The sequence below is a fragment of the Choloepus didactylus genome, chromosome 9 (assembly GCF_015220235.1).
Source record: "Choloepus didactylus isolate mChoDid1 chromosome 9, mChoDid1.pri, whole genome shotgun sequence".
Lineage (NCBI taxonomy): Eukaryota > Metazoa > Chordata > Mammalia > Pilosa > Megalonychidae > Choloepus > Choloepus didactylus.
In genome coordinates, this window is record NC_051315.1 from 52,206,694 (window position 1) to 52,495,051 (window position 288,358).

Genomic DNA, 288,358 nt, shown 5'->3' on the forward strand with positions numbered 1-288,358 from the left:
CATTAACATGCAATATGTATTAAGATGTGGAAAGAGAAATAAAAGAATAGTTTTGAACATGAGCCCCAAATCAAAAATCACAAGTTTAGGCACTCTAAATTATGGATACTGATTTGCCATCAAGTTGCTGCTTATATGGGTAACTGTGGGTGATGTGCTCAAGGTGAGTAGCAATTCTGAGTTAATCACTTTATAGTGGTTGACCCCGCTTTCCCAAAGACACATGCTCCATCAACAAGCCAAAAACATGATGACCTAGAGAAAATTATCACACACACAACCAGTTATACCATCTGTTTATGGCAGCTAAGGTTGATCCATTTTTGCATTAACAGCAGTGTCCCTATATAGGTTTCTGAGTGGAAACATTTGCAGAGAGATGATTTTCTACATATAAGGTATATCTTAGTAGGCTGAATAATTGTATTAATTGGTATATTTTAGCCCCTAGCTATTCTTAATGGGAAAAATTATTATAGGGTTTTTTACATTTTTAAACTGTCAGTTAAAAAATACGCAGCTGGAGAGGAGCTAAGATGGTGGCATAGAGAGGAGTCAAAGCTAGTTACTCCCCCCAGAACAATTCATAAACGATAGAAAAATTAGTAAATAACCTGGAATAACTTCGGGGAGACAAACGTGCCTGTCCACTCATCATACACCAACCTGAATTAGGAGGAATGCCTGAGATCACAGCATAAAATCTGTAAGTAAAAACTGTGGACCCATGCCGAGAGCCGAGAGACCTCCCTCATGGAAGCCTCGCAGTGCTAGAGAGCAGAACTCTCTGCACAAGCGAGCATACCTCAGCCCAGCTCCAACTGGGATTTTCATATTAACTGCTCAGTACAGACTGCAAATCCCCAACAAGAAGACAGAGGCTTTTGGTGATGACTGACCTTGGGAGAGTCAGGGGACATATCTGTCTCAGGATGGGGAGCCAAGAGGATTGGGTGCTATCTCCGGCTGATGGGTAAATCTGGGAGCTTTCTGTCCCTTTCTCTCTCTGTCAACCTGGGCGGCTCGGTGGAGAAAGCCTCAGCCGTTTTCAGCTCGCAGTACTTTGCAGTAAAGAAAGCCCCAGCCATTTTAAAATTGCAGCACTCTGACCCAGACAAGGGTAGAGATAGCAGAGTCAGAGAAACAAAGAATCTATTTATATGCAAATGACATCTCTCTAGGGGGCATAGCTTCCCAAGAGGAAAGAGGAGGGGCCCAGCTCTCTACTACCTACCTTACATTCAGAACCAGACCCCAGAGCCTGGAGGAGGAGAGCTGTGGGTTACACCCCCTTACACCAGCCCGGAGTGACAGGCTGACAGGCACCACCTGCTGGGCAGGAAAGTACAGGGTGTGTCAATCCTCTAACACACACCATCAGGGAAACCAGATACTGAATATTTCCTCCTTCTGGGACCTGAGCTTGTTTTCATCTGGGAAAACCTGATTGGGGTGGCCTGGGAGGTCAGATGCCTAGACAACAGAAAACTACAACCTACACTAAGAAAAACGAAGTTATGGCCCAGTCAAAGGAACAAATGTACACTTCAACTGAGATACAGGAATTTAAACAACTAATGCTAAATCAATTCAAAAAGTTTAGAGAAGATATGGCAAAAGAGATAAAGGCTATAAAGAAAACACTGGGCATACATATGGCAGAAATCGAAAGTTCAAAAAAACAACTGGCAGAATCTATGGAAATGAAAGGCACAACACAAGAGACGAAAGACACAATGGAAACATACAACAGCAGATCTCAAGAGGCAGAAGAAAATACTCAGAAACTGGAGAACAAAACACCTGAAAGGCTACATGCAAAGGAGCAGATGGAGAAAAAATGGAAAAACATGAGCAACATCTCTGGGAACTTCAGGACAAAATGAAATATAAGAATGTATTTATCTTTGGTGTCCCAGGAGAAGAGAAGGGAAAAGGGGCAGAAGCAATAATAGAGGAAATAATCAATGAAAATTTCCCATCTCTTATGGAAGACATAAAACTACAGATCCAAGAAGTGCAGCGTACCCCAAACAGAATAGATCTGAATAGGCCTACGCCAAGACACTTAATAATCAGATTATCAAACGTCAAAGACAAAGAGAGAATCCTGAAAGCAGCAAGAGAAAAGCAACCCATCACATACAAAGGAAGCTTAATAAGACTATGTGCGGATCTCTCAGCAGAAACCATGGAGGCAAGAAGGAAGTGGTGTGATATATTTAAGATGCTGAAAGAGAAAAACCACCAACCAAGAATCCTACATCCGGCAAAACTGTCCTTCAAATATGAGGGAGAGCTCAAAATATTTTCTGACAAACAGACAATGAGAGACTTTGTGAACAAGACATCTGCCCTGCAGGAAATACTAAAGTGAGCACTACAGAGTGATAGGAGAAGACAGGAGTGAGAGGTTTGGAACACAATTTTGGGAGATGGTAGCACAGCAATGTAAGTACACTGAACAAAGATAACTATGAATATGGTTGAGAGAAGAGGGCTGGGAGCACGTGGGACACCAGAAGAAAGGAGGAAACATAAAGACTGGGACTGTGTAACTTGGTGAAATCTAGAGTGTTCAAGAATTGTGATAAAATGTACAAATATGTTCTTTCACAAGGGAGAACAAGCGAATGTCAACCTTGTGAGGTGTTAAAAATACGGAGGCATTGGGGGAGGGATGCAATCAACGTAAACTAGAGACTATAATTAAAAGAATCATTGTATTATGCTCCCTTTAATGTAACAAAGGCAATATACTAAGGTAAATGCAGATAAGAGGGGGGGATAGGGGATGGGTGTGAGACACTTGCCATTGGTGGCGTTGTCTGACTCTTTATTCTACTTTGATTTAAGGTTATCTTACCTTTTGCTGCTTCCTAGCTGTCATGTTTTTGTTTTGTTTTGTTTTTTCCTCTTTCTTTTTTCTTTTTCTTTTGCCTCTCCACCTCCTTTGACTCTTCCTCCTGCTTTGTGGAAGAAATGTATATGCCCTTATATAGATAGTGGTGAGGGTGGTGAACACATAAATATGTGACAATACAGGGAACCATCAATCGTTTACTTAGGATGGAATGTATGGCATGTGAACAAAACCATCTTAAAAAAAAAAAAAATAGGTTGATGGCGAAACCTTGAAGGCAATATACTTAGTGAAATAAGCCAGACACATAAGACAAATATTACAGGGTCTCACTGATAGGAATTAATTATAATATGTAAACTCACAGACATGAAATATAAGTTACCAAGATACAGAACAAGGCTAAAGAATGGGGAGCAGTTGCTTACTATGAGCATAATGTTCAACTAGGATGAAATTAAATGTTTGGAAATGAACAGAGGTGATGGTAGCACATTGTAAGAATAACTAACCATGCTGAATGGTGCGTGAATGAGGTGGAAAGGGGAAGCTCAGAGTCATATACGTCACCAGAAGGAAAGTTGAAGGTCAAAAGATGGGAATGTATAAAACTGAATCCTATGGTGGGCAATGTCTGTGATTAACTGTACAAATATTAGAAATCTCTTCCATGAACCAGAACAAATGTATGACAATACAATTATGAGTTAATAAGAGAGGGACATAAAGGGAAAAAATATATACCTATTACAAACTATATACTACAGTCAGTAGTATTTCAACGTTCTTCCATAAACAGTAACAAATGTACTATACCAATACTACGAGTCAACAATGGAGGGGGGTTGGTTAGGGATATGGGAAGATTTGAGTTTCCTTTTCTTTTTTTTTTGCTTCTTTGTCTTTATTTCTTGTCGGGAGTAATGAAAAGGTTCTAAAAATTGAACAAAAATTAATTGTGGTGATGGATGCACAGCTATATAAGGGTACCCGGGGCAACTGATTGCTCACTCTGGATCTTTGGATAATTGTATCCAAATTATCGTGAACAATCGTAATAGAAATTAAAATTTAAAAAAAAAATACACATCTGAAAACTTGCATGAAACATAAACTTTGATGCAATTGCCATCCAACTCAAGAAATAAAATACTGCTAACTCTCCAGAAATGACCCCTCCTACCTAACTAAAGGTAACTTTTATCCTGCTATAATAGTTATGTGCTTTCCTTCATGATGTTGGCATCTCATTATGAATCCATAAGCAATACCATTTAATTTTCTTTATTTTTGAATTTTATATAATTAGAATAAGTCAATATATTATATTCTTTTGGGTCTGGCTTCTCTTGCTCAGCATTGTTTTAGTGTCATCCATGTTGCCGTAGGTAGTTTATTTACTTTTCTTTGCTAAATGATATTTCATTATATTACTATACCACAATTTTTATCCATTCTCCCACTGATAAACATTTGGATTATTTCAAGTCTTATTCTTTTATAAAGTATTAATAGCAACGCTGCTATTAACATTCTTGTTCATGTATCCTGGTATATATGGGCAGTCAGTACTTTATGGAAGATACTAGAAGCATAACTGCTGGGTCATAAGGCACTAATATCTTCACACTTACTAAATAATATCAATTTTTTCTAAGGTGGTTGAACCAATTTACACTCCCACCAGCAGTATATGGGAGTTTTCATTGCTCCACATACTTAGCATTTGTTTTTGTTTTCATATTCTTTCTCTTTTTTCTCTCTTTTATCCTTTTTTTTTAATTTTTTCCTTCTCTTTTTTTAATGGTTTTTGAAGAAGAGATGTTTTAAATTTTAATAGGGTCCAATTTATGAATCTTTTCCTTTATAGTAACTGTATATTGTTTGTGTGTGTCTTACATAAGAAACCCTTACCTAACTTTAGGTGAAGAAGATATTTTTCTACAGTCTCCTAAAACCTTTTTTGTTTTACCTTTCACATTTAAGTTTCTAATCCAATTGTAATTAATTTATGAGTGAGTATGAGGTAAAGATTCATTTTCATTTCTTTTCCATATAGATACCCACTTGTTCCAGCTCCATCTTACAGTCTCTCCCCGCTGCTTGGTAAGGCCACCTGTATCATAAATCAAGGGTCTAAACAAGCACGACTTGATTTCTGAATTCTGTTCTTCTCTTGGAATTGTGAAACCTAACTATTTATCCATCCCTACACTAAAACCACACTGTCTAAATTCCTATTGCTTTATAGTTAGTTTTGACATTAAATAGCATATGTACTCCCACCTAGGATCAGCTAAAGAATTCCAAGGAATATTTGAAATTAAAATTCTGGGGCCCTTGTTCAAAAACTACTAAGAATTTCAAAATAATAGCAGCAGCATATTAAATCAAGCATGGGCCCTTCTAAGTGTGGACTCTATATGAAAACTACACAGGTCACATACTCATGAAGTTGGCACTACTCCCACCCTAAATTTCAATGTCCGTAAATAAAGTTTTATTGGAACAAGCCACACACACTCTTTAATGTATCATATATGGCTTCCTTTGCAATACAATAGATTTGAGTAATTGCAACAGACTATGTGGCCCCCAAGCCTAAAATATTTACTCTCTGACCATTCAAGAAAAAGTTTGCCAACTCTTGCCAGTGATTTCCAAGACAGCTTTAGAGAAGCAGAAGAGATTATATAGAGGAAGTATAGGCTGGGTAATCTCCAGAATGATGAGCAGGATTTGAATATGTTAAGATTAAGGGGAAAGATCTCCTAGACATGGTGAACGCATGAAAAATCCTTGGGATCAGGAATAAAAATAGTGAAATGAGACCAGAGAGGAGAATGACATACTAATACAAGATACCCACTTTGTGAAATAATGGAACACAAGATTGTAGAACCAGGAGGTATTCAGAAAAATCTGGAAACTAAGATCTAGTTTTTGAAGGGCTTCTCCAAGAGCAAGTAGGCCATATTTAAGTTTATTTCATTAGAGCAGACATTTGTAAAAAACGTTATTTTTGTCCTGGAAGATGTGGTAAAAATGAAAATGGAAATGAAATCTTAGTACTTCTGCTCCAAATTATAAGTCAACATTCAGGCTTGGACTGTGTTTTCCATTAGTGTTTCATGGCCTATAATCACACACATGTGCACACACATCTTTCTACATGTTATCATATAACTTTTTATTCATATTCATCAATATGACCACAAAATAACTGCTTTATTAATACTTCCCCTGCTGCTGGGGAAGTCAAGAACACATGCTCAGTTTTCATCTCCCAGCCCTCACCTACCACATCTCACCCCACCCCTGACTCCTGTTGTGCAACAATGTTTCTGTCTTTTTCCATTTCACAACCTGGGGGAGACACTAAGTACAATGAAAAGGTTCTACCAGACCTTATACCTAGAAACAGAAAAAGCAGCTCCAGCAGCTAATCAAGACAGGAATTCTCAGTGGCAGGGTCCCCTCTCCCTGGAGTACATAAATATCACACCTTATAGATGTGTCTCTGTTCTTCACACAAAGGGGAATATATGATGCTATGTGGTGCTGCCATCTGTCAACCTCAAACTCAGCAGTTTGGGCCACTCTGGGAAACTGGCCATAAGGGGCTCTCTTCCCCTGCTCTTTTGAACTGTTTGTGTTGTGTGAGTAATAAAGCAGTTATTTTCTAAAATTTCTGTAGTGCCCTGAGCCTGTGTTCCCACAACACACCGTGTAGCAATTCACTCCACACTTGCCTCACATCATGCACTCTTCAAGCTAAATGACTACCTTTATCCTAAGACATCTATATGTCCCCTTTTGAAGGAAATAAGAATACTACCCCTGCCACGAGCCACCACTATTTATCTCTTAACAACAGGCAGACAGGACACTGACCACATCTCAACGTTATTGGACAATTCGCCCATTCTCCACACAGAGTTTGAAGACTTCTGACCCAAACTAAGTCACTCCATCCTTTTATCCACATTGGCTCAGTCACGATTCTTTTGCTACTCTGTACCGAAGCTGTCCAGAGGCCAACCAATAAAGCAGGAAAACCTGATTTGGCACCATCTCCTCCCAAATTGAAAACTAGGCTTCTTCTAGCATTCATAGACTGGATTCTCAGTCTAGTAAAATAAACTTGTTTTTCACCTATTCCCTCATGTGTTGGTCTCCCTTAAGGTGTAAATGACTGATGGCAAATTAATGTGCTAAGTCCTGGGGGAAATCTAAATTTTAACAAGGGATTTCTGAAAACGCAATGATTTAAAATTAAACAAAATGAATACTAATAGGGAAATTTCACACAATGCAGTTGAAATGATACTTGCAAGCAGGTTCTTGCCAGTAGTCTTCAAAAAAATCAGACCAAGGAGGCAACCGTCATACTCTTTTATCTTTATGTCATAGCCTACCTAGCCATAAATGTCCATTCTATATCTACGAGTGATTGCCCAAGGAACCCTTCCGGGGCTTAGGGGTTTGAGGCTGAGCAGGCCTCTGAGAACAATTTGGATGCCACACTATTTAAAGGCTATTAAAGTAACCCTTAACCTAATTATACTGTTCACTCAAAGAGGAATATTTATAGGGTTTGTAGAAACCTCTAGACTCTGTAAAATAATGGATTTGCATGCAGAACCCACTTCAACTAAATTCTCTCACAGTTCATAGGAGAAATTAACATGCTGAAGATCAGTTACGTGGCTCAAGGGTGTAACTGTTTGCTTCTGGGCAGCATGAGGAAGCCAGACCTTGAGCCAGGGAAGGTACCCCTACCAGCCATTCCTGTGCCTTTTCTTTTTATAGAACCAAATGCCAGTGAAGTACCTGCTACAATTCATGGTATGAGGCCAATGTGGGAGGATTAAGATCCCGCCACCTTATCATTAACAGGTGTGGTTTATAGATTCAAATTCTTGAAGTGGGAAGGGCAAAGAGGAGGAGGAACTTTTTATTTTTTACTGTGCTAAGTGCTTTAGAAATCTTATGAAGGTAAAGTCATCACTATTTAAAGATGAAGAAACTGTAGACCAAGGAAGTTAAACCATGTGCTAAGGACATATGATTAACTCTGCCATATCTGAGCTTCCCTGGATTATCCATACATATTGAGGGCCTGGGTTCATTTCTTTGAGCCTCTGGTTTGGGGTACCAAATAAATACTGCCTTGGTATCCTATATCTGAGTAGCAGATGTTAGATATCACAGAATCAGCTAAAGATTACAGAAGAGAAAAAAAAATAGTTGAAGTATTATGATGTTAGTAATTCATTCATCCAAGCAGTATTTCTAAAATAAGGCCTGCCTTGCCCATAAATCAGTACCAAGCTCTAATATCCACAGCCCATTTTAAAAAATAATAACTATCATTAAGGTAGCTATTGTGAGGTTTCTAGGTGTCAGATAATATACTTTATCTTTTATCTTTCCAACATCAAAATAACTATCATCATTTTACAGATGAGAAACTGGCTAAATTATCTGCCCAAGCCAGTAGGTGGGAGAATGGGAATTTGAACCTAGTGATCCTGCTAGTTTCCTGAGGTTATAGGACCCAGTCCTATATCTGTTCCCTCAACCCCTTAACTCCTGAAACCAGGGTACTTACTACATTAACTCTATCTAGGTACTTTGAGATTAAAAGGGCTATTTCATCAGGGCTCTTTCATCCAGTAAGCCAAATAAAAGATGAGTCCCTTCAAATACCATCTATATGATAGTGACTATCAAATTTATATTTCAAATTCAGACCTCTCCCTTGGTTTCCAGATTTGTATATCAACTTCCTCTATGGTATCGCCACTTGGACATGTACTAGGCATCTCAACATAATATGACCAAAACAGAACTCTTGATTCCATTAAAGGCCCCATCTAAAGCCATACTTGAGCCTTTTCCAGCCTTTCCTTAGCTGAATAAAGAGTATCACTCTCCACCCACTGCTCAGGTCAATCATCTAGAAGTCATTCTTGATTTCTCATTTTTCCTAATATCTCATATCCAATCCATCCATATGTCTTGGTGCACCTACCACTTCTTACCAACTTTACTCCTGAAACCCAATTCCAAGGCTACATCATCTGCCTGAACTACAGGGACAGTTCCTAATGGGTCTCAGTAACCCCACATTTGTCCCCTACAATCATCCCACAGACAGTACTTTCTAAAATATACATCTTTGCTTAAAGCCCTCAAATGACTTCCCATTATACATATAATAAAATGGTAACATATCACTGTCTACAAGGTCCTAAATGATCTTGACCCTGCCTACTTTTCTGACATCATCTTCCTACACTCTTTACCTTTTTTCTTTCTTTTGAGAAACTCAAATACTTTCCTCTCAAGGCCTTTTCACATGCTATACCATTACTTGAAGTACTTGCCCATCTCAGAGAGGCTTTCCCCGACTCTGTCACTCCTCACCACTTTATTTTGTCTGTTTTAAAGCATTTATTAGTAACTGGATATAGGCTAATTATTCATTTATGTGTTTACACTGTATCTTCCCCATCTCCTCCACTAAAATATACATTTCTTAGAGCAAAGGATTGATGATTCTGTTCACTATTGGATCTCCGGTACCTTGAACAGTGCCTGGAACATAATAGGTATTCAGCAGACAATTGTTTACCGATCCTTTGACTCCAGAAAAAGAGATACCAGACTCCAATCTAGAGAAACAAACAGAGAAGGCACCCCAAGCCAACAATGACCAACTAACCTGACTTCAAGTAAAGAATGTATGCTCTGAGTCCCTCTGGGATCAAAGGCTGGAATTCTCTCTAGACAGCTAGAGCAAATGGAATAAGAGGCACTGACTGTTCTATATTAATAAAGATTAATATAATTCCTAAGAAGTATTATCCTCTGAGAATTAGCTTTCTGTGTTGTCAATATAGAGTTTGATAGAGTTATGCTTCTACCACCCTTTGATGGGGAGAGAATTCGTCTCAGAAGAAGCAACCTTTATTTCTGAGTCTTACCAGTCCCACTACAGATTTCTAACAAGTTCCTAGGATTGCTGCCAAGGGCAGCAGCCACTGACCCTGAATGGATGCCATGTTAATTCCTAGACTCCTGAAATCTGTGGGTGTGATCTCAGAGATTACCCCAAACAATCCTAAAAAATATGGAGTACTCCTTACATCTTTTGTGGTCATTCCCTGAAGCAGCCACCACCATTTCAGTGAAGAGCCTCTAAAGATACTTGCCTCCCCAGCATCTCTGCTAGATTCTCCGTGGCTACCTGGAAGGATCCCAGAAGCAGAGCAATAACCACAGCAGTTTCCTTGCTGAGGGTGAGGCCCCACTGTGAGTGGTACAAAACCTGTATTCAAAGAAACTATTCCATTTGCGCTGAATTAGAGGTCGTTTTACCTCTAATTCACTTTTTAGACATCATTCTGTTAATTAAGGGATTTATAGTTTTCAGTGGAAAGTAGAACAGTATTGTTGGAAAAGCAATCAGTTGTCTGACAGCTGTGTGATCTTGGTCAGGTTATTCAGTCTCTTCAACAGCTCAATCGTGTTACCAGCTCTGATTCTTGTTTACAGAGGTATTTGAAGTTAGTCCCAGCATTGTTTAAAATCCGGGCCTCATGTGCTCCACAAGTACTATTTGATGATGATTATCACCTCGCAGCCATGAGTCTTGGTTTCTCTTTTACTATAAAGTTATTAATATTTGGTACCAGATGGCATTTTCAAAATAACTTGGATGGAAACTGCTATTGAAATGCTAATGACTCTTCAATTCATTCTGGAGGACCAATTCGTAACACTGTAACTCAGGTTAAATCAGAAGGCAACTGAAGCACCTGAGGAAGGTGGGGAGGAACAAAAATCTCTTGGCTTGAAGGTATAAGGAGACTAAGCAGTTTAATTGCCACATTTGTATACAAGATAGTACAATAATATCTAAGATTAAACTATTAAAAAGTACTCGTTACTGAGAAACTAAGATGGCGGCTAGCAGAGACAGGGCAAAAAAAACGCCTCCAAGAAAAACGCTAGCTAAAAACCAGAAAGTGACCTAGAATACCGGTTACAGTAATGCGCCAGCTGGACGAGGGCTCCTAGCTCCAGAGAGGCCGTATACTTGGTGAAACCAGGAGTCAGCATTCTGAAACAAGTGAGTAAGCTGGCTGGAAGACCCGCAGCCGCGCGGCGGGCTGGGGAAGCCAGGGTTCAGCATTTGGAGATCAGCTGGCTCTTTTTTAAAAAAAAAAAAAAAGAGTGGCTCCAGCACCAATTGTGGGAACCACGCAGTAAAACACAGCAAGAGGGGGCTGGGCCGGCCTCTCGGTGTCTGGCCAGGAAGATAGCCCGCAACAGATACCCTTGGGTTCAGGGGAACGGAGTGGAGAGCCGGAAGCAGAAAGAAACCCCGCGGCTTGCAGCTGGCCCCCCGGAGCGCTGGATAAAGCCTGCCCAGGGCCATGCCCACAGCCCAGAGCCCCGCCAGTTGTCCCGGAGCTGGGAAGGAGGAACTGTGCAAGGAGGAGAGGGCTGAGACGCCCCATTCGGCCATTTTTGCTTCGGGCGGGGAGTGCACCGCTGCACGGCCCGGCGGCCTGGGGCTTCCCTTGTGAGACGGCGCACACTGGTGACGTAGCACAGCATTCCCTCAGCTGAGCTCCTGGAGGAGCACGGCTGGGAGGGAGGATCCGCTCAGAGAGACCAGGGACACTATACCAAGTCCGGTGGTTTATGGATCAGCGAGAGAGAGGGTCTGGGGCTGAACTGAAATGAAGGCTTAGACTCTTGTGGCGGCCTTGAATCTCCGGGAACACCTGGGAGGTTTGAATATTAAAGCTGCCCTTTCTCCCTGGCCACCCGTACACACGCCCCACATTCAGGGCGGACAGCTCCAGCAACACACCCAAACTGAGTTCTCCAACTGAACCCACAAGAATCACTTCCCCACACAATGCAGAAACAAGGCTGAGAACTGACTTGAGGGATATAGGTGACTCACAGACGCTATCTGCTGGTTAGTTAGAGAAAGTGTACGTCACCAAACTGTGTTCCTGAAAAATTAGATCGATATCCCTTTTTCTTCACAACTTGAAAGAACCCTATCAAGCAAAACAAATGCCAAGAGGCCAAAAACAACAGAAAATCTTAACGCATATGATAAAACCAGAAGATATGGAGAATCCAACTCCAAACACACAAATCAAAATATCGGAAGATATACTATACCTCGCAAAATTAATCAAAGAACTACAGTTGAGGAACGAAAACATGGCAAAGGATTTAAAGGACATCAAGAAGACCATGGCCCAGGATATAAGTGACATAAAGAAGACCCTTGAAGAGCATAAAGAAGACATTGCAAGAGTAAATAAAAAAATAGAAGATCTTATGGAAATAAAAGAAACTGTTGGACAAATTAAAAAGACACTGGATATTCACAATACAAGACTAGAGGAAGCTGAACAACGTCTCAGTGTCCTAGAAGTCCACAGAACAGAAAATGAAAGAACAAAAGAAAGAATGGAGAAAAAAATCAAAAAAATCAAAATGGATCTCAGGGATATGATAGATAAAATAAAACGTCCAAACTTAAGACTCATTGGTGTCCCAGAAGGGGAAGAGAAGGGTAAAGGTCTAGAAAGAGTATTCAAAGAAATTGTTGGGGAAAACTTCCCCAACATTCTACACAATATAAATACACAAAGCATAAATGCCCAGCGAACTCCAAGTAGAATAAATCCAAATAAACCCACTCCAAGACATATTCTGATCAGACTGTCAAATACTGAAGAGAAGGAGCAAGTTCTGAAAGCTGCAAGAGAAAAGCAATGCACCACATACAAAGGAAACAATATAATACTAAGTAGTGACCACTCAGTGGCCACCATGGAGGCGAGAAGGCAGTGGCATGACATATTTAAAATTCTGAGAGAGAAAAATTTCCAACCAAGAATACTTTATCCAGCAAAACTATCCTCCAAATTTGAGGGAGAGCTTACATTTTTCACAGACAAACAAATGCTGAGAGACTTTGCCGATGAAAGACCTGCCCTACTTCAGATTCTGAGGGGAGCCCTGCTGGCGGAGAGACAGGGAAAGGAGAAAGAAATATAGAGAATTTTAACAGACATATATAGTACCTTACATCCCAAATCACCAGGACACTCACTTTTCTCTAGTGATCACAGATCTTTCTCCAGAAGGGATCATAAGCTGGGACATAAAACAAGCCTCAAGAAATTTAAAAAAAAAAATTGACTATACTCAAAGCACATTCTGCAACCACAATGGAATTCAAATAGAAGTCAATAATTTTTGAACTGTAATTCCACTAGTTACTTCCTACATGATATAAAATACACAAACTCTAAGGACAAATCAGTGGTTTTGAATTCAATGTAAAATATGTAATTTTATACAACTATATTAAGGTGGGGGAATGAAGGAGTATAGTTTATGTGTCCTATTGAAGTGAAGGTGGTATCAAAGAAAAACAAGATTGATATGGATTTAAGAGGTTAATTTTAAGCCCCACAGTAAACACAAAGAAATTATCAGAGAATATAACCATAGAGATGAAAAGTAGGAAATTATCAGAGAATATAACCATAGAGATGAAAAGTAGAGTTTGGGTTAAGAGAAATGGGGGAAGGGGCAATGGGGAGTTAAAAAATGAGTGTAGGGTTGCTGTTAGAGGTAAAGGGAAATTTCTAGTAATGGATGGTGGGAAAGAGCATTACAACATTCTAAATGTGATTAATCCCACTCATGGAAGGCTAGGGATGGGGTGGAATGGGAAGATTTAGGCTGTATATATGTTTCCACAACTGAAAAAAAAAAGACAGTCTAACTAGATGACAATTGAATGCCAAGGATAAACTTGGATGGGACAGGAGGATAGAGGACAGGTGGCTCAAAGGGACACAGTTGAGACAAAAGGAAACAGAAATATAGAATGTAAGCTTTGTATCATTGTTGAATCTATTGTACTTCTTAGCTGCGCTTAATGGGATTGCATAAAAGAATGTTCTTGTTCATGGGAAGTGTATACGTGAATTATAGTGCATGCTCAAGGATGTGTGCAGTTAACTCTCCCTATGTTCAGAAAACAGAGCAATAGATGATGGATGATAGATGGGGAGGGAAAGAAATAGCGATGTGACAGCATGTTAAAGTTGGTGGATTGAGCTATCGGGGGAGGGGGGTCAGGGTATGATGGATATCTGTGTATGGGGCTAGTATTGTTTTTGCAACTGTTCATATAACTTTGAATCTATTTCAAAATAAAAAAATAGTACTCATTACTGATTATTGATTTTAAAACTAAATATGTCTGGGAAGAAAAAGCTACTATAAAGGAAAATGTTTTAGTACAGTACCCCTTCAAGACTGGTCCTCAGCCCACAGCGTCACTTCATCTGAAAGCTTGTCAGAAACGTAAATTTTCGTGTCCAACTAAAATTTGAAGAGCAGTTAATGTACCAGTATCATATATAATGCAGGCATCTCAAACTCAAATGCTTATAGGAGCACGGCCAGTAATAAAACTCATACTGCTTGGAACTGCTGATGAACTGGAATGCTCATGTCCCACTTACAGGAAGAAGTTGCTACTCAGCTTCAGCTGATGTTGGTATGTAGAAATATGAGTCCATCATTATCAGACTTGCTAATATTTCAAAAGAAGTCATAAGTCTTAAATTTCAAATAAAATCTCTATACTTCGAAGTTTTATCGAACAAAAAATTTTAAACACCACACAGGCCAAACAAAAGCCCTGTGGTAACAGCACCCTGTTTGAAGAATAGCCCAGAAGTCAGTGTGGCTATTCAATATGAGTATTGTAAGAGAAGGAACCAGGAGAAGTAGTAGTAGAAGATGAGATCAGATAGATAATAGAGACCAAAATATGTAGGGCATTGTAGGTATTCAAAGGATTTTGGTTTTTGTCTGAATGAAATGGAAAGCCATTGGAGAGTTTTGAGCAGACAAATGATATAATCTAACTCATATTTAAAAGGCTTACACACAGGTTTTAGAGGCAAACCAGGATCAGAAATAGGTCTCCAGCATCCCATCTTCAGCATACTCTTAGATATAACTGCAAACATGAGGAACTTGATCAGTCAGGGTTAGATATGTACCATGGTATTAGTTCTGGATAGAAACCAGTAATATAATAGATTCCAGGCAAGTGTCTCTCTTTTCTGTAATGCACAACTCCAACATTATTTCAGGGCAACCTATTCTATTTTCAGACTTAATTCTTAGAATTAAACCTCTGCCTCCTTTAGTTTTTCCTGTTCATGTGTTCCATGCTGCTCTAGAATTCAGATCTAGGATAAGTCAAATCCATCTTCCACAGGATAATCCTCAATTTTTTACTTAAGTTCCTTCAACTTTTCCAATAAAATAATTTTTAATGTTTCCTCTCAAAATGTCTTTTAAAGAAAATGCTGAAATTTAAAAACAAATTCGCAGTGACGTAAGATCATCACAGAGTGAACCAGAACCATTACCTCTCTTAGGACATTGTACTTCTACTTATATACCTAATGTTAAATTACAGTGATTGCCTCATCATGCTCCTGCTGAGTTCACTGCAAATCAAATCCTTAAGTATTTTTCACAACTATGCAAATGCGTATCTCTAACGTCCTGGAATCGTAAAATGGACTTTTTTCTGACCCAAGTGTAGGATTCTACATTTATTCCACTTACATTTAATTCTGTTAGAGCAATGCTGTTGGCTATAAATCCATTTCAATATGACTAGTACCCAACAAATGTGTTATTCCTCCCACTTTTATGTGACCCACAATTTAGGAAAGCATGTATTCTCTGTCTCCAAATCATTCATACAAATGTTGAATAAAACAAGGGCCAAGGACGGTTTTGGGAAATCCTCTGGCCACCAGCAGTCACACTACCTTCCTATACTCATGTCAGACATTAACAATCAATCAAAAATTAACATTAACAATAACATTGTGGCAATGTCTTCCTCAGAGCTCAGGTCTGGTTTTCGAATCATTCTCAACATAGCATTCTAGGTAGCCACTACCAATCTGTGATAGCTAAAACCTGAGATGGAAACTTTAGCCACCCTGAGCCCAGAACAAAGCACAATTTCATGTTTTAGATACATATCTAATACTTGCTGCAGTGCACTATTAAACATCTCATTGCTTTGTACTGGGACTGTAAAGTATTTTCTCATTAAGTTCAAAAGCACTTAAATTTAATAACTCTTAAAGGTTCCTAAAGCATGTTTTGTTTGATTGATAAAATAAAACATTTGGAACTTCATTACCTCTCAATGGACCATTTCTAAACTGATGCCATTTCCTCAACCTTTCCCCTCTCTAATACATTCTCCACCATGCCAATAGTTATCTACTTTCATCCATCCATTCATTTCATTCAATAAATATGTTTTGTGTGTCTCCTATGTGTCAGACATAGTGGTAGACTCTCAGATCACAAGGATGAGAAAGACAAAACTCCTATATTCAGGGGACTCACCAATTTACAGGGAGAGAGAAATACATAAACTGCTGACTACAAGGCAATATGGGACAAGCAATGATTAAGAAATGACCAACTTGGTAACAAGGCCATCTCATCTAGCTCAAAGTAGATTGAATTCATGAAGAATTTCCTGGAGATGCTGAGTTGGGCCTTATGAGTAGAGATAGGTGTACAAAGGAAGACTGGGAAAAAAGCATAGCGATAAGATAAAATGGTGAGGATTGGTTAGACAGGCTGAAGAGGTAACAGGACAAATTATGACAGGCAGGGGTCAGAAAATGGAAAGCCTGACAGATGTGGTTTAATAACTTGGAATATTTCCATTAGATGATGGGAAGCAATTGAAGTTTTAATTGAAGGAATGACATGGTCAGGTCTGAATTTCAAATTGATCACTGAAAACTACGTAGTAGATACATTTGAAAGGGGCAAAACTATAAATAAGGAAGCCAATTAGAAGACCATTTGAGTAGTCTAGGGAAAAGATGAGTGTCTGATCTAAGCCAGTTTTGACACAGAGGTAAAGGAACAGAAGGATCAGATTAAAATTTAGGAAATGAAATACTTGTTGACTGTTTAGATGGTGTGAAAACACAGATGGGTGAAAAACACAGAATCATCAAGGAAATTAAGTTTCTATTTGAGCAACTAGGTGGATGGTATAGTCATTGACTGAGAAAGAAAACATGGGAAGGCAATAGGAACTAATTTGGGGCATGTTAAATTAAAGGTGTTTGAGGATATCCAAGTGAAGATGTCTTGCAAACAGAGTTTTAAGTCTGAAGTGCAGAGGAGAGGTCAGCTGGAGATATATGTGTTTACTTCTCCTCTTGGTCTATAAGACAAAGTCAAACCTAGTTGTCATTCCAAGTCTGCTCTTAAATCTACATCCCCCCAACCACATATACTCAGCTCCTAGCCACATCAAAATGTTTTATTCCGCAGCCTTGCATCTTTGCTCTTTCCTCCAACTAAAACTACCTTTCCCTTTAAACCCTTATCACATGTCAAGCCATCCTTCAATTTCTATAATTTTATGAATTTTCCCAGGTCTCTTCACTAACAATTAAGTTTTCCCGCTACCACAGAACTTGGTACCTCTTTCATATAATTTGTTTGTTTGTTTGTTTGTTTTTTTCCTTCCCCCATTTTACTACTCATCCATCCATAAACTAGACAAAGGGGAGTGTGGTCCATATGGCTTTCCCAATCACATTGTCATCTCTCATAAGCTACATTTTTATACAGTCGTCTTCAAGATTCATGGGTTCTGGGTTGTAGTTTCATAGTTTCAGGTATTTACTGCTAGCTACTCCAATTCACTAGAACCTAAAAACGGTTGTCTATATTGTGCATAAGAGTGCCCACCAGAGTGACCTCTCAGCTCCTTTCGGAATCTCTCTGCCACTGAAGCTTATTTCATTTCCTTTCACATCCCCCTTTTGGTCAAGAAGATGTTCTCCATCCCACGATGCCAGGTCTACATTCCTCCCCGAGAGTCATATTGCACGTTGCCAGGGAGATTCACTCCCCTGGGTGTCCGATCCCACGAAGTGGGGAGGGCAGTGATTTCACCTGCCCAGGTGGCTTAGCTACAGAGAGAGGGCCGCATCTGAGCAACAAAGAGGCATTCAGGAGGAGGCTCTTACGCACAATTATAGGGAGGCCTAGCCTCTCCTTTGCAGCAACAGTCTTCCCAAGGGCAAGCCCTGTGGTAGAGGGCTCAACCCATCAAACCACCAGTCCCCTATGTCTGTGAGCACATCAGCAACCATCAAGGTTGGGAAGCTCAATACCCCTGCATTCTCCACCAGCTTCTCAAGGGGGATCTGCATATTTTTTCTTTTTTTTTTTTTTTAACTCTTTTTTCTTTTTTAAATCAACAATATAAAAAAAATACGATAAAAAAACATTTCAAACAAACCATAACAAGGGAATAAGAAAAAGACAACTAACATAAAATAACTACTTTACTTCCAACATGTTCCTACTCCACCCCAAGAAAATAACCCAATATAGCAACATTTCTGTCAACTTGTTCCTACTATACCCATCATAAATTAACAGACCATAGTCATTCCTGAGTATTCCCAGAATGTTAAATTTACCCACAATAGTTTATCTGTTCTTATTGGGTTATCATTCCCCCTTCCTTAATTGCTCCCTATTGTTAGTTCCCCTACATTCTACATTATACATTATAAACCATTTGCTTTACATTTTTCAATGTTCACATTAGTGGTAGCATATAATATTTCTATTTTTGTGCCTGGCTTATTTCACTCAGCATTATGTCCTCAAGGTTCATCCATGTTGTCATATGTTTCACGACATCGTTCCTTCTTACAGCTGCATAGTAGTCCATCGTGTGTATATACCACCTTTTATTTATCCACTCATCTGTTGAAAGACATTTGGGTTGTTTCCATCTCTTGGCAATTGTGAATAATGCTGCTATGAACATTGCCGTGCAGATATCTGTTCATGTCACTGCTTCCAGATCTTCCGGGTATATACTGAGAAGTGCAATAGCTGGATTGAAAGGTAACTCTATATCTAGTTTTCTAAGGAACTGCCAGACTGACTTCCAGAGTGGCTGAACCATTATACAGTCCCACCAACAACGGTTAAGAGTTCCAATTTCTCCACATCCTCTCCAGCATTTGTAATTTCCTGTTTGTTTAATGGCAGCCATTCTAATTGGTGTAAGATGGTATCTCAATGTGGTCTTAAATTGCATCTCTCTAATAGCTAGTGAAGCTGAACATTTTTTCATTTGTTTCTTGGCCATTTGTATTTCTTCTTCAGAGAACTGTTTTTTCATATCTTTTGCCCATTTTATAATTGGGCTGTCTGTACTATCGTCATTGAGTTCTAGGATTTCTTTATATATGCAAGATATTAGTCTTTTGTCAGATACATAGTTTCCAAAAATTTTCTCCCATTGAGTTCGCTGTGTCTTCACCTTTTTCACAAATTCCTTTGAGGTACAGAAACTTCTAAGCTTGAGGAGTCCCCATTTATCTATTTTTTCTTTTGTTGCTTGTGTTTTGGGTGTAAAGTTTAGGAAGTGCCATCTAATACAAGGTCTTGAAGATGTTTCCTTACATTATCTTCTATGAGTTTTATGGTACTGTCTTTTATATTGAGATCTTTGATCCACTTTGAGTAAATTTTTGTGTAGGGTGTGAGGTAGGGGTCCTCTTTCATTCTTTTGGATATGGATATCCAACTCTCCCAGCCCCACTTGTTGAAAACACTGTTATGTCCCAGTTCAGTGGCTTTGTGGCTCTTATCAAAGATCAGTCAGCCATAGATCTCAGGGTCGATCTCTGAATTCTCAATTTGATTCCATTGATCAATATGTCTATCTTTGTGCCAGTACCATGCTGTTTTGACAACTGTGGCTTTATAATAAGCTTCAGAGTCAGGGAGTGTAAGTCCTCCCACTTTGTTTTTCTTTTTTAGAGTGTCTTTAGCAATTCGAGGCATCTTCCCTTTCCAAATAAATTTGATTACTAGCTTTTCCAAGTCTGCAAAATAGGTTGTTGGAATTTTGATTGGGATTGTATTGAATCTGCAGATGAGTTTGGGTAGAATTGACATCTTAATGACATTTAGCCTTCCTATCCATGAACAAGGAATATTTTACCATCTTTTAAGGTCCCTTCTATTTCTTTTAGTAGAGTTATGTAGTTTTTTTTTTGTATAGGTCTTTTACATCTTTGGTTAAGTTTATTCCTAGGTACTTGATTTTTTTAGTTGCTATTGAAAATGGTATCGTTTTCTTGAGTATCTCTTCAGTTTGTTCATTTCTAGCATATAGAAACATTACTGACTTAATGTGCATTAATTTTGTATCCTGCTACTTTGCTAAATTTATTAGCTCTAGTAGCTGTATCGTCTATTTCTCAGGGTTTTCCAGATATAAGATCATATCATCTGCAAACAATGACAGTTTTACTTCTTCCTTTCCAATTTAGATGCCTTTTATTTCTTCGTCTTGCCAGACTGCTGTGGCTAGCACTTCCAGCACAATGTTGAATAACAGTGGTGACAGCGGGCATCCTTGTCTTGTTCCTGATCGTACAGGGAAGGCTTTCAGTCTCTCACCATTGAGTACTATGTTGGCTATGGGTTTTTCATCTATGCTCTTTATCATATTGAGGAAGTTTCCTTCAATTCCTACCCTTTGAAGTGTTTTTATCAAAAAGGGATTGTGCCGGTTTGAATGTATTATGTCCCCCAGAAAAAACCATATTCTTTGATGCAGTCTTGTGGGGCAGACATAGTAGTGGGGATTAAGTTGGAACGTTTGGATTGGGTTGTTTGCATGGAGATGCGCCCCACCCAACTGTAGATGATAACTGATGGGATATTTCCATGGAGGTGTGGCCCAACCCATTCAGGGTGGGCCTTGATCAGTGGAGCCATATAAATGGGCTGACTCAAAGAGAAGTAACACAGAGTGCAGCTGTGAGTGATGTTTTGAAGATAAGCAAGCTTGCTAGAGAGGAACACCCTGGGAGAAAGCCATTTTTTTAAACCAGAACTCTGGAGCAGACGCCAGCCGCATGCCTTCCCAGCTAACAGAGGTTTTCCAGATGCCATTGGCCATCCTCCAGTGAAGGTACCTGATTACTGATGTGTTACCTTGGACACTTTATGGCCTTAAGACTGTAACTGTGTAGCCAAATAAACCCCCTTTTTATAAAAGCCAATCCATCTCTGGTGTTTTGCATTCCGCAGCATTAGCAAACTAGAACAGATTTTGGTACCAGAGAAGTGGGGCGCTTTTGCTGCTGAGTTTGCAAATACCAAACATGTTGGAACGGCTTTTTAAATGGATAATGGGGAGTTTCTGGAAGAACTGTGAGGAGCTTGATAGAAAAGGCCTAAACTGCTTTAAAGAGACTGTTTATGGAAATATGGACTCTAAAGATACTTCTGATGAGGACTTGAGCAGAAATGATGAATGTGTTGTTGTAAACTGGAAGAAAGGTGATCCTTGTTTTAAAGTGGCAGAGAATTTGGCAAAATTGAGTCCTGGTGTTGGATGAAAGAAAGAATTTGAAAGCGACAACCTGGAATACTTAGCTGAGGAGATCTCCAGACTACATGTGGAGGAATAACCCTGGCTTCTTCTTGCAGCTTATAGTAAAATGCGAGTGGAGAGAGATAAACTTAGAACTGAACTCTTGGGTTTTAAGAAACCAGAAGCTGATGGCTTGGAAAATTATGAGCTTCCAGGGGGTGGAATCCCAGAAGCTACATCCCAATGTAAGGATGTAACCAAACATGGAACCCAGCTGCCATTTCAGTACAAGCCAAGACTGGAGAGGGAATTATCCAGAAAGGATTTGTGGAAACTCCTATTGTCTGATGGCTTTGACCCCTGCATGCTTCATGCGAAGCCAACAGAATTTTTGTGAGATCTTTACAGACAGAGCCGTTGCCGGTCTGGACTGGAGGAGACAGACAAGGAACAAACTGAGGGAAAAATTTCTTCAAAGACAGAGCCATGGAGGTTGAGGTCTGGAGTCAAGAGGTCTTGGGCTGGGAGAGTGGAGCAGCCCACACACATGGAAAGGGTGAGTTTGCCCTGGAGGTCGAGGGCGGACCTTCCACCTCAATGCTCAGGAAATGTCCTGCCACCCCAAGCCCCAAAGAGGGTGGAGCACATTCCCAGGGAATTGGGGAGAGCCTGGCTGCCACCACACTGTTCTCAAGGGGTTGAGCATGTGCCCTGGAGATGGAAGTGAATCCGGGAGCTGCCCCAATGTTTGAGGAGGGTGGGGCCGAGAAGGTGGTCTCCCCAATGTGTGGATATATTGGAGCACTCACCCAAGTGTTTGGAGAGGAAAGGGCTGCCACAAAGGCCCTTAGGAAGGGTTAGACTCCTGCTCTCTCAAGCCCAAAGGATGCAATGTTGTTCTGTTAATGACTCTCAGACTTTAAAATCTAATGGAGTTTGTCCTGCAGGTTTAGGAACTGTTTTGGTCCTGTTAACCCTGTTTTCTTTACTCTTTCTCCTTATGGCAATGGGAATGTTTATCCTATGAATGTCCCTCCTTTGTATATTGGAAGCATATAACTTGTTCTAAGTCCACAGATCCAAAGCTAAAGGAGAATTATGCCTTACACGCCTGTAATTGATTTTGATAGGATCTTGTACTTAATTTTTGTTACTGAAATGATTTAAGTTTTTGTGATATTGTGATGGAACGAATGTATTCTGTATTTGGAAAGAATATGTTTTTCTGGGGTCCAGGGGGTGGAATGTGCTGGTTTGAATGTATTATGTCCCCCAGAAAAAACCATATTCTTTGATGCAGTCTTGTGGGGCAGACATAAGAGTGGGGATTAAGTTGGAATGTTTGGATTGGGTTGTTTGCATGGAAATGCGCCCCACCCAACTATAGATGATAACTGATGGGATATTTCCACGGAGGTGCGGCCCCACCCATTCAGGGTGGGTCTTGATCAGTGGAGCCATATAAATGGGCTGACTCAAAGAGAAGTAACACAGAGTGCAGCTGTGAGTGATGTTTTGAAGATGAGCAAGCTTGCTAGAGAGGAATGTCCTGGGAGAAAGCCATTTTGAAACCAGAACTTTGGAGCAGATGCCAGCCACGTGCCTTCCCAGCTAACAGAGGTTTTCGGATGCCATTGGCCATCCTCCAGTGAAGGTACCAATTACTGATGTGTTACCTTGGACACTTTATGGCCTTAAGACTGTAATTGTGTAGCCAAATAAACCCCCTTTTCATAAAAGCCAATCCATCTCTGGTGTTTTGCATTTTGGCAGCATTAGCAAACTAGAACAGGGATGCTGGATTTTGTCAAATGCTTTTTCAACATATATTGAGATGATCACTTGATTTTGCTCTTTTGATTTGTTAATGTATTGTAATACTTTGATTGATTTTCTTACATTGAACCATGTTGCATGCCTGGAATGAACCCCACTTGGTCATGGTGTATGATTTTTTTAATATGTCTTTGGATTCAATTTGGAAGTATTTTGTTGAGAATTTTTGCATCTATATTCATTAGGGAGATAGGCCTGTAATTTTCCTTTTTTGTAGCATCTTTGTCTGGTTTTGGTATTTGATTGATGTTAGCTTCATAAAATGAGTTAGGTAGTGTTCCATTTTCTTCAATGTTTTGAAAGAGTTTAAGTAAGATTGGTGTCAGTTCTTTTTGGAAAGTTTGGTAGAATTCCCCTGTGAAGCCATCTGGCCCTGGGCATTTATTTGTGGGAAGCTTTTTGATGACTGATTGGATCTCTTTGCTTGTGATAGGTTGGTTGAGGTCTTGTATTTCTTCTCTGGTCAGTCTAGGTTGTACATGTTTCCAGGATATTATTCATTTCCTTCACATTATCCAGTGTGTTGGCAAACAGTTGTTCATAGTATCCTCTTACAATTTTTTTAATTTCTTCAGCATCTGCAGTAATGTCACCTTTCTCATTCATTATTTTGTTTATATGGGTCTTCTCTCTTTTTCATTTTGTCAGTCTAGCCAGGGACTTGTCAATCTTGCTGATCTTCTCAAAAAAACAACTTTTGGTGTTCTTTATCCTCTCTATTGTTTTTTGTTTTTTTTTTTTTTTTTTTTTTGGTGTTCTCTATGTCATTTACTTCTGCTTTAATCCTTGTTATTTCTTTTCTTCTACTTGGTTTAGGATTGGTTTGCTGTTCATTTTCTAGCTTCTTCAGTTGATCCATTAGTTCTTTGATTTTGGCTCTTTCTTCCTTTTTAATGTATGCGTTTAGTGCTATAAATTTCCCCCTCAGTACCGCTTTTGCTACATCCCATAGGTTTTGGTATGTTGCATTTTCATTTTCATTTGTCTCCACATATTTAACAATTTCTCTTGCTATTTCTTCTTTAACCCACTGACTGTTTAGGAGCGTGATGTTTAACCTCCAGGTATTTGTGAATTTTCTAAGTTTCTGATGATTATTGACTTCTAATTGTATTCCATTGTGGTCAGAGAATGTGCTTTGAATAATTTCAATTTTTTTTAATTTATTGAGGCTTGTATTATGTCCCAGTATATGATCTATTCTGGAGAAAGTTCCAAGAGCACTAGAGAAGAATGTGTATCCCGGTGATTTGGGATATAATGTTCTACATATGTCTGTTAAATCTAATTCATTTATCAGATTGTTTAGGTTTTCAGTTTCCTTATTGGCCTTCTGTCTGGTTGATCTATCTACAGGAGAGAGCAATGTGTTGAAGTCTCCCACAATTACTGTGGAAACATCAATTGCCTCCTTTAGTTTTGCCAGTGTTTATCTCATGTATTTTGTGGCACCTTGATTGGGTATGATTGTTGAATTGCCCCTTTTATTAATATGTAGTGGTCTTCTTTGTCTCTCATAACATCCTTGCATTTAAAGTCTATTTTCTCTGAGATTAATTTTGCTACTCCTGCTTTCTTTTGGCTGTAGCTTGCATGAAATATTTTTTTCCATCCTTTCACTTTCAATTTCTTTGTGTCCCTGTGTCTGAGTCTCTTATATGCAACATATTGATGGTTCATTTTTTTTTTATCCATTCTGCCAATCTATATCTTTTAATTGGGGAGTTTAATCCATTTACGTTCAACCTTATCACTGTGAAGGCATTTCTTGAATCAGCCATCTTATCCTTTGGTTTATATTTGTCATATATATTTTTTCTCTCTCTCTCTTAATGTCCTTTAACATACCCATACTGAATCTCTTTAGTACTGAACCTTTCTCCATATCTCTCTCTCCTTTCTTTGTTTTTCTGTCAGTAGGGCTCCCTTTAGTATCTCAAGTAGGGCAGATCTCTTGATAGCAAATTCTCTCAGCATTTATTTGTCTGTGAAAAATTTAAGCTCTCCCTCAAATCTAAAGGAGAGCTTTGCGGATAAAGTGTTCTTGGTTGGAAATTTTTCGCTCTCAAAATTTTAAATATGTCATGCCACTGCCTTCTCACCTCCATGGCGGCTGCTGAGTAGTCACTACTTAGTCTTATGTTGTTTCCTTTGTATGTGGTGAATTGCTTTTCTCTTGCTGCTTTCAGAACTTGCTCCTCTTCCGTATTTGACAGTCTGATCAGAATATATCTCAGAGTGGGTTTATTTGGATTTATTCTATTTGGAGTTGGCTGGGCATTTATGATTTGTGTATTTATGATGTTTAGAAGATTTGGGAAGTTTTCACCAACAATTTCTTTGAATACTCTTCCTAGACCTTTACCCTTCTCTTCCCCTTCTGGGACACCAATGAGTCTTATATTTGGACGTTTTATAGTATCTATCATATCCCTGAAGTCCATTTTGATTTTTTCAATTTTTTTCCCCATTCTTTCTTCTGTTCTTTCATTTTCCGTTCTGTAGTCCTCCAGGTCACTGATTCGTTGTTAAACTTCCTCTAGTCTTGTACTATGAGTATCCAGAATCTTTTTAATTTGGTCAACAGTTTCTTTTATTTCCATAAGATCATCTATTTTTTTACTTACTCTTGCAATTTCTTGTTTATGCTCTTCTAGGGTCTTCTTCATGTCCTTTATATCCTGTGCCATGGCCTCGTTGTTCATCTTTAGTTCTTTGATTAATTGCTCCAGGTACTGTGTCTCCTCTGATCTTTTGGTTTGGGTGCTTGGGCTTAGGTTATCCATATCATCTGGTTTTTTCATATGCTTTAAATTTTTCTGTTGTTTTTGGCCTCTTGGTATTTGCCAAGAGGGTTCTTTTAGGATTTTTAGACCAATTAAAACCCTTATCACTAATTTGTCAGATCCACAGCTTCATGGAGTACACTTTCTATAACTAACCAGCAGGTGGCGTTCATGAGCCACCTATTCCCTTCAAGCCAGTTCTCCCCCACTTTGTCTTTGTGGTGAGTGGGGGTGTGGGTCTTGTGGGGTCCAGTTGGTGCACCAAGCTTTCATGTGCAGTTGGTGTTGCCTGCACTGTGTATGGCACGTGTGTCTGAGTGGTCAGCGAGGGGGGCGGCTTTAATAATCAGATCTCCCTGGTGTTCCTAGAGATTTAAAGCTGTTGCAATAACCTAATCCTTCAGTTCAGTCTTGGCACAGATTGTCTCTGCTGCTGACCCACAAGTCCTTGGTAATGGTGTATGGTCCCTGGGACTTGCAAGTAGGTCCCTCTTCCAAGCCGTGCACTCCTAGGTCCTCTCTCTTTCATATATTTTTTAACATCTTTGTTGAGGTATAATTTACATATCATAGAATTCACCCACTGTAAGTATACAAATCAATGATCTTAATAAATTTAAAGAGTTGTGCAACCCTCAGCACAATCAAGTTTTAGAACATTTCCATCAACCATAAAGTTCCTTCAGGCCATTTACAGTCAGCCCTCACTGTCCATGCAGCCCTAATCCACAACTGGTTTGCTTTTCTATCTCTATAGATTTTACTTTTCTGGAAATTTTATACAAATGAAATCACATAGTATGGGTCTTTTGTGTCTAACTTCTTTCACTTAGCATAATGTTTTTAATGCTTATCCACTCACCCATGTTGTATCATGTGTCAGTAGTTTGTTTCTTTTTACTGCTGAACATATTTTATTGTATAGATATGGACATATTTTGCTTATTGATATACCAAAATTAGTTTATTTGCCAGTTGGTGGATATTTGAATTGTTTCCAGTTTGGGGGTATGGGATAATAGTGCTGTGAATAATCACAACTAAGTATTTGTATGGATTTATCTTGAGTAGACAACTAGGAATCAAATTGCCAAATTGCATAGAAAGTTATGTTTAATTTTTAAAGACATTTCAAACTATTTTTCCACTTTTCATTCCTACTACCAATGTATGAAGGTTCCAATTTTGCCACACCTTCACCAATACTTGGTATTGTCAGTATTCTTTATTTTAACCATTCTAGTGTGTTTGTGGTGATATTCCATTGTGATTTTAATTTGCCTCTCTCTAATGACTAATAATGTTAAGTATCTTTTCATATACTTATTAGCCATTCATAAATCTTATTTGGCAAAATGTCTAGTCTATTCAAATCTTTTGTCCAATGTCTTAGTTATCAAATGCTTCATAACAAATTACTCCAAATTTAATGACTTAAAACAAAAAATATTTATGACCTCATACAGTTCTGAGGGATAGGAATCTAGTAACAGGTTAGCTGGGTGTTTCCGGCTCAAGGTCTCTCATGAGATTGCCATTAAGATGTCAAGCATATGAAAGCATCTGAAGGCTTAACTGCAGCTATGAATGACTTAAGCACAAACCTGTTGGCTAGAGCCATCCTCATGACTAGCTTCCCTGATGATGTTATGGGGGGGGGGGGGGGTGGAGGAAGAGAGAGAGAGAGAAAACAAGGCACAAGACACAATGGCTTAGATGTGACATACCATTACTTCTGCTGTATTCTATTGGTCATATAGTCCAACCATAATATAATGTGGAAGGGCACTGCAAAAGGGAAAATCAAATGACAAGGGATTATTGAAGGCCATTTGGAGGTTGGCTACCCATCTATGTTTTAATTGTTTGTCTTCTTATGGTTGAGTTGTAAGAATTCTTTATATATTCACAGAATACAAGTCCTCTATCAGAAAAATGATTTGGAAATATTTTTTCCCAGTCTAGGCTCATCTTTTCATTTCTTTTAGGGTGTTTCTTGAAGAGTAAAAGTTTTACATTTTCTGAAGTCCAATTTACCATTTTTTTCTATTACGGATCTTGCTTTTGGTGTCTTATCCAGAAAATCGTCACCTAAAACTCATATTTTCTCCTATGATTTCTTCTAGAAATTTCTTCTATTACATTTCAAGTGTACTTTTCCATATGATTGTTGTATATCTTCTTTGGAGAAATGTCTATTTATTCTTTACCCATTTTATAAATGGGTTGTCTTTTTGTTGTTGAATTGTGAGAGTTCTTTACATATTCTGGATTATAGGGCCTTATGAGATATATACTTTGAAAATATTTTCTACCATTTTGAAGGTTGTGGTTTTAGTTCCTAGCTGCCAAAACAATTCCCATGCAATCAGTTGGCTTAAACAATGGAAATTTATTTTGAGACTAGGAGAAGTCTAAATCAAGAAGTCATTAAGATGATGATTTCTTCCAGAAGACTGTGGTGTTCTGGGGCTGACTACCAGCAATCCTTGGTCTTTGGCTTTTCTGTCACATAGCAATGCACAGGGAGGACTCTCCCAGCTTCTCCTTTCTCTTCCAGGTTCCACTGACATTCAGCTTCTGGTTGTTCCTTCTGGTTTTTTCCTTTCTGTGATCTTCCCTATAAGACCTTCAGTAATAGGAACAAGACCTATCCTGATCCAGTTGGGCCACACCTTAACTGAAGTAACCTCATCAAGAAGTCCTATTTACAAGAGTCCATACCTATAGGAATGGATTAGATTTGAGAAAATGTTTTTCTGGGATACAGAGCTCCAAGCCACCATGGTTGTCTTTTCACTTTCTTGATAATATCCTTTGATGTACAACAATCTTCAATTTTGATGAAGCTTATTTATCTATTTTATTGTTGTTATTGCTCATTTTTCTAAGACTCCGTTGTTAAATTCAAGGTCATAAAGATGCAAATTTTTTTCTTAACATTGTGTGGATTTAGTTCTTACATTTAGGTTGCTGATCTACTTTGAGTTTAATTTTTATGTATAGTGTGAGTTAATGGTCTAGATTATGTTTTGCATTGGCTAGTCAATTGTACTAGAACCATGTGTTCAGAAGACTTTCAGTTCCTCACTGAACTGCCCTGTCAACTTTGTTGGTAATCAACTGACCAAATTTAATCCCTTAATCAAACTTACGGGATTATTTCTGGACTATCAATTCTGTTCCATTTTTTCACTTATATTACACCAATACCACACTGTTTTGATTACTCGTTGCTTTATAAAAAGGCTTGAAATCAGGTACTGTAAGGCCCCCAGCTTTGTTCTTCTTTCTCAAAGTTGTTTTGGCTATTCTAGGTCTTTTGCATTTCTTCACAAATTTTAGGGTCAGTTTGGCAATTTCTAAAAAATGTCAGGAGGCATAAAGTTCATAATAGTAACATATAAGTCTTTTAATGGCTGTGTAGATGGTAATTATACCATCTATAATTTTTTTTTCTTGGTAAGCATACCTAAGAGTTTATCAATTTTGTTGACCTCTTCAAAGAACCAAGTTTTGGTTTCATTGATTTTTCTCTATTGTTCTTCTGTTTTTACTTCACTGATTTTTTCACTCTAATACTTATTATTTCTTTTTCTATTTAATATTTTCTCTCTTTTTTCTATTTTCTTAGGGTGGAAGCATAGTTTATTGATATATTTCTTTTTTAAAATGTACATATTTAAAACTATAAATTTCCCTCCAAGTATTGTTTTAGCTGCATCCATAGATTTTGATATGCTGTTTCCATTTTTATTCATTTCAAAATGTTTTCTAATTTTCTTTCTGCTTTCTCTTTGATTCATATGTTATTTAGAAATGTGCTGCTTAATTTCTAACTATTTCCTAAAATTCTTTATGTTGCTGATTTCTAATTTAATTCCATCTTGGGCAGAGAATATACTTCAAATGAAATCTTTCTTTTTAAATATATTGAGATTCATGGCTCAGTATATGTTCTATTCTGGAAAATGTTCTGTGTACACTTGAAAAGTGTTACATGAAGTGTTCTAAAATGGTCAGTTAGGTTAAAGAAATTTTCAAGTCTTCTGTATCCTTGCTAATTTTCTATCTAGTTTCTCTATCATTTATTTAAAGTGTTTGGAGATTTCAGCATCTAGTTGAAATCTCCAACCATAATTTTTAAATTTCTTATTTCTCCTTCAATTCTGTTAGTTTTTGTTCAATGTATTTTGAGTCTATGTTGTTAGCTGCCTTTATATCTACAACCATTATATCTTCCTGATGCACTGACCCTTTTATCATTATAAAATGTCCCTTTTTATTTCTTACATTTATTTTCTTGAGGTATATTTGTCCGATATTAATAAGCCATTCCAGCTCTTTTATGTTACTGTTTTAATGAAGCATCTTTTTCTATCCTTTCACTTTCAATCTATTATGTATTTGAACCTAAATTGAGTCTCACAGAGAACATATATTTGAATCTTATTATCCAGTCTGACAACTCTTACTTTAATTGGAATATTTATTCCATTCCATTTAAAGTTAATTACAAAAATGTTTGTCATTTTGCTATTTTTTATATGTCATGTCTTTTTATTACTCTTCTTCCTTTACTGCCTTCTTTTGTATTAAATATATTTTAGTGTTACAATTTCAATTCCTATATTGATAGTTTAACTTTTTTTAAAAGATACTTTCTTAGGGGTTGCTCTAGGGATTAGAGTAAGCATTTTAAATTATCAAAATCTATATTAGGTTAATACTGACTAAACTCCAGGAAATTATAGCAACTTCGTTCCAATATGACTTTATTTCCTTCTACATCTTTTATAGTATTTTTGTCTCGTATATTACACTTATATATGTTATAAACCCAAAAAGTGTTATAATTATTATTTTATATCATCTTATATCTTTCAGAGAAATTAAAACAAGAAAAGAGAAAATATATATTTATACAGTCTTTAATATTTACCCATATATGTTCCAACACTTTGTATTTATTTCTGTGGATTCAAGTTACTGTCTGGTGTAATTTCCTTTCAGCTTGAAGAATGTCCTTTAGAGTTTCTTGTAAGGCAGGTTTATTGGCAGCAAAGTCTCTCTTTTCCTTCAACATTCAAATATGTTATTGCATTGTCTTTTGACCGCCACTTTTTTTGATGAAAAATCAGTCATTAATCTTATTAGTCTCTTACACATGCTGAGTTATTCTTCTCTTGCTGCTTTCAAGAGTTTTCTCTTTGGCTTTGGAGTTCATAATGTGACTATAAACTATCTAGGCATGAATATCTTAATGCTACTTGGAATTCACAGAGCTTCTTGGATCTACTTATTAATGTTTATATGAAATTTGAGAAAGTTTTGGTCATTATTCTTCAAATATGTCTTCCACCTCTTTTTCTCTCTTCTCTCCTCCTGGGACTTTCATTATACATATGCTGGTACACTTGAAGTTGTCCTACAGGTCTCTGAGACTATTCAGTTTTGCTCAATCCTTTTTATATCTTTTCCTCAGATTGTATCATTTCTATTGATGTAGCTTTGGTTTCACTGATTCTTCTTCTACCATCTTTTATCTACTTATCTCATATCGGCTACTGATTTCACCTAGTGAATTTTTCACTTTTGTTACTGTACTTTCAACTCTAAGATTTCCATTTGGTTATTTTTAATAGTTTCTACTTTTTATTGAAGTTTCCTACATCATGAATGTACCAGTTTGTATATATTGTGTCTCCCAGAAAAAGCCACGTTCTTTGATGAAATCTTGTGGGGGCAGGCATACTAGTGTTGATTAAGTTGGAACGTTTGGATTAGGTTGTTTTCATGGAGGTGTTCCCCACCCAACTGTGGATGATATCTCTGAGTGGATAATTTCCATGGAGGTGTGGCCCTACCCATTCAGCATGGGCCTTGATTAGTCTACTGGAGCACTATATAAGCTCAGACAGAAGGAGCAAGTCTGCTACAGCCAAGAGGGACACTTTGAAGAATGCACAGGAGCTGACAGAGGAGCTTCAGCTTACAGAGACATTTTGGAGATGGCCTTTGAAAGCAGACTTGCTCCGGAGAAGCTAAGAGAGGACAAATGCCCCAAAAGCAACTAAGAGTGACATTTTTGAGGAGCTGAAGCCTAGGGAGGAATGTCTGGGAGAAAGCCGTTTTGAAACCAGAACTCCAGAGCAGACACCAGGCACGTGTCTTCCCAGCCAACAGAGGTTTTCCAGACGCCATTGGCCATCCTCCAGTGAAGGTACCCAATTGTTGATGTGTTTACCTTGAATGCTTTATGGCCTTAAGACTATAACTTTGTAACCAAATAAACCCCCTTTTATAAAAGCCAATCCATTTCCGGTACTCTGCATAACGGGCAGCATTAGCAAACCAGAACAATTAGTCATCATCATACTTTCCATCAATTTTAAACACAGTTTCCTTCATTTGAAACACTTAAATAGCTGCTTTGAAATCTTTGTCTGTGAAACTGAAGATTTGGAACCCCTCAAAGACAGCTTCCACTAATCACACTGTTTTTCTGAAGGTGAGTCACGTTTTCCTTTTTACTTGTATGACTTTTAATTTTTGTGTTGAAAAGTGGATATTTTAGATAATTGTTGTGTTAAAAGGTAGATATTTAAATCATATATTTTAGCAACTCTGGACTACGATTTTTTCCTTGAGGCCTATTGTGCTTGATGTGTTTGTCTTTTGTTTCTGGTTTTGTTTTATTTTAGTGTCTTGCTTCAAATTAATCTCTGGAATTTTTTACCCACAGTGTTTGGCTGCTGATATGTCTACTTGATTTTATTTTTATTATTACTATTATTTTAATTTTGAATCTGGTTTCCAACAGGTCACCTGTTTATGTCTGCAGAGCTTATTAGTCATCCAGTGATTAATCAGAAGTTGTGCTCAAAGACTCTGAGCCAATAACGTTTGCCCCCTACTATGGGTTGGGGAGCAAGTTGAAGCAGTTTTTAAGTCAAGTAACTGGGCATTTTCTCATCGCTGGCTCAGATTTCCACTGTATATCCTAGGCTGGCAACTCAATCTTTTACTTGTTCTTCTATTCTTGTTTCCCTGCCTCTAAAACTTGCCACATATTCATGATGGGCCTGATCCTGTTCTTGAACTGAAGGTTTGATCTTATGTTCAACCCCAGTTGCACCCTGACACTAGTTACCTTGCTAAAATAAACACCTAATAGCTATCAATACTTTCTTCTGATACTGGGTTCTCCCTGTTATGCAATTCAGTTTCTGGTTTGACTTGTGCCATTAGCAACTGAGCTTTCAACCTAGGTGAATAAGGTCCAATAGAATGAAGGAATTCCAGAGAGAGGCCATGCCTTATTTATTGTGGTATTTCTGATTGTGCTCATTACAGCGATTTGTTCCTCATAATCATCCAAGTGTTTGTTGCATTAAATTAAATAAAATGACTACAATGACTTACCCTAATTTCACCTAATCCCATGTAAATTTTTAAATTCCCAAAACACTTGAGGAAGTTTTGTACTTTTTAAGTACTACTTATCAAGAGTTTACACAGAGAAAGGCAATTTAAGAGTGTTATAAAAACTTCATAAATTCACACTTACACATCCACAAATTCATATGAATTATTTTAAGTTATAAAATGAAAGTATCATAACTAAATAAATAATGTCTTTTTCAATTAGCAATGGATATGTCCATGGTAATTAATCATTATGGCGGCCATAACCTCTCATTCAGATATTCATAAAATAATGATTCTTTCCTGGAATAATATACATATTAATTAGTTCCTACACCATTTGAGAAACTTCTGATCCATTCCCGTCAGTAAGGTCAGGATATGAATCCTAACCATAGTTGGCGGCAAGTTTAAAAGTCTTGAAAGTTGTGATCACAAAGAAGAGTGAGCACCCCAAGGGAAAGGCAAAAACAGAGGCAAGAATTTTTCACAGACCTGATATGATACCATGTGACCTAATCAATAGACTTCATTTGTAAGAACCCTAATCCCCATTACCAGCCACAATTGGAATGGACTGTTCTGTGCAATTAATTCTTGATCAGGGTGGGTTGGATTTAGGGCTGAAAATGTAGGTGTGCCAGATTAAAATTCAAATAATTAAATGAAAATGCTCAAAAGAATCCAGATTTACTAACTGGTGCTGAGTTATGTATAATAGCACAGAGAAGTTTGCCCACTAGAACTTAAAACTTGGTTTATGCTTTACTCTAAAGTAAAAATGCCAAAAATACAACAACTTTGCTCTTGAACTGCTTATCAGCTTTTAGATTTTATACTTTGGAAATTCCTTGAATATAGAAACCTCTATGCACAAATCAACAAAGGGGTCCTTCCTCATTTTTATAACACAGATATAACAGGCTGATGTTCCCCAATGGAGTATGTCCATACTTATTGATCTTTGATTTCTAAAAAAAAAGAGACTAAACTTGACAAAAATATAACCTAATTTGAAGCATTTCCAGTTAATCTGAAAGAAAGACATAAACCGTGTATTTTATCACTGTAAAACAGTATTAAAGTATATTATTCTACTGCATTTTACTAACTAAAATATCATTAGAAACAATAATAAACTCAAGGCAAATACTTACAGGGTATAAATAGCTCTGCAGCATGGTAAAGGTTGGTGGGAAAGTGAACTCATATACTTGGATAAATTTTACAAATTCTTTTTTCAATATTAAAGTAACAGTTTCTTGAACAAATCCTCTATACATACCATTCACTTGGGAGATTTAATTTAGATTCTTAAGAAAACTAGATTATTCTTTAGTATAATGATCTACGTATTACACCTGTGACCTGAAGGAAGTAATATCTTTCTAAAACATTATATGAATGTCAAGAGAAATGGATAAGCAAAAATGACCAGAGGTGGCATTCTTGAACTGGAGGTCCAGAAATCTGGGTTCTTGTCCTTGTTCTGCCACTAATTAACGTTAAGAAAGTCACTTGACTTTCTGGGCTTCAGTGTCTTGATCTGAACATGCCATTTGCTTCAAATGATCTAACAGAGGTTCTAAAATGGTAACTTGTTGTCTGGATCTGGTTAGCAGATATATTTTGTTTGGACAACTGTTTTAAACAATATTTTAAAATTGAATGATTTTGCATAAAAATCTGGATTTTTGTCTTGAAATATCAAAAATCTGTCCCAAAATAGGCCTGAAATTTCCACATGGTAACCCTCAGCTTAAACTCATAGCCACTGCCCTCTACAGATGCACGCTCCCCCTAACATGTTTTACTTCTACTCATCACACGATGTATACAATATGCACTCTCACCCAGCCCAACTTACCCATTTACTTTATCTATATAGTTTCTACAGGAATTTTATTTTATGATCCCTAATTTAATAGGTCCCTTCAAGTTCTAATATTCTGTTTCTTTAAGTTTATAATAATGCATTAGCCTATTACCCCTAGAATAGTCAGCTGCTAATTAAAAGAAATTAAAATCAGAGAGAATGGGTAAGGGAATAGTTATTCGTTAGTGGACAAATACATTCAGGGAAATCTTGATCATTTGGATGATCTTGAACTAACAGAGTGTATTAGTCAGGCTTCTCTAGGGAATAGAACCAACAGGAGATATCCGTAAATATTATGAGATTTTATAAAAGTGCCTCATGCAACTGTGGAGATGCACGAGTCCAAACTCCATAGGGCAGGCTGCAAGCTAGCAACTCCAATGAAGGTTTTCCATGAATTCCCCAGGAGAAGCTGGCTGGCTGAAGTAGAAATGAAAATTCTCTCCTCCAACTGCTGAAGTCATCACTTCCCCTCTTAAAGCCTTCAACTGATTGGATTAAACATTCTTCATTGCTGAAGACACTCTCCTTAGTTGACTGTAGATGTAATCAGTCACAGACTGCAATAAACCTACCGATGATTTAAGTTCACAAAATGTCCTTGCAGTAACAGTTACACCAGTGCTTGGCTTGACCAGACAACTGGCCAACATTAACTACCTACGCTGACACATGAACCTAACCATCAAACAAAGTATATGGCCCCCAGAAAATGTGGACGTAGCAAAACTAAGGCACTTACAATTTGAATAAGGAGGGCAGAAGTTAAATTTTGAAATGGAGGAGTGGAAGGAAAGAGTAATTAGTTTTACTGAATATCTATTCCACGCCAGGCATTGTGCTTAGCCTCTTCATGTCATTGTTTGATTTGTTAATCCTCACAGGTTAAGAGTTGCTAGATATTATTCTCAATACAAAGATGAGAAAAATGTATAGGCTCACAAAGAGTAACTAATTTGTCCAAGGTCACACAGCTAGTAACTGCTTGTGCCAGTTTGGATGTACTATGTCCCCCAAAACACCATGTTTTTTGATGCAATCTTGTGGGGGCAGACATATTAGCGTTGATTAGGTTGGAACCTATTGATTGAATGTTTCCATGGAGATGTGACTCAATCAACTGTGGGCAAGACCTTTGACTGGATAATTTCCATGGAGGTGTTACTCCACCCATTCACAGGGTGGGTCTGAATTAAATTACTGGAGCCATATAAAAGAGCTGACAAACAGAAGGAACTCAGAGCTGCAGCTTAGAGAAAGATTTTGAAACTGGCCATTGAAAACTGACACTTTGGAGAAGGCCATTTTGAAACGCAACCTGGGAGCAAGCAGACGCCAGCCACGTGCCTTCCCAACTAACCAAGATTTTCCAGATGCCAATGCCCTTTCTCTAGTGAAGGCACCCTATTGTTGATGCCTTACCTTGGACACTTTATGGCCTTAAGACTGTAACGCTGTAACCAAATAAACCCCCTTTATAAAAGCCAATCCGAGGGGAACCTAAGATGGCGGCTAGGTGAGACAGGGCAAAATAACACCTCCATGGAAAATACTAGATAAAAACCAGAAGGTGACCCAGAATACCGGTTTCAGCAATGCACCAGCTGGACAAGGTCTGCTAGAACCACAGAGGCCGTACACTTGGTGAAAATGGGAGTCTGCATTGTGAAACGAGTGAGTAAGCCAACTGAAAGACCTGCAGCCACGCTGCAGTGTGGGGAAGCCAGGGGTTGGCATTTGGAGACAGACTGGTTCTTTAAAAAAAAAAAAAAGGGAAAAACCCAGGAGCGGCTGCATTTGCGACGGTGAAAACCGCACAGTGGAAGCATGGCAGAAGCAGTCTGAGCCGGCCTCTTGGTGTCTGCCATGGACGACAGCCCACTGCAGATTCCCTCAAGGCCAGCGGAGTGGACGGGAGAGCTGGAAGGAGAAAGAAACCCCACTGCTTGCAGCTGCTCCCAAGCAGACTGGAGACACTCCTGCCCGGGGCTGTGCCCACAGCCCAGAGCAGCACCAGTTGTCCCTGAGCTGGGAAGGAGGAACTGTGCGAGGAGAGGGGAGGGGTGGAGATGCTCCATTCAGCCATCTTTGCATCAGGCTGAGAGCGTACCTGCACAGCCTGGCAGCCCGGGGCTTCCCTTGAGGGACGGCGCACACTTGTGACATAGCATAGCCTTCCTCAGCAGAGGTCCTGGAAGATCACAGCTGAGAAGGGGGGCCCGCTCAGAAAACCCAGGGAAGCTAAGTCAATGCCAGTGGTTTGTGGGTCAGCGTCAGAGAGGATCGGGGGCAGAACTGAAATGAAGGCTTAGACTCTTGCAACAGCCTTGAATCTCCAGGAACACCTGGGAGGTTTGAATATTAAGGCTGCCCTGCCTCCCTAGCCACCAGGACACACACCCGACATTCAGGGCGGACGGCTCCAGCAACACACCCAAATTGAGTTCACCAACTGAACCCCACAAGAATCATTTCCCCACACATCACAAGAACAAAGTTGAGAACTGACTCGAGGGGTATAGGTGACTCGCAGACGCCATCTGCTTGTTGGTTAGAGAAAGTGTACGCCACCAACTTGTATTTCTGAAAAATTAGATTTGCATTTTTTTCTTACAACTTGAAAGAACCTTATCAAGCAAAGCAAATGCCAAGAGGCCAAAAACAACAGAAAATCTTAATGCATATGATAAAACCAGATGATATGGAGAACACAATCCCATAGACCCAAATCAAAATATCAGAAGAGACACAGTACTTGGCACAATTAATCAAAGAACTACAATCGAGGAACGAAAACATGGCAAAGGATATAAAGGACATGAAGAAGACCATGGAACAGGATATAAGGGACATAAAGAAGACCCTAGAAGATCATAAAGAAGACATTACAAGAGTAAATAAAAAAATAGAAGATCTTATGGAAATAAAAGAAACTGCTGGCCAAATTAAAAAGACTCTGGATACTCATAATACAAGATTAGGGGAAGTTGAACAACAACTCAGTGTCCTAGAAGTCCACAGAACAGAAAATGAAAGAACAGAAGAAAGAATGGAGAAAAAAATCAAAAAATCAAAATGAATCTCAGGGATACAATAGATAAAATAAAACGTCCAAACTTAAGACTCATTGGTGTCCCAGAAGAGGAAGAGAAGGGTAAAGGTCTAGAAAGAGTATTCAAAGAAATTGTTGGGGAAAACTTCCCAAACCTTCTACACAATATAAATACACAAAGCATAAATGCCCAGCGAACTCCAAATAGAATAAATCCAAATAAACCCACTCCGAGACATATTCTGATCAGACTCTCAAATACTGAAGAGAAGGAGTAAGTTCTGAAAGCAGCAAGAGAAAAGCAATTCACCACATACAAAGGAAACAACATAAGACTAACTAGTGACTACTCAGCGGCCACCATGGACGAGAGAAGACAGTGGTGTGACATATTTAAAATACCGAGAGAAAAATTTCCAACCAAGAATACTTTATCCAGTAAAACTCTCCTTCAAATTTGAGGGAGAGCTTAAATTTCAGACAAACAAATGCTGAGAGATTTTGCTAATAAAAGACCTGTCCTACTTCAGATACTAAAGGGAGCCCTACCAACAGAGAAACAAAGAAAGGAGAAAGAGATATAGAGAATTTTCACAGACATATATAGAACCTTACATCCCAAATTACCAAGACACTCATTTTTCTCTAGTGATCTGGATCTTTCTCCAGAATGGACTAATATGCTGGGACATAAAACAAGCCTCAAGAAATTAAAAAAAAAAAAAATTGGATATACTCAAAGCACATTCTCTGACCACAATGGAATACAAATAGAAGTCAATAATTTTTGAACTGTAACTCCACTGTTACTTCCTACATGATATAAAATACACAAACTCTAATGACAAATCAGTGGTTCTGAACTCAATGTAAAATATGAAAGTTTTGACAAGAACTACATAAAGGTGGGAGAATGGAGGAGTATAGGAGCATAGTTTATGTGTCCTATTGAAGTTAAGTTGGTATCAAAGAAAAACAAGATTGTTATGGATTTAAGAGTTTAATTTTAAGCCCCACAGTAAACACAAAGAAATTATCAGAGAATATAACCATAGAGATGAAAAGTAGAGTATGGGTTAAGAGAAATGGGGGAAGGGGCAATGGGGAGTTAAGAAATGAGTGCAGGGTTGCTGTATGAGGTGAACGGAAATTTCTAGTAATGGATGGTGGGAAAGAGATAGCATTACAACATTCTAAATGTGATTAATCCGACTAATGCAAGGCTAGGGAGGGGGTAGAATGGGATGATTTAGGCTGTATATATGTTTCCACAATTGAGAAAAAAAAAGAAAAAAGACAGTCTAAATAGATGACAATTGAATGCCAAGGATGACCCTGGATGAGATCTGAGGATGGAGGACAGGAGGCTCAAAGAGACACAGTTGAGACATAGGGGGAAAAAAAAAGGAAATATAGAACGTATGCTTTGTATCAATGTTGAATCTCTAGTACTTCTTAGCTGCATTTAATGGGATTGCATAAAAGAATGTTCTTGTTCATGGGAATTGTATATGTGAATTATAGTGTTTGTTCAAGGATGGGTGCAGCTAGCTCTCATACATTCAGAAGACAGGGCAATAGATGATGGATGATAGATAGGGAGGGAGGGAAAGAAATACCGGTGTGACAGCATGTTAAAGTTGGTGGATTGGGGTATCAGGGGAGGGGGGTCAGGGTATGCTGGAGTTCTGTGTATGGGGTTTGTATTGTTTTTGCAACTGTTCCTATAACTTTGAATTTATTTCAAAATAAAATAAAATTTAAAAAAAAAAAAGCCAATCCATTTCTGGTGTTTTGCAAAACCACAGCATTAGCAAACTGGAACACTGCTGGAGGCAGAATCTGAAACTAGCTCTAATGCCACGGTTCTTTCCACACAACACTAGACAAACTTTTACTCCCCAGGTTGGCCTATAATCCACTACACTTAGAGGCATGAACATAGGTGAGAATATCTTTGTTTCTTATGCATGAATATGACTAGTTTCTGTAGATTCATTAAAGAGATGCCCTCTCTGACAAATTTAAACATAAAATCTAGACCCAAAATCAATTATTGATTGGAAATTGAAATATCTTCCCCTAAAGCACAGTAGGATACTTTGAAAAGTAAGAGAAAGTCAAGAAGATACACCTTAATAGTAATTTTTAAATGCCAGGAAGGATTGTGTGAACTCAATTATCAAGAACTTATCTAGTCTGATTTCATCCATTTCACGAATGTTCATGTTAATGTCCATTCAATCATGTTCTGTTTTCACAAAATTGACAATTATAACAAAATCCTTGTTAAATTATGCACTGGTGAAAACTGACCCACACAATAAAACTCTGAATACCACGCTTTTTCTGAACTCTTAAGGATTATAAATTATAATGTGGGCCATGATTCCTTTGAGCTCTCTTGAAGTAAAAAAAAAAACAATTATACAGGCAATACAAAGGAGACAAATGTTATCCAAGAATTACCTTTTAACTTCTGAAGTGTGGTTGTGTTTTTTAAAGGTTCATTGTATTTCATTTACCCTCATTGTCATGGTCCTCACTAACTGCAATATGAACTCCAAAAAATAATCCAGCATATAGCAGTTATTCATTCAGTCATACGTATCTCATATCATGTTATACTGTTTCCTAGTTCACATTCTCATAAAATACTGGTTAATGAGATAATCGGTAGTACAAATACATTACACAATTAATTCCTTTTCTGTATGCTAAAGATGAGAAGCATGGGAAACTTTATTTACGTATGATCCAAGTTTAAATATCTTTTGCTTTAAAAACAAGGCCAAATAGCAAAGCCTCCCCTACTGTTTGTGTTCTATAGTACAACATCTCTTGATTACTCTGAGAGAGTTCCAGTCACAGGTTGTGAGACAGAAAGAGGATTTTTAATGTCCAGCAGCTAAATGTGTCATCCATGACATTTCTGCAAGTTCTATTTCTATATACAGAGAGAAGGAAAAATCACCTCTTTGTATCTGTCCTTTGCAAAATTCTCAGTTTAACTCCAGCTTTAGATATGTACAATAGTGAATGCATTCTTAGTTAAAATGACAAGCAACTGACATTTTTAAACTGGAATAATGCATTTAATGAAAAATAATCTATACAAGTTTGCCCCTTCTGCATTCTTTTTCTCTCTTTCAGTCATAAAGCATGTTAAAATGCAGTCGAAATAACACAAGATGCAATTCAAATCTCACTATTGTCCTAATCCTTTTTTGTTGCTACTCTTGCATAGCTTATCTATAAATGTTGAAATGTAACTCACTTGAGTTATATTATTTGAATTAAGAGTCAGTATGGTTTGGAAGCTCCTTTTAATTGGCCTACAGGGAGGTTTTCTGCATATATTAAAATGACTGTATATCTGAATTATAAAGAATCTACCTTTAAATTTCCTTTGTGTTTAAATACATATTAGAGGCAAAACATTTTAATATTTCTCAGGGTAGGTTTTATTGCTAAAATTATTGGTTTGGCAATCTTGGCATGAATGGAAATTTCTGATTGGCTGTCAAATCAATGTCAGTGAAGCCCAGGAAGCGCATAGCTCTGGCTGTTTTCCTTATTTTTATTTATAAATTCTGTTTCATAACAGCAATAAGATGCTTCAGGCTTTGCAGTTCTAGGGGATTATTGCACTTGTCAGGTGGTAAAAATCACTGGCCCCTCTGCCTTGTGTTTCAGAATACTACTAGAGGCATGTAATCACTGAGAAATGTAATTCTAACTTCGAAAATAAATTATTATATTGAAGGTTAGATAATAGGTATCTAACAGTATTAGATAATAGTATCTAACCAGTAGCTAAAAAATAAAGGAGTAATCAAAACCTAGATCATGGAAGCAGAGAAAAATGGCCAAGCAGTGGCCATCTTACAATGAGTCTTAAAGGATATAAAAATCTAGAATTAAGTATATTTCATATTAAAATTGAGAGGCTAGTCACGTGTGTGTGTATATTATTATAAATGGTCTTACCATAATATTCTAAGTTTAATAAACATTGATATGTAAATGCACCAAAACACACATCATATATATTGCACATATAAATGCAGGCCTGTCTTGGGAAAATTGAATTTCCTTATACTGAACAAAAAGTTACACAATGCCGCCTTTGGTTTTAAAAAAATCATACTTGATATAATTAACAGTATTTATTAAAATTTAAAGTATTGAAAAGTATACTCTTGAAAAGTATAAGCAGTCCGATTTTTTACATAAATGTATAAAATTCAGATTCAAATTATACAACAAAGCATAGAGATTTCAATTTGCAGATTAAATTTCCATTTTTAAATAATTGTGTGGAAGTAAGTTTCTATAGCTTAACAATTGTTCTAAATAACAATGTAAACTGAAGGAGACCAAATTATCTTTTCGAAAGAATAACAAAGTTTTTCTTGGAAAAGGGCCAGTTTTATGTAGGTGGTGTTTACGACCTGGGGAGTTACTGTAGCAATAGAAAAAGATTAATAATTTGCACATGTGAGATTCTTGGAAGGCAGGATACAGCTGTAAAGAATTAACCCCTCTTGAGAGATGTAAAAACACAGAGCAGCTGAGAGGAGACCCGTTGGGAGGGACTAAAAACTATTCAGGCTACAGACATCCTCAAAGAGGAGCAGAGAAAGTACATTTGGGAACTGACAAGCCTTTATCTTTGCTTATAAATGGGCAGCTAACTTAAAAAAATTAAAGACAAAAAGAGCCAATTGTGGCCAATTAAAATATATTATTGGAATGTTAAGTAAGCACTATAAAGACTTGTTTAAAGAAATCTGCACTACAACGCTTAGCAGGTAGGATTACTTAAAAAGGAAGAAAAAATGTTAAAGGAAGAAAATATGTACATCTATGGGATGGCCAATGCCTGCATCATTCCAAAATGCCCCTTTATTGACAGACAGAAGACTCATTGTCCAGAATACACAGATGTAACTAAAAAAAGGCAAATAAACCAACACATTTTATCAATAGATAAATAAATGAGAGTAGCAAATTCCATTTTAACTGAAAGATGATTTTTCTTCATGGGAAGAAAGGGTAGATCATATGCTTCAATGAAAGAAAACTAATATAACTTTTTTAAGGATTTAAAAAAAAGGTTCAGAGTGAAGATACTACTAAAAACATTTTATGGAATGTTCTTGAGGTAAAAATTCATTATTCCAATTTCCTTGGAGCCTGAAGCATAGATGTAAAAAAATTCACACCTGAATTGATGTATAATTCAGAACTAAACCATTCCCATCAAAGTAATAGGTCAGTGGTCCTCCAAGTGTGTCTGGGGTCACTTCAGGATCCCTAGGACTCTTTCAGGAGCTTCACAAGGTCAAATTTAATTTCATAATACTAAGACTGTTATTTTTTTCACTTTCACACCTCGTGAGAGTTCATTGGACTCTCCAGTGGTTACAAGACATGGGATAACATCATCACCCTGGTGACTAAGGGAATATATGTTTGTATAGTCTGGTGTTTTCTGGAATTTTCTAGGTAAGCCCTTTGGTATCAGTAATTTTTAGGAGTGTAAGCAGGTCCTGAGACCAAAATGTTTGAAAGGTTTTAAAATATGGCCACCTCAAAAGCACATCCTTATCCATGGCTGTGGTTTTTTCAAAGCCTTCTGAATGGTGTTGAGCACCTTGCAGTTGACATCATCATAATTAAAGACTATACATATCTGTTGTAAGTATGTTTCAAACTCAGTCCTTAGCAGCAGAACCTTTAAAATCAAAGAAGTAAAATTTTATGTGTCAACCACATACAAAAGAGATAAAAGTGGAGCTGCTCTTTTGGGGAGAGGGAAGCACAGAATCTGCCTGTGGGCTTCCCTCATGAAACTCCTCCAGAGGTCCACTGACATCTCGTGACATTATGAAAATGACTATATTAAGTTTTTCCATATATATTTTATAAACATTTGTGTGTGCGTGTGTGTGTGTGTGTGTATTCTTCTATACATATGATCTTAGGTTATTCTGAAAATAATCATGTGATGTATAACAAAGTGGTATTATCTCACTATAAAGGTAAAGAAATTGAGAGGCATAGAGATGTGAAATGAATTGCCCAAGGTCATATGCTAAAGTGATATCATCAAGTCTGGTACCAATGTCTTCCAATTCCAAATCCAGAAGCCTTTTCTCTATACCCTTCTGGCTCTATTTGGCATTTTAAACTGCTCATAAACTTAAACCTAATTATTATAATTATATATTTAGCTCTCTTCTTACCTAGGAATGGAGAGAAGAATGAAGAACAGCCCCCTTCACTCACTGTTTTCCTCAAGAATGCTTTTCCAAAATCTACCGTTGGCAAGCTCCTCAGTAAGGAAGATAAGATTTATCAGGGAGTTTTCTGTTAACATTGTCCTTCTCTACAACAGAAAGAAACAAACAAATAAATAAATACAGAGACAAAGAATAGGAAGGGAGTAATCAGTCAGGAAAGTCTATGTCCCAAAATGACAGTGGTTTCTATTTAAATTCTCTTCCTCTTTTTGCCCAAACCCAGTCTACCCTTCCTTTGGTAACATATTGTAAACTGAAAGAGAACGGTATTAATAATTTAAATTCTTCATATATTATATGATTGAAAATTCTTACCCAGGGTTTTTAAATAACAGTTTATTTATTTTTACTTAACTATTCCTATCACATCCTATTTCACCCTACTTCAGGTGAGTAAAGGCAATGGGCGAATAACTTTTTGCATTACCAAGGCAAGAAAACAGCTAAACTGATAGCAATTTACATGACCGATCTATAGTACATTTGCAAATTATTTCTAATAATTTCTTTTCACCAAAAACAGCACCAAGCACACGGAAGCATTTGTCAAACAGTGTTAGTTAATAGTAACTCTAATAAAAAGACTACAGAATGTTCAGGAGAAATTAACCTCATGATTTAATACAATCCTATGTTTAATTAACACAATGTTTTGCATACCAACTTCTCTTATTATCTGAAACAGCATTTTATCATATAAAATAGAATAATAAGAGTTGACATTTATATGATACTCTTTATCATCATGGTGTCTTACACTATGAAATGTACACAGGGCCCATGTAAGGTAGGTAAAATTTATCTTTTTTACGTAGACATAGTAATTAAGTAATGTTCCTGGAGTGATATCCAAATCAGTGGCACAGCTGAAACTGAAGCAGAGAATTTTGGTTTCTACTTAGGTTCCTAAACTTTATTACCTTAAAATTATTTTACAATCACAAATGTTTTCTCTTGTCTAGAGCATTGTTGACTGAATACCTACTATGTGCCAGGGACTTTTACATATGTTATCTCATTCATATGTAAAGAAATGATGACAGGTGTCTACTGAAGTTCAGAGATGTTAAATAATTTGCCCCGTTGCATCATGACTGAATCAAGATTCTAGCCTCAAGTCCAAGAATCTTTCCATGCCACAATTTCTCCTATTCCTAGGCTAAAAGTAAAAGCAAACACTTTTGCAACCAGCCACATATAAGAATAACTCCCAGAGGCCAACAAATTCCAAGACAACCTAATAACAATAATTTTCTTTAAATGGAAAAAAAAACCACAAACAAAACAAAAAACAAAACAAAACAAAAACCCAAATAATTTACAAATAAGTTACTAGAAGAAATGAAAACATGGAAATTAAGGACAATCCATTTCAAAGCAGGGATCAAAATTTAGCAAGTACATACTGGTCCATTACTATGTCAGGCATTACGCTAAGTTCCTGGCCTCACGGAGCTTACCTTGTAGGGTATGTTGATGTAAAAATAAGGATGAAGAAGAGAACAAAAAGAGTAAGAGAAAGTTAAACACACTCCATTATGTTTTTCAGTGATTCTCCAAATTGTTTTAATTCATTAATGAGCAACTGAAAATGTGCTCATTTACATTAATGTCTATTAAGATATACTTTCAGTTACGGCGGTTTTATCCTGTTTCTTCAAATTAGAAAAATATTTGGCCGAACATGAACACACCAAAGAGGACCCATCACCTTGGAAAATGTCCTGGCACTTTCTTTTCCATTCTCTGATTGGTCTCTGGACAGGAAGTCCCACCCTCTACAGAAAAAAAATGGAGGGTGAACACCGATGGCGGCGAGGCCCCTGAGGTACAGGAATTAAAAGTGACTACATTATAGTTATGATCTCTTGATAGTTTGTTTTTTTAAAAAAATAACTAGTGTAGTTAATTTGAGCGTACCTGAGGGGTGCTTTTTTTGGCGGCTTAGAGGAAGAGAAATCCCTCTCCTACCTTCTACTGCAGGGGTGCGTGTGTTAGCCCAGCAGAGCGGGTTCCAGGAGAGTGGCAGAACCAGAATGCAGGGCAGAACTCTTTTATAACTGGATGAATAAATTGCGTCTGTTATCTTGTCAGTGTGAACTACAGTATGCTAGGAGTTTGTTTTATATGATGTTAAAGCATTAAGCCCAGATTTTAGCTGTATTAAGTATACTTAGCTGAAGTAATCCCAAGGTAAACACATTAGTTTTACCACCACCACCACCCCCAAAAAAAGACTGAAGCATTTACCTACAATACCCTCTTCAGTTAAGCACTTCCTGAGGAGCACCCAGAGGTCTGTTTATTTTTCAACTAACAAAGAATGAAGGCGGCTCTGACATTTTTGCTTGGGAAAAATCTTTGGATACTTGAATACATTTTTTATTTTTTTAAATTGGGGTTTGGAGAGAGACTTAAACTCAACTCAGTAACACCCGTTGTTCCCTGTAAGGCTGTATTACTGCTAAAGAGAGACTAACTTGCTTACTCCTAGCTCCTAGGCGGCTTAGGGGTGGCTGTTAGAGTCCCCTAGAGATAATGATTCTTCTGGGTCAGTCTGAAGAAACAGTTCTGCAACAATGGCAGTCCCCAGGGTGACACTTCTCAGGGGGTCTAAATTCAACTGTCAGTCACCTTCAGCCCAGCGCCATCAAATCCATTTACACAAAAGCTGGTTATCACAAACCTTTTGAAAAGCTAAGTGAAGAGGAGATTTACCCATCCTTGAGTTCTCTTTTTTTTTTTCTTTTGTTTTGTCTTTTCTCCCTTTCTAGCTTTGCTTTTTTTTTTTTCCTAACTGCCTCTGGGAACTTCTGGTTTGTTGTTTTAATTTTTGTTTTCTTTTTTCCCCCTCTCTCCTTCTTTCCTCATCCTACACTGTTGTTATCTTAAAGATTGAATATGAGCTTGAACATATATCTCAAGAATACAGAGATTACATATCTGGTATTTAATTCTAATAAATATTCGTGTCTCCAGAAAAGATAGGATTTTCTGGCAATTGGGAAGGACTGTTTCATGCTATATTGTTGAGAAACTGAAGTTCTGTGTAAGTATGTTTCTTTAAGATATACTATATTTGTCTACACATTCACATATATCTTCCTCTCACATGTATGAGTTTTTCTCTTTAAAAATTTTTATCCTAAAAATAAGAGAATAAATTAAACGCCTGATTTTAGAAATGTGAAAAATCATTTTATTGTCTAAATATTACTGAATTTCAAATATAGCAATTCTTTCACTGAATTCTACAACTTGTAATTATAAGAAACTATTTTTCATTCACAGAAAAAAAGAAATCCTTGTGCTTTTGAAATTCTGGTCTTCTCTGGGTAATGATATTATAAAATCTCGTTGAATTTAGCAAACTGAAAGGCAGGGTTTTTTTTTTTGGAACAGTTTTAATTAGTGAAATGTCTGAATAAAATTTTGTATTAAAATGTAAGTTTATTTCTTTGATGTGCATATGTTTCCTAGAATTAGACAAAATATTGCCTACAATACTATAGCTTGAATGACTAACAGGTGTATATTCAACATTTAACTTTAAAACCATATTTAATCTGTCAGACCTTATGACTAGGAATTCCCATAAAATTTTGATAACATCATTCCAGGACTAGAAAAATTTTACTGGGGAAAATATTTTGCTCACATTGAGTATAGAAAATCATCTGTCCTTTTCTTTGTGATAATAGTCTTATTTTCATAATCTGAATAGAGGCTGAAATAATGACTATCAAAATCAACCATATCATGTTACAGTAATTTGTTTGGAGTACACAGACAAGGAATTAGTGCTTTAACAGAGAAGAAATACACTAGGGAATTTCAGATAACAATAATTGGGGAAATGTAACAAATTGAGCATCCAAGATTCTCCTTTATGTACATTTCTTTAAATTCCCTATACCTAAGAAGTAGCCTTACATGTAAAAGATTAGAAAGACAAACAAATGCCTTCTTTATTGTATACATTTACAGTTATCGTTGACAAAAATAGAACCTAGTGTTCCTCAGCCTGACTTTCCGCACATCACATCAGAACTGACTGCTTCCACGGATGATTACATTTTTTTTTCTTTTTTTTTTTTTTTTTTTGTAGGGGATGGGGGTGGGGAGAACACAAGTTTATCTTCTTTAGAGAAAGGAAGTTTACTGTATACTTGGAATTTGGGAATTAGCATAAGGAGAACATAGGGAGGGAAACTATGGTTTAGAGAAAGATATTCAGAGTGAAGGAATCTTACACTGGAAACAAAAAGGTAATGGAATTCAAAAATCGTCTATTAGATATGAAAAATATGTGTTTAAAACAGTATTTAATGGAAACAAAATTAGCAATCTAATGCATTACTTTATTAGATTGGAAATTAAAGGACAGTTTTTCTTTCTAACTGAACTCTCTAGGAAGTTATGGTCATCCTTAAAACATCAAAAATCAAAACCATTGCAGTCCTTGTCATGGAATAGCTGTAAGATATTTGACCTAGTCAGAGTGTTTCTAGGTCTCAGATTTTCAGTTTTAACAATGGAAAAATATCTGTCATCCATGATTTTCATGTTGATAATCAGTGAAACAAAGTGGCTGATTTTCCCATCTCGTAGTAAACCAGGCTCTTAGAGGAGCATATTAACTTTATCACAGCTGTAGCAATTCACCAAATTAGACTTACGTTGCCAGGAATGTTTTCCCATTCCCTGGTTTCCAACAGTCCAATATTTGAGTTATTAATTTACTAGCAAGGAATAATCACGTGACAGCAGAAAAACTTAGGAAGATTCTGGGAAATTTGTTTTAGTTAGAAAGTCTGTTTACAAAGGATTGAACATAATAGATTATTCCTAACAGGAAAAATAGATGATAACGTTGGAAACTGATGGAGACAGAAGAGGAAAATAGAAGATTGTGAATATGTCTGTTTTTGTATGCATTTTAACTTGAGAATGTTTGGGATCAGGAAGAAAGAGTAAGTGAAAATGCAGAAGATATGTTGGAACCTATTTTGCAGCCTCAGCCATATTGTCTCAATCTATTCTTTATAACCATTTCCAGCTATCTCTGGTTTTTTCCTTGCACACTAGCAACAGGATTTACTCAATGTTATTTCCAGAAGTAACACCTCAAGAAGGCAACACTTTCAGAAACAGTTTTTCAATTCTTGGATACTGATACTTTTAGCAGCCAAAAAATAATTTTTGAAAATAATTTCAAAGATCAATGTTTCTGAAATTGCACAGGTCCAGTTTTTAAGACAAAGTAAATACAAAAACAAAAAACAACTGTATATAGTGTACACACATTGGCATGAAAGAATAAAATTAGTAAAATGGAACATAGAAGCAAGAAAGCTTCTTTTATTAGCTCTGTGTCCTGGCTAATTTCCAAATTGGGCAATTGTATCTATTTTATCTTTGAATGCACCTGCATTTTGTCTAAAAGTCTTGATTTTCTTCTGGTTATTCTTGGAACAGTCAAGCTGTATTTAGATTCTTTTGTGGGTGGCAATGTTGTTTCCAGGAAAACTTGGATAAAAGTTTTCTTTGAGAAAAATTTCATTTTATTTATTTGGCTAGTGGAGTCCACTCCCTCCATGGTTTGCATTTGCTTTTTAAAATATTTATTTCTAGGTTCTTGAAAACCTGGAAAGAAAAATAAGCTTCTTATAGAATACAGTTCACATGAATTTATTTGGATTGAAGGTTGGTACTTCTTCCGTTTTAAAATAACCAAACATATTAGAAATAAGGGACTCTGCCTTTCATTAAATGTGTTAGTGTATTTAAGTATGTATTTGTGTAGATACATGAGTTATTGTCTTTATAGCTCATTTTCAAAGAGAGATATGTATAGTATAGAGTTTAATCATCAAGACCATTATTAGGAACCATAAGAATGGAAAAATCCTGAAAAATCTGTTAGTTAAAATAGAAAATAAAACCCAGGTTGAGAAATGTTATAAATTAAGCATCATTGAGCCTGGTCCCATCTCTCATAACAGCTCTCCAGAGAACATCTAAAAGCCAGGGCACTCTAGGATAAGCTGTGGATGATTCAGTAGGTGGCACAATTTTCACTGAGTCAGTATTGAACTGATGCCCCAGCATGGTATGAGGGGGCACTGCACTGCTGGAGGTGTCGTCTAATGGATGAGGGTAAAACCAAGGTCCTGACCACCAACAGTTATTAAAAATCCCATGGTACTTTTCAAAAGAGTAAAGATGATGTTAAACTCTGTGTCCTGGCTAATTTCCAAATTGGGCAATTATATTCTGCCTACTTAAAATTTCCCTGTAATTTTAGTTGAATAAAATATTCTTCATCTCCTGCTCTATGCATTTGCTAGTTCCATCTTACAGTTGGATGCATATCTGCAGTGAGGAAAGTGATGCTTCTTTGAAAAATGTCTCACAAAGTCTGGTATCGGGGGATGAAAGTTAGAGCATCCATCTATCAGAACAGGTGCCATATTAGTTTGTTTCTCCTGTGATAAGGCTGACTATAAGAAAATTACCAAATAAGTGTCTTTTAAAATAGCCTTGTCAGGTAGTCAGAGGTGCTATGCTTGCAAAGATATTTTAATCCTATTAAGTTGTGACTAAGAAATGAGGCTTCTCTTGAAGTGAATAGATTATGTAAATATTAACAATTTAAGCATAAAATTATAGACATTTAATAGAAATAATTAAATTTTCCAATATTTGCCTAGCAAGGCCTATTATAGTTCACTCCAGAAGATTCCATTTGTTAGGGAACTGGAAAGCATTTCTTAAAAAAATTAAAATAAGAATTCCCATTTAACAAATGGAAACTATTTCTTTTCTTAAAATTAATTTTTTTTATTTCTACAAAGTTCCCCATTCCTGCATCATCCCCCATCTCTAATCTTCCAGTGTCTGTGAATTTACTATTTCTAGTCATGTGTTACAAGTGATGTCATAAAATTTTTGTCTTTATGTGCCTTGTTTATTTCACTGAGCATAATATTTTTCAAGGTTCTTCTATTTTGCAACGTCTCTCATAACTTCGTTCTTATAGCTGAATAATATTCCATTGTGTGTGTGTACCACATTTTGTTTAGCTATTCATTTGTTTCCAGCTTTTGGCTATTGTGAATAATGGTGCTATGGACATTGGTGTACAAGTATCTTGTTTGTGACCCTGTTCTCACTCTCTTGAATGTATACCTAGAAGTGGGATTATTGGGTCATATGGTAATTCTATATTCAACTTTTTGAGGAACCACCATATTGCTTTCACAGTGTATGCACCATTTTACATTCCCACCAACAATGCGCTGGAGTTCCAATTTTTCCACATCTTTTCTAACACTTGTTATTTTCCTTTTTTTAAAAAATAATAGCCATCCTTATAGTTGTGAAGTGGTATCTTGTGGTTTTGATTTGCGTTTCCTTCATGACTAATGATATTGAGCACCTTTTCATGTGCTTATTGGCCATTTATATATCATTTTGGAGAAATATCTACTAAAGTCCTTTCTCATTTTTTAAATTTGGTGGTTTTTCTTTTTGTTGTTGTACTATAAAAGTTCTCTCTATATATATTGTCTCTTAAGTCCTGATCCCATATGTGATTTGAAGCTGTTTTCTCCCATTCTGTAGGTTGTCTTTTGGAAAGCATTTGTTAAAAAAAAAAGAGAGAGAGAGAGAAAGAAAATGATTAAAAAAAAAGTGTCAGCAACTCAGTTTGTTTTTCTGCAAAAAAACAAAGGATTGATCTCATCTTCTCTTAGAGAGCCTTACAGAGACTTTCATATATTACCTTCTTTGTTTGGACTGTCTCCAAGTAGTCTTAAAATGCTGTAACCTCAGAGGTGTCTATTTCTAGCAATTAATTAATTTTAATTGTATTACAAAGACTTTTCATACTAAAGTCCTTGAGTCATTCTGCTTTACAAATATATTAAAACTTATCTTGTGATGATTAATAACAAAATTAGTATAAGTGAATGCTTGAAAGTAAGAGAAAAACCTGGCAGCACCAAGAGACAGTACTAAATTCTGTGGTAACTGAACATAGTAATTCTGTTTGTGTAAATGTTATAGCTACTGAATGAAGAAATCACTTGAAAAGGAAATACTTCTTCAGAATTTGGAGTTGACTTTAGCAGCAAATACTATGTTTTTGGTCTAGTTTTTGACAACTACAACAGATTTTACTGAATAACAGTAAGAGTTCACTTTGTAGTAGAAAAAGTAGTCACTCTGATCACTTTGTCTTTTTAGTATGCGGCCCAGAGGATTCAGAAAAAGATTACATTTACCATAATTAACATATATGTAAATAGAGATCATGGCTATGAATGATAAATTTTCATAGCAATTTAAACCTTGTACAAATTAATCAAGCATATGGGCACTTGATTAATGAAAGGCAGTGTCACTTTAAAATGCAACATGTTAATATATATTACTGTTATCGCAGATCAAAGAATCTTTAAATGTAAACCAATTAGAACAAAGTTCAATCTACATTTTTAACAAATTTAATTCCCATGTAATTATGATGGCTATTTTTTTAGGGGGGTATTGAGTTTTATTCTGTTTCATATTTATTTACTAATTTTAATGAAAAATCCTGCAAATGAATTTTGGCTGTTTCATTATAGTGTTTAGATTCCCCAAATATAGGGTTAGAGTATCACTGCAGGATAAGATGAATGCACAAAAACAATTAAACATTAAATACAATATATTTATCCACATGCCTTGCTAAATCTAGAAGTTTCTTTGTAGTTCCTCATCTTTGGTCTCCCTGAGACCAAATATAATGCATTGATTTTTATTTAATTATTAAATCATTTAATCCTGATAACACCTCTATAAAGTAGAATTGTTAGCACACAGATACTAAGTAGTAGTAGTATAACTGGGATTTGATCTCTGGCTTTTCTCATTTCAAAGTTTGTGTTCTTAAGTATGACACCATACTGCCTTCCCATGACATTGTAATATTGTTTATTGTTGTCATTATGCCTAACCTTTAAAGCAGTCCCATTAGAGCTGTGGTGCTGCTGATGTTGATACATGACCACACTTTGAGAACCAGTGCTAATGTACCACAAAATCTGCAAAAGGAATAAATAGCACTGCAACATCACAAAAAAGGTCCAGCTTAGTTAGTCTACTGGAATTGAAGTAAAAACTGCCTTGAATCCACCTCACCTGGGGTAGATATGTGAGGAAAATAGATGGATAGATGAAACATCAGCAAGCCTATGTACTCATTAAATGAACATTTAATCTTGGCCAAAAAAAAGTGTAAGATTTTTCTCTGTTGCAAGATACACTTTGGCCAAAAAAAAGTGCAAGACTTTTCTCTGTTGCAAGATACAACAGAGAAAAAAACTCTTGTCCTCAAGGAGTTATTGGTGTAGTGAGACAGGCAGAAAAGTAAATAGCCAATTATATTATAATTCTACCATATGGGTAGTATGATGCTGAGTATGTAAGAGGGTCCCCAAGGATGAAGAAAAATTGAACTTTTTAGGATATGCTAAAGCACTTTTAACTCTTTGATGTATCTGGGAATGCTAGGAAAGTCTACACTGCAGTGCTGCAGTCATTAAAGGCATGGCTTAAAGGAAAAATCTTCAGGCAAGCCAAGAATTGCAATGAACGCGGCCATACAGAATTGCAGGTTATACAGTCTTTTAATGAATATTACAGAAAGGTTGCTGATCATTGTATTGGTTAACATAACAGAAAACCCCTAAATGACAGTAGTTTATACAAGTTTATTTCTCTTAAATTCATTAATCCAAGATGAAGGAAGTCCAGTGTTGCTATAGTAGTAGCTCCATGAAGCCATAAAGGATACAGGCTCCTACCATCCAGCTCAATACTTGACCACCCCTAGAATGTGGTCCTCATTCTCATGGTCCAGGGTGACTCTTAGAATCTAGCTTTCACATCCATATTCCAGGTAAGAGGATGATAGAAGAAAGGAAAAAAGTGCTCAACCCTCTCCCTTTTTTAAGGAGACTCTCCTAAAGTATCACTAAATACTCACTGGAGAGAACTAATTCAAAGTTCCATAAATTCAACTGCAGATGAAGCTGGAAAGTATAGTGATTTAGATGGGTGACCAATATGCTTGCCTAAAACATGGGATCCTGTAATAAGAATGGAAAAATAGCTTTTGGGAATCGACTAGTAGACTCTGTCACAGTTGTGAATTATTTTTTTTTTTTAACTCAGAGATGGTAATCACTATTGGTAGAGAAAAACATCTTATTTTTTCTGCCCCAACCTTCCCCAAACTACTCATTCCTTTTGAACAGCCTGAAATCTTTGCTACTTTATCTGTCTAGAATGTAAGGCATAGATTCTTACCGCTTTCTAAATCTGAAGTATAATCAGTGAACATAATGTCTTTTCATTATAAATTAAAAGTTTGGATATGTGAGGAAGATGACATCTACTGAGCAGCCTTAAGATTCAAAAAAACTGTATGTTTTCTTTTGATGACTCTTGAATCTCAAATTACTGAAATTATAATAACCATAAAGGTTTCAAGGATTTGATAATAAAATGTTTTTATCATTCATTTATCTGTTCATTCAGCGAATTTGTAATGAGTGCCTACCAAGTGCTAGGTTATGATCTTAAGTGCTAGAGATACAGAAATGAGCAATACAGTGAAGGCTCTCTTGGAGCCTTCTTGAAAGGGAAGAAAGAGAAAACAAATATATATAAACACTATGATTTCATATTTTTTAGGTGCCAAAATGAAAATAAAATAGTAACTGAGAGACCCTTAGATTAATGGTCAAGGAAAGCAGCTTTTGAGCTGAAACCTGAATGATGCAAAGGAACCACCCATGTAAATATCCATGGACTGAGTGTTCCAGGAAGAGGAAACAGCTAATGCAAAGGCCAATTTTGTTATATAAGAAATAAGTTTAAAAAAAAAATCATTAGGCATGGGATCATTATCACCCTCAAAAAACCATTTTTTTCAACAACTCTGTTTATGGTGCTATGGAAGGCATTGTAGAGCATAAACCTAAAGTGATAATAGTAGGCCATTAATAAATGCTATTATTAATGATTTAATTGTGAATTATGCTGTGAATGTTTGTCATTGACCATCCAGTGTCAAGATGAGTTTACAGTTTCAGTTACTTAATTAAGGAACATGTTAGCCATTAGCCAAGTACTCATTTTGCTCTTCAACCACTGGCACACAAATTTTATACAAAAACTTTTTGACTACAGGACGAGCAAACTTTTGGGTTGGAATGAAATATAAAATGAGAGCATGATTCTCATTTAGTCTGTCTTTAAATGAGATTTTTACAGAATAGCCATTTGATTTTTAAGAATATAAGATATTTAAATTCATATCTATAATAGATTTATATTTTCTCAAAAATACAAGTGAAGATAATTATCATTGTTCTTGTGTCATGCTCTTTTGCCAGGTATTATCAACTTAAATTTCATATCCTGGCTTTTTTTTTCAAGGCTATTTGTTATATAAAATCATCTGTCTCAGTTCTTGCTATCATTTTTTGTTGCTGTCTCTTCCACTCAAATCCAAGAATACAGAGACATAAAGTAAGACAGTGCTTTATATGTCATTGGAATTAGCATGTCTCATTGTAGGATGACAGACTTGAGCAAAAGAAAGCACATTATAATTTAGTCAATATGAATGTAAACAAACATCTTATTTAGAACGGAATAAAAGCAGACAGAATGAAATGCATTTATTAACATTTTAAAAAATTGCAAGAACCAAATTCAGAGTACCTGAATATGCTCGATTAATAATAAAACTTCTGAATGGGGGGAAAAAAAGATCTATTTTACATGACTTAGTCACACTTCAATAATGGTTAGGAACACTTTTGTAAATACAACATAAAGGCTAGAAATACTTGTGTATATTTTATATTTTTAAAATATTATTACATGTTTGCATGTTTTTTACATATTTTCCTTTTATGTTAAAGGGAACATTTCTAATGCATACCTAACATCTTTTATTAAGAAATTAAAGTAACAACTTCAAGCAGCACTAGTTCAATTTAAACCCCATTTGGTGGTCCCAATATAGTTTTTATATCACAAAAAAAGCCATCATAATTTGCATCCCATCAACTATTCCCTTAACTCCAAAGAGCTATCATGCCACTCCTAGAGTAGGTCTCCAGGGTTGAAGCCTGTTCTATCAGTCCTATGCTAGATCTATTTGGTAGTAAAATCAGGGTTAGTAGCTTGATGCCCCTTACCTGGGAAAAAAACTCTGAATTAACTCTGTCTTCACTCTTCTCAGAAAACTGATAATAAATTTTGTCCTTTTACTCTCTGCTCTTTTCAATTCCTGGCATTCCAGGAGTTGTTAGACTTGCCTTTCCAGCTCTTTCCTGGCAATGCGCTGACATGCCATTCTAATATTCTAAATCTCCTGCAAATTATCTGCTTTCTGAATTTCTTTGTTTTCCATGGTGCTTGTCTGTTTAGTTAATATTCTTCAATTGTCAAGTCTCTATCTCTCAACACATTCCTATAGAATTTCATCTCTTTTTCTGTGTTATTTCTAAATATTGTTTTTTCCTGTTTCTTCTTTACCTCTTTACCTGCTCACTTCTTCTCCGAGAAAATAAATTCTCTATTATTAAGCTCCCCTGTTTCCCCCCCGACACACACTTGTAACTTATATGAGAGTAAATTATCTGTCCTAACCAAAATTGTGCTGGAAAGTATAACCTTTGCAAAATATCAACAATATTAGCAAATTGGAGAATTTTTATGGGTTCAAGACTGAGTAATCTAATAAAATTGGGCAACTGGAAACCTTATCATAAACCATGATTTCTTCAAATGGTAGAGCAACCTAATGGATGCTACTGGTTTTCATCAATATAAGATTGTAGCTATGTTTTCCAGATGCCGTAAGCAATAGCTAACAAGCAGGGATTCATTACACCTATAATCAATTACACCTATAATTACAGCCATAATTTGTTACATGTAGATAACTTGGCACTTATGGAAATATAATTAAAAAAAATCATCATTCTATTCTTCATTTCCATACTTTTTATTATTTTTTAGAGTAGCTTTAATGCTTGTGAGTAGATATTGAACAGAAGTAACTGAGAATCATGGATCCTCCCCTCTCTGGCATCTGACTATTTTTTGCCAATAAAAAAACCTTCCCCCTTCAGCCCCATTCCTGCTGTTGGTTGTAATGGGAAGGAAGGAGAAGTTGAGGTATTTATTAGCCTGGCTCCCTCCTCATGATGTTACCATAGGCTATATTCTTCCTTCAAGCAAATGTCATAGCTCCTGTCAAGTGACCTTCTCTACCCAGATTTCTCTCTCCTGGTTCTAGCATAATACCTCTCCCTTTACCCTTTCATGCCTAGGAGTGGTAACAGACTCCCTGCTGTTATTTATTCTAGAGTATTTCACTATTCCTTGTGGTTTCCTTACACCCTGCCCACACCTTTATGAAAGTCCCTTTATTACACCCTCCTCTCATTACCCTACTTTAGTATGCCATCTGTTTCCTATGGGGACAGAAAATATTACAGTATTCATCTGGCTCCCTCTCTATGATCTATTAAGAATAATATAGTAATTGGTACTGGAAATGGATCCAAGAACTGACTCTCAAATGGGATTTTAGGACTGTGTTTCATGTACCTGAGGAGTACATTGATGACCCTTTTGCTGGGGGCAAATAGTGCTTGACTAACCTGTGATCTGCAATGGTATTATGATTACTCAAATTATCGCTAGTGGATGGGGCAAGGTATTGTGCAATCAAGGCTATGGCATTTGTCACTATGGCAGCAATGATGGTTATGAAGACTGTGGTGTCTGTTTCTTTTGATGACACTAAATTGTGTACAAAGGGAAATTTTGACTTGTATATATGTTCCTACAATAAAAAGTTTAAAAAAAGAAAAATAATGTTGGGGAAAGTTGGCAGCCCTGGGATGCATGTGTCATCCACCCATACATTATGGCCTTGTGTGGCTGAACTTTCAGTTGCAGCAATCTGAAATCACTGAAAAAAAAAAGGGAAAATATTGTGTAGATATGAGCAAAATGGGACATTGATAGTCATTAGAACATTTACTACTACTAAGTCTTTTGTCATCAGTCTCTCTTCCTTACAGTTGCACATTTGTGTGCATATTTAAATGTGTTCTTTAAAGAGATGATGATAGTGATTTTTTTTCAAGTGAAGGCCATTTATTAACAATAATAGAACCTTTATGTCCCATATGTAACCAATGCTTACATTTATATTGTGAGGCAAAAGTAAAGGTGAAGTGCAAAAAAAGTCATATTTGTTTAATAAAGGTTTTTTATTTTCTAAAAAAAAATAAATAAATAATATGGTTTATTAAAGTGTTACACACAGGCTATATACCAACTATGAGGTTTTAGACTCAGTTAAATAATAAAAATAATAAAAATGGAAAAAAGTCTCTGGCAGCTTTGGAGGAGCCCCTTGTCTCCTGAAGTTTCAAGGGACGATATAACTGGGGACTGTATTGGTTAGGGTTCTCTAGGGAAACAGAATCAACAAGAGATATCTATGAATTTAAGATTTATAAAAGTGTCTCACACAACTGTGGGTATGCACGAGTCCAAATTCCATAGGACAGGCAGCAAACTGGCAACTCCAATGAAGATGTTCGATAAACTCCTCAGGAAATGAACTGGTAACTTCAACAAATATGTTCGATGAACTCCTCAGGAAATGAACTGGCAACTTCAACAAATATGTTCGATGAACTCCTCAGGAAATGAACTGGCAACTTCGATGAACTCCTTAGGAAGCACTTCGCTGGTCAGCCGAAGAAGAAATGAAGTTCCTCTATCTGTCTTGCTTAAAAGTCTTCAACTGATTGGATTAAATCCGGACAACGGCATTCTCTCATTGTGGAAGACACACCCTTTGTTGACGTCATCAGTCACAGCTGCAGCCAATCGACTGATGATTTAATAAACCAGCCTGTTGGTTTATTAACCAGCCACAAATGTCCTCACAGCAATGGTTAGGCCAGTGCTTGCTTGACCAGACAGCTGGGTACCATCACCTGGCCAAGTTGACCCATGAAGCTAATGATCACAGTCCACCCCTTGTCAACTTGGCAGTTATACACATCACCTAAAACTATACTTTGTCTTTAAGTAGAGAACAATAATAGACATATATTTCACCTAACAATACTCCACTGTGCAGTATGCAACTGAAAACACACTAAATCTCTCCAGAATATGGTGCAAGTCCTTAGGTGACATTAACTCTTAAAATTGATTTCCTTTAGCTTAAATACAGCAAAATGAACAGTACAGCTGATGCCATATGATAAGGGGATAAAACAGAGAAGAAAGCAAAGATATTTGCTTTACAGACAAATATAAACATAATTGTACCAGTTTATATATATTATGTCCCCCAGAAAAAGCCATGTTCTTTGATGCAATCTTGTGGGGGCAGACATATTAGTGGGGATTAAGTTCAAATGTTTGGATTAGGGTGTTTCCGTGGAAATGTGCCCCACCCAACTGGGGGTGATGACTGGATAATTTCCATGGAGGTGTTGCCCCACCCATTCAGGGGGGCTCTAAATTAAATAACTGGAGCCATATAAATGAGCCGACAAACAGAAGGAACTCAGTGCAGCTGAGAGTGACATTTTGAAGGGGAGCTATAGTCAAGTGGGACACTTTGAAGAATGCACTGGAACTGAGAGGAACTTCAGCTTACAGAAACATTTTGGAGATGGCCTTTGAAAGCAGACTTTTGCTCTGGAGAAGCTAAGAAAGGACAAACTCCCCAAGAGCAACTAAGAGTGACATTTTTGAGAAGCTGAAGCCTAGAGAGGAACGTCCTGGGAGAAAACCATTCTGAAACCAAAACTTGGAGCAGATGCCAGCCACATGCCTTCCCAGCTAACAGAGGTTTTCTGGACACCATTGGCCATCTTCCAGTGAAGGTACCCAATTGTTGATGTGTTACCTTGGACACTTTATGGCCTTCAGACTGTAACTGTGTAACCAAATAAACCCACTTTTATAAAAGCCAATCCATTTCTGGTATTTTGCATTCTGGCAGCATTAGCAAACTAGAACAATAATCATAACAAAACAAGGAGGAAATATTCATGCCAGCATAGTCCTCATTTCTGTAACTGGTCATTTGGCTGTAGTTCATATTTATCACTACCTTCTTCCACTACCCATTCCATGTTCCCTTTACCCTCAGCAAGCACTTCAGCTGGCCCTGGTTCTTTGCCTGGTGGGGTGACCCAAACCTTCATTCCTGAAGTTTCTTGGCCATTGGTAATCCTACGTGGATTGAGTTCTTGCAGTTTTCCATTGACTCTAGTCAAAGGACATGGTAGTACTAAGAGATGCCCTATGGGATCTCCTATATTCCAGGAAAACTCTTCTTTGCTTCCATTGTGTTTGCAGTGCTATTTCCCCTTGATAGTCAGGATCAGTCACCCCAGCCAGTACAGTAATCCTCTTCCTTGCCTGTTGATTCAGAGGCATAAGAAGCCCAAAGTGGCCAGGTGGCAGTCTTAACTTCCAGTTCAATGGGATTATTGTTGTGTTTCCTGATGGAAGCACTCCTCCTCTTAGAACAAAGTCTTGCAGACCAGCAGAGCTTAAGCTTGCAGGGACAGGAAGCAAAAATTTACCTAGTGGATCACTAGGAGTGATAGTGAGTAGTGCCACTCCTGTTTCCACCTCTTGATTCTTCGACCCATGAATCCTGGCTATGGGAAAAACAGCACTATAGAGTGGACGCTGATTCAGAGCATACCCAGCCTCCTGGAGCACACTCACAAGCCTGCAAGGTATTGCCACCTAGTTGGCACCATAGTTGAGTCTTCAACAGGCCATTCCACTGTTCTATCAACCCAGCTGCCTCTGGATGATGGGGAACATGGTAAGACCGGAGAATTCCATGACCATGTGTCCATTCCCTCATTTCATTTGCTGTGAAGTGGGTTCCTTGGTCAGCAGCAATGCTGTGTGGAATACCATAATGGTAGATAAGGCATTCTGTAAGTTCTTGGATGGTAGTTTTGGCAGAAGCATTTTGTGCAGGGAAGGCAAACTCATATCTGGAGTATGTGTCTATTCCAGTAAGAACAAATCTTTGCCCCTTCCATGATGGAAGTGGTCCAATGTAATCAACCTGCCACAAGGTAGCAGACTGATCATCTCGAGGAATGGTGCTATATCGGGGACTGAGTGTGGGTCTCTGCTGCTAGCAGATTGGGAACTCAGCAGTGGCTGTGGCTGGGTCAGCCTTGTGAGTGTAAGTCCATGTTGATGAGCCCATGCATAACCTCCATCCCTACCACCATGACCCACTTTGTTCATGAGCCCATTGGACAATGACAGGAATTGCTGGGGAAGCTCATTGGTATCCACCAAACGGGTCATTTTATCCACTTGGCTATTAAAATCTTCTGCTGAAGTCACCCTCTGGCGAGCATTTACATGGGACACAAATATCATGTTTTTTGCCCACTGAGAAAGGTCTATCCACATACCCCTTCCCCAGACTTCTTTGTCACCAGTCATCCAGTCATGTTCCTTCCAAGTCCCTGACTATCCAGCCAAACCATTAGCAACAGCCTATGGATCAGTATACAGACACACCTCTGGCCAGTTCTCCTTCCAAGCAAAGTGAACAACCAGGTGCACTGCTCGAAGTTCGGCCCACTGGGAGGACCCCCACCACAGTCCTTCAGGGACATCCCAGAAAGGGGCTGCAGTGCTGCAGCTCTCCACTTTTGGGTGGTGCCTGCATATCGTGCAGAACCATCTGTAAACCAGGCCCAAGTTTTCTCTTCCTCAGTCAACTGATTGTAAGGAATTCCCCAAGATACCATAACTATGGGCTGGGAAAGAGAATGTAAGGTGGAAGGAATGGCGGCCATGGGCATTTGGGCCACTTCCTCATGTAACTTACTTGTGCCTTCAGGACTTGCTTGAGCTCTATCTCGTATGTACCATTTCCATTTTATGATGGAGTGCTGCTGTGCACGCCCAACTTTATGACTTAGTGGGTCAGACAACACCCAGCTCATGATAGGTAACTCAGGTCTCATGGTAACTTGGTGGCCCATGGTTAAGTGTTCTGTCTCTACTAAGGCCCAGTAGCAGGCCAACAGCTGTTTCTGAAATGGAGAGTAGTTATCTGCAGAGGATGGTAAAGTTTTACTCCAAAATCCTAAGGGCCTGCATTGTGATTCTCCTATAGGAGCCTGCCAAAGTTTCCAAACAACATCTCTATTTGCCACTGACACTTCCAGCACCATTGGATCAGCTCGATCATATGGTCCAAGTGGCAGAGCAGCTTGCACAGCAGCCTGGACCTATTACAGAGCCTCATCTTGTTCCAGTCCCCACTTAAAACTAGAAGCTTTTCTGGTCACTCAGTAAATGGGCCAGAGTAGCACACCCAAGTGAGGAATATGTTGTCTCCAAAATCCAAAGAGGTCAACTAAGCATTGTGCCTCTTTTTTGGTCATAGAAGGGGCCAGATACAACAGCTTATCCTTCACCTTAGAAGGGATATCTTGACAGGCCCCACACCACTGGACACCTAGAAATTTTACTGAGGTGGAAGACCCCTGTATTTTTGTTGGATTTATCTCCCATCCTCTGCCACACAAATACCTTACCAACAAATGTAGAGTAGTTGCTACTTCTTGCTCACTAGGTCTAATCGACATGATATCATCAGTACAATGGACCAGTGTGATTTCTTGTGGGAGGGAGAAATGATCAAGATCCCTGTGGGACATAGGGCTGGAGAGTTGATGTAACCCCGAGATAGCACAGTGAATATAAACTGCTGGTGTTGCCAGCTGAATGCAAACTGTTTCTGGTGGTCTTTACTAACAACTATTGAGAAAAAAGCATCTGCCAGATCAATAGCTGCATACCAGTTACCAGGAAATGTGTTGATTTGCTCAAGCAATGATACTACATCTGGAACAGCAGCTGCAATTGGTGTCACCACCTGGTTAAGCTTACAATAATCCACTGTCATCCTCCAAGACCCATCTGTTTTCTGCACAGGCCAAATAGGAGAGTTGAATGGGGATGTGGTGGGAATCACCACCCCTGCATCCTTCAAGTCAAGAGTGGCATTAATCTCTGCAATCCCTCCAGGAATCCAGTATTGCTTCTGATTTACTATTTTGCTAGGCAGGGGCAGTTCTAGTGGCTTCCACTTGACCTTTCCCACCATAATACCATAATAGCCCTCACTCCACGAGTCAGGGAACCAATGTGAGGATTCTTCCAGTTGCTGAATATGTCTTTTCCAATTACGCATTCTGGCACTGGGGAGATAACCATAGAATGGGTCCGGGGACCCACTGGACCCACTGTGAGACAGACCTGAGCTAAGACTCCATCGATCACCTGACCTCCATAAGCCCGAACTCTGACTAGTGGACCAGAGTGACGTTTTGGTCCTGGAATTAATGTCACTTCTGAACCAGTGTCTAATAATCCATGAAATATCTGATCATTTCCTTTTCCCCAATGCACAGTTACTCTGGTAAAAGGCCATAGGTCCCCCTGGGGAAGGCTGGGAGGAAAATTAGCAGTATAAATTTTTGGCAGTGAAACAGGGTCCTTCCCCAAGGGTACCTGGCCTTCCCCTCATTCAAGGGGCTCTGGATCTGTAAACTGTCTCAAGTGTGGGAATTGATTAAGGGGCCATGACTCTATTTTTGTAATTCAAGGGAGACTTTTGTTCACTTGACCTGGAATTCTGCTGCTTATATAGTCCAAACAAGAATTTAGTCGATTGCCCATCTATTTTACTACTTGGTACTCTATGATCCACTCACTAGCCAACGCCATAAGTCTCTGCTAGTCATATTATTTTGATTGCTGCTTTGAGCCTGTTTTCCATGATGGTAGCCACACCCACCTTGTCTTTGGTGATTAACTGCGGCCATTTGGTTTCTGCCCACTTGGGATCCAATTATCCCCACTGTGTTTAAGGATTCCAGCTCAGTGACAACAGTTCCTAAGGTAATATCTGATCTACAGAGAAGGGCAACTACAGAGCTCTTTAGGGATGATGGAACTAGTCTCACAAATTTATTCCTCACAGTTCTGGTAAAAGGTGTGTCCTCTGGACATTCCAGGGATGTGTGAGCAGGTCTTTCATGATAAATCCACTCTAACGTTCCAATCTGTCTAAGCCTTTGAATTCCCTCCTCTACATTATACCAGGTCAGTTCTGGCATTTCAACCTGCAGTAATGCCATCTACCTTTTGATCCATGTTTCAGCCAACCACCCAAACAAACTGTTAATGCCCTTTCTAACCCCTCGAGCTACAACATTGAATGCAGAATCTCTGCTTAGTGGGCCCATGTCAGTAAATTCAGCCTGATCCAACCTTATATTCCTTCTACCATTATCCCAAACTCTTAATATCCATTCCCATACATATTCCCCTGGTTTTTGTCTGTGTAAGTTGGAAAACTCATAGAGGTTTTTTGAACTATAGCATACTTCTTCATGGGTCACACTTTGTACCTCACCCTTTGGGGCCTGCTGGGACTTTAGTCTAGTTATAGGTCTTGAAGCCAAGACTGGTGGTGGGGGGGGGGGGCGGAGATCATAGAAATAATTAGAATTATCCCTCAAGCCATTTGCCTCAGGACATTCTGTTGCATTTTCATCTCTTAAAACAGGATTAATCTCTCCAGACAGGAGTGAGGGTTGCTTCCTCTGGGGAGGTGATTACAGGATTAGCAGGCACTGAAGGGTTAATCTGTTTAGGTGGAGGTTGGATGGCAGGCTCCTTAGGGTAGACTGGAGGTGGGGAAGCTGTTTCTTCAGGACAGCCGTCTACAGGTAAATCCAATAATGACTTAGCAGAATCCAGGTTTCCAATGTCCTCACTGCCATTATTATCAATCCATATGTACCCATCCCAAGTTTTGGGATCGCATTCTCTTCCAATCAATGCCTTTACTTTAACAGCAGACACCCTGAGAGGTTGAGATTATAGTTTATGTTGTAAATCTGCTACTCGCACAATGAGAGTCTGCATCTGGTTTTCAGAAATCTCAAGTCTGCAGCCACAGGAAATAAGATCTTCTTTCAGGGCACATATAGAAACCTTTACATGTGTCATACAGCATTTAAGTTTTAAATTTGAAGACTTTGGCCCGTCTCTTTCTCTTATAACTTTATCCAACATATCTAAGAGCAGCCAGCCAACATCATTATACCTCTTAATTCTGCAAAATTCTGTGAAGGTGTCAAAAACACTGTCACCCAGAGCCTTGCTTGGTACAAGAGTATGATTAGGAGAATCAAACGGTGCTATTTTGCTTATCTCCTTTGTCAGCTCTCGCCACAGGACTGTCAGTGCCCTTTTGATTATTGGAAATGGAGTCATTAGCGCCTTTGAATCTAATCAGAGTAGCAAACAAATTGTAAAAGCCCCTTTTTAAGATTCTGTTTCTCAAGAATCACTCCCAGTACCAAGTTGTATTAGTTAGGGTTCTCTAGGGAAACAGAATCAACGAGAGATATCTATGAATGTAAGATTTATAAAAGTATCCCACACAACTGTGGGTATGCACAAGTCCAAATTCTGTAGGGCAAGCAGCAAACGGGCAACTCCAATGAAGGTGTTCAATGAACTCCTCAGGAAACAAACTGGCAACTTTGACGAACTCCTCAGGAAATGCTTCACTGGCCAGCCGAAGAAGAAGTGAAGTTCCTCTATCTCTCTCACTTAAAAGTCTTCATCTGATTGATTGGATTAAATCCAGCCAACTGCATTCTCCCATTGTGGAAGACACGCCCTTTGTTGATGTCATCAGTCACAGCTGCAGCCGGTTGACTTATGATTTAATAAACCAGCCTGTTGGTTATTAACTAGCCACAAACATCCTTCCAGCAACAGTTAGGCCAGTGCTTGCTTGACCAGACAGCTGGGTACCATCACCTGGTCAAGTTGACACATGAAGCTAACCATCACAGGGACCAAGCCACAACTTAAATGTAAGAATTGATTTGATGGTCGATTAAACCTACCAGGCTTTTTATACCAAAATAAAGGAAGTGGTATGATAGAAAGGAGAGGAATCTCTTGTGTTGGCTTAGGAATGTTTGGGCAGATAAAAATGAGGCTGAGACCTTTGAATCCCCACATCCCCTTGACGTTTCCTTTCAAGCAGAGGTGGCCCTTCTTCCAATATCTAAGGAAACCAGTTGACCCCTGCATGAAAGTCTTTAAATGACTAGGTCTAAGGCAGTTGCCTTACAAGCTGATGCTGATTCTTCCCAGGACCTACTTCCACACACCTAAATTGCCTCCAGGCCCATAACAAGCATCAGACTCCAATATACCCAGAAGGAGAAGTACAAGGCTGGGTCTGGGAAGAAGAAATAAAGTCTGTATAACAAAAGATTTGTAAAACTTCGGTGATTTCTATTGGCAGGAGTCTGGAAAGCATGCATGGGAGTTCATTATATGGGTGTCAGACCAAGGGAAAAAAAATGTAAGACTGGATTAAGGTTGACTTTATTGACAAGGGTGTTTTGTTTTGAGGACTGGACTCAATGTTGGCCTACACTCAATGAAGCTGAATCATGTACTTTCTCTGACATCGTATAGGGGAAGGAGTCAAGTCTCAGGAAAATGGGAATATGGGAATGAATTTATTATGTACAAACCGTTCAGCCAATCTTATTTATGTCTGAGGACACACTCTTCACTAAGGTTTTAAGGAATGCATTGATAAGGAGGGGTACAAGCATCCTTAAAAAAGTGAAATAATGCTCTTTGGTGGTGGTTGTCTCTATGCCAGAGGTGATGGTAGAGCATGGCACAATGGAATTAGGTTTCTGGAGCAATAATAGGATGCCAAAGGGGTAAAGGCCAAGTAGGGGCATTTTCTCATTATAGATCAAGTGGGCACAATTGACTTAGTATGTCACAGAAATGGAGTAATAGAATATTTACTTTCAGAGATCTTTGCAGCAAATTAATCATGGAATCCTTAGAAACAAAATAAAAGGGCAGTCTACTAAGGAGCTGCTTGATACATATAGGCAAAAAAAATCCTAGATCTGGTGTGCATAAAATTAACTTGAGTTACAGTAGTGGGAATTCACTTCTTCACTTCTTCCCAGACCTAAGCCACTTTACAGACATGGAGCCTTTTATTTGAGAAGGAGGCCAGGCTCTCAAAAGAATGACCTTGCAGTTGGATCACAAGTGTATAGCATGACTTTGTCCAGATGTTCCTCAGAGGTAGCTGCAGCTATTTATGGTCAGCACAGGAGCAGTGGTTCTTAAACTTTAGTGTGCATTAGAATCACCTGGAAGACTTTTTCTTTTTATTTAATGCAATTTTATCAACATATATTCACATACCACACAATCCATCCAAGGTATACAATCAGTGGCTCAGAGTATCATCACATAGTTGTATATTCATCACCACAGTCAATTTTAGAACACTTGGAAGACTTTAAAACATAGATTTATAGGTCCCACACTGAGTTTATGATTCAGTGAGTATAGGATGGGAACACCAGAAATTATATTTCTAACAATTTCCCAGTTGCGTCAAGGACCACATCTTGAAATTAGTCCACTGGAGAAAGGTAAGTACCCAGACTTTATGGGTATGCTAATTGCTAGAGACCTGAATCACCACTGAGATCCACTATTCAGAGTAGGGGCTTATGGAAATTTGGTAATAGATTCTAAATCTGTGTCTATTTCAGCAGGTTCCCAGAGGAACTTAAGATCATTTTTTCTGTAGACCAAGAACATAGACTAAGAATGGAATAGTCAGTAACATAGAATTTCCTTATGTGCAGTGAGTTCTATTTCAGAATAAGGGCCAAGGTGATGCCCATGGAACTGCCTCCTTTGCCAAGATACAAGATAATACACCAAAAGTTAACACCCACTCTCAGTGTATCCCAAATAATTGAAAGATTATGGAAATGATGAATCCTGTGAAATCTCAATTTTCACTTACTTGCTGGTGGACTGTGCAAAAATCAGGTAAGTCTTCAAGAATGAGGATAAATTATCAGAAATTTAATCAAGTGACAATGCCTTTTACATCTGAACTTCCCAATATGGTATCTTTACTAGAGCAAATCATTGTCGCCCCTATTACCTGTGACTGAACAAATGCATTTTTACCTTCCCTATGTTAGTAAAGATAAAGAGAAGCAGTGTTCCTTCACATGGTGGGTATATTGATGTGCCTTTACTCTCTTGGCCCAACCTACATCAGCTCATCTCTTCTCTGTTAAACGAAGTCTGGAGAGAATTTGTCTTGATATTTCATAGAACAACATAATCTTTGGACTTTATTAAGTTGAAGAAGAAACACTTTAAATCCTTTAGTAAGTTAGTTGTGTGCTGAAGGGTTGGAGACAAACCCCATGAAAATGCAGGAGTGTTATTTTGGTGAAGCTGCTAGAGACCCAGTGTCTGGAGCATGTCAGGATATCCCCTTGAAAGTGAGAGTATTTGCTGAGCTGCTTGCCACTATGAAAGGAGCACAGAACTTGGTGGACCTTTTTTGGATTTTGAAGGGAATATATACCACATTTGGGCATGCTATACTGATGCATTTACTTGGTAACCTTAAGGCTGCAATATTTGAATGGGTCCTGGAGCAATAATAGGCTCTACAACTTGGCCTTATGATCTGACAGGCCCAATGGTGTTAGAAGTACCTGTGGCAGACTGGCACATCCACTCCATTCTCTACTTTATTCTGTAACCCAAGAGGCTATAGTACTTGGACTAAATAATTAGGTCTTTTCATCTCTATCTGGGAGCTCTGGAAATTCCCACTAGGTGAATTAGTGAAGATCCATAGAATTTTGGAGTAAGGTCATGCCTTCTTCTGCCAACAAAATCTCTGAATAAGGAGCACGCACTGGCTTTCTACTGGTCCCAGTAGAGACTGGACTTCTGATCATAGAAACCAAAGGTACTATGCAACCCAAATTGCCCATTAACTAGTGTTACCTAATTCATGGAACTAAAACTAGAAGTACATAGACCCATTCTATTATAAAATGGGAGTGGTACAAATAATACCAAGCAAGTCCAAAAGTCATAAACTACACAAGCCAGGCAGCTCAGACTCCCATGATACTGGCTTTTACTGCTTTGCCACCTTTCCTTCAACTCAACACTTGTGATCTCATGGAAGTTCCTTATGACTTGTTCAAATAGAGGTCTCAGGTCTAGTTACAGAAATGGAATGTAGCAGCTATGTTTTATGTTAATTATCTCTACCCCTATTCCCTGCTACCTTATATCAGAAACACTAGTAATGGCTAATGTTTTAGATTTCAGGAAGGAGTAAGTTCAAACTAACGTCAACCCAACTGACAATATGGCACCTTATGGGTGTGCTTTATTAGTTTACTGTGGCTGCTATAAAAAATTATAACAAACTTGGTGACTTAAAACAACAGAAATTTATTCTCTTACAGTCTAGAGGCCAGAAGTCTGAAATCAGTATCACTGGGCTGAAATCAGGTGTTGGGGGGCCATACTCCCTCCAGAGCCTCCTAGGAGAATCTGTCCATGTCTCTTCCAGCTTCTGGTGACTGCCAATAACCCTTGGCTTGTGGCCATATCATTCTAATCTCTGCCTCCGTCTTCACATCACTTTCTCTTCTATGTATGTGTCAAAGCTCCCTCTGCTTCTCTCTTAGAAGGAAAGCTGTGGTGGCATTTAGGATCAACTCAGATAATTTTAGATAACATCCTTAACCTAATCACATCTGCAAAGATCTTTTCTCCAAATAAGTTAAAATTTACAATAAACTAATATCTTTTGGACCTTTGTCCAGGATGCTTCATGTGCCCTCTCTGTCTTGGGGACACAGATTTTTGATCTGGTAAATTAGGTTTCTCCAGAGAAACTGAACCAACAAGGATATAACCATATAAATACAATTTATTTTAAGGAATTGACTCACATGATTTTGGGGGCTGACAAATCTGAATTATATACGCATATAGGCTGAAATTTCTGGCAAGAGTTGATGTTGCAGTCTTGAACCTGAAATCTGTAGGGGAGGCTGGCAGAAATTCGGACACAAGTTGATGTGGTAGTTTTAAGGGAGATTTTCTTCTTTGAGAAAGCTCAATTTTTTTTCTTTTAAGGCTTTCAACTGATTGAGTGAGGCCCACCCACATTATTGAGGGTAATTTACTTAAAGTCAACCAATTGTAAATGCTGATCACATCTACAAAATACCTTGATAGAAACATCTAGGCCAATGTTTGACCAAACAACTGGACACTGTATAATCAAGTTGACCTATAAAATTAACCATCACACCTAGGGAAATTTTGAGATGGAAAAGGGGTGGACTGTTCTGCATAACTTCCATTTGTTCCTCCAAATCCACTCTCTACCATTCTCCTTCTCATTCTGTGCTCCAGAAGCCTGGACTATATGGAATTTATAACAAGCTCTTTTGCCCTTTGGCTTATGCAGAGTTCACCAATGGGAAGCCCTGTCATGACAGGAGGATGGAAGAGAGAGGTCAGTGAATTTATTTTCCCATCTCCCTCATAACTTCTTCCCCCCTCACTGAATACTTTCTGCATCTTCTCCCAAATTTGTAGCTTCTTTTAGATGGACTTTCTTCACATAGTTTTGGTTTCTTGAATTTCCTTTAAGTGCTCTTCTTTTCACTCCCTCAGGCCCCAGGAGGTGACAGAGCATTGATGTGCTGCTAAATATTTAACAAGTGGATCTCTTGAAAACAGTAGGCATGCATAGATATATATATATATACATAAGTGTGTTATAAAATTTTACTGGTATTTACAAATAATAAAATATACAATATAATAAATTCCTTTTGGCAAGTTGATTTTCAAAGAATGCTTTAGTTGATTTAGCTGAACTCTTGCAGTTGACAAACAAGTGTAAATCCAACATGAATTTGGTTGATATTTTCATTTACATTAATGCATAATATGAAAGTGAAACAATGACAGCGAATTTGCAAACTTCTTTGTAAATGAAGTGAGTAACATCTTGGCTGAATATTAAAATCTTGGTGGATATTAGTTTTTGAATGTTGGAGTAATATGTTACATTTTTAAAATTTACAGATAAGATACACTCCCCCCTCCCCATGGTCAATTGATTTTTTTTTCTTTGATTTTTTTTTAAATTTTCTCCTAAAATTTTGTTTATACAGAAGTTGAAAGAATTGTGCAGTGAACACCCATTTGCCTACCACCTAGATTCTTCAATTCTTAACATTTTGCTATATTTGCTTAGATAAGATACACTTTTAATGTAATCTACATTACAGTTCTTTTGGGTATATGACTAGTAATAGGGTTGCCAGGTCATATGGTTGTTCTATACTTAAGCTTTCTGAGGAACCACTAAACTGTCTTCCACAATGGCAGCACCATTATACATTGCCACCAGCAATGAATGAATGTTCCTATTTTTCTGCATCCTCTCCAAAACTTGTTATTTTCCATTTTTTTCAATAGCAGCCTTTCTAATGGGCATGAAATGGTAGCTCATTGATTTGCAGTTCTTTGATGACTAATGATGTTGAGCATCTTTTTACGTGCTTTCTGACTATTTGTATATCTTCTTTGGAAAGATGTTTATTCAGGTCTTCTGCCCATTTTTAAAATTGTTTTTTTTTTGTCTTTTTTCAAGTTGAAGGATTTCTTTATGTATTTTGAATATTAAACCTTTATCAGATATGTGATTTCCAAATGTTTTCTCCATTGTTTAGGTTGTCCTTTTACTTCCAAATCCTTTGAGGCACAAAAGTTTCTAATTTGCATGAGGTCCCATTATCTATTTTTTCTTTTGTTGCTTGTGCTTTGGGTGTAAAGCCTAAGAAACCATTGCCTAACACAAGGTCCTGAAGATGCCTCCCTATATTTTCTTCTAGGAGTATGATAGTTGTAACTCTTATTTTTAGGTCTTTGGTCCATTTTCAGTTGATGTTTGAATATGGTGTGAGGTAGGGGTCCTCCTTCTTTTTTTTTGCAAATGGAGATCCAGTTTTCCCAGTACCATTTGATGAAGACTATTCTTTCCCAATTGAGTGGTCTTTGCCATCTTGTCAAAAATCAGTTGCCCATAAATATGAGTTTGATTTATGAGCTCTTGATTCAATTCCATTGATCTACATGTCTGTCCTTGTGCCAGTACCATACTGTTTTGATTACTGTGCCTTTGTAATAAATTTTAAGATTGAGAGGTATGAGTCCTCCAACTTCATTCTTCTTTTTCAAGATGGCTTTAGCTGTTTGGGGCTCCTTAGTCTTCCTTATAAATTTAATGATTGGCTTTTCTCTTTCTGCAAGGTTGTTGGACTTTTGATTCAGATGGCACTGAATCTATAAATTCCTTTGGATAGCATTGATCACTTAACAATATTGCTACTGTGAATGGATTTTTTTTCTTGATTTCTGCTTCTGCCTGTCCATTACTTATATATAGAAATAGTACTGATTTTTTGGGTGTTGATCTTGGACCCTGTCATTTTGCTGAATTAACATATTTGCTCTAGGAGCTCTGTTGTGGATTTTTCAAGATTTCCTCTCTATGTAAGATCATGTCTGCAAATACAGAAAATTTTACTTCTTCCTTTCCAATTTGGATGCCTTTTATTTCTTTTTCTGGCCTAATTGTTCTGTCTAGAACTTCCAGTAGAATGTTGAATAACAGTTGTGGCAGTGGGCATCCTTGTCTTTCTTGTGATCTTGGAGGGACAGATTTCAGTCTTTCATCAGGATATTTGGAGATTAGCTGTGTGCTTTTTGTATATGTCATTTATCATGTTGAGGAAGTTTTCTTATATTACTAGTGTTCTAAGTGTTTTTATCAAGAAAGAGCACTGTATTTTGTGAGATGCCTTTTCTGCATAACTGAGATGATCATGTATTTTTTCCTCTTCATTCAGTTAATGTGGTGTATTACATTAATTGACTTTCTTTTGTTGAAGCAACTTCCATACCAGGGATAAATCTCACTGTTCATAGTATATAATTCTTTTAATATGCTATTGAATTCAGCATGCTAGTATTTTATTGAAGATTTTTGCATCTGTATTCATATGAGATATTGGTCTGTACTTATATTTTCCTGTGGTATCTTTATCTGGCTTTGATATGAAGGTAATGTTGGCCTTTTGGAATTAGAGGGTCTTCCCTTCTCTTCATTTTTTTGGAAGAATTTGAGCAGAATTGGAGTTAAGTCTTCTTGGAATGTTTGGTAGAATTCCCCTGTGAAGCTATCTGGTCCTAAGCTTTTCTTTTTGGTGAGGTTTTTTTAATCATTGATTTAATCTCTTTACTAGTAATTGATTTTTGGACATCTTCTTGATCAATATAGGTAGTTTGTGTGTTTCTGAGAATTTGTCCATTTCATCTATGTTATCTAATTTCTTGACACATAGTTGTTCACAGTATATTCTTATACTCTTATTTCAGCAGGGTTGGTAGTACTGTCCCCCCTTCCATTTCTGCTTTGAGTTATTTGTAGCCCCTCTTTTTCTCTTTCAGTCTAGCTAAATGTTTGTCAATATTTCAGAGAACAAAATTTTGGTTTTTGTTTGTGGTTTGCTTTCTATTTCATTTATCTACACTCTAATCTTTGTTATTTCCTTCCTTGTACTCCCTTTGGGTTTAGTTTGCTCTTCTTTTTCTAGTTCTTCCAGTTTTGAGGTTAGGTCTCTGATTTGAAGTCTTCTTTTTTAATGTAAGCATTTATAACTATAAATTTCCCTCTTAGCACTGCCTTTGCTGCATCCCGTAAGTTTTTTTATGTTGTTTTTTCATTCTCATATGCCTCAAGATATTTCCTAATTTCTCTTCTGATTTCCTCTTTAACATTGGTTGTTCAAGAGTATGTTTTTTCATTTCTAAATACTTGTTATTTTTCCCCTACTCCCTCTATTACTTATTTCTAGCTTCATTCCATTGTGTTTGGAGAATGTACATTATAAGATTTCAATATTTTCTAATTTATTGAGACTTGTTTTGTAACCCCCATGTGGTCTATCTTGGAGAATGATTCATGTGCACTTGAGAAGTATGTGTGTTCTGTTTTTGTTGGGTGCAGTGTTCTATATATGTCTGTTACGTCTAGTTGGTGTAGTGTATCATTCACGTCCTGTATTTCCTTATTGATCTTCTGACTAGAAGTTCTATCTATTATTGAGAGTGGTATGTTGAAAGTCTCCTACTATTAATGTAGAACTGTCAATTTCTCCCTTCAAATCTGTCCATATACTTTGGCCCTCTGCTGTTAGATGCATATATATTTGTAATTGTTACATCTTGTTGAATTGTCCTTTATCAGTATATAATGATCATCTTTGTCTCTCGTAAGTGTTTGACTTTAAGTCCATTTTATTTGTTATTAGTATAGCCACCCCAGCTCTCTTTTGGTTACCACTTGCAAGGTATATTTTTTTCCATCCTTTCACTCTGAACCTACTTGTATCTTTGAATTTAAGGTGAACATATAGTTGTAAAATTTAGTAGAATAATTGGGAAATTATGAATTTTGACTATTTATTACCTTTGTTTTTATATATTTGTTTTAATATAATTTATTTAATTGTAAGTTTATATACCTTAATTTTTAATAATGATCATCTTTGACAATGGCTTGCATATTCCTTAAAATATAATTGGCTTTCATGAGCCAGTATGAGCCTGCTCCAGCACACCAGAGAACTCTGCTGTTTTTTATTCCAGGGTACTGTATTATCTGTTGTCATATTCTAATCCCACCCACACCTTATATATAAATAGTCCCCTTATTAAACTCTCCTCAAATTACTTAGGGCCTTGTAAACTACTCTGCCAACTATTTTTTGCTAGGATCCTGATTGATAAAAGTCTGTAGATGTTATTTGACTTTACAGAAACGAATGATAGCTTCAAGGAATAAATAGAGAAAGAATGAGGCCAAGAGCACACCAAATTTAGAGATCAAGAGAAGGAAGAGACAATTAGAGGGACTGAGACATAACAGTTAATGAGATAGAAAGGAAAACTGGAGAATGTGGTGTCCTGGAAACAAGAGAAGAAAGGGTTTTAAGAAGGAAGCCATGATAAATTCTGTCAAATGATGAGTCAAATAACATGAGAACTCATAACTGGCCATTGGCTTTGGCAAGATATTTTGACGGGTGAGTTTTCATTGGAATGGTGGGGATGAAAATCTCAATCTATCGAATGAGAAGCAAGTAAGTGGAGACAGCAAATATAGAAATTTTTACAGAGTTTTGCTATTAAGAGTAGAGAAAAGGAGCTTTAGCTGGCCAAGGATGTAGAACTGTGCATCCACTTTAATAGGAGGAAGGACAGAACTATATGGGGAAAATATAAGTGGGATCAGTATATATAATCTTGGAAGATGCTGTGGTTCTGTTCTGACTACTTACATTTTCTCTGGTAAATATTAAGCAGTGTCTACAGCTGAGAGTGAAAAAGGAAAGGGATATTTGAGTTTGAGGAGGAAGGAGATGTGAAGCAGTTTTTATTGCTTTTTATTCACTTTGTTTTAGTGAGGGAGAACAAATTGAATAGGAAAATGTAGGGAAAATAAATCCTCTGCACACACAGGACCTTGCTTAGTTCTTTTTTTTTTTTCCTTGCTTAGTTCTTGACACATATAGGATATTCATTTATTTATTCATAAACATTTGTTGAATATTTCCTGAATGCTGAGCACTGTTCTAGGCACTCTGGATATAGCAAATTAGAAAAAGAGAAAACAAAATCCCTGCCTGCTCATTGTTGGCAAACTTTTTCAGTCATCTTGCTGCAACTACTCAACATAAACAAGCCATAGACAAAATGGAAAGGATTTGACTAGACTGTGTTTCAGTAAAACTTTTTACAAAAACAAGTAGAGGGCTGGATTTGGCCAATGGGCCATAGTTTGCCAAGTCCTGTATTAGAAGGTGATTGGTACAATGAGGAAAAAGAAAGCATGGAAGGGGATGGGGAGTGCTAGAGTAGAGAGTTTCAATTTTAAATATAATAGACAGGTAAAGTTATGATTTAAGCAAAAACTGGGAGGATGTGAAGAACCAAACTATGTAAATGAGTGTTCCAAGAGGAGACAGTCAATGTAAAAGTTCTTAAGCTGGAATGTATCTTGTGTGTTTGTGAAAGAGCAAGGTAACTGAGCAGAGTGTGTAAAAAAGAGAGCAATCATTTATGAGATCAGGAACATAAGAGGGGAGAGGATAACTTGGGACCTTAAGAGGAGAGAGGATACTGTAAGGACTGACAGTGAAATGGAGTGTCGTTGGAAGCTTTTGAATAGGGGAGTGACATGATGTGACATGTTTTAAAGGGATTATTCTGGCTGCTTTGTTGAGAAAGATTACAGTAGGCAAGGCTGGAGTCTTAAAAAATAATTTGTGAATGAATGAATGAACAAATGGTGAATGAACAAAAATACTTTTCACTTAGAAGAATATTTGAAATTGGAAATAACGATTTAGGAGCCATTGGAGGAGATCATACAAACTGGAAGCAGTTGTAGAATGAGAGGAAAACTGTGGCTAGAACCTCAGAGAATAACCAGATGAGGAATTGATAGAGAATGAGTTAGCGAAGGAAGCAGGAAGGGAATAATCAGAAAGATCTGTGTTGGGAATTTACTGTTTTTTAATGTCCATTGACAGAGTTCAGTGGATGACTGTATTAGTTTCCTAGGGCTGCTGGTAACGAAGTTCTGCAAACTAGGTGGTTTAAAACAACACAAATTTATTGTCTAAAGCTCTGGGGCTAGAAGTCTGAAATCAAGGTGTTGGCATGGCCATGCTCACTCTGAAACCTATAGGGGAGAATTCTTCCTTAGCTTTTCCTGGCTTCTGTTGGTTTGCCAGTAATCCTTGGTCTTCTTTCACTTGCAGGTGCGGCACTTCAGTCTCTGCCTCTGTTGTCACACAGTGTTCTCTCTCATGTCCGTTTGAGTGTCTTTTCTTCTTATAAGGATACCAGTCATATTGGATTAAGAGCCTACCCTACCCCAGTATAACCTTGTCTTAACTAATTACACCTGCTAAGACCCTGTTTCCAAATCCTTGACACCAGGGATTAGAATTTGAACATATCTTTTTAGGGGACACAAATCAACCCATAACAATGGAGGATTGATTATAATGTGAGGAAATTTAAAGAAATTTGTAAATAAAGAGATGGAAAAAGATAGGATGGTAACTTGAGTGGAAACCAGTAGGCATCAGAGGAGTTGATAATTATCTAAACTTGCTTTATATGTGTAAACCAACCATTTATTTCCCTTATGAACACAATGTCTACTTAAGTCATTCATTTGTTCATTCATTAATGTTTTTTGGCCATTGGCTATTTGCTAGACACTGTAGCAGGAACTGATTTCTTCATTACAGTCCAACACATTCTGCTGGAAATAAGTAATGGCAGTTGACACACAATGTTTTTCATCCACCTACAAAGGATTCTAGAAGTTTCTAAGGAAATTAAGAAGTCAATACATTTGTGTCACTAGTTCAAATAAATTATATGATGAATTTTCACTGGCTTCTTGAATTTCTAGTGTACTTTATCTTTTTTAGCATCATAGTATTTCCTAATACTAACAAAGGAGTTTATATGTAAAAGAAACAGTATGATAAAGCCAAAAAGTCAAGAGCAGAGGTGAAACACATAGTCTTGTAAGGGTGGTTATTACGGTAAAAGAAATGGAATTCAGAGCACATAATATATCAGTTCTATTTACCTATTATTAATGTTTTCTAGGAAGTATCTTATTTATAAATATGCATATAAGAACCTGTAACTTTTTGATAGGCATTAAATATGTTTTAATGTTCTTTGATTCCAAACCTCTAAAATACACGGTTTTCTCTACTTACTAGCTATCTACAGGTTTGCTGGCCCATGTGGCCTTCTAATGTAATTTACCATTACTTTTATAAAGTCAGTAGTCCTAGGTTTCAAATTTTTCCTTTGTAATACACATTTAAATATTTGAACTCTAACACTGGATAAACTCTGGAATGACTTTGAGCTCTGAATGATGAGCTTGGTAACCTTGAACCTCCCATAAATTGAGGAAAACCTCTAAAGCAGCCAACACAAAGCTCTTGGCTGTCTAAATATAACATTTGTTTGACTCCTTGACTTAATTGTGAACTCTGTTGTTTTTCCTTGACTGGATTGCCACTATCATTTGAAGTTAGCCTTTTCTCCACTTAGTTGAAAATTGTGCTTCAATGGATTAAAAGACAAAATTTCATTTCTTCTAATTAAATCTCAGAAAGTCTCTAAGAGTGCCTTGAAAGAACAAAAGCGCATGTACATGTTCATTCTCCTAAATTATAATCAAAGATAATGAATCCTCCTGTTAACTATTTGTCCTTCCCTTTCAGTCTGTTTTACAATAAATTCAGTGTTACCTAAATGCTAACTTTGCTTTTGTAACTTTATTTTTATCTCATCAATCTTCATTTTTATTATGTAGTCTTTCAAATCTGTTTTTCACTCTGTGAATGCAGCTTTTAAAAATTAAAAAATTACACATGCTTTGTAACAAAATCAAATATAGAATTGTGCAAAACTAGCAACGAAAGCTTCTCTTCGCTTCCCCTACTCCCAATCTACTTCCTAGAGGCAATTATTATGAAGTTTGGTAATGGAACAGTCTACATGTTTCTAGGCTGTTTCTCTACATTTAAACACACACGCACACTCATGTATCTTCTACAACTTTTATTTTTAATTATTATATCATGTGGCACAAATAAATACTAAGTGTTACATAAAGGAATGAAAAAAAAAATAAATGAAAAAATGTTCACTGTTAATGTCCCATGTATGGTGGTTTGGAGCTATATACCCCAGGAAAACATGTTCTTAAACTTAATCCATTCCTGTAGGTTTTAACCCATTCTAAGTAGGACTTTTTGATGAGGTTACTTCAGTTAAGGTAGCCCACCTCAACAAGGATGGGTTTCAGTCCTATTTCTGGAGTCCTTTATAAGCAGAATGTAATTCAGACAGACACAGAGAGAAAACCACAGAGGGACACAGAAGTCCGAAGCTAAAATCAACAGAATCTGGAAGAGAAGAGAGAGGCCAAAAGAGGCTTCCATGTGCCTCGGCATGTGACAAACTAAGGACAAAAGATCATCAGCAGCCAACCCCAGAATGCCACAGTCTTTGGGGAGAAAGCATCACCTTGATGATGCCTTAATTTGAACTTTTTCTTAACCTTAAAACTGTGAGCCAGTGAATTCCTGTTGTTTAACCTGACTTATTTCATGATATTTTCTTGAGCAGCTGAGGAAAGGGAAACACTCATGGAATACTAGATATTTTAAAATTATAGTATTGGAAAACCTATTTTATTTTCCTTTTTCATATTATAGTGATTTTGTATTATAGTGATTTACGGTATATGTAGTGATTTTGTATTATAGTGATGTTTTGTATTATAGTGAAATGCCTTTTTAAACTTTTAGAAAAATATTTAATATCCACATAAAAATTAGTTCAAATAGTGACAACTGATAATTTGTATTATTTTTTATATTTTCAAAAAGTTTGCTGTTAGATATTTTGTGCTGAATATTTATAAACTATTCAAGTAGACTCAAAATGTAAATGAAGAATTGCAGCAGTAACAAAAGAGAGGTACAGATAATTATTTCATTAAATCATGCTAGCATTTTTAACATACCATTTACTGCCTCTTTCGAAAGACACGATTCTGCTTTATAATTTTGAGTATAGATCCAGTGTACTCTACTGCAGTCCTTTTTGTAAAGAAATATGGAAATAATGTGTACTCTGATACTGTATTTTTGCCACTTATGAAAAAATTACATCTAGTTGGCACATAGCATATATGTAGTATCTCGTTAGGATTCAAAATATATATATATATACAAATTTTGAAACAGTAAGCTTCTGTAAGTGCCCTGTATATTTGCAACAAAAAATATATTCCGTTACCACTGTTACTGGTATTTCCAATTTCAATAACTATAGTATTACCACCTTTGGACTTTTATGGCATCTTTCATCCGTGGATCTTAAATGGCTTTACAAACATTAATTCACACAACATTCTTGTGAGGTACAGAAAATATCATTAACCCCATATTACAGATGAGGAAACAAGCACAGAAAGGTTAATAATGTGTGCACCACTTTCTGCTTATACAGTGCCTTTGATTCAGGGATCTCAAAGTACACTGGAACCTTCAGAATGCTGGGATAGGAGAATAGAACCAACACAAACTTACAAATTAATTCATGGCAGACTTTTTACCATGTAGCATGTAGTTTCTAGAAATTGCCCCCATAGTTTAGGTTAGTAATATAATATTGAGTTATATTAAAATAGTTTTCAATTGATTCAAATGTATCCTTAATTTTCTCTGTAGCTTGAAGATGTGAATGGATAATTCTGCTACATACGCAACACACTATATAAAATTGTATTGTATTAAAAAATGTAAAATAACACCTCAACATTAATTGAACACAATGACATGGATGCCAGATTTGTGGCTGCATGCTTTTTAAGCGTCAGTGCAAAGTCAGTAAATAACACCAATTTAATTTTGTATTGTATTGTATTAAAAAATGTAAAATAACACCTCAACATTAATTGAACACAATGACATGGATGCCAGATTTGTGGTTGCATGCTTTCTAAGCATCAGTGCAAAGTCAGTAAATAACACCAATTTAATTTTCACAATATATGACAGTGGTTTTTATCTTTGTTAATTTTTTGGTGTCTAAACCAGTTTTAGCATATTTCCTTCCCATTATGTACAGCTCAGTCCTCAATACTCACATATTTGTATTACTATTCACAGTAGTTAAAAAGACAAGGGACCTGGATCTGAGTCACCTACAGCCAGAGTTTTCTATATCCCTGACCTTTCTTCCTAAAAACATTAGAGCTCAGGTTTCCAGTGTATATTCATATACCTTTCTCTTTCTCTTTCTCTTCACTATTGGAATTTACATGTTTCTCTTCTTAAAGGATCCTTTAGTATTATTTTCCTCCTCCTCCTTTCTTGCCACCACCTTCTTAGAAAGATTTAAAATAGATATATATAATATATATATATAAATTTTGAAACAGTAAGCTTCTGTAAGTGCCCTGTATATTTGCAACCAAATATATATTCAGTTATGACTGTTACTGGTATTTCCAATTTCAATAACTATAGTATTACCACCTTTGGACTTTTATGGCATCCAGTGTACTCTACTACAATCCTTTTTGTAAAGAAATATGGAAATAATGAAATAATTGAAATTGGACAGACTTGCATTCAAACCCCACAATAGCTACTCACATATAAGTATCTTAGTGCAAGTTACTTAAACTCTGAGCTCCAGTTTCTTCATCTTTAAAATAGGGTTAATATTACCCACTTTATATGATTATCAAGAGGCTTTTGTGTCCTGACAGTTCAAGGTACTTTGCTGGGCACTGGGAATACAGTGGTATACAAGATAGACTGACTTAAAGGAGCTTAGAATCTGGTGGTGGAAACAGACATTAATCAGGAAGTTGTAATTGTATTAATTACATGACCATGCAAAATCTCTATGAAACAAAATCTATGAATGGTTAACCCCCAGGCTGGCAGGCTGATTATCACTTAAGATGGAAGGACACCAGAGCCATTTTGCCTGGACCAGCACACTATACCTAAGGGTACCTTAGGTGATATGTAAGTGCATATGTGTCTGAAAAGAATGTTGCTCACAATATGTTTTTTAAGAGTTAACAAGAGAGGCGGGACAAGATGGCGGACTGGTGAGCTGTATGTTTTAGTTACTCCTCCAGGAAAGTAGGTAGAAAGCCAGGAACTGCGTGGACTGGACACCACAGAGCAATCTGACTTTGGGCATACTTCATACAACACTCATGAAAACGTGGAACTGCTGAGATCAGCAAAATCTGTAAGTTTTTGCGGCCAGGGGACCCGCGCCCCTCCCAGCCAGGCTCAGTCCCGGGGGAGGAGGGGCTGTCAGCTCCGGGAAGGAAAAGGGAGAACTGCAGTGGCAGCCCTTATCGGAAACTCATTCTACTGATCCAGACTCCAACCATAGATAGACGGAGACCAGACACCAGAGAATCTGAGAGCAGCCAGCCCAGCAGAGAGGAGACAGGCATAGAAAAAAAACAACACGAAAAACTCCAAAATAAAAGCGGAGGATTTTTGGAGTTCTGGTGAACATAGAAAGGGGAAGGGCAGAGCTCAGGCCCTGAGGCGCATATGCAAATCCCGAAGAAAAGCTGATCTCTCTGCCCTGTGGACCTTTCCTTAATGGCCCTGTTTGCTTTGTCTCTTAGCATTTCAATAACCCATTAGATCTCTGAGGAGGGCCCTTTTTTTTTTTAATCCTTTTTTCTTTTTCTAAAACAATTACTCTAAGAAGCCCAATACAGAAAGCTTCAAAGACTTGCAATTTGGGCAGGTCAAGTCAAGAGCAGAACTAAGAGAGCTCTGAGACAAAAGGCAATAATCCAGTGGCTGAGAAAATTCACTAAACACCACAACTTCCCAAGAAAAGGGGGGTGTCCGCTCACAGCCATCATCCTGGTGGACAGGAAACACTCCTGCCCATCGCCAGCCCCATAGCCCAGAGCTGCCCCAGACAACCCAGTGTGACGGAAGTGCTTCAAATAACAGGCACACACCACAAAACTGGGCATGGACATTAGCCTTCCCTGCAACCTCAGCTGATTGTCCCAGAGTTGGGAAGGTGGAGCAGTGTGAATTAACAAAGCCCCATTCAGCCATCATTTGAGCAGACTGGGAGCCTCCCTACACAGCCCAGCAGCCCAGAACTGCCCTGGGGGGACGGCACTCACCTGTGACATAGCACAGTCATCCCTCAACAGAGGACCCGGGGTGCACAGCCTGGAAGAGGGGCCCACTTGCAAGTCTCAGGAGCCATACGCCAATACCAAGGACTTGCGGGTCAGTGGCAGAGACAAACTGTGGCAGGACTGAACTGAAGGATTAGACTATTGCAGCAGCTTTAAAACTCTAGGATCACCAGGGAGATTTGATTGTTAGGGCCACCCCCCCTCCCTGACTGCCCAGAAACACGCCCCATATACAAGGCAGGCAACACCAACTACACACGCAAGCTTGGTACACCAATTGGACCCCACAAGACTCACTCCCCCACTCACCAAAAAGGCTAAGCAGGGGAGAACTGGCTTGTGGAGAACAGGTGGCTCGTGGACGCCACCTGCTGGTTAGTTAGAGAAAGTGTACGCCACAAAGCTGTAGATCTGATAAATTAGAGATAAGGACTTCAATTGGTCTACAAATCCTAAAAGAACCCTATCAAGTTCAGCAAATGCCACGAGGCCAAAAACAACAGAAAATTATAAAGCATATGAAAAAACCAGACGATATGGATAACCCAAGCCCAAGCACCCAAATCAAAAGATCAGAAGAGACACAGCACCTAGAGCAGCTACTCAAAGAACTAAAGATGAACAATGAGACCATAGTACGGGATACAAAGGAAATCAAGAAGACCCTAGAAGAGCATAAAGAAGACATTGGAAGACTAAATAAAAAAATGGATGATCTTATGGAAATTAAAGAAACTGTTGACCAAATTAAAAAGATTCTGGACACTCATAGTACAAGACTAGAGGAAGTTGAACAACGAATCAGTGACCTGGAAGATGACAGAATGGAAAATGAAAGCATAAAAGAAAGAATGGGGAAAAAATTGAAAAAATCGAAATGGACCTCAGGGATATGATAGATAATATGAAACGTCCGAATATAAGACTCATTGGTGTCCCAGAAGGGGAAGAAAAGGGTAAAGGTCTAGGAAGAGTATTCAAAGAAATTATTGGGGAAAACTTCCCAAATCTTCTAAACAACATAAATACACAAATCATAAATGCTCAGCGAACTCCAAACAGAATAAATCCAAATAAACCCACCCCGAGACATATACTGATCACACTGTCAAACACAGAAGAGAAGGAGCAAGTTCTGAAAGCAGCAAGAGAAAAGCAATTCACCACATACAAAGGAAACAGCATAAGACTAAGTAGTGACTACTCAGCAGCCACCATGGAGGCGAGAAGGCAGTGGCACAATATATTTAAAATTCTGAGTGAGAAAAATTTCCAGCCAAGAATACTTTATCCAGCAAAGCTCTCCTTCAAATTTGAGGGAGAGCTTAAATTTTTCACAGACAAACAAATGCTGAGAGAATTTGCTAACAAGAGACCTGCCCTACTGGAGATACTAAAGGGAGCCCTACTGACGGAGAAACAAAGACAGGACAGAGAGACTTGGAGAAAGGTTCAGTACTAAAGAGATTCGGTATGGGTACAATAAAGGATATTAATAGACAGAGGGGAAAATATGACAAACATAAACCAAAGGATAAGATGGCTGATTCAAGAAATGCCTTCACAGTTATAACGTTGAATGTAAATGGATTAAACTCCCCAATTAAAAGATATAGATTCGCAGAATGCATAAAAAAAAATGAACCATCAGTATGTTGCATACAAGAGACTCATCTTAGACACAGGGACACAAAGAAACTGAAAGTGAAAGGATGGAAAAAAATCTTTCATGCAAGCTACAGCCAAAAGAAAGCAGGTATAGCAATATTAATCTCAGATAAAATAGACATCAAATGCAGGGATGTTTTGGGAGACAAAGAAGGCCACTACATACTAATAAAAGGGGCAATTCAGCAAGAAGAAATAACAATCGTAAATGTCTATGCACCCAATCAAGGTGCCACAAAATACATGAGAGAAACACTGGCAAAACTAAAGGAAGCAATTGATGTTTCCACAATAATTGTGGGAGACTTCAACACATCACTCTCTCCTATAGATAGATCAACCAGACAGAAGACCAATAAGGAAACTGAAAACCTAAACAATCTGATAAATGAATTAGATTTAACAGACATATACAGGACATTACATCCCAAATCACCAGGCTACACATACTTTTCTAGTGCTCACGGAACTTTCTCCAGAATGGATCATATGCTGGGACATAAAACAAGGCTCAATAAATTTAAAAAGATTGAAATTATTCAAAGCACATTCTCTGACCACAATGGAATACAATTAGAAGTCAATAACCATCAGAGACTTAGAAAATTCACAAATACCTGGAGGTTAAACAACACACTCCTAAACAATCAGTGGGTTAAAGAAGAAATAGCAAGAGAAATTGCTAAATATATAGAGACGAATGAAAATGAGAACACAACATACCAAAACCTATGGGATGCAGCAAAAGCAGTGCTAAGGGGGAAATTTATAGCACTAAACGCATATATTAAAAAGGAAGAAAGAGCCAAAATCAAAGAACTAATGGATCAACTGAAGAAGCTAGAAAATGAACAGCAAACCAATCCTAAACCAAGTAGAAGAAAAGAAATAACAAGGATTAAAGCAGAAATAAATGGCATAGAGAACAAAAAAACAATAGAGAGGATAAATATCACCAAAAGTTGGTTCTTTGAGAAGATCAACAAGATTGACAAGCCCCTAGCTAGACTGATAAAATCAAAAAGAGAGAAGACCCATATAAACAAAATAATGAATGAAAAAGGTGACATAACTGCAGATCCTGAAGAAATTAAAAAAATTATAAGAGGATATTATGAACAACTGTATGGCAACAAACTGGATAATGTAGAGGAAATGGACAATTTCCTGGAAACATATGAACAACCTAGACTGACCAGAGAAGAAACAGAAGACCTCAACCAACCCATCACAAGCAAAGACATCCAATCAGTCATCAAAAATCTTCCCACAAATAAATGCCCAGGGCCAGATGGCTTCACAGGGGAATTCTACCAAACTTTCCAGAAAGTACTGACACCAGTCTTACTCAAACTCTTTCAAAACATTGAAGAAAATGGAACACTACCTAACTCATTTTATGAAGCTAACATCAATCTAATACCAAAACCAGGCAAAGATGCTACAAAAAAGGAAAACTACCGGCCAATCTCCCTAATGAATATAGATGCAAAAATCCTCAACAAAATACTTGCAAATCGAATCCAAAGACACATTAAAAAAATCATACACCATGACCAAGTGGGGTTCATTCCAGGCATGCAAGGATGGTTCAACATAAGAAAATCAATCAATGTATTACAACACATTAACAAGTCAAAAGGGAAAAATCAATTGATCATCTCAATAGATGCTGAAAAAGCATTTGACAAAATCCAACATCCGTTTTTTGATAAAAACACTTCAAAAGGTAGGAATGAAGGAAACTTCCTCAACATGATAAAGAGCATATATGAAAAACCCACAGCCAGCATAGTACTCAATGGTGAGAGACTGAAAGCCTTCCCTCTAAGATCAGGAACAAGACAAGGATGCCCGCTGTCACCACTGTTATTCAACATTGTGCTGGAAGTGCTAGCCAGGGCAATCTGGCAAGACAGAGAAATAAAAGGCATCCAAATTGGAAAAGAAGAAGTAAAACTGTCATTGTTTGCAGATGATATGATCTTATATCTAGAAAACCCTGAGAAATCGACGATACAGCTACTAGAGCTAATAAACAAATTTAGCAAAGTAGCGGGATACAAGATTCATGCACATAAGTCAGTAATGTTTCTATATGCTAGAAATGAACAAACTGAAGAGACACTCAAGAAAAAGATACCATTTTCAATAGCACTAAAAAAATCAAGTACCTAGGAATAAACTTAACCAAAGATGTAAAAGACCTATACAAGAAAACTACATAACTCTACTAAAAGAAATAGAAGGGGACCTTAAAAGATGGAAAAATATTCCATGTTCATGGATAGGAAGGCTAAATGTCATTAAGATGTCAATTCTACCCAAACTCATCTACAGATTCAATGACATCCCAATCAAAATTCCAACAACCTACTTTGCAGACTTGGAAAAGCTAGTTATCAAATTTATTTGGAAAGGGAAGATGCCTCGAATTGCTAAAGACACTCTAAAAAAGAAAAACGAAGTGGGAGGACTTAGACTCCCTGACTTTGAAGCTTATTATGAAGCCACAGTTGCCAAAACAGCATGGTACTGGCACAAAGATAGACATATAGATCAATGGAATTGAATTGAGAATTCAGAGATAGACACTCAGATCTATGGCCGACTGATCTTTGATAAGGCCCCCAAAGTCACTGAACTGAGTCATAATGGTCTTTTCAACAAATGGGGCTGGGAGAGTTGGATATCCATATCCAAAAGAATGAAAGAGGACCCCTACCTCACCCCCTACACAAAAATTAACTCAAAATGGACCAAAGATTTCAGTATAAAAGAAAGTACCATAAAACTCCTAGAAGATAATGTAGGAAAACATCTTCAAGACCTTGTATTAGGTGGCCACTTCCTAGACTTTACACCCAAAGCGCAAGCAACAAAAGAGAAAATAGATAAATGGGAACTCCTCAAGCTTAGAAGTTTCTACACCTCAAAGGAATTTCTCAAAAAAGTAAAGAGGCAGCCAACTCAATGGGAAAAAAGTTTTGGAAACCATGTATCTGACAAAAGACTGATATCTTGCATATATAAAGAAATCCTACAACTCAATGACAATAGTACAGACAGCCCAATTATAAAATGGGCAAAAGATCTGAAAAGACAGTTCTCTGAAGAGGAAATACAAATGGCCAAGAAACACATGAAAAAATGTTCAGCTTCACTAGCTATTAGAGAGATGCAAATTAAGACCACAATGAGATACCATCTAACACCGCTTAGAATGGCTGCCATTAAACAAACAGGAAACTACAAATGCTGGAGGGGATGTGGAGAAATTGGAACTCTTATTCATTGTTGGTGGGACTGTATAATGGTTCAGCCACTCTGGAAGTCAGTCTGGCAGTTCCTTAGAAAACTAGATATAGAGTTACCATTCGATCCAGCGATTGCACTTCTCGGTATATACCCGGAAGGTCGGAAAGCAGTGACACGAACAGATATCTGCACGCCAATGTTCATAGCAGCATTATTCACAATTGCCAAGAGATGGAAACAACCCAAATGTCCTTCAACAGATGAGTGGATAAATAAAATGTGGTATATACACACGATGGAATACTATGCGGCGGTAAGAAGGAACGATCTCGTGAAACATATGACAACATGGATCAACCTTGAAGACATAATGCTGAGCGAAATAAGCCAGGCATAAAAAGAGAAATATTATATGCTACCACTAATGTGAACTTTGAAAAATGTAAAACAAATGGTTTATAATGTAGAATGTAAGGGAACTAGCAATAGAGAGCAATTAAGGAAGGGGGAACAATAATCCAAGAAGAACAGATAAGCTATTTAATGTTCTGAGGATGCCCAGGAATGACTATGGTCTGTTAATTTCTGATGGATATAGTAGGAACAAGTTCACAGAAATGTTGCTATATTAGGTAACTTTCTTGGGGTAAAGTAGGAACATGTTGGAAGTTAAGCAGTTATCTTAGGTTAGTTGTCTTTTTCTTACTCCCTTGTTAGGGTCTCTTTGAAATGTTCTTTTATTGTATGTTTGTTTTCTTTTTAACTTTTTTTTCATACAGTTGATTTAAAAAAGAAGGGAAAGTTGAAAAAAAAAAAAAGAAAAACAAGGATAAAAAGATGTAGTGCCCCCTTGAGGAGCCTGTGGAGAATGCAGGGGTATTCGCCTACCCCACCTCAATGGTTGCTAACATGACCACAGACATAAGGGACTGGTGGTTTGATGGGTTGAGCCCTCTACCATAAGTTTTACCCTTGGGAAGACGGTTGCTGCAAAGGAGAGGCTAGGCCTCCCTATGGTTGTGCCTAAGAGCCTCCTCCCGAATGCCTCTTTGTTGCTCAGATGTGGCCCTCTCTCTCTGGCTAAGCCAACTTGAAAGGTGAAATCACTGCCCTCCCCGCTATGTGGGATCAGACACCCAGGGGAGTGAATCTCCCTGGCAACGTGGAATATGACTCCCGGGGAGGAATGTAGACCTGGCATCGTGGGACGGAGAACATCTTCTTGACCAAAAGGGGGATGTGAAAGGAAGTGAAATAAGCTTCAGTGGCAGAGAGATTCCAAAAGGAGCCGAGAGGTCACTCTGGTGGGCACTCTTACGCACACTTTAGACAACCCTTTTTAGGTTCTAAAGAATTGGGGTAGCTGGTGGTGGATACCTGAGACTATCAAACTACAACCCAGAACCCATGAATCTCGAAGACAGTTGTATAAAAATGTAGCTTATGAGGGGTGACAATGGGATTGGGAAAGCCATAAGGACCACACTCCACTTTGTCTAGTTTATGGATGGATGAGTAGAAAAATAGGGGAAGGAAACAAACAGACAAAGGTACCCAGTGTTCTTTTTTACTTCAATTGCTCTTTTTCACTCTAATTATTATTCTTGTTGTTTTTGTGTGTGTGCTAATGAAGGTGTCAGGGATTGATTTAGGTGATGAATGTACAACTATGTAATGGTACTGTAAACAATCGAAAGTACGATTTGTTTTGTATGACTGCGTGGTATGTGAATATATCTCAATAAAATGAAGATAAAAAAATAATAAAACTCATTCTAAATGGTAAAAAAAAAAAAAGAATAGAGGAGAAAAGGCTCAAAAGGACACAATTGGGACATAAGAAAAAAAAGAAATATAGAATGTAAGCTTTATATCAATGTTAAATTTCTTGAACTTCTTAACTACACTTAATGTGATTACATAAATGAATATTCTTTTTCATAGGAAATGTATATGTGAATTATATTATTTGTTCAAGGATGTGTGCAACTTGCTCTCATATGTTCAGAAGACAGAGCAATAGATGATGGATGATAGGGAGAGAGTGAGGGAGGGAAAAAAGAAATGGTCAAGTAACAAAATATTAAAGTTGGTAGATCAGGGTATCAGTGGAGGGGGGGTTGGGTATTCTGGAGTTCTGTGTATGGAGTTTGTATTATTTTTGCAACTGTTACTGTAAGTTTGAATTTATTTCAAAATAAAAATTTAAAAGAAAAAAAAAAAAAGAGTTAACAAGAACATATCCACTGATATATCCCAGACTTTTACTGATAAGCATAGAGTTTTTTTTTATTATTAAATTCAGTTTTATTGAAATACATTCACACACCATACAATCATCCATGATATACAATCCACTGTCCACAGTATGATAACATAGTTATGCGTTCATCACCACAATCTATCTCTGAACATTTTCCTTACATCAGAAAGAACCAGAACAAATAAAAAATAAAAGTGAAAAAAGAACACCCAAATCATCCCCCCATCCCACCCCATTTGTCCTTTAGTTTTTATCCCCATTTTTCTACTCATCCATACACTAGATAAAGGGCGTGTGATCCACAAGGTCTTCACAATCACACTGTCACCCCTTGTAATCTACATTATTATATAATTGTCTTCAGGAGTCCAGACTGCTGGGTTGGAGTTTGGTAGTTTCAGGTATTTACTTCTAGCTATTCCAATACATTAAAACCTAAGAGGTGTTATCTATATAGTGCATAAGAATGTCCACCAGAGTGACCTCTCGACTCCATTTGAAATCTCTCAGCCACTGAAATTATTTCGTCTCATTTTGCATCCCCCTTTTGGTCAAGAAGATACTCTCAGTCCCACGATGCCGGGTCCACATTCATCCCCGGGAGTCATATTCTGCATTGCCAGGGAGATTTACAACCCTGGGAGTCGGGTCCCATGTAGGGGGGAGGGCAGTGAGTTCACCTGTCGAGATGGCTTAGTTAGAGAGAGAGAGGGCCACATCTGAGCAATAAAGAGGTACTCAGGGGGAGACTCTTAGGTACCATTACATGCAAGTTTAGACTCTTTGTGGTAATGAGCTTCATAAGGGCAAGTCCCATGCTCAAGGGCTCAGCACATCAAACTGCCAGTCCAAATGTTTGTGACAACATCAACACCAGTCCAGGTGAGGATGTCCAACACATCTGCACCTTCTCCCAGATCCTCAGGGCTGGGGAGGGGGAGGCTGTAAATATATTTTTTATTATCTGCCCAAATTACTCTGGGATGTGTCACTATTTCACTCCAGCCTATACTAACCTACCGTATCTCACTTCCTATTCAAAGTTCCAAAGCACAGAGATTTTATATGCATGCTTAGTCTCACCAAATTAAATAGAAAACCAGATTTGCTTTTAAGGACAGCCCCTCAATATTGGCCCGGTATCATCAGAAGGCTGAGCTGTCTCTAATGTGATGGAAGTTAAGCCTTGCAGTCCCTCATGGGATATTATAAACATGTTAAGTAGGCAAAAGAAAGAGAGATTGACAAATAGGACTAAAGCAATGCAGCCAGAGTGGTATAGAAATAGAAGCAGATTCACTTTGACTTCTTATTCTCTGTACAAGTGGGACACAATCCCAAAACATAGTTAAACATACGGGTTTTGAAATTGGACAGACCTGCATTCAAACCCCACAATAGCTACTCACATATATGTATCTTAGTGCAAGTTACTTAAACTCTGAGCTCCAGTTTCTTCATCTTTAAAATAGGGTTAATATTACCCACTTTATATGATTATTGAGAGGTTTAAACTCTAGATGCATGTAATAAATAGTCCCCAAGGAAGTTATATTTGCCATTTCTTATTTATATGAAACCTATATGGCAAGAATATAGAAATACCAGTCTCAGTCCTCTGGTCACACAAGGACTCTCCAAGTGAATGAAATCAATTCCAATTTATAATCAATAACCCAACTTACCAGCATAAAATGAATGCTGCATCCTAAATAATCCTCTCTCTCTTATATTTATTATCAGTATTTTAGTGCATGAGGTTTTTGCAACTGCTTCAGATTATTTATTGATGCAACCCAAATAATTCAGATATTCTATATTTGAATCGTCTTATGTCTTCGTTTCCATCAAATGTAAATTACTTACCCAAGGTCACACAGCTAGTCAGTGGTAAAATACAGAACAGAGCATAGGTCTCATGACTTCTAATTCAAGGCTTTACCTACAAAATCACATAGCTTTTGAACACATTTAACAGGCTTATTCCCTAAGCTTGAGAAAAACCTTACTAATATCATTAGAACATACCAGGTCTCCTTTTCCATATTCATTTATGTATACCGATCAGCTCATTCTTTTCAAATGCCAGGGATGTATTGCTCACTAGAGGAACTTCAGTACCCAGCAGTCTTTAATGTAAAAGGCAAACCTTTCCACTAATGAGCAGTTTGTCTAGTGTTCTTAACCTTATCAGCAGCTCCTCAAGTGCTATAAAGGCTTAACTATTATGCACCGAAAGGTGTTGATAATTCTCAATCTTCATGTAGAAAATGGCTCTTTTGTCACTTCTTAGAGTCTGCTGTTAGACTTAGCAGACTGCTTACAAATTACCTTTCCTGTTCTGCAAAGCAGTCAGCTGGAAATATTGGTGGGCAGGCAGCAGGTGGAGCCTCCTCCTGTCAGGACAAGAATGATACCTGCTGCTTAATAGAAAAAGAACCATCTGTGATTTAATGATATAGACCTGTCCTAGGAAATGGACTGGGTTTAAAAACAAGGAAGGGAAGAAAAAAAAATTTTTTTAATGGGGAAAATGAGATTGAGTGTTAAAGACTGTACAAAAATGGAATTGAAGCCTAGTCTTTTTGCCAACTTGTGCATTAGTACATTGTGACTAGAATTATTTTATTCCTTCGTTACAGGGATTCCTTTACCACAGTGGGCCCTATAAAATGGACCTATAGCTCATGGGATCTTTCCTCTGCCAGCTTCTGGAATGAAGAATGCAGGACAACATTGTCTCCATGTTGCTGCAAGAGAAACAACAAAAGCTTGATCAGCTGAATGCTTATATATGGCTGAATGTTTGATGAGATGAAGATGTAATTTTGTCTATGTTCCCTAAGGATCTGGATTAAATATGACTACAGGGCCTAATCAAATAGCTAGTCACTAAACAACGGTCCCAACTGCATTTGTCATTCTAGGCATGCCTTTCTCTCCCCTCACCCCCTCCAAGTACATTACTTATTCACTGGTTTGTCAGCAGTGTGCATTATTAGCGCTTGAGAGATAAAACTTTAAGTGTTGCTCCCAATTAGCACAACAGTGACCACGCACCATGCTCTGTGCTTAATGCCTGCTCTCAGAGAGGAGCTGGTTTTGAAGGTCTGAGGTGGAGGAGAAAAAAAAATGAAACAGCTTAAGCATTCATTTTGAGTGGAGAGACAGCTCCTATTAACATTTAACAGCATTTGTGCAACTTGGTGCGGAGGTTATGATGCAAATGAGGAGGAATTAAAAGTGGCCAGGGGTTTGTCATTGATGGATTGCAGTCTGGCGGTGTTCACACTTCTGCCGTGTCCATCAGAGGCGATTACTGTGTAATTAAACCTTATTTCTCTACTCTTCAGTGCATAATTACTTTGTGAATGTAACCATCATCTAAAAAAGCTACCAAAATGCTTTAGCATTTAGTCTAGCAGTCATTTCCCTAGCTTGTGTCAGATATAACCATCAGACAGTGCAAAAGAACTGTCACTTTTAATAAGAGGCAAAAAATTAAATGAAACAGTATGCTTATTACAGGAAAATTAGGCGTTCAAGTGGTAGAGTCCTTTTCTACTATTTGCATAATTTATTCTTTTTTGTCCCTCACACCAGAAGCTTCAGGCAATTTTCTTCACATTTAAATAGATCGCACATTTAAGGCTACTTAAGGAAAATTATCACTTTGCATATTTTAATTGTTGTAAAGAAAGTGAATAGAAGAGGTCTGCAGCTTGGACTCTTGAGTCGGTCAGATGCTCAACTGTCTGATTCTGGAGCTCCCCACTGCTGCACTAGAGATAACCCTACAGTTCACAGCCATCCACTTGCATTTCATCAGCATGCAAATGCAGCTCCAAGCACTACAATAAGTGGATCTTTGATATTTACAAACTAGCCACTAATAATTAAACGTAATGTTTGACATAACTTTAGATTCTCTTATCACCCTGTCTTTTTTTTCTTTTTAAGACAAAAACCTGATATGTCCTTCCTTTAGGTTTAGAAAAACTGAGAGGCAGTTCACTCAACCCAGAGGATGTTCTACAGGTTCTAGAAATAGGATTTGTTGCAAATTTCACATTAGTCCCTTTATTTTAGCAAGGCAACCGACATTTCATTTTGAGTTCTTTTAGTTAATTTGGACTCACCTTTAATCAAATGAAAAATTCAAATTAGAATTACAACAAAAATTCTTACCCCCATAAGAATCAAGCCGATGGTGTTTCAAAGGAATGATTGAGTTACCAAGGGGAGGATGTAATATTTCAGTATGCTTCTGTTGTGATTCAAACAGATGAGAGCAACACTACAGGGCATTGGAGAAAAGAAGCTGTAAATAGGCTAATGCCTGTACAAACTGTTAATTATGAAACTGGTGAAAAGTTAAAAGGAGATTCCAATGAAAACTTTGATCAAAACATAGTTGGCTTATTTCTTGTACTTTAAGTCAGTTAAAAAATCTCAGTGGTATAATTTGCTTTGTTTTCATTACCAATTAAAAAAAATTCCAAAGAGACAGAAAACTGAAGTCTTCATTTTCACAAGACAGCGATGTTTTAAAGTATATTAAGATGTGAATTTGAATAACTCAGCAACACTTTTGTTTAATTAGAAACAATTATATGTTCCTTTTGGCTACTGGTCATTTTCATTTACAATGCCATTGTCCTCCTTAAGTGCAAACTCAAAACACTAATGAATGTCTCAGGGACTGCAGTTAGCACACATTTGTAGACACTAAGCAAACATTTGTCTTTAAAATAAGTGAAGTGGGTCTTAGTTTACAAAAACTATCAGTCTATGGCAAAAGTGATATAAAACGGCACATCACAGAAACTGACAAAAGGTCAGCGTAAGATATGAACTTGTAATTTGGAAAGAAATCTACCATTTTTTTAACATGATGCAACTTTCAGTATAATCTTTGTTCTTTGAACTTTGAAATGTAGTACAGCATTATTTAAAAAGGCAATAAAAGGTGTTTTTTTTTTTTAAACTGCCTTAGAACAATGGTAGAATCCAGTGTTTCTTTTAATTGCGTATTTTGCTTATTATTTTTACTTAAAATACTTAGTGAGGGAAATTAAGTAAATCTTGAAAAAATGGAAAAATTTAAAAAGATTTTCACAATTTCCAAGAGGTAACACAAAGTTGAGACTGCATGTAATTCTATCATATAGAAATGAAAGAAGTTATTTCTGGCAGCATTCTTTTCATCACTGAGCATTTGGTTAAATCAGTTTACCCAAAAGTCCTATTTTAGTTTTTCTACTTTTTCCTCATTTTTGGACATGAGCTTTAAAATTTGCTGCTGTCCAAAAACACACATTTAAAAGAATGCGTATTGACTATATCAGAGAATTAAATGCAGGGATGCAGATTTCTGAACATATTATCTTCTGTTTACCTTTTAATATAGAATTGCTTTTGTGGTTGGAAATTAAAGAATATCTCTATTTCAGATGGCATTTTCTCATACAGAAAGTTTCTTGAAGACAGAAATAAAGTGTTATCTCCTTACAATACAATTTATCCCTTTAACAGTACTTCACCATGAAGGAGAGCACAATGATGGTTGAAGATAAGGAGGAAATATGAAAATTATACTTTTTTCTGAGCAGTTGGAAAGGGTGCATTTATCTTCATAATATTATTTTTAAAAGTTTGCTTCCATCTAGGAAATGGGAATAATAATAGTTTACCGAATTCCAAGTAAAATTGGCACTTCTAACCTGTATTGTATGCCCAATAAATGTAGACTCTCATTACTAAAGAAAAATAAAAACAAAAGCAAAAAATACAAAATTTTGACAAAGAGTATCATTCTATGTCCAAACTGAAATCCAAAGTGTTCTGAAACCCAATATAGTTTATTATGTCACTCTTAACTTTTAAATACGACAATCATGACTTTGAACAATGCCTAACGATAGTCCTATATTTAATCACTATGATACATATATTTGGTTCAACTGGGACTTCAATCACTATAATGTAATAGTGACGAAAAGGGCCCTTCTGAGTCAGTAGACCTGGGTTAAATTCTGGCTCCACCATTTACTGTCTTTTTCACTTGGACAACTTTCTAAATTTGCTAAGCATCAGTTTTCTCCTCTGCAAAATGAACATCTATTCACAGAACTACTGAAAAGATACAAGATAAATAAGCACTTAGCTCTGGGCCAAACCCATAGTAATATCTGGAAATGGTAATCGTTTTTGCCACTATTATTACTGTGGTATAGCATAGTCACCATTTTATATACATATCTATGATGATATAGATCACACATTTGGCCTCAACATCTTTCCTTACTAAGAATACTTTGGGTTGTGAAAAAGTCTTACATTTGTTTTAATAAACCAAAACTAAAAGTATTACTTCTTGATATATCATAGTTATGGTAGAGAGATTTGTAAATATTTACTAATGTATTTGTGTAGTATACTCTGTATTTTCAAAGATGAAGTCTATCATTTTATTAGACTCTAAATCTTTTTTTTTATCTCAGCATAATGGGACATTGTAGTGCAAATAGTATTACCTATATATTTTTCTTTTCACTAATTTGAAAATTTTTTTTTTTACTTTTTTCCTAAAAATAATTAGCCTCATTCATCGAGACTGAATGTCTGTGAACAATAATATTTAGCCTTAACATTTTGGATCCCTAATTGAAGATATTTGTTTACTAGATTTGCCATTCCAAAGACCTAAGAGTTTATTCAAATGTCACAGATATATTACTAAACTCTTTCATATTCTGTAGATAAAAGAGAATAGCTTGGAAGATCTCAATCATCACTGCACATATGAAAACATTTAAAAAGGATATTTAATTATCGCTACCATCCCTTTTATAACCACAAATATTGTTTATTGTCACAATAAACAATCTCATTAGAAGATATTAAACATGGTTTTAAACCATAGTTTGGTTTTGAGGAAAATAAAGATATTGGACCAATTATGTGATAAATAAAAATAAAACCATTTGCACAATGAAAAAGCCCGTTTAGTTCATTTCTCTTCTTTCTGACCTTCCTCACTCCCCTCTCACCTTACCCTGCCACATCTCCTTCAACCTTCTTTTAAGTATGAAAACTTAAAGAGCACTAGAAAAGTAAATGACAGGAATGTGATGAATCTACCCCTCAGAATTTTTATAAATGACATCCAAATTGGCTCAATTGCGATTTTAGACAGCACAGAGTTAATTGATCGAACATTTGTATGAGTATCCTACTTAATGGTGTGAATTGTGTCTTGCAGGATGCCCTTATTTGAGCATCCAAGCATATTTATCATAGGTGAATTCTGTTTTCTTAAAAAAGAAGAAATGGTACAGTCTTGGATCCTCCAGCTTCACAAATCACATAGAGAACAGGTAATTGAAACTGTTCAGCTTTTGATCAGGAAACTACGTAGCACTAGGCAGCAATATAAATGTCACTGTCAGAAAGAAGTTACATCATCTTTCAATTTCAGTGGTTGGGAAAGACAATTTTGTCATTTTGGCTTTGACTTGAGTATCACTTATTGAAAATAAAAATTTCACTACCATAATAAGGTACTGTTTTATTAATAATCCAGGCTAAATTTTAAGTCAGTCATTTAACTGGCATACATCAGAGTCCCATATATATAACATAAATAGGTTAGCTTGTAAAAGTTGGTAGAAATGATTTTGTAAGGCTCTTGATAACTGCCCTGTGAATGATCTATCTTTATTACTATTTACCAAGCTGTGCAAATGAAATGCATTAAACTGAACTGGGAGAATATTTGGTTACATAATATGACTTGTATTAAATCTTCTGGTTTTTTTAGAATAATTTGGTTAAGCATTAGGTGACAAAGTATTGATAAGGTATAAGATATTTTCATACAAAATGAATGTAAATATTCTCATTATGGTATTTTATTAATTACACTGTGTTTTCATCATTTGTTTTCTACTCAGAAATTTTTACTAAAAACGGACTGAAATTGAAGAAAGGGTGAGGGAAAAAGAGGATCTAAACTATGTAGGCATCATTTTTATTACATAAGTGACATTGATTCATTTCTGTGACACCAACATTTATTAAAGATCTTTGTTACAAATTGATTTGCACAGCATTCAGTGGGCGAGTAATTGGAATCCGAATCTCTGTGCCAAGTAATTGTTTAAGGCTAAATAAGAAAATGTCCTAACAATGATTTTAAAGTAATTGAAGTGATGTTTACAAAACTGCTTCCTCACCACACACCACCCTCCTTTCTTTTAAATTTTTAAGTGGTAGCTAAAGCACTGAAAGACGGACCAAGAAGATGACTCAACCCTAGATGTTTTCTTGAATTTCCCAGGAGAATTAGAGGTTTGTTGTGGTGGACAAAAGCTTTTTCTACCCCTAGGCCTGTTGTCCTCAAACCAGCAGCTTCAGTTTCAACTTGATTCAAAACTCATCTACTGAATAAGAATCCCTAGGGATGGAACCCAGGAAACTATTTTAAAAGGTCTCCAGGTAATTCTTACACATGTTAAAGTTTGAGAACCACTGCCCTAGGCCAAGGAAGTAGTGGACAGTCAAAGTAGGTGAAAGGTATCTAGATGAGGGAATGAGAGTTAGGCAGCTACCTTCAATCTCCTCAGTTGGTGGCAAACAGCCATTTGCGCCATCTCCTGTAGTGTTCTTAGAGAGTTCTCTAGCATCACAGTTGAAAGTTTAAAGAAAAAAATTGTGTGTTACCTGCAAGTAAGTGGGGACAGCAATGGAAAGAAACAAAAGTGTCTATAATATGTTGGGGAAAATTAGTATGAACTGAGATTTTGATTCTTGGATAATTTCCAATTATTAGAATTTAATAGTATTAATTTGAAAGTAATATGGCATAATGATCACTTAAAAACTATGATGTAAAACCATATTAATAGGGTGAGACAAAAGTGATGAAATTTTATGCTACTGGTTTTTGAGATTGATAAAATAGTAAGCATTATGACTAATCTATTTCCCATTTTTCAGTATGTTCAAATGATGAGTATTTAGTTTTCTTTGTGCAGAAGCTAATAATAGTCATATTTTAGCATGAGGTAGCACTTTATGTATTAAACCAGGCAAAGGAGAAAATAATACACAGGGCAGAAATAGAAACTGCACTACCTTTTAAAACCCTCTGTCAGCAATCTTAGCACATTTTAAACCACCACTGCTTAATCCAAAATTATACTTTTGCCTACTCCTTAAAGTTTAGAAGCAGTCATAATCTGAAATCATGATTTCCTGGTATACGCTTACCCTTACTAATTTTGTGATTCAGTTCTTTAGTGTTACTGTCTAAAATTGTTCTCTTGGAACTAAAGGTTACATTTGTAGTCTTTTATACATACATTTAAAGGAGATATTGAAATTGTTCTTTTTTTATTTAAAGTACAAAGTGACTATATACTACTTTTCAGATGCAGTGTAAACTAAATTCCTAATTGTCAGATTCCATGTCTCTAAAATGTTGTTGACTAAGAGGGAATCAGAGGAATTTGCTTATATAAACAATATGTTTGGGTTTTGATTTTTATTTTAAAGCAGAAACATTGCCAAAGAAAGTAAATCCACAAAACTCTGGTAGAGAAAAACACCAATGGAGATAGCAAATGGAGAAAAGCTTAAACTGTATTTCCTTTCCTTGTAAATATTTGAAAGCAGCTAATTTTATATGTTCAGAATAGTTCCTCTATATCCACAACAAAAAACATGTCAGTATTTTTTACGTGAATTCCTCAGAGTTAAACATACAGGCTGTGTTCATGGCCTGGGGGTTCAGGAATTCCAAACACTGAGGATGCTAGTCAGTTTAGCTCCAGCTTAGGGTTTAAGAGAAGAAATGTTGAAGTCTGCTGAAGTGAACCAGAAAACAGATTTCCTTAACAAGATAACCCAATGAAAGGAATTACACGCGGACAGGCCATGTGAACTCTCTCTCTCTCTCACGCACACACACCCCCTTCATTTTTGGGATATATATGTGCATTTAGATTTTTGCAAAAATCTAAATAAAACTGCATTTTCTGTGTACAGGAATCTCATGAGAAATAAAAGGATAGAGAGCATTGCCTCCAATCTCCAACCCCCTTCAAATATCACTCTGTTATGTCAAGCTAAAATTAAAACAAAATTAAAAATGAAACAATGAACAGAAGGGTACTATCATGGACAGTCTGAGGCACTTTTGAATTGTAGGTGTTGCTTACATTCAGCATGAAAAAAACATGGGCCCGCACCCCTACCCAGCATCTTTCCTATGCAAATTGACTGCAGATTGAAACCACTCATCAATAGGTGCTATAGTCTGCAAATAGTTTCCATGTCGGCTTGGCAACTGTGACTCATGCTGTCTGACAAGTGAAAAGAAAACCGCAGTCAGCAGCTATTCAGCAGCAAATCATTAATTAATTACATTTTAATGAAACCTTAAGCGCTACTGCGGGAGCCTTCAGAAGTTTATCAAAAATGAAGAATTGCCTTGTGTAAATCTTAAGCTGACTGAAAAATTCAGAGGGCCTGAGGGTAACAGTTCTATGTAATTTCCATATATCTACTAAAACTTTATAGCTTTTAGTAATGTTAGTATATTAGCATTTTATTCTAGGAACAATTCATCCCCGTAATTTTACACCTGTTGTCACTTTCTTTCCTTCTTTATCTTCCTTTCTTTTTCCTCTTCTTTTTCATTTAATGAAAGGAACCATACATCTTTAGAAAGAAGATTAAAAAGAACTTTAATCTCAGGAGTACAGACTTTCATATTTTAGTAATTATAGAAATGATAATCTAGAAATATGCATGTTTTTCTTCCATAGTAATGAGATTGTTTCCTCAAACTGTGTTTTAACATTGTCACTACTTCACTCAATTGGTTTATGGTTAGATATCAATAGATTCAGTTCCTCAAGTGAGGAAATATTTATAGAGTCCTCTTCCATTTTGAGACTGACCTTCAGTTATTCTGCCACCCAATTTTATAATGCAGTGCTTCTTCACGTGGAGGACAATGGCATCTTCATATGAGGGGGAAATCTTAACAACAATCCCATGCCAGAGGATTCAGTCACTTGTGCGTTGAGTACATCTCAGCCTCTAAATCAATGGCAGCTTTACCGAGTGTGCTACCGTTTCCTTAGGGAACACTGCAAATCAAGTGACAGAGCTCACACTTTAGCACCAAGCCTAGAACTAGACCAACCAACAGTGCCAAGTTTTCACCCAATATCTAAGGGACACACATTATTATTATTTTACCTTTACAATCCAGAACAAAGATTTTGCTTCTCATTTCTGATACTATTTCTAAGTGTAGGAGAAAACAAAACAATAGAACTCAGGCTCATGATAAAAATCAAACTACAACATCTTTTTAACTCAGAATTTTTTTATTTGAGGTATGCTTGTTCTTTTCTTATTCCATGATAGTAGCATAGCCATATACAACAAATTTTACAATAGAGAAAACTTTTCATAAAAATATCTGCCTTGAACCACATTTTTAATTCTTCAATGGTTACTACTGAAACTAGTTATTCTATATGAAAACTTAATTTCCCTGTGGTAGCAAGTATTTATGAAAAGGAATATTCAGTAGGGACAGTTAGTTACAATACTGAGCACTGATTTTTTTTTTTTTTTAATATATTACAGTGCCAACACCCAAGAAAATGAGATGCAATGGATTACAATTGAAACTGTAACAATGAGGACAAAAAGCATTTTCAGATCTCCAAGTTAATTGTACAGCAGCTTCCTACACACATATGATCAACCGTATAATGATCCCATCAAAATAAAAAAAATCTAAGCAGAAATGTCTCATTTACATTAATAATGTTCACAAATTATATGAATTCATTTTGCAAGTGATGGATAATTTAAGCTTTCATCATCTAAAGCTTGTCATTTTTTTCCAAGAGAAATGGATTGTTTCATTTTTAATGAGTGCAATAATAACATATTTAGTTTCAGCAGATGCAAAATAATGCACAGAAAAAAAATGATTAGGAATTTGCAGAACAAATAAGCAAACAGTACTAGAATAACCCAAAGAAACATGTACTATATAGGGCTTTTCTTCTTGCAAGGGGTCAAAATCTGGTCAAATCCAGCGTATTGTTTCAATTTAAGCAAATAAAATCAATATGGTCAGGGAAGCAAAGTGCACAGAAATTTTAATTAGTTAGGTTTCTTTTTTCTTTTTTTTTTATTTCTGTCTCAGACAAGTACTGTTAGCTGACAAGAAATATGGCATTCCTCACCTAATACAGTAAACAAAAAAAACAAAACAAAAACCCTCTCTTAATCACTACTAGACAGCCTCTAGACAATATGTTCCTGCAAGAAATTGTAAGTGAAAGGATTGGATGCCACTTTGTTAATGAAACTTAAAGAATAGATTGTCAGGCATACCAGGAGTTTCAGATGCATTTCTGAATTCACATCTGTGGGAGTTGTGGATTGTCACAGTTCATTTGCTTTTGTAAAACATCCACAATTTGCTGACAAGCAACTTCAAAAGTCCATTCATCGATTGGATGGGTGGTGGACCCCTTTCAGCATTTTTAAAAAATATGTTCTTTTGCTACTGTAACATAGAGCTGGTGAAGAAAAAGAACGGATGCAAAAATAAATAGTAAAATATATAACACTTCATACAAAGTAATCCAACGTGCCATTAGTTGTACAATTACTTCTATAAACAAATACGTTATAAATGAAAATCAGAAACAAAATGCTTTCAGTTATGGAACTTGCAAGCACCATGACTCCATGTTTGTTAATTCCTTTGGGAAGTGCCATTTTTTATTTTTTGGTTTCTTTTCAGTGTTGTGCAGGCCCTTGCAACTGCATTGCTCTTATTAATTTATACCAGGAGTCACAGAATTAAAATGAAGGCATTTTAAATCACTGAAGACTGCGGTCAAAAATAATTAAGTACCATTATTTTTCTTAAATTTAAGAGCTGAAGGTGTCAGTCAAAATAATATAAAAATTTTTGTTTTAATTTGTTTGTTTAAGTAGACAGATTGCCAGTGTAAAATACTTGGGACTGGTTAACACATTTCTCAGAGGTGGGCGCATAGGAATAAAGCTGTATTCTGTATATTATGTCCCAAATGGGGCCTTGATGAAGACCTACACAATGCATAATTTCTTTAAGTTCCTTTAAGCAGTCTTGTGTTATGAGTACAATTAAAAGTCCATCAGTGTCCCAAGTACTCGCGCATTATCTACCCTGCCACACTTCACTAATGCATCTTATCATTTAGGTTGCTAATACTGTTCAGTGTAAAGACAGTCTTTCTGAGGTAGACTGTTCAAGTTCAAGGACAAGTCTTTTTCTTACGAAATGCATGACATTCAAAAAAAAGACAACAAATAAATACTACATGTACAATATGTAGCAATGAGGTAGAAATGGTTATAAAGAACAATGTTTGAATATACGTCAGATGAAAAAAGAAAAAAAGAAAATGATCTTCTCTAGCAACTGTATATAATTCACAAGGAAAACAGACATACACGCGCGCACACACACACGGGGAAGGAGAGTTAGTTTTAAGCCTGGAAATAAACTTTTGCTTCTTTTTTTTTTTTTTTTTTGGTATCATAAGACAACAAGAAGGAATGAATGTGCTCCCAACCTTGGTGTACTACAGAACCATTTTATAAATATTTAACATTCTATAGGACTGATTCATATATTCTCACACAACTCTGTGGCAAGGCTGACCCATGCTGCCGACATTCTACATATCACTGAGACAGGAGGTGAAAATTTCCTGCTTTCAGTCTAATTGTCTTTGACAATTGCAGTGCCTAGTGCTACACTGCTTGCGTTGTATTTAAAAACAGGGGAAAGAGGAGAGACTTGTTCATTAAAGATGCAGTATCCCTGGTTCACACAAATGCATCTGGCAGGTTCAAAATCGAATGTCAACCAAAGGTCTTAGCAGAGTGTGAGCTTCAGTTCATGTGTTGGTTACTCACAAGTACAGCTGGTTTTGAATTCTGAAATACTAATAGCTCCATGTTTGCTAATGTGCTTTCAAATAAAAATTGGCAGGTGATTCAACAACTGAAGGCCTTACTTTACAGAATAAAAAAAAATTAAAACACTTTGATTTGTGTTTGTAATTATAAATTTATTTGATGTATATCTGCATGTATGAAGAAAGGAAGCAACCAGTTGCTTCTAAATAATGTAAAATAGATGTTATTTTTAAAATTCAAATAGGTGATGGTGAAAACAGCACACACATACACACACACACAAACACACATGCTAATTTTATATATATATATATTAGAACTTTAGTGGCCTCAATAGTTCAACAGAGTCCCTTTCACTTTCCAAAATACAGATTCAATGACCATGATACCCAATTCTTGCTAAGAAATATGAAAATAGGATTACAGAAGTATCTTTCTGCTTGGAGTTGGACATATTTGCAGAGGAAGAAATTTTAGATGCCACTAAAACACATTTGCAACCCACAAATATATTTAAATGTACAAAGACCTATAACATGAATTAATTTGGATTTTTTTGGATGTATTCTTTTGAAAACTGCATAGCCAAGTACTATGCAGCCCATGTAAATTGACCTTGCTATTTTATACAGCATAGCCCCTGGATAGCTTCTATCACTTGCCCAGATGGTGTTTGGCCTGTGTTATTTTAGTGGAATGGTTTATTTTCTCCTTGATAGGTTTCAAATGCACAAGAAAACATTATACCCGTCTATCTGCATTTGAGTAGAATACAAACTGACTAATAGATAAACATTCTGTGTGAAAGTAAATAGCCTTAAAGTATACTACCTTCACATTCCATTGATTAGCTTAGTCAGCAAAGTTTTAGGTATTGTCACTAATGCTCTAAATATTTTGGAAAGAAGCATGCCAGAAGTGTAGAGAATTTCCATTTCTGCCACATATAAGGTCAGTATGAACCAACTACCTCTTGAAAGTCTATTGATCCTTAGACTGCAGTAGCATTCTTTCACTTCCTTTTTGTCCCTGTTGGAAAATTTTATTGTAGTTGTGAAGAAGAGAATTAAGGGCTAAGTGGACTGGCTCAATCCCCTGGCCAGATGGCAAGGGATTTGTATTGGCTCATTACTTCACCTTCATTAGTAGTCTTCTCCAAATTTTTAGCAGTCAAAAGAGGCCAAGAATATAAAGCCCGATTACTCAGTTTTACTACCACTGATTGTACACATTCACTTCTGAGAATATGGCACCACACCCTCACCCCAAGCTCCAGAAGAGATGGTCAGAAAAGAGCTCATTATTAGGCTAGTCCGTAGAAGAGCTCATAATGCTGCCATGAAGAATCAAAGAATCGTAGGAGAGCACTATCTACTCCAAGGTCAGCCTTAAATCCCCCCAACAGATCTTCATTTCTTCAAACAAGCCCCATTTCCTAAGGGATCAAATCTTTAGAATTCGTGAGGCTAAATGAAATTCACACACACGACCTCAGCTTCTGCCTAAATAGATGGATATTTGACCACTCATACCTCAAAGTAATTTTGAAGCCATTTAAAGCTAAAAGCCAATAAGTATTACTTTATTTTCAGTTTTATAAAGGAGTATAAAATACAATAGTGCAGTCATATATTTGGCATTAAGACTTACTAGCCACAAAAAAATGGGGATCAATATTAGATTTTCCATAGTTGTCTAAATAAGGCGGGGTTTGTCAAAACTTGCCAGATGCCTTCAAGGGAACACAGCATGTTGGCGGAAATGAAATGTAATGCCTAAAAGACAGAAAATAGGTCAGCACTCTGCAAAAGTAAACTTGTCAGTGAGATCAGTATGAACCTACAAGTTAATGGGGATATTAGAATCTCCTTACAACAAGGGATGTGCAGGGTAGAGCCTGAACTCAATTGTAGAGTTAATTCACTTGTGAAAAGCAGAGAACATACTTAAATATTATTTTTTGTATCCTTAATGAAAGGCACTGCTTTTTAATATGGAATTACTATCTTTAAGCACAGTTTTAATTGATAGCATATCACAGTAAGTTAACTTCTGGTTCATTTGCTCAGTTTTTTAGCAAACATAAAAAAAAAGAAAAAAGGAAGTAACAAACATAAAATTTCAGAAATATTATGAAATCCTTCATTAGCTTTCTCTTTGTTACTCATTTCAGAGAACTCGTCATTGCAAATGAGTTCAGTAAAAATTTCTGAAGGGAAAAAAATAACAAAGACCTTTTTTGGGGCTTCTTGTTGCATTTATTTAAAAAATTTTAAAAAGTACATCATGTAGAATACATAAAATGCCAGTGCTCTGCAATGGTTTTGTTTCTGCATCTCTAAACTAAAGGAAAAAAAGGAGGAAAAAACAAAAACAGGAAAAAATACATTCAAAAAGCCAGGCTGTTCCACTTAACACAGCAGTGGCTTTGGAAAGCTACAGCCTACATGACTGATCAGAGACACTGCCCAACCTCAGTCAGCTATCAATGAAAAGTTGCACATAAAGCATTGAAGGATACAAAGAACAAGTTGGTGGGGAGCAGGAGAGGAGTGGGGAATTAAGCATAATGTCACACAGGCCATGGGGAGGGGGGGTGGATTGAGGTGGAAGTAAGCATAAAGACTGACATTTTTTGGAAACTAGATTCATGGGAAAAGATTGAAGAAAAGTTAACATGTTTGGCAAGCTATACTGCCATGTGTGTGTGTCCACTTCAAATTTTCTACTTTACTTTCCAAGGGAAATGTAACAAATCCGAGGTAGAAATGAATGTGGGAACACTACAGCTCAGGAGATTTCAAAATAAGCAAACGGCACTGACACGAGTGGAGAAAAAAGGAAGGGGAGGAGATGGAGAGGTTCTCTGAGGCTATATGTAAGTTGGTCGGTTGTCCTTTGTTTCTGTTTATTTGTCTGTTGGTTTGTTTTGGTTGCTATTCTCTGCATTCTATCAAACAGCAGGGCAAATCTACAAACTAGATTAGTGAGCTAGAATGACACCGTTCCCAGCAGTTTTAAGAGATAACTTGCAAACTACTACCACCACCGCTGCCACTGATGTGGTAAAAGGTAGTCATAGTTTTCAGGTACTGTGACTTCCAGGGTCCTAAACAGGTCTTGTGGCTACCTGTTCTAGACACTAACGCAAACTGAATAAGTAGCTTTTCATTAATACCAGTGTACCTTTTAAGAACATTTTCACTTAATTATCAAGGAGCAATGTGCTAAGAACTCTTGCAGTTACTGACATAAAGAATTATTCTGCTCTGTTTAATTCCCCATAATTAGCAAAAGAACCTTTTTTGTTTTAGTCCTTCCATTTCTACTTTAAACTGTAAATATTCAGTTGTATCACACTTCAATATTTTTCTGGATACATTCAAAGTAATTTTCCTTGCTATTTTCCAATTGTTGAGGTAAACATACATTTTAATATAAAGTAACATTGAAGCCTATCCTATTACTCTCAGCAGTACATAGTGCTTTCAAAACATTCCTTTGAGGTACTGTACAAATCACAATCACTTTCCTGAGTTTTTGCAGACAAGAATATTAAAAGAAATGAACTGCAGAAATTAAGGTCCAGATTACCGTTACCCTGTTTTACCTGTTCTTAGCTTAATACTGCAGAACAGACAGGATTGAGGAATACTGTTGCTCTTAAAATGGCAAAAATCTGGTTTTCTGTCATAAAACAACCATTCATCTCTTTAGTCCAATAATGTTTGAAGTTAAAGCTCTTTATATTAGCACATGCCACCAATGTAATTGTGAGGCAAACAAAAAATAAAGCACCACTCCAGGCACTTGACAGCAACTAAATCTCGAGAACAGCAGAATGGAATCAACACACGAGGTTCACGTCCTTCTGAAATCAACACACTTGCACCTTGCTCCTTGGTGAGTGTTGTCTGGCTTGAACCGAACTGAGCATCAACATATGCTTTCTGTCATCTGGGACTTTCAAATCAGAAGCTCCCATGTGATGCACTTTTCCTCCAAATCTACCCTGACGCTAAAGATGCAACTTAATTGTCATCTTCCCCAGTACCCTTTGCAATTTAAACACTACTGGAAAGGGGTTCTATTCCCTATGTAGCAGGTTTTATGTGTGTGTGTGTGCCAACATTCATTACATTTTTCTAAAGAAGTTATCACTGACTGCAACCAAACATTTTGTTCCATTCAACATACATATCAAGCTCTTTTTGAGATATGCTAGGCTGAATCTTGCAGAAAGCATTTTCAAAGTCTTGATATGTGACTGGCCTTAACTGGCCAGGCATAATGGCTGAAAGGTCTGTGGCTGGCATGGCATGGATGGGGCCCACCGCTGCTTCCTGACACAAATGAGCCACGTCTAGTCCAGAAAAGCCTTCTGTGCGCTGGACGAGCAGTGCAAACTCCTTGTCATTGAGACAGTAATTGTGCTGTGAGAGCAGTTGTACTATTATCTGGTGCCTTGCTGTGCTGTCAGGAAGTGGGATTAAAAGTCGTTTCATGAAGTACCTCCGGAGAGATTCATCTATTTCTTCTGGTTTACTGGTGGCACAAATTACTACGATTTGGTCCTCAGCTGAAGTTAGTACAGTGTCCAGCTGCATCAGAAACTCGGTTCTCATGTGACTGACTGGACTGTGTTCCTCACTCACTTGAGAGGAAAGAAGCATGTCAATGTCACTAACAAAAATCACTGAGGGCTGGCGACACCTGGCCACAAGAAAAGAGGCATGGATAATTTTTTCTGCTTCTCCTAACCACTTGGCGACTAGTCCAGAACTGGCAATTTTGAAAAATGTGGCCCCTAGCTGACTAGCTATGCATCTGCCCAATAATGTTTTGCCTGTTCCCCGAGGTCCAAATAAAAGGATGCTCCGAGGTAAGGCCGTCAGTCCACTGAATGCATCTGACCTCAACACTGGCCATAAAACCTCCTCTTTAATGACAGCCTTTACCAGGTCAAGCCCAGCAATGTCATTCCAGTCAACTGGAGGTCCTTGGGTGATAATCTCATTGGTTACCAGGTCAATGAGGTGCGTGTCAGTATTCTTCAGTTGCTCGTCCATAGAGTGGTTGGATGAGGTAGCTGCACGGAGTCCAGGGCCTTGCATTGGGTGAGAGAGGAGCTGCCTGTGCTCATCCCCATGCTCACTCATTACCGGTGATGTGTACTTCCCAAAGGATTCACTGGATCTTGATCCTAATGAATTTTTAGCAGTACTGTAGGAAGGGGGGGTCAGAGCCCTACTGGACTGGCTGCTGAATTTCCTTTGCTGTTCAGAGGACATTAGCTGCTTCGTTGGCTTAAATGCTAAGGATGATGTTTCAGCACTTCTGTCAAAGCCATTCCCCCGATTTGTGTTTGAAATGCTGTTGTCGGGCATTCTGTACATAGGACTCTGTGTAGATCTCTGTTGGCCATAGCTGTAATTTCCGTAACTGGAGTCCATATCTCCTTGCCCTGCCATATAGAAGGCTTTCCTTTTGAGAGAACTTGCCGAACTGTTTGTAAGAGCCGAGGGTGCAATAGGTGTCAAACCGTGACCCTGGTAGGTGTAGCCAGGAACAGTGGTGGGGGGCAGAGGAGTAGGAGCAGGAATTCCTGAAGGCAGGTATGCTGAAGGAGGAGGTGGAGCACCCCCAGGGCTGTACCCAGACCCCACGGCAGTCTGAGGAGGATAGCTAGCAGAGGGATAGCTATAGCCGGAGAGGTTAGAAGTCCCATTGTAGCCTGGGACCAGGGCTGGCGGTGGAGGAGGAGGTGGTGGTGGCTGCAGGAGCCCAGAACTATGCAAAGGTGATGGGTGAGGTGAAGGAAGTGCGGGTGTTGGCTGGCTACTGTAAGTAGAATGCAAATATGATCCGTTGTATCCTGGGGCATATTCCTGAGATGGAAGCCCTGCATGGAGACTAGGTACAGTGTGGCTTCCACAGGTACTACTTGAATAACTAGGTTCTGTCAGGTTGCTGGCCACCCCAGGGGAGCTCCCTATATTTGCAGAGACATCTGCTGGAGGGAGGGCTGAACTGACTCCAGCTTTGCTGGCAGTGATAACATCTGGAACACAGTTCATAGGATAAACAGCTTCCGAATTCAAGGAAGACTGCCAGGGTTCACTTTCATTTTTCCGACCGTTTACTAGTCCTGATGGTGCATCGGCATAGTTACTGAGTACAGGTCGGTCCACAGGGCCTTCCAAAATGCCAGAATATTTCTCTGCATATTTTTTTAGTAGGTTGGATGCAGTCAAAGCAGATATGTCATCATTCGCCCAGGCATACTGATAGGTGCGCTGCAAGTGACCCCGATAGGCTTCAACTTTGTGGGCAGGAGACCTAGTGGTTGAGGTGATGTCAAAGTGCTGTTCTGGCCACTGGGCATGCTCCGGCGTCCACTGCATCTTCAAGCCTATGGATTTGGAGGGGAGGGGTGGAAAATTAATTTACTTAGATATGCATCAGAACTGTTAAAACTTCTTTTGCTACCAATTATTTTCCATTAATGATATCCACATTCTGAAGTATTTCAACAGTTTCAATACCTATTATGATCTCTATAATATGCATTCTTTAAAATGGATTAAATTTTATTCTTATATAAAAAGTACATTGAATTTAAAAGACCTAAAATTCTCTCATTTTTTAAATAAATAAAAGAATCTATTTCTGTTAAAAGGAACCCATCAGTTTACTTGCTATATGCACACACACACACAAATACATATATATGTACACACACATTCTGTCAAATTCGAATTCAATCAGAGACCCTTAAAATATGTATACATTTTAAATACCTAGCACGTGGTAGTATTAACATGTACAATATCAAACTATTCTGCCTCTTCACATCACAGTTTCTGTTTTCTATTTTAACCAATATAAAAATGAGACATAGCTGACAGATCACATCTAGGATACCTCTCTTATTGGTACTGAACACCTAGTTAGCACAGTATAATGCTCCCTGCACAGAACAATATGACACAGACATAGCAGGTCATTCCATAATCCAACTCTCATCTAAAGTGGTCCACGACAGTTTCAAATCTGCTTCGTGGAGTGCAGCAAAGCAATCTCCCAGGCAGCGCTCCATCGCTTTCATCACACAAAGCCTACAACTCGGTATGAATTACAACTGGTTCCTTTCTGCCTCTCAGTTCTGCTGTTGAGTCTCTGAAAAAAAAAACAAGCATCACTTGTCTGTCGGTCTTCGGTCTTCTTGCATTCTCCCTCCTTCTCTTACAATGTCCACTCCCCTAACAGCCTTCAAAGTACCAAGAGGGGAATCTCTCTCTCTCTCTCTCTCTCTCTCTCTCTCTCTCTCTCTCTCTCTATATATATATATATATATATATAGCTATATCAAGAAAACAAGGAAACAGAAGTGGAAGGGAAAATAAGACTGAAGAGAAAATCTGGATTCTAACATTCTAAATTTCAATGGGAAGTTATGTGTGGTATAAACTCTAAGTGGACAACCTCATGACTAGATAATGAGGTTCTATAATCTGCTAGATTACTAATTGAAGCAAGGTGACTGAAGCAAGCTATAAAACAAGAGTGTTTTTTCTCACTTAAATAAAACAAAACTAAGCAGTTAGAATCAGAGAATCATTAAAATTTTCAAGTTTAAGGAGAACTTAGAAATCATCTTAGTTCACAGATTAGGAAACTGAGGCCCAAAGACATTATCTGCCCCCGAGGTCTCGCACACTGTTAGTTATAGAAGAGGCCTGGAATCTGGTTCTCCTATTTCCCAGTGCTGGCTCACCCCATCCTAAACTCTGCTTGGTTTGAACACTGCCTATTCTGATACAGCTAAATTAAGCAGACCTCCTTAATCTCTTTTGTATTACTCAAAGTGAATTTTGCAAACTGTCTTGTGCCTTCTGGCAGAGATTCCTTGATAAGGAGGCCTGGTCTGAATGAAGCATCTGTGGCATCACCTCCCTTCTGAATTACGGTAGTCTATTTTGACAGCTCCTACTCCCCTTCTGTTCTCCTCCCCCACACCTTTGAGCTCTTCAGCGCCTGACTCTGGCTTCTGACATGGCCAGTTTAGACTCACTGAGCTAAACTGAACATAGCACAGTTTGGTAACAGAATGGCATGTTGATTCCCTTCTGACTCCCTCTTCCTTGTTTGCAAAACCACTGCACCAGACACTGGAAGTTAATTAGCAGGATGATGCTGTGCTAATTGTGTTAATTTACAAGGTTTTAGTCAAAGAGAACCATGCCAGGGCTGGCACTGCTGTCATGCTTCCAACTTAATGATTAAGAAATACTGAAAACAAGGTGGGAAGGATTGCAGTAATTACACAATAAATGAATAAAGCAACAGGATTCATTTGCAAATATATTTTATTGCAGTCATACTCATTTGCATTTGGATTTTTAAAAGGATCCATGTAGATATTCATTTGCAAATCACCATCTCATTTAAATTAAATCTGCATGTGCACAGTATAACTTAATCAAGCTTTATATTATATTTTTAGTAAAAATACTAAAGACCTTCCTTCTCTTGTATAGGCAACATATTCTTTCTTCACTTTCCCAAACACCCCCCAAAATCTTCATCTGCTTCTCTTTTAAAATCCGTTTTTAAATAATCTCATCAAATTGGAAAAACATATTGTAAAATCTTGATGAAGTATATTATTTCACTCAGAGAAACTCTGGGGTAAGTTCTAGGAAGAACTAAAGTGATACTCTTAAATGATTCAGCTTTCTCAATCATCACTTTTTAAGGGGGAGGAAAACACACCACAAAATGGGTGAAATGACCAAAATCGCACTTAAAGGGGAAAAGATGCAATTTTAATGAAGCAGCATTTCAGAAATAATACTTTCATTAAATTCAGCTGGAAATTATTAAGAGCAAATCACCAGGAACCAATCGCAAGTAATCAGTAACTAAATTTTTCTTTACTTGAAGCCCTATAAAAAGGAGAGAATATTAATGCAACTATAATGTAGAACTGTCTAAAAGACCTAAAAATTCATTAGTCCTGTAAATTATTTCTAAGGAATTTCTATTAGGACCTTTTTTTCCCTTAAAAGATTATCTAAACACAGAGTTGAGATAATAACAACACACATTTGCTATGAATGGGAATTTGACTAGATTGATACAGTAGAAATAAATCCTGAAACAAGGTCTCAGAAAATAATTTAGTTGTCACAGGCAATGGAATTTGCCACAACACAAACACACATACAGACATACAGAAGTTAAAGGACATGGCTTCCTTTTAGTTAGCTGAACTCATCCAATATTGGCATTAGTTAAATATATGTAGCAAACATGAATAAAAAAAAGTATCCCCTTTAAGAAAAATAAAACTGTTTTAAATTTAGAATAATTATGATCAGGACAACCTCTACCTGACTTAAAATTTTTCTTGTAGATTAGTAATTTATAAAAACATGCAAAATGATTTTAATAAAGTACAATCACTGTAGAAGATATGATTGTGGTTTAAATAAAGTAGGTAGCCATTTTCACTGTGTATTTCTGCACAGTTTAGCAAAACTAATTAAATTTCGTATTTCTATTTCATTTGAAATCAAGCAAAGATCATATCTATCAAAATTATTTATTTGGAACAATTACTGGATACACCATTGCCTTTTCATTCTCATGTTACTTTTGGATGTGCTTACCAAGATAATTGAAAGTTTATTTATTGACGCATAGTAAATAACAATAACCTTAGCAAGGCTGCGAAAGCCAAGTTTGAGCTTTGATTAAACAACCTTAAAGGAATAAAATTGTTCACATCCCCTGAAAGAAGAATATTTATTCCAGTGCTTTGAAATCATTAAGGTTATTTGAAGGCATAAGTTAACATTTAACTATAAGCTAGTTCTTAGTAAGTGCTGAAGAAGCTAGTACTCGGGAGATTGCCCTAGTCTTGGGAGCACAAAGAGACTTCCATTAGTTCCTTCAATTTTGACACTAATTTGAAGTAGTACCAAATATGGTTGGTTTTTGTTTTGTCTTCTTGTTATATTTATTGGTAATGATGTTCCTGATGTAAAATGGAAAAAGAATGCAGAGCCAAATATTCTTTGAACAAAAAAAATCATGTTCCCCTTAATTGCATTGCTGTTATTTGTGAGTGAGAAGAAGCAAACACACATGTCACTTAACTTGGCACCCAAATCATAGGAAGGGTTTTAAGAACAGTGTTCATATGGTTTCTTTTCAGAACATAAGGAGAAAAAAAATCCCAGAAACAATGCTATTTTAACATTATTAGAAACATGACTGCAGAACAGTAACTTTCACTGTTGTTTGGAAATGGCTTAAATAGGTACAAGAAAAATTCAGAAAATGGGGAAATAGGAAAAAGCTCTTAATGATAAATGAAGAATTATTCCAAAACTTCAAATTTTATTCTTGAAGAGCATCGGGAAATTCTTAATACAGCTGGTAAATTTCATAATGCAACATGTTTGTTTCTTAAATATGTCCTTTATTAGATAATTGCTTTTAAGATAACATAGGTGTTACATGGGAATCACAGATACTACACTAAAAGCCTGAATATTTTGTTTCTATTTCATCGTTACAGGATGAACTTATGTATATCTAAAAGTGTTTAACAAGTCTGTATTTTCCACAAAACTGACAGTTTGGATAACTTTGTCATTCTTATCAATGCTGACCATTTCATAACTTAGGTTTAATTACTAAATAGTTACTGCCTCATTGCTAATTTCCTCCATTTTGCTCTTTAATTTGACTATTTTTGAAACAAAACAACCATGGCATCTTCTAAAGTTTTGCTAGCTTCAAAATTATAAAGAAATGGTTACACAGAAAAACAACTTTCAGAACTAGAAAATTGGAAATAAAAGGTTAGGTCTGCTAGAATCTATTTTTAGCACATATTCCTGGAAATATTAATCTAAGGCACTCACTACAGCACCCCCACCTCTAACACATGTATGCTATTCAATAGGTCTGAAAAAATGTTGCTCTCTTCTACAAGGTTCCCATAGGGTAATTCTGGCTGCTAGGGACTCTGCCTTCATTTGTAGGTTTTCTCGGACTTCCTAAGGGCAGGAACCTGAGGCAAATACCTGCAGGCACAGTGGGCTTGCCTTCTCTAGAACAGCTGCAGAGCTCTCACACAGCCTGCATCTCAACATCACTATACCTATTACATTTCTTTAGGTTATTGTACCTCTGAACCTTTCATATTATTTTTTTTAATATTTTTTAAAATTTAATACAATATTTTAGCAAGGTTCTCTCTAGGCAACAATCTCTACTGGCGTAAATACAGCAAAGTAATTACAGATCCCTCAGATTCATCATCTACTAAGTCAGAAATGGCAGAACTAACACATCGAGCATTCAGAGTTTCAAATAGAGAGTAACAGGTTCATTGACTAAAAATGTAGGTGTATGTGGTAAAAAGACTTCTGCCTTCTGAGAGAGAGGACTACAAACCTCCTGGTCCTGAAAACTGGCCCTGCTCAATATCTGCTTATCATTATTCTTCAAGGGGAGGGATTACCAAATGAAATGTTTGAGCAGACTAAGCAGCATTCTTCTTCTGTCTACCTACCCTCATAAGTAGAGGCCAACAAGGCAGTATCTCGTATTACTCGCACTAACCCATTTGATCTGCATCTTCCTCAGCCCATTTCCTGATAATCCCCATCTATAATATGACCTCAGATCTAAAAATAACAATAAGTAGAAAAGTGAAGGAAAGAGGCACAGAAAATTATATATTCTCTTTAATCTATATAATTTGTTTCCATCTTTGGAAAACCAAAATTAGAAGTCCTTTATAAGCTGAATATGATATAGGGGCTGTCAAATTTATTTAGTCAACAAACTGAGGGCCCACTCTGCAGAAGCCTTGTGGCTCAATGCTAAGAAGTTAAATCAAGGGAATCTGTTTTTTTGCAAGGTGATGAAACCTTTCCATCTTTCTTCTTCATAATCCCACATTCAAAGTTCTCTTAAAATTAGACTCTGATTTCAGAGATGAAGTGACCTTTGAACCAACCAGGTCCAATCAAGACAGCCTCTCTTTGTCGAGTGCTTCATTTACTATGAGGTTGAAGACTATTTTGTCTAGTATTCCAAACACATTGTTTTATTAGGAAGCATTGCCAGATTATCTGGATAAAAACATAAAGAAGTTTCTATAATTTTGTTTGGAGAGTGAAATTTCCAGGCTTGAGAACCAGACTACTGGCATTGCTCATGCCATCACTTATTTGTTCTAATTTTCGTTAAGTCATTCAAGCATTTCATGTCCAGTTTTCACACTATAAAATGTGGACAATAATAGTATCATCTACCTTACTGGATTGTTATTATGATTACCTAAGTATTTCTGAAAATACTTTCCAAATGTGAACTACTACTAATACACAGATGTTTCTTGCTATTCCTATATTTTACAGAGCTCCATTAAAAACAAAACAAAATAAAACAGACTAGACAGAGAGGAAAAAAAGTAAAATCACTACCAGAATTCATAAATCACTTTTTCTTCAACCTTAGGACAGCTACTGAAAAGGAAAGTTTCCAGTGAGAACGTTGGTTATAAAGGTATAGAAATACTTTCATACTTGGCAAATCATAGAGCATGATCTTCTTAATCAAAAAGGTGTCAAAAATTCAAAATGTTTTCATAGTGTTTAATTTATATTTTAAATGTTATTTATGTCTAAACACTTTATAGACCAAATCTAAGAAGCAAAGTAGTTAGAGGTATAAAGCCAGTTAAAAATGATCTCAAAACCTGCAGTCTCAAAATAAGATATTCTAATTATATAACTTAAATACTGTCAAATGATTTTTCTTTTTAAATCACACTTTCACACCTCAAGACTTCAAATTATAATACATTTTGCAGCAAATTACTGCCCCCCTCACTCTGCCTTATTTGCATAAAGCAATCCTTTTGAACAATCATGATGGCATTTCTGGCTAAATGGTCTTTAGTAAATATAATTCAGATACCTCACCCTCTAACATAAAGAAATTGCAACCTGACAGCCTGAGGGCAGCATGCAGCCTACAACCATGTTTTATTCAGCTAGTGCATGCTTTTAAAAATCAGTCAACTTTAAATTAAAAAAACACACACGCATATTTCCATATTCCTGTTTTTCAAGTCAAGCTGAAAGATTTTACAATACCAGACGTCATTCTTGCCTAGCAACAGATGGCTGAGAAACAGCTGCCTCCTTTGGACATGGCACACCCTCCCCAGTTTGTCACAGTTCCCTCACTCCCTGTTATAACATCAGGTATTTTCATGGTATCTACCAGGTCACTAAGGTATTTGAATTTATGACATTAACTCTGAAGTTTCAAACTCCAGTTATTTCACTAAAGTACATTTTCTTGAAAACGAGCAAGTACACTGCTCTAAAACTTAAAATATACATAGTGAATTAACAAGAAAAAAAATCAAATACTATTATACACATTCCTGCTTTCTTAATCAGAATACAAGAAAAATAATTGATAATTTCCTCTTTGATTCATTGTCATTAGTACAACAGTGTAGAGTGATGATTTTTTTTTTTTTTAATGGACCCAGATTGCTGGTATTTCAATGTTTTCCCCCTTTACTCTGATTTGTCACACACTATTTCTTGCTACTTTTCCATAGGTCCATCCCCACCATTCCTAATATGGTTTTAATATGCTATAGGCTCTGATACCACAAACCAAAGCTTAACTTAGTAGTAAAGTATAGCAGAGCGCATTCTCTATTAGTCAATTGCATGAGCTTTACTACAACTTTTGAGAGATTGTTTAAGCTACTCCAAAGTCATGTTTATTATTTCTTGAAGAAAGATGTTGGATGAATGGTACTGGGTAAGCAACAGATCATGTTGTATGTGTCAACATTGTGGGCTTAGTAAGAGAGCCTGTGTTCAGTGTTACGGGCACCAGGGTGCTATGTACCCTATCCCTCAATTAAACATGTGGGCAGTTTATGATCTGAATGTTTCCCTAAAATGCATTAAATTCTATTCACAGCAACAAAATATTTACTCATCAAAACATGACCAAATATAAAGATGACTACTTTGCCAATATTTCAGAAGGAGGATAAAACTTGGTATGCATGATCTGATCAGTCATCATTTTTAAAATGCAAGACATATATAAAAGGATGGCTTGCATTTATGAAGATGAATGTTAAGCACTTATGCAAAGTAATTATAGTGATGAAAGAAATATCACTTTTAGTCCACTGAGCTTTTATTCAATATATGACCAAGATAGATATTATATCATTTAAGACAACTCAGGAAACAATGACCATAATTCAAATAAGTACCTATTTGTTTCCTGCGGGGGTCCTAAAATTCCCAATACTTAAGTCAAAGTATATGAGTGAACATGTAGTCATGCTCACACACAAGCCCATAAGGTTAAAAATTATAATTTAGGTTTATGCTATTATTTTTTTTTTTTTTTCACTCAGGGCAGGGGAGAGAGCTTTTGCAAGTTTCCATGTAAACATTTTGAATCAAATACCAAGTAAAACTGTGTCCAAAGGTCTTTGTTTATCCTACCATGTTAACTCAACAGAATACATGACTATGCATACATATAGAATTTGAAATATAAAAATGATTCCTATTATGAATATTAAGTTTTCAGTGTCAGAGCATCAACAATTGCAAGGGAAAAGAGTTTGATGTTTAGTAGGTAAGAGGACTAATTTTTCCATGTAAAGTCAAATGTTAATTTGTTTATGCTACCTCCATGAATGGTTTTAGACAATTTATAAATCAGTTCAAACAGTGCTTTGTAGTTAACATTTAAAGTTGTTACTCATGGCCTTTCATTTCTCATGACATTGCTTCTCTTTGTCCATATACTTTTTCAATCCATTAAGACCATCCAGCCTTCCCCCAGTTCTTTTTGTCATACAAAGATCATAAGGACGTACCACATATGTCCGTAGGGACTGCCAGGGCTAATGAATATGTATGTTCTGTGTCACAACAGAGCACTCTCCTTGTTCTGCAGTATCAACCCTCTTAAGTGTGTAAATAACAGGTACGCTGTAGTGTGCAGGGATAAATGGAGTTAATCCAACCTGAAAGCCCTATGTTAGATTCATGCTGTCCAACTCATATGACCAATCCAGAAAGAGAAATCCATATGCCAAAATTATTGTGCAGTTTTTTAGGTATTTTGAATCTTTATTTTTCAAAAGGACTCTGCTAAGATATCAATTACCATTGTCCTAAAGGTCTAAGTTTATTCCAATTGATTCTCTAACTGTTTTGCCATATAAAACAGATTTTCACTTTTAATAAACACAGGCCAGGCATGGTACCAAACTTGAATTATGACAAGGCTAGTTCGTTTCCTTGGTCACAGCCCTAAAATGTCATGTGGACACATAAATATTTGTAAATAGATATTTGAGTGTGTATTCTCTTTCAAGTGTATAAATGTAAAGATCAATTCAGTTAAACTGAACTATATTCATTTTTGCAAAACACACCAAGCTGATAAGGGTCAACAAACAAATTTAGAATCTCCCAAGCCCCAAGACATTGCCTAAAATGAAATTTGCATTCATCCTCTTTTCTGTGTTCCTCAAAAAGACTTATGCTAAAAAGTCTATATAAAACAAGATAGGTAAATAAGGATGCTTATTTAAGATTGAGGGCTGTCTCATATAATTAAACAAAAGAGTAATAATATTATTTATATGTAAGTATACAACTCTTCAACCATTCTCTGTGATAAAGTTGTGCAAAGCTCAGACAAAATTTGTTTAGGTTATTTATGCATTTTTTTTTTCTTTTTGGCAATCCATGCATTAAATTTTAATGCAATAGCAAAGTAGTGTCTTGGACTTTGATAAAAATATTTTATAGTCAGGGCTGGGAGACATAGTACATTAATTCAGTGTCCTTCACTCCTGGGACCTGTGTATAATTTAGTCCAGCCTGAAGAAAATAACTTTGATCTAAAGGCAGCGGAAAAAGCTACATATGGAATGAGTTTTGGTAGGTTTCGTGTTGTTTCTTCCATACACAACAACATATGAAAATAAACTTCTTTAGAATACAACCAACATGGTCCAGTATTAAAAGCAAAGAACTCTTAGTAACAGCAGTAGTTTCCTCACCTTTGCATTCTCCCCACCCTGCCCCATTCTATAGTCTGGTGAAATAAACCTGAGCACCACACATAATTGGGATGCTCTGATTTACAGTTAAACAGAACACTGTTCAAGTGTACTGTGATGACAGACCAGTCTTTAGAGCTGTTGGCTCTTCCATTTGCAAAATTAAAGAATGCTGCATAAATGAGAAAGAAGTAGAAGAGAGAATATCTGCATCCTCAAAGAAAGTAGCACTTCCCCTGGGGGTGAAAGGGTGGGGTGAGAGGGTGCCCAAAAACTGAACCCATGCAAAATGCCAACAGTAGGAGGGCCATGTGCAAAGAAATTGTTTCTTCAGACCCCATCTTGATGACAAGAGTTAACCTCACAATTTCATATTTTATTATTATGGACAATGCCATTATGTTAATAAAAAAGTTTAGGCTTTGGATGAATTTAATAAAATGGTTGATTCAGTCCTATGTGGCATTAATCACATAATATACAGAATCCCCTTTTGCTTATAATTTTGCAATTAATTCCAATCCAATTCTTTTCTGTTGTGTAGAATGCATTTGGATTACTTAGTTTCTAATACAGCAGTTAAAAATAATTTTGCTCTCAGTATTGCTTGCAATAGAGTTAAAAGCTAAAGGATGCTACTTCTATCTGATCTAAACTATCCTAAAATTTTAATTTTTATTAATAATTATGAACTATTTTACTGGCCTCTTTATGATGAGCACTAGTGTTCACCAATATTTTTAGGGACATTTAAAATTAGCATATAATTAGAAAGAAATGTATTTCCAAATATGCTAGTTTTAGTTGCTTATATTAGTAAGAGTTAATGAGTCGAACATTACTCCTGCCTCTTCAAATTGTGTGCTATCCTATTCATAACACAAAAATTCCCTAACCAATAGGAATACCAAAATGTGTCCAGAACCAGGCAGGTAATGCAGGTAGACTACAGAGAAAGCAATCAAATCTATGTGCATATATGTGTGTAAGCAAGTGTATGTCTGTGCTTGAGGACAGAATATAGAAAATAAGGGAGAGAATAACTGAGAGAAAGAAAACAAATTTTTATAACTGCCTTGTCCTAAAAATGATCTATGCTTAACTAACCTTATCATTAATCTCCAAATCCAAAGCATATCCTAACCTATTTAACTAACACGTGGACATACTCTTTTTATCAAAAGTAGGCATTACTTAAGGTTTCATTTAGCTATGCATTTATTATTTGGGGCTTAAACCAAGTCAAACAGCTCAATAACTTTCCATACTTATAAAACTCAAAGGCTTATTTACTATCTCAAAATTCTCTATGAACATTCATTTCCTTCTTGGGTACCGCTCATAAGTAGGTCTGGGTTTACATGTGTAAGGTTTTCTTCAAAAAGGAAATCTAATAACAATTTTATCACATTTTCACAATTGTACACAAAAAAGAAAAGCATTTATTAGAATAATTTTAGTTGAAAATGCTAAAAAAAATCCTTGAAAAACAAATAATTACTTCAAAATGTGTAATAATTGAGTTACATAGGAAAGCACCGCAATAGTTAATTTAGAATTATTTTTATGTTTTCTATATGATAGTGTTTTTTTAACAGAATATATAATTCATACAATTAAAGATGACTTATAGGTCTAAAAATACATTCCTACACATTGAAGTGACACACTTGGAAATTGTCTCCTATTAAGCAAATTTTTTTAAAAGCATCTGAATGCATACATGAGTATTCTAATTGGGTTTATTTCTTACATTCGGTCTTATGGCCATCATATGATTACTTAGCTAACTTGGAAAGATTTTTCAGGTGAGCATGTTTTATTGAGCTCTACTCTTTTTTTATGCTTCTACATCCAGCCATTATTTTGATACTTTACTTTAGAAATGATTTTATCCAGTTCAATGTCAAATAATATTATACTTTAAAAAGCATCTATTCAGAAACTATAACATAGTGGATTGCATACCTGGACATAAGTCCCAGAAGCACTGAAACGTTACTCGAGTACCAAATGACAGCAGTGACAGCTTAAACACTTAAAGGCTTTTTACATTATCATGTGTTTTTTTTCCAATTAGACTAGTAATATTCAAGCATGATTTAATAGGAGGTTAGCTGTTAAATACATTTAAATGACACATTTTATGCCCAAATTAAGTTTAGTATCTAACAAACATCCCTTTGCTTTCTAAAATACTAGTGCACATTCATAAAGTTTGGTTTCTTAAATTTTTTCCCTTCCAATATTTTTATTTTTAAAAATTAATCTTATAATTAACATGCTTAACCTCTTATATTGTAAGATTTTAAGTAGAAAATCCATAGATAAAACATAATTGAAAGATGAGCGTATTAATCAGGAGAATAACCTCCACAAACCAAATAGGAATGAATCATTTTTAAATCCCTATCTCATTTGTAACTTTACATTCCTAAGAAAAAAAAAAAAAGGAGATACAAACTAAAGGTGACCTTTTTAGACATATTAGTCAAGGCAGCCTTTGCTGCTTTTAAGCAAACATGATTGTAACTCCACTTTGTCCATCCAGTTTCCCAGTGTGTAAATTGGATGATGACTTGGACAATTTTCCCTTCATTAGTGAACTGTGGAAAGGAAATATAGAGGTGCCTTTTTCTTTTTTAAACTCTGCAATCTTGTAGCCAGATTCCAAAGCATCAAGGAAATATATATATATACACACACACACATTTTTTTTTGCTAGACAAGCTGTTATAATTGAAATGAAGTCTAATCAGACTCATTACTGTTTTCAGCAATTTGCACCACCAAAGATGCTTATTAGGTAACTGTGTTTAATAAACCACTCTTTAGAAAAATACCAGTAATGAGCTCTTAACAGCCAATCTTTAGCGTGAATGTAATGTGAAAAGTGTTCCTAGCGCTGAATAGATTTTCACATTTAGTAGTGTCATAATTAAGCTCCATGAATTGGTTGCTGTGATGTTAGATTTATTGCAATAATTTATTTTTTCTATTTTAAATATATTAGGAAATACAGTCCTCTTCTATTGGAGTTGGAATACATGCATTGCAAAGCAAATTTTAGGCAAGTGCCAAGGTGGTCAAAGAATTGTTAACTGAGGATTTGTCAACAAATGATAACCAAGGATTTTATAACTGATACCTGATGCTAGTTATCCAGTCTTGCTCATCAGCATCCCCACACTTCAGAAAAAAGTCTTCCTGTTTTTTAATTATAAATGAAAATTTATCTCAGCTATATGTATATTGTGATCATTAAGAGGAAAATGGCATTTTTATCACTAAGTTAAAATATAGAAAAAAATGAACATTCTAAAAGGAATATTTGAAGAAATTTTGGCCTTTCATAATAGCAGATATAAATAACATTATACTGCTTCATTAGATGTTGTCTTTAAAATGTGAATACTATTTTCCTTCTTGATGTATTATACTCCTCCTTCTAGCAGCTCCTAACATGAAAGGACAGTATTATGGATACATATTATTTACATGCACTAAGGGTGGTCATGTGAGTTAGCCAGGCTTCTTATTGATAAGGGGGGAAAAAAGGAAAAAAGTCACACACCTTTGAGGGCAGGAGTTATTTCCATGTACAACGATGAATGTACCAAAATAACTTTATCTATAGAGTCTATACTGATTAATCCATCGATAGAGTATATCCTGAGGTATATCCAAATATATAATAATTACATAGAAGGAATGGAAAGCTGTTTCTTGAGAACATCTAAATAAGACTTATGGGAAGCACTTCAGTTTGTACTCATGAAATGTCTCATGTGATAAGGTAAATATATCTTTTGCTCACTGAAAAGAGGCCAAAAAGGTGACGCAGTCAGCTTTGGAACGAGATTCAGTGCATTCTGAAACAGGACCAAAAAAATAATCAATAAATGAAAAAGTATAAAAAAGCAGGAGATCAAGAGTTTATACCCATTCATGATAAAATGTTAAGAAGGATCCTGTTACTGAATGATTCCTCTCCCAATACATTTTCCATTTTTTCTGACCTCCAGCTTTAAGGATCCTAATTAGAGACAATAAGCCTCCATAATAGTTTTCAGCTTTCTGAATCAATAAGGCTGAGAGAACAGAGACTGTCAAATAAATGGCTTGCTTCATCTGATTTTGTGGAATGCACTTCTTTACATTACAAAGTAAAAAAGAAATAAAACCACTCCCTTGTGAATTCTTCAAACTCTCAGATTAAAATATCTTCCTGTTTCTTTAAGTTGTGACTGAATTCGTATTCAGAACCTCAGAAGAAAAAGTGCATAAAACTACCAGAAAACCTATAACCTGCATTTTAAAATGAATTATAGCTAGACTATAGAAAAACCTAGCAAAGGGTGCCCTTCAATGCCTATGGAGTGCCTTCTCAACGTTTGAATAACTTCACTTATAAATCATATCATTAATGAATACTTTATAATGCAGAGTGCATGTTTTGTACATTTGATTTTATTACAAAAGCTAAAAGTCTTCAAGATGTTAATCACTAGTAACAACAACAATAACAATGGTAATAAGAAGAATCATTCTTTTGCTGAGTTTTCAAAATAGCTTTCCGTAATGATGAAGTGATAGTTGTAATTATGAATTTTAATTAGGAATTGAATACCTCATTAATAGATATTCCACCTGGACTCAACCCTGGATTATAGAAAGTTAGCAGAATTTGCCTTGGTCTTAATTTCTAACTTGAGAAACACAAGCTGGGGAGGTGGGATGTACGTAGATAAAAAAAAAATACACATAAATAAATATTATGGCATAAATATAAGGTCTGGGTCGGTAGGGCATAATAAAATGGTAGTGGTGATGGAGAGACTTGTATTAATGGGTAAGATTATTTGGAAAAGGTGGCTTTGGGCCATACATTTAGACATCTGTCTGATGATGCAGAGAGATCAGATACTTAAGCTTGCAATTAATTTTCCAAAAAGTATTAGGGCTAATTAATCTTCAAAAATGTCAAGAGCCCACAATACCTAGTATCAATCTTAGCCCTCTACTCAGGTCCATCACTTGCCATATTCCTGATCTAAAAAGCTTACAGCAAATACCTAGCCATGTTTTTTTTCATGAAACAAACAAAAAGGAAACTAGAAAGAATTCAATTTCTTTTACTTATATGTTAAATTCTTTCGGGATTATTTATTTTCCTCCCTTGTGGCCTTGGCACGTGGACCAGTGAGTAATTTTCTCTGCTTCTTTCCTTCCCTCTTTGCTTCCTGTTTTCATGTATTTTGCCAATTATGAGAAAATAGGTTACAGAAAATATATTGTTAAGTCTCAAAACGAGAATCCTCAAAAATCATTTTCCAAGAACCTCTGAATCTTGATAACTGTTATTTTCACTATAAAAAACAAATACGTCCAGTTGGATAAACTGTTTAAAATATAACAACCTTCATGCTCTTGTGACACCTCAGTGCCTACTATTTGAGCGTTTGTGCCCTAAGTTATGGGTAACGTGGATCTCTGCCCATGTGGTGCTTACAGTCTATAAAGAAACATATTAAATGCAACTTGGTAAGTGGTGGGATTTAGCAGAGAAAAGATTTAGTTCCAAAACTGGTAAGGAGTGTGGCTATATAGAGGAGTTAATACTTGAGTTATAGCTCGAAAGCTGACTAGAATTTCACCCGTTAAAATAGAAGAAGACAAGCCTCAGAGAAAACATGGTCAAAATCACAGATGAAGCCAAGTATGCCTGACATGTTTGGGAAATGGGGTGGTTTGGTATGGTTTAAGGTAGAAGAGAGGTACACTCTGCATAGGGTGGAGGAGCTTGAATTCAAACTGCAAATGGAGTTGAATGTTTGGACTTGATTCTTCTGCCAACATAAAGTGCTTACCTGATTTGTTCTTTAGAAATCTACTGATAAAAATATATAGGTCTGACTAGAGGGGGAAAAGACTAGAAGCTGGGCCTGAACTTGAACAATAAGGAGGGAAAATTCTGAGAAAGATTTTAGAGGTAGGGTCAAAAGGATGATCATTTAGGTTTCAAGGAATGAAGGAAAAGAGCAAAAAATCAAAGGACATCATCACAAAAATAGAAATATTTGTGAAATATCTGTCAAAGAGTTGGGTTAATAATGGAATTGTGGCAGATATTATATTTAATCTTCCAATAACCTTTGTGAGGGGTTGTTATCCTCTTTAATTTATTAGACAGATTCCATGAATCTAAAGAATTTTCTCATAGCCACCCCAGAACCAGAATTGCAACCTGGATCATGTGATACAAAATTGCTGCACTTTGACTCTCTTTGGAGAATGAATCCAAGGTTTCTAGCTTGTACAGCTAACGAGCTGGCCTGTAAAGATGGGAGAGAAGTCAAAGCTCTATAAAGAGATTTGGTACTAATAAACATATGGGAAATAGTTGAAATTATGGTAATGGATGTCACTGTGGAGAGAATGTTATAGAATGGGACAAGAATGAACTCTTGAGTTAAAACATCATTTAAGGAGTAGGCAATGAATGGGGACTAAGAAAGTGTATACTGAATAGGGAGAAGAAAAAACAGGGACAAGGAGAGAATATGCTGTTGCAGAAGACAAGTGACAGGAATTTCAAGGACATCAGGTGTTTAATGGTAGCACATGTATCAGAGAAGTCAAGTAAGATTAGGAGAGAAAATGGGCAATTAGGAGGCTATAGAAGATCTGTAAGAGAGCAATATCAGTGGAGTGGTGGGGTCAGAAGCCATAGGGAGTGGGTTATCGAGGAAATGGGATATGGGAAAGTGAGATGGTGAGCACAGAAGCAGTTTCCTCATGGATAAACATCTTAAGAAAGATGAGCAGCATTTTAAGGGGCAGATAAGAATGAAGGCTAGGGATTTTTGTTTGTTTGTTTTTAAGGGATATGGGGAAAAACTGATTATTACATGAACAAGGATCAGCAAACTAAGCCCCATGGGCCAAATCTAACCTGCCATCTTTTTTTTTTTTTTTTTTTGGTAAGTAAAGTTGTATTGGAATACAGCCACACCCAATGTTTATGTTTATATAGTTTATGGCTGCTTTGGAGCTCCAGGCAGAACCGAATAGCTGTGGCAGAGACCACCTGGCCCACAAAACCAAAAATACATACTATCTGGCCCTTTACAGAAAAAGTTTGCTAAGCCTGCTCTGAGCTGAGGGGGAAGAAATAGTGGAAAGGGATAAATTAAAGATACAACATTGTGTGGATCAGGGATAGGTGGGACTTGATGGAACAAAGTCCTCAATAAGATGGAAAGAGATAGAATCAAGGAACACACGTGTCAGATGAATACGGGGGAAAAACAAGGGGAGCCTCTGTGAAATGGGTCGGAAGGAACTTAAGGGCAGGTGGAATACATTTCTGAATCCCCCACCCACCCACCTTTTTTCCTACAGACACATTTCTATCTTCCAATGAGCAAATCAGAACCATGTTCCATGTCCTGATCCATGGCCTACTGACTGTACCCCTAGTCCCAGTCAGCTGTGAACCCTGGTCACAAGGTCTTTCAGAGTGAAAGAGTGTGGAAGGATTTTGGAAACCCATCACCACCATTAGAAAATCACCAACTTCAAACAACTAAGGGTGGACAATATACAGCTGTCACTGTATGGCAAGACAGAACAACCTTGGAAAAATAGGTCCTAATGAAAAATGCATTCCCAGTTTTTGTAATGATTTGTATTATAAAAAGGGTGGAGACGAGCAGTTATTTCTGAAATGTTTAATAAGACTCAAATTTAAGGAAGACCTATAGCTTTTGAAGAAATATATAAGGAGCAACAGGGAAAGAAATGATTATTGATTAAAGAATCCTTATTCTTATCCTCAAGAAAAATGAAAATCTCATTCCAGTTGGAAGTCATCTAAAATAGGAAAATGTATTTATAATACACAGTAGGTTTTTTGATTTCTTCACTATTCTCTCTTCCCCAAACCCAAACACATTGCTCTCCTATCATCATCTTCCTCTTTGTTTCATAAAGCAAGTAATGATTAAGTGACAGAATTCTGACTGTTGTGTGGTAGTTTTGGGCCTTTTTCCCTTTCAGTTTTCTTACTAGGGTTTTTAATGGTAGGAGAGTTCTTCTAGGAGAGCAACCATGTGTGAACCAGAGCTCATCAGGAAGGGGATGAATGTGCAACTCGTACTTGTTTTACAACATTTGAACCCTTGCTGGTTTCACTCATGTAACAAAAGATCCCATTATGTTTCACTGACTTATTCTCAAGACTGGTTTAAATGTATATTTTATATATATTTGTTTTTTATGCCCACTCTATATCACATTCCTCACTAGCAAGCCCCACACAATTGCTATAAATACCAATGAGATAAGATATATATTGATATAAAGTGCTATCATAGCTAATAACTGGTAGAATTAGGGCCAGAATTTAAGTTTCCTATTCCTAATTTAATAGTTTTGCTATTCCACTCTTTTTTTTCTACTAAAATCTTTTGTATTTCCCACACATTACCTTTGGTACTGCTTTTTAGGACAACTCTGAGCAAGATATTTTCCTGCCTAAACAATAACCCTTCTAGCTTCACCACCCAAAGCTCTTAAAAAAGTTCATCTTGTAGAGGGCCGGTCCACCTCCATTTTCATTTAACAATTACAATATGCATTTTAGTAGAACAGAGGTAGGATACCCAGTTCCAAGAAGAAGGAAGTATAATTAAGAAGTGTGATTCTAGCCCTCTCTGTATTTCTGGATCTCTTTTTAACTTCTACTCATAAAATATCCATGATCATTTTAGGTAAGAGTCTACCAACTGGTATTTGCCTTGTAGAATGTAGAAAAAGTAAAGGGTGTTATGTAAGAAAACTTTAGTAACATAGAATTTACTGTGGGAGGTAATACTTGCAAGAATTAAAAGTATTTATTGAAAGAACAAAATAGGAAATAGAGGCTTTACAAATATTTTATCAAAATCATTTTTCAACCTGTTCACAATTGTCTTTTTCATTCATCTTATCACGAAAAACTGCCTTCAAAACCATCATTTACTATAATAAGTACTTTAAACTTTTAACTGTTAACTCTGTTGAACTGTCAGTAATGTCATATTCTGACCTCGGATGATTATGAATTTGGGCATGTATTTGAATTACTCTAGGGTTGAATCACTAGACTTTCAGCTACTAGTCATGTGACCTTAGACACATTACTTAGCCATTCTAAGCCTCAGTATTTCCACCTTTAAAAAGGGACAATAAGTTCCTGGAAAGGTTGCTCCGAGGAGTAAATGAAATGACGAAAGCAACTGGAACATTATGTTCCTCTTTAGGAACTATCACTGCCAGCAGTGTTCTTCTTTGGTATTCCAGGGGACAGAGCTAAGGAGAAATAATGAGGGGAAGTTATAAGTAGGTAGATTTCAGGAGCATAATATGAAATATCCTGTCACGTCCAATAATTTATGATTAGGAGATTTCAGTTCCTTTCCCAGTCATGCCAATAACTTACCGTATTATTTTATTTAAAATAATGTTACCAATAACTAGAGTTATGAAGTATTAAGTTCTCTATGGTTAGATGTGTTCAAAAAGAATAACAATAGTTAACATAGTGCACTTACTATGGGCCAGGCACTATTCCAAGTGCTTTATATATTCATACTCCTATATGCCTCACTACCCTATTATGATCCCCATTTTCCAAATAAAGAAACTAAGGTAGGAAGATACTAAGTAGCTTTCCAAAGTTACACAGTTAATACATGTAGGAGCAAGGATTTGAAACCAGGTAGTCTGGCTACAAAGCCCACACAATCTTAACAGCTTCTCTTAGCTCAAGCCCTTACAACTGCTTCCATGACCCTGTTTCAAGGAGGTTGCTACCTAGTGCTATACATTAGTAGATTTTTTTAGGTTTCTTTTAAAGTTTCAGAAGTTTTGGCTTTCTAACTAAAGGATACAATATCAGATTGAATGGAAATAGATTTAGTATCATACTACTTTTTGGGAATAATAAATTAAAAATGAGGATTCAAACCTTAAAATTCTCCTCTAACTCCACAGACTTTGTCTCTGAGAGACCTCATGCACTCCTGTGGTTCTTGTTTATGATCCTTATGTCTCAACCTTCAGACTAGATCTTGCTCTAGAGCTCCAGAATCATCTATTCAGTTGCCCATCAGATGGACACAGACTCAACATGTATTAACAGAACTTACCGATCACCCTCCCAGACATTCATTTAGAAATAAGGTATTTTGTTGGCACCCCTCTTTTCCTACATTCAAGCAGTGAGAAAGTCTCCTCACTTTATCTTTTAAACACTAGAATCTATTCCCTTTTCTCTTCCTATGTTATTGGTTTAATCAGCCCTCATCCCTTTTCAGCAGTCTCTCAGATTTCCTGTGTATTTTTCCTTCCATTTCTTTTTTTATTGTATGTATTTATATACTTATTTATTTATTTTTGGCTGATTAAAAAAAAATAGACAAACTATTGTCCCTAGTTTTAAAATACAAACCCATTATTTAAAAATATGGAAAATACAGAAGCATAAATTAGAAGTGTCCATTGGCTGTAAACATGTAATCACAAACTCCATTCAAGTTTTCACTTTTCCTTTAAATATTTTAATATTTGCTTTGGAGTTTTTCTATGTTTACATATATGTTATGTACCTATGTATATGTATATGTTATGTATTTCTTATGTTTCTTATATTGTTGAGAGCATATAGTATGTACTACTGACTTTATAAAAGTATCCTAGACTCCCTTACTTGCTGCTCTCTGCTCATCTTTTCCTTCCTGGGCCAATTGCACTGTGTCTACTTGATTCTCCCACTAGACCATGAGGTCCTTGAGGTCAGTTATCTTCTTCCTTTATCCTCGTACTTACCATGTTCATGTGTGTATGTGCATGTGTATCTTATGCACTGACTGACACTCCCTTTATCCAGTGTATGGGCAGATGACTAAGAAAACAAAGACAAAAATAAATAAATAATAAGGGGGGATTATGGAGTATGGGATGTTTTGGTGTTCTTTTTTTATTTTTATTTTTGTTCTTATTTGTTTGGAGTAATGAAAATTCAAAAATTGATTGTAGTGATGAATGCACAATTATATGATGATATTGTGAACCACTGATTGTACACTTTGGATGATTATCTGGTATGTGAATATATCTTGGTAAAATTGCATTTTAAAAAAAAATCTTATGCTCTTATAATGGTGATGTTACAGTGCACTTTTCCCCTGCCAAATCATCTGCTATAAGAAAGTAGAATTGTTATATTGCATGGCAATCAATGATTAGAATAATGTCTGATTACCAGTTCCAGATAGTAATGTATGAGAATGTTCTGGGAACTTAAGAGGGGGGTATATAACTCTCTTATGGTAAATTCTTTTTGGTAAGAATTATTCAAACTAATAAAAAACAACATGGTACTGACACAAGGACAGATATATAGACCAATGGAATAGAATTGAGAGCTCAGAAATTAACCTATTATTTATGGCTAACTGATTTTTGACAGGGGGGAAAGACCACTCAATTGGGAAAGAATAGTCTCTTCAACAAATGGTGCTGGGAAAACTGGAATCTCCATTTGCAAAAGAAAAAGGAGATCCTTTACTTCACATCTTATACAAAAATTAACCCAAAATGAATTAGAGACCCAAATATAAGAGCCAGAACTATCCAGCTCCTAGAAAAAAAATGTAGGGAGGCATCTTCAGGACCTTGTTTTAGGCAATGGTTTCTTAGGCTTTACACCCAAAGCACAAGCAACAAAAGGAAAAATAGATAATTGGGACCTCATCAAAATTAAAAACTCTCATGTCTCAACGGGCTTTGTCATGAAAGTAAAGCAACAACTCTCACAAAGGGAGAAAATATTTGGAAACCACACATCTGATAAAGATTTAATATCCAGAATAAATAAAACAATCCATCAACACCAAAATGACAAACAATCCAACAAAAACATGGGCGAAAGACTTGAATAGCCATCTCTCCAAAGAAGATATACAAATAACCAAAACACATGAAGAGATGCTCAACAGCATTAGCCATCAGGGAAATGCAAATCAAAACCACAATGAGATACCATTTCACCCCCACTAGAATGGCTGCTATTTAAAAAATGGAAAATAAGTGTTGAAGAGGATGAGGAACAATAGGAACACTCCTTCACTGTTGGGAATCCAAAATGGTGCAGCCACCGGGGAAGACAGTGTGGCAGTTCCTCAGAAAGCTAAGTATAGAAATACCTTATGATCTGGCAACCCCACTACTAGGTATACACCCAAAAGTTTTGAAAGCAGGGACTCAAGCAGATATTTGCACACCAGTGTCAGGGCAGCATTATTCACAAATGCTAAAAGATGGAAGCAACCCAAGTGTCTATCAACCGGTGAAGGGATGTGGTATATACAAACAATGGACTATTATTCAGCCGTAAACGGAATGAAGTCCTAATACATAAGACAACATGGATGAACTTTGAAGACATCATATTGAGTGAAATAAGCCAGATCAAAAGGACAAATATTGTATGATCTCACTGATACGAACTAACTATAATGCATAAACTCATAGACATAAAATCTAGAAATAGGTTACCAGGATATAGAATGAAGCTAAAGAATGGGGAGTCATTACTTAATATGTGCAGAATGTTTAACTAGGGTGAACTTAAACGTTTGGAAGTGGACAGAGGTGGCGGTAGCATGTTATTGTGAGAATAATTAACAGTGATCAATGGCGTGTGAGTGTGGTGGAAAAGGAAAGTTTTGAGCCATGTATGTCACCAGAAGGGAAACTGGAGATTAAAGCATGGGAATGTATAATACGGTGAGTGGACAATGTCCATGATTAACTGTACCAATATAAAAAAGTTCTTTCATGAACTAGAACATATATTAGGACACTATTATAAGGAGTTACTAATAGAGAGGTCTATGGGAAAAAATGTATCTATTGCAAACCATGGACTACAGTTAACAGTAATATTTTAATTCTCTTTTATCAACAGTGACAAAAGTACCACACCAACACTACAGGTAAATAATATGGGGGATGGGGGATAAGGAGTATAGGGGCATTAGGATTTTCTTTTTTTAATTTCTTTTCTGGAGCAATGAAAATGTTCTAAATTTGATCATGGGGCTGTAGGCACAACCATGAGATGATATCACGAACCAATAATTGTATACTTTGGATATTTTCTATGCTATGTGAATCTATCTCAATAAAATTGCATTTAAAAAAAAGTACAGGGTTCCTATTTGGAGTGATGGAAATGTCTTGGTAATGAATGGTGGTGATGGTAGCACAACACTGCAAACATAACTAATAACACTGAAATATATATATCTGAATGTGATTAAGAGGGGAAATGTTAGATTGCGTACCTGGTAACAGAATAAAATTTTTTTAAAAAGCCATGGAACTACACTACACTAAAAGTGAACCCAAAGTTAAAACATGCAATATACCTAGCAGTACAGTTATAAAAATGTACTATCATCAGTTTTAACAAATCTTCCACACTAATGCAAGTTTTTAATAATAGGGTGGTAATGGGAATCCTGTATTTTATGTGTGATTGTTCTGTAAAAGCACAACTTCCTTAATAAAGAAAAAAAAGTTATTCAGCCAACTTTAGCACTTATTCTGTTGTACCAAAATTGTTAGTTTATGTATTAGTCTCTTTCTCTACGCTAAGACTATCTTATTCATCTTCATGTTCTCAGCACAGAGTATGTACTTAATAAATTATGAGAAAGAAAATAAGCAAAAATGTCAAAATAGTAATAAAACCCGACCTACTACACTCTCATAAAACACAGAGAAGTCACTGTTTACCTAAATAGTAACTGTTACTTTTTCTCTTCATAAAACCAGAATAATAGATATTTTCCATTAGTACCTACTATATGTATGCTTAGTTTCAAAAGCACTTTATAAATCAAAATTTACTAATGCAGTCTTCACAAAATAAATAAAACAAAACTTAATTGTAATATATTATAGGTGCTACTGAATAAGACTTGTGTACCAAGATCACAATAAAAGACACTAAGGTCTTTGAATTTTTAAGTCCCTATATCCAAATATTATGTGTAAAAACTTTATATGGGAAACAAAATATCAGAAGCAAACATCATAAATATGATTTTAAATGTTGTATAGTTGAAATCACATCATTTTCATTCTTCTTGTAAAACTCTATTAATAGAGTTTATGCCATGACTGTTCTACACGATATTTGATAACTAATGGTTAGAGGGCACAGACTGATATTTAAGATGTATGGTACACCACGGTAACTTTGATGGGTTATTATTTATTGAGGATAACCAGAGATGACATTTCTTTAAAAGGTCTAAATCACTAAAGGGAAGGAATGGCCTAATTGTATCACTGGGAACTGCTCCTTAGCCTTACTTAAAAAGAAAAGATAGATGATAGATGTGGAGATTAGTTTATTTGTGTTTTGCCATTTCAAAGGAAAAGAGTCATGCTATAAGTGTTTTTCAATAAATCTAAAGTGAGTAGTAGGTACTTCTAAAATCAGTTATGTAGCATGCTCTTATAAGGATGACACAGTCTCTTCATTGTGGTTGATCTGTTAGGATCAATTCTGGTTTGCTTTACCATACAGCTTGCCCTTTTTACAAGCTTGACTGTTGTGGTACATTTTCCCTCTGGTTTAAGTCACTTAATTAGATTAAACTGTTTGCCGTTAACACTACTTCTCTTTTAAAACTTTACTGCACAATGACTTGCATCCAGTAGACATCTGAATGGGTAGGGATGTCAATGGTAAATATATTATCCCCACATTTTCTCACATGTATTAGTAGGAATGCAAGTAAAACATGCAAGCAGGTGGAAATAAACTACAGCATTAAAAGGAATTTTCCAGGTAAAGCACGGAACAGGCACTAAGAAAAATATAAGAAAATGAAGAATTCTTAATTATAAATAAAAAAAAATAAAGTGAAAGAAGAAATATAACCAACCAATAGTGATCACAAACTCAAAACTGGCAATTGTTGAAACATGGTTTGTTTCTCTGGGAGCTGGAAAGAGAACATGTATTCTCAGCTTTCATCTCCTAAATAGGTTATCTTCTTTCTGGGGTTTTAAACCTTTCCTCACAAAACTTACTCAGACACTTTTTAACTTGGCCCAACAGATTGAATAATAGTAGTATCCCCTATGATAACAAAGAAAATCAAAATGGAGAAAACCTCTTTAGTGCTGACTTCTGGCATTTTAAGATTTAATGACAACTCGTCTCTCAGTGCCTTTCACTTAGAAGAGATAATGCATGTGGAAATAGACAAAATTGTAGGTTCAATCTTGTCAAAATGTAATTTATGCCAAAATAGATCTGGGAGTATCAACAATTGCAAAACAAATGACAAGTTTTAAACTCCTCAAAAGAGAAGTGAATTCAGTAATTATTTACCTTTTGTTGTTGTTGTTACCAGGATGTGGAGCACAAACCTTTTCTTGCATGTGCACATAAAGCTTCAATTTTTTTTATTTTTCCTTGTGCAAGCTTTGCATATCTAATAAAATGCTTTAATTGTACACACCAAAACATATCTGTGTTTATACCCTTCCAGCACATTTTTGGTGTGATATGACTTTTTCCATTAAAAAAAAAAATTAAATTGAAGTGTCACTGACAGAAATTCCAGTAAACAAAACATCAACTGAAAGCACAGTGCCTTAGTGTGCTGGGAGCTCCAATAGACAGTCATCTGCAAATGGACAACTTTAATTCGATTCTTGGCACCATTGGCCATGCTGAGAATTCTCCTATCTCTTCACACCAGGGGTTTGGTCTTTTAAGCATTGCTCCCTGAAGGGAAGGAAAAACTAGAGAGAGAGGATTTCCAATGACCCTGCACAGATGAATGGATATGTCAATGGTGAATATTGGTTCAGCTTTGAAACACAGAATCCTGCAGTGGACTCACTTCTCCAGCCCTTCTACACTAGTGTGTCACTGAAGACTTGTATTAGCAGGAATCTTTAAAAGATCAAGATAGAGAATGAGAAAGGAAAACCACAAGCAGAAAATTGACAAAATGCTTTTTAAAAATTGATGATAATTTAAATGTTTGGGAAATGTGATTCTCTTGAGGCATGTAAGAGAGTATTAGCTTTTGTATTAGTGGGGCTTACAGTTAAAACTTGAGGCTCAGAAAGGTAAATTCCAAAACACTAACTGCTCAGAGTCTATTAGTAATGGGGCGTCCATCTGACAGATCTTGAAGAACAATTAAATACTGAGTTGAGCACTAAGCATTTCAAATCCTCTTAGTCTCTTCCCTGCCTGTACTATAGTGAATGAAGCATACACAGACGTGAGCAAAAGGAAGAAATATCAATTCCATTTTGTTCGGAAGATCAGCATTTCAGTTACTAATCTTTTAACTGGGTAGATGCAAAAATTCTGCCTGAATAATTGTGGAACATGCATTTATTTTCACATGGTTTATAGTTAGTTTTCATTCAGCTATCAATCAATCAATTATGCTGTGACATGATGTAATTTCCTAATCATACTAATATTCATGCTTTTATCACTATCAAATCTAGAGCACATACATTTCAATGAGACAGAAGTCTAATTATTTAAATGTTAGAGCATATTACATCTCCAAGGCTGTTTCCTTTATGAGTTTTTCTACCCTAAAAAAACATCTAATTTAATTGCAAAGAGAAAAGCATATTAAACAGCATTATACCCCTCCAGTAGCAAAACTGATTTTTTACAGATCCCAATAAGTATAGAATTTTTATGGATCACCATTTAAAATGAACTTTTTTTTTTTTGCTTATTACTAAGAATAGCAAAATAGCATTTATGGCACACAAAAGAACGAATAATCATACACAATTTGGAAGGGAGAAGATAAAATATGTTTATTCTATTTCTCAATACTCTTGACCTGAGAAAAAAATATTATAGGAATTAACTAGGAAGTGCTTTATAGCTCCAAAATGTGACTTAGTATTATTTCCTATGACTGACTTAGTTATCAACTTTTTTTCTAATTTTGAAATTTTTCATATATTAAACAAATAATAATAATATTTAATAATTTCAGTGTTCTCAGGGCAGGTATCAGAAAAATTTCAAGGTTTTCAAGCAAGACCACTTCCCTGATATATATGTTTCAATCTATAATTACAGGTTCTATTGTGCAGATTACTTTAAAGGCAAGCAAATCTTCTATATAGTATACGTTATATATGACAAACATTCCCTCAGACCTTTACAGGTAAAAAAATGCCAGAGTCAGATTCCACAATTATCCTTCCTACAGAGCTCTGAGGCCAAAAGTCCACTCAAACCATGGAAATTGCTCCTCAGATACATTTTCCTTAGCAGTTTCGATATTCACTTTAAAGAGAGCCCAGGAAATTCCATTACTCTCTTCAGTGGGGAGTGAGCAGAGACACATTGAAACCAAATAGAAAACAGTTACACTACAAACAAACAAACAAATCCAAAAGGCATTATTTTTCAAATACAAAATTTCAGCCAATAAAAGTTGTGGCTTTAATTTCTCAAGGAAGATAAAAAAACTATTAGGGATACCTTTTGTACTTTTGCTAAGCATTTTACTGCTGTTGACCCGATATGATTCTAATATTTTAAGTTTTTATAAACGTAAAGATATATATGCAAATGGTTTATGCATTAAGTACCTTAGGTTAACATGTATCTCATACAGAATTGTTGTTGATGTTATTCAGGTGCTGCCCTCCTTGCCACAAGGATTACTCTGCTGAAAATTTCATGTGAAGCTACAGAAATGTACACACACCTGCACATGTGTACATGAAGTGTTTCTTACAGAAGTAGCATATGACCTTTAAATTAACTTTTAAAATAAAAAAACCTCTGGAGAAACTTTCCATCTGCTTTAGAATTCACATATCATTATGAAATAGTAAACTACTTGTTAATTATAAAAAAAATTAATGATTTTAATCAAGGTAGAGAAAACATTGAACCGGAAAATTTTACAACATTGAACTAAGGAACATTTTCACGGCTATGTAACAAAATTAAAGAATTAGAAGTTATAGTCTATTCCTAATCTTTTCATGGTAACCTTCATTGGTTTTTTTATTTCATTTTCTTTCACCAGCATACACTCTCACCCTGCCACCATCCCTCCCTAAAATGTGTGTGTGTACGTATGTTTATCTACACATGTAATTCTACACTTGGTTTTTAGTAGTTTTTATTTGTACATTTCAGTTCAGGAAATAAGTAATTATTTACAACAGTGGATTTTAAATATATTTTACACTTTTAAGAGTGAGTACTTAAAAAGCAATGTGATTCATTTCTCTGGAAATAGTGCTTCTTACATGAAAAACATTTCCCTGCAGTCTCTGAGTCTGTTAATAAATCAAGACCTATTGACTTAAAAAAATACAACTGTTTGACTTTAATGCTAGGTTTTTAAGCTACATTTAGGTACACCAAGGATAGAGTTAACAAATATACCAGAGCAAATGGGAGTGTCTTCTTATGCTAAAGACAAAAAGCCAAAAGAAAATCCCTCAACATGTACTTGATCAAATATTTAGAATAAAACTGGTACATATGAGTCCCAGACTTCTGAATTTTAAGTCTCCTAAATAGTGATAAATACCAGGGAGCCCCAAAGAGTCTCCTTCCTGTCCCTTAACAGACTGCTGGGCATCAAGTGCTCAGTGGGCCGGAAACCCACAGCCAGCCAGGGAGGGAAGGCACAGACGGAACCATGTTTACTCTGTCAGAGGCAGCTGATTAGGGTGACACCATCTTAACATTAAGCCAGCTAAGCAGGGCTTTGCACAGAGGGCTTCCCAAAACTCACAGCATTCTCCAGTGAAGTCTACAAACTACAGTATGTATTAGTAACAGTCAAGAGTGGGCTGCCTTAGCTGCCTGTGCGATGCATGTTAACTAAGAGATCTCTGGAAGCGGATTTCCTTCAAATTTCATTTTTAAAAGCAAGAATATACGGAGTTTAAATTATTTAAAGAAAAGAGGCTGTCCACAGTAAATGTAGTAATCTTGAATTTTATATTTGACTTATTTTGGTGTCAAAGAATCCTAAAGAAGAATCTCAGAAATCAATGGAAAAATTAAACAGGAAAAGCTCCAACTTCCTATCACATAGGAAAGAGATTTGAAGGAACTGTGAGACCATTAGTTCTGCTCTTTCATTTTACAGTTGAGGGGACTGAGGCTCAGAGGTCTTAAAGCTTGGGAACAGCAGAGCCAGGATTAGAACCCAGGCCTCCTGCACCAGTCCAGGGTGCTTTCCATTCTGTAACACTGCATGCCTTAGTTACATCTTTTCAGAAAATGAAAAATCCACATACTGGAATGTAATCATAAGCTCAAAGATATTCCTCCAGAGACAAAGGAGTTGGGAATCTGATAAGGAAGAAGGGAACGGGTTGCAATAGCAGCAAGTCCCATGGGTGGTTCTCATAAAAAAAAAAAAAAATAAAATAAATCAGATTCAATGGGGACAAAATATTCTCCGTAGAATTACAATATGACATGTTAGTAAAGAGTAGGGATGAGCTTATCATTCATTTTCCACTTAAAATCTAGTATACAAATACCTATGTTCTTTAGACCACTCAGGCTCCAAAGATTTCCAAAAGAATGCATGCTTATGAATAATGATGTATTTCAGTAAAAAAAAAAAATACTTGTCTGTTAAAATTGCATTATCAATTTGTTATGGAATAATAAATTACCAACCTAATCTGATAGACGCATTTAGTTGTCATTTTAGGTAAAATATTTTTTTCCCGTCACTACAGAATGTTTTGGCTTCAAACTTTGGTCACTTGAGAATGGCTAAGTCATGACTCCCCACTGAGAGTTTATTTTCTGAAAGTACATCCACTCTCCATACATTATGGTATGGTTTCACACTGATAGCTTGGGTTGATGTTAACCACCAGTACTCTAGTGATCCAACAGAAGTAATGGCTGCTTCCCAGAAGCTTCCAGAAATACCTGTAAAGAATTAGGTGATACAGTGATAGTGAGACAGTGGCAATGCTAGATTTAGGAGTCAAGAAGTCTGGGTAATTAGTGTCCACAATGCTAATGATTTAAAATTTTAAATTAGCTCTGCTTTTGATGCTCTGTTTCCTCGTCTACAGATGGAGTTAAACTACTCCCAAAGCCTTTATCTCTAAAATGCTATGTTAAGAACTTTACTCTAAGAATTAGAGACATGGGAAAGGCGGAGAATGACATGTGGGCCTTATCTAGGACAAACTAGAACCTATAAGATGCAGTGGGTGCTCAGAGGAAGGAATATCTAATAATGTGTGGTAGATTTGTTATCGATTCTACCAGAACTATAGTTTCTCAAAAGCAGGTACGGAATGTAATTCATCTTGGAATCACCAGCAGCTAACACAGTTCTTGGCCCATTGTAGGCCCTTATTAATTGTGTACTGAATGAGCAAATAAATCTGAAACTTGTAGGAAGGAGGAGAATAGTATTCCAGATAGAAGGAAAACTATATTCAAAGGCTTTAGCTATAAAAGGATATGGCATGAAGGAAGAGGGGCATGCCTGAACCCAGAGAAGGGTGAAATAATAGTGGTAGGAAATGAGGTCAGTTTCCCATTCAGGAAGGGCCCTACAAAACATTAGAAGCCAAGAAAACTTTACATCTGAGTAGAATGGGGAAAACACCCTCCATTTTGAATACTAGACAGTAGCACAAAGGAAAATATAGTAACAAAATACTTAGCACACTCACAGTGCCAAGATATACCGACAGAAATTGAGTTTCTGGAAATAGCATAGCAATTGTGATGGGGAGAATCAGGTATTATCCTGGGAAAGATTTCCCACCTCTCCTATACTCTCAAACCCAAGCCAAGGGATTAATTGTCTCTGGTATCAGAAATCATCTTAGCCACGGTGAGCAGAGGGACCCTGCTGTATGCTCTATTTTCTTCTCACTTCCCAACAACACAACAGGTGTGAAGGCAGATCCCTGCTCTCTAAAAATTTCCCTTCCCTGCAAAATGGCATATGGTCATGCTTCAGAAAGAACGGCTCTCAAGATGAAGCTTACTATACTTAACAGGAAAACAGGACATCTAACTACTAGCGTTTCTTAACTACTCTCCTCTAATAAGTCTACTTCAAATAAGGAGATGTGAGTAAAGGTTTTGAAAGCAAATTGATATCTGAGGAGGTAGTAGGAGCTAATTATACAAAGAAATAAATGGGCCACCCCCAAAAAACTAATCTAGTGTTATGATACTAGTTACCATACACGGTACTAAAAACTTTGAAATTTAATGTAAACTGTAAACTGTACTAAATACATCAGTAAAGTCACTAATGGAAATCACTAATGTTAGTTAATCTCGTCCCTGGTTACCCCCCTTATCCCTGGTGATCCACAAATCTATCGAAGTGTCTTGAGATACAAAACTCATTCATATAGTCTGGGCTTTGGAGGGAGAGGTTATTTAAAAAAAAAAAAAAATTAGAATAAACCATTTTCCCCTCCATTTTCTATGTTCTTAACTGGGTAAAAAACTAATAGATAATGTGAATGTAACCTTTTGGAGGGAAAAGGTTGACCTTTCCTAAAAAGCTATGTATTTCTAGCTATGGTGGTTTTTTCCTCATGCAAATGTGATGTGTGTATTTCAGTTAGGAATTTAATGGAATGTGACTGCATTTTATGCTTAAGTTTAGGTACCATTCCAAAAAGAAAATGAAATTATACTACTGTGATTTTGTCAGCCGGCAAGTTATGAATGGTTTGTCTTCCAAAGTTCCATTTGGTAGATCAAGAACATCTCACAGAAGTTGTGTTTTAGATAGGGTGGTTATGTTTCCAGGTGTACCTACAGAATAATTAAAATACCTTACATAAAGGATTAAAGTCTACTCCAACTAAGCTTGCTCACACTACAAAATTGCATGGAATATGAAGTCTGAGTTACAACTACATACTCTGAAAAAACACATGGGATAGGGCCTTGACACTTGACAGCTATTTAAAAGAAGGTGTATATCCTTGTCAGTCATTCACCAGTTTCTACAAGATGGAGAACAAAAGTTCTTTGTATGTATGGGGTGACCCTCCTAATGTTCACTTTACTTCTTCTATCTATAACTGTAAGTCATTAGTAAATCCAGGACACTGGCTGTACATGTATATTTAAATTGATCACTGTCACGTAGCAATTTCCAGTGCAAATTAAGGATTAAAAGTATTTTCATCATTTCTGCTGATTCTATTATTAAAATAAGTATGTAATTTGTGATATATGGATTTTGGTAAATGTTTGGAAAATTGCCTTTTCTGGTTTTTCACATTTCATTGTACTGTCAAATCAAGAGTAATATAAATTGAATGAATTAAACTGCCTAAAAATCTTCAACTATATCATAGGACTCTATGAATATAGTGCTCGTATTTAAAGTAATTCCTTTCTTCTGTTGCATCCCTTTTTTGTTAACAAAAACTAAATTTGCTCAAGTATGGCAATGTGATTTTAAAGTCACAAGCCACTGTTAGCATGGCATTAAGCTCTTATAATAGAGACTTTTAATTAAAAATGTTTTTGGAAGTTTATGAATTTCATTGAAAAATATATACTGAGTTAGTAGGGTTAAAAAGACATTAGGGGCCCATAACCAACACTTTACTTTTCAAGCCACAAGAACCACACTCCTTCTTGTACACCCAAAATTTCGCAATGATAAATCCCAAGCTTTTTACCTTATTTCATTTTCCTAAAAAATACAACTCTAGCATGCTTCAATGAAATAATAAATTGAAAGTGGGTAAGAAAACAAACTTTATAATTATTCCTTAAGGATTATCACATATATGCATCCTTTAGCCAAACAAATATTTCATTATAAACATTTGGTCAGTTTATGTACCATTCTTTTGGAACAGGATAAATCAGGGCTGTCATCACCTCTGTTGACAATACATTGATCTCACATAAATTTGATTGAAGGTGGCTTGCCAACCCGTCTCACTTTCCCCATTTCAGAGCACTCAGATAAGAAAAACACAGTGAGGCTTCGCAGATAGGCCTGGTGACACAATAGAACGTAACTCATTGTGGAAGTGTAATTATAGTGATTATCTCAGAAAAGAGAGAAGATACACTGATGGGAGGAAGTAAATCCTGCCACAATTATGAGAGCCCAGTTCCCTTCTGGTATATACAGGCATCCCGGACAACACCAACCTAGCAATAAGACCACAGAAAGCTTTCCAGCTTAACAACATAAAAGCACTAAAGGTTACAAAATGGCATATGCCAATTTCCCAAAGTGCTGGGACAAAGTCCCCCTCTGTTTTGGATTAATTCAGTATGCCAAATAAATCAGTCAAACAGAGAAGTCTTACTTCCAAAATTAAAATAAAGTACAAACACCAGAAAACTTTGCCCCAGAGGACTGTAATCTGCAAACGCTTTTTAAAGCTGTGTTTTTGAGGGCTCTGAAAAATAAACACTGTGGGATGTCTAGTTCTCAGGTGACAGCCCCACAAGACCAGCTGTAGAGGCAGGGAAGGTTCATCCATGCCATTAACTAGGCATACATAATCCATTGGCATCAAAGCACCAAGGATTTTATGATAATATGACAAAAGTAGGGAAAACCTCATCTCTCACCAGTCCACTAGATTAGAGATACAGAGACAGAAAAACAACAAAACAGAACAGAAGAGCCTGAAAAGAGCCCCAAAACTCATGTGATGGAACTCGTAAATTTCACGCATGAAGAAATGGAGGCTCCAAGAGCCTCACTGCTTTACCTCAGATCATACAGCAACTTCACGAAAGAGCAGGACTTTGTTCTGTTTCCCCCCCCCCTCCCATAACCTGATTATTATTCAGTAGTAAACATTATACAATAAGAGGAAATCTAATCATATCAATTTATACCATAGAGATTATAAAATACTTCAAAAGCATTTGAAATCATCCTATTTTATTGCCACCAGTTCTCTGAGAGGTTTGTAAAAATATCTTTTTATATCAGATATTGGTATAAATGGACTGATATATATAGAGAGAGATACATAAAAAAAGAAACAAATCGAAAGAAAGACATGCAAGGGACACAGAGACAGATAGGAAGAATACAAGAGCCTAAGAAATAGTATGCACAAGAGACAGAGTGTGATGGAGAGAGAAGCGAGTGCAAAAAGCCAAAGAGAGAGGCAGACAGATGGACGCACATGCGCGCACACACACATACAGGCACACTCAGGCAGGCAGAAAGATAGCAACAGCTAGGGCTTAAATGATTTGCCCAAGGTGAAAGAGGCTGTACTTGTCAGAGTTGTACCTCAAACCCAGAACTGAAACACCAATCTCCCTGTTCCTTTCATAAACCAAGGAGGGCTCCAACTCTTCAAAAGTAAAGGAGAATTAAAGGAGAACTCTTTAATTTTGATTTTAGTTGATGGTGTCTTTATCCCCAGCCCCAGCCCAATACTTCAGAATGGGGTGGTTAGAATGGAAAAGGGTGGAGTCATCTTAATAGAATCAATGGCTATTGTATACTGGTTAGAAGACTTACTTTTCTATTTAACCATTAACTGAGTACTGCCTTAAATAAAATAACATATCAAGAAAAATGTTTTTTTCCTGACACTAGGGGTTTAATGACCTTTACACTCCTAACCTGAGATTTAAGGATGCATTTGACTGTATCTAAAAACATCCTGATACTGTATGAAAATTTAGAGCACATATGCATTTTTCTGGAAAGAGGGTCCATCAGATTCTCAGAAGTCCCTGAATCAAAAATATTAAACCACTGCTTTCACTATAAAAGCCTGAGAGAGAACTAATGACAAGATAATTTTCTGTACATGAAAAATTAATTACTTGAATAATCAAAATTTATTAATAATCTAAATTGAGTTATTACTGGACAAAATTAATAACTCAGTTTAGAAAACTAATGGTAACCAATCTTTAGTCCTCCCACACTCTAAAGATTTCTGTTTTGAGTTAACTTCAAAATATATTCCTATTCTTTTTACTCTAGCCACTTTTAGTGTGGTACTCTATTTAAGAAAAGAGTCTGAGATAATGAATTTCACTTTAAAAGAAGCATGGCCCAATTTACAACCAAGGACTCACAATTATTTGGGTAATTTTTGTTTCACAAATCCTATATAAAAGGTACCCTGCATTTAATTCAAGTCTATTTTTAATGGGTTACTATATATATCAACACTGGAACAAACTGTGTTTTGAAGGTACGCCTAAGGCAGTCATCTCATATGTTGATACCTATAAAATTGCTAGTGTTCTTTGCTTCCAAATTAAAACAGAATTATAAAGAGGATTGATTCTCCTGTCCTGCTAAAGTACAACACTACTAGGGCTAGGGGACAGACAGGTCAGGGACAAAGAATTAGAAAATGAATACTGCTGTAGCTAGTTTCCAAAGATGACCACCAATGAACCAAACTTCCCAGCCTTTTTTCAGTCCTCTCTCATACAGAGTTGAGTCAGACCCTGTGATTTCCTTTCTCCAAAAGAATGCAGCAGGAGAAACAGAGACAGTTCTAGTTTTAAGTCCGGAAGCCCTAACAGCTTCTCCTTTCACGCCTTTGGGATTCCTGAACTGCCATGTAGGAAGTCTGCCATCCTACTGAAGTGACCACATGGCAAGGCAATGTGGAGAGGCCACAAGGAGAGGAAAAGGCCCCAGGACTAAAGGAAAGAGGCCCAGTTGTTCAGCGTCCCAGAAGCACTTACCCAACCAGCAGTCCCACCAAGACACCAGCCATTTAATGACCATATTGGATGTTCCAGCACAGACTGGAACCCCAGTCGATATCACCTTGAAGAACTACTTATCTGGGCCCAGTTGATGCACAAAATCACAAAAAATGATAAACTGTTATTGTTTTAAGCCACTAAGTTTTGTAGTGATTTGTTAGCAGCGATAGATAACCAAAACTAGAGCTAAGAGTAAAATGGCACAAGTAGTGACTTTACAAGAGGAAACTTAGAAGACGATAAAGTGCAAGTAATGGAAGCTTTTCCCTGTTGAGCTTGGGAAAGAAAAACATTTATTAGGTACTAACTAATTTGCCATCACTTATCTCATTAAACCTCATCACAAAACTGAAAAAGAGAGTCTGAGTAACATTACTGCCCAAGGTCATACACCAGAAAGTATAAGAGCCAGAATTTGAAGACACATTGGATTTCACAACCTAGATGTACTCATTATATTATACCACACAAACTATGAAGAGAGAGCAAAGGGAGGGGATAAAGGGAAGGAGGGAGGGAAAGAAAAACTGGTGGGGAGGCCAGTTTTATAATTTTATTATTCATGATGAAAATCTTTCTTAAGCACACTGATACTTTTAAAAATAGAATATAAGCACCATTATTTAACCTGTTTTAATGACTAAGCATCATTATCACTGATAATCTATTTGTAATTGCACAGCCTTGTACTATAGTGATGCACTCAGAAACACACAGGCTCACTTAATTCTATAGTGTGATCTCAAATGCTTTACTTTTTTTTTTAGTCCTTCTTTCCTTATGATCTTTATATATTTCCTGTTTATCTCTTGCTGTTAGGCTGTCTGTGCCTTGTCTTTAGTAGGAATGGACAACTGAACAACCAAGCATATGTGATCTTTGTGTAAAGAGATCTCTTCTAAGTAAGAGCTTGCAGGCCTTTCCTACGAACAAATGCATGAGCTTTAGGACATGTGCTTTCTAACATAAAGTTTGATGTTAGGGGTAGCTGTCACTGCTAGATAAGTAAACTTTAAATGTAGCTACTGAATTCCCTGCAAATTCATGACTTTGTTCAGGAACGAAAGGAATAGTTTTTGCTTTAAAGAGCTCTAAGCCCTGTGGACAGACTAGTGATTTTCAAACTGGGCTCAGGGGAACTCAGGGATCTGCACCCCCCCAACAAAAGATGTTTTAGAAATCGTGCAATGAAATATTTTTGCAAATGCTAAAGCTTAAAACTGTCCTTTCATTGCTTTTATGCATTTTACAGTTTGGGGTTCTGTGTTTGATTTTGTTAGAAAACAAAATTTCTACTGCCCAAATCAGTGATTTGGAAATGCATTGTGGTTGAGGAGATGGGATTATTGGGATGCTTGGCAAGGGTATCTTAAATATTTTCTAAATTTTTACATTATATATGCAGTAAGAATGTATTGCTTTAAAAATGAGAGTTAACCATTACTAGAGAAAGTTTTTACATTGTCGATAGTCTGATGGTGGCCACTGTATGACTCAAGCAGCTGTATTATTTGCAGTGCCTCTAAGCTCAATTAGTTCTGTTGGGGAGATAAAAGATTTCTGATAGCAACTTATTACATCATAGGCAAACTTAACACCGAACAATGCTGTTGTTAGCGTCAAGATATTCAGCAGGCTAGGGTTGTCCAAGAGGTTTCTAAAATGCCAAGCAAAACTTATACCCAGTAATAATTGCTTCCTTCAAAATGAACTTAGGGTATTCAATGATCAAAATGTGTACAGTTATCCTTTAAGGACATCCACAATTACTGCTGCCATACCTCCAGTTAGGCAGTTCAAATCGTTTAAAACTTCAGTAATGACTACTTGGCTGTGTTTGAATGAAGGGCATTTGCCCCTGCATTTGCAGCTCATACAGTGCCTTTTGTACACAGCGCAGGGTCCTTTACAAAGAACACTAATCAGCACACAAAATAACATTGTAGCAAATAATCTTGTCACAAATTCCATTACACAGTAAAAGCTAAATAAAAAATAACAGCTTTTCTGCCTACAGTTAAAAATTTATATCACTTAGTGTCAAGCAATTCAAAAGAGAGAGAGATCCACAAAGGAGAGGAAGGCGACAGGAATGGTTCCATTAACCAATACACACTCACATTCATCAAATAAAGATGTTAAGAAAGAACCTAGAAAATTAGGACTTAGGGATGACTTTTTATACATAGTTTTAACATATTTTATAATATAAATTACATAAATCAACTATCTGAAGTTATAAGCAACTATATTAACCCAAACTTAGGTTACACAATTCACACAATCTCAATTTAAACATTTATACAGTCAAAATATTATGGTTCTTGTTTAGGCTAAATAGCATATGTTCTGCTAAAGAAGTTCATGTACTTTTGTTTGTTTAGGAGGAAAAGAAATATGAATTGCTCCCACTCCCCAATCTCTGTCTATACCAACACACTTTGAGCTTCCATAATCCTATAATCCAGGAGTTCTCAAAAATATTCTGTATTTGTTAAATAACTTTCACTGGTTTCCCAGAAAAAATTCAATTCTAATTATCATTCTTGTTTATAGGTGAGAAAACTAGAAATCGGAGGAAATGAGTGACTTCAGCACAACACACACTTAACAATGCATGTAGAAATTGACCAATTACTATGGTTCAAGGAATAGTCATTGATTTTGCCTTAGACCTAAATATTTTGATCAATTCTCTTTCATTCTTACTATACCCGCTCCTTTTATTGGTCTCTCGTATGTAACTCATTCATATTAATTTGAAGGGAAGTTCTTGAAAAACAGTACTTGACTCATAGTAAACATAATATATATTGGATGCTTAAATAAATGAATGACCTTGAAAAACATATAGACCTAAATTCATTCAAACTGAAGGACCTCCTACATGCCCTCTCAAAGACACACCCCCACCAAGCTTTAATACATACATACATACATATATATATATATATATATATATATATATATATATATATATATGTGTGTGTGTGTCATGTGCCATCACACTGTCTTTTGAAAACTGTAAGGTGGTGGTAGCTAATAGAAAATGGTAGATTTCTGTTTACTCACTCCCAGTTTTTCATTCATTTAACATTTATCATTTGCCTAATACAGGCAGTATAGCATAAGCGTAATTAACAGAGAAGGTCTAGAGGCAGACTTCCTGAGTTTGAATTTCAAACCTACTACTTGCTAATCATATGGCCTCTGGCAATACAATTTATCTCTCTGGGCCTCAGTTTTTTCATCTGTAAAATGGCATCTACCTCATAGGATTGTTGTGAAGATTAAATGAGCTAATGCATGTAATATACTTAGAAAAATGACTGGCACATAATAAGCACTTAATAAATAGTAACTATTTCTATCCCATTCCAGGCCCTGTGCAAGGCACTGGGGATGCAATAATAAATGAAAATAGGCACAGTCACCAGTCTTGTTAAACATTCAGTTCAGTTCTCAAGCCTTATGCTCTATTTTCTTCTATTAAAATATATTATAAAGTACTACTTGATAATGAAAGGACTTTTAAAATGGAGAAAAATTGAAACAAATTGAAAGCAGCAATTTGGTTTATCCAAAGATAAAGTTTCATATATCGTTGTTTCTGTTATAGGTAAAATTGTATGACAATAACTTTATCAATTTTTTCCAGAATCAAATTAAGGTTGCCATGTATCTTGTGACTGACTGATTACCCTGAAACATTAGTTTTAATATTTAAAAATATCATTGTTAATATCAGAAAATTATCTATTTTAAGTTAGTGATATTGAAATATTTATGTGATCTTAATCTATTTGTGGCAATCCCTTCTCCTCAACCCCTTAGCAATGGAAATAAGTTTTGTGCAACAGAAATTAGGGTCTTTTTCTGTTTATTTTTAGTAACATTTTTAGACTTTTTTTTTCCACAACAAAGATAACAGTAATTTATTTTAAAGGTTTATGTCAAATGTCATCCAAAGCAATCCCTGGTTGTGGACTTAAGTTTGCTAAGCTGGAGCCATGTGCTAACATGAACATAAAAAGGATCCGAAAGCTGCAGTGTCCATAGGTCTCATTTGAGAGTCTTGACCTAAGAAAAATCTTGAGTATTGGGAGGAAGGTGGAAAATAGGACCTTTCTCATATAATTTCATTAAATGCTGTTTTTATTTTCCCCTCCCATAGATGATTTCATTCCACTTCTAGAACTATTATAGAGTTGCAATACTGAATCCTGTGCCATGTACTGTGCAATATTTAATATACTTCATAATCATTTGTGGTTGAAAACATAGTATTTGGAAGATCAAAGGCTTATTAAATTGTCATCATGTATAGGACAGAACCTTATGCTATTTAGCTTTAATTTTGGTACAATACTTGGTACCAATTGAGCTACGAAAAAACATGTTATTGATGAAGATGTTGCCACACTAATCAGGATTTCATTTCTCCATTAGATTATTAATGCTGGGCTCCTCCCACCATTTGTTTAGGTAATTGGGGGCTGCAATTTACTTTCAATCCTGGTAATACTGAGGTGTTCTGTGTAATGTCTAAGCACGAAGTGGATCAGCATGAAATCAGGATTGCTTTGTAAAGAGGAAGGGGAAAGGCAAGGAAATAAGCCTCCATTATGTGGTAGGCTCTATGCATAGTAATTTACACAGCCCATCAAATATAAACATTTAAAAAAAGCGAAGGAAAGAGCAAAGAGGAGATGTTTTATTACTTAGCAAAGGAGGAGAGTTCCAATAGGAGTTTGATAAACTGTAAAGAGCATTCCTGCCTGACGTAGGCAGTTGAACCAGGTGGCCTCTAATGTGAGTTTACCAGCTCAGTTATTGTAAGACTTTATGCTAAAACACGCCCTGTGTTAAAAATGTGTGTGTGTGTGTGTCTTCAAGAGATTTTTTATTCTCCAAGAACTGGTTTCCAAGCGAGGAAATATGATATCTCAGACCATGACCTTTCATGCTGAAGCAGGCAGCACTTGACAAACCATATGATTTTTGCACAGTCAGTAGCCCAAAATGTTCCTAGACCTTAGATTCATTTGACAAACCTCATATATACAGAGCAACTATATTTGCCAGGTGCCAGAGATACAGAGATAAATCTACTAATTTCAAGGGCCTCACAGTCCAATGATGGAGGCAAGATCACACGTAATTATTAGATAATGTGGTAAGAGCTATAACAGAAGAAAATGGTAAGAATTAGACAGCCCATGATGAGTTTAGTTGATACTGAAACTATGATGTACACACTTCAAAACAAGTCACATACCACCCCCTTCATGTTCCTACCCCCCCCATCAAATTCTCCTAGCAACTTTTGCCACTGATCTTATTCTCCTTAATAAAAGAGAAACACATTTTTATAATTCATGACTGAGACTCCATTTTGGTATACTGTATTAGAATGTCAGGGTATATTCCAGACTCTTGAGGATGCTTCTATCTCCCTCCCACATATATCTTGGTTTCACAGTAAGACAAATATGTGGTTTAAGCTCTACTGTTTACAATGTCTCCTAAAACAAAACATATACTACTCGGCACTGCACTACACTACACACACACACTGAGATCTACGTTTGCAAAGATAATTCTTTCTCTAAAAACTCCAAACAGTAGGGACATTTAAGATCCCACTAATATTTGGAGGCATTTACAAAATAAGTACCTAAACTAGGGAGTCTTTTATTGCTTAACAACTTTTGTAACAACTCTTTTAACAAGGGTAAATTTGATCAAAGTTGGGAACATTGTTTTGAATCAAATAACTCAGAATAGGAAAAAGTAGGTTTCCTTTTGGTGATTCATCTGATTATTTAAGCAGAGACAACAACCAAATACATATCTCTAAAGTTGTTCGGGTACCAAAAAAAAAAAAAAACTTTAAGATTACCTGCTCTTTTCCCCTAGTTGCTAACTCTTACCCTTAGAGATATCCAGAGATAATTTTGGAGCTGTATAAAGTTTTCCCTGATGCTGATGAATGATCACCTTATATAGCCTATTGGATATATCAAGAGTTCTAAATAGCCAGGAGCTTTAAGGCAAGCACTGTAACATGTCACCCTAAATCAGAACTAGATTGAAAGTGAAAATTGTATGGCTCTAATGACACAGTGAGAAAAATAGGAAGGTATCCCATAAAAGCATAAAACTTGGAAGGCTGAAGTTTTGCTGAGAGCATCTAAGTTCTGGAACTAATCCAGCCCCTTTGTTGTAGCTAAGTCAGGCCCTACTCTGGGAGGGGCTCATCCAAATTTCTGCTGTGCACTACACTTGAAAACATTAAATTGCCTCAACCTTCTCAATCAGAAAAACTGAAAGACTCGTCATAGCATGAGAGCTTGGGTTAGAAATTTCCTAAGGAGTCAGAAGCTAAGCTACCAAATAATTAAAATTGCTTCTAATGTGCATTATTTTCCTCTGTTTCATCAAAAAGGAAGCAAGGGCCTCTGTACTATTTCACAGGGTGCAAATGCTTTCTAGAGTTAGAGTCAAGAGCTACTTTAAAAAAATGGCAATACTCTTATCATCATAGTAAAACTTGCCTGCTGAGTCAAAAGGAAAGTTTGCCTCATCTACCTTTAAAGCCCAGGAAGAATTTAAAATATAAAGATGTCTGGCATAATTCCAGCTGTTGGCTACTACAGATACTTTTAAATATCCACTCTTTCATTGATCTGAGGGGATATAGAAAGCAGATATATAAATGGAAAACAGAAAGCAGCATTAAGAGTTCAATAGACTGGAAACAGACAATAAGAAAGCTTTTATCCACCAGAAGAATCTGGCTTTATTGCACCCCACTCCAGGAGAAAAACATGAATGAGTAACAAGACACATCTCATACCTTATGATGGTGGAGGAGAAAGTTCCAAATAAATATTTCCAATAACTGTAAATTGTTTATGTCCTTATATGCAAATTTGATATCAAGTCCACCTTTCCTCCAAACCCCATCAATTTTTATGCAGCTAAATTTGAAGCCATCATAGAACTCTCTTTTAAGATGCCTTATCACTCTCAACAAATTAAGTTATCAGAGATGATGCAATCAGTCCTCTAATGGTAAATGACTGGCCCGGAAACATAAACATTGATAAATTCCAAAAGAAAATGTTGACATCAAATACATAGAATGTATAAGAGGAGCCAAATCTATGCATAATGTTGGGGTATGTCTGTCAAGGGTCAAGACATGAGACAGAGGGTGTATGTGTACCTGAGCACGTGTGTGTAGGGGATTCTCCCAAGGTTGCCTGAGTGAAGCTAAATATTTAAAAAGAATTCCACAATAGTCACATAAGACAAAGGAAAAGACTCGTGTAATTAAAAGAGAACTACATGTAGCCAGCAACGAATTATTTCACTGGGCCAGACTATGGTGATAAGAGGGAGGAGATTTCCTTATTACACATTGTAGTATTTCATGCCAAATAGTGTAGGAAATAAGAATTAATGGTATTTCAATGAAAAGATTTCAAAAAGCTAAAATAAAAGGTAAACTGTACCTTGTATTCAATTTGAAATCCTGAAAATATTAGATGTGTATGGCAGTTCTGTCATTTGGAAATTTAAGAATGAAATGCAAATTACGGTTAGAGCTCACTTTTCCAGGTTTAATATAAACTCACAAACAGGGAGTAACATCAACATTTGCCAATTCCAAGAGTTCCCTGAGTGGCAACAAATTGTAGGAGCTACAAGGGAAAGATGGAAAAAGGACTAGAAAATATCAGTATCAGGACTATTTTATTTATTTATTTAATGGAAAAGTTGTAGGTTTACAGAAAATTTACGCGTAAAGTACAAACTTCCATATACCATCTTATTATTAACATCTTGCATTAGTGTGGAACATTTGTCACAATCATGAACATTTTTATAATTGTACTATTAACTATAGTTCATCATTTGCAATAGTGTTCACTGTGTTGAACAATATTCTGTTTTTTTTTAAATTTTTATTTAGTATCATATATATCCTAAAATTTGTCCTTTTAACTGCATTCCAATATGTAATTAAATGCTGTTAATTACATTTACAATATTGTTTTACCATCCCCACCATGCATTACCAAAACTTTACAATCAATCCAAATAGAAACTCTGTGAAATTTAAGCATTACCTCCCCATTCCTTCCCCTAACCCTGTGCCCTGGTAACCTATATTCTAGATTCAGACTCTATGAGTTTGTTTATTCTAATTATTTCAAATTGTTTCAAATCAGTGAGCTCATACAATATTTGCCCTTTTGTGTCTGGCTTATTTCACTCAGCATTATGTCTTCAAGGTTCATCCTTGTTGTCCCATCTATCAGAACTTCATTCCTTTTTACAGGTGAATAATATTCCATTGTATGTATATACCACATTTTGTTTAACCATTCATTGGTTGATGGACACTTGGGTTGCTTCCATCTTGTGGTAATTGTGAATAATGCCACCATGAATACTGGTGTGCAAATATCTGTTTGAGTCCCTGCTTTTAAATCCTTTGGGTATATACCTAGTAATGGGATATCCAGTCATATGGTTATTCTATACTTAGCTTTCTGAGGAACCACCAAACTGTCTTCCATAATAGCTACATTATTTTGCATTCCCACCAACAATGAATGAGTTTTCGTATTTCTCCACATCCTCCCCAACAACTGTAATTTTCTACTTTTTTTTAATAGCAGCCATTCTAGTGAATGTGAAATGGTGTCTCATCGTGGTTTTGATTTGCATTTCCCTAACAGTTAATGATGTTGAGCATCTTTTCGGGTGCTTTTTGACTATTTGCATATCTTCCTTGGGGAAATGTCTATTTAAGTCTTTTGACCATTTTTTTTTTTTTTTTTTTTTAATCATCATTTTATTGAGATATATTCACATACCAAGCAGTCATACAAAACAAATTGTACTTTCGATTGTTTACAGTACCATTACATAGTTGTACATTCATCACCTAAATCAATCCCTGACACCTTCATTAGCACACACACAAAAATAACAAGAATAATAATTAGAGTGAAAAAGAGCAATTGAAGTAAAAAAGAACACTAGGTACCTTTGTCTGTTTGTTTGCTTCCCCTACTTTTCTACACATCGATCCATAAACTAGACAAAGTGGAGTTTGGTCCTTATGGCATTCCCAATCCCACTGTCACCCCTCATAAGCTACATTTTTATACAACTGTCTTCGAGATTCATGGGTTCTGGGTTGTAGTTTAATAGTTTCAGGTATCCACCACCAGCTACCCCAATTCTTTAGAACCTAAAAAAGGTTGTCTAAAGTGTGCGTAAGAGTGCCCACCAGCGTGATCTCTCGGCTCGTTTTGGAATCTCTCTGCCACTGAAGCTTATTTCATTTCCTTTCACATCCCCCTTTTGGTCAAGAAGATGTTCTCCATCCCACGATGCCGGGTCTACATTCCTCCCCGGGAGTCATATTCCACGTTGCCAGGGAGATTCACTTCCCTGGGTGTCTGATCCCACGTAGGGGGGAGGGCAGTGATTTCACCTTTCAAGTTGGCTTAGCCAGAGAGAGAGGGCCACATCTGAGCAACAAAGAGGCATTCAGGAGGAGACTCTTAGGCACAAATACAGGGAGGCCTAGCCTCTCCTTTGCAGCAACCGTCTTCCCAAGGGTGAAACTTATGGTAGAGGGCTCAACCCATCAAACCACCAGTCCCCTATGTCTGTGGTCATGTTAGCAACCATGGAGGTGGGGTAGGCGAATACCCCTGCATTCTCCACAGGCTCCTCAAGGGGGCACTACATCTTTTTTTTTTGTTTTTTTTTTTTTTTTTTCCTTGTTTGTCTTTTTTCTTTTTTTTTTTTTTAACTTTCCCTTCTTTTTTCAAATCAACTGTATGAAAAAAAAAGTTAAAAAGAAAACAAACATACAATAAAAGAACATTTCAAAGAGACCATAGCAAGGGAGTAAGAAAAAGACAACTAACCTAAGATAACTGCTTAACTTCCAACATGTTCCTACTTTACCCCAAGAAAGTTACATACTATAGCAACATTTCAGTGAACTTGTTCCTACTACATCCATCAGAAATTAACAGACCATAGTCATTTCTGGGCATCCCCAGAACGTTAAATAGCTTATCTGTTCTTCTTGGATTATTGTTCCCCCTTCCTTAATTGTTCTCTACTGCTAGATCCCCTACATTCTACATTATAAACCATTTGTTTTACATTTTTCAAAGTTCACATTAGTGGTAGCATATAATATTTCTCTTTTTGTGCCTGGCTTATTTCGCTCAGCATTATGTCTTCAAGGTTCATCCATGTTGTCATATGTTTCACCAGATCGTTCCTTCTTACTGCCGCGTAGTATTCCATCGTGTGTATATACCACATTTTATTTATCCACTCATCTGTTGATGGACATTTGGGTTGTTTCCATCTCTTGGCAATTGTGAATAATGCTGCTATGAACATTGGCGTGCAGATATCTGTTCGTGTCACTGCTTTCCGATCTTCCGGGTATATCCCGAGAAGTGCAATCGCTGGATCGAATGGTAGCTCTATCTCTAGTTTTCTAAGGAACTGCCAGACTGACTTCCAGAGTGGCTGAACCATTATACAGTCCCACCAACAATGAATAAGAGTTCCAATTTCTCCACATCCCCTCCAGCATTTGTAGTTTCCTGTTTGTTTAATGGCAGCCATTCTAAGCGGTGTTAGATGGTATCTCCTTGTGGTCTTAATTTGCATCTCTCTAATAGCTAGTGAAGCTGAACATTTTTTCATGTGTTTCTTGGCCATTTGTATTTCCTCTTCAGAGAACTGTCTTTTCATATCTTTTGCCCATTTTATAATTGGGCTGTCTGTACTATTGTCATTGAGTTGTAGGATTTCTTTGTATATGCAAGATATCAGTCTTTTGTCAGATACATGGTTTCCAAAAATTTTTTCCCATTGAGTTGGCTGCCTCTTTACCTTTTTGAGAAATTCCTTTGAGGTGCAGAAACTTCTAAGCTTGAGGAGTTCCCATTTATCTATTTTCTCTTTTGTTGCTTGTGCTTTGGGTGTAAAGTCTAGGAAGTGGCCTCCTAATACAAGGTCTTGAAGATGTTTTCCTACATTATCTTCTAGGAGTTTAATGGTACTTTCTTTTATATTGAGATCTTTGGTCCATTTTGAGTTAATTTTTGTGTAGGGGGTGAGGTAGGGGTCCTCTTTCATTCTTTTGGATATGGATATCCAACTCTCCCAGCCCCATTTGTTGAAAAGACCATTATGGCTCAGTTCGGTGACTTTGGGGGCCTTATCAAAGATCAGTCGGCCATAGATCTGAGGGTCTATCTCTGAATTCTCAATTCGATTCCATTGATCTATATGTCTATCTTTGTGCCAGTACCATGCTGTTTTGGCAACTGTGGCTTTATAATAAGCTTCAAAGTCAGGGAGTGTAAGTCCTCCCACTTCGTTTTTCTTTTTTAAAGTGTCTTTAGCAATTCGAGGCATCTTCCCTTTCCAAATAAATTTGATAACTAGCTTTTCCAAGTCTGCAAAGTAGGTTGTTGGAATTTTGATTGGGATTGCATTGAATCTGTAGATGAGTTTGGGTAGAATTGACATCTTAATGACATTTAGCCTTCCTATCCATGAACATGGAATATTTTTCCATCTTTTAAGGTCCCCTTCTATTTCTTTTAGTAGAGTTATGTAGTTTTCTTTGTATAGGTCTTTTACATCTTTGGTTAAGTTTATTCCTAGGTACTTGATTTTTTTAGTTGCTATTGAAAATGGTATCTTTTTCTTGAGTGTCTCTTCAGTTTGTTCATTTCTAGCATATAGAAACATTACTGACTTATGTGCATTAATCTTGTATCCCGCTACTTTGCTAAATTTGTTTATTAGCTCTAGTAGGTGTATCGTTGATTTCTCAGGGTTTTCTAGATATAAGATCATATCATCTGCAAACAATGACAGTTTTACTTCTTCTTTTCCAATTTGGATGCCTTTTATTTCTTTGTCTTGCCGGATTGCCCTGGCTAGCACTTCCAGCACAATGTTGAATAACAGTGGTGACAGTGGGCATCCTTGTCTTGTTCCTGATCTTAGAGGGAAGGCTTTCAGTCTCTCACCATTGAGTACTATGCTGGCTGTGGGTTTTTCATATATGCTCTTTATCATGTTGAGGAAGTTTCCTTCAATTCCTACCTTTTGAAGTGTTTTTATCAAAAACGGATGTTGGATTTTGTCAAATGCTTTTTCAGCATCTATTGAGATGATCAATTGATTTTTCCCTTTCGAGTTTTTAATGTGTTGTAATACATTGATTGTTTTTCTTATGTTGAACCATCCTTGCATGCCTGGAATGAACCCCACTTGGTTATGGTGTATGATTTTTTTAATGTGTCTTTGGATTCGATTTGCAAGTATTTTGTTGAGGATTTTTGCATCTATATTCATTAGGGAGATTGGCCGGTAGTTTTCCTTTTTTGTAGCATCTTTGCCTGGTTTTGGTATTAGATTGATGTTAGCTTCATAAAATGAATTAGGTAGTGTTCCATTTTTTTCAATGTTTTGAAAGAGTTTGAGTAAGATTGGTGTCAGTTCTTTCTGGAAAGTTTGGTAGAATTCCCCTGTGAAGCCATCTGGCCCTGGGCATTTATTTGTGGGAAGATTTTTGATGACTGATTGGATCTCTTTGCTTGTGATGGGTTGGTTGAGGTCTTCTATTTCTTCTCTGGTCAGTCTAGGTTGTTCATATGTTTCCAGGAAATTGTCCATTTCTTCTACATTATCCAGTTTGTTGCCATACAGTTGTTCATAATATCCTCTTATAATTTTTTTAATTTCTTCAGGATCTGCAGTTATGTCACCTTTTTCATTCATTATTTTGTTTATATGGGTCTTCTCTCTTTTTGATTTTGTCAGTCTAGCTAGGGGCTTGTCAATCTTGTTGATCTTCTCAAAGAACCAACTTTTGGTGATATTTATCCTTTCTATTGTTTTTTTGTTCTCTATGTCATTTATTTCTGCTTTAATCCTTGTTATTTCTTTTCTTGTACTTGGTTTAGGATTGGTTTGCTGTTCATTTTCTAGCTTCTTCAGTTGATCCATTAGTTCTTTGATTTTGGCTCTTTCTTCCTTTTTAATATATGCGTTTAGTGCTATAAATTTCCCCCTTAGCACTGCTTTTGCTGCATCCCATAGGTTTTGGTATGTTGTGTTCTCATTTTCATTCGTTTCTATATATTTAGCAATTTCTCTTGCTATTTCTTCTTTAACCCACTGATTGTTTAGGAGTGTGTTGTTTAACCTCCAGGTATTTGTGAATTTTCTAAGTCTCTGATGGTTATTGACTTCTAATTGTATTCCATTGTGGTCAGAGAATGTGCTTTGAATAATTTCAATCTTTTTAAATTTATTGAGGCTTGTTTTATGTCCCAGCATATGATCTATTCTGGAGAAAGTTCCGTGAGCACTAGAAAAGTATGTGTATCCTGTTGATTTGGGATGTAATGTCCTGTAGATGTCTGTTAAATCTAATTCATTTATCAGATTGTTTAGGTTTTCAATTTCCTTATTGGTCTTCTGTCTGGTTGATCTATCTATAGGAGAGAGTGATGTGTTGAAGTCTCCCACAATTATTGTGGAAACATCAATTGCTTCCTTTAGTTTTGCCAATGTTTCTCTCATGTATTTTGTGGCACCTTGATTGGGTGCATAGACATTTACGATTGTTATTTCTTCTTGCTGAATTGCCCCTTTTATTAGTATGTAGTGGCCTTCTTTGTCTCTCAAAACATCCCTGCATTTGAAGTCTATTTTATCTGAGATTAATATTGCTACACCTGCTTTCTTTTGGCTGTAGCTTGCATGAAATATTTTTTTCCATCCTTTCACTTTCAGTTTCTTTGTGTCCCTGTGTCTAAGATGAGTCTCTTGTATGCAACATATTGATGGTTCATTTTTTTTGATCCATTCTGCGAATCTATATCTTTTAATTGGGGAGTTTAATCCATTTACATTCAACGTTAAAACCGTGAAGGCATTTCTTGAATCGGCCATCTTATCCTTTGGATTATGTTTGCCATATTTTTCCCTCTCTCTATTAATATCCTTTATTGTACCCATACCGAATCTCTTTAGTACTGAACCTTTCTCCAAGTCTCTCTGTCCTGTCTTTGTTTGTCTGTCTGTAGGGCTCCCTTTAGTATCTCCAGTAGGGCAGGTCTCTTGTTAGCAAATTCTCTCAGCATTTCTTTGTCTGTGAAAAATTTAAGCTCTCCCTCAAATTTGAAGGAGAGCTTTGCTGGATAAAGTATTCTTGGCTGGAAATTCCTCTCACTCAGAATTTTAAATATATCGTGCCACTGCCTTCTCGCCTCCATGGTGGCTGCTGAGTAGTCACTACTTAGTCTTATGCTGTTTCCTTTGTATGTGGTGAATTGCTTTTCTCTTGCTGCTTTCAGAACTTGCTCCTTCTCTTCTATGTTTGACAGTGTGATCAGTATATGTCTCGGAGTGGGTTTTTTTGGATTTATTCTATTTGGAGTTCGCTGAGCATTTATGATTTGTGTATTTATGCTGTTTAGAAGATTTGGGAAGTTTTCCCCAACAATTTCTTTGAATACTCTTCCTAGACCTTTACCCTTTTCTTCCCCTTCTGGGACACCAATGAGTCTTATATTCGGACGTTTCATATTATCTATCATATCCCTGAGGTCCATTTCGAGTTTTTCAATTTTTTTCCCCATTCTTTCTTTTATGTTTTCATTTTCCATTCTGTCATCTTCCAGGTCACTGATTCGTTGTTCAACTTCCTCTAGTCTTGTACTATGAGTGTCCAGAATCTTTTTAATTTGGTCAACAGTTTCTTTAATTTCCATAAGATCATCCATTTTTTTATTTAGTCTTGCAATGTCTTCTTTATGCTCTTCTAGGGTCTTCTTGATTTCCTTCATATCCCGTACTAGGGTCTCATTGTTCATCTTTAGTTCTTTGAGTAGCTGCTCTAGGTGTGTCTCTTCTGGTCTTTTGATTTGGGTGCTTGGGCTTGGGTTATCCATATCGTCTGGTTTTTTCATATGCTTTATAATTTTCTGTTGTTTTTGGCCTCGTGGCATTTGCTGACCTTGATAGGGTTCTTTTAGGGTTTGTAGACCAGTTGAAGTCCTTATCTCTAATTTATCAGATCTACAGCTTCGTGGAGTACACTTTCTCTAAGTAACCAGCAGGTGGCGTCCACGAGCCACCTGTTCTCCACAAGCCAGATCTCCCCTGCTTAGCCTTTTTGGTGAGTGGGGGAGTGAGTCTTGTGGGGCCCAATTGGTGTCCCAAGCTTGCGTGTGTAGTTGGTGTTGCCTGCCCTGTATGTGGGGCGTGTTTCTGGGCAGTCGGGTAGGGGGGGTGGCCCTAACAATCAAATCTCCCTGATGATCCTAGAGTTTTAAAGCTACTGCAATAGTCTAATCCTTCAGTTCAGTCCTGCCACAGTTTGTCTCTGCCACTGACCCACAAGTCTTTGGTATTGGCGTATGGCTCCTGAGACTTGCAAGTGGGCCCCTCTTCCAGGCTGTGCACCCCGGGTCCTCTGTTGAGGGATGACTGTGCTATGTCGCAGGTGAGTGCCGTCCCCCCAGGGCAGTTCTGGGCTGCTGGGCTGTGTTGGGAGGCTCCCAGTCTGCTCAAATGATGGCTGAATGGGGCTCTGTTAATTCACACTGCTCCCCCTTCCCAGCTCTGGGACATTCAGCTGAGGTTGCAGGGAAGGCTAATGTCCACGCCCAGTTTTGTGGTGTGTGCCTGTTATTTGAAGCACTTCCGTCACACTGGGTTGTCTGGGGCAGCTCTGGGCTATGGGGCTGGCGATGGGCAGGAGTGTTTCCTGTCCACCAGGATGGTGGCTGTGAGCGGACACCCCCCTTTTCTTGGGAAGTTGTGTTGTTTAGTGAATTTTCTCAGCCACTGGATTATTGCCTTTTGTCTCAGAGCTCTCTTAGTTCTGCTCTTGACTTGACGTGCCCAAATTTCAATTCTTTGAAGCTTTCTGTATTGAGCTTCTTAGAGTAATTGTTTTAGAAAAAGCAAAAAGGATTTAAAAAAAAAAAAAAAAAAACGGCCCTCCTCAGAGATCTAATGGGTTATTGAAATGCTAATAGACAAAGCAACCAGGGCCATTAAGGAAAAGTGCCCAGGGCAGAGAGATCAGCCTTGCTTCGGGATTTGCATATGCGCCTCAAGGCCTGATCTCCGCCCTTCCCCTTTCTGTGTTCACCAGAACTCCAAAAATCCTCTGCTTTTATTTTGGAGTTTTTCGTGTTGTTTTTTTTTCTATGCCTGTCTCCTCTCTGCTGGGCTGGCTGCTCTCAGAGTCTCTGGTGTCTGGCCTCAGTCTATCTATGGTTGGAGTTTGAATCAGTAGAATGAGTTTCCGGTAAGAGCAGCCACTGCAATTCTCCCTTCTCCTTCCTGGAGCTGACAGCCCCTCCTCCCCTGGGACTGAGCCTGGCAGGGAGGGGCGCGGGTCCCCTGGCCGCAAAAACTTACAGATTTCGCTGATCTCAGCAGTTCCACGTTTTCATGAGTGTTGTATGAAGTATGCCCAAAGACAGATTGCTCTGTGGTGTCCAGTCCACGCAGTTCCTGGCTTTTTACCTACTTTCCTGGAGGAGTAACTAAAACATACAGCTCACCAGTCTGCCCTTGACCATTTTTTAAATGGGTTGTTTGTCTTTTAATTGTTGAGTTGTAAGTTTTCTTTATACATTCCTGATATTATATCCTTATTGGATATGCAGTTTCCAAATATTTTCTCCCAATATGCAGGTTGTCTGTTCACTTTCGTGATCAAGTTCTTAAGTCTAAGAAAGCAAGGTCATGGAGATGCTTCCCTACATTTTCTTCTAGGAATTTTACAGTCCTGGTTCTTACATTTAGGTCTTTGATCCATTTTGAGTAAACTGTCGTATAAGTTACGGTATTGGGGTCCCCATTATTCTTTTGCATATGGATATCCAGTTCTCCCAGTACCATTTGTTGAAGAAAGTATTCGTTCCTGATTGAGTGGATTTGGCAACCTTGTCAAAAGTCATTTGGCCATGGATGTGAGGATCTATTTCTGAACTCTCAATTCTGTTCCATTGGTGGGGTGGTTTTAGGGAGGCCAATGCTTGTAGTAGGTAATTTATTCCTTAAAAAGAGAAGAACTCTTTAGGGATCTCAATGGACCTTTTGGGGCATGCTCCCTCTGAGTTGGGAGATTGAGTAGTAGGACCCAGGCTGTGGCAATTGAAGGGTCTAGTCTCCAGGACACACTGAGATTAATGGCAGGCAAACCTTTTAAGGAAACGTGTCCCCTTTCTTTCTCTCACCCATCCTCTTGGCTTAGGAACAGAGGTATGCAGTGTATTCATCCAACTCCTCCCTTTGCCTAACATACAGTTTCACAGCCATAAAAGAACCCCTCCCTGTACCTGACCCTCTAAGTTCATAAATACCTTCTTTCCATACTAATACCCAGAAATTCTATGGTGATTACACAAAAGCTAATCCAGAAAAGTAATAAAATTAACAAATTTGTCCTAAAACCCACATTAACTTTTGTAAACATATAGAGAAGAAAGATAGTGAAAAACAGACTAGATTAAACCAAAAGAACTATTTTTGGCAAGGGCCCCTAAAAGAAATCTCAAATGTATACTGTTCTATTGTCATACCTACCATTTGTTTAATAATTTTGAGATAAATTATATGTTGTCCCCAATTGCCAAACTGAATTGCTAGGAAATTTTGTCCTCAGAAAAGCCCCAAGCACTTTAAAATGATAACCAAATGCATTTCCATGTGCGAAATCAAACCAAATGCATTTCCATGTGCGAAATCAAACCAAATACATTTCTGAACTAAAAGATGTGATCCAGAAACTCATGGGCCGATAGAGCCAACGAGGAACCTAGGAATATACCTAGACTATCGCCATATGGTAAATGAAGCAGTTAAATGTTAAATGTCTGGTCCAGTGAAAATCCATTTCTTGGGTTAGCTCAGAGTAGCATATCAGGTAGCTTGGAATATTTTGGTCAATTTATGAAGGGGTAGAAAACTGGCTTCTGAGAAAGTGAAATACAGGCTAAGATTAAAAAAAAAAATTTAGCTTTTCTTACGATGATAATTAGATTGTCAGAATTCCTTAGGTAGCACAAATGAGATGAAACTTTTTTTTAAATTCCTCTTAATTTAGGATAGATTGTCATTGAAATACCCGGCATGTCTGTACATAGTACTAACACCCAATTTCAGTCACATTATCAAAACACCAAGATGAAAAATAAGCTTCAGAACTCACAAATGCAATTGCTGATGTATTAATGAGCAAGAAAATTACCAACAAAGGAGGCAAAATATGTAATACATTTTTCTTTAAAAAGAATTAAGGGGGAAATGGCTTGTCACATTTTTGATCTTATTGTACAAAAGAGTCAACTCCCTCTTTAGAGATTTATCAGTTCTCTCAAGGCCTCTGGGCAGCCTAAATGGTGCTATATTATTCCAAACTTTCATAATAGTATTCAATGCAGCATAATGTAATTTAAGCATGAAAGAATGATGTACTTTAGTAAGAGTTGTTTCACTCTCTTCTCTCTGATGATATCTGATCTAATAGGTGGAAAAATGTGCTGAACTGTCACAGCATACATTTCAATGAGAAAAATCACAACAGCATAGAAATATTTATGGAAGTGCTGACAACATATCAATTAATAATGCCTGCAAGATACAAAAGGAGACTATTCTATCCCTCACAAGTAGGAAAGAACGAAATCAGGCCAAGACTTAATTTCACGCAACCATCCATATTGCCACACAGCAAATAATTTCACCTCTGGTGGGCTAGTCAAACCTGACTGAGATTTTGCTAACAGCTGAAGAATGAAAGAGTAAGAAGCAAAACTGAGTGTAAAACAGAAAAGGGTGTGTGGGGGGGAATATGTACATAAATGTTTGTGTATAAGGAATCTTATATTCGGGAGGAAACCTAAGATACTTGTAAAGTAATTGCCCCTAAAGTGAGATACCATGGACCAAGAAAGATGTAGAATTATTTTTCACTCTATTCACTTTTGTGCTGTTTGAATTTTTTGTTTTTAACCATTAACAGGTATTAACTACTTCAAAATGTTTATTTTAAAAGAATGGCTGGAGAACAGATGAAGAGTAAGTATATTGTTAAATAGTAAGTTAGCAAACTGTTGAAAAACTATTCTAAATTTCAAATGACAGAGGGAAAAAAAGGAAATTATCTACTCTTTGGCCTGTAGACAGAGTGACTTATGAGTAGCAATAAAGAGAGCTGAATCACTAACCATGATCTGGGAAAACCCCAGTACTGTCATTTATTAGTTGGTTGCTTGGGCAATTAGCATCTATTTTCTCATCTGTAAAATGGGTATATTTATGGATATAGATAGGTATGGTAGGGGGCAGGCTGGGTGTAATCAGACTGACTACATGGGGTAAGGGATGGGATCCTATTAACTAATGGAATGGATCCCCAGTTCTCTGTATTAAGAGGGCTTTAACTCACTTAAGATTTTGAAAGTGGTAATTCTTCCCCACCCCTGTTTTAAAAAGTAAACAAAGGCAAAGAGAATTAGGAATTTTGTATCGCAATATTTCCTTCTGTTACTGTCTCTCCTTTAGCTGGGTTCCAAAACTGCTTCATCTATAACACTTCTTCAGATACAGAAATGCTGAATACTTTCACATATTTCCATGGGCCTATATTTCTGTAAAGTTATGATAAATGTTTATTGTTTATTAAACGCCTATATATGCATTTTATGGTTCACTTAAAATTTTACTGACACAGAAACCTCAGCCAGCTAACCATTAGCACTTTTCCCCTATTTATTAATCATAGGTATCCTTCCACAACAGTCTAAATTTCTACCCATAAGTTCATTTTATCTATATGGACAGCCAGTAGTAAAACAGCATTCCTTTTCACATTTTCTTATGCTTAAACCATCTGTAAATCTATTTGTAGGCCAAACAAATTCAACTTGGGTTCATAAAACAGTGCTGCCCCAGCAAAACTCTGCTCAACCTGTCTTTAATCTTTAGGAAAGTTTAACTGTTTCCCCAGGTTTAAAAATTAAACTATGTAAGTCAACACTAAAGCTACAAAGACAAAGCAGGCAACAGATTTCCTTTTGGATGGGTTTACTATTTCATAGCTAGTTCAGCAAACACCAGTACGACAGTCAGTTGATGTTTACATGAAAGTACCCTGGAAGCAAATTGAAACAACTCCCCATTCTAAGCTGGCTGTCTCTCCCATGAGAACTGTTTCCCCAACAGACTGGCAAAATGAACTGTAGTATTATACAGTAATTCAGAAGATAATTGATTATTTGCCAGTAGTCTGTTTGTGAGTTGCCACTTACTATTATTTTTTTTATCCACTCCGGGGACACACTTTCAATTTCACAGTCCTTTGCACACTGTGGACAGAAGTGTTTAATTTCTGAAAGGAAAGCTCACATTCTCCTATTTTAGTTAGACTAGAGGCTCACCAAGCAGGAGTCAGGGAACTGTATATCCAGGGAGTCAATGTGACGCTCACATTTGCATACTCATTCCATCACTAGAATTGGGCTGAAGAGCTGAGAGGGGACTTAGGGAAGGGCCATTCTTCATGTAAGAAAAGACACATTTGCGTCTCACTGTCTTAGATGTTCTGAGGGATGAGAAACATTCTTGAAGACACCACTCTTTAATTGTTTATGGACTACTGCTCCCTATTTTACTGTTAAAATAATATTTGCTAGCAGAGTTAAGGAAAATCTTGTCAGGAAACAGTTGTTTTCCTCCTACAGACTAACATCCCTGCAGGCAATACAGCAAATTAACCAATATAAATGTTTCCTTCAAAACATAGAAATCTTTTATCTATTTAGGTACAGATCACACAATATAACATGCTGAACTATTTCTATTAAGCCCAAAGATGACAAAAAACTGAAAAGAATAAATCCATTATAAAGAATTCATATCTGCTGCTTTGTGAGCAATCCATAATACACTGTATTGTGCAAACTATAGGAGATGATGATCTAACAATACAGAATGTAGAGAGGGCTTTTGACAACAGAAAAGCATAAGAGAGAGTATCATTTAATGGAGAGTGAAAAAAGAAATGATCCTGGATTCTTTTTCCTCCTTTATTTGTAGTATCACTTTGTAAAACCTCTCTATGCCTTGCTCTCTTCATCAGAAAAAATGAGACCTTTGGTTTTATTTTTATAAAATGCTTTAGGACTTAGGAGAACCCAGAATGCATTCATTATATGATGAAAGCCACCATGGTGCATGTCACGTGACTATAGCAGAAAAGGGATCCAGGGACCAAAAGGAAAACATGAATCAGCAATGAACACTCATTTTGTTGTTTAAAACCCCAGGATGTGCAAATATATGTAACAACTGAAGCTGACCCTCTTCCTTTACAATCACACATTATATCTGGTTCTGGTTTTAAAACCTGAGTTTAGTAGAAAGAATCTGAATGCAGGAGGGAATTAGGAGCAGGGTCTGGTGCAAGCAAGCCTCAAGTCACTAGAGGCGCTTCCACTATCTCACACTGAATCCCCCAATGGACTAGAGATAGAAGGAGCTGGTCTTCACTCGTCCCCCTTCCTCAGGCATACCCTTATTCCCAAGAAAGAGTTATGCATTGAAGGAACAAATCCACAAAGGAGGAGACATCCCTTCCTATTGCCTAAAGTTAGATGAGTTTTTAAGACCACAGGAGAGTCAGGATGGGGGGCAATGTGCACCATTATGTTATGGGGCACATAGAGATGGTGTACTGGAAGTCTAGGTTCAAATGGAATTGGAGGTTCTAGGTTCCAATGCTTATTGCAATGTTAACTTACAACAAACAAAACTCTCTGACACTGTTAAGTGGGGAATCAGTTTAAATAATTTCATCCTAAGGTCTAGAATTCTATGATTCTTTGAGTGCATGGATAATGACCTAAGATTTGGAGCACAAGATCCTAATTTAGGAAGGATTTTAACTATCAAGATGTCTTTCTCTGGAAATAAAGAATATATTGACTCTCATATCAGGTTGATAGAATTGAGGAAGCGAAAGTCCAGAGACGTACCACAAACACATAGTGGCAACAGCAGGATGAAACTTTGGAGTCTGGGCATAAAGTCTGATATTCTTTACACTCCAGTGGATTTTCTCTAACTACTTCAACTTGAGAAGTCTGAAACTAAACTGATTAAAAGACCAAAAAACAAAAACAAAAAACAGCCCAAGCACAGTTAACATTACATAATCACTCAATATATATTCTGTTTATCATATGAATGCTATTCCCACATGAACCTATTCTCCTTTCTGAATCTTCTGTTTTTGGTGTCACTCCAAAGGCCTACTATCCAGAAATAGAAACCCTAGTATAATCCCTCTCCTTCATCTCCACTCTGAACCACTTCTCATTCACACAGACTCACCAAATCTACTGACCCCGCCTCTGATTTATTTCTCCATTTTATATTCCATTTCTTCATCTCCAACATGCTCACATCAATTCAGGCCTTTGTCTTTTGCCTCACCTATTCTCTCCTAACTGGTCTGCTTGCCTCTAATCCCTCCTCTGCATTATCCTTTAAAAAATCTTTTAAAAATATAAATGTAAACATATCTCTTACCCGCTTAAAAACTGTCAATATTCATTAGTTTACCTACAGGAAAAGGTCTGAGCTTCCTACTAGGAAAAGCCAGGCCCTTTTGGCCCATGGTCTGTGTCTCCAGCTCAGGTCCCCCCCATCATCCGTTAACCCAGGCTTCTGCGGAAACAAATGCTTACAGACATTCTCCAGCTACTGCACACCACTGTGCCTTGGAATACACCAATATCCCAGTCTGGAAATCCCTATTTCTTCCCGTTATTCACTTAGAAAAATCCCATTCATCTTTTAAAACTCAGGTGAACTAACACTCCACTGAGCCTCTGCCACCTCCACATTTGCCTGTCTTATAGCACACTATAACCTTTTCTATGCTGCTCCTCTACCTTGGACAGGCTTCTACTGTTCCATGCTTCACACTATATTGTAACTGCTTATTTATATGCCTGGCTCCCTCATTAGACTGTGAAACTCTTGATGGCAGGAACTGTGTCTTACTCATCTCTGCATCCCTAGCACAGTGTCTGGCACACGGAAAGTCCTCAATAAGTGTTTATTACTATGAATGAATGAATAAACGAACAAGCAAGAATTCATTCACTCAACAAATATTGTACTCAATCACAGAGCTCAGGAAAAAAGACACACACACACACACACACACACACACACACACACACACACACACACAAAACCCACAAATAATGAGCAAGAAAAATAACTGATAGAGATAAGAGCAATTTAGAGAATTAAACTGGGATGAGAGAACGCAGAGTGATTGAGTGTCTGCATTGGATCGCATGATCAGGAAAGCCTTCTTCCAACTCCTGAATGACAAAGACTTTTGAAGGATTAGCAGCTCCAACGGATGAAAAGAATAAAATGAAGGAATGCTTAGGGGTTTTGGTTTTAGTAACTGAATAGATAGTAGTGCTATATACTATGATAGGGAAGAATGGGAGAGGAAGAGATTTGGGGGACAAAATCAAGAGTTATTTTTTGACCTCTTCGAATTGTAGATGCCTACCAGACATCTAAGTAAAGACACAGGAATCTAGTGTTTTGGAGAGACTAGAGATAAAGATTTGGGAGCCACCTAACCCCAAATAAATGGTGGAAAGACACCACAGGCTGGATGGAAACCAAACACCCAGGGAAAGTGAACAGACTAAAAAAGAAGGGTTAAGCCCTGGGAGACACCCTAACATTTAGAGTTCAAATGGAAGAAGAGCTAATAAAGTCTAATGAGAAGGGGATATTGCTAAGCTACGAAGAAAACCAGGAGATCTTGGTCAACAAAGCCAAGAAAAGAAAGTATACAAAGAAGGGGGCAGTGGCCAGCATTGTTGACATTTGCTAAAAGATCAAGTAAGATAAAATGTTCAATTTGCAACATCCAGGACACTGGTTAGCTAGAGAAACAGATTTGAAGCAGAGATAGGAATGAAAGCCCGATTTCAGTTGAATCCCAGCTCTTCACATGAAATCATGAAAAGATATTGCACAGAAATAAAAAAACAAAAAAAACAACAACAAAAAACCCACATTTTTCTCTATCTCTGGTTAGAGTAAAATTTTAAACAGGTAAAATTTAGATGAGATTTGGGATAGATTTCAGGCAGAAATTTCTAGCAGCATAGTTGACAAAAAAAGCGCAAATTTTTAAAGTAACCATCTGTTCTAGTTTGCTAATGCTGCTGGCATGCAAAACACCAGAAATGAATTGGCTTTTGTAAAAGGGGGTTTATTTGGTTACACAGTCACAGTCTTAAGGCCATAAAGTGTCCAAGGTAACACATCAGCAATAGGGTACTTTCACTGGAGGATGACCAATGGTGTCCATAAAACTTCTGTTAGCTGGGAAGTCACGTGGCTGGCATCTGCTCCAAGTTCTGGTTTCAAAATGGCTTTTTCCCAGGACATTCCTCTCTAGGCTGCAGTTCCTCAAAAAATGTTACTCTTAGTTGCACTTGGGGTATTTGTCCTCTCTTAGCTTCTCCAGGGCAAGAGTCTGCTTTCAACGGCCGTCTTCAAACTGTCTCTCATCTGCAGCTCCTGTGGATTCTTCAAAGTGTCCTTCTTGGCTGTAGCACCTCTTCAAAACATCACTCACAGCTGCACTGAGTTCCCTCTGCCCCCTCAGCTCATTTATATGGCTCCACTGATTAAGGCCCACCTTAAATGGGTGGGGCCATGCCTCAATGGAAATATCCAATCAGAGTCATCACCCACAGCTGGGTGGGGCGCAGCTCCAAAGAAACACTCAAAGAAATCTAATCAAAACTGATAACGTCTGCCCACACAAGATTACATCAAAGATAATGGCGTTTGGGGGACACAATACATTAAAACTGGCACACCATCTAACACATATTTAAAGGAAAGACACTCATCCTGTTCAGAGTATTAATCAATTTAATCATTTCTCTTTATCTATATTTCCTAAAACAATAAAAAATAGTTGGTTAAAAAATCACTCAAAAAACGATGTCATTTTCTCACATTTGGGTGAGCATTCTCTCATAAATTCACACAACTAATAATAACCAGACATACACTTTAGCTTTTGGAAACAAAAATAATTGCAATGTATTTGACTTCATACATATTATTGTCTGAATGCTCCTCTAATTGTTTTAATGTATTTATGGGTTAGAAAGAGAATCCATCTTAAAATTTGTAGATTGAAGATAAAATGCATACTCTACAATCAAACTGTCAGTCATAGCAAAGCTGAATAAGACCATTTCCTTTTACAAATTCTGCATCTCAAGTTATTCTTGTGGCTTTCAAGTCATAACCCACCGAGTAAACTCCACCCCCCCCAAAAAAAAACAAACGAAATTAAGGTGCATCAGAGTATCAGTCTCTACTTCCCTGGTGACAGAAATGTTTTTATTCTCTTCTAATTGTTGAGAACTTCCATGAATACAGAAGTGTATGAATTAATAGAAGTCTCCCAGTCATAACCTACAAATATTTATAGAAGTATTGATACTTACTCTTACAGGGAGCAAAATATGTTTAGATGTTTTGTACATTAATAGAATAACTAAGTAAAAATATGAAAAAATTCACAAGACCTATGTTCTTTTGTTCTATAGAAAATGATGTGCAAAAAGGTAATTCTGATGGACAGCAAAGCCTGGCTTTAGCAAAACTAGAGTGAACTGCTTGGGTGCACCACAATAATCTTATAATGATCTTAAAATAAATGTGATCCCTTTTAAATTTTACCTGCCATAAAGCATTATATCAAATGTTAAAGAGATGCAGTGTTAATACTACAGCACACATGTGCCTGGCAACTTTGGTTTAGAACAAGAGTTAGAGGGTTTTCAAAAAAAATGGATCTTGGTTATTTAGAAGCAAAAAAAAAGAAACAATAAAACCAAGTACCTCAATTGCTCAAAATAACTACCCAGTTGGACTTAATGGTAAGTATATGGCATAATAATGCTATTAAATAAATGATATGTAGTGTTAGATGAATGTAAGTTTCTGAGTCGAGTCCTGTTCACTTTGATTAAAATTGCCCCATATTCAAATTAAATTGTTTTACATTGTCGTTTTCTCTATCTTAATTCAGCTTATTGACAAACTCTTCAAAGTCTACTTTTTTAATTCATATGTAATTTATATTTATATTTATCTTTTATGAATGAAGTATTTTCAGCAACTGATACCTTCTTCAAAATACACTAAACATCTGATTTAAAGCGCTCTATCTGTTGTTTATGCATAATACTGTAAAACAAATTTGACAAAGAGAAAAGACTTTTAGTCTGTAGATAGGTCTATTCTTGGAGAGTTCTTTTTTAAAGAATGCTATTGGCTCGTTTTAGGAACATGATTAGTTCATCAGTAACACTTAACCAACCATTATCTAGATCAGACTGGGATAGGAACTACTACCTAGCATGATGATTCACATTATCTAACCAGCTGGCAGGATTTGGCAAAGAGTATTTTACAAGTTATCACACCAGCTTGTGATCGCCTGGAGATGCAGTGCTTCTGCTCTCTGTGAGTGCTGGAGGCGGGGCATGTAAACTATGTTAACTGCCATCATCCGTTTTTCCACACCCTAGCAATTGGCAAATATCCCATGTATAGCACAGTTGGGACTTATGAATAGGAGACTGCAAAATAAGCACAAACAAAAGGGAATCACATCCATACATAGCATACTACCCACTGAAAGTTCGTTGAGGATATCACACATATCGGAGTCTTCGTGTAAGGAATAGGGCAGTGTTATCAGATGTGGTACATGCTATGGATAACAACAAACAAAATAGGCAGCAGAGGGACTGTGGTCATGAAAATACATTCCAAGCAAGCATTTATAGCAGGAGGCATGTATATCTGAACTCAGAGTTCTACAGTTACACCTTGTGACAAAATGCTCTATTGTTTGCCATACAATTTAAGAACAAATTGGTAGATTTACTGTCATATACAGTAATTGGTAGATTATATCTGTCACCTATATGAGTCAACAGAGAATCAACTGCCAAAACTGGCCATGCAGTACTAAAAACTGATCAGCTGTGAGCATTTTCAGGAATGTAACCAAGAATCAAATTTTCACTTAAGTTTTCTTGTAATTCTCTGAAACTGACGGGAATTTTTACTAATTTTTGAGCACCAATCATAGTGGTAAGTACTATGTAACATCAAACAATTAGTCATAGCTTCTGATTCACATAAGAAGAATGGATTGATATTGAGTTGCAAAATAGGTTAGTGTTGACATGACAAGGATATGAAACATGCATATAATAATTCTGAAGTATTTCATTACTTCGCTCAGATAAATTTAGTATAATCTCTTTGTAACTCTATGAGTCATTGGACAACTCATTACAATAATATAATCGATATATTTTTGAGACAGAAATATCCCAGCAACATGGCAAGTCTCTAGAAATGCCAGATTCTAAATTAATGTCAAAGTATTACATGTGTCATAAATGGCTAATAAAGCGATGCCAAATCACCCCTGTTGATGAGATAATTGTTTTACTTTGAAGTTCTTCAAGATCTATTGTGTTAGTTCCCAGGTCAGAGCTAGCTCCCTCTCTCCTTTTTTTCCTCCCTCTTCAATCATAATGTAGAACTAGAAAGTTATTTGAAAATGAAATAAATGAAGTTATTTCAATGTTCTAATGTACAAAGTTTTTATTTTCTAATTCTATTTGATTGGTTTTGTTAAGAGAATTCCTGATCTGCTTGTCAAGATTTATTATGGAAGTTCTGCATCTCTGGTGGCTAACATACTAAAGGATCAGCCTGGTGTTTAGAGGATGAAGTGCCCCTGTTAATATGAGAGACAGGACTGAATACCTTGGTTATATTTTCAAGTATATATTCTATTTCTCCTTCAATTAGACTATAAGCTCCTAAAGGGATATGATACAGTGTCATATACAACAATGGGTATTTCACAAATATTTGAAGTCTGACTTATTGAGCAAGCATCTGCAGGTAACTCATGGAGACTCAAGGGAAAAATCCTCTATGTGAAAACAAAGTGCCGTTGTCACTGAATTGTTTCCATACTTCTGCCAGCCAGCCAAACAAAACAATAATAATAACAACAAAAATCAGCAATGATGATGTTTAGAAATTAAATTGAAATCTTCCATTGTTTATAGAGTCAAATAAATTATACATTTTTCTCTCCTGAGTGCACAGACCTTTTCTTCTTTGAATCAACCACATATTTTTGTGACACTACAACTTGTTTTACAACCTTGCTTATTTTCTCTTCTTTTGCACATTTCCTTGAATATGAGATTTATTCTACATTAATTTCTCTAAGTTGCCATTTCTAGATCTTTCCACCACTGGTGAATAAAGAGGAGAGCGATATAGGGAAGTATAAAGGACTAGTTACATTTTACATTATTGATGCATTTTTAATACCAATGCACGTCTGCTTAGAAGCTGCATATGTGTGAGGACGGGAACTCACAGCTACTGCCATGAAAGATTATTTATAATAAAATGAACTCTCTTAGTTAGAAGAGATGCTGATGGGCAACGTTAAAACTAACTCACCCTAAGTGTGAAGCCATGGAGTTGGATCTGCAAGGTGTAAATAAGCAATCTACCTTGGGATATGGGATTCACTTAAGGATTTCTTCAGATGGAAACATACCTGTTTTGAGACACTCCCCAAGGGGAGAGAGCTATAGAAACAGACTTCAATCCTTCTGCTTCCTGCAGCAAGTTGATTCCGACAGCAGATGCTCCTCTGGTCAATGAGACATTTTAAGCCAAGATTATAAACATAGTCTGTTTTTCTGTGTAATACAGCCTGCTTTTCTGTATATTACCAGTCTTCATTCTATCTTAGATAGCGCCTTACCCCAGGATTTCTGTGCATGAGCTCAAGTTCAGTGAACTCTCCAAGATTATGATGCATTTCCCAAGAAGAGATGTACAAAAATCACTCTACCAATTATATGTACTAGTTCATTAGAGCCTTCATTTAATGGCCTGGGATTTATGAAAGATCTGGTAACAAAGCTATACTCTACCATAACTTATCCCAGTCTGCAGAGAGGAAAGTGAAGCTCAGGTAGTTTAAAACTATATGCTCTCTGAAGCAGGGATGGTGTCTGTTGTGTTTTTCATTTTATGTTCAAGGCCTTGCAGAGTATAGTGTAGTGGCAATACGGTACAGGAGTTAAGATCTTTGAGTCTGGAATGATGTAGACCTGGCTTGGAACACAAGTTGCCAGTTACAGCAATTACTCTCTGGGTGCCCAAGGAAAAGTTGTTTAACAATTTCTGAGCCTCAGTTTCCTCATTTGTGAAATAGGAGTAATAATAGTATCTATCTTAAAAAGTTACTGGGATAATTGAAGTGAGTAATACATATATTGTGATCCATGCCTGCTACATAGCTAAAATTTAATATATTATGAATAACATTTCCATTATTATTACTATCTGGCACATAGGAGGTACATGATATCATTATGGAATAAATGGATGAATACAGCTATTAAGCACCAAAACTGGACCCTTGATTTTCAACTTCCCTTTCTGTACCTATCCCCCTTATGTCATACTATATATGTAATTGTAAGTGCCCTAAAAAAGACTGATGAATTTAGGTTTATTAAAACTGAAATTCTGTATCACTTGCAGGCAGATGGGAGAGAGGAGTTTTTCATACTCACACTTTGTACTATATGAATATGTTATGTTTCATAGTTTGCTTTTATTTGTTTTCTTTTGTTTTAACATAAATGAACTGAGCTTTTCTGATGTGGAGATTAAGTGCTGAGGTAATGTCCCATTCATGACCTCCCCATTATTTCTAGCATTCTAGAATGGCTGTTGCTGAGAATCCCAGACTGCAGAGTTTATATAGAGAGAAGTCTGGATAAAAAAAGAAGTCCTGGTCAAAGCCATTTACAGTTGCACTGCAAATTCTATTAACTGCCTTCAAGAAGACACACCAAAATTAAAATGGCAATTTCACATTAACCTAAAATTAGAATAATGTAGGCAGTCATTTAATTTTATGAAGCTGAAATGGTTTGAGTCTGTAGCAAAATATTTTGAAGGATATTGTAAAGTCGAAAAGTTAAATGTTTTTATATAAGCAAAGCTCAAAGTAGGAATGAGGAGTTCCATGGGATACAAAATCTCTGAAAATTATGACGCAGTTCTTTGGATTGCTTCAGTGCCTTCTTCTTCCAGAGTTCCATGTGCCATCACATGTACCACTGCTCTATACAATATTCCTGACAGAAAGCAAGAACACTATTACCTCTTTTTTCACAGATAGAAAATCAAAGGCAATGAGTATTTAAGTATCTTTTTGAAAAGTAAAAATTTAGCTTGTGGAAGACAGATAGCTTAAGTCTTTGGTTGGAATCTATTAGTCCTGATGGATCCATACTATCTTCTGAATAAGAACTTTTAAACACAACTGTAATACATGTTCACCTTGAGATATTTAAATATTCTTACACAAAATCTTAGGAAATTATATAAAATTAAGACCGAAAATTTTTGCACTACATTTCGGTTAACATAGTCTCTTTGTTAGTACAAAATGATTGGTGTAATATTAATAGTAATGGATTTAGTAGGGCCTAGAAAAATCTCAATTTCCTATTTTCTTCTCACTTCATCTATGTCCCTTGCTTCCAAATGGTTGTTTGAATGGAGAGCTTGTGTTTGCTCTGGTTTTGTAAGATGTGACATGCTGTTTTCTCACAGTAGGAACAGTAACACCCTGGAACATGTGACATTGGGCACATAAGAGCAGTGGCTATAACTACCTACAATCTATAAATTCTTAAAATAGATGAATGATTCTCAAAGGATAGTCCCTGGATCAGCAACATCAACATCACAAGGGAACTTGTTAGAAATGCAAATTCTAAAGCTCTACCCAAGATCTACTGAATCAGAAACTGTGGGGTCCAGCAATCAGTTTTAACAAGCCCTCTGGGTGATTCTGATATACAGGAAGGCCAGAGAGCCACTGACCTGGGGAAGAGCATCTACACCTAGGCATTTGCATATTTGCATATTTGCATCTCCAGCACCTGTGTTTCTAGTATCACTTTTTTTCTACTTGACACATCCCTATATCTAACTATCTCATGATTTTTTGCTCACTGATGTCATTCTTTTCTCAATTGTATGGAAATACTGCAACTTTTATTTGAAAAGAGGTAAGATGGGTAAGACATATTCATATACGCATGCCAACTACTATTTTCAGAATCATCTCAAATGGCAGAGATACATGTAATTACAAATTGTTTAAGCTGAGGATATTCAGTGAAGTTTTACGACCTACTTAGAATGATTATTCACAACTATAACCCCAAAACTAAGTGTAGTTCACAAGATGTCCCAGTTCTCCTACAAACAAACTCCCTGCCTTCCTACTGATGAATCCTGTCCTGAAGCACCAACCAGTAGTATTTCTAAGTTTCATTTAAGGATGGTTTAATATTATGTTCTTGGAGAACTGTCTTTTCACTTAGACAACAATGTTCCATCCCTTAGATTCTGAAGGGAGTATGAATACAAATCACCAAAGCAATACACTTGGGCAATATTTTGAATTCCACAAAATAGTTTTTAATCAACACAAGCCATATGGTACTTTGAATTTCCACCTCTGCTTTCAAAGAAATGGAAAATGTTTTCTCCCTTTCCCCCTCCTTCTTTGTTTTACATTGAAACCATCTCTGTGTTTGTTTCTTTGCATCTTGACCCAAGAGGATACCTACATTCTGTCTCCACTTTCATGGATTCAGAGCTCTAGTACATAAAAGATATTTAAAAATCTTCACTCAAGTTGCCATTTGCCAAAATGCCTCAGTGGCAGCAGAATCTTGTTCTGCGAGCATCCGCCTGGGGGAATTAGAGGGGTGGGATATTTTGTACATAATCAAAGCGTTTCAACAGAGGTGGTCTACAAAATCACAGTGACTTCATTATTAGTCATAAAACCTATTATAAACATAATTGTTACTTTTTTACTTATTTCAAATTTCAGTACCAGTCTAGAAATGAAATTGCCATTGGAGATAATAAAAGACTTTAGTCTGAATCTATATATAAACAATGTGAAGAGAACACATTCAAATTTTTTTTTCCCTGCTTAAATTCATTATATAAGTGTTTCTTACACCTGAGTAACTTATTTTATAATATAAGCTAATTTTCAATGGAAAAATTATTTTGAAACCTTCATGGGTTATAGATCCCAGTACCAACTTAAAAATCAAAGGCTTCCTCTATAAAAAGGTTTTTCAAGTGAAACTTTTCACAATAAAAGAAAAAATTGTTTATTCCTATAAAACTTTTTTTTTTCAGATTATCATTAAAATGGAAATATCTCACTAAAAATTCTCATGTAATTCAGGAACATATATATGGACAAGAATCTATGTGCTCCAATCTGAGATCTACCCAGCTTTATACTAATCCACATCATCCCACTAATCCCTGTAAAGCATCAAAAAGTGAAATACGTGTCAAAAAATATTTTAAAGTAACAAATGTTAATTTGTGTCAGCTATCAGAAAATTTGAAAATTATCTCACATTTCACATTTTGGGGACAAATAGCTCCATAGTTAAACTTGTTTAAGAAAACACATGTCCAATTTGATTTATACCAGGTAGCCAAACTCATTTGTTAGCTTGAAACATATGTGACCAAACTTCAAATCACCCTTAGCTTGAACTATCCAAGATATGTAACCCTATCCCAATTTAGAGGATATTCAAAAATGAAAATGCTATAGGCTATAATGCAAAGAAAGAATTTACCATCAAAATATTTATGCAAGAAAATCTTTACAAAGACAGTTTGATAATATATACAAGACCAAGGGAGAATCCATTTTAATAGAAGGAGAGATGGATGGCTTTCAAATTCTTCTAGACAGTGTCACCACTCTGCTTATGTGCTAAATTTTGTTGACAGCAATAATATTCTTGTTGACTCCTGCAGCTATACTGTAAGCCAAACAATCTGTCTCAGGGAAAATGTGAACCATCAAGTCTGCAGAATGGGCATGGCTTTGCCAGAGAATTATCTGTCTGAAAGATGAAACAGCTTATTCCCTACATGGCATAGGAAATAAAAGGTTTGCAATAGGACACTTTAATAAATATAGTAGACATATATAACATATATATATCTACTATATGTAGGTATATGTCTATATATAACAGACAATCCAAATATTATTTATTCAAATAACCTGACCCATTGGTCTCTAAATTAGTATAGAATTGAGCACTGTCCAATAGAATTCTCTGCAGTGATGAAAACGTTCTTTTTGCACTGCCCTAATATGGTCATCACTAGTCACATGTGGCTAATGAGCACTTGAAATGTGGCTAGTGCAAATGAAGAAATGAATTTTTAATTTGATTGAGTTTTAATTGTTAAAACTTAAATTTAAATAGCCACATGTGGCTAGTGACTACCTTATTAGCACAGAATAATCTTTTCTTTTTAAAATATTTCCCATCTTAACTTTTAGTTTTACTAGGCTGTTGTGATAGTCAATCAATTTTTTATTTAAAAGTTATTCTTACCTTCTAAATTAAATCCTCTTTCTATGTAATTTAAGTCTGTTTCCTTTTGTTTTGTCTTTTATTTAGTGACATTCTTGTGAAAGCCTTTCATAAAATTGCAAACAATTTTCAGGAACCACCACATTGTTCTCTATTAAGTCAGATAACATTAACTTATTTAGACATCTTCCTCTCCCCTATATTTTTTTGCTTTTCGTACTCTTTTCTGTGGTCCTCACCTTTCTAGATAAGTGAAGCCAAAATAAGATGCAACATATACTGAATAAGGCAATGGGGTTTGTGTGCGTGTATGTGTGTAAGGATGGGGGAGGGTGAATGGCTTTTAATTTTAGAATGTTTAATATTTACAGAAAAGTAGCAAAGATGGTACAAGGCTGCAGAATACCCAAGACCCAGTCTCCTCTATTGTTAACATCTTACATTAGTATGGTACATCTGTCACAATAATGAACCAATATTGGTACACTACTAAAGCCCATACTTTATTTGGATTTCGTTAGCTTCAACCCCCCTTTTCTGTCCCAAGATCCCATCCAGGACATCATATTTCATGCCTAAGAAGACATGAGGACAAAATGTTATATGATATCCTGGAATTACTGTAGTTGGGCAAATTTATGAACGAGTTGCTAATACTTGAGGACATAAGAATAAAACTAATTTTAAGATCAGAGAGATGGTGATTCATCAAGTCTGGCGAGCATACACTGACAGAGATATTTATTACTAACACCAGTCACCCTAAATCCAGCGCATATCCTTGGGATATTCTCCTAGATGCAGGTAAACTATGGTTAACTAGCTACAGGGTGCTAGCCACTTTCTAGTGAAAAAGAATCTACCCAACAATGAAACAGTTTTAATTTTATGTACAGTTTGTTGATAACATCATGTGAGATTTGAGATGCCTTGCTATTTTACCTCCTCTCCCTAACCCGCACATGGCCTGTCATTTTATCATGGAAGACAACTGAATTTGTCTGGATGATTTGTTCTTCAAAAACTACTCTTGGCTACTTTGATATCTGTGTTAATCTATGCCATTGTAAATGTATATTCCTATACAATGAAGTTAAAAATTGAGCCTCTGTAAAACACTGTGTATCTCTGGGATCTATATAGTTGGCTACTGGCTCTTGGATAAAGATTTGGCAGCTATAAAGAAACTCGGACTGCTTAGTGTTTGAGTCAACTTGTGGATCTTTAGTCTATCCATTCCTTGCTGACACTGGTCTAACTTTCCACCCTGTTCTTCATAATAGTTTTTGTTTTTTTTAAACCAACATTTCTTTGTTATTGGGTGTGTACTTGAGAAGCAGGGAGGATTAAAGCTTCAGTTTTCCTCAGTTCCTCCTTTTCACTGCACAGGAGACTATTTCCTCATCCCTTTCAAAATGATTCTTTGCTTCAGTTCCTCACCTTGTCCTTAACATAAAGATGTTATTTGTCCTCTATCATATGTCTCAATTTCTACATTCACTGAAAATTCTAATTTGCCCTTTTTTGTTAACAATTTATAACTTAGAAACTTTGAATCATAGAACTTGAGAACTGGAATTGACTTCTTTTGATATATGAGAAATCTGAGGCTCAATACTTACCAAAGTCACAAAGTCTGTCATCAGGTGAGTCATTTTCAGATTCTAGGTATCCAAAACTCTGTGAAGTGGGGAATGAATCCAGTACACTACACAGCCTCCTCATATCATCTAAAGCAAGTTTACCCAAAGGGCATTAGTTCCTAAAGCACCAAGAACACTTTTCTAAAATGGTTGTACCTTTGAGACAAACTCTGTAAACATAACAACAATGACAGTATTGAGTGTACCTATTAAAATTCAAAATGCATTTCCCAAAAGAAGGCAAAATCTCCTTCCATACACCATCCATTCCTTTTGTCCCTCCATCCAGTCTTTCCAGACCGTATTTCTTCTACCCTCATACGAAATCCATATTCTTTTGAGGTTCTTGCTATCAATGAATATATTTTCTATTTGTGGTAATGGTGCTGCTCACCAAAGACTTCTCTTCCTCACTGTGGCCAACCACCTCTGGACTCCCTTTTAGGGGTGATCTCAGTCCTGTTTATCAGTAGTTAGCAGGCTCTTGGAGAAGAGTCAAGGGAACAGGCTGAGACTGCCAATCCCGTCACCAGTCACCTCCCCTCACAACGTAAGCATGCAAGCTGACTTGTTCTTCCTATGTGATGACCTCCTCTTTTATGCTTCTTTGCCTTTGTACCTGCTGCTTATTCTCCTTTTTGCCATATTCCCTAGTCCTTGGCAACTGCTTATGTATTCGTCAAGACTCAGATAAATCATCTCCTTTCTGTGCTTCCCTGACTTTCCCCTCCCTCGAGTAAGACGCTCCCTCTTTGGGTTCCCATGGCCCACGGTATGTAGCTCTGTTACGGTACCTGTAACTTTGTTCAGGAAAACTATACAACATATATGTCCCACTTACCACTCACTAGATTTTGAGCTCCCAAACATCTAGAAACATGTCTTATTCATCTAGTATCCTTAGCAGGCTGCCTAGCAGATAACAGTCTATAATGGTAACACACTATTTCAGTGCATGCCATGTGCCAGACACTATGCTAAGGTATTTACAGGAATTATATATTCCTCACAGTGACCTTAAGCAATAGTGCTGTCATTATGATACTTTATAGATTTAAAAATTGAGGCCCAGAGAATTTAAGTAAGTTGCCCCTGTTCATATGTCAATCAAGTTGTAGATCTTAAATAAAAGTCTAACTCTAAAGGCCATATTCTTAAGTACTTTATTGCCTCTCTAAGGGGGTCAATAAATAATTGTTGAATGAACAAATGCACGAATACATGAATGAATAAATGGAAAAAGTCCCAAATTAGAGCAAATATTACCAAGATTTCCAAATGCTTGGGCTGCTGTTCACAGAATCTTAGTGTTACAGACTGAAATGGCTTTTTGGGGTTATCTAGTCCAAAGTCTTCACTTTACAGAGGAGAAAACTGAGAATCCAAATGGAGCAACTTTCAGCTGTACTTTTCACAATATTGTACATGTATTTTGCCATTATAAATGTGACTTCTTAAAAGAAAAATTCACACTAAGCAAAGAATTATATAATAATTCTAAGCCTGGCAAAATTTTGAAGTAGGGTGAAGGGCAAATATGGTTTAAAATCCCTGTGTATGGGTACACATGTAGAACTTTAAACTTAAGGGAGAAGATGGACATTAAGCGGGAAATCCATCAAAGTATAAGTTTCTAAGGGACACAACATTCATATGAATACTTTCCCAGGGAAGACAAATGGGTCACTTTTCCTACTGGTTTATGAAGAACTCAGTGGAGAATGCTAGAATGACTGCTGTAAACAAAAGCGGAATCTAATCCAGGAACACTCTTTTTTTCTTCAAAAGAAAATTCCAACTGGTCCAAGCAGGAAATGTGGCTTTGAACAAGGAAGGCAAATGTGAGTTGGCCTGCACAGGATTGGACCTTCCCCAAGTGTTTTTCCTATGAAGCTGCAGTTTGGCCTTGTTTTTAGCTTATTAACCGAGACTGCAAGTACTCAGAGACGTCAGGAAAAAAGATTCTGGCAGACAACAAATTATTTAATCTACTTTCTTTTCCTGTTGCAATCTTTTGCTTAAAAAAAAAAAAAAAAAGAGGTCAAAATGAAAGGAATGTGAGTTTATTTTAATAGGAAAGAAATTTTGAGGGATATAAAAAGCCTATTTGTTTAATTTCTTAACAAAAGCGCTGAGTAAAAATATATACTGAGTAAAACTGCAAACTTCATACTTTGGGATATTTGATGTTAGTGGGTTTTAATTGCTACTAGTAGGAGCATAAAATGAGGCAATAGCTGTTGGGCAATCCAGTAATCCAACACAGCAAGTATTTATTAAGCTTTGTCTATATTGGAGGGGATATGAAAGGTACAAGTCCTGCATTTCAAGAAGCAGACATACATTCTTGTTATGGGAAAGAGACAGATTCAGCATATAATTAGAGAACAAGAAAGCATTCAAAAGGGTTTAATTATAATCAATAAGTTACCTTTACAGTCATGGGTGTGGGGAAGACTGAGGCAGAAGTAGGATGAGATATGCCTTGAAGGATTGCTTGAAGGAAAAAAAAAGTGTTCTTTTTATGATAATGACATGAACAGAGATATAAAAGTATGAAATAGCATTCATTCAAGTGCTCATTCAACAAATATTTACTGAACACCTGTATGTATAAGGCCCTGGGTCAAGTGCTAGCGTGACATTTCTTCTTATTTTTCAGGGAGAGTGAAGAGATCACGCTAGCAAGAACAAAGGGCAGATTTTAGCTATATGGCTCTGGATGAGTCACTTAACCTCTCTGAGCCTTAGTTTCCTCCTTCGTGAAATGACAGGATTAGCCATCAGTGGTTTTTAAACTTTTCCTTCTTTTCCTTCCTTCCTCCCTCCCTCCGTCTCTCTTTCTTTTAGCAGTGAAAGTCTTTCCTATTCTAATTAAATCTCAAGCACAAGGAAGGAACCAGAAGGAACTTGCTCAGGTTGAGGATAGAGCAAGGTTTTGGTGGGGGAAGACAGCCCAGGTATGCTTCATACTCATCATCACCCTCTCCCATCTCGCCCAAGTCCACGTCCCAAGTCCTCTGTGCAGAATCTCAGGACAACACAGAAAATAGTTTTTAAAAACTCATTTTCCTGTTTCCTCAATTCCCTTCTAACTGTAAAGAGTTGCAATATAGGGAATATAAGAAATCAGAAGATTAGTTTTTTTAAATAAAGTAGTGTTTGGTTATAAAGACCCTTGGAATGCAGGATGCCAAAGCAGTGTGGGTTCCCGAGTAAAATGACATAATTCTTGTTTGAAAGAAAAGTGTCTAGTAATGTCATTTAAGAGGAATGGAAGAAGAAAATGAGATATTAAGCTATAAAGGCCTGGGCTAGGCTGGCATTACCGGGGATGGTAAGGGTCAAACCAATAAAGCTAACAGAGAATCTATAGAATTTGGTAAGATTGAATAGAGAAGAAGGAGACAAGGAGTCAAAAATAGCATCACAGTTTGTAAATCAAATATGGTACTACAGATATATGTGGTTGAGGGGTCTCAACCTTGACACACTGGAATTGCCTGGGGAGCTTGAAAAAAAAATGCTGATAATGCCCCCTCCCACCCACAGACAGATTTTGGATTAATTTGTTAGGGGTCCATCCTGAGCCTGGAGATTTTTAAACCTCCCAAGTGATTCTAATCAGCAGCCAAGTTTGAGAACCACTGATCAGAAGGACAAAAGAGTTATGACAGACCCTAAGAATATGCTTTAATGAATTATCTTCTGCTGTTTTTATGATCTTATTAAAGTTGATTTTTCTCAACTTCTTTGCCTAATATTAAACATAACACATAACTGTGGAGTTATTTGCAATATTGTTTTTTCTATATTATCTTGTTGACTTATCTCAATGGTGTTTCTAAGGACACTGGTCTCAATATTTCCAAAATTAAAAATAAATGATGAAAACTCCACTAACAGGAAATGTATGTGTGTAAGTACGTGGGTAAACATAGCACTTCAAGAGTTTTCCTTTCTAATAGACAGTTATTACAGCATCATAATAATGTGTGTTCAAAATTTGTCTTTCTTTAAAACACACACACAGAACAGAGAGGCTTGTAAACAGCATATTATTCAGGCATTTCTACCTTGAAATACTACTTAGTCTCTATAAAAGAAATTACTAAAAGTCAAGAGAAGTTCAGCATTTACTCTGTCTAAACATCCCGAAAGGAAGGTAAACGAAATTTTAAGTCAAAGCAAACCCTAATATTTGCATAGTTTTTTTGTTTTTAAAACCCTTCTACAAACATGATCCAGATGGATCCTAACAAGAATCCTATTATTTAATCATGACAGATGCAATGATTTCCTTTTCTAGATGAGGAAATCAAGGCCAGGAACTTAGGTAACATGCCCAAGTCTCAGTGGTAGAATTTAACCCACTAGACCTCAGGCCTTTCCATCCCCAGTCCAGTTTTTTATAGTTTTTTTCAAACAAATAGTGTAGCTGTCAGGTTCACATCTCCATTTTGGGATCCAAGAAGGAGAGGCAAATGCATTTCTACTCAAAGTGATCTCTTTCTCTATGTTCCACAAGGCTTTATCAGTACAATCTAATAAAAACATCACTGTCTATTTTTCAGTAGAGCGACAAAAATGTCTTATTTTCATTACAGAATTATAAGCTTCTTGAAGGTAGGGCCCATGTAAGATCATAAGATTCATGGTTACTATCCCCAAGCACCTAACATAGTTTCATAAAATTAATAAGCCCATTAATGAGTAGTCTTAGGTTTCTGACACTTCCAGGTATGAGAACATACTCTCTCATGGTTATATTCTGCTTTAGACCAATTTAGTAGACTTTTGTTCAGGACCAGAAATATCATTTTCCCAGTTAATTTGTACTCCTTGTTCTGTCCTCTTGTGATGTATGCAGAACCAGTCCGCTGATTTCTACATGGCCAACAGCCCATAAGATAAGGCAAACCTGTTAACATACCTTCCCAGATCTTTGTTCCCATTTCCAAACCCAATGTTTCAAGTTTCTTTAATCATTTCCTATAGAGAAGCTTTTCATGTCATTCAATTTATTTGACAACATCCTCTGGATAACATTCAAGTTTGCCAATGTTCCCTTAATAGCATAGGCATTTCAGAAATAAAACAATGACTTCAAAGGCAACATGATCCATATAGAGTTCAGAGAAATGATTACCTCCCTTGGTAGGGACCCATGATTCTAGATTAAGGTTTCTGTTAGCTTTCACAGCCATTACAGCTTATCAATTGGAAGGCTTAGCCTGCTCTTCTTCAGGGTCAATATTCACTATCCAACATTATCAGTATCTAAAGTAAGTGAAAAGAATGCTTTAATTTGTATCTGAGCTCTTCAAATAGTTTTTCATTATGCATGAAATACAGTACTGGAGGAATAACTGGGCAGCCAAACCAGGGGATTCTTAAAGACAATCTGGGTTTTCATTGTGTCAATTAAAACAATTTCACTCACCTAGAAATGGGTCTGCAGAACTGCATTAAAAATATACGGCACAACTTTCTCTGATCACAGTGGAATGAAGCTGAAAATCAATGTCAGGTGGAGAAGTGGAAAATTCACAAATACATGGAGGTTGAACAACACACTCTTAAACAATCAGTGGTTCAAAGAAGAAATTGAAAGAGAAATCAGTAACTAGCTCAAGATGAATGAAAACGAGACCACAACATCTCAAAACTTATGGGATGCAGCAGAGGCAGTACTACAGAGAAATGTATAGGCCTAAACACCTACACTAAAAAAAGAACACTCTAAAATTGAAGACCTAACCACACACCTGGAGGAACTAGAAAAAGAACAGCAAACTGACCCAAAAGCAAGCAGGAAGAAAGAAAGAAAGATTAGAGCAGAAATAAATGAATTTGAGACTAAAACAAAGAAAGCAAATCAACAAAACCAAAAGTTGGTTCTTTGGAAAGATAAATAGTATTGACAAACCCTTAGCTAGACTGACAAAGAAAAAAAAGCAGCAGCAAATAAATAAAATCAGAAATGGGATGGGGCACATTACTACTGAGCCCACAGAAATAAGACAGATCCTAAGAGGATACTGTGAACAACTGTACGCCAACAAATTAGACAGCTTAGCTGAAATGGATAATTTCCTAGAAATGCACAAACACCTACATTAACTCTAGAAGAAAGAGAAGTTCCTCAACAAACCAATCACAAGGAAAAAGATTGAAACGGTCATCAAAAAACTCCCAAGAAAGAAAAGCCAAGACCAGATGGCTTCACAGGTGAATTTTACCAATCATTCAGAAGAAGTAATACCAATCCTGCTCAAACTCTTCCAAAAAAATCGAAGAGGAGGGAATACTACTAACTAATTCTATGAAACCAACATCACCCTAATACCAAAACAAAATAAAGATACTACAAGAAAGGAAAATTACAGACCAATTTCTCTAATGAATATAGATGCAAAAATCCTCAAGAAAATCCTGGCAAATCGAATCCAACAGCACAGAATCATACATCATGATCAAGCAGGTTTTATCCCAGGTATGCAAGGGTGGTTCAACACAAGAAAATCAATTACAGTAATACACCATATTAACAAATCAAAGGAGAAAAACTACACGATCATCTTGAATGATGCAGAAAAGGCATTTGACAAAATCTAGCATCCTTTCTTGTTAAAAATACGTTGAAAGATAGGAATAGAAGGAAACTTCCTCAACATGATAAAAAGCATAAACAAAAAACCCACAGCTAACATTGTACTCAATGGTGAAAGACTGAAAGCTTTCCCTCTAAGATCCGGAACAAGACAAGGATGTCTACTGGCACCACTGTTATTCAACACTGTGCTAGAAGTTCAAGCTAGAGCAATTAGGCAAGAAAAAGAAATAAAAGGCATCCAAATCAGAAAGGAAGAAGTAAAACTTTCACTATTTGTGGATGACATGATCCTATATTCAGAAAGTCCCAAGAAATCTACAACAAAGATACTAGAGCTAATAAACGAGTTCAGCAAAGTGGTGGGGTACAAGACCAAAACGGAAAAATCAGTAGTGTTTCTATACACTAGCAATGAGCAATCTGAGGAGGAAATCAAGAAAAAAAAATCAATTTACAATAGCAACTAAAAGAATTAAATATCTAGGAATAAATTTCACCAAGGATGTAAAGGACATGTACACAGAAAACTATAAAACATTGCTAAAAGAAATCAAATAAGACCTAAATAAATGGAAGGACATTCCATGTTCATGGATTGGAAGACTAAGTATCATTAAGATATTAATTCTACCAATCTGATTTACAGATTCAATGCAATTCCAATCAAAATTCCAACAGCCTACTTTGCAGAAATGAAAAGTTCAATCATCAAATTTATTTGGAAGAGTAAGGTGCCCCAAATAGCCAAAAACATCTTGAAAAAGAAGATCAAGGTTGGGGGACTCACATTTCCTGATTTTAGAACGTATTACAAAGCTAAGTGGTCAGAACAGCACAGTACTGGTATAAGGATAGATACATTGATCAATGGAATCAAATTGAGGGTTCAGAAATAGACCCTCACCCCTATTGTCAATTGATTTTCACCAAGGTTGCCAAATCCATTCAATTAGGTCAGAACAATCTCTTAAACAAACAGTGCTGGAAGATATAGATATCTATATCCAAAAGAATGAAAGAGGATCCCTGCCTCACACCTTATACAAAAATTAACTCAAAATGGATCAGAGACCTATTAAGAACCAGGACCATAAAACTTCTAGAAGAAAATGTAGGGAAACATCGTCAAGATCTTATGATAGGTGGTAGTTTCTTGAACTTTATACCCAAAACACAAGCAACAGAAAAAAACATAGATAATTGAGATCACCTCAAAACTAAATGCTTTTGTGCTTCAAAGGAATTTGTCAAGAAAGTGAAAAGGCAGCCTACTCAATGGGAGAAAATATTTAGAAACCATATATTTGATAAGATTTTAATATTCAGAATATATAAAGAAATCCTACAACTCAACAATAAAAAAGACAAACAACCCAATTTAAAAATGGGCATAAGACTTGAACAGACATTTCTCCAAAGAGGATATAAAAATGGCTAAAAAGAACATGAAAAGATGCTCAACATCACTAGCTATATCAGCAATGCAAATCAAAACCACAATGAGATATCATTTCACACCCACTAGAATGGCCGCTATTTAAAAAAACAGAAAACTACAAATGTTGGACAGGATGTAGACAAAGAAGAATCCTTATTCACTGCCGGTGGGAATGTAGAATGGTGCGGCCATTGTGAAAGAGAGTTTGGCAGTTCCTCAGGAAGCTAAGTACATAATTGCCATATATTTGGCAACCCCGCTACTGGATATATACTCAGAACTGAAAGTAGGGACATGAAGAGACACTTGCACATGTGTTCATAATGGCATTATTCACACTTGCCAAAAGATAGAAACAACTCAAGTGTCCATCATCAGATGAATGGATAAAAAAAAATGTGGTATATACACACAATGGAATATTATTCAGCATTAAGAAGGAATGAAGTCTTGATGCATGCAACAACATGGATGAAATTTGAGGACATTACACTAGCGAAAAAAGGCACAAAAGTACAAATATTTTATGGTCTCACTAATATGAACTAATTATAATGAGCAAAAGCATGGAGTTAAAATCTAGAGTATAGGTTACCTGGAGATAGAATAAGGATAATGGGAAGCTGATGCTTAATTTGTGCAGAAATTTTATTAAAGTTGATTGTAAATGTTTGCAAATGGATAGAGGTGATGTGTAATTAACAGCACTGAATTATGCGTGTGATTACAGTTGAAAAGAGAAGTATAGGGTTTAGGAAGCTAGAGGTTAAGACATGGGACTGTATAACAGTGAACCCTGTTGCGGATGATTGTGGTTAATAGTACAAATAGAAGAATGTTCTTCCGTGAACTGGGACAAAAGTATTTCACTATTCCAAGAATTTAATAAAAGGGTGGTATTTGGGAAAAAATACAACTAATGCCAACTGTGGACTACAGTTAACAGTACTATTGTAATATTCTTTCATCAGTTATAACAAAGGTACCATACCAATGCCAAGTGTCAAAAATATGGGGGTATAAGGGGTGTGGAATTTTTCTTTTTGGAGCAATGAAAACATTCTCAAATTGATGGTGGTGATGAATGCACAACTCTGTGATTATACCAAGAGCCACTGATTATACACTTTGGATGGATTATATGGTTTTTGAATAAAACTGTCTTTAAAAATATGTATGTCACATAAACTACCAAGTGAAGATATTAAGAAACTTATAAAGACCACAGTATTTTTCAAAAGCAGCTTGACAGAAAAAATCACATGTAAAGTTAAGGGCACTAAAGTATTTGGGAGAGGCATCAAATTCAGATCTTCGATTTGACCTTAAACTTCACAACAACTTCTTAATATCTCCAAAGATATTGTTGAAACAAGACAAATGCAATGACCAAGAAACAATGTCACATTATAAAATGGTGGATATTGTAACAAGTTATCTTTGAAGCTCAGAATAGACTTCTACTCTAATTTCTTTAATTAGAAAAACATTGGATGGTTTCCATCCCCCAAGCTACTTACCTTGACATAAATAAAAAGAGGATGAATTTCAAATTACCTCTACTCATGACAGTTTTATCCTAGACAAAGCTCCTGCCACAAAACAGAGGGTGAAGGACTTCTAGTAGAGCTGTAATTGCCATAATGTTGATTAAATGTACACTTAACTCAGGAAAAGCTTTTCTGTGGTATGGCAGAGCCGTCTTTCTAGTGCTATTAAAAAGCCCTTCAAGTACAATCTTCTAAAAGTGGTACTTTGATGAGCAATACAACAACATACCTGAAGTTTCAACGCTGTGTAAAGCAGAGATTGGAACTGTAAAGCAGTAAAATATGGGAGATACTGCCTTATATTCATTATCACGTTACACATATATTTCTAGTTATGAATAACACAAGAAAACCAGGTTTACTATATAGGTAAAACTTATTTTTGAGACAAAATATTATCAATTTTATTTGATCAACCTCATTTACTAGAGTTGACTCCAAGTGATTTTCAGCTCTTCCCAAATCACGTATCTTCTAAAGGGATAAGTGTGCCAACAATAATGATAAACAGAAGAAAGTACCATGGGATGGAAAAGTACTTTCCAAACAGGAGCCCCAAATTTGCTTTGAAGGGCAGTATATTTGTTAAATAAGGCTTAGAAAGTTTGTTATAATTTGAAAACACCAGTCATTATTTTAGTCACACATTTTATATCATCATGTATGTGTGTGTGTATGAGAGAGATTGAGTACACAAATACACACACAGAGAGAGCTATGTGCTTCAGAGAGACCTCATTTGGTTAAATATAAGGGTATTATCAAAATGGCAAAGTTTAAATCATGTTTCTCAAAGGGATTTTGGAAGAGTTAGAGGAGAAGAAAAACAATGTATTCAAAACCTTAAAACCTTGACAAGGGTTCCTTTGTCCATCATAGATTCTTTAGATATAATATTGAAGAAGTAGTATCTAAATATTTTAAATAGTTTCAGGCTTAGCTAGCAAAACAAAAACTTTTCTCCAGAACAGCTATGTAGGAATGATGGGCTACAAGCTAAACCACTAGTCTTTGAGTGCTAGTTTAGAGAGCAGAATGCACTGTCAATTGACACTTGCCTTTGACAATTTGAACAGAGTCAGGTCACCTGACCCCCAGTCTCATACACAGCTTAGTAAACTGCATTGCTCCCCAAAGAATAATTTATCTTTCCCTTTTCAGAGTGCTAGACTTCACTCCAAAATGAAGTAACTGAGAGTGGCCTACTGGCTTCACAACAAAGCACTACTCATTGAAAAAGAGAGTCAAGAATAGAGAAAGAATCTAGTGAGAAAAGCATTTAGTTCACATTTTATTCCACTTACCATTTGATTAAGTATCTGTCTACCCATGAACAAGCATATTTTGCATTATGCTTAATGACTTAAAATTTACAAGTATATTAATCCTGTATCCTAATACTAACTAGTTTTTCATAATCTGTTTTTAGTAGTACTCCTGATTTTCAAAGTAGAAATAAAAACTGAAATTTCAAAATGTTGAATTAAATAAAGGCTAGGGAGTCATCACAGATTATGGGCCAGGAAGACCGGCATGCCTAACCAAAAGACACAAAGAGGTATTGCCCCAGAGCAGTAAATTAGGAGTTAGTGCATAAATGGTCAGGAAAGTCAGGTATTAACCACATTAGTAAAAATATTTGCATAACGTGTCAATTATAGTTCACAAAATAAATGTCTATTAATATCTAAGGATTTGATTTATCTGCTTTAGTAGTCTCCATTAATGAAATTTGTCAGAAAATATTTGAGCACCCAACTCCACTCTACAGAGAAGATATTTATATGACATTCACTATCATTGAAATAAAGCAATCTATAACCAATGTCTTTATGCCTATGCCATGCAGAAGAGCCAGGAAATCAATCACCAATGAAGTGAGACTCCAATGAGATTTACTTTGTGCCCATTAATATGGGAATTCAGGAGTAGAAGGCAGGGTGCTACACCTGACATCCAGGGTGCAAAATAGCAAACAAAAATAAGGCATAATCTAACTTACAGCCAAATTGACTTTTACAGATAAAGTGCTGAAAAAGATCAGAAGTGATCATCAACAACCTAAAATAGTCATACATAAGACAATCCTTGATATTGGCAGGAGGGAATGAAGAGGATTTGGAACACATGGAAAAGCCAAAAATGTAGGAATGTGCGCCAAATATATCCATGGGAAGGAGAAAAAAATCTTTGATTAAAATAGAAGATGGGACATTATTGTAGCCTTAGAAACAAGGAAGAACTTAGAATTGATATGGTGAAAGGTGGGAGTTACAGAAAGCTGCTGAACAAGAGGTATACATGGAGAAATTAGTGCTTATAGATTATTCAGCCAGGAGAATATAAAGTGGGTGGTGTGGAAGGAACAAGAACCTAAAACCAGAACTGAACTAGAACTCTAGGAGCCCCTTCCACTCAACAAAATTAGACAGCAATATTAAGGGATTTCCAGTCACTTTTTCAGCAAAGACAAGAAGGATCTAACAGTTAGTTGTGAAGAGAGAAGCAGAGAGAGCAAATAGCTCAACAAATAATTAATATAACAATCAGATTATGAGAGGCAGGAAAGAAATCTTAGCTTTGGCATAAAGCCTTTCAAATGAAACATGGCATAGAAAGAGGTCTGCACTGGAAATTTTAAAGTGGTATTTATTCCTTCATGCCTGGTTGCATAGATCCAACATATGTGTGTCTTGGTTTCATATGTAGTTTAAATCTCCATACCAATATAAATTCCCAATATTTTCAATGTTCATTATATCTGGTGATGGATTTTATCTTGATTCACTCTTAGACATGGCCTAGACAAATCAGAAAAGAGAATTTTAATTTTAAAAAACAGGAAATATATGGCTACCTAGTGTAAAAGAGGGATCAAACAATACCATAAAATGGAGATGGATCAACCTTTTTTAAAGACAACAAAGAATTTCAATCGACTAGTGTTCAAGTATTGAGTCACTCTGAATTACACAGAGCCTTGACCAATATTTATTGCTACATGTTTTAGAAGCAATTTCCATTTTGATGGGTTGCTTCAAAACTGGTATTCTGAAGCAGTTAGGTAACATAAAAATATAGGATCAAGATTATGTCTGTCAGATGAAAAATACAGCAGTTATGCAGCATTATATAATCCATTCGTTGGTTTATGAGCCCAAGGTCCCTATGGGAGTGTCACAAACCCACATAATATGCTTCAGGGTTATATTTTGCATTTGAGACTCCAAAAGAGCAGGAAATACTTTCTAAAACCACAAGTGTAACTAGAATACTTGTACTCAGTACCCTGAAATAAATCCAAAATCACAAATGATTTCAATTTGGCACCTTAAGGTGTCCTCAGTTTGGATGATGTAACCATTAAAATACATACACTTTACTCCAGTGTGTCAGTACCCCTCAACTGTTAAGATACATAGCACATAAATCAGATGGCCAAATTGGGCCTATGAAAGAACAGTTACCAATGATTCAATGTCAAGGAAGCCTACTGCAGTGTTCCCCAAGGATGAGGCCAGTATTTCTTAAACACTCTAGCTAACAGCCTTCAATAAAGAAAGAACACATGATACTTAAGTTCAAAGATGACATCACACAGGAAAGCTGGTGTGGTTAACGTAGGGAATGGACATACTTGGAATTCAAAATAAAATGTTATGTCATAGACATAAATTTAAAAATAAAATATAGTGATAAGATTATATTTTTACAGGTTCTAATTTAAGGAGGAAAAAATACAATGGAACAGCAATCTCTAAGTAGCAGAAACAAATGTCAACAAAAGCTTGAAGAGTACCAAGAACTAACCCTGGTTTTGAATGGAACTGTTTTCAAAAGGCATACTGTATCTTGATAGATATATAGAATATATAAAACATAATAAGGCAATTACGTAATTCTTTGGTATTCAGTATGATTGTTAACATTAACAGTTCTGTCTAGGAAAATATGGAGAAAATATTTAAAGTGTGTAAAATAGGATTTGTGGAAGTACTAAGGAAATCTGAATTATTTAATCTTAAGAAGAGATGAAGGGTGGTTCAAGAGCTTTAAGTATGTAGAAGATTATTTTGTATATACTTAGTTGCTCTACATTTGAAGGAAGAAAAAGCAAAAAGAATGTAATTCATATTGCAATGATAGATTGATGCAAAAACTTGTAATTTCATAATTTTAAAGTTACTGACATAGCTGACAAAAGTTAAAATTCTTTTGGCTGTACCACAATCTACGATTTTTAAAACTTAGATTAGTCCAAACTAAGACTGAAGACTTCACTAGACAATATTACATTTTCCAACATGCTTTTGGGTGTATTATCTTTTGCTTTGAGTCAAGACTATGGAACTCAAAACATACTTTTCCCAAAGAAAATGAACTACTGACCACTGACCACAGACTAAGGAATACAATGCATTTTGTTTTTAATATAACACTAAATTTATCTTTCAAATTGATAGGGGTTCCTAGAGGTCACAAAATGACAGCCCATGTACAAAATGCAGACTGAACAGTATTTGTAAACTCTTCAATCAGTTGCCTCATAATTAAAATAATTGAGGTAATCTACATAAAAGTGAGGGTATCTGGTATATCTTGAGAAGAAAAGAAAAGAATGGCAACCCTATGCCTTTATTTTCACAAGTCAACAATCTGTCAGGGCTGAGTGATGACAAAGAATGAATTACCTTACTACCTGTCCTCCTTCACTTATTTCAAACCAATCTGGTCCCAAAAGGCATCTGAGTTTGTCATCCCTGGATTATGAGTGTGGACATTTTTACTATGCTGCATTATGTGACCTACTTTAAATAATGACTTTAGTATTCCTAGACTATATTACAGAATGTTAATTAATCCAAGAGTAACTAACACCAGTAACTCAGTGAGTGGCCACCATTAATAAGTGGTTATGCAATTGTTCAGGGTAGCTGGATTTAATTTGGTTATCAAATATTTCATTCTAGCTGTAGTACAATAGGTTAGTGACTAATCAACTCTCCCTCTCTCTTTTCAAAAATTAAGGACAAAATTAACCCCTTTGAGAATTAAAACAAACGAAAACAGGGCAGGGGTTGTGGAGTAAGGAAAGGGGAAAATATGTCCTACAATGAGGGCCAGAGGAATTTGCAATTATAATGAAGAACAAAATGTTCAGTCCAGAGAAAAACCAAATCAGAAGGCCTGTAAATTTGTTTCCAAGGATTCTCTCCAAGATGTGAGTAAAGATCCAGAAGCAAGCTCATCTTTAAAAATTGTAAATACTCAGTCAAATCCACCTTAAACATTGTTTTGTTATACCTAGGGAAAAGACTATTTTTCTAACACTATTATCATAGGAAATGGGGACATGTTTCACAAAAAATAAAATATTCTATATTACATTATTACTGAAAATTATGAAAAAATAAAATTCTTAAATTGAAATATAAAGTGAATAGTTTCTTAAGCATATAGTTCTAACCTTGTTTAAATAAAAGGATTTTATATAGTCAGTTACCTGTTTAGATGAAAGTTTATCACCTAGTAAAATGATTCAATGAGGAGCAAAGGCAGGTCCTTCTAGGCACATCCAGGAGATTAACTGGAAGTACCAAAGAAGAGATACGTCAGTCCCCTTCCTAAGGTAAAATTTTACATAGCCACGCTCTTCAGTATGGTGTTAGAAACAGGCTCAACAAAGTACAGCAAATATAATATTAAATGTGTTTTTTTCTAAGGAGCTAGAAGTACCTCATATGCTTCAAATATAATACATTTTTATGCATGGCAGCAAGGAGACTAATAACGCCTCTTAATTAAATGAAACAGAGCCCAAATTCAAAGCAATGAGAGAATCTGGAAAAGAAGTAAAAGAAAAAAGTGTCAACCTACAATAGATCTCTTTCTACTGAAGATTATAATTCCTAAAGAGGTTTGAAAGTCTATTCCTGAAAGGTAATAGAGAAGACTGACTTGTATTAATGTTACGTCCTCTGACATCTAGTCTGTGAAAATAAAAGGAGAAAGCATTAACTTTTAGCAGTGGACAAGTTAAAAACACACACACACACACAAATGAGCAGATTCTAAATAGCAGATTCTAAATAGCTATGTGGGGCAAGGTGACCCAGCCTAGTTTAACAGAGAAACAAAATGTAATCAAATGAAACCTATGACCTTTGTACCAGAGAGAGTGAGGGAGACAAGAAGGCAAACACAATTTAAGAATCCGTGAAGAAAAAGTAAAGAAGTCACATGTGTGTGCAACATTCTGCTGAATCTCTACGCAATAGGTGTCCCTCAAAGAGCTCTGGTTATAAAAAGATGCATCCAAGGCCTAGTACTTCCTTTAACCACAGCTCCAGCATCTCCCCGTGACCCATTTTCACGTAAGGAAACTGAAGGCAACTCAAACCAACAGGGCAGAGCAAACCAGAGCTCTGTGAACTGATCATGAACCACCTGAAACTACACCTCTATAGTTTCCAAGTGAAAGCAAATCCCACTGACTTTTGTCCCAGCCTCTAACTGACTGACAATAGACATAGGCCACTTTATCTAAGAGTGTGGGATATGTGTGTGTGTGTGTGTGCATGCACACGTGTGCACACATATGGGTCTGGGTGTCTGCATTCAGTGGAATGAGGTGTAGCCAAGGAGAGTAGGGGAGGGGGGAGGGATTGAATCCTGGGGAAGAACTACACGAGCAAGAAGGATGAAAATGAGAAACGGAAGGGCAGAGTCTGTTTCTCCTACTTTTTCTCCAGTGTCTAGCACAGTGTTTAGCACATAGTAGATGCTCAATTAAAAGACTGAAGGATGAATCAGCAACAAAAGGGTTCAACGGCCCACTGCCGCCATCTCAAAGTAACCATGCCTAAATAGAGTTGCATGTTTTATTTCTGCCAATATGCTGTTTGTATTCTGATATTGGAAGGAACTACATCATTTTCTAAGCAAACATTCATGCTCACCAGAGACAACAGACATTCAAAACGTTTGTCTTTCCCCCTTTAAATTGGGATAGAATTTTTAAATAAACCACTTGAAAGAGAAAAATCTTAGATAACTGTTTCCCATAGTATGTCGCAGGGAACACTGGATTACATGGTTAAATAAATTTGGGGAATGTTGTTACCATAACCCCCCTTCAAGATTCATAGTGTCCATTAGCATTCTAGAGGTGCTGAGTGGTCCTACTATAAAGAAACCTGTTTCACTGTAACCCAAACTTATTTGGCCATGGGATCTCTTTTGCAGGAGGAGAGTGAAGAAATTCGCATGGCCTCTCATAACATTTTAGTAAAATGCAGAACCATAATATCTTAGAATTGGATGGAAACTTAGAAGGTATCAATTCAATCTTTTTTACAGGTGAAGAAATTAAGATCTGGGAAAGTAAAGTCATTTGGCCAAAATTATACCAGCCATTACCTATACTAAGTGCAAAAACCATTAGGCTTTCCCTTTAGCTGCTGTGCCTGATTATTTTATTGTTTCACCAAATAAAGAAAACAGCAGGTTAGATACTCTCCTAATCGTACCCTGTAACTTCTTTACCTGTGTCATCTCCTAGCCCTTCTGTTTCAAAGGCCAGTCTTCCTTATGGGTATCAGATTGCATTTTTTTCCTCCTTTTTTGGCATCTCATGGCTTCTCATCTATCTCTTTTGTACTTTGCCTCTCCTTCTCTTCTGTCTTTAACCAACAATTGTAAGAATGTCAAGATTCTTTCTTCATCTCAAACTGCCACCTTAGTCCTCTTTCCTTTTACTGCCAAATTCCTTAAAGGTTGTCTACATTTAAGACTTCGAACTCCTCAACTTTCACTCACTCCATAACTCGTTAAGATCTGGCTTCATTCTCCCCTACTCTCCTGAAATTTTTTCCCATGACTTAATCCTGCACCCTGCAATGCTCCAGCCACAAGGGACTTTTTGTTTGCCTTTGTCTCTTGAATACCTAATGCCCCTCTAAATCTCTAGTCTATGTAAAATGTGCTTCCTTCTTCCCTCTGCCTCCCTTCTCAGATCAGCATCCCCCTTAGCATCTAACCCCAGCTCAAATATCACCTTTTCTAAGAAAGTCATCTTTGATTCATTTCCCAAATTCTGTCACTTTCTTTAATGTACATGCAAAATATCTTGTATATACATATATTTAACTACTGTGACCATAAAGTTTATTGTCTAAACCAGGGCACATCTGAGAATGAAAGGGAACTATTAGTAATTATACCAGGGCAACAGGTATAAACTGCTACCCTCCCGGGCAAAGCATAATGTATTGTCACCTTAATTATAGCACTTACCAGTTCATATTGTAATTTACTTGTTCACATATTTGTACATCCAACAGACTACAAGTTCCACAAGGACAGAGATCTTTCCCACCAAGCATAATGTTTAGCATGTCTTTGATTCTTAATAAACAATGTTTTTTGAATGAAGAGCTTAATGAAGACACCAAAAAGAAAACACCAAATACCAAAAAATGTTCTAAAAAGAAGACAGTTAATGATAAGAGTAGTTTTCTTAGCAGGGAAAAATTCTTAATAAGAATAGATATAAGGTGGTTTACCACAACCTAATATTTCAACACATCTAGTAGGAAATCTGATGAGGTGTTTCTGAACCTCACAGTATTCCCTAGTATCCTCTGAGATGGATTAGAAAACAAGTAAGTGGTTTATAACTTTGTTCTCTTATTCTGCCTTTTTTTTTTCTACCTGAAAATTTCTTGATTATCTTGCAAGGCCCAGGTTTTATGTCATTTTCTTGATGAAATCTTGCTCACATTATGCAAGTGATTAACTGCCTCTTCTCCCATACTCCCAGAGCATTTTGCTGAGATGCAACAATTTATTGAGCGTACCACGTGCCAGATACAGCACCAGAAACGTCCGCATATATTATGTCATTTAACTCTTCTAGTAATCCTATGAGATGGTGTTATTATCCCAATTTTAGAGATAAGGTACTAGATACAATGGTTAAGAGAATTCCCCAAGATTTCAGGGTAAATCATGACCTTGTGTTCAAACTCAGGACTTCTAATTAAGCCCTATGCTTCTCCGATACAGCACTGAGTACATCATGTCATGATTATTTATGTGTCTATTTCCCCCACAGGCTTGTCCAGGATCCAAGATCAGGGATACCATCCCTCAAAGGCTAACAGCACAGTACTTGGTACAAGCACATACTCAACAGATGGTTGAGAGGAATGAGTACATGGACAGAATATGTTTGACCTCCAATATCCTTTAAAAAGAGCATCAGTCAAACCAGGGAATACTTCATTTTGTGATGACAATAAGGTAGCTTTAAATGTTGAAAGAACTCCAGGCAAATAAAAATTTGAGAGTTTAGATTCATTCCATAAAGGTGATTATTTCTCTAAACAGTCAGTGTTAAACAGTTAGATTCAAATATAAAACCATTTGAGATCTCATTGGTGTGTCTATTAATATCTAATACCCATGTCACTAGATTCTGTCTTCCTGAGTCTCTGACTCACCCCATGAAATGTGCTTATTAAGTAACACTTTAGATTTCACAAACCAGCGAGAAAAACCAGACCCATTGCTTTACAATCACATCTTCCTAATTACCCTAATCCATCCTTTATCTAGGTCCTGTTCATTGCTGAGTCATGCCATCTCTGTTTATGTTTGCATCGCAAAGACATTCGAATTACTGGTGAAGGGTCATTCACCCTCCACACATGTTTCTCATATATGAAGAGCTGCCAGTCACTGGGTGGGCTTCACACCCAGAACCAGGCCACAGTGGTCCTCTCGGAAGGAGGCAGGAATGTCTGGGTTTTAGCAGGAGGGAGAAGAATGAAAGTGTTAAACAGGGAAGAAGCAAGGCACGCAACCTTCTTCCTAAAACACAAACACCATCACACGCCTCTTGAGCAACTGCACCTTATCCCTCTTGCTAACCATCTTCCTCAAATCTGTGTTGGCAGGCATGGGGGAGGATAAAGGAGTGGTGTTAAGAGGGCACAACAGCCAGGACACACACCTGTCATGGGAACTTGGGTAAATTTTCTTTAAGCCTTAGTTTTCCCATCAGTAAAATGGATATAACAATAATAGCTACACCTCACAGAGGGAGAGGAATTTTACATAAGATGGCATATGTAAAGCATGTAAAACTATGTTCAGCAAATCATGTATATGCTTAATAATTCATCTTGGTGGTAGTTCTCCTGACTTACCCATCTCTCCGTCTTCATTGCCACTTCCACTGCCCTACCACCTTCTTTAGAAAAGATAAAGGAAGATAGAAGGAAAAGGGAACTCCCTTCCTGCCCATTTTGTAAAGCTGTGTAGTATGTGGGAGACAGCATAAGCTTTGGAAGGAGAAGATGTTCTGAAACCGGCTCACTCCTTACTAGCTGGGCAACTGTACACAGTCCATTTAACCTCCTGGAGACTCATTTCCAACATAATTTAAAAGGAAGCTGTTCATTCCAGCAACATATAGGGGTTTGGGTTAGGATTAATATTCTCTCCTTCTCCCCATCTTCCCTGGGAGGTCTTCTAACAGTCCATCCTGACTCCTTTCAATAAATTATTGAGAGAGAACGGGATTGTAGGAAGATGGCAAACTAGGGAAAAAAGAGATGGAAGGCCTAGAGGCCCGTGCTCATTATCTGCCCCTCCCTCTACTCCTGTTCATTCAAATCCCTCTCCCTGGTCTGCCGCCCACTCCCCCACTACTACCCTTTAGAATCCCTGCCCCAGGAAAGAGAGGCCTTGAAGCCGAGACAATGCAGGTTTATTTCCAGCTCCTGCCCAGGCTACAGGGAGTGGGAGTCTTCCCTGCTCTGTCTCAGGAGCTATAGAGAAGGAGGCCACATTCCCTGCTTGCTAATTGCTAACTTGAAACTCTGAATATGCGTAATTCCTGATAGGTGGTTAAGTCTCTGAATATCATAATTCAGGTAAATAAACAAACAAAGCTTTTGTAGCCTGGACAGGAGACCAAACCACAATGAAAACTACTACTTCCATGGGATGCTGCATTCTGCCTTTCAATTACTTTTGGAAGGTGATGAATTTTCACACCAGAGCCTGCCAGTACTGTGTAGTTAAAACAATTTTAGATAGTTTAAGTTGTTGTCAGCATGAAGGATGCTTTTCAAGGAGACTTGAAAATAAAGGTTTCTTGTTTTATCAGAGAAGAAACTAAATACACTGAAAAGAAAGTTGGTTCATTTGGTCTCTATAGTTGAGGCAGTCTGATGTTGACAAAGTAATGGAGAGTTTCACTCCTGCCCCAGGGAGGAGAAAGCTCTCCAGAGGTCAGGCAGTCCATCCCCCTGCCTCTAGGAAAGGAATGTATCTAAACTTGCCACAAAGAAACCTTTAGAAATAAATGAGTTAAAGCGTGCTGTATACAGAATTTAAATATAGCTACACAATAGGAAATTTCTAAATTAAAGAGCTTTGTGAACACAAATTTCACAAAGCACTCATCAAGAAAGAAGGGAAAGGAAAGCTTGTTGTGAGGGTAAAACACAGCAGGTATCAAGAAATGGTTTTGTCAGATATTTTCAGTTTTACACAATTACAATGAATTGGAAACTTTTAAAAACCAGGAAAACAAAAATGCCATTTTATACTGATTTTTTCTGAAAAAGTGGCACACCACCTGTTCACACATTCAGAAGCATACACACAGCTATTTAATTCTCTTTAGAAGTATGGGATCTAAATATCAAAAATTGCCACACAAACAAAATAACGCAATTTTCAATTAATGCCTTTTCAAATGTAGGCCATTCCAAGTGTACTGGAGTCATTATGTGATCACATGAATGTAGTTTTTACATTTTTTTACACTTACAACATCTTTGGGGAAAAAATGAATTAAAAAAAATGAATAAAAAGTCATTGCTACTTCCTAACGGTATTATCTTCCCTGAGAACAGGGGTTTAAGAAAATCCTATTCAAGGAGAAAATTAAAGTTTCAATTAAAGTTTTTATATTTGTTTAAGAAAGCAAACAATAGAATTTGTGGTACATTTTTAAATAGAATGGCTATTACCAATAGGTACATAAATTTTTTTTTAGTAAATCAGGTAACTTTACTAGAAATAACTACTATTCAGGAGACTGTATGAAAATTATTTTATAAGATGAATGAACCACTTGTAAAATAACTATGCTCTGTCTTCTACTTAAAGTTCATTTAGGCATGCTGAATTTTCAACCATGTGGGTTGACTTCACATACTCCTAGGAACATGCTTGTTTAAGGTGCTACCCTTTGTATGAAATTAAGGGGGATAAAAGACACAGAGAGAGGGGAAAAAACAGGAATTGATGAAGAAGGAAAAAACAAAGCTCTGGGTTTGATGTAGATTATATGGACTTTAAAACCAGACCTTAGGGCTTTGCAATTGATTTTAAAATATAGGGAAGTTGTCATTCCTTATTTTTCACTTGGCAATAAACATGCACCTGGTAAGTTGCTGGCATTGTTTTTAATTATAAAGTTGGAGGAAATCCTTTTTGTTCTTTTTGAAACAGAATAAATTGAGGAAATAATTTCACCAAATTTACATTAGAGAGGCAGACTTTCCTAGCTACATGAAAAAAAAGGAGGCTGTTCCAATCACTCGGAATGCTGTTGAAGGTACAGATTTGGATGCAAGTGAATAATGAGGTCTTTGAGCAGTGTCACTTGAAGAAGAGAAGGGGGGAAGCGGGACACTGGGGTAGGGCTCTGAAACAGTTTAATAGGATAACAGGAAGCAGAGTTTGTGGCAGAGTGGCCACCGTGAGAACTCAGAAGACTCTGGAATGCTCTAGTTTCAGAGCACATTGGCCTGGAATGAGAGAAGATGAAATCCTGAATTCAGAGACTGGTATGCAGCAATATCATAAATAGGCTATATTGGTAGTGGCAACTAGCAGATTTATAGAGAATGCAGTCAAGGTTACATGCAATGGAGGCAATCAGAAGAGGAAATGGCGCTGTGGTATGGGATGATGCCCTTTGGGCTTTGGAGTCTCGGATCACATTTTGTGAAAGGAGAGAAGTAGAGTATCTAAAACTGCCAATGGCTTTTCCTCTGATAGCTGTGTCTTCTCACAAAATACGGCCCCAAACAACACACAGTCAGGATCATCAATTAATATAGTGCTCTAATACAACACCATGTACTCTCCAGGAGCCCAGTAGATATATATTCAGTGTAACCAATTCATATTTGTGAATAGGTATACAACTCTTCATTGGGTGCTTTATTTAGATACTTCCATATAGTGCAGTGACTTGGGGACTCTATATCCATATGTAGATGCATATGCATTTTTAGAAATTTTTTTTTTTTTCATTTCTTATCTCCCCAATTAATTGCAAGTTTTGTGTGATGGTTTAAAAAAATTTCTATTGAGTCAGTAGTTCAGGGATCACGTCTCTGCTCTGCTACTCCCTAATTATCTGACCTGGAGCAAGTCAGCTAACCTCAGTTTCATCTTCTGTAAAACACAAATTATAGCATTCATTCTACTTTACCTCTTGGAATTGTGAGAAGCGAGGGAGCTAATGGACGTAATAGTATTTTATAAATTGCAAGCAGCTACCCAAAGGTAAGACAGTATTATTATCATCTTTAACATATTTATATACCCTACAGTTAGGCAATAAACATGTGCTGATCAAAGCATCATCTAGATACAGGAGAGCACAAACACACACAGCGACTACCAATGATGAATGCCTGCTGCAACTAGATGCTATCAGGACAAATCAGGAGCACTGGCCAATGATTCCCTGGGAACCAAAGTGCTGCAACAGAAGTCACTCTAGGTATTAGAAGCTTTAGCCTTCAGGGTTCCAAACAGACCTAGGAGTGGCATTTAGGGGGCCCCTCAGATCAGTGACACTGAGGAACTGAAGGCAGCCAGACAAAGGATACCATCTTCAGTGGTTCCTTTCAATTCGCACTTGAATAGCTCAATACTAACCAACATTTCCCTGACTTAATTATTATTACTAATTTCCCTATTTTTATTAAGATTTCCAATAATTCTAGCCAACACTGGTCTCTCTTTCCCTTATAACTTTCTTAAAACATTTTAATAGAGGTGCCACACAAATCAAAATTCAATTAAAGAGTTTATCTCCTTCAGGTGTGTAAGCATTGTGTAGTCAATACAGACATAAAATGTTAATTGTTGGTAATGAGTTATACAAATTTTGCAACCTCACCCCATTCCCTGTAGTATGTAAAATTAGTGCTAGGAATACAGAAAGCAGCATTTGTTAAAATTTCTAAAAACCAATCCTAAACCTCTAAAATAACTAAATATCTACAAAGTGTAAAAACCCAGATTTCAGCCATGAATATATCCCAAGAAAAATTTAATAAACCTAGTCAAAATGAAGTCTTCCAATACCCATACTCAGTTACCATATGTTTAATCAGCAGAGGCACATTACTGTGAAGCCTAATGAAACTTAAGTTTCAGGGATCTTCACTTGCACTGTACTGAGTTTTGTATTCCTAATTTTGTACTATTGTTCTTAAAATATAATCCCCATGTTGTGTAAGCTTCAGGTCTCAGTAAACCTAGATATGACCCTGATAATCAATATATAAAGATCTATAGATCACACATCATTATGTTCAGACACCCTTAACTATCACCTTCAAATACAAAAGGACAAAGCCTGTTAGAGAACTAAATTTCCAAAGCACCACATAGCCATTATCAGGGTCACATTTCACACCATGACCATTTATAACATTGTGAATCTGTCTATTGCCTTCTACTTCTAGCACTTGTATACGATGGTACCATTCCTGATAATTCCATTTCTCAAAGAAAGTTTATGGTTGTAGCTCCAAACCAAAGGCCATTCTGAAAAAAAATAATATAGAAAAAATAAAATGGCCCCTATAATGTACTTGTCAGAAACAAAGCAATTATTAACATCAGATGATTAAAAAGAAAAAAAAGATCATTTAAATAATGACTCTAATTTGACTATTTAGCAATTTGCTATTTTTATTACATCTTAAATCAATCCGTCTAACACAGAAATTCTTTCAACCCCATATAGTACTATTTCATTGGTGTAGACCTATATTTCATGGCAAGACAATATCTTTCCATAATAAAATGGTAATAAAAAGAGTACCAATTATCCTAGTATTTTCTCAAAATAGGTAGACTTTCTTTCATGCCTTAATTTTGTTTTCCTTTGCCCCATACTAAAAGCTCGGCATAATTATTCCTGAACAGGTTGAGCAAGGTCTCTACAAAATCTGCTCAGGGTGATTATTTAGCTTTTTTTTCTTTTTTTGTATTTGCGGAATTTAGCTGAGACTGTTACAAGCGGTTTATCAAAATAAATGCTTGATTGGCTTTAGCAGTTTTTTGTAATTGAAAAAATAAAGAAAAAAGAGTTTTCTAATAAATGGAGGGAGAGAGAGGTTAAATACTTTAATTACTAACTTGCAAAAAGATTTCCATTTGAATATGGAAACAATGCAAAAGGGTCCCTAATTTTTATGGGACTGGAAGCACTCCAGAGGATTTAATGATACTGCTGGGCAACTGAAATTGTGCATCTGAATAATGTGATTTCTAAGCATACTTCCTTAAAATTTAATAGTGCTATGGAATATTTAAAATGGATTGCTTCAAAAAGAAAGTTGAATGTGGAAATTTGTGTGGGTGGAGGAATTAATAAAACAGTGATTTTAATATGATGTTTTTCATTCTCTTAAACTGAAAACCAGTTACCTATGAATCAACAGCCATGTGAAGGAGAAAGTTATCAAAAGATTTTCCTAACAAGGACTCAGGTAAATATGACTTCCCCTTTTAAAGCATACTTGACATTTCTGATCTTTGAACCCTGATTTTTATTATTTGTAGGGCTCCTTAGTAAGGCCGTATGAGGTTAAGGTATTCTTGAGTTCATATGACACTTGTTGCTTCCTGACCCTAGTCATATTTGGGTGCTGTATTGTGGTAAAGCCATATTAACTCTATTTCAAGGATTCAACCACTTTAGCCACACATTGTGCCCCCAAAATGGAGATTTCATAAATAGAGAAGTCTCTCTCCTGTTAAATTTCAGTTAATTCCACCTAATCAGATCTATTATCAGCACTAATCCTAACACATAGATTACCAGCATTACAAAGCAGCCATTACTAATTATCCCTCCTTCCAAATACCTCTAGCCCAGGAAAGCCTATCACATATTAAAAGAGAGTCTATTCTGAATTGCTGTTTTGTTTGGACAGGAAGGCGAAAAAAAAAAAAATCTGTGTTCCCTTCCAGCTGGCAGAGTTTTCCTAAATTAGATTAACTTTTAATTTAAATTAAAATTTTTAAAAGCTTTGCACAAAGAGACAGTAATTGCCCATTTGAAACATCCAAAAAAGGTGATTGAAGGGTACAGTAATATGCTTACATGAATAATAAATAATACTTAGCATTTAGATAGAGCTTTCCCCTCATCAAATCACTTCTTTATAAGCATTAACTAATTCACACATTATGCCAGCAAGAAAAGTAAAATTAAATGATAAAATGCCTCTGTAATTTAAAGTTGGGTAAACTGAGGCACAGACAGGCAATTCTGTAGTGATGATGATCTGTCAGTTTCAGAACATGGATTGAATTGTCAGACCTTTCCTTGCGGGACCTGTGTGTGCCATTAAGCTACCTCTGAAATAAATTTCTGTCACAGGCGCTGCATGGATTTTGATATCACATGGGTTAATTTTGAAACCTTCTCTGCCAATGGCTACGAAGAGTTGGATAATATACCTGACATCTTTCTGCCTCAATTCCTTAATCTATAAAATGGTAATAATTATCCACAGACTACAAGCATGCACACATGCATACACATACACAGTGCCTAGTAAATGCTCAACAAATGGCAGTAATTATTCATCATTAGAAAATTACTAACAGTAAGCTAATGAAATATTTCAAGTACTGTGACAGGAAATTAAGCTATAACCCCAACTAGGAGTTCAAATGGAATAAAATATTCCAAGGCCCCTGAAAAAATATTAATAGTGCAACTTCCAAGGCATTTAATGGACCTCCAGTGAATATATATTTACCTCAATTACTGATTTCCACCCTACATAAAAAAAATCATAGATTCAAGATATTGATTTTACTTTTAGCATCCATTGATGGAGAAATAATGATTAAGAATTACTATGAATTCTGTGGCACCTTTGCGACACTTCTAAATGGATTTCTTAAAAATTCTATATCACAAGAGACATCACACGTATCAAAAACCTGTCGCACGTATCTGAAGCAAACACATGTTCGGTGCACATGTGAATTTGAGAAACCTTTGCAGTTAGTCCAAGAGTCCTTTGAGGTCTGCAGCCCAGAGTGTGGGAACCACTCTCCTAGAGTCTAAGAATTAACATGCTGTTCAACATTCTGTTGCACAGTTGATGTCAACTAGACAAAATGAGTGACACAAACCGTTTCCATCTTAAATTTTTTCAAACGGAAATTTGGAGAGTAAAACTTAGTTCCTCACAGTGTTTTAGAGTTGGAAGAGAATTTGAAAATTTCTTTAATGTCATCCACCTTGAGACGAAAAAACTGAGACCGAGGGAGGTTATTTTTACCTCCTTAACTCCCAGATAATGGCAGAACTCAATTCTTATAATAATTTCAGTCATAGTCCCTTGTATGTGAAAATACAGATAAGCTGACAACATGGGGACCATTTAAGAAGGCCTCTAGGGAAACACGTGATAGATAAACTCTTTGGGTATTTTTTTTTGGGGGGGGGATCCTAAGAGATGTGATGCGATACTGCTCCCCACAGTTCTCAAGCAGCACTGAAGTCTTTTATTATAATGGTTTTTCTCTCCTTTATCTCTTCAACCTTTTTTCCATTAACAAAGTGAGAAGACAGGGACACTACGTACCTGTTTTGTTTGAATGCAACTGGTTTAACATAAACACCAGTTAAGATATGCCAACCACTACAGAGAAACTAAAACCTAAAAATCCATTTTAATTACACTTAAACATGTGTGCATTTTTAAGCTGCTGGAATTTTAAATCTATTGCCATTTCTTTTCATCTGGAGAATTTACATGGTTGCAAGAACACCTTGTTGAAACCTTATTTTGGTCCTCATGGAACATAATCTCAACATCTCACACCGCCTGAAGCATCCTGGATTATATCTGCAGCTTCTCTCTGCGGCTCTGTGAAGCTCCATTACTATTGCATATTACACATAAGTTACTCTTAATGTTCTTCCAAGGCTTGTTAAATTCTACACAAAGTTTATACTTCATGGCTCTAATGTTTAACTTATCTACCAGTAAATCTGAACCCACAATTCATCTATTTTTTTCATATTGGTGATTTCCACCCATAATTATTTCTAAATGGATTATTTTTTAAAGAATTAGATATTGATTAATAAAAATTACTGATTATGTTCATGAAAAGAAATGCTTTGAACTTTGTCCCAGACATTCAACAAAGGGAAACCAAAGATGTCAAGTTGGTGGCTTAAAAGTTTTATTTAAACTGTGAAACAATAAGTACAAATAATCCATTTTAATATTAAATATTATATGTTATTGTTCTACTTATTGGGAAATTTAAATAACATATAAAAAAACAAAGCTAAACATGATGATCAAACAGGTGCCAGAATATGTTTGAATTTATTTCAGGTTCAGACTATACTAATTTTTCTTTTTGGAGGGTGAACTGAAAGTACACTCTTTGAAATACAAAATTCACAATACTAACCTCAGCACATCATCCCCCCAAATTGCATTCAGACTGCATATGCCTTCTGATTTGATAGAATTCTGTGCTGAGCCACATGCAGCCTAAGAATGACAGTTTTGAAGAGCAACCTTGAAACATCAGCTTTGTACATCACTGAGGAAATCTCTGTTGGCTGAAACTCTGACAATATTTTATTTTTAAACATGGTTTTTATTATTAAGTTTTTTTTTCCTAGAACAATAATCTCATTTAGAACAGAAAGAAATTAAAGCAAATATGCCCAAAGGTATAAACAAACTGATGAAAACCTTCATATTCCTGAATACTACAGCAACAGTAGGCTCAGTTGTATTTGGAAGAAGAAATGTTCATGCTTCTTTTCTGTTTTTATGGTCCTACATCAATGAAACTGTACAAATGTACAATTATTCTTAGTTGCTGTTTAAGAATAAAACTTAAATCATTTTTATTTCAGCACATTTTCTAAATGCTATGAATAAAACCAGGTCCACCATGTTTATCTGTCAGAAGTATTCTCTTCAACAATTCAAGCCTCATTTTATTTTATGGAAGATAAACTTTGCCTCCTGTCAGGTTATTTCATACAATCTATAGACAAAATAAAAACAAAGAATGCTAAAACCCCCAAAAAAGATGAAATTTGAAATGTGTTTTTTGGTAGATTAAAATAATCCTTTGTGGGATTATTCATTAAAACCAAGTGCATGTCAAACAATACCTAGGAAGTAACAGTGATATTTTGTCATCGTTGCAAATTTCATAAAAATGAGATTCCCAAGAATTACCGGCCTTTTGTTCTACCTTTTCAGGCAATGTAACAGGGACCTATTTATGGCAAATGATTTGCAAAGAAGTTAACAGATCTAAATTTATTTGTGAAAAGAGGTGACTGGCAGATTTTTTTAAAATGTCATTGTGAAAAAAGTATATATTAATAGTTAAGAAAAGTATATAGTTCACAGAGACACATCTAGTCTTGATATAACCATACACTTCCAAATATCCCCAAATACACTGTTTAGTCATTTGTTTAAAAAGAATAATTTATATGTAGGAATCTTCTAATTACTTTGAGATAAGCCACATTTTATTATTGAATCCTGTTTGTTAGGATATTAAATAGTGCAGATTTCTGACCAGTTAAAAAGATCATTGCCTGAAGAGACAATTTAGTCACTGGGAATTATCTCAAAGAAAAATAATATGATGTCATCAGAACAAATGAAATTTGACCACTCCTTACAGTGTTATTTTGATAGAATTTTAGAAACCGGGGGGAGGGTTGATGGGTGGAGTACTAAAGAAAACGTACTTCGCATATAGACATCCACATACTACTTGGTGCTCAATCTTCCTACTACCAATAAGAATGATGTCTGTGATAGCTCAGCCTAACCAGTTCCTTAATTAATTGGTATTTAATGGTAATTAAGACCATTCCAATTAAGTTTTAATTTAAAAAAATTAAGTACAAACCCAGTCATTCAATAAAGTGTTGTAGTCGTTTGGTGTCTTTCTCGGCACAGAATATAGCAATTTACTATTGACAAGCACTAACGGAGGAGGTCATTTCACAAGTATAGTGTGGACAAAGGTGAACCGGGCAACTGATGAAATCTGTGGCCAAGGCGAAATAGCAATCTCTGAGCCAAATGGTAATAAAGTTACTGAAATGAAGAAATGTAGTTTCCAAACTGAAGTGTCATAAAGGAGGATACATAGGCTTCAAACGGGCATGTCAGTAGTAATTAAAATATTATCTCTTTTTTAAAAAGTTCCAAATGGTTTTAATAGTCATCTTTTTTTTTTTTTTTTTAATTATTCAAACAGCTGAAAGCAAGGTTAGGAGGATGATACTGGGCAGACTGGGGGGAAGGGATGGTTAGGGCAGAGCTTTGGAAGAAGGTAGGGCACAATCTGGAAGGGCAGAAAAGAAAAAGGAAATAGACTTATTAACACACTGCTGTCTATGAAGTGTTCCACAAATTACTGTTACCCCAAAGTAAAGGAAAAGGGATTCAGAAGTTACATACAATATGAATGCTTAAAAAGACTCTATTGTTCACAAGGATATAGAAAGTTTCTGTGAAGCAAAATAGCAGAAGCAAGTTTTCAAAACAGATTCTAAGTTACTCTCTACACAAGGCTTCCCAATTGATTCCCTAGTTAAAATGAGGATTTGTCTAATCAAATACCTGGCCAATTTATTCATGAAGAGAGTGACTGATATTGTTAAGATACCTGCATAAATAAAGCTTAAAGAAAAAGGCACGTTTTATGTGTGCCTAGCTTTCCCCCACTTAGAGAGAATGAGCTCACTGCTCACGGGAGATAAAACCTATAACAGTTACTGGTGGTACCATTTTTACTATACTGACGTAGAAAATAAAGCAGATCATATAATTTTTTTGTCTGGATGGTTTCCATGAAACATTATGGCATCACAGATCTAATGGTAAGAAATGATCAAGAGATCATCAGAGCCAGAGTCCTACCTTACCTTACATAAGGGTGAGAAAACTACACACTAGCAGAAAACATGTTTGAGTAAAAGGACTGTGAACATGGTCATGGGTGTTTATTATATGTATGCCAGAGTGTAAGTCTTCATACTATCTGAACGTCACACCGAGGACTCAGATAGTTTCTTCATAAAGCCAAGTTTCCATTCATATCAGGTAACGTGGCCCTTGACAAACACAGGGAGGTAATAATACATCACCTTGAAGTGAGTGAGTTGTGCAGCTCAAACCCAAATCCCGCCACTCCTCAATCAACCAAGACACTGATCTTTGCAGTTAAAAACTTTTTAAAAAGCAGTATTTACCCACAAAACAGCCTCCATGCTAATTTTTTATGTAATCCACTTTACCACAAGCTAATTACATGTGATCATCTTTCACTTAATTGAATCTACAGTCACATTATTCAATAATTAAATGATTTGCCTAAGCTGAAATATAAAGTACAAAACAGTTCATTTGGAAAGGACACAAACAAATCACCAGGGACCTAAGCCTAGGTCAGAAAATCAAAGGGACCTTAGTTTCCTCATGTTGGAGGAAACCAAAGGTTTGGAAATTTCTACAATTGTTTTTTATCCCCTTCCAAGCATGATCCCACTTTATAAACTATAGCATTCCCAAGCCAGCTGTTAAAAGCTCAAGAAGTGATTTGCTGTGTACTCAAAAATCTAGCTGCACAGGACTTCATAGAACTCAGATTCACTTACCTGAGAGGAAAGTTGGCTTTCCTTTTCATATCTAAGAGCAAAAATTTGAATGCTGTTTTAAAATGGGCAGGTCAATCAATCAATTTTTCCTCTCATTCTAGGAAGCTCCAGGAAAAAAGAAATACACTAACCAGCGTACACTCTCATTGCTTTACAAATGTTAACATATGCTGTCATATGCCAGCCCATAGGGAAAAGAGCAATATAAATATTAAGTGAACAAAAATTCTGAATTAAAACCAATAAGAAACTGACCTAGACTGGTTTCTGTACTATGAAGTAAAGTGCAAGAATTTGTAAAATCTCCCTTGAAGTTTCGTGCCTTTTTACACAATTCTTAAAAATTCTACAGCAAAGTAGTGATATAATCAGAAGTGTTCCAGTAAATAAAATACCCCCCTGATGCAGAAAGCCACTGTGTCAATGAGCCATCTTTAGGGATACAGGGAGTCATCTGCAAAGATGACTCTCCAAAACTGTGAAATTTCAGCCTAGAAGTCTATGACCCTTAAAAAGAAATGTAAGATTTAGCAAGGATACAAGCTACCCATTAGTGAAAATTATGAAGATTAAGCAACCTCTGGTCTGTCCTTGGTTTATTTTGCTCTTTATTTTGGTAAGGCTAAATGACCTTCCTCCAAAGGAAATAAATCTGTAAGAAGCTGAAAATCATAAGCAATTAATGTAAGAGAGTGCTCTCAAATTATGGTTTTAGATGTGTCAAATGCAGGTGGAAATGTGTTTGTAAAAAGCAAGGTACATCAAAGTGCAGGTAGACTTGCACTGCTGGAAAACAGGGCTGAGTTTAGTTCTGTGTAAGATTTCGTGTGGCCTGACTGCAACATAATAGTGTCAGCTAAATGAAAGGTTTTATTTAGTGCCAATTTTAACAAAACCCAATGTTTAACTTATGACACAATAGGGATTTTGAGGTCTTCCTCATAACCTAAAAAAGGAGGTAAACCAGACTCATGCATGAGACGAAGGTACTATTTAATCTTGTACAGTCCCCATCCTCACCCCAGGTAATAATTTATTTATTGGTAAAATAAGGACCTAAAGCATTAAGTAAAAAGACACAATTACAAGATTACATGGAATCAGTGCTCACCTGTACACAATGGCACATCTGACTACAAAGAACCATCCATTTCAAATCTTTTCAGTTCATACAAACTCTTTATTGCTTCACTAATAAAATCTACATGCTCACACATACACACACATAAAGACACACATACAGACACACAACATTAAAAAAAAAGTGCATTCATTTTTAACAACAGAGCTGCAATAACATCAAATCTCTTTTTTACGCCAAAGGCATCGCCTGGATTGGAAGACGCTTGCCGTTTCTCAAAGCAAGTCCAGTTACCATAAAAAATGTACATTTTACCAGCCTTGAAATTCTAATTGTGTTTAATACAGTTTCACGTTGCATCAAAGTACAAAATCAATACCATTTGTCCAGCATACAGGAAAAATGGAATCTATAAATGGCTCTTATTGAGTAATTAAACACCTATTATTGTCATGATTAGTGAAACAATGAATATGATAAGATAAATTTTTGCAAGAAAATACTGCAGTGATTAATACCTCCCTACGTATTAAATAAAAATGACTGCCTTTTGTGCAGTACTGCTGGCAGAAGAACGGGGATGCGAGTAGTAGTTGCCAGTGCCACAATAACAGGCTAACCTTGAACTGAACTCCTTTCCTCAAGAAATTAAATGCTGTAGCAGGACTTTAAATCCCCCCACTTAGAGCTCATTTGTGCACCGCGTAACCTGCAGTTCCTGAAGAGAACTCATTATCTTCAAAAGGAGAATCCCTTTATAATTTCTTTATGAATGTGTGTATTGTTTCCACAAAAAAAAAAAAAAAAGTATTTCAATGTCCAAAAAGGATAAGAATATTAACAGTGTAAGCAAGGCAAAAAGACTGTACCAATCAGATACCATTTCTACTTCCAGGAATTCAAATGCAGAATGCAATCTTTTAAGGAAAACTGAACATTAGATTGAGAGTGAGGTTAGAGGAAATGCATATTTACAAAAACATATTAATCTGTTAGACTGATGCTGATACTCCTGGTGATTCTATTGCTAGAGTCCTGTATCTTTCCGGGTTTTGGTCGCTGCCTCTGTCTCTTTCTCCCTCTCTCTGGCATAAGCATGAAACCCCTCATTCCACAGCCCCACCCCTGCACACACGTGCACACACACACACACACATTCCTCACCTACCATCACCACATGGTTCCTCCATTGCTTCGTGTTTTTTTTTTTAACTTAAGAATGATGCACCATGAACAACTACAAAGTACAAAAGATGAATCTATAGATGTGACACTTGTAAAGGGTAACCCTATTTCACAAGTGAGATGGGACAAAAAAGAAAGAAAAAAGGCCACTGAAGCAATAACTGCTCACTGAATTACCATTAAATTGTAAGATTTACAATCTAACGTACAGCAACTGCATATCTAATGGAGTTTGTCCTCTAAAAGAATATAAAGTGAATCTTTGCAGCATAAGATATGTGTAGGTGATGTATGTTTCTTTTAATGTTTTTTAATTAAAAACAAGAAAGTTCAAAATACAAAAAAGGACACATTGATGCAATAACAGCAAACTCCCGAGGCAAACTTAGAAGCTTACCTAATTTTAAGTGTATGAACTACTCTCATTTTCTATCAAGCTGGAGTCATTCTTTAAATGCAAAATGTAAGACAGTCAAAATTAGTATACAAAAACAAGAAGTCATGCTATCCTGCACACACATCACTAATAAAAGAACAGTTAAACCTTCTTTTGAATTGTTCTTTAAATAAAATAACTGAATCCAAATGCTAGATTATAAACTGCCAGTTTTGTTTCAGTTTATTTTGTTTTTGTTTTTTTTTGCTGAAAGCAAAAATAAGACAGAATTTATTAGTAGTATTATGCCATTTAATAGCAGCAAATAGGCAAATAAATTATTATATTGACAAAACGGAGAGAATATGTAATCAAATATCTATAACATTACGATAATGTTTATTTTTATTAACACAAGCATCCCCAGAAAGGGGAAGCAACATTACTTAAAATACTTTAATTAATTCTTTAACAGCTATTAAAAACAAATTCTATTAATCATTCCCTGTGCTGCTTTTTAAAGTTAACACTCTTGAAATAACACCCATTGCCACCTCATAACAAACACCTAATAAAACTTATCTGGTCAGAGATTCTTGCCTGTGTATATTTATTTTAGCAAAAGCTTTCTGGAAGAGGAAGAAATTCATAACATCATTAGAAGATATATTTATTATGTTTATATAAATAGGTGCCTCGTTTACTTAGTGTTACTGAAGTCACTATCCTCGAATTAAGTAAAATGTAAAACTATTACACTGATTTTGCAAACCTGTGCTTTGCTCTTCTCACCTCTCCCCCACATTATCTGAATTTTATTTTAAAGGATTAACAAGTAACACATATGATCAGCAATGATATTCTTGTTCTTTTAAACCTTAGTGAACCAAGTTCACTAAAGGTGAAGTAGTGGAATTATCAGTACAAGTGGCTATGTCATCAATCTTCAGAAGGGTGCTGTATAGAAAAGCCTAAATAAACAGCAGCATAAAGGATTTAATATATAAGGTATATTCACAAAAATCTCTCTTTCTCACACACACATTCACCACACACACAATGCCTGCCTCTGGTTATTAAAAATATAAAATAGATGCACTGCTGTATGTAAATAAAAAGGCATTTGTAATCCCACTTCACATTGATTTTAACTTCAATTCTAGTTTAAATGATGTACGATTTTCTCCCCACCCTTGACAAGATATTTGAAAGATAATCCTAAAAATCTGTTGCTTCCTCTCTGTGCTACAGTGAGCTGGAGAATTTCCAGCATCTGATGAAGACTAGTGGACCACCTGATACTTTTTCAGCAGGGTGATAAAATTAAAGGATGGCTTTGATTTGCTTGAAGGATTACTTTCCTTACTTAATTGTTTAAAGTGTACAGTATTAATACAAAGAGGGGGAAGAAAAGAAAATTAAGAAGGTGACTATAGAGCCTGAGTTAATTGCAAGCTGATTAGATTGTGTCATGCAAGAGCTCTCCCTCCGTTACATACCATCACAGGCTCTGGTCTTTTCCACCCTGCTGCTGCAGCAAACAAGCTGATTTGCTAACAAAGTGGTCAGCTCGGGCACTTGCACAGCAGCTCACGGGATCCACAGACGGCTGCTCTCCATGCAGAGAATCTCAAGCTCCATTTTCCAATCTGATTACACGGCTCCTTGTTCCAGCAGCCTTAAACCTTCATGGCAGTTTACCAACATTTTCATCACTTTTTCTTTTACAAAGCAAAAGAACTGATAAGCTCTCAGGTACCCAGGATTTCATAGTCAATGGCTGGCTGGAAGCCAGCATTCCCTCACCACACAACTGTTTCGGGACACACTGCATAAAGCAGAAAGGATTTACCAGACAGCACAGAACTATTAGAATTTTGCCATGTGTACAAGTAAGCAGCATGTTTCTATCCTTGCAGATGTTGACCACTGTGTCTAATCACATGTAGGAAGTACAGAGCTCTAATAAGTACCCTCCCCACCCCGCCCCACCAAAAAAACAACACAAAGCAAACCAATGAGCATATGCCCATGAATTCACTATTATTCTAACTAAAGTGCTCAGAAACTCTGGTAAATGTAAAGCACTAATAGCTTTTTTTTTTAAATCCTGGTCTGATTACCTGGACTGATTACCTCAGTTACCATGAAAATGATCCTAGTGACTTTCCATTAAAACCTAAAATTTTTATTGACAAAGCAAAGTAACTGATGAGCATCTTAAAACTTTGGCAGTTCTCTAGAAGTAAAAATAAATAAATAAATAAAAATAAAAAATAAAAGGGAAACCAACAGATCCAGAAGTGAGACACAAAATATATCATCTAAAGCCATTTCGTGAAAATTAATCTCACTCCCTTTAATCCCTGAAATCACATCATGGAGTTAGCAGGACTTTCAACATAATACATTCACATTCAAAAGTTTAATACAACACCTGCTGTAGCATTTCAAGTCAACCGCCTATGCGTAGACTGTTCCTCCTATGCAATCATTTTTTAAGTTCATTTTTACCTATAGCCCAGAGGCCTAAAATGTAAACTAAAATGGGCCTAAAATGTGAACTTTACAGTGAGATAATGTAAATGTTCACTCACTGTATGCTTCTGTTCAATCGAAAAACAACAAACAAAAAATAACGGAGTTCCCTTCAGCCATGGCCAATAACTTTCTAAGAAAAAGAAAAAGAAAAATGGCTTTTCATGTCTGTAGATATTTTTGCTCCATTTTGCATACTATCAATCTATAATAAAGGGTTTGGGGAGGGGGAAGGGTAAGAGAGGAGTCTGCAGTTATGGGGAAAAAATGTACAACTCGGCTCGCACAGTGAATGCCTCCATCCTCCAGCTCACCAGTGTGCTGACCCTCTGTATCTTGAGTCATTAGCTGGAGTCCCAGCCTTGCCTCCAGGAAGGGGGATTTGAACTCACACTCCAGTGGGGGGAGAGTCGGGATTTTGAACATGCCAGACAGAAGGGTCATTTCTCCTCTCCGATGAGGAGGACGCCTATCCCTTGGGGAGGAGAAAACTCGATGAATGATGGTCACAAGATTCAGGCAATGGACGGGCTGCTGACTCAGGAAAGGACTCTGACAGCTACCCTACTTCAGTCCAGCCGCTCCGACAGGGAGCGGTTTTAGGCCAGCAGCACTGACAGGTCCAGGCAAAAGTTAGGGGAGAACGTGAGAGAGAGGAAAAAAAAGGAATAAATGAGCGAATAAAACAGCAACTGCTTCTCGGGACGTGCACACAGGAAATAAACATTTTCCTTATTGCAAGTTGATACTGCCCAATAGATAAAAAGATGTGTTTGTGGATATAAAGATTTAGAATAGCCACAGCATTTCTGAAAGGATTTTAAAAGAGGAGATGCATTTTAAAAACTGGAAGGCTAGACTCAGTATATTTGCATATTCACAATACTGCAAAAACCTATAAATTCATAGAAAGTATACACATACACCCATATATGTATTTGCATGTGGGTGGTATTCTGCATAAATGACTGTCAACTTAAAATGCCATTCTCTAATTTATATGCAAATTCCACCTCTGGTAAAATAAAAACATATTTTAAGCGGCTTCTAGTGCCAACACATTATTCCCATGAATGATTCTTAGTAAACTATTTATGCCAACTGTGGGGTTTTTTTTTTTTTTTATGATTTATTGGATGGTGAACGAAACCACTTAAACTAGAGTTGTCTGTATGAATCAGTAATTTTCATGTTTCTAATTAAAATGTAAACAGTGTAATGAAGACATCAAGTTTTAGGCAAACGTCTCTTCCAGTGCCACTTGGGGTATGGTAATTACCAGAGCAGATCTATGGATGCTTCTGAATCCTCTACAAGTCCAGATTAAAAGCATTACTGCTAAACCTGGCTCTATACACAGGGGAATTGTGTACTCCAACCCATTCCCAGTTTGCTTACAGATGCACATTGGCACTATCTTTAAAAACGAGTCATTAAAAAAAAATCAAAATGGAAAATAACAAATGAAGTGATTTATATTTAAAATGTTGATTATAAAACATCCACTGGCAATCAAAAATCTGGAACTAGATCCACACAGACTTGATTCTCTGCCACAGTTAGCTTCTTGAGAAAACAAAAAGCTACCCAACAGTGCTGAGGAAATACATCACCTCTTTTGCTTCCAACTGTTAACTGAACTTCTCTATGCAGCCTATTTTTCCAAGTTAACCACCATGCACTTTACATACCTACTACCCAGAACTTGAATAGTTATTTTTTAATTATATTTCTGCACCACCCCGCCCTTCACACCTCCCTCCTCCCTTTAGTACTAACGTAGCCACACTTGCAGTTGAGTAGTTATGGCTGAAATCTGCAGTGATATGAAAAGTCTAAAACGTATGATAAAAGGAAATTTCTCCCTCTGCCACTCCCTCCCCCACTCCTGGACTCAACGTCCACTGACTGACTGATACAGGAATTTTCATATTATTTTTACATAAATGCTGGACAAGCATGTTGCTAAGCTTGGCTGTGGAACTGAGAATGGATAAGAAATGAGAGCGTCTGCAGGGGTGTTGTGAGGCAGGGAGAGAGAGAGAGAGGGAGAGAGAGGGAAAGGGAGAGATGGAGAGAGAGAACAATTTTTGCACTGTTATGTTTTATTACAAAAGTAATGCAGACAAATAAATGTATATCCACCATCCAGGGGCCAGGGAGAGTGCTCAACCTGTAAGTGTTTTCTGCCACTTTTCCATCTGAAAACACAAGTTTTTTTTCTGATTTGGGCATAGAGACATAATATTTTGAGATGGGGGAGGGGTGGGACATGGAGTGAAAGAGAGGCTCTAAAAAAGGCACATTTTGGTAATGTTAGAATATTTTTACTATCCCTGGGGGTTTTCAGGGGGAGAGAAAGCTGATTAAACAAGGCCAAGTGTTTCCTCGGCTTAAGAGAGGTATCATAGTTGTGTTCAATATCCCGAGTGTTGCGAATACAGGCATCATTTCTATTCGCTTTGTGCCAGAAAGGTAAACACTGGATTGCAGTGTGGATTAAAACAATAAGAAATCCCTTTCCTCTCAGGCTTTCAAGCCTGTGTTAATCGGGTGTAATTTTTAATGAACACTAGCTGCTTGGTCCTCATTCAAGACATTTCATTAAAAGGTTATTCATTTAAAATCAACGTTTCAACCATATCAAGCTGTAACCTTTCTTGAAATGTAAATGAATGGTTTAAATGAGAAGATTAATAAAGAAGGGATGTTCCAATTCCAAGCATGGCATGCTATGTATTTTTAAATTTGTCTATGCCAGATGCTGTCAGTCAGAACAAAAAACTGTCCAAGCAGACAATCTGTGCGTCTGAATGTTGATCATGTTGGAAAGTACAGGGGGGAGGGGGAGAGACTGTGTCAAGGATTCATGGTCCTTCATCTTTGCAGTAGAGCAAACACGTCTCTCAGTATAGCGACAGACAGCTGCTTCCACTTTCTAATGTGCCCTAACTTAGATCACTGAAAGAATTGTCAGCACTCAGAGAAACACACAAAGATAACACAGCCAGCTGCCATGGAGGGGAGAAACAGCACAGCTCAGAAGAAATGGGATTTGTTCCATTTGCATGATGCTGCCTCCCCTGGGCCCCTTTCTTTCAAATCCAAAGCACAAAAGACAACACTTAACATATTTGCTTAAAGATGACAACCTCATGTTGATTTCATTTGGATGTAACAGTGTCAGGATTACAGATATAAGAATATATTATATCTGTAACAGAGACTGACAAATGTACCCATCAGTGGAACTGTCTGATTCATCTGCTTATACAGCCATTTTAGCATCCCAAGGGTGCCATCTAAGTAGCAACTTTAGAAGACTGAAGGTCTAATTTTATTACACCACATTTCAACCTACTAAACAATATTATTTCTAAAATAGATCATTTTTATTGGAAGTCTCCCTGATGAAAAATCCAGTAGACACCAGAGAATTTATGAACTGTATGGGTCCTTTGAACTCAATATACTGCCCATTTTAAACAACTTTTCTTGCTGTATGGCAAAATCCCAGTATCAAATAAGTGAGAGATTGTGAGAGAACGAATATGTATATTTTAAGTGTAAGTATACTGATATTATATATATCAGGGGGAGAGGAAGATTGCGAGAGATTGGTTATGGATTACATGGACAACTATAAAATTAGCCTTACCTGGTCCATGTAAATAAATTCTTTGTAACCATTTAGGTCTATTCCATTATCTCTTCCCTCAATACAGCATCCATACTTCCATAAGTGGCTGTATGAATAATTATTACCTGTCAATATGTTTTGGACACACACTCAATCTGATTTCTAGTTAAGGTACTCTTTAGGCAGAGAGTAGAACAAGAGAATCATTTAAAACTAAACAGGCTAGCCGCTTGTCATTATAATATATACAGCTAGGGAAACCATGATTCTGATCTGAAGTCTACAGACTTTTAAAAATCTTTATTCTGTGTGGCTTTATGGATTTGGACTTTATTTCTTAAGCAAATAAGATTTAGGATAATGTAATTGAAATGATTTATTTGCATCTACATTACTCTAATTCCAGAATATTGGAATTATGGGGGCAAGAATAGAGAAATAAGGAGTAGGAAGAGAGGAAACAATCATTCTCTTCACATCTGCATACACACACACACACACACACACACACACACACACACATACACTTGCACCCACTGAGTCCCACAGTTGAACCAACTGACTTCCCGTTAAGAAACGCTGGCCCCCTCTGCTCTTGCTCTGTCTACAGGAACACTGTACTGCATGTTGCTATTTACTGGCAACAGTAGAATTCACTCATTTGGTCTTGTTTTGTAAAACAGAGTTAACTGCTATATGTGAAATTTCTGCACAGCAGATGGTTACCAATCATTATTTTCCATTTGTTTAGCTTCTAGTAAGAGGAAGAAAAACTGTGGAGTAGTGAAGCAAAGAAAACTAGCAATCTGCATGATCACCCAACCAGTGCCAAAAGACACATTAAAAATAAAAAAGAATCATTTTATCACACAGTATATCAATGCTAAATTTAATTTTGAGGGATAGGGTAGGGGGAATTTTCCCTGACCACCCTCATCTGTAGAGAAAAATAGCATTTGAATAATTTATTTCTTAGTGTAAAATCTTTAGGATCTAGCCTCTACATTTCTTTAAAGTAGTCAAAGTTTCTAGAAGCAACTTATTGTAACTATTAATGTTTATCATCACCCAGGCTGGAATCACTTTCTTTACCTCTAAGTGGCCCAGTTGTCCAACAGAAAATGGGAAATAGGAGCCATTTGCAGACAAGTGCACATGCACAGAAAATTAAGCTGTAAATATCTGGGCCGGGTTATTACTGGAATCTGGAAACATCTGGGGCTACAGAACAAGCCAAGCCCCATTTCCACAATGTCCAGGTAATTGCTTAAATGATTTATACCTTACTGTTTCTATTAAAAATGTCTTTAAAGAGAAACATTTGTAGGCTTGGTTCTGCAATAAAAACTGGTATCTGATTTCACTTCTACAGAATCTTGTGAAAGATGCTACATTTCTTCAAGGACATACAGATGACTAAACTAAACCCTGGACAAAGACTGAGTGCTAAAAGAAGGAGTGGTCAGTCATTCAAAGAAAACAATCATATCTTGAAAGCAAATTTTAAATGGTTTACTTGTGATTATTTTTTATTTTAATCCAAAGACTCCATTAACCCATCTCTTCATACACAATAAGACATTCAAGCCATTTTAGGGTGAACTATACCTCAATAACCATTTTTAATTTCAGTTTCAATTAATTTCTCATAAATCTTGTTTACTGAGTCTTTGACTGAATATCATACCAAACCCAACCCCTAAGGGACAAATTAGTGCCACCTCACAGACAGAATTGGGCCACTTAGGTTAAGAATCTAGAGATTTAAATTGACTCACTTAGATGGTGCCTGTATGGAGCTACTAACTTGCCCATTCAGAAAGAAAGAGCCACCAGCAACGCCCTCTGTTTCATAAACAGGTTGCTCTACTGAATAGAAACATACATGCACACACACACACACACACACAAGTATGTACTTTTATCTGCTTGAAAGAATTTTATGTTTTAGTTCAGATTTTAAGCCAGGAGGACAATTACAGCTTCATATTCTCGAAGTTGCCATGTCTAGACCTAAAGAAAAAGCTCAATTTCTGACAGCTATCAACCATACACATAAGAAGAAAAACAAAAAAAAAGGATGACAACAAAATAAACCGTCGACCACTGATTTGTAACCATGGCTCACGTTTTGTGGCCACCAACTGATATTACTAAAACATCTCTGGAGAATCACCTGATTTCCTCCATGAGAGGATTAAAGGAAAATTGGCTGGCATTAAAAGTGTAAAAAAATTGCATGGATACTTTTATTTACATATTCAAAAACCCACAACTTCCTGAACACAGCCAAGAAGAATTTTAAGCCCATGTCTTTTAAATTTTCCCTTGATTTAGTTTAGTTGTTAGCAAGCTATCATCATAAGGCTTTACAATTCATGGTCTTTACTCTCAGTCTGGTGGATTTTAACTTATATTTTACCAATTTTAAATGGCTTGAAGTTTATTGAATGGCTTGCAAAAATGACAGAAAAGCCTACTTAACAAAGGAACTAAACACATGGGTCTTCATTGCTGTAGTCACAGAAATGCTTTTATTACTTTTCATAAATTATATCTTATAATAACATACTATCCTTTTTTATATTGAAGCTCTTTGCTGAAGACACAGCAAAAAAAAAAAAAATGTTTTTATGCAATTAACTAAGCATCATTTATCCACTGTAGCTCACTTAATGGCACATCTTTGTGATAATCCAGGTTCAAAAATCAGCACTGCAGATATATTTCTTTTACATAGAGTGTACAAGAGCAAGCTAGATTTCAGTATGAAGTGGTAAGATAGCATCTAGAACTTTTCAGCTCTGAAGAGCCCAAATTGGAAGAAAACTAGTGAGCTTTCAGTAAAGGTTATAGGTGCTCTTAGTAAAAGTGTGTTTTTAAAAGAATGACAATAGAGCCTTTGTCTTTTCTAGGTTGTTTCATAAAGCAATGTGAACAAGTGCTTTTCTCTGGTACATTTTTAGGTTCAGATACACAAATATAAAATTGAAACATGATAAAATATTGTTGACTAACTCATTACAATTTCAACACTTGATCAAACTGAATCTCCCTTAGAAAATTTTGTAACGCCATTTGTTGTAACATTAGTGACAGATTTAAGAAAGAAACTGACCTTCCAAAAGCACACAAACCAAACTGGTAAAGCAACTGAACTTAAGAGAGTAAAGGGTCATTGGGTATAACCCCAGCTAAACTGTTTACTTGCCAGTATTTAGTACAAAATAAATTAATAATGTCAGACACTAAATATAGAAAGAAAACACGCCAATTAAAATGTTAACCAAAGACACTCACAAACTACAGAGTCGATGAAAGTTATCCTATCAATTGTAGATCAACTAGTCTGTATCTCACATCTTAGCAACGTATCACCAGGTTCCCAAGGAAATCTGTTCTGGATACTGCCATGGCACATATTTCCCCTGCCTATTTTCCAGAGAAAGGAAAAAAAAGAAATGTCTTAGATGGTGCTGATTTCCAAAGTTCAACCGAAAGCTGAATAACCAGCTGTCAACCAAGCCTATATTGGCTAGAAGTTGATCTGGAAATCTCCAAGTCTAAGATCCTATGATTCTCAACCCTCAAATTTGTCTGACTGAAAACAAATGAAAAAAGAAATTTAAATATCTAGAGCATAGTGATTTGAAGCCATTTGCTGCTGCCCAATACCGAAGTAGGCTACAGATCTGTGTTTTATAATATTTTTACAAAAGCATTATGATGTTGTTTTCATAAAAGAGTTTAAATGCTTTCCTCCCCAGAGATAGGAAAATAGAATAAATTACCATAAGCTCTTTTTTAGGTATATAATTGCAAAACTATTTTTCAGGGTTATGTAGTAAAATTTCTTTTGTAGTAAAATTACACGAGGAATACAGAAATTCCATTTTTAAAAATAAAGAACACAATTTTACTAGACCTAGTCTTTAATTTTTTTTAAATATTTCAATTTTAAAAGTAAGGTTAACAAAAGATTAACCAAGTGACAGTCTCTTACACTTTTACCATTTCAATTCAGCAAACATTTGTTGAATACCTATTTATAGGTCTTACACTGAACTAGCATGTTGAGATTAAAAATAAAAACATGAATTAGATGTGGTCTGCTCTCAAGGAACTCACAGTTTCATAAACAGAAACACAAATGCCCAGCAATATATAGTAGGAGAAAGATCATGGTAAATGATGAAAAGATTTTAACAAAGTGCTTAGGGAGTATCAAGTAAATGTCAAAATGGACCCTGATTGGGGTAGCTCAATGCAGTCTCCACAGACGACGCAACATTTGAGCTAGATATCGAAGTCCTTGTGGGTAGAGAAGAGCATTCATGGAGAAAAAAAGAAGCTTAACAAAGACTAGTTGCTGAAAAAGTAGATGAAAAGAGGGACTTGCATCCAGTTTGATAAAGATCCAATTTCCAAACTGATCTATAATTTATAGATATTTTTAAAAAGGATTTGAGTGTCTTGACTCCACTACTACTTAAATTAATCTGCTTGTTGGTCTATTGAAATCTCATACAGAGAAAATGTATTGGCTAGAATTGCTGACATATTTGCTTGCAAACAATTAGCAAACATATTTAAAGAATGGTTATCACCCCTTCTGAATGGTCCTTGATCTTCTTTCATTACTTCGAAGATAATTTCTGGAGCCTCTTTAAGAGAAACTGAAGTCTTTTTCATTAGCCGTGGGCCACAGGCAAGGCTCCATGTTACTCAAACTCACTAGTCTCCATGACCAAGCGTTCATGGATTATACAAAACTAGAAGAAATCTTAGAAGTTGCTTGGATCAACTCTCCATTTATATAAAGTAAACTGAGGCACAGAGAGGTTGAGTGTCTTATCCAAAGTCAGAAAAACAATAGACCGTGGGCTTGTACTAACTCTTTTCTTCATCACTGTCTCCTTATTGAGACATTCTTCTCCGCATGGTGGCAATGTTCTCAAGAGTCATCATAGGTTCGTTTTGGCCTCCAGCCAGACAGTGAATTATCTCTATCATGTCTAGTTATCACAATCATTTCAGATACCTTTATTTCTATGACTTCAAACCAGGAAGAAGGATAATTTTTAAAAAGTGAAAATTTTAAGTTCTCATGGGATGTACAAGCTTTTGGTTCAGAGAAGCCATTCTCATGCGTGACTTTACATGAGAATCACCCGGGGAGATAATGAACTACCCCATCCCAGAAATTTCCATTTAATTGGTCTGGGTAGGGTTAAGCATCAGTATAAATATATATAATTGGTCATTAAGGTACATACAACTATAATCGGTCATTAAGGTACAACTAGAGTTTAGAGAATAAATACAAGATTTATAATCAAACTTTGCTAAAATCAAATCAAATCATACACATACCTACTTCAAATAATTTGAACTCCCATAATGGCAATAATATATTATTTTCCAAAAGAAGACTTAAAAAAAATATACCCAAAAATTTAACGGATTTTCTTCTATAACTTCATTTGTGACCTAAGCAAATTGAGTAGGATGAGGGAGAAAAAAGAGACTAATAGTAACATGAATGAACTTTAAAGATATGTATGTTTTTATGCTTTTTCAAGTTATATGGAGAAAAAAGGAGAAAAATTCTTTTAATTTCAATGATTACCAACCCATATACTAAGGATTTGATATAGAACCTGCCATTTTAAAAAAGGGAGAATATAATTTGTCGAGATTAATTTGCTGCATACTATGTAATGTGCAACAGAGTCACTGATTCCTAATAAATGATCAGGTTTCTCACATAATTGTACTAGGATTTAATTTAAAACATTACCTATAACAGTTTTTGCAACAATCACAGGAAAACAGTCCTTGCCCTTAGCTTTGCCTCAATGGTTCTCTAATTTCTTTCCCCTTTAGCTATTTCCCCCATTCCTATTACGAGTTGTCTTTCACAGAGTAGTTTGTCCCTGCCAACAAATGCTGCTATACTTTCCCCCACTACACAGCCTAATATTCTCTTAATTAATTCAAACTATCTTTTCATGATCTAAATATCATATTCCAGTGGCTCAAGTGAAATTTGATTTTCCAGATGATCAAGTAATAACCAGCCTTGCAGATAAATACCAAAAAAAAAAAAAAAAAAAAAAAAATTTACCAGCCCCTTAAAACAGCACATAGGTGTTGGTTAGAGTGGAGGCACCAAGCAGGAAGATGGATGAGACAAGATTTTTGGTTAGTTTGCAAATAGCAAAATGGGTAGAAAAGTTTTTGTCCTATGCATAAGGCCATTTTTAGGGTTGGCTATTAGAAAATAAAGACAAATATAAAAAAATATGTATTTAAGTACACATGTTCATTAAAATTATATATCAGCTATATCTTCCATATAGTTAGTGATAGTGACATTTTGTTGTTGCATGATAGATTTCAAGGAGACAAAGTTACATTGGGTAAACTGTGGATTTTTACCCATCACTATAAGCAAACTTCTACCACACAGTGTACTGTCTTCACTGGCTATCTTTAAGAATAATCAGTACAAAGTAGTTTCCCCATTGGGTCTTTTATTTTGGTGCTAAAACAGAATTTAAAAATAAATAAATAAATAAGCATTACAAGCATTGTAAGCCCTCACTGAGGGCCTTACTAAAAAAAAAACACACACACAATAAAGGAGTTTTAATTAAAGATTTTTCCCCAATACTTTAACTGATTAAATGTCAAGCAATAGATATTTCACATCCATATATAATCCAAAAGGGATTATAGCCTATGTACAGAATTCTTCCTTTCTAGAGAGATATCAGCTCACTTTATACATTATTTCTCAAGAAGATACTTTGCAGTTAATATCTTACAAACCATATCATAAATTCATACTGATGCTTGGTTTATGGGTACTCTTAGAATTATATAAAACATATTTTTCCAATTAAGGATCATTTTTCATATTCATTAAAAAATTTCCTACAGAAGAAAAAGCACCACTCATGTAGTTATACAAAATTCCAAAGCTGGTAATATTTCTTCATTCCAGTTTGTCAGACAAGGATTCAGGCCATTTAGGGTCTCAATGTCTATATTTGGGTCCTATCAGTACTCTCCCACAAAATGTTTCTTAATTTTCTGAATAATGCAAATGAAAATCTCTTTAAAGAAGACACTTTACATCAATACTACTGGCCTAGGATACCACAATGGGGGTGGGCAGATAAGACCCATATCTTTTGTAAACTGGGATTAAAATTGACTCCAGATCTGTGACTCATGAACAGAAAGTCAGTTTTAATATAAATGTGCTTTATAAAGTAACAATGGCTATTATTCTTAACAGCTTACATATTGGGTATTATTCTTTTAAAATGACTCATAAAATACATTTTTAAGTACTTAAAGTCATGAATATGTTCTACTCTTTTCCCTCTGCTTGATGTAATTTTTCATTTTCCAGGAAAGGATACATTTTCTAACTAACCCTGTTAACCTAATTACTCATACAGAAATACCAAAAGCGTCCCTGACATTGATACCTTCACAAAGAAATTTATCTGTGCACATGCACAATACAAGAACATATTCCATTTAGATAATCAAAACTGTAATTTTTATTTAAAATATTCCCCAAGATCCATGTAATTCTGGCAGTTAAATTTATCAAAAGCACAGAAGTTTGCAAACAGTAAAACTGCCCTTTCCGTATGCTTATTTTTTCATCTATATATTTTAAATTCAAAGGTATTAGCTATTAAGCTTAAAATAATAATAATAATAATAATCTATTTAATGGCAATTGCTGATCTTAAAATGGAGATTGTAAAGAAAATGCCTTCAACCTTAAGTGAACCTTTTTTCTCCTACTCAGAATAATTATCTTGTAAAATTAAAATCAGCGAATCGTACCTAATTAAGATATATAATTTAGTATCATTCAGGTATATGATCTAAGAGAAAGAGGCTATGATCTTCACTTCAATTTGAAATGGAAGAGGAGAAGTCAATAGAGGGGGAATAAAACCGCTATTTTGGACATAACAGGCACTATATTGCCATATATTTACCCAAATTTCTGGTTTAATCCTTTTTAAAACCAAACATTTAATATGAAAACACAACATGCAAAAGGATTAGGAATAAGGCAGGGAAAGAAGGGTCTCAAATCAAATTAGACTACAGAAATTGCAGATAGGTCACACAACATAGAACATTTAAAAATATGCACTGTGGTTAACTACCTATTAAAATAGTTCAGGTTTACAGTAAGCTAATGCCTTTAGTACAAAAGTTTCATAAACTGTGGAGTGAATTTATAATTAAATGGGACACTATTATAATAGCTATTCCCAAGCTTCCTTTCATTAAAGTGCTTATCAGTTGAGAGAGCAATGCCTTGTTATTACACAAGGCAACGATTTTTCTTCATAGAAGGTCCCACATATAGTATTGCTCCCCACAAAGTCTAACAAGCATTCAAAATAGGTTCTTTTTTTTTTCTCCCTCAGAAATACCTTTAAAGTCTCCCCCTTCCCCAGTCTTGGATTATATAAAAGAATAGTTACTTTTCATAGTCCTTTGATATTTCCCTTCCTGGCAGTGTCATCTGATGTGAGAAATATCGTTTGAAAATAAATGGTGCAACTTCAAGTGCACTCAGATCCATACTTGCTGGACATTCCAACATCTCGGTTTTTATTTGAAAAAGCCGCTTGACTTCAACATTTAGTTGCAGGTATCTCAATATGAAGCTTGAGCTCACTGAGGAGTACCTTGGGAAGCAATAGTGTAAATGTTTTGTCTACCATCAGCAAAGAATTTTCAAACCACAGGGGAAAAGGGTCATGGATGGTGACTATATTAATCAGGAAGAACACAAGTTAAGAAACTAAGTTCACACTTTTAATACAACACACTGAAAAGTTAATGTTATTGCATGAAAGAGTCACTTTTCATCTTTAACACAGCTGTCACCACATGTTTATATAGCTACAATGCCACTTTCCAACCATCAAAATATCAATACTGATATCATTACAACAGGGTAATTATTTTTGTGTTTGCCCCTCCTCCTTGACTGTCACTCAGTGAGTTACGCTTTTAATTTTTTTAACGGCCAGGATTTTCTAGATTAAAATTACTTATTTTTCTTGTGACTGGACCTTAGGAGGGGCAGGGGTGATGCATGGCAGCAGAGACCCTCCCAGGCTCTTACGACTTATTATAAATCTCACTAAAATCCTCCCATCCCAATTATTCTGAGCTTGGAGCATAGCTCTTTAAGTATAAACGTGCATGCAAACATTTAAAAATGCAGAATTCCTTTTAAGAATATCTACACAAAAATTCATATGATATATCAGGGCACCTATCAGGAAAAGGGCAACATGAGATAAAAGCAAATATTCAGTCACTAGTTCATGTATACAGAAAAAGAGAAAGATTCCTAATGATCCATTTTCCATCAATTCTGTTACTCAACTCCCATTAATATCCTGTTAGGCAGAGGCACAAGGATACATTGTGGAATCGTCAGTCTCCAAGTAGGAAACCAGTGACTTCCACAAAGCAGGCCCTGGATGAAAGTTTGTGGGTGGCGAAGGCACAACCTGCTACTTTGCTGTGAGACCTGAGCTGTCGCACAGAGCCCACAAACAAGAGCCCTGCTCTTGGCTTACTGCTCTGCTGTTGCTGCCTTGAAATTCTTAAATAATTTTTGCACGAGGTGCCCCACATTTTCTTTTTGCACAGGGCCCCACAAATTATGTAAACTGGTCCTGGGTGAAGGTGACAATCTTTGTTGATTGTAAGGATAAGTCAAAGGAATAGCAAGAAGTTTACAGCAACATATAAAAACTTGTGGCTTCTCATTGTACTACTTTGCAAATTTTATTTTGAATGTCACTGTTTCTCTGAGAAATATTTCCCCAAGAGCTGAAGCATGAAATTAGAGGTCACTAATTCTAAGGTGAATTTACTGTCATATGTATTTGGCATTTAATTGTCAGTTTTTTAAAAAAGCATTCAACTGACATAAGGCAATCATTTGAGTCGAGGAAAACAATCAAAACAAAAAATATTTTTTTTGGTGGTTGTAGTAAAATGCAGTTTCCCTCCTCTTGTCAGCAATATATCCAACAAGTGAAAGAGAATAAAGACATAAATTGCCAACAGAAACAGAAACTCACAGGAAAGAAGTGAATAAAGGTATTTTCAATATTAAGCTATTGGGGAAAAAAACATTTTATAGGTATTTTGCATTATATATTCTGTAACAAGAAAATATTTTTTGTAAGTAATGTATTACTAACAGCTATTTTAACAAAATCTACTCATCATATGAAAACAAGAAAAAAAAATCCTAACAATAAGCCACTTTCTTAGATTGAAAAAAAAAATTTTTTCCAAAAAGATTTACCAACATAAAAATATAAGTACTTAAGCTGGCTTGCAGAGTAAAAAGTTTAACCCTGGGCCTTTATATAATAAATCATGCATTATATTTTCAAGATGTATCCGTTTCAAAAGTGATTGGAAGCAGTGCTGCTATAAATGCTTTGTGAAAGTCATTGTAGCTCAAATATGAGCAAACATATCCATTTCTATATATATTTAACAGAAATATATCTGAATTGAAATTCTCCTTTGAATATACTGCTTCTAGTATACTGGGAAACAATAGCCTACCATATGAAATGTTAAAGTGTCAATATGCAAATAACAAGACAAGCAGATTTGTAGCATAAAATACGCAAATATTATTAATAGAAAGTTTACCGTATAATAACTCATGTTTTGATGGTTTCTGATGACCTATCTTTTCTGCCTCATCAGTCTTTTACCTAAAACCACTACCGTCAACAGGTACAGTACGGAATGTTCTGTACTGAGGCAGAGCTCCAGAGCTTGCATCTGTGGTTCCGCCTGAAGGAAACAGCATACCCACCTGCTTTTGATTTGCTTCGAACTTATCAGTACAATTTATTCGGACCATATTCCTGCCTATTCCTTATTTCTACAATCTGCATTTCTTTTAGGAGGCATCCCACAAGTAAAACTGCCATTTAAATTATAACGTCAAAAATATCAAAAGGATCAGTAACCAGCAATCATGTCAAAGCAGCTAATACTTAGGCTATTAGAAATTCCATTAGAAATTTCTAATGGAAGTTTAATGGAAAGCTAATGATAAAAATTCACATTTAGAAAAAAAGAACAAAATAACAAAATCAACCTGAACAGCAACCTGCCAAATAGGCATCTGCTTACAATCTTTCCCAAAAAAGTCTTTCATTTTTAATAAAGAAAAAAATCAGCTATAATCCTGTGTGTGTGTGTGTGTATGTTAACTGCAAGGCAGAATATTATTTGGGCTTACAGTCTTCAGTTGGTATCCAAAATAATTTCTAAGTTCAGTTGATTTATGAAACATTAGCTCTTATATATGCCAAAAGAAAGAGACAATTAAATGAAGAAATTTTTATTGAGGAAAAAAATTATATTTTTTCTGTGTCATTTGTTTATTCTGGCCTGTCAATGACTTGAAAAAAAGCAGAAATGCTGATTAATCAAGTCTCACTGACCAGTAACATACACCAACATTTCACACAAATAGGCACAGAACAATTTCTCCCAATCAAAAATTTATAAATAAATTTAGATTCCTGGTAATTAATTTTGTTAACTCCACAAAAATAAAGGTTGTACTTTATAAAATATAGTATGTGAAATTTGTATTCAAGAATATATTGATTACAAAGGCAAACCAGCAAACATTTCTATTAAACCAAGGTTCCCAAGAACAAACTAGAAAGTTCAAAACGTAAAAATCCTACAGTTGTTTCAAATACACCTTGCAATTCTGCTGATTTGGCTCCATTAAAACTGATTACTTAATTAGGCAATCATTCAAGGCATCCAAACACATAGACAAAAACAGGGAGGTATTAGCATAGATGTCTTCCCTTGAGATGAAAATCCTGAAAAATATTGTAGCCACTCAAACTTCCAGATTTGTCCCCATGCAGAAACTAAAGAAGTTGGTAAATCCTAAAAGTTGACAACCCAAAGCTCAGGAAAAAAATAATTTACCTATAACAATATTACTCATTTGTCTTTTCAGTTGGCTAATATTTTAAGCTATCTTAGAAATGCCAAGTAATTACACAGATTGTCTCTACAGATTCTTGGAACTACTGTTTCTTTTCTCCCCTCTGGTCATACTCTTGTAATACCTAAAAGTAATTAATGAAATTTCTGTTCTCTTGAACGTCTATCAGAAGTACCTGCCTACAAAAGAGGCTTTCAAAGTTCCTGCCTTACATGAATAAAAACAAAAGAGCTTTTCTGTTTATGGGAGGGAGAGAAAAGGACTGAAAACTCAGCTACATGAATCTTAACTGCAACCAGATTAAACAACAACAAAAAACATGTTTCACACAGAAGATGTGAGAAACAGTTTTAAGAATCTCACTGATACAGCACAGTCCAGAGAAAGAAAAATATTCTCTGCTCTCAAAAAAGATGTTTCTTGAAATAATTCCAAAGAGACCCCATAAACTGTCTTTTTCACAGAAGAGCAAAGCAAGTCAACTCATACACACAGCTTTCAAACAGAAGTCTTACCCTCTTCCAGGAAAACAACAATGAGACTTTATTACCCTGCTATGATTCTTTCATTTCAGACATGATTAATTAGCAAGTATTACACTTCCTAAAACTCCCACCACGCTTTTAACTGCCTATTTGCTGATAGACCCACATGAAATAACAAGTAGCCACCAGCACTATAACCTAAGTATCCAATAACTCTATTTCAAAGAAGGAAAACTTCCCTCATATATTTGCCTTCAAAAATGAAGCAGGCTGCTTTCAAGGGCTTTCACAATTTTTTTTTTTAAACAAGGACATTTACTTAACAATACCTTTTAAAGTTTGAATAATGTATGCTACATATTCAGTATTCAAGAGTACATGACATATTTAATCTGATAACCTATATTTGTAGACTGGAATTCCAAAAGACTTGTGAGTCCATGTAGTTTATACTGATAAGCATCCACATGCCCAATATACAAACAATAGAAATGACGTGTAGAAGCATGTTTGGGGACAAGGTTTTTATGTATAACAGTGTTTCTTTCCCCAAGTAAAAGCTAATTTGTCACAAATATAATGAAGATAGGAAATAGGAATAAAGGACTTGAAGGGAGACAAGAAGAGAAGGGGTAACTCTAAAATTAGAATGAATGAAAACTCTGACTCTGCATCTTCTTCCGAAACATTCTTTCAATATAATTTACATTTAAAAACATTCTATTTTCCAAATTTCCATATGAACCAAGAAGCTAGCCATAACTGGATGTATTATAAATGTATATTTTAACAGACATCAATTTATAAAGGCTGGATTTTCCTTTCACCCTTTAACTATTATGTCCAAAAGACTTCACACATAGTACAATACTAGTAAATAGATCTTGTTGATTCCACGAAATAAATATTTTTTTAATCTACACTGGTCAAAATATCCTCACTTTTTTTCTGTTGTATTAAATTTAGGATCAAAAACATCAAAGCAGCTTCTACCTGGGACCTAACTTTTAGAGGATCAATGTGACAAGCCAGTCCCTGATAGATGTTTCTCTTGATAAACGACTTGTTCAAACGAGACATTGTAGCTTTCATTTCCTGACCACAACACACTTTTAATTTGCAACAGCAGAGCTGCTAGAGTGTGAGCACTTGCCCACTTTCCAGCCTTTTAGGTTAGTAGATCTGGTTCCTTTAGGCCACACATTGGCGACAAACAAAATTTAAAAACCATCAGAGTCAACGTATTAGAAAACAGGGGCCGCTAACGCTACTTGAGCCATAAACACAAGTATCTACATACATATAAACTTTTCCCCTCAGAATTCTAGTGTATGATAACAAGGCTCCTAAGTGAACATCATTTGTACATCGGGAATTTAAGCAAATAGGGAAATAAATTATGTGGCTATTATTTACTAGTAAATAGAAACAGGGGTGGGGGGCAATTTACACATTTAAATCTGCTGCTTAATGTCATGAATTATTTGATTACCTATCCCTGTGTATTTTTTATGTATTACTGTAATGATTGTTATTACTACTCCCCAGAAATCAAATTTAAGTATCAATACAGTGAACAGTCAAACCATCCAATTTCTGCTCTCAGCACATTGTCCGAGCTCCGATTTAAAATTTATAAATGTAATATCCTCCTCATCACAAGCAGCAGCCCAATCTGCTCTGAATATATATTACAGCTTTAACATCACAGAGGGAAATCGCCCATCTGGCAATTCCATTCGCTCCAACAGCTCCGGGGGAAAAAAAGCTGTGCACTCTCCTCCTTAAAACATTTCTCAGGGCAAATTATGTGCATCTAAAATAAACAGTCTTCTCATTGATCGCTTCAAAGTCAACAAGTTCCAAATGCAAAATTCAATCAAACCGTTACTATTATGTAAGAGCCGTGTGTGTGTGTTTAGCTCAGTAGTCACCAGAGCCCAACCAGAAGTGTATGTAATGCGATGGTTCCTGTAGTCCCTTTGCTCGTATTCACATTTGTGTTGCCAGAGACCAGTGACCACAGCCACACTACAGACCTCTAGCAGCTTTTCCCTACAGTTATTTCTTTCTTTCATATTCTCTCTTTTTCTTTCTTTTAAGGAGGGAGTTCATGGTGGTGGGGTAAATGTAACAACCATCCAGTTTAAATTGGACATATCCTTTGGTTATGCAAAATACTTTAACATCTTTTTTGTTGTTGTTCCTCTTAGACTTAATTGAATATCACAAAGTGTACACAGAGCACGGCCACAAGAGCTATTGAAAACTCCCTCTCACTCCATTTATCTGACCCTTTTTTTTTTTTTTTTTGGAAAGAGAGGAAAGAGCGATTTCAAATGAAGTCAATTTCAGGGCCTTATTATTTAATTCTGTCACAGGTTAAAAGTAAAAAGCGATGACAGGCAGATGAGTAAATGGCAAGGGGAGAAAAGGGTGGAACTACCACTGTTTCCTGAAAGGCATTAAGGACTTTAAGCAACATTTCAAAAACATATTTTATTTTCATGTTAAGATACCTCTCCATTCACTCATCTGAAAAGCCACACTCAGATGAATTGATTACTCCACAAAGTGCAACCATCGAGAAGCAGATAGTCAAATTGTACTGAGATTAAAAAAGAAAGGAATTTTGTCCAGTCCTGTGTGTGCACACATATATATACTTTGATTAGTAAGCAGTCTTACTCCACACTCTTGCTCTCTCCCCCCTCCACCCAGCCTCCACCTCCCCCCCAAAAAACCCACACTGAGTTTCACTAATTTACATACTATTTGACTTCAACGGTTATACAGTGCATTACTAGTAACATGCAACTTCAGGATTATCGCTAAAACCTATAAAAGTGGACTCAAGTAATGCATTAATCAAAACTGGAATATATAAACAAGTGAGAGCAAAAGCAAAAAAGCATTGTGACAGATTAAGACATACATATGTTAAAAAAAAAAAAAAAGCAATTACATGTCATTAGCATCTGCTCTCCAAGCCCAGTCTTCAACGGTTTTATCATGCTTTTTAATTTGGCTTCCCTATTTAGATGCAAAGGAAGTAAATTCCAAAACTGACATACCATAAACACTGGTGCTACTGATCATTTCTTGCTGGCAGCACAAAAAGCTGAATTGGATTTCTCACAAGCAGGAATTCCAAAGGTTGCTTTTCATTAAAGCCACTTTTCCTCTCAGCTATCAAATGTCACTGCCTTGAAACGTGGGCCCTTTCGTCAGGTATTCATTTAACCTACATGCATATAATTAAGGGGGAAAGCAACATCAACAAAAAGGGGATCTCAGATCACAGGAGAAGAAAGAAAGGAAAAAAAGCACATGACCAGGAATGCAAGTCCATGTCAATTTCACTCACTCCCATTGAAACTAACAAGAGCTCCGGGGAGGACGGTAATAGGATCAGTGGATTGTATATACCATTAAATTATACATCTTTCTCTCCCGTTCCTTGCCAACAATACGCCCACCACGCTGTACCCCCTCCAAGATGATGTGCTTACATTTTTCTGCAACCGATCTTCTGACATTTTCACGTACTCCCAGCCACGAGATTGTAATGTAACCTCAACTTTTTGTGTGTGTGCAAGATTCTTATTTACACTTCTTATTTACTTAGAAGTTAGTTCCCGAAGAAAGTCTAGCCCCACCCTATGGCTCCGCTTTCTTTTTTATTTTTTTATTTTTTTTTATTTTTGAAGTAAAAAGATCATAATAAGTAAACCCAAGATAGCGGAAAACGGGATTCTTGCAATCTTGAACTCTTAATCCCATACTATTGTTACGATGATTAAGCAGTAAAATTATGCATTATAATGTTTCAGGGTTACTTTGTACAGACAAATTAAGACAGCAGGTTGGCGAACAGAATAGAAACGGGTGCAAATTAAATTTAATATTTACGGTATAACTCGAAGATCTCTTTTTATTAAAGGTCTTGGATCTATTTGTATTCTTTAAGAATAAAACAAACAAAAACAAAAACAAATTTAAACAGATGGTAGAAAACTACGGAGCTCCTCTTACCTGAACGCGCGAAGCGAGAACCCGATAGGTTAGCGTAGCATCGATCCGATGTGTTTGCTGATGAATGGAAGCTCGGGTTAAGTGAAGGTGCCTATGATTTGAAATCATTCCAAGTTTTTGAAGGGAAGACGGACTGCAGCCTCTGCCATGTTGGAATTTCAAACCCAAAACAGCTGCTTGGAAGGAGCCAGCACGCCAGAGGCTGGCGCAGGCGCAGAGCGCCGCCGAGCCAAATTCAAATCACTTTCACACTAAGAGCCAAAGATCAGTTTTCAAAGGAGAGAGGGAGAAAGAGACGGAGGCTGCCGCGAGGGAGAGAAGACGGGAGGCAGTGGCGAGAGGCGGGCAGTGGAGAGAGACGGGCAGAGGGAGGACCGGGAGGGAGAGGGAGAGGCGCACGGAGCCCGCGGCGCTGGAGGGGGAGAAAGGGAGGCGGGAGGCAGGCGAGCGAGCGAGATTCATGGGCAGGGAGGGCTCAATGGCCGCGCCGCGCCGGCCGGCCGTGCGCTCGGGTCATGTTACACGGCCGGGGCCGCGGCGGCCGCCCAGCCTCGCCGACGCGCTCACGCAGCCCGGAGGGGGCCCGCAGGTCATGATTACGCGCGCTGCGACCCGAAGGTCCCCCTGCCTGCGCTCTCGGACGGCCCAGCCTGGGGAAAGGGGAGCAACACTTTGGGCGGAAGGGGCCTTTCCCACGCGTGACCGGCCGGCCCTTACCCTCCCCCGCCAGCCTTGGGGGATCCGGGACAGGGCCGCGCGGCTCCCGGGCCGTCGGGCCCCTCCCTGCCCACACCCGGCCCTCTGGACAGCTGGGGCTGGTCCACCCTTCCCCAACCCCCGCGACTTCGCGAACTAGACAGGATCTGGCCCTGAGAGCCGGGACCTCACCCTCACTCCCCCTTGGGCCTCCAGCACCAGCAAGAAAACGAATTTATTTGCCAAGAAGAGGCTACTTCGGGGGACGAATCCGAATTAATCCGGTTCCCCTCCCCCGCCTGCCAGTGAATAAATAAAATCATAAGTGTCTAGGTGTACGGTCCCCTCTCGCGCTCCCTGGCTCCCCTCCCTACCTCCCCCAGGCGGCTTGGGTAGGGGAAAGCAGTGCTTGGGGCCCCCGGTGAGGGCTGCTAGTGCGCAGGCATAGACGTTAGGCTTCTGCTTTCCCTCCCCGCCCCCTCTATGGAGCAATCTGGGGTCCCAGAAGTGGGAAGAGAGTAGGGTCTTTGTGGTGCTGGGAGCCGAGAAAGAATGAAATGTGCAGTTGAGTGTGTTGCTCGCATCCCAGGGAGCAATGCAGTCCTGATTGTCTGTTGCTGAGATAGCCTTTTGTTCGGAACATAAGGTTTAAGAAACACACACACGTTTTCTGGGGTCTCTTGTTAGATGTAAATGTGCTGCATCCAGACGCTTACCATGCAGCGTAAGCTCAGTTGGTTTACTAATCACCCCGCCCCACCCCCAAACAATCAGGATCATTTGAATGAGAACCTCATTCAGACTTCTAGGCTGCGAGTATCGCCTTCAACCTATTTCATTCTAGACTAGCCAACCATCCAACTGAGATAATAAAGCAAACAATAACATTTGATCATGATGTCTACGAGAAAATGTGCCCAGCAAAGTTCTTTAGGAATTGTAATGAGAAAGAGTGAGTTGAGTAATAATTTCTCTTCATTTTCATTAAATGTGACTTTAATAGATAAACGGTGAGTTTATACTTTGGCCCTAGTGGACACCCAGTCCTCTATGTTTCAACTAAGCTAAGAGTGAAAGGGACAAATTATGTATTCGACCGGGAGCCCATCAAGCTGAAAATGTTCCTTACCTTTGAAGGTTGGAACTGAAAATGTACTTGTTTAGGACTGATGCTCCTCAAAACGGTGTTTACATTTCCTCCACCTTCTCATCTGTAGCTTTTAATAGACTAAATTGCAGCTCTCCAGATTCTGAAATACAGCTTTTAAAAATACCAAATATATACTTTGAAATTAATTTCATTCTCTCTGTGATTTCCTTACCTTTGAGTGGATAGCCTTCAAATGCATGCATTTAGCTAACACAATGAGAAAGAAAATTATCTTGGTTAAAAGTAGGCAGATGACAGAATTGACAAGACAAAAAAAGAGTGATTCAAGATCTTACCAAATATTTCTAAGGAATGGGATTTCTAGTTGGAATGGATTTGACCTTTCTGTGCATTTCTCTTTACTAGGCTTTGAAATAAAACAGAAGAACTTTATTCTGATGTAACAGAGAACACTGAAACCCCTTCAGTTTTATTTTACAAGATAGCATTGGAAATATGAAAAAGTGTCCATTGGATTTCACCACAAAGAAATAAGTGTAGGAAAATATCTGTGGGTCACTGTTAGATTTAGTACAGATGAATTAAAAACAAAAAAAACAAAAAACTGAAGAGCTCATAATTTGTTATTACCCATTTGGGGAATGACAACCAGAAGTCCTGTGGAGTCAGAGCTTATGTTCTGTGCAATTCAGGCAAAACTGCGCTGTCCTTGTTTGCTAAAAAAGTTCAGAGCTCATCAACCTTTTGCCCTAAATTCCTACTATTGATTTCGCAGTTCTTCATGTCAATCAAAATATTGAATAATATATGTAATAGACTACCCAGTGAGTACAAAAACAAAAATGTGTTGTGATGATAGACTTAAAGATTTCAATTGCTCTAACTTGATAAAAATAACCCCTACTCTTAAAAAAGGAGAAGAAAAAGTGTGGTTAGCAAGAGTTTATTAATAGATAATAACTAATACCTTTTTTAATTCCTATATATACCCATTTGAAACACATTATAAAATCCATCATTCAACATGTAAATGAATATAATTAACTTTGGAATCAAGGAAAGAGAAAACTATTTAAAAGAGCACTGCATGGATTTACGCAGAGCATAAAGATTGTTTGAAATTACACACACACCCCCAAAAAAATAAAGACTCACATTTTATAATATACATTATGAGATTTGCATGACCAAAAAGATACATGGTCGAGTTTGTCATTGCACTTTCTAACGTTTTCTTTCTTTTAGGAATGGATAAAAGTTGCTTTACTTAAAATTACTTTAAGCAAAGAAAGATAAAACAATTTTGTTTTTCACAAAGATTCATCGCATTTTCTTTGCAAATTAGCACAATGTTTGCAGTTTTTGTTGTTGTAACGATGTGACATGATTCAATATCATTTAACAGCCACCATACTCTATCTGCATTTTTAAAGGCTTTTATTCAAAGGAAATGTTTCTGGCCGTAACTGACATCCGTCTCTATAATATATTTTATAAAACTTTTCCTGTGACCAATAGGAATGAGAAATTGAGACTTTAAAGAAAATCAGGAAAATAGTTAATTCGGTGAAAAATGATTTGAATAATTTTCCACTGCATTAACCTCATTGGTTATTTATTTTTCTTTCCTTTCTTTTATTTTTATGTAGAGAGAGCACTCATATAATGGATTTCTAACAGTATATTCTGACTTGGGCTTTTTAAGAAAATTAAAAGAAAAATAAAATGTAACTATTTTGCTTTCCTCAGGAGGAAGAAAGAGTGTGTGTGTGTGTGTGTGTGTGTGTGTGTGTGTGTGTGTGTTCCTCTCAAGTTAATTCAGAGGGGAAGAATTCTTCCTTTTCCTTGTTATTCTCAAGACATGTATCAGTAACAACAACAACAAAAGTGAATGGTAAGGAAATAAGGAAAGTGATATTGAATATGATTTCACAGACGTCCTTTGTTTGCACTGGACTGATAATAATTTGAGTCAAGTTTGATACAGAGATGTGCTTTACCTGGAATGGGACAGGAAATGAAAGGAAATGAGAGTTGTACATGAGGGTGACAAGATGCTTTAAGAAAAACACCTTTGGAGGTCTATAATGTATAGTTTTTCATCAAATACTAAACACAATTTAATTCAATTTAAATTTTAAATATGGCTTTTTAGTTTAAAACTTGAGTATTAATTATTTTAATAAAATATTAAGCATGTCTTATTCCAAATTTTCCTTAACATAGTAGCTGTTTAATACCCAAACGTATTTCTCATATTGCTCGCAAAATCTAAAGTTAAGTCTTAAAATAATGCAAATTGGTGACAAAATAAATATATTTAATATTTCCATAAAATTGCAGTTTATTTTAAGGATGAGCATTTGTACTTCTATTCAGCTACAACTACTAAGAAGCCTTTAAACTTGGCATCCCCCCCCCGCCCCAGACACACACACACACAAAAAAAACTAGTGAAGACCTTGACCTCATTTTAGTAAAATTACTCAATTTGTTCAGAATTAAACTTGAATCCAGGAACTGTCAAATGGTATTATAGTGGTCTATATATCTCCTCAGTGATCTATTCCTTCAATGGAGAAACCTGGAAAATCCAGTAGTTTGTTTGGGATGTGTTCCTGTTTATAAAACAATGTTTTCTTCAAATAACATGAAGATTACTTTTTTTCATTCACTCTTTAAATGATGGTGGTATTCATATACTTGTTGTAACCTCTGCTGGTTTTGCATGGTTCCCAACCTTGTTTAGAAAGTATGTAGTGAATCCTTACTGTTGTTAAAAGTATTGCACTAAAATTTTCAGAGGATTTAAAGAAAACTGACATTTTGCAATGAGACCAGATAAATATGGTTTGAAGTGAATGTTATAAGGGCTCTCATAAAAGGGCCCTGTCCAGAAGAGGATATGGGTTCTTTCATGAAGGGAAGGGCAGTTTACTTGGACTTTGTATTCTTGTATTCTCAATCTGTATACTCGAATACAACAAACTGCTTATAATTGGCATATGTCTTGCTGCTTCTCCCCCTTGTGTCCTCTTCCTGAACTGACCTTTTCTCTTTTTCTGTGGGCTAACTCCCCTGAGACTCTCAGCAGTTGCCTCCTCCAAGGTAATTCCCTCAACTCTCTTGGCTCTCAACAGATTTTGTCCCTTTCTCTCTCTCTGCACTTTCACATCATTTAAGAAAATATCTTTGTAAGGGTTTGCCTCATCCGTTAGACTGTGAGATTCTGGAGGGCAGGCAGTCATTGTGACTTCCATCTTTGTTTTTTATTCCCCATTGCCTACAATAGCAACAAGTATCTCTAGCATGAATAAATGTTTATTAAGGAAATTAATGAGTTGAAGTGTAGAGGAAAGAGGTGTGAGCAAATACAGAGAGAAAGGAAATTACAGGTTCCCTTGCAGGAAACAAACATTTAATCTAGTTTGGTTGAGCTGCTGCTTTGTACAGGCATGGAATTGGAATAAGGATGTATTGGGGATTGAATCACATCCGCCCCCCAACAAAAACAAAAACAAACAAACAAAAAACTAACATGTTCAGGCCCCAACCCTCAGTCCTGTGAATATGAACCAATTTGTAAACAGGAACTTTGAAGTTGTTGTTAGTTAAGGTGTGCCAAAACTGAATGAGGGTGGGCCTTAACCCAATATGGCTAAAGTCTTTATAAGCTAAGGAAATTGGACACAGAGAGAGATAAGCCTCACGGAGCAGCTAGAAGCTGGAAGTCAATGGAACCCTGAAGAGAAAGGAGGAGATGCCTCCATTGTATTACCATGTGATAGAAAAGCCAAGGACCAAGGGTTGCTGGCAGTCAGCCCCAAAATGCCACAATCTTCAGAGAGAAAGCATTGCCATGCTGATGTCTTGAGTTTGGCTTTCTTTTAGCCTCAAAACCATGAGCTAATAAATGCCCATTGTTTAAGTCAATCTAATGCATGATTTTTTTTTTTAGCATCTGGGAAACTAATAGAGAATAGAAATGACGATTGGGAATATACTACAAAGGAACTTTAGTCCCTGTCTGAGAGGTTGCATTTAAGTAGGTAGGTAATAGGAAGCTCAGGAAGATTTTTATGCAAGAGATTTGTGTGGTCTGAGCCCTGCTTTAAGAAGATATAGCTAACAGAACTGGAAATGTGGAGACCAGCCGGGAAGTTATTGCAATGGTCTATCATTTTCTGATCCCTCAAACTATCAGTCCTTCTTGTAGGGTTTGGAGGTATGCTTCCTTGCCTTTCTTATAGATGGTCTATTTGTTTTGATTGCTCAATACTGCATGTTCATTTTGTAATATTACAAAATGTCAGTGTGTTTAAAGGCATTCATTTAATGTCAAAGATATAAAAAGGGAAAATATATTGGAATGGAATGGGTTTTTCCCCCTCAACCTGAGCATAGTCTTTCTACTCATTATTTCACCTGCCTCCCCCATCCCACCACCACTTTACAATTAGTTCCACTCAGACTGTGCTTTTAGCTTAGCAGGTATTTCATTTTCAAGAGAAGTAATGCTTGAAGATAAGAAGAGTTCCTCCCTGGAGTATGTTGCAGCAAGCAAAATAAGAAAAGTGAATTTGATTTTTTTATTCTGAATAAAAATATAGATGCATATTTCCTTCATTTAAAGTATATTAAAGTTTCCTAAACAGGGTTTTTAATTCATTTAAAACAGCATTAGGTTAGGTGGGCTGTTGGTGCTTTGAATTAATGTGCAAGCTGTTAATCTCTGTAGACCTGGATTTAAAATTAGACAAAGCAATAATTAGTTTGGCACCATCATTTCACTACCCAGAGGGTAATAATGTAGGTCATAAAATACTACCGCCAGGCACAAGTTTTTTTTTTTGTTTTTTTTTTTTTTGTACGAAACAAGGATCTAGTATTAGGTGGTGAGATACACACACACACACACACACACACACACACACATATACACACATACAATTGTCTGATTGTCACTGGGAAGTATAATGGCTTAGTTTTTGATGTATGTTCCACTATTCCTAAAGAGACCTGAATTCAGAAATCCTCATCAGGTTTTCCTGGTTTAAGGGTTGTCATTCCCTTCTAAGTGATGTAAAGAAATCTTCACAGCTTATCCTTAGTGGCTGGATTTTTTTTTTTCTGTAATATTTTTTCATACAGAATCTATCCATCCAGCCACAGAATTAAGATTGTAATTTGTACTATGCTTTTATTTTGCTGTGGTTATTTTTCCCACCAGTTTGCCATTTTGTAAAATTACAAGAATGGTCTACTGTAAACATTTTTAAACATATAAAAGTGTAGCATTCTAGGAAGTGCTTACCATACATCCCTTGATTTGTTTTCATGGCAAATGACTACTGGCAATATTAATAATTCAAGAATAGAAACTGAAAATACAGAGGTATTGCATATGGACACTTCATCCTGTCAATCATTTTTGTCAGATTCCTATTTGAACATTTTGAAAATGAGGACACCATCAGTTCTAGCCTTAAGTCTGAGTAACAGTTTTCCATTGCCTTACTGTTCACACCAACTGAGCTTTTAAAGCACAGGAATCTGGGGTGTCTCTGAGTAGCTTAATATTTAAGCTATGGAAATAATGTTTTAATATTGCATTGAAAATCTATTTCATACAATATACATGTGCAGGCTATCTATTTTACATATAGCAATATGCAAGCACCTGTATATATCTATCGAGAATGTTCAATGTATTAGATGAGTACATTCACAAATCATTTAAGTTGAGCTTTTCAAGTGATGTGAGCCTCCGATAAAAACTTGCTAATGATAATTATAGAATTGATGCTGATTTAGTCATTTCAAAAAAGCCACGGAGGCATAATTAGTGTCTGAATGGCCTCAATATTGCATTATTAGGAGGCTAGGGTGAAACTTGAAATGAGAACATCAAGGCTGATAACAGAAAAGAAAACATGAAATACATACATAATTCATTCTGAGATATTATAAAGGTTTATAAGCAGAAACAATAATTTGCAGAAAGCATCTCATGTACTGGAGCCAACTGCAATCATTTGGTCAACCTGTTAAAGATCAAATAGTATATTCTTAGCTATTCTCAGTGGTGTCTTTGTAATAAAGTAGCAGCAAACAGACACTGTTTGCTTCTGGTCACTTTTAAAGAATGTTCAGTTTATCAGATGGGACTTTAATCTCAACCTTAATAGAGTACAAAAGAGCCTTGTTCCAGGCTTCTCTCCTTAAAGCCAAAAGCCAGGTGCATTTTTTAAATTTAAAAGAAAAAAATTAAATTCTCCTTCTGAGAACACTAAATGCTGACTTTTTTCTTCCAAAGAGTAATTTTCATTCACCTTTTCTTTCTGGACTCTTTTCTTCTGCTTCTCTTCTTTGCTGACGCACAGATGTTCCACCATACTTCACAGCTGGTCCCACCAAGGGTGAGGACACGCAGAATATTTGTGAGGTTCCCCCTGCCTTGGACCCCTGCCAGGCCAACCATTATCAGGTGACCAGGTGTTCTGGGTGATTTGGAAATTATAACTCAAAAGTCCCCCCTTTTTGGAACTCTCTCTTATTAGGGGGCAACAGGTATGAAGAATGACTCCTAAACCATGTAAAGCATATAAACTGCAACAGATATGAAGAATGACTCCTAAACCATGTAAAGCATATAAACTGCAAACTTAGTCATTCTTTCTTATTAGTATAAGTATACAGATAGTCAGACTAAGGTATCTTTAAATATAATCTGCAATCAAAAATGCCTGCTTCCAATGTGATTCCCATTGTGTTGGTATTACACTTCATAAAAATGACAAGGATTGGGTTTTGTTGCATATCAAACCAAGAAGAAATCTAGTCTGCAGTTTAATACTTATCATGAATAAGTATAAATATTTTCCCTCATTTTCCACTGAAGTGGCATACTCACAGAACAATCAAATTCCCAAATAATTTAACCTGGGTAAAGAGAGTCTTGCATAACCAGGATGGTAGTTATGGTAGAACAGAAAGAATGAATATCTCTGAGGCAGGCAGGAGTACTGTATGGGTGAAATATGATGCAGAAGATCAGACTATATTCTGGTATCTTAAGGATCACAGCTGATCAACTCAATTTTAAAACTCAAGTTAATTTATTTGCTGCTCTCTCTCTACCCTCCCCAATAACTGGTAAACACTGAATATTAACTACATCCTTGGTAAATTCAGAAACATTGATTTGCAATTCCATAGGGAGACAGGGGACAATACCAGAAGGTTGTTTTTTACACTTTCTGGTCACTGATTATAAGAAATTATGGAGCATTTCTAGCCCTCCATTTTCATACTGATAAATGGAGAAGTCAGACTCAAGACTTTCTATAAGGATGTTTTTGTCCACAAATAACTGAAAGATCAACTAAAATTAGCTTAAATACTAAGGTGTTTATTATCTCTCAATAGAAATTCATGGGTAGAGCAGTTCTAGTGTTTCTATTCTAATATCTTGAACATTTTGTTGCTATTTCTCCACATGATGGGTAAACAGATATCATGTGAGGCAAGATGACATTCAGTGGTCAAAGAGAAGTGTTTTTTTATATGTCTCTTTTTCTCCTAAGGTAAATTCTTTTCCAGAAGCCTTCGGAGGACTCACTCTTTCCATCACTGGGCCTCATTTCTGTGCTTAAACCACAACCGGCAAGGAAAGTGAGGGCACGGGGACTGGCTTAGGTCAATCATAAATAAACTCCTGTGCTAAGAGAGGGGTCATCTATTGATAAATATCCAAATAAATGTGAAGTTCTCTCAGCAAGGAAGAAGGGACAGTGGTGATGGTAATGGCGTTTGTAGCATGGCTCGTAACTCCAGGGGCCTCACTTTTATCATGTTTGTTGTGAATTGTGCATTTTGGAGTTGTTGTCCTGCACAACTGAAGTGTTTGCATATTGCAACCCTGTATATGGACAACAAATAGAATACTTGCCTTACCTTCTAACCAAGCTGTCTGGGTATGAGTCAGTTTTTTATGATCTAATTCATATCCTTGTTTTGGGAATCTAATTTTCATAAGTTTTATTGGCTCATAGCAAGTTTTGAGACCATCATTTCAGAAGTAACCAGACCCTGGAATATGGAAACTTGTTCTCAACATCAACTAAACCTTTAAATGCTTTCCAACTTAAGCAAATCATAGAGACTCTAACTGGCTAAATACAATAGTGAAAATGAAAAAAGGATGCATACATCAATTCTCTTAAATAATTTTAAGTAATAAAGCACTGGTTTGACATATGGTAGATGCTCAAAAAATACTTGTTGAATGATTGCATGAATGAATGGAAGTTCACTTGAAGAAGAAGTAGCTAAAGAAGTAAAATTAGGGTACTCCCTGATAGTCCAATTCTTAGCTCTTTGAAGATAGGAAGGAATGTAAATTAAAAAAAAAAAAAATATCAACAGAAAAGGTTTGGGAGAGATACTGTTGCACCAGAAAAGAAATGAAACACTGGAACATGTTAAAAAGATCAGTTATTGAATCTGGGGATTTTGAAGAAAGACACCTTTATCTGTGATTACTTAAATTATAAATAATGAACTTAAACTTGCAAAGAGTCACATTACTTTATTGACAGACAGTGAGAAAACTAATGGTGGCTTTCACTTCAAACAGTTTCCTAAAATACCATTGCTGATTTATTTCTTCCAAAAGAAGAAAAAGGCAAAGACTAAGGAGGAGAAGGGGAACAGTATAAATACCAAATGATTTAAAATGTGCAAAAATATGACTTCAAATTAAAGAAATATCTACCTATAAACATTACTTCAAAAATTAATATGATTGTTTTAATTACTGTACTTTTAAAAGCTAAATAATTGATCATCATGCTCATGTCAGACACTGCATAATGAGGGCCATTTTTGCTTTTGCTGCCATAGTAATAGCAACTTTCTTTCCTTTTCTCCTTTCCATTTGTCTCTGCAATATTCTTGAATTTTAAAATTCTGTAATTAAACATGCATTCTGCTTACTCTTATAGGCATAATATTCCATAAGATTGGTGTTAGCAGTGTGTCACAGTGGTCGTAGTAAATAAAGACAACAAAATCTAAACTTACCAACTCTTGTAAGCACCAATGGAATTTTTAAAAATAATTTCTGCAATTAAACAATTTAGCTCTCTAGCAGCTATTTCCTGTGCAGTCAAAACCATCACCTTGCTAGTTCAGGGTAATCTCAGTCTGCTCTGTTTTTCTCAGTCTCTTTTGGACATGCACCCAGTTAATTCAGAAATCTCCCCCTTGCCCTTGTCCTTCCCTTCCTTGAGGGACTACTCTAAGACCTGATTTTGATACAGAGCCTTGTGGCCCACAAATAAATTCTGTCTTTTCTGAGGTGTAATTCACTGTGCTCAGTCTGGGTGATTCAGCCTCTATCTTTAATGCATCTACAGTAGGTATCCATGATCCTATCAGGTGGTCTTCAGCTTGTATGATTCAATTGCATCCACTCTGGGTTCCCATGAATACACATGCATGTTTCTTCTAGTCCACTGAACTTCCCTCAACCTTTCTGCATCCCTCTTGGGAGCTTCATAATCCTTTGGGTCTTTTTTGTTTTTGTTTTTGTTGTTGTTGTTTTAATTTTTTGATAAAGTTTTTTTTTTTTTTTTTAAAGAAAATTTTAAAAAAGAATAATAATCCTTTGGCTATTTTGCCACACCATGTTTGTGTCTGCCTTCTGAGAGTCTGTTCTCAGATCATACCTTGTAGATACCCTCCTCACCCACTGCTCCTTTTCCACAGTGGAACCATGATTAATACAGACTCCTTGGAAGAGAAAGGAGGGTGGGACAGAACCCCATACCTTTCACGGAGTCCTAGTGTTTCCCTCTCATTTTAAGCCCAAACACCTCTCCTTTCACCACTATCTCCTCCCATCTCTTCTCCTCCCCTCAATCCATATGGATTTTTCAATCTTTTTTGCTCTTAATACATCCTGTATCCTTTCCAACTCTGTTGCTTATCATAATCTCTCTGCCCTTCATCCTTAAGGCTTTTTATTTTGAATTAAATAAAAAACAAATTCTCTCTGAAACTCCAAAATAACCTGACTTTAACAAATTTTTTTTTCTCTGTGCTTGGAACTCAAAGCTGAGATTTCAACTCTTTTCTTCTTTCTTGACTGTATGAGCCTTTACCTTGAACATGGCCCACTGAGAATGGTGTAGGAAGCATAATGGACGCAAAGAATTATGTGGGGGATATACAGGAGAAGAAAATCAATTAATATCTCAAAATATGATCCTATTATCTCACCATAATAGCATGATGAATTGAATGAAATCTTTAAAGAGACATATCTCAATTGTCTCCAACAAATATCCAAGTATTAATTGCTCCTACACATCTTGCTATCATAGTATTTAGAACCAATTGGTGGGTTATATTTCAGTTCCAGAGAAGTGCTGAATGTAACAACAGCTCTGTCATGTGTTTACACTTTCTCTTGATTATCTGCGTGGTTGTATCTCCAACATTTGATAAGTAATATTTATGGATGAGCAAACCAGAGTTTTTCATCTCTTTTTACCTACCTCATCACACATAATTCTGGGTAAGGAGTTATCATTCCTATTTTGGGGTAAAAAAAATCTCAAAGATGATAAATAATTTGCACCAAGGACACAAATCTGATGAGTGGCTGAAATAGGAATTATACCCAGTTCTATTGCTCCAGATTCCTTTTAATTACACCATGCTCTCGTCCCTCTCGTTTCCGTTGATGTTTTATGCCCCTGTGTCCTGCTGAACCTCACTCTAGTGGACATACCCAGAATTAGTGTTGCGACTGCTAGGAAATTGCTCAATACTTTTCAGACTTGTTCTGGCAAAACTTCCCAACCTAATTAGATTTGAATTTACTTATACTGTAAAGCCAAGTTGAAACACTTGCAATAGAGTTCTTGTTTATTGCAATAGAGTTCTTGTTTATTGTTCGGTTAAAGTTGAATTTTTTTTTTTAATTGTAGATCACTTATTAAATTGATGGGTTGGGGAGACAACAAGTCAGATCAAATATCTTTCTATTTTTTTATATCCATTTTCCTTGTGTGGAAATATTATTTAAAATATGTGATATTTTTCAGTAATTAAACCTTTTTTCAGTTATTTAACTCTTGCTTCTTCCTATGAGCCCTTTCATAGGTTTTTCTGTTCCCTCTTTCACTTTTGCTTTCTTTTTATTTCTTTTTCTCCAGAAGTGACATTTTCTTTTAAACCATAGTACTTCATTTCAGAAAATAATGATATGAAATGTCCAATTCATTCAAGTCTGAGGTTAAAATTGAAGCTGAATTATATATGTATATATAATGTACTATATAATATACATATATAAATTCAAAGTGTGTTTCTAAGATCTTTGATAACTTTAATGTGTTTCAGAAGAGTGAACATGTCTCCTTTTCCACCAAAACAAATTTGTAACTATGGAAGTAAATCTTTGTAGAAAAATCAGAAGATTGGAAGGAATGTTTAATACTCCCTGAGGTAACATTCTCAAAGTGTGATCTTGACCCTCTATGTTAGATTCATCTGGGGGACATTGCTGGACCCCATTCAAGACAAACTGTATCAGAATCTCTTGGGGGTTGAGTCCTTGAATCTGCTTTTAAGATGCACTTGTGCTGATTCTTTTTTTTTTTTTTTTTTTTTGGGGAATAGTTTTTATTTTTTTATTTTTTATTTATTTATTTTTTTTTAATCATCATTTTATTGAGATATATTCACATACCACGCAGTCATACAAAACAAATTGTACTTTCGATTGTTTACAGTACCATTACATAGTTGTACATTCATCACCTAAATCAATCCCTGACACCTTCATTAGCACACACACAAAAATAACAAGAATAATAATTAGAGTGAAAAAGAGCAATTGAAGTAAAAAAGAACACTAGGTACCTTTGTCTGTTTGTTTGCTTCCCCTACTTTTCTACACATCCATCCATAAACTAGACAAAGTGGAGTTTGGTCCTTATGGCATTCCCAATCCCACTGTCACCCCTCATAAGCTACATTTTTATACAACTGTCTTCGAGATTCATGGGTTCTGGGTTGTAGTTTAATAGTTTCAGGTATCCACCACCAGCTACCCCAATTCTTTAGAACCTAAAAAAGGTTGTCTAAAGTGTGCGTAAGAGTGCCCACCAGAGTGATCTCTCGGCTCGTTTTGGAATCTCTCTGCCACTGAAGCTTATTTCATTTCCTTTCACATCCCCCTTTTGGTCAAGAAGATGTTCTCCATCCCACGATGCCGGGTCTACATTCCTCCCCGGGAGTCATATTCCACGTTGCCAGGGAGATTCACTTCCCTGGGTGTCTGATCCCACGTAGTGGGGAGGGCAGTGATTTCACCTTTCAAGTTGGCTTAGCCAGAGAGAGAGGGCCACATCTGAGCAACAAAGAGGCATTCAGGAGGAGACTCTTAGGCACAAATACAGGGAGGCCTAGCCTCTCCTTTGCAGCAACCGTCTTCCCAAGGGTAAAACTTATGGTAGAGGGCTCAACCCATCAAACCACCAGTCCCCTATGTCTGTGGTCATGTTAGCAACCATGGAGGTGGGGTAGGCGAATACCCCTGCATTCTCCACAGGCTCCTCAAGGGGGCACTACATCTTTTTTTTTTTTTTCCTTGTTTGTCTTTTTTCTTTTTTTTCTTCTTTTTTTTTTTAACTTTCCCTTCTTTTTTCAAATCAACTGTATGAAAAAAGAAGTTAAAAAGAAAACAAACATACAATAAAAGAACATTTCAAAGAGACCATAGCAAGGGAGTAAGAAAAAGACAACTAACCTAAGATAACTGCTTAACTTCCAACATGTTCCTACTTTACCCCAAGAAAGTTACATAATATAGCAACATTTCAGTGAACTTGTTCCTACTACATCCATCAGAAATTAACAGACCATAGTCATTTCTGGGCATCCCCAGAACGTTAAATAGCTTATCTGTTCTTCCTGGATTATTGTTCCCCCTTCCTTAATTGCTCTCTACTGCTAGTTCCCCTACATTCTACATTATAAACCATTTGTTTTACATTTTTCAAAGTTCACATTAGTGGTAGCATATAATATTTCTCTTTTTGTGCCTGGCTTATTTCGCTCAGCATTATGTCTTCAAGGTTCATCCATGTTGTCATATGTTTCACCAGATCGTTCCTTCTTACTGCCGCGTAGTATTCCATCGTGTGTATATACCACATTTTATTTATCCACTCATCTGTTGAAGGACATTTGGGTTGTTTCCATCTCTTGGCAGTTGTGAATAATGCTGCTATGAACATTGGCGTGCAGATATCTGTTCGTGTCACTGCTTTCCGATCTTCTGGGTATATACCGAGAAGTGCAATCGCTGGATCGAATGGTAGCTCTATATCTAGTTTTCTAAGGAACTGCCAGACTGACTTCCAGAGTGGCTGAACCATTATACAGTCCCACCAACAATGAATAAGAGTTCCAATTTCTCCACATCCCCTCCAGCATTTGTAGTTTCCTGTTTGTTTAATGGCAGCCATTCTAATCGGTGTTAGATGGTATCTCATTGTGGTCTTAATTTGCATCTCTCTAATAGCTAGTGAAGCTGAACATTTTTTCATGTGTTTCTTGGCCATTTGTATTTCCTCTTCAGAGAACTGTCTTTTCATATCTTTTGCCCATTTTATAATTGGGCTGTCTGTACTATTGTCATTGAGTTGTAGGATTTCTTTGTATATGCAAGATATCAGTCTTTTGTCAGATACATGGTTTCCAAAAAATTTTCCCATTGAGTTGGCTGCCTCTTTACCTTTTTGAGAAATTCCTTTGAGGTGCAGAAACTTCTAAGCTTGAGGAGTTCCCATTTATCTATTTTCTCTTTTGTTGCTTGTGCTTTGGGTGTAAAGTCTAGGAAGTGGCCTCCTAATACAAGGTCTTGAAGATGTTTTCCTACATTATCTTCTAGGAGTTTTATGGTACTTTCTTTTATATTGAGATCTTTGGTCCATTTTGAGTTAATTTTTGTGTAGGGGGTGAGGTAGGGGTCCTCTTTCATTATTTTGGATATGGATATCCAACTCTCCCAGCCCCATTTGTTGAAAAGACCATTATGGCTCAGTTCGGTGACTTTGGGGGCCTTATCAAAGATCAGTCGGCCATAGATCTGAGGGTCTATCTCTGAATTCTCAATTCGATTCCATTGATCTATATGTCTATCTTTGTACCAGTACCATGCTGTTTTGGCAACTGTGGCTTTATAATAAGCTTCAAAGTCAGGGAGTGTAAGTCCTCCCACTTCGTTTTTCTTTTTTAGAGTGTCTTTAGCAATTCGAGGCATCTTCCCTTTCCAAATAAATTTGATAACTAGCTTTTCCAAGTCTGCAAAGTAGGTTGTTGGAATTTTGATTGGGATTGCATTGAATCTGTAGATGAGTTTGGGTAGAATTGACATCTTAATGACATTTAGCCTTCCTATCCATGAATATGGAATATTTTTCCATCTTTTAAGGTCCCCTTCTATTTCTTTTAGTAGAGTTATGTAGTTTTCTTTGTATAGGTCTTTTACATCTTTGGTTAAGTTTATTCCTAGGTACTTGATTTTTTTAGTTGCTATTGAAAATGGTATCTTTTTCTTGAGTGTCTCTTCAGTTTGTTCATTTCTAGCATATAGAAACATTACTGACTTATGTGCATTAATCTTGTATCCCGCTACTTTGCTAAATTTGTTTATTAGCTCTAGTAGGTGTATCGTTGATTTCTCAGGGTTTTCTAGATATAAGATCATATCATCTGCAAACAATGACAGTTTTACTTCTTCTTTTCCAATTTGGATGCCTTTTATTTCTTTGTCTTGCCGGATTGCCCTGGCTAGCACTTCCAGCACAATGTTGAATAACAGTGGTGACAGCGGGCATCCTTGTCTTGTTCCTGATCTTAGAGGGAAGGCTTTCAGTCTCTCACCATTGAGTACTATGCTGGCTGTGGGTTTTTCATATATGCTCTTTATCATGTTGAGGAAGTTTCCTTCAATTCCTACCTTTTGAAGTGTTTTTATCAAAAAGGGATGTTGGATTTTGTCAAATGCTTTTTCAGCATCTATTGAGATGATCAATTGATTTTTCCCTTTCGAGTTTTTAATGTGTTGTAATACATTGATTGTTTTTCTTATGTTGAACCATCCTTGCATGCCTGGAATGAACCCCACTTGGTCATGGTGTATGATTTTTTTAATGTGTCTTTGGATTCGATTTGCAAGTATTTTGTTGAGGATTTTTGCATCTATATTCATTAGGGAGATTGGCCGGTAGTTTTCCTTTTTTGTAGCATCTTTGCCTGGTTTTGGTATTAGATTGATGTTAGCTTCATAAAACGAGTTAGGTAGTGTTCCATTTTTTTCAATGTTTTGAAAGAGTTTGAGTAAGATTGGTGTCAGTTCTTTCTGGAAAGTTTGGTAGAATTCCCCTGTGAAGCCATCTGGCCCTGGGCATTTATTTGTGGGAAGATTTTTGATGACTGATTGGATCTCTTTGCTTGTGATGGGTTGGTTGAGGTCTTCTATTTCTTCTCTGGTCAGTCTAGGTTGTTCATATGTTTCCAGGAAATTGTCCATTTCTTCTACATTATCCAGTTTGTTGCCATACAGTTGTTCATAATATCCTCTTATAATTTTTTTAATTTCTTCAGGATCTGCAGTTATGTCACCTTTTTCATTCATTATTTTGTTTATATGGGTCTTCTCTCTTTTTGATTTTGTCAGTCTAGCTAGGGGCTTGTCAATCTTGTTGATCTTCTCAAAGAACCAACTTTTGGTGATATTTATCCTTTCTATTGTTTTTTTGTTCTCTATGTCATTTATTTCTGCTTTAATCCTTGTTATTTCTTTCTTGTACTTGGTTTAGGATTGGTTTGCTGTTCATTTTCTAGCTTCTTCAGTTGATCCATTAGTTCTTTGATTTTGGCTCTTTCTTCCTTTTTAATATATGCGTTTAGTGCTATAAATTTCCCCCTTAGCACTGCTTTTGCTGCGTCCCATAGGTTTTGGTATGTTGTGTTCTCATTTTCATTCGTCTCTATATATTTAGCAATTTCTCTTGCTATTTCTTCTTTAACCCACTGATTGTTTAGGAGTGTGTTGTTTAACCTCCAGGTATTTGTGAATTTTCTAAGTCTCTGATGGTTATTGACTTCTAATTGTATTCCATTGTGGTCAGAGAATGTGCTTTGAATAATTTCAATCTTTTTAAATTTATTGAGGCTTGTTTTATGTCCCAGCATATGATCTATTCTGGAGAAAGTTCCGTGAGCACTAGAAAAGTATGTGTAACCTGGTGATTTGGGATGTAATGTCCTGTATATGTCTGTTAAATCTAATTCATTTATCAGATTGTTTAGGTTTTCAATTTCCTTATTGGTCTTCTGTCTGGTTGATCTATCTATAGGAGAGAGTGATGTGTTGAAGTCTCCCACAATTATTGTGGAAACATCAATTGCTTCCTTTAGTTTTGCCAATGTTTCTCTCATGTATTTTGTGGCACCTTGATTGGGTGCATAGACATTTACGATTGTTATTTCTTCTTGCTGAATTGCCCCTTTTATTAGTATGTAGTGGCCTTCTTTGTCTCTCAAAACATCCCTGCATTTGAAGTCTATTTTATCTGAGATTAATATTGCTACACCTGCTTTCTTTTGGCTGTAGCTTGCATGAAATATTTTTTTCCATCCTTTCACTTTCAGTTTCTTTGTGTCCCTGTGTCTAAGATGAGTCTCTTGTATGCAACATATTGATGGTTCATTTTTTTTGATCCATTCTGCAAATCTATATCTTTTAATTGGGGAGTTTAATCCATTTACATTCAACGTTAAAACCGTGAAGGCATTTCTTGAATCGGCCATCTTATCCTTTGGATTATGTTTGCCATATTTTTCCCTCTCTCTATTAATATCCTTTATTGTACCCATACCGAATCTCTTTAGTACTGAACCTTTCTCCAAGTCTCTCTGTCCTGTCTTTGTTTCTCTGTCTGTAGGGCTCCCTTTAGTATCTCCAGTAGGGCAGGTCTCTTGTTAGCAAATTCTCTCAGCATTTGTTTGTCTGTGAAAAATTTAAGCTCTCCCTCAAATTTGAAGGAGAGCTTTGCTGGATAAAGTATTCTTGGCTGGAAATTCTTCTCACTCAGAATTTTAAATATATCGTGCCACTGCCTTCTCGCCTCCATGGTGGCTGCTGAGTAGTCACTACTTAGTCTTATGCTGTTTCCTTTGTATGTGGTGAATTGCTTTTCTCTTGCTGCTTTCAGAACTTGCTCCTTCTCTTCTATGTTTGACAGTGTGATCAGTATATGTCTCGGAGTGGGTTTTTTTGGATTTATTCTATTTGGAGTTCGCTGAGCATTTATGATTTGTGTATTTATGTTGTTTAGAAGATTTGGGAAGTTTTCCCCAACAATTTCTTTGAATACTCTTCCTAGACCTTTACCCTTGTCTTCCCCTTCTGGGACACCAATGAGTCTTATATTCGGACGTTTCATATTATCTATCATATCCCTGAGGTCCATTTCGAGTTTTTCAATTTTTTTCCCCATTCTTTCTTTTATGTTTTCATTTTCCATTCTGTCATCTTCCAGGTCACTGATTCGTTGTTCAACTTCCTCTAGTCTTGTACTATGAGTGTCCAGAATCTTTTTAATTTGGTCAACAGTTTCTTTAATTTCCATAAGATCATCCATTTTTTTATTTAGTCTTGCAATGTCTTCTTTATGCTCTTCTAGGGTCTTCTTGATTTCCTTCATATCCCGTACTATGGTCTCATTGTTCATCTTTAGTTCTTTGAGTAGCTGCTCTAGGTGTGTCTCTTCTGGTCTTTTGATTTGGGTGCTTGGGCTTGGGTTATCCATATCGTCTGGTTTTTTCATATGCTTTATAATTTTCTGTTGTTTTTGGCCTCGTGGCATTTGCTGAACTTGATAGGGTTCTTTTAGGGTTTGTAGACCAGTTGAAGTCCTTATCTATAATTTATCAGATCTACAGCTTCGTGTAGTACACTTTCTCTAACTAACCAGCAGGTGGCGTCCACGAGCCACCTGTTCTCCACAAGCCAGATCTCCCCTGCTTAGCCTTTTTGGTGAGTGGGGGAGTGAGTCTTGTGGGGCCCAATTGGTGTACCAAGCTTGCGTGTGTAGTTGGTGTTGCCTGCCCTGTATGTGGGGCATGTTTCTGGGCAGTCGGGGAGGGGGGGTGGCCCTAACAATCAAATCTCCCTGATGATCCTAGAGTTTTAAAGCTACTGCAATAGTCTAATCCTTCAGTTCAGTCCTGCCACAGTTTGTCTCTGCCACTGACCCACAAGTCTTTGGTATTGGCGTATGGCTCCTGAGACTTGCAAGTGGGCCCCTCTTCCAGGCTGTGCACCCCGGGTCCTCTGTTGAGGGATGACTGTGCTATGTCACAGGTGAGTGCCGTCCCCCCAGGGCAGTTCTGGGCTGCTGGGCTGTGTTGGGAGGCTCCCAGTCTGCTCAAATGATGGCTGAATGGGGCTCTGTTAATTCACACTGCTCCCCCTTCCCAGCTCTGGGACATTCAGCTGAGGTTGCAGGGAAGGCTAATGTCCACGCCCAGTTTTGTGGTGTGTGCCTGTTATTTGAAGCACTTCCGTCACACTGGGTTGTCTGGGGCAGCTCTGGGCTATGGGGCTGGCGATGGGCAGGAGTGTTTCCTGTCCACCAGGATGGGGCTGTGAGCAGACACCCCCCTTTTCTTGGGAAGTTGTGTTGTTTAGTGAATTTTCTCAGCCACTGGATTATTGCCTTTTGTCTCAGAGCTCTCTTAGTTCTGCTCTTGACTTGACGTGCCCAAATTTCAATTCTTTGAAGCTTTCTGTATTGAGCTTCTTAGAGTAATTGTTTTAGAAAAAGCAAAAAGGATTTAAAAAAACAAAAAACAAAAAAAAAAAAAACGGCCCTCCTCAGAGATCTAATGGGTTATTGAAATGCTAATAGACAAAGCAACCAGGGCCATTAAGGAAAGGTGCACAGGGCAGAGAGATCAGCCTTGCTTCGGGATTTGCATATGCGCCTCAAGGCCTGATCTCCGCCCTTCCCCTTTCTGTGTTCACCAGAACTCCAAAAATCCTCTGCTTTTATTTTGGAGTTTTTCGTGTTGTTTTTTTTCTATGCCTGTCTCCTCTCTGCTGGGCTGGCTGCTCTCAGAGTCTCTGGTGTCTGGTCTCAGTCTATCTATGGTTGGAGTTTGAATCAGTAGAATGAGTTTCCGATAAGAGCAGCCACTGCAATTCTCCCTTCTCCTTCCTGGAGCTGACAGCCCCTCCTCCCACGGGACTGAGCCTGGCAGGGAGGGGCGCGGGTCCCCTGGCCACAAAAACTTACAGATTTCGCTGATCTCAGCAGTTCCACGTTTTCATGAGTGTTGTATGAAGTATGCCCAAAGACAGATTGCTCTGTGGTGTCCAGTCCACGCAGTTCCTGGCTTTTTACCTACTTTCCTGGAGGAGTAACTAAAACATACAGCTCACCAGTCTGCCATCTTGCCCCGCCTCTCTCGTGCTGATTCTTTAACATACTTAAATTTGAGAATTTATTCCCTGTGGCCTAGGCCTAGACAACCCTTACCCTCAAGTGAGACTCACACTTATAATATTCCATGTAGCATCAATCTATTTTCACTGGGGTTATTTTTCCTCCCTCTCTCCCTCCCTCCGTCCCTCCATCCCTCCCTCCCTTCCTTCCTCCCTCCTTCCTTCCCTCCCTTCCTTCCATCCTTGCTATATAGATTGATATAGATTGAGAAAGAGAAAGAGAATCTATTTGCTAACATATAAAACATGGCCCCTCTTCATGAAACTTAATGATTCCCCTTGCCCTACTTGGATAGAGACGAATATTCCATATTCTCACATCCAGCAAAACCTTTAATCAAAGCTAAGCCTTTTCTTCTTTATTGGAATCGTTCTTGTCTTAGTGACTCTCTCTTAACCTCTTAATCACTTCTCAAGATCTTTTTGTCCATCTCTGAATAAATACCAATATTGTGCACAGAACTATCAAATGCATCTGACCACTATGCAGAAACATACTATACCATCATTGGAGCTTTTACCTGGACATTTCACAAATGGCTTTAGAACTCTGTTTTCTCTTTATTATCTGCTTTGATATCCACATCCTTCTATCTGCCTTCATGCTAGCTAATCCTTGACTGGTGGAGACAGAGAGGTCCTTTGTGATGTTCTTCTGTCTTCTCAGAGAGTAACTTCTGTTTACCCCTACATACATACATACACAGAGACATACACAATTTTGGCAAAACGGCAGTAATTCTCCACATGTCAGGGAAACAGCATACATTACTTGCCCCATGAGACCTTCTGAATGAACAAATCTGAAGGAATTGTCCCTTTTATATTTTGTGCTCTCCTATATTGCCATTACAGACATCATTGTTAGTGTCTTTATGAGCCTCTTTCTTACTCCGTACTTCAAACACTTTGAGGACAAGAACTTATTTTTTATTATATCGTCAGAGTCCCAAACAATTTCTGAAACACAGGAAGTACTCATTAAAATCTCATGAATAAGTGATTTAAACTAATATGATTTGAAATAATAACAAATTTTTATTGCTATAATTGCAGCTAGTATTCCTTGAGGACTGGAACTTATTTGTGCACTATATAGGTGTTCAATAAATGTTGAATAAATTGTGTTCAATAAATGTCTGCTGAATAAATTTTAAACCAATAAATAAATCAGTTGTTCAGAAATGTAACTAAATTCAGTTTACTATAAGGATCATCATATTCTATTAAGCATAGCTACTCTATTAACACACATATTCATACATATTCACACCTATATATATTCTTATAATATTTTATTATGAAATTACACTTATTTCCTTGCTTTTAAATTTCTTTTTAAACTGACAAAAAGAGAAAATATTTTATATTCAAGCATCTACCTCATAAGTACCATTTCAGGATTATTCCACTGCAATGTGGAATTCTATTTCTAATCCGTTCTTTCTGTGTCTTGTGTTTATGTGTATATATATACACACACATACAGCTACATAGTGTTCAACATTTGTGTGTGTATTTTCCTTTGAAACTATATATTTATATATTTATGTAGGTATATAGAGTTTTCCAGAATATATGTCTGTGCATATAAATAGAGAAAGGAAATAAAAAGAGCAAAAGAGATAAGTAGTTTTCAGGAACATTTACTTAGCAAATTGACATATTTCAGAGTAATATACAAATGAGGGTTTCCCTAGAAATACTATAGAATTGACCACAAGGATTAATTTTGTAGGATATTTATTAACAGATTTATTTTGTCTATTATTTCCTCCCTTTCATTCTTTTTATTAGAAATCCTTGTAATTTCTTGTGCTGTTTTTCTTCTTTCCCTTCTCCTTAGCTTCTCTCCTTACTACTCTTATTCTTTAACAACACTTCACCTCAAAATGTATACACAGAAAGCATATTGAGAAGGAACGTTGACTGAATCGTATGTCTACAATGAGACACCATGTCAACACCTTTAGTCAGAGGATGCTTGCTAGATTCAAACAAACTGGTGTTTTCCATGTCTTCCTTATCATTTTATTCTCAGGCAGATGAGTCAATGTAGGTACCATATCTACCTCTGCAGAAAATGCAATCCCAGCTCAACACTTGAACCTTCTTGTTTGGCTGAGCCACATGCTACTCCAGATTTGATTGGTTGCAAGTAAACAGTGGCACGAAGCTTCCTGACTATGGAAAATGCATTTGTGATTTTCCATGCAATACTCATTCTCTCCATAGCAAAAGCCTGACTTTGAGCTTTGAAGGTGCCGGGCTTTTATTCTATGTGAATGTACCTTCATTCTTTGTAACCTAGAGACAGAAATGAGTCAAGGTTTTGAACTAGTGACAGCAGTCTCTGCTCTGTGTTCTACCCAATGTCAGCTAATGTGATCTCACATAATGAAATAGATGCAGAGGTGTGATTTGGTCATTCTGACTCAGGAGGATCTGCTCATTGCTCAAAAAGAAAGGCCACTAGATTCATTTTGCAGGTAATTGCTCTTAGCCTTGATATGTCTGGCATCTGTGTCCTCCTGAAATTGTCTTATTACCCTCTGAATGGGCACCATGCCATGCTAGCAGATGGACACGAGTCATGCCAGAAACCTGGACTGTGTATCATTTTTGAATATTAGTATCCAGAAGTCTATGATATTTCAAATGCAGCTTTTGGGCTTGAAAAGCACCTGGAGAAAACATTAGCACACTCAAGAAAGAGCTTGATAGAGAATAGAAGGTACTCAAACATGCTGATGGGGGAAATACTATGAGAAGGATGGGTATAGGTTCTGCACATCTCTCTCTTGATCTTTTTGTTGTCACTAAGATATCGGTATTTGGTTGCAGGAATTTGTTATAAGAAACACCTAGGGACATGTCTCAGGTGGCAAGACAGGAAAAATAGCAGGGGCTTTGTTGACCATGGGAAAATTAACCTCTCTGAACCTAAGTTTCATCATCTATAAATGTGAATTGTGGTAACAAATTATATACTGTTAGGTATATGTATATGTACCTCAAAGAGTTATTATGAAAATGGCATGTGATACTGCTTAAGAAAGTGATCTGTGGATTGCACAGTACCATTCAAATGATAGGTGTGAGCTATTTTTTTTTTTTAACCTTTTGACAGCTTAGCTAACTTTCCTATTGCTGATTGCAGTTCTGAGGAAGAGAATGTCAAGATTAAATGTAGGCATCAGAAGTTTTTGCCACTGAATTTCGGAGGAGAGGTTAATAGTGAGCTGTATTTCGGTGAAACTCTTTTTTTTCCCTCAATTGGAAAAGGCCAGATCCTCATGAAATCACTAGCAAGAAAGGCAGCAGTGCAATTTGTAGACCACATCTCTGCTGCTCAAGAAATAAGGAGAACTAAGAAATTTTCTGGTAATTTTAGGCATTATACACAGCTGATCTAGACCACTTGAGCCCCAAAGTGAAAGTTTGAGCATAAATTATTCAGAGTGGCTCCCTATCCAGGTCAATTCCAGTTGACCACATATTTGCTCAGCTTCATATTGGTTTTCGCCTTTTGTGTTCAGAAGAGCTTTGACATTGTTCCATTTGACTTGTACTCAAAGTTAAAAAAAAATGAAAAATAAAAAGGAGCTATATGAAAGTATTTAAAACTCTTTTGTGTTTAATAAAATTTACTCAGTACATTAACGTAGATAAGAATAGTGTTACATAACTTGCATCGTAGCTGTTCAGTAATAGAAAGCTTGAAACCACCACCTCTACAAAGCTCTACAATTTAAAATTGAGAGATTTGACACTGGGTTCCCAGGTCTTTTTCAGAAAACACTTTGGTGATTACCTTAGACTAGATTCTTCTGTTTTCTTCTGCCAAAGTGCCAGTTTTATGTACGTGGAATGAATGAGAGGAGATGAAAAAACACAAAGAAGGGCCTCTCCCACAAAGCTCTGTGTGTGATATAATATAAAAGTGATTTCTTCTTATTAGTATAGCTGATCTCAATGTTCAGTGCAAAGTGTGACCAGTGACACTGAGAAACTGGCACATACTTGTTAACTCTTTAAAAAGAAATATCTTATTATCAGAATCTTACATAACTCATTGTTTTCTTTTTAAATATTTTACTCATTTTTATTTTACATATAAATTTAAGTCTACAGGTTTGTTTCTGCTTTGTGAAGGGCTTATATCTGAGGCAGACAAAAGTGGAGAGAAATCTGTAAGTTCACATCCATTTAATATGAGTAAACTTTCAGCCAATCAACTACCACTGACTAATCTGAGACCAGGAAATCCAAATGGTGATTATGTTCAAATGAAAAAAATTTCTCAAATTCATAATCTTTCTTTAAAAAACTTCCAACAATACTGTTAGAAAAATCCATTCATTGGGGTAATAGATTGGATTTCATATTGAAACATTACAGCTCCCCTTTTAGGGAACTAGATGAGAGACAAAAATAATATTAATTATTGAAAATTTTAAATATGCTTGAAGTGAAACAGCACTGATCAATGTTTTAGAAGTATTTTTATGACAGGCATAAAAATAAATTAGATTAAAACTACACTAGTAGAGGCTGTTTTAAATGTAACCGACATCTCATATCAATTTACCGTCTGGTTTGACATATTTGTTGTCTTTTTACCACTAAGAGTCCCCTCAGGAAATCTTAACAACAACAAAAAGAATAAAAAGGGTTTAAAAATGCCCAATTCGCTCACACAGTCTGAGCCATGAGCATTTTATGTGTCAGACTATTTACGAAATGCTGGAAAACTCTGCAAATCTACTGGAAAAAAAAGTGTGTCTATTTCTTCCTATAAGCCTTATGCCCTCCCATTTAGCTGTTTTGACATGAGCTACATATTGACATAACCATTATCAATATCTTTCTAACTGCTCTAATAACAAATTCTTGTTATTTCAATGTGTTTCCACTGGTGGGTCGGCACTAGTGATTCAAACAGCATAAATGTAGGTAGGTTTAGTAATGGCACACTGTAATTTTACTGTAAATATTGAGTAGCATATTTCCATATAGAGGATGATACTCAGGCTCTACTGTTCTAACCAGTAAACGAACTCCTGACCCTTCTCCATCAACCCTTGTCTAGTAATTCCTTATGATTCTAAAGTGAGACATCTTTTTAAAGCCTCTTTTTATTAGTATAACACAGTCCATAGTATTCCTTCACCACATACATGCAGCTGGTAATGAAAATAATAGCAACTGATGTTTGCAGAGTGTTTTAGGGCTTACAAAGCATCTTCATCTACCCATCTGTAAAAGAAGAACTTGAGGATCAAGGGAGTTAAGTGATTTGTTTAAGATCTCATAGCTCGCTGAGGTGGCACACACTAGACTTGACATCCTCTGACCCTAAATCTCAGGCTTTTTCCAATGCTAAACCATTTTCCCTGCAGTATGCCCAAGGGTATGGGCTTTCGGGTCAAATGACCTGGGTTTGAATCTTGATGCCTGGATTAACCTTGGGTACATTACTTAACATCTTAGTCCTTGTAAACTGGGGAAACTGTCAGATCTTGTGGTGTTATGAGGATTAAATAAAAATAACATCACTTCTAGCACAGTGCCTGGCACATTGTAGCCAATCAAGAAATTTTGGTTATATTCAAAGTGCACAATCATGTGCTTACTTTTGTTTACTAGTTGTCACTTACATACCTGTGTGTATTTTGACATTTCTCAAGTCTTGTCTCTCAAGTTTCTTAAGGGAAATAACTTTCAATTCTTTTATATTCTGTATAGATGCTAGAAAAATGCTGTTGAAGTGAATGAAAACAAAATGTTTCAATATGGTGCTTAATTAAACTATTGGAAGTAATTAGAACCCATTATAAGCATCTGTTCTAGAGAATATGAATAACTAAAAATTTGAAATTTTTTTCACTTACAGTAAAATTAGTAGTAATGCCTTCTGAATTATGATGCCAATATTTTAAGTTAGTTTACTCATTTATGCAGAACTTCCCTGCTTTCATATGTGACCAACTTAATTTTTGCCTGTCTAGGTTTTTCATATGTTTCGGCATATTTCTCAGATGAATATTCTTGTTTATCATTGGAACTACAATATTATTATTTAATTGAGTTGACCAAATAGCCAAAGTTCTGGGTGTTTGTTGACTTTTCAAATATTGTTTAGTCAATAGCTATAAACTGCCACAATGTGTAAAAATCTTGACCTCCCATTTTTTAAAAAAAACTTATGTCATATAAAGTAAACAAAGACAAAAAAATACCTTTCTTTAAACATATGAAGCCATCACAGTTAGAGTTGAAAGAGAAAGAAACAGAGTATGGATGTGTGTGTAGCAAATAGGACAATGTGTGTAAAATGCAAAATCCACTTTAGTTGATTTTCAAATTAATAAATACATATAAAACTATATGTATGCATGTATATATTAATAAATTATATATAAAATATATATAATTTCTGGGACATTTATTGCATTTCTCTTCCTTTCTGTTGTTCCTTTATCTCTTAAAAGTTCATCAACCTCGCTGCTGCTTCTGTACATGAGGTCACATTCCACTGCTGGAGGGATGTAGTGACATCATAGAGAGTAATGACTTCAGCTGAGGTAGAAGCAGCAGGAGCTGATCCACTCATAGGCAACTAAGAGCTTTGTTTTCAAACAAATTTTCTTGGCAATGACAACACAGGAGTGCAGCAATAAATGACTATCCATGATGTCCTCAGACTTTCCCACACTACTTTAAAAATGGTCTTGGCAAGAAGAGAAAATTTGAGATTAATACAAAGATATGAGTTAAAATGAAATGGCCATGGATTTAATATCTATAAGAACAGCCTTCCAAGAGGCCAACCTCTGGAATCACCAGGAATTATTCCAAAATGTATCGCCTTTCTGAGCATCGAAATCATCAGACAGCTAAGGAGGCCAAAATGAGCACGCTCTGCCAGACTAGGATGGCGCCAGAGTTTTTGGGGTCCCGAAGTCCAGAGCAGACCAACTCTGAAGCTGGAGCAAGGGGCCCACAATTTCTAAAGCTCCAGTCGGAGGGGGCAGTTCTCAGTCACTCACAAAGGCAGGGAGCTCCAGGGCATCATAGCACACCTCAAACACATCCATTTATCTGAAGGAGTGCTAGGTTTCTAGAGGACTGATCTTGTAGAAAACCGCCCCTGATTTAGCGCAGCTTGGGGAAGATTCTGCACATGCACAGTTCTTCACACTCACCAGGGGAAGATTTTTTAAACATGAATGCACCCACAGATACACAAACAGACACAGGCACACATATGCATATTTAGAGATGTATTGATTTTAGTTTAATTATACAATTTGCTGAGTATATGAAAGTATTAGATGCTAGGATGATTGTAAAAGAAAATACAAGTTTTGTCTTCAACATGATTACAAATAATTAACTGACATAAAAAGTAGGACCATCCTGCCCAACTCTCTCATTTTATAGGGGAAGTGACCAAGGCTCAGAAGGTTAAATAACTATAACACAAATAATAAAAGCAGATACAGGACCCGATCTATAATAATTATAGCAATAACAGCCTCAGCCACTCTGATTATCACCACCACCACAATTTCTCTCATCTACCATGTGCAGGCCCAGCCCTAAGTGGTTCACATGCGTGATTTAATTTAACCCTCACCACAACCCAGCGAGGCCAGCGCAGTCCCCATTTTATAGTTAGCACCTTGTCTGAGGTCACACAGTGATAGAATCTGAACTCAGTGCTGTCCCATCCAATGACCCATGCTCTTAACCAGTTAGCTCTCCAGGGGCAGTGCACTATTCATTACATGTTTGTAATAAAAGAAAACAAATTTGAGAGTTAGTTTATAATAAAATGCTAAGCATAATATAATCAAGTATCAGTGTAGAGATAATAGGTGCTATGAGGGTTCAGAACGAGGAAAAATGGTCTGGATATTCCCTCTGAGGGTACGAGAGTGTACGAGAAAGTTGCGGAGGGGTGCTGAGCATGGTTGTCTTGTGTGGGAAGGGGACTAGAGGAGCCAAGCCTTGTTAAATGACATGAGTACCTGTAGGACTAGAAGGCAGGGATTAATGAGAATCTGCGTGCTGGTTTGAATGTATTATGTCCTCCAGAAAAAGCCATATTCTTTGATGCAATCCTGTGGGGCAGACATTTTGGTGCTGATTAGATTTGCATGGAAATGCATCCCACCCAACTGTAAGTGATAACTCTGATGAGATATTTCCATGGAGGTATGGCCCCACCCTTTCGGGGTGGGCCGTGATCAGTGGAGCCATATAAATTAGCTGATGGGCAGAGGGAACTCAGTGCAGCTGTGAGTGATGTTTTGAAGAGGAGCTACAGCCAAGAGAGACACTTTGAAGAAAGCACAGGAGCTGCAGATGAGAGACAGTTTGAACACAGCTGTTGAAAGCAGACTCTTGCTCCAGAGAAGCTGAGAGAGGACAAACATCCCAAGTGCAACTAAGAGTGACATTTTTGAGGGACTGCAGCCTAGAGAGGAATGTTCTGGAAGAAAGCCACAAAGAAACCAGAAATTCGGAGCAGACGCCAGCCATGTGCCTTCCCAGCTAACAGAGGTTTTCCGGACACCATTGGCCATCCTCCAGTGAAGGTACCCTATTGCTGATGTGTTACCTTGGACACTTTATGGGCTTAAGAGTGTAACTGTGTAAGCAAATAAACCCTGTTTTATAAAAGCCAATCCATCTCTGGTGTTTTGCATTCCAGCAGCATTAGCAAACTAAAACACTTTGCCACTCTCATGAATAATCACTTCTTACAGTTATTGTTATTGCTTCAGATTTGTTTGCTTTTTACCTGATGGTTCAACTGCTCTTAATTCATATAATCATTCACTAATTCAGTGTAGTGAGACTCTCTGAAGGGTTCTCCCAGAACTTAATGTGTTTCACTGAGGAGAGGGAAGGGATGGCGGATTGAATGACTGTGACTAATGGCATTTTTCGTTTTTCATCCTAAAAATAACAAAACAGGGAAATTAAATATCCAATGAATTGTCTCTCTTCTAGGCTCAGTCTACACAAACTGCCTTGGATACTTCTGCATTTGCTTTTGAGAACTAGATGATTATGAATTGTTCATTGGTAGGCAATTTTAAAAAGCAAGCATGGTATTCAGACAGCCTGAGAGGAGGAGGAGAAGAAAAGGGAAGGAAGTGTATGGGATAATTAAGTTTCATCTTTCCATTCATGTTAGAAGTTCATGTCTGTTTAATTGACCTACTCTAACCTGCTTCAGAGGAAACACTAACCATACTGGAGGTAGGAATATTAGATAGTGTTGCTATGCTTGAATTAAAAGACAAAACAAAACAAGAACCTTGTAGTATCTGCAAAAATTGAGCATGTTTTCTTCCCTGGATAGGAAACCCAAATCTGTAGTATAGCACCAGCTTAAAATAATACCTTAAGTAAGAAAGACTTCCTTGTCTTGTGTTAAACTGACTAGTTTGAGCACTAGTATGGTCAATAAAATCACTACACCGAGAAAACTATTGTCTGAAAGTTTGTGTTATTTTCACATCAACTGTCAGATATGGTGAGCCTTAATAACTCTCTCTGTCACCTTCATGGGCATTGCTGTAGGTTTCAGCAAGTCAACTACTACTAGCTTGTCCTGTTGGTCCTCTTACTGTTCACCTCAAGACAACATAAGCTCAAAGTGGGGAAGAACAGCTCAGCTCTTGCATTCCTACCGAGAATAAAAAGAAGAGCTTTTTGGTTACTTTTAAAAGAGAAGCTAACCTTGCAACTGACCACTTGACCATCCAACTATATGTCAATTGGCTCTGGTTTCAGTATTGAATTGCTTACTTAGTGGTGCGCACGTGAGGGGAAGCACATTCAATTAATTTCTTACGATTTTTCTTTTAAGAAGCATTTTCTGTCTTCACAGAAGAAGTCTTATTAAGTGAGGGAAGGTATATTTGATGCTTTTAATTGTCAGGATGTGCAAATGGTGAAAATATCACCTTTGATATGCACCACTGAAAATGCCTTGGATGTGGAGTAGAGATGTGTGTCCCAGGAGAAGATTGTCCTGTACCATGGAGCAGGGATGGGGGTACTTCACTGAAAATCTCCTCTTGCCCCACGTTAATATGCCTGGGCTTACATATGATGCTTTTCCAACAGGATGGATAGTGTCCCTTTGCTTAGATTCTGCTACTGATAGGCCACAGGTTGCAGGGTGATTCTTGCTGGACTCTGCAGTTTTCTGGCTTTCCTTCTTTGACAGAATCCAGTACTCTTGACCTTCAGGACATGGAGCAGAACTCATCTCTTCCACCTGGCCTACCCAAGTAAGTAAAGTTATGCTCCTAGAATACTGCTGCCATGGTTAGTTTAATTTTAATTTATTGCAGAGATGGTTTTATGCATGTGATTTTATAACTGTGCATGCACCCTGAGACCTTTGAAGGTCAGATAAATAATAAATGCTTATTAAGAGCTTGGTGGTTTTGCTGAAACTGGCCAACAAATGTGTCATTGGTGATACTCTCATGTGGACAAGTAGCACCTACGTCAAGTAGGACCTAGTATTAAACTATTATAGTATTTGTCTTAACAGCCCCAGAAAAACTACATGCCAGCAAACACCAACTCAGTCATTGAAATAGAGGGACAGCTTAAAATTAGGAGCTACTTGCTGTTTAATCTATTTCCTCTTAAATCATTAGAATTTTTTCTGGATTGTTCTTTGTTCTGTGTGTGTGTGTGCATGTATGCGAGTACATTTACACTGGGGAATGGGAGTGGAGGGAGCAAGGGGAGGAGAGAAAGAATATTAAGTTTTTGCACGTTTTAAAAAGTCTCCCTCAGCTTTCGGCGGTTGCAGAGGAAACCCTGATGTTCACTTCTGCCTGAGAGGCAGAAAGGAAAATCAAGGTGACCCCAGCCTGCAGCTACAGAATTCCTGCATCCAGATGCTTTGTATTCAGAGCCCTTCTAAGGAAAAGTGTTGCCCCTCATTCTCTGAAGCACTGTCCCTCTTCCCACATCGCTTGGGTTGCTGTAGCTTAATGTCTCCTTCTTGGGGCCTAGATCTGGAACAGGGAGAAACTGTTCAGCATGCCCAATCCCTCTTACCTGAAAAATGCTGAATAACTGCACTTTTGAGCATAAATAGAACCTAATTCTCTAAAAGAAAAACAAAACGTAAAAACCTGACAGTGGTGGTTAAGAGCACTCATACAATCTTACCAAGCAGCATAACCTATTAATGAGGTAGGGAACGCTACTTTATAAACTTCAGCATTACCCTATGTTCCAGTCATGTTCTCCTTCTGATTAACTTATTAAATATATTTATGACCTAATTACGCACACACATTCTATTCCTTTTCCTAAACATTTGTATGGCTAAGAAAGGATATCTAAAATTAGAGCTGATTCTATTTGTTTAATTGGCTTAAATGCAACCATAACATTTTTAGAACCTCGGTTTTCCTTAAAAAAAGAAATAGATCTTAGCTTTTGATTTTAATAACATGATATTATTCTTACCTGAGAAAGGTAACCATCATAGATTATCTTATCATGCATTTCTTAGATGTGTCTAAGCCCTTCCTTCTTATTTTAAGAGCTTTGTTCATGCCAATAATTAAATTTAAATGGGGATATCCTGATATTTGAAACTCCTTCCAACCCCTAAATGAAATCTTTGGTACTCATCTTACTCCAGGGCCTGTTTTAGTTTGGGTCAGATTTGATTTGGGTCTGTAATGGCAGAGAAGATGAGATGTGGAGAAAGGAGTGGGAGAAAAAAGGGTACATCCCAAGATTGTTCTTCTTCTTTCGTCCTCCTCTGTAATCCACCCAAAGATTTATGTCCCTTCCCCAAATTCTTGGGATTAGTTTGTCTTATCCAAAGTGTTTGTCTTGTTTTCAGTGCTTTTGAGTTGATGTGAATGAATTTAATTCATTTTTCGATGGACCAAATGACCACCATTACCCCAATATTATTCAATTTCCCTGTAAGTTTTAAAGGCTAAGCATAAAAATAGAAGCAGAATTATTTTAGTCCTGTCAATTCCACATGGGCTGACTGCCTTTAAACTAGCTATAACAATGCGTAGAAGCTCCTGTAATACTATATAATTGCTAACTAGGAAATTTTTTCCAAACATATTCTGAGATATTGTTTTAGAACTCACAGAATTCCCAACATCTAGATAAGTACATCCAGTCTGAGCAAATGCAGACTCAAAAGTAAATAAGAACCATTATTCACTAAAGGTATCCAGAGTGCTGACACTCTGCCAGGTTTTTAACATGTAATATGTCATCTACTCCTCATGAACTTTGCATGAGGATGGTGTTGATATTTACCCAGTTGACAGATGATAAGACTGAGGTTGAGGGATTAATATGTCCAAAGCAAATGGAGGGGATGAGATTTCACCCAGATCTGTCTGAGCTCAGAACCTCTGTGCACTGTACGTCAGAGCTTTGACATCTATGAATCACAACATTTATTTATAAAGAGTAGAAAAGGACAGTATGACATTAACAGCAAAAAATTTTTTTCTTCCTAAAGAAAATCAGTAGTTAAGAAACAGCAGTGTAAAAAGAGGGTAGAGGACTGCATATTTCTGCCAGGCAATATCCTGTGAATTTAGATCCAATCCACTATCAATATTTTCTGGCAATATTTCTTTCCTTTTACTGCTACCTCATTCATAAAGTTCAGTGTTTCCAGAACTATAACACACCAATCCTTACCATGCTTTCTCAGCACTATTTGTATTTTAAATTACTGGAACCATTGCAGCCAATCACATTAGAAGACAGGACACTGTTGTTAATTCCAGGCAATATATGAAGGGGATGTAAAAGCCCTGAGCACTCTATATAACCATTTCCCAGATGTTGGTCAGACTTGTCTCTTTTCTCTAACTCATATACAAACCGACAGCCAGAAAAATCTGTCTTTTTCCTTTTGTGTTGACCAAGTTCTAGGAAAAAATGTTTTCTTGAAAAAAAAATGCTATTGAGAGCTTGTAGTTCAATCTACAAAATATTTATTTGTAGCTTCTCTGAAATATGTCCCTTTTGTGTGGAACTTTTGACTTGATTGCTTTTTTATTTTCTTAAGCAACACTGCTCAGCATTGCTCTTCAGACCCACAGACTTTAAAAATATCCCAAAATGAAGCAAGAAAAAAATTTTCAGGGAAAAAAGATATGGCATTAGAAAAAAAAATGGGAATAGCAGAAATTCTCCTGTAGAAGAGGTCAGATTTATTTAGGATTTCTGATCCAGCTTTCTATAGATGGACATTCCTTTAAAAGGAATCATACTCATTTCTAAATATTATTTCCTCATTTGTAAAATGAGGATAATATTCCTTTCACACTGACAGCACAAGCTTCTGTTGGTGAACATACAAGATAATTCACAGTTCTTTTAGAAAATTCAAACCATAAGAGTAAAAAAAGTAAAAAATTCATTATAAACAAGTAAAATTTTTTTTTTCCTATACAAGAGGATTAAATGAAAACAGTTGAACATTTGGGCATGTTGGATTTTAAGCAGGAATCTTCCTTGCCAAATTAAAAATAAGGGAAGGGGAAAGAGGTTGCCAAGGAATGCATTGAACACACATGTGATCATGCATGTGATTATTCAAGACTTTTGACAATGAGGTAAATTTTACATATAGCAGGAAGAGTGTTTTATTATTATTATTTTTTATGCCAGTAGAGTAGCTAAATATTTCCCTGACTCTTTGATAGGGTCCAGCACAGTGCCTGAAATATTGCTCAATAAATCTCACCAATTTGACCAATTCTTTCTTTTGTAATGATTATCTCTTTTGAGAAAAGCAATGGAACATGCATCTCTAGAGCTAACAGGTAGCAAGCTGTCAACACAAAGCCACAGGGGTTAGAATGCAGGTCTTAGAAGCAGACAGACTTGGGCTTGAATGCAGCTGCTATTACATCTCTGTAAATGGGGGCAAGGCACACAATATTCTTGATCCTCAATTTTCTCATCTGCAAAATGGGGAAGTGATACCTTCTGCTGCAACATTTTTGTATGAATTAAATTGAACAAAGCATTTAAAGTGTGTACTCAGTGGTGCATAAAAATTGCACACTAAGGAGTAGCTGCTATTATTCAAAGCGGTAGTGGTAACCTAATGACATTTCCTCCTAGCCCCCATTCTCTTCTATCCTTCTCTTCTCCCTCCCTTCTTCCTTCCCTTCCCTTTTTCCTTCCTTACTTCCTATAAATAGAAGGATGCATCCCCAGGGTATTACCATTATGAAATGCTTCATTATATTAATATTCTTATGTGGTCATTCCCTGATAATATTGAGTGCTTTCACTGAATATGCTGATGGACAATTTTAAATGTAGGGTTTTGAAAATTTTGGATTTCTGTATTATCCACTCAGTAACCATTTATAGTTCTCCTAATCCAATTGTGGCACAATAGGTTGCTATTATTTATTACTTTTACTGCTGAGTCTTTCTTGGTACAAATTCCTTTCTGTTGTGACAACAGTTGGAAGAGGTCACTGCCTTGCAAAAACCTTTGGTAACAACCAGAGGGAGCTAGTCACACTTCATTGTCCTCTCTTATCCTCAAACCTAAGAAAAACTGAAAAATCAAAAATATACTACAATGCCTATTCCAAGTAAAATAATTTTTCAAGCAATTCTACTCAAAAGTAGAATAAATCTGACAATGTCATCAAGTACAGGTAAAGAAGAGGGGATTAAAGGGCTACTCAGTGAACTGCTATTTACTGAGCAGTTAATTTGTGCTAACCTGTAGAATGTTCTTTTCCTTAATTAGAGAAATTGTAGATTTACAGATGAATCATGAAGAAAATACAAAGTTCCCATATATCCACCCCTATTATTAACACCTTGCAATAGTGTGGTACTTTTGTTTCAATTGATGAAAGAATATTATTTTAATTGTACTGTTGGCTATAGTCCATGGTTTACATAAGTCCTATGTTTTTTTAATTCTAGTAACATATGCATAACCTAAAATTTCCTTTTTAACCACATTCAAATATTTAATTTACTGCCATTAATTATGTTCACAATGTTATGCTACCATCATCATCCTCAATTACCAATTTTTTTCTGTCACCCCCAAAAAACTCTGTACAATTTAAGCATTAATTCCCATTCCTGGCTCCCACTAACCTATGTTCTAGTTTCTGACTCTGAATTTGTTTATTCTACTTATTTCATGTCAGTGAGATAATATAATATTTGTTCTTTTGTGTCTAGCTTATTTCACTCAACATGATGTTTTCAAGAGTCGTCCATGTTGTCACATGTATGGGAAATTCATTCCTTTTCACGGTTGAATAACATTCCCATTGTATGCATATACCACATTTATTTAGGCATTTATCATTTGATGGACACTTGGAGTGCTCCAATCTATTGACAATTGTGCATAATGCCACTATGAACATTGGTGTGCAAATATCTGTTTGAGTCCTGCTTTCGATTCTTTCGGGTATGTACCTAGAAATGAGATTGCTGGTTCGTATGGTAATTCTATATTCAACTTTCTGAGGAAGCACCAAACTGACTTCCACAGTGGCTGCACCATTCTACATTCCCACCAACAAGGAACAAGTGTTCCTATTTCTCCACACCCTCTCCAACACTTGTTATTTTCCATTTTTTAAGTATATGTATATTTAAAACAGTAGCCCTTCTAGTGGTGTGAAGTATCTTATTGTGGTTTCGATTTGCATTTCCCTAATGGTTAATGATGTTGAGGATCTGTTCTTGAGCTTTTTGGCCATTTGTATACCTTCTTTAGAGAAATGTCTATTTAAGTCTTTCGCCCATTTTTAAATTATGTTGTCTTTTGGTTGTTGAATTATAGAATTTCTTTATATATTGTGGATATTAAACCCACATTTGTTATGTGGTTTCCAAATATTTTCTCCTATTGTATATGTTTTCTTTTTACTTTCATGATAATCTCTTTTGAGGCACAAAAGTTTTTAATTTTGATGAAGTCCAATTTATCTACTTTTTCTTTTGTTGCTCGTACTTTGGGGTAAGCTATTGATCCTTACAGAGATCACAGTTGAATTGAAGGAGTCAGGATATTACATATGTTTATAAACAAATAGAGAAACATTTTCTCACTCCATAGCATAGTCAAAAACCAATAAAGGAAAAAAAATACCTCTGAACAGCCCAAAGTGAAGTTTGAAAGTCCATGCACTAAATGCATGTGTTTTATTGTAGAAAAATTGTTCTCTAATAGACTATTGACTCCTATGTGATATGTAATACTAAAATTAGTATCTTTAGTATTTATAGCCATTTGATATTCCAGGCTACCACAGATTAGTTGGGCATATTGACAGAAGTGAGAACGACACTGAGAAACTCACAATGGAAGAGAGACGAAGGGTTTAAAAAGAAAAGCAACTAATAGGAGAACTGGAATCCTGTTGATTTCAGGGATCACTTAATGGAGACATCCCATAAGTTCTGTCAGGTTCTGTGACCTTCACTGCATTGCAGCACAATCTAATAATTGATGTTCATTGAAATAAACTCAAAGTATTTAGAAACATTTAGATTCTAATCAATATATTCTATTCATTAAAGCAGACATATTTATAACACATTTTAGAGTTTGTTCTAAAATTATTTTAAAATATTAAGTGAGGCTTCCAGATGACCAAGATGGCAGTTTAAGACACTCCAGGGTACTGTACCCCTACAGAATCTTTGAACAACTAGCAAAAACTTGCAGAGCCATCTTCCTCAGAACCCCAGAAAACAAAGTGTTGCAATAACTGGGTAAGTATTGAATTTAGAAAATGCAGCTTTAAGAAAATGGTAGGAGAAGCTCCTGGAGTCTTTGTCTTTCACCCACCCCTCCCCGGTGCAGTGTGGAACCAGTCTGCATTCCCACTGCGGGTCTGAGGTTCTGCTCCAGAGGGAGTAGAGAGACCCTTATGCACGTGCTGTGGTGCCTGTATGTTGTTGCCAATCTGCTGGGTGGCAACATGAAACACCATGCCAGGAAACTCATCTTTGGCTTGCCCTCCCAGAACTTGTCCTAACACAGAAGCACCTTGTGGACACGATTACATGCTTGAAGTCATACAATGGAGTACCCCAGAGGGGGAGAAAGTCTATTTCATAGGTAATATAGGGGGCATTAGAATTCCTGTAAACAGGGGAATTCCTAAGGCTGCGAACAACTATGAGCCAAACACAAGGCACAAGCTCAAAAAAGAGAGAGGACCCTGCCCTTCACATTCACCTCAGACTGATTTTCTTGAGAAGAGGGCTAAACTTTAAAGGAGAGCACCAGTTAATGCAGAGTCAACTTGCAAAGACTATGAAAGGTATTTTTTACATTGCTTTGTCTGTTTCTGTTAGCTCCTGGCACTCAAGGAAAACTGTTGTATCACTAGCTGGACACAAATATAAGGAGCAGATAGCCCATGGACTAAATCCCAGAGTTAATACTTTAAAATATTAAAATGTATACTGTACAACTAAAGATTACCAGACAAATAAAGAAACAAGAAATGATGGTTAAGCCAAAGGAAAAGGATGAAGATCCAAAAACAATGAATAAAAGAAGACCAGACTTTGGACACACCATAAAAAGACTTAAAAAACAAAAAACAAAAAATAACAACAAAAAAACGATCCTCAGTGTGCTCAAGGAGATAAAAGAAAATACAGAAAAATAAATAAATGGTATCGGGAAAAACAATGAATGAACAATATGAAAATCTCAATAAAGAAATAGAAATTTTAAAAAGAAACCAAACAAAATACTGGACCTGAAGACCACCATAAAAGAGACAAAAAATTCCCTGAAGGGTTCAATTGTGTATTGGAACTAGAAGGAGAAAGAATCAGTGAAGTCTAAGACAAGACAAAAGAGATGATTCAGGTTGAAAAGCAAAGAGAAAAGGGAATGAAAAAAAAAAAATGAACAGGACCTAAGAGATCTGTATGACACCATCAAGCATACCAACGTACACATTATGAGAGCCTAGACGGAGAAGAAAGAGAGAAAGGGGCAGAGGAAAGAAGAAAGAGAGAAAGGGGCAAAGAAATAATGGCAAAAAACTTCCCAAATTTAACAAAAGTCATGAAGAGGCACATTCCAGAAGCCCCCAAAATCCCAAACAGGGTAAACTTGAAGAATAATGCTCCCAGACACAGAGTAGTCAAAATGTTGAATGCCAAGGACAAGATGAGAGTTCTGAGAGCTTAAAGAAAAATGCAACATTTAATATGAAAGGGAGTTCTAATAAGTTTTAGATGATGATTTCTCTTCAGAAGCCATGGAGGCAAGAAAGCAGTGATATGAACCATTTAAATTACTGAATGAAAATAATTGGCAACAAAGCTGGATAAAGATACCACAAGAAAAATATTTTATGAATATTGATGCAAAAATCCTCAAAAAAACTGCTAGCAAACTGAATCCAATGCACATAAAAAGAATTACACACCATGACGAAGTGGTATGCAAGGGTGGTTCAACATAATATCAATTAATGTCATATACCACATTAGTATAATGAAGGAATAAAAACACATGATCATCTCAATTGACAAAGCAGAGGTATTTGACAAAATTCAGCACCTCTGCTTGATAAAAACACTTAGAAAACTAGGAATAACATATATGAAAAATCTACCACTAACATCATACTCAGTGGTGAAAGACTGAAAACTTTCCCTCTAAGATCAGGAACAGGGTAAGGATGCCCACTGTCACTATGGATATTCATCATTGTACTAGAAGTCCTAGCCAGAGAAATCAGGCAATAAAAAGAAATAAAAGTCATCCAAATTGGAAAAGAAAAAATAAAACTTTCCATATCTGCAGATGACATAATGCAAAATCCTGAAAACTACAGAAAAGCTACTGGAACTAATAAATTCAGCAATGTGGCAGTATACAAGATCAAGGTGCAAAAATCAGTAGTGTTCCTATACACCAGCAATGAACAATCTAAAGAGGAAATTAAGAAAAAATGCCATTTGCAAACAATTAAAATAATCAAATATCTAGGACAAACTTAGCCAAGTATGTAAAGGACTTACACATGGGAGACAAAACTTTACTAAAATTATATATATATATAATGACTTATATAAATGAAAGGACATTCCTTGTTCATGGATTGGAAGACTAAATATTGTTAAGATGTCAATTCTACCCAAAGTGATTTACAGATTCAATGCAATCCTAATCAAAATTCTAGCAACCTTCTTTGTCAAAATGGAAAAGCCAATCATCAAATTTATATGGAAGGCCATGGGCTTTTAAATAGTCAAAAACATCTTGAAAAAGAAGAGTGATATTGGAGAACTCACACTTCCTGAATTTAAAATTTATTACAAAGCTACACAGTCCTGGCACTAGGGCAGACATATAGACTGATTGAATCAAATTAAGAATTCAGAAATAAACCTTCACATCTATGGCCAACTGAGTTTTGACAAGTGGGGAAAGAATACTCTCTTCAACAAATGGTGTTGGAAGAACTGAATATCCATATGCAAAAGAATGAAGGTGTTCCCCTACCTAATCCCCCAATTACCTCAAAATGGATCAGAGACCTAAATATAAAAAATGAAACTATAAAACTCTTAGAAGAAAACATAGGGAGGCATCTTCAGGACTTTTTGAAGCAATGGTTTCTTAGACTTTATACTGAAGTCAAGAGCAACAAAAGAAAAAAAAAATAGATAAACTGGGACCTCATCAAAATTAAAAGCTTTTGTGCCTCAAAGAACTTAAAAGTAAAACGACAACCTATACAATGGGAGAAAATATTTGGAAACCTCATATTGGAAAACTTCTTAATATCCACAATATACAGAAGAACCCTACAACTTAACAACCAAAAGACAAACAACCCAATTTTAGAATGGGCAAAAGATTTGAATAGCAGTTTCTCCAAAGAAGATACACAAATGGTCAAAAAACTCATGAACAGATTCTCCACTCCATTAACCATTAGTGAAATGCAAATCAAAACTGCAATGTGATACCATCTCACACCCCCTAGAATTGCTACTATTAAAAAAATGGAAAATAACAAGTGTTGGAGAGGGTGTGGAGAAATAGGAACACTTGTTTCTTGTTGATGGGAATGTAAAATGTTGCAGCCATTGTAGAAGACAGTTTAGCAGTTCCTCAGAAAGTTAGATACAGATTTGCCATATGATCTGGCAATCCCACTTCTAGGTATATATCCAAAAGATTTGAAAGCAGGCACTTGAGCAGATATTTGCACACCAATATTCACGGCAGCATTGTTCACAATTGCCAATAGATTGAAGCAATCCAAGTGTCTATCAAATGATAAATGGCTAAATAAAATGTGGTATATGCATACAAAGGGAATATTATTCAAGCATTCTGATACATGTGACAACATGGATGAACCTTGCAAACATCACGTTGAGTGAAATAAGCTAGACACAAAAGGACAAATATTATATTATTTCACTAATATGAAATAATTAGAATAAACAAATTCAGAGTCAGAAACTAGAATACAAGTTGGCAGGGCAGGTGGGAGCAGGAAATGGGAAATTCATGTTTAATTGGTACAGAATTTCTGCTTGAAGTGATGGAGAAAATTTGGTAATAGATGATGATATGCTAGCACATCATTGTGAATGTAATTAATACCACTGAGTTATGTATTTTAATGTGGTTAAAAATGGAAATTTTAGGTTGTATATATGTTACTAGAATAAAAATTTTTAAACATAGGACTGTACAGAACAGTGAACCCAAATATATGAAGTATAGTTATAATATAATTATAATTATACTGTTCTATCAAATGTAACAAAGGTACCACACTAATGCCAAGCATTAATAATAGGGAAAACTGGGTGTCTGAGGGGGTTATGCAGGAGCTCTGTATTTTGGGCATGATTTTTTCTATAAACCTATATCTTTTTTAATTAAAAAAATGTAATTTAACTCTGAAAAAAAATTAAGTGATAAAGCCTGAGCATTTTTAGTAGATTTTACTTATGCAGTTCAAATGAGTCATGCAAACATATTCTGAATTTGAGTGCAGGGGAGGGAGATAAAAACTTCTGGCTAAAATGGTTATAGATCAAGTAAAAATACTGACATCCAGGACAACTTGGCTTTTCCTTAGTGCTTAAAAACAAAACTGATGCTGACTATGCTTCACTGTAATATTGATCTATTGAAATAGCTACAACACCTTTCCCCCAAGTGTGGCCCAAATGTAAGCCCATAGTCCTAGCTGATTCTGTAGACTTCAGAGCCTAGGGTGGATCAGGAACAACTAGGCAGTCCAGATTTCCTCTTGGCCCAGATTTTAGAATTTCTAAGAGAGGCATTACAAATTCAAATACCTTCAGGGTCTAATAGGCTATATAAATGAGTCAAGTATGCTAGGTGAGAGATACTATTTGGAGACAAATTTGAGAATATGTGCCCCTCTAAAAGCATTATCATTTATATTTTCTTGTCTAGAGACCCCAGTTCACAGCCTTGGCATCAGCATCAACCCTTCCAGACCCAACATGACCTTGCCTTCTTATGGCTCAGGCCTGCTATCATTCTCTTTGACCCATCTTTACCTAATGACCTTGTTTTTCTGGAAGTGAGGAGCAAGAGAATCCACTAGAATAATGTTTCCCAAAGGATGTTTTTCAGGACACTTCTCCTGTAAGATGTTTCTAAAAAATAGGGTCTAGTTATTAAATAGTTTGGGGAAATAACACTTACTATACCCCCTCTCAAATGTTCACAATACACATTCACACAATAAAAGCTCTGAGAACTCCTTCCTTAAGGAAAATGGTTTAATTTTATGTAATTCAGTACTATCCACACTTGTTTACTGAACTCCTCTCCCCTTTTGAAATTACGACACAAAGAACTAACGTTCCATGGACATGGCCTGGAAACACTAAGTTAGTGACATCACCTCCTATGGAAATCTATATTAAATTGCACAAGTGAGAAAGCAGAATTAATTTAGAACATGCAGAGTTTATATAAGTTTTTATGTGTTAAATGGGTAATGCTTGTTTGCCATTGAGTTTCCATACAGGGAGGAAACACCCATCTATGAATGTCCCCTCTTTGTCCCTATCCTAAGTGTTGGGGAGAAGGCTTTTGCCCCATTCTCCACCCAATTATTTGCTTCTTACCCCATGGAAAGAGTCACTTTTCTGATTTAGCCAAGGGTGGTATTCTGGTTTGCTAATGCTGCCAGATTGCAAAACACCAGAAATGGATTGGCTTTTATAAAGGGGGTTTATTTAGTTACACAGTTACAGTCTTAAGGCCATCAAGTGTCCAAGGTAACATATCAACTATCAGGTACCTTCACTGGAGGATGGCCAATGGCGTCTGGAAAACCTCTGTTAGCTGGGAAGGCACATGGCTGGCGTCTGCTCCAAGTTCTGATTTCAAAATGGCTTTCTCCCAGGACGTTCCTCTCTAGGCCGCAGCTCCTCTTCAAAATGTTACTCTCAATTATCTTGGGCGTTTCTCCTCTCTTAGCTTCTCTGGAGCAAGAGTCTGCTTTCAACGGCCATCTTCAAACTGTCTCTCATCTGCAGCTTCTCTCTCAGCTCCTGTGCATTCTTCAAAGTGTCCCTCTTGGCTGCAGCAAGTTTACTCCTTCTGTCTGAGCTTATATAGTGCCCCAGTAAACTAATCAAGGCCCATGCTGGATGGGCAGAGCCACACCTCCATGGAAATTATCTAATCCGAGTTATCAGCTACAGTTGGGTGGGTCGCATCTCCATGGGAACAATCAAGGAATTACAGTCTAATCAACAGTAATACGTCTGCTCACACAAGATTGCATCAAAGGTAATGGCATTTTGGGGGACATAATACATCCAAACTGGCACAGGTGGGTTTACTCTGCCGCCCAAATCTGGAAACAGGCTATATGTTTTTCTCTTTCCTGGACCACTTGCTTGTAAGAGACAAGGTACTTCTGTCTCCCTCTTCCTTCCATGTTGGATATTTAATAGGGCAGAGCTTCTGCCCTTGGCAGGAATGAATTTCTGCCCCTTTCTCTAGTCTACCTTTACTGGGCAGCTCCCTATATTAGACAATACAGCTGACCCATAACTTGCCACTTTTGGCTGAGTTCTTTGCATAGATGCTCAATTGGCCACCAATGTGAGCATCAGAAGCTCTGTGCACACTCTCACCATCGTGAACCCAAAGATGGAGGGAGAATGAGGTTTATCATAGGGACTACCTTGTTTCCTTAGGTTCCTTTTTAAAAAATATAACCTCCCAAAATCACCTGTAGGAGATGCTTCGCATCTCAGACTATAATTTTTTGAGGAAATGATGTAACAGGCTAGTCTATTTCTAATCGTGAGAACATTTCGTTTTCAGTTATTTCAAATGTTGATTTTAGAGTGATATGACAATGCTTGTTAGTGCTCAAAATCCAGGATGAAGGGTTATTTCCACTAAGCTCAATAGACAGTTATAAATAATTCTGAAATATTGTTTCAAAATAAGAATATATAATATTATAACTTGTCAAGTCTTCAATCTATGTTGGCTTATTATTTCCAACCCAACAGGTGTAAGAAAGTCTGTTGCATCTGGTCTGGCATTTTGACTGCCTGGAGAGGTCCATTCCTACTCCCCAGGCCTTCTTTATCAGAGCATCAGCCCCAATCTTTCAAAAACAAGGAGTAACTTGCATTCCATTCCAGATGCATCTTAATGGTACTAATCTCTCTGTTTCATCAGTATGCCAATAAAGATTCTCCATATTGCCCACTGTATTTGCAATATCTGGAACTCTGATAAATAATGCATTCCTGATGATACATTGAGGCTATTTGTATGAAAGCACTATTAAAGCTAAACTAGCTATGAGGAAAGACCATCATTAATCTGAATTTACATATTGCCTATTGAGTGGGTTTATTTCTGTAAAAATAATAATGTCTTGGGTTTTAGTTCTACATGTAAGGAAACTGCAGGCTGTTTGCAGCTGCTTCACTGTTTCACAGATGCTCTTCCAGAAGTGAAACACAAAATTCTTTCTTGTGGACTTCTCAGTGACTTTAAATACCATCTCTGTATTCTTTCTCTTGGTAGAGGCAACAAATTGTGTATATGACCCATATCACCCTATAGCCAAAGATTCCATTCATAACTAAAAACCTTTCCTAAATTGTGTGTCTAATAGCAACCTGCATCACACAGTTCTGTTGCAAAAAAATGAATAAATATAGATTTTTATCTTTTTCCTTTGAGCTCATATTATTAAAACAACTGGCATAAAATCAGAACAACTGGGTCAGTTTGTGTTGTTAAAAAGGGAAGAAAATACAATAAGTCTTGGCTGCACACGTATTTTTCATATCCTGTGTTCATACTGGATGTTTACGGTATCCACTTTATGTTCTATGCCTGAAAGATCTGAGAAGCACAAATTGGTGCTTGGGAAGACTCAGAATCTTCACTGCATGCCTTTTTCACCAGCTAAGATGCTCTATTGACCCAAAATGTGATTAAGCAGTAATGTTTTATAAACCTCCCCATTAAAATAAAACAACCACTATCTAAAAGCAAAGAACATCCTCTTTTGAGTGTTCCACTTTAAAGAATATTTTGCTAAAGACTGTTGTGTTTAGCCAGGCATTTGCCTCTCGAGTGTGCTAACACTATGTGCTCAGGAAGTTTTGGTTTCATTCCCAGAATTGCCAAACAAATTGAGGATCATAAACCATGGTGTACAGCAATGGTTTTCTAGATCAACAGGAGACACTCAAAACAAGGCACAGCAAAAGAGGAGGGGGCATGGATTCACCTTTCTGTAATCCACAGACCTTTCTGATGCCCTTACAAGGATTTTGAGTGCATTTCTGCCAGTATCAGCAATGGCGAAGTTCACCTTCACTAAAATCTAATTCCAGCACTAACTGGCAGGCCAGCACTAGTGAAAATAACATTCTGGTTTCCTCCATGACCTCGGTCCCGGCATGATAACGGGAGCCCTCAACAACTCATTTCTAGCTTGGAATTCTTGATAGTTTATTTAGTTTGACTGACTGTTGGAGATTGCCATTATGAATACAGTTGCTAGGGAAGGTCTGCCGTTGAGTTGCTTGGCTTTTAAAGGGGTCAGGATTTTGCAACTTCTCAAATAACACTTATGGCTTATTGTCTGCAAACAATGCAGCATTTAACATTTACTATGCATGAGGAAGATCATAGTTCATCATTTATTATTCAAAAATTATGTAAAATTTTTTATGATGGGATATGAAGAATGTGTTCAAAATATTCATGTATATAAACAACGCATAATAAATTTACCTTAAAACATCAATATGTAATCAAAGAGGTATTTGAAGTTATATGAAAGATCCAAATTTAAATATTTCAAAATTCAGACTTTTAATCACATATCTTTCAAGAGAGTTAGACTAAGCTGTGGTACTCTGCAGCTAAATGAACGTTTATTTTGTTACCTATTTTTAATAGGTAACTGGCTGGATGATTCCTTGGTCAGAATTTGAACATGCAAATTTCTTTCGTCAGCAATTGATTGCCAGCTCAGTCTTCTCATTTTACAGGTGCTAACAACATGTGCTAGTTTGTTATAAAAGAAGGATATTATGAATATTGATTCCAGGAACTTTGAGAGAATGGAAACCACTGTAGTCCAAGAAAACAGTGTGAGAAGTGTGGCCAATGGGAATTTTTTCCTTGTTTGTGATTTGGATCTTCAAATTCTTCTCAAACAGTAGATCAGGTTTCAATAGAATATAAAAACCAAATGACCTGGATGGGAAAGAGAGTGGCTCCAATAAAATTGTTTTATTAATATGTTATATAAATAATAAAAGCATTAGCTACTGATCTTGTTGTAAGACATCTGTTTTGTTAGAAGAAAGGCCTCAATGAGTTTAAATGCTGCAAGGTAGGGAATCTACAAATAATAATCAAAGGACTTGAATCCCTTTATAGACTTGATCCATTTGTTTTGGAAATGAATCATTTCCAAATTATTATTTTAATTATGTATGACAGTTAATAGTACATCCTGCAAAAGTGATAAATTCTTCATAATATTTAACCTCATTATAACTCACTTTAAATCTTTCCAGGAAGGGGTGACAATCCAGCTTAGTATGAGACTTATGAAGATTGTGATTTAATGAAGTAAGTCTCTCCGCCCATCCCTTAGCTGCCTTTTCTCCCCTATAACTGCTTGTTCTCTTCGTCTTGTCTTGTCCTTATCAATGACTTATTCTAGCATTGTACATTTTTAAACCATCATGTACTTACCCAATATTTACTACCAACTATGTGCAAGCATGGTGCTAGGTGCCAAAGAGGAATTTCTCATTTACAATTTTTACTCGTTTGAAATAACAGAGTCAGCTAGTGGTAGATACTGCACTAGAAATCAGATTTTACACTATATTAGTCCACAATATACTTGGTAATTATATTTTATGAACATGATTAGAACTTCTATTTAAGTTGAATATTTCATATTTTGATTTAGGAGTTTTGTTTGTTTCCAAATTATACTTTTAATATTTGGATTATTGGCTGCTCTTGACTTTAATTAAATTCACTATGGCCTCACGTGTTGAGGTATGGACTGACACTTATTGGAGGAGGAAAAAAAAGTTTAAAAATGAGCCAAGCAACTTGATACAAACTCTCTCAGCAAATAGACATAATTAGCTATGCTGGGCCACCACTCAGCTGGCAGTATGCTACTTGATCCTGGTCAATATTTTTTAGACTAAAAAAATGTGTATGATCATCTTCCTTATTCTTCAATAAGGGGAGTGCTCTGTTCAAATAAATGCCTTTGGTTTGAATGGAAGTACAGGTAAAACAATTTTCTTCTTCTTCTTCTTTTTTTTATGCAGGATGGGCTCTCAACAAAAGAAAGGAGTAGAGAAACCATACAGCTAATCAAGTCCTCATGGTCCCTGTCACCAGTATATCTAAGGATTCATTTAGGATGAGAAAATATCAGCCATAGAGATGCTGTGTATTATGCACTATGTCTGGAGCCATCCAGATGGTTGACTGAATGTCTTGGATTTAAAAATCTAGGTTTTCTTCGTTGTGTAGACAATACAACCAGGTGGACTAGTGCTTCTTAACCTGGCTGCATACCACAGTCACCTGGGACAATCAAAAATAATAGTGATACCCAAACTCTAACGATTAGAGTTGAAGGGCGTGGGGTTTTTCAATTTTAAAAAAATATAGTTAAGTATTTATTCATTTAATATCCCAGGTTCATCACTTTGAAATGGTAAAACAGTTCCAGAAGGGTGAAGAGAATTACCCAAGGTCACTTGGACTAGGAAGTGACAGACCATGATCTCAAACCCAAGTGACTTGGAATTAAGAGCTCTTTTCACCATAGCACACTAGCTCAATGACTATTGTGAGCCTCAGAATTCCCATTTGTCTGCTGTGGTCTTGACTACATACTCCAGGAATCCCCATGCTTTCCAATTGACAACATGGGCCAGGGAGAGGGGGTAAGGCAGCATATATTTGTATAGCACTTTATAGTTTTCAAACCTCATATACTAATGCAAATCTCACT

General features: G+C 36.6%; 1 protein-coding gene across 2 annotated transcripts; it reads right to left on the reverse strand.

Moving 5' to 3' along the window:
• Nucleotides 1–102,454: 102,454 nt before the first annotated feature.
• FIGN (fidgetin, microtubule severing factor) lies at nucleotides 102,455–239,677 on the reverse strand. Of its 2 annotated transcripts, XM_037848813.1 has the most exons (3): nucleotides 239,323–239,677; nucleotides 238,362–238,531; nucleotides 102,455–111,308 (listed from the first exon to the last, which is right to left on the reverse strand). In XM_037848813.1, exons 2-3 carry the CDS (start codon nucleotides 238,384–238,386, stop codon nucleotides 109,054–109,056), a joined length of 2,280 nt encoding a protein of 759 aa, XP_037704741.1. In that variant the 5' UTR covers nucleotides 238,387–238,531; nucleotides 239,323–239,677; the 3' UTR covers nucleotides 102,455–109,053. The 2 variants fall into 2 exon arrangements, with proteins under 2 accessions (XP_037704741.1, XP_037704743.1); XM_037848815.1 differs by lacking the exon at nucleotides 238,362–238,531.
• Between the last annotated feature and the right edge of the window lie 48,681 nt (nucleotides 239,678–288,358).

Coding starts and splice junctions, on each gene's coding strand:
- FIGN (XM_037848813.1), bottom strand. CDS start 238,386: ATGATCAGTAGCACCAGTGTTTATG. Junction 111,309..238,361: donor CAGTAGCACCAGTGTTTATG/GTATGTCAGTTT, acceptor CCAAATCCATAG/GCTTGAAGATGCAGTGGACG.